Raw genomic sequence first — 288358 nt, forward strand, 5'->3', positions numbered from 1 at the left:
AGAATATCCTTAAAACATACACCAATGTATTCCAAGTGATGAAACATTGCTTTTTATCTACATTCTCCCTTTAAAATACTGCATTTTATTTAGAGTAGTAATTTAACAGACATATTGCTGCAAACTTTTGTAGCTCTCCAGAAAAAGTTAACTTCATCAATATCATTCATCAATGGAGAACATAAGCTCTCAAAAATACAACTTATTGAAATTGTCTACAATGCCACAAGAAAAGCTGTCAAATCTTCTAGAGACCATTTCCATAGGAAACAAGAAATTACCTCAAGTAAACATGGAAACTATCATAGACTTTCATTTCCATGAAAGCAAGCCATATAATTATTATAAAATAAATTACTATATCACGACTTTAAATTCCTTACTGTGACTTAAAATTTGAGTTTTGAAGTATTTTATATTCTACCTGTAATGGTCATTATTACAAAATAAATAATACATACTTATTTAAAACCTTTAGTCGCACAAGGATTGACTGTGGCCATGACAACCAGTCCTTAACTGAAGGAGCTCCTGCTTCCAACGCAGCATCCATCTTTTGCAAGTGGTTTACCCTTTGACAAATGAAGACCTGCGCCTCTGCTACGGCTGTCATGTGTATATTTTAATACATTATTTTAAGTTGTAAATAGGGGTCTTCTTTTAACCATAGCAAACAAAAGTACTTTCATAATATTAGTTTTGGGCCATTCAAATCCCAATGCTGAAACTACTCTGATGGGTGGGTTGAAATAAGAGGAATTAAACATAGTAAAGCAAACAATGAATGGTAATAAGAAAAAAAAAATGGAAAAGTTCCCAGGTGTTTGCCTGTCTCCAAACATTCTCCTTTTTCCACGCAGCTTTGGTCCAATGGGTGTTGTGTTAAGTCACTCTCATCAAGATCAAGTTCCGAGTATGATGGTTACCAGAGGGAAGGGGGCGGGGGGCAAAAAGGTAGAAGGGGTAAAAGGGATCAAATATACGATGACTAGAAGGAGACTTGACTCTGAGCGGTGAATATATGATACAATACACAGATGATATACTATAGAACTGTACACTTGAAACCTATATAATCTTATTCACCAATGTCACCCTAATAAATTTAATTTAAAAAAAAAGATCAAGTTCTGAGTTAGCAGGAAAGCCCAGAAAGATAAATACCCTAGTAAGATTGTCCCTTGGTTTGGGATGGCACCATACAGCTGTTCCCCGCAGCTCTGATGTGGCAGGCATCGGGATTCAGGACCCAGGACCATAGAGCGCCCCTTCTTCCTCCCTACCCCACCCATGCGCGTGCCCCACATCCCCTCGCGGCTTCCAGGCCACCCCGTTACCAGGCAACGGGCTGCCCCGGAGAGAAGCAACTGAGCGGAATGCATGGGGGAAGGCAGTTGGGAAGAAAGCTTGAGCAGCAGAAATGAGCCCGGGTATGAGCCAGGCTTGGGGAAGAGGGGAAGGGAAGGGGGCTGTCCCATGAGGGGGACCCGTGGGCAGTGGGCGGGTAGTGAAAAGTGCTGCCTCCCTTGGCCCCAACCCTTTCACCCTAGATGGGTCTGGTCTGGAGTACGACTTTCTTGACTAGCTGCACACCTTGCTCACCCTGAGGAGAAAAGCGCGGTCTCGGTCCCCGCGCCCCGCCACTGCTCCCAACCTCGGAGCCCCACTGTCCATCCGCAGCTGCGTGACCTCAGCGCGCCCCCCCGTGGCCGCTCAGGGAGTCGTCATCCCGAATCCCCACGCCGCGCAGTCCTCCAAACAAAACCAAAAGCCAATGACGGTTCTGTTACAGAAAAGCATCATGAGGAAGGGGATGAAGTTGCCTGCGTTCTCCTTTCAGCGTCCAAGATCCTAAATTCCTCTGAACGAGTAAAGGAAAGTGGCGGCAGTGAAACAGGTAAAATCTCCAAGGCCAAGGCTCCGATGGCAGTGATGTTTCTGCTTTCTACTACAGGTAACGGGTACGTTGCCTAAACCCATTGGCCCAACTGGTGTGCTTCCAGTACATGGGTACTTCCGGTCATTATTATGGTACCAATAATAGCTGACATGACGCATTACTTTGCGCCAGATATCGTTCTAAACACTTATATAAATCAGCTTGTATCTCGCAACAACCCTATAAAGTAGGTACTACCAGTCACCTAGATATTACAAGTGAAAACCGAGGCACAAAAAGGTTTAAAAAACTCCTCAAGGTCACATAGCTAGTGACAGAGCCAGTATTCAGCAGGGCGGCTCCAGAGTCCCGGCCTCGACCACCATGCTCTAGTGTGCTGCTTCTCGGAATACCAAATACGAATTGTTGATTTTTTCAGAGGCACCAAATAAATACTTTTATAGTAAATATTTGTGGACTACAGGATATCATATGAGGAGGATGTTTGAAACAACCAAAGAGCTCCAGTTTTCAAAAAAGCTCCACATAAACAATGAATAAGACATGTGTAAATACCCACCTAGAAGGATCTGAGAAGAGTGAATTTGGGGTCTTGCTTCCTTGAGAGAAGCCCCAGGAAGCTACACACCTCTGAGGGGCCTGGTGTTCAACGTGACAGCCAGAGAAGTAGCAGAGCGCTGTGGGTAGAAGGCAGTATCTAGACTAATGGGCCAAGTTAGGATCCCCAGCTGCCCATACCCACGTGTGGCATAAGGGACTCTGGACACAGAGGTGCTGAGAGAGGTGGCAAGCCAGAAACCTAAGGGCAGGATGGGATTTCTGCACCTTCAGAAATCTGGGAACTTCACAAAAGCCTTGTCAAGGGCCCTGGAAGAAGGGGCTAGGGCAGCCACACCTCAGTAGACAAAAGACAACTGGACGCCCGGTGACCAACCAGGATAAGCGACATCTCAATGGAGGCCAGCAAGACAGTGCACTGACCTGTCCATCTCTGCTCTTCTGTTCCCCGCCATCTATGAGGATATGTAGGCATCCCTGTGCAACCAGGAGGGGTAATGGGAACCCCTGAACAGGGGAGAGAGTCCTCAGAGAGAGTTTAGGCATTGAGTCAACTCAATATTTACCTCAAAGAGAGCATTTAAGGCCAGAAGGGATTGTGGTATATTAATTGGCAACCTCATGTATTCTCTAACACGGGTAAGAGTTAGGACTCTGGAGAAAGATGCCAGTGTTTATAGAAAAGCAGTTGCATGCAAATAGCATGTGTGCTTGTTGAAGAGTTACAGTCTTTCTCGCTAGAGCGCAGTGGTAACAAGTGCAAGGTCTAGCAAGGACAGGTACTCAATAACTGATAGATTTTCAAGTCAGGCGCTGCCAAGGATGGCAGTGATTTCCTGCCTACAACTAAAGGCAAAATTAGGAGATATGATTTTGTTCTCCCTCTCTTTCTGTTCTCCTATCTACGCTTCATTGTCACCTAGTGATCCTTCCCGGAGTATTAACCAACAGAATATTGACCTGATTTCCATAAATAATACCAAGTTACAAGAAGTTGTATAAGAACAACTAGTTAGCCTACGTAAGTCTCAATTTATTGGAATGAGGATGCGAGAGATACTTTCAAATTTCAGAATGTCCAGTATGGTGTTCCTAGCACTCCCGTTCTACCTAAGCTTTTATTCATTCATTCATTCATTCATTCATCTAACAAATATTTTCAAGCAAGTATTGTGCTGGGTGCTGGAGATCCAACAGTGAACAAAATATGCAAAACCTCTGCACACATGAAGCTTACCTTCTAGTGGAAGAAACAAAGGCTATTGTGTGTAAGATGGAAGTAAATCCTGTAGAGAAAAGTAAAGCACAGAGGGAGCGAGGGAGTATATGGATTCAGAGGTGGGTGCGGGGTATGCAATTCTATCTTAAATAGAGTGGTAGGATCCCTCACTTATCAGGTGCCATCTGAGCAAAGACTTGAAGAGGTAAAGGAGAAATCGATGCAGATTTATAGGGCAAGAGCATTCCAGGCAGGGAACAGCAACTGCAAAGGCCTTGAGGTGGGAGTGTTCTTGGCGTATTTGGGGAACAGCCAGTGTGACTGGAGCAGAATGGTAAGGGGGAAGGTAGGAGAAATGTTCAGAGAGGAAACTAGGGATGGAGGCTTGGTAGTTCCCTATAAGGATTTGGGGTTTTATTCTGAGCAAAATGGGAAGCATGGGAGAGTTCTGAGCAGACATCCTCCCCTTCATCGCGATTGAAAATTTTAAATTTACTGAATCATCATCATATTGATAATGCCCTTGCCTCCACAGTAATGATTAGAGTAAATACTTCTTGAGCATATACTATATGCTATGTACTGCGCTAAGGGATTTACCTATAAACTAGACACTGACTAGAATTATCCTTCACAGAAAGTGTGTGGTAAAGCCAGGATTCAAGCCCACCACATGCAGATCGCGCCATACCTCAGAAGACTTTGTAAAACAGTTATTTCTAGGAATAAATGAGTTGTCACAGCAAAACTCAGTATTTGAACCTGAAAATTACAAAGCTTTGACTACAGAATGTCTTCATATTCAGATTGTACAAGTCTTTTGCATTTTCTAAACTTCATCTGTTCTCCTTGGCCTGTTAGCTACAGTGTGCACTTAATACTTTCTGCATATGTTGAATATGATATAATCTGCAAGCTTCAGAATGAATTCCCCTTATCTTTACTTAATTACCTCAAAAGTCTTTCCACTGGTAATTATCTTGTTTTTCACTTTTGACACTTGAATATGAAGCAGCTAGAGGATTTAAGTTTTATATAATGTGAATAATATTTCTTCCATTCCCAAGAGTATAAGCTTCTTCAGGGCCAGGACGTAATCTTCCGCTTAGTCTGTGTGCCTCTCAGTATTGTACATTTAGCAGGGACTTAATAAATGGTGACATGTGATTACGTTCTCTCTCCTGTGGTTCTTCAATAATTCCCCTTCGTATTCTCAAATCACATAACTCTATTTGGGTTTTGAAGTATTGCTGAATTTAAAATTTTTTCTTTCCTTTGGGAGTGAGTAGCAGTCAGTGTCTCTGAAACTCATTAGAAAAACAAAAAAATATATATATATATATATTTTAATAGCTTTTAAAAATAGAAAAATCCAACTCTCTGCCTACCCTATATCTTCACTATCTTCACTGAATCATCTGCACATTGCTGGAGAAAAACACTCACTTCTGAGTCTTACCATGGATCTCAATACTATTGGAAAACTTACCTTATTCCCAGAAAATGCTTTTTCAAACCCTAAGATAACTCTTACACTCTTCATGTCTCCTCAAATCTCCAACGCTTTTTACCACTACCTCACAAATTGTAACGTGATATCTCTCTCTCTCTCTCTCTCTCTCTCTCTCTCTCTCTCTCCCCATATATATATATATATATATATATATATATATATATATATATATATGCAATCAGACCCAAACGCCTTCACCCTCAGCTTTCAAATTTGCTAACTTACCTACCTGGGTACCCACATTCTCTGCCTTCCCCCTGTTTTAATGCAAGGATTGTCCCTGCTCAATAAAGATCATTTCCTCCAGATCCTATCTCTCCTGAAATTTTCAAATACTCAGCTTCTGCAATTAGCCTCCCTCATTCTTCAGAATTCTTTTTCTTCTCCCTTTCTACTACAGGATGCCAGCAGCAAGCGGGCAAGTTAGAATCTCCCATGGTTAAAAAATAAACAAAAACAAAAACAAAAAAAACCCTCTTGACCTTCAACATCTCTTCCAACATGCACCCTATTCCACCAGGCACCGTTTTCCCTCACCTATTTTTGAAGCCGCAGAAAAATGCATAGTAAAATACACTGGCTCTGAAATGGTACCTCAGAGGGTTAAACCAATGGGACTCAGGGAAGGAAGTCAAGAGAAAATAGAAATTTTAAGCAGAGTTGTTCAGACTGCACATGAGCCATGTGAAAGGCAGCAGGGTAGTAACTGCAAACACACTGTGGTCAAGAGAGAAGAAAGAGAAATAGATGTAAAAGCAGCGTATAAATCCCATGTTATCTCTTTTAAATCTTTCATTTACTATATCCCTTGACTAAGTCTAGATTCCTTTTGGCCCCATGTTTCTTACCCGGCTTTAGCAAAAGGAATTATGCATTTAGCCTTGAACTCGCAAGTCCTCTTAGTGAGACAAAGGGAATCTGTGAAGAAAAGGGAGGCTGTTGCTGCAGGTGCAGGAAGGAGGTGGAATTTTGAACAGTAAATCCATTAAGAATAAAGTTAAAGGCTAAAAATATTTACAATAATAATATCCTGTCCTTGTGATAAATAGCTTTGTGGGAATTGTGGTTACAGAACAAAATTAAACATCATAAAACTTCACAATGTGAAAATAATATAACTAGCAAATATCATGAACGGTGAGGAATAGCCGTAGGAGGAAGTATAATGCTAATTTTCTCATAATTTACTCTCTTTCTTGGCAGGGAGTAAATCAACACTGAATATAATAGAAATGTATGTTATTGGAAAACATTAAAATTCCAGTCTCTTAGTCCTTTTCATGATATACTTTCATTAGAATGATCTCATAAGAAATAATTTCTCATGCAGTGAAAACAATCTGAATACTACCAATGTTGGCAGCTTTTATTCTATTAAATGTAAATTTAATACTATTTATTTAAGAGTAGCATGTATAATATGATCCCAGTGTTCTAAAATCATTTCTAGTTTTTCTACATATATGTATAGGGAAGGGCAGGTACATAAATTAACAACAGTTAGTCCTGGGTGGTGGGATTCTAGGTGATATATTCTTTTTGATTTGCATTTTGATCTATTTGAATTCATTAGAAGAGGGTGTTGTAGAATCTGAAAAACTCGGGGAAGTTTTGCTGCACTGGTCCAGATCTCACTTGAGTTCCTTTTTATCTCTCTCAGATGAACATTTTAGACTCTCATTTTATTTTCAGAAAGATGCAAAGCTAAGCAATACTCAGATCGACTTGCTGTCCCTCCCTGCCCCCTGATAAAAGTGGGATTTGTCAATTGGCTAAATGGCTCCAGGATCTGAAACGGAGTTGCCCTGCCAGTGATGAGAGCCAGATGGTGGTGGGGAGAAGGAGATGGTTATACTTGGCAACCAGCTTCTCAAACATCTGGCAATCTGTCAGATCGTCATTCCAAAAGAGAAGCTAAGCTGACCTTTTTCAAAACCTTCTCTCAGGGCAGAAATTACCAGCCTAGGGGCACATTCCATCCTAACTCTCACTTTATTTGGGACACTAAATGATTTTTAAATTCTTTAATAAAAATTTACAAAGCCAGCAAGTAGCCAAACATTTGGACAAAGAAGTCTGTATGTCAGGAAATTTGCAAACATGACATAGTCTCTCTTCTGCTACAGATCTATAGTCTACTTTCCAGGAAGGAACTCATAGGTTTTTACTGTTCTTTCTTAAGAGCATGACAAAAATTATGCTCTGTCAATCCAATTTGTTTTTCATGATAAGAAGGAAAAATATCACATGGCTGTTTCATAACACTAAGATCTACCGATACAGTAGTTTGTCGAGGGTTCCCCATAACCTAAGAATTATTTTGTACCCTCAAAAAATGTAGTTTATATACAAGAAACAAAGATATTTGAGTTTTGGAGAGTTGATGTTACAAGTTAGTGGTTTATTATAAAAGTAAAACCACTATTACAACCTCAAGTAGATATTTTAAGTCAAGTGAGAATTAGTTCTTAAACTTATTATGTGACTAGTATTAGGGCCTTCCTAATCAAGATTCTCATTCTCTTGGTCTTACTACCCAAGAAAATTAGAAGACTGCTTTCCATTACAGCTGTTTTAAAATAAAAGTTAAAAATTAAAACACATGCTTATTTAATTTTTCTTTTTAGAACATGGCTGCATATCAGAATCAGAAAATCAAATTCAACCACAGTCAGCATTAAAAGTAAGTTTCATTTTGTAGCCTCTGAAAACTCATGTAAAGTTTTCAGAATAAATCTTTTTCAGAATAAATGCTTCCTATATGTATTAGGTTTTCCACCAAAATCTTCATGAAAATGCACTGGAGAGTTAGCAAGAATGACTAAGAGTGTGAGTCACCCAACCCTCATGGGATTTTTTCTGGTAAATGGCAACTTTGGGGATTAAAAAATAAAAAATAAAAACAAGGCAAGTATATATTCACCTACCTAAAAATACTCAATCCCATGTTTTGTTTAATTTTGTTATAGGCTCTTCAGCATCAATTGGAATCATTTCAGGCTCTCCGAATACAGACTTTACAAAATGTCAGCATGGTATGTTTCATTTAATCAATACATAGGAAATATTCAAATTTGAGATATCTCTCCACATTTCTAAGCTGATGATCACTGTCCAATTGATTGGTTGGTATAGAATGTAATACGATAGAGGCCACAACATTTTCTAGGCTCAAAATTTAGAGAAAACTATATTCTGTTATATTTGGATATGAGACAAAATAGCATTCACTGATTTTTTTTAATACATTTATAGTGTTACCTATGTATAGTCTACAAATAGGAATCCTCATCACAAGTTACATAAAATCTAACCCAAACAAAGGGAAAAGTGTACTTTTATTAGCTCAAGTAACTGAAAATCCTAGGGATTTTCACCCGGATAAGTGATCAGGACTCATGTCATCAAGGAGCTAGTCGCACCCCTTTTTGTTCTGCTTTCCGTAGTAATGGATTCTCAGACTCCACATGGTGGCCAAAGGGCCTCTAGAAATTCCAAGCCTTGATCCTTCCAGATTCCAGTCAAAGATGAGACCGTGCTTTTATTTCTTAGCAGTTTACTTGGCCTGATTCTGATTGCTCCTATTGGGTCCTATGCAATGCTTGAACCAATCACTGTTCAAAGGCAGGCAATGCTCTGATCGGTTACCTCTGAGTCACCTGCCACCTTTGGAGCTAGAAGTGGGATCATTATTACCAAAGGCACGTGGACTTTATCAAGAAGAAATACAGGGTAATGTTAAAAGATGGTTAGGGAATAAATATTAGGGGTGCATAACACAATAAATACATATTCACTAAAGACCTGATATAAACTCATTTCAATATTCTTACACTAAAAGCAACTGCAGGGAAATAGGAAGAGAAGATAAACTCCTGAGGGTGACCAAATAGATTCCATTCTGATGTCAGAGATCAAAGGTCTCCGATATAGTCAATAATGTAAAAAATGAACATCTAAAATTACTTGACTATATTTCATATGATTTTACCATTTTCCTAAATTCTTTCTGATTTTATAATTACATAATAAAGGCATAATTTTTAAAGATTCCTTTAATTATAGAGATAACAATAAATTTAATTTAATTTATATTTTATGTGATGGGAAAGAATTTTATGTGCAGGAAATTTAAAGGTATCTTTTAATTATAATATCTATTACACCGTTTATATATCTGAAATAAGATTCTAATATTCTCAATTTATCTTTTAAAGGTACAGTCTGAAATCAGTGAAATATTGAACAAAAGTATTATTGAAGTAGAAAACCCACAATTTAGCTCAGAAAAAAAGTTAGTATTCAACACACATATTGAAAAGGTATGTTATTATGTACAAAATCATTCTATGTTTAGATACTGTAAAAATGTTACTACAACCAGTTTATCTTCGACTTTACATTTTCCCCTTCTTCACACGGTGATTGGACTGTCAGAGACAAAAAGAAGGAAATTCTTGTTTCGAAAACCCTACTTCCATACTTCTACATCGCATTTCCCTACAGAGAGCTTGGGAGGGGTATTTGACTCTGTCCAGGTATTCAGATTTCCAAATTAATGAAATACAAGGAAGTTTTTATAGCCTATCTGTCCACTTACAAGTTTTTCTACTTTTAGGATTGACCTAGACCTGGAGTGAATTGCCTAGAATAGGTCCAAAATATACTGATTAGAACTCACATTTCCAGGATAGGCACAGCCCTAGATTCAACTGAAACTAGGTACGCAAGCTAAGGTTGATAAACAGCTCAAAAGTGGAAATATTCATTTTCCTTAAACTTCCATTTAACCCACTGCTTCTATCTTTTCCACCTGTCTATGATGCTCTCTTGAGGGATGCTAAATCTCTATTTCTGAAATTGAGCAGTTGGCCCATGTATCTTACCCCCTAAGGAAATAAGTACAATCTCTAAGCAAATTGTGAAAACCAGAATTACAGATCTCAACTGTTTATTAGATTTTCTGGAGTAAATGAACCATACTGTATAAATGAATAAAATGTTCATTTGGTTGCAAAATAAATCTTCCACAAAATATTTTCTTAATTTCCTGGTCATGTGGTAAATGATAGTACATTTATAGTGTGCTTTTTATTGTTACTAGCCTATAGACAATCAAGAAGAAATTCTTTCTATGGAGAAAATTCATCATTTAGAGGATTCCAAGACTCTTCATTCAAAGGAAGAAAGACTCAGTAGTGATAGTGTTAACAGCCCCTCTCAAGGTATAAATATTCCATCTCAGATACATTTCAAGGACATATTAACTCTAAGAACATCAACAGATAATTCAGCTTCAAATATAATTATGAACCCTTCAGAAAATTCTGACATGTTGAAGAATTATAATAACCTTTATAATTTTCTGTCTAATTCACCTCAAAATGTGATGTCTCAAGCTGATACAGTAATTCTGGATAAATCCCAAATTACTATGCCTGTTCTTGAGCATGGGTTTTGTGAAAATTTAGATGATATTTGCCATTCTATCAAACAAATGAAGGAGGAGCTTCAAAAGTCACACAACAGAGAACTGGCACTTACAAATGAACTTCAAACTTTAAAAATTGATACAGATGTTCAAAGTAATAGTAACTATGAACTGTCTCCCATTCACAAGGAAAAAATTAACTTTATGAAGGAAGAAAATATAGAAAGTAACTTAAATGAGGATATAAAATCAAAGAGAATTTCAGAATTAGAGGCATTAGTAAACAAATTACTCCCACTCAGGGAAACGGTGTCAAAATTTCATGTGAATTTTTGTAGAAAATGTAAAAAATTATCTAAGAGTGAAACACACAGGGGAAAGAAGAATGAAAAAAACAATAAAGAAATTCCTATCACTGGCAAGAATATTACAGATTTAAAATTCCATTCCAGAGTTCCAAGACATACACTTTCGTTCTTTGACCCAGCAAAATATGAAATGAAAGACAAAGAAAGGCAACCATTTGTAGTAAAACAAGGATCAGTAATATTTGAAAATGACAAAACATCCAAAGTCAATTCTGTTACTGAGCAGTGTGTTGCAAAAATTCAGTACTTACAGACGTATCTAAAAGAATCTATGCAGATACAGAAAAAAGTAACAGAACTAGAGAATGAAAATCTAACCCTTAAGACCAAAATAAAACCTCTTGTCTTTACCACACAATCTCTGATACAGAAAATTGAAATATATGAAAAACAACTTAAGAATCTGGTTGAAGAAAAGAACATTATTCAGTCCAAATTAATCAAAACAGAAGAAGATGGCAAAGAATGTCTTAAAGAATTGAAAAAACTAATTAGTAAATATAATGTTCTCCAAGGACAAAATAAAACTCTAGAGGAAAAAAATTGTCAACTTTCTTTGGAGAAGCAACAAATGATAGAAACATTTGATCAACTAAAAGGTAAGGAACACAAAACTCAAAATGATTTGGCCATTGTCAATAATGAAAACAATCGAATGAGTATGGAAATGGAATCAATGAAAAGAAATATTCTATTGCTGCAAGAAGAAAAGGGAATGTTAGAGGAAAAAACATACCAGCTTCTAAAAGAAAAAAGCTCACTTGAAAATGAACTAAAAGAAAACCAGCTGGAGATAATGCAGCTAAAAGAGAAAGAAAGATTGGCAAAAACTGAACAAGACACATTTCTTCAAATAATAGAAACAGTGAAAAATGAAAAAATTAATCTTGAAACAACATTACAAGAATCTACTGCTGCTAGACAAATGATGGAAAGAGAAATTAAGAATATTCAAACATACCAATCTACTACAGAAGAGAATTTTCTAAAAGAAATAAAAAATGCAAAATCAGAAGCAAGTATTTATAAGAATAGTTTATCTGAAATGAGTAATGAATGTGAACTGTTATCAAAAATGTTAATGGAAATTAAAACAGATAATCAGATTCTAAAAGAAGAACTAAAAAAACATAGTCAAGAAAATGTAAAATTTGAAAACAGCATCAGCAGACTTGCAGAAGACAAAATACTTTTAGAAAACTATGTAAGAAGTATAGAGAATGAAAGGGATACCTTGGAATTTGAGATGCGGAATCTTCAAAGAGAATATTTAAATCTAAGTGAAAAAATCTGTAGTCAGCACAGTGACCTATCAAAAATTGGTTACATTTCAAGAAGAGAGAAATTCCATTATGACAACCGTGATACTTATGAAGATACCTCTAGCCCCAGGAATAGGCATTTAGCTTCTGACTTGAAAGGTATGTATATTGTGGTGGATTAGTAAAGATGTATTTAAGATTTCCTTTAGCCTACTGGGCACTAGTCAGAGGACAGCAAAAAGAAGAAAACTTTTAAGATGAACAAGATTTAGTTTTGTAAGATTTGTGTGTAATAGTATATAATGTATATAATTTATTAGGGATTTTGCTGTTTTGATAAAATTCATGACATTTTATTTATATTACTTCTATACATTGTATATGCATAAAGCAACTTTGAGGGGGAGTAGGGGCTTTTTAAATTATTTTTTTCTGAAGTATACTTAGCTCTCTCATTTTAAAATAATTCTTCTTTTTTTTCCAGGAATTCCAACTAAAATATATCAATTGCTTCCATCTAAGATATGTAAATAAATCTCCAAAATTAATGTTTTGAAATCCTTTGTCCAAGTGCCTTTTTACCCACAAAATAATTTTAAATTTGCTTTTATATATGACTACAATTACCCTATAATTGATTAGACTAGTTTTTTTTTATTAGAAATTGGAATTAGGTATATAATTTTTTATTGTCAAGAACTGTGAACAGTCTGAGCTTTTACCCAACTTATAAGCTAATGTTAGCCTGACAGTATCATGGGGGGTTAGGTTAGGGGTCTGGTGGAAGAAATGAGGCTCCTGGGTCAGAGATAAAGGACAGTTTGTTACTCACAGCAACAGCAGTAGCCAGAGTATTAGCATTTTTCCATCAGTTCTCTAAACCCCACTTCCTACGGGCAACATGAAAAGGGCTGCAAAGTCAGTTATATTATAGGAGAGAATTCTGAGATAGAGAACTCAAATCTTTTATACGTTCCGTAAGCATGCCTGCCCTTTGCTCTAGGCGGAAATATTACCTTTATTATAGAGGACCATTAGCATATCTACCCTGCTCCAGAGGAGATAGTATCTCTAGCTTCCAAGGCTGAAAACAAACCTGCCTTTTGCTCCAGAGGAAGACATTGTCTGTATCTTCCAAGATTGCTTGCTATATGAATAAACGTTGAATTTTATCAAAGGCTTTCTCTGTATCTATTGAGATGATCGTGTGTGTTTTTCCCCTCTAATCTACTAATATGATAATTCCTTTGATTAATTTTGAAACATTATACCAGCCCTGCTTTGCTGGAATAAACTCCAATAGGTCATGTAATTATCCATGTAATATATACTCCTGCGTTCAATACAATAATATTTTGTTAAGGATTTATTCTATGTTCAGAAGGATATTGGTCTTTACATTTTATTTCTTTTAATGTCTTTATCTGGTTTTGGTACGAGGAAAATCTGGCCTCATAAAATGTGTTGAGAAGGAGTCCCTCCTCCTCTATTTTTCTGAAAGGATTAGTGTAGGATTGGTATTACTGATACTGTCTCTTCCTTAAATACGTTATAAAATTCACCAGAGAGCCTCGAGTCTTCTAAATGGGAAAGTTTTACAAACTCAACTTCAGGAATAGATATAGAACTATTCAGATTTTCTATTTCTTCTTGAGTCACTTTTGATCATTTGTATGTGCTGAGGAATTTGTACATTTCATATTTCTTCTTATCTTGGTAACGTCCAGGGGACCTGTGGTGATGTCCCATCTTTAATTTCTGGCATTGGCAATTTGAGGTTTCTCCTCTTTTTCAGTCTTACTAGAGTTTAACCAATTTTAATGCTTTATTTAAAGGTCAGCCTTTTGTTTTATGATTTTTCTTTACTGATTTTCTATTTTTAAATCTTGATTTCTGTTCTTGTTTTAGTAATTTCCTTCCTTCTGTTTATTTTGGGTTTAATGTGTTCTTTCTCTAGTTTCTTAGGGTGGGAATCTGGGTTATTGGTTTGGAACTCTTATTTTTCTCTACTATGTAGATTTAAGATACAACTTTCCTCTACACACTGATTTAACTGCATCAGATAAAGTTTGATATGTTTTCAATTACATTTGGTTCAAAATATTTTCTCTTTTCCTTGCCATTTATTCTTTGATCTAATGGAATATTCAGAAGCATTGCTTAATTCCAAATATTTGGAGGTTTTCATATATTTTTGTTATTGATTTCCAATTTAATTATGTAGTGATCAGAGAATGTACTCTGTACAATTTATCTTTTTAAATTTATTGAGACTTCTTTTAATGCTCAGCATATAGTCTATCATGGTTAATGTTTCATATGAACTTGGAAGAAAATGCATATTCTGCTGCCGAAGTGTTCATAAATGTCAACTAAGCAAAGTGGTTAATATTCTATATCCTTATTGATCTTCTGTCAACTTGTTCTAACAATTACTGACAGAGGAATCGTTTCTTTTTTTTTCCTTGTCTTACTACATTAACTATATTTTCCAGGGTATTGTCTTTTTTATGGCTCTAGTTTAATGTTTATGATTCCGAAAGATATCTTTTAGAAAGTAAGGGAGAGTTTTCATAATCCTCACATCCTAAGAAGTTTTCAGTGGAAAAGATATTTAATTTTATCAAATGGCTCCTCAGCATTGATTGGGGGAACATGTATGTTTTTCTATTTTAATATATTAATGAAGTAAATTAGAATAGATTCACCAATGTCAAGCTATTTTTGCAGTCATAAAATAATCAATCTTATGTTCTTTTAAAATGTGGATTCTATTGGCTAGTATTTTATTTAAGATTTTTTTTAATGAGTTAGGAATATTATTTTCCTTCTGATGTTATCCTTGTCCAGTTATGCTAGCCTCATAAAATAAATTGAAACTGTTTTCATATTTTCCTGTGATCGAGACAATTTAAATAACATGTTTTCTGTTTTTAATATTAGATAGAATTTAGTTCCTTGATAACCCAGACACAGTATCTTTTTGGCTACTAGGTTTAACTATTATTTCCATTTTTTTCTACCCTTATTTGTCTATTCATGTTTTTACTTCTTGTTAAGTTACTTCTGGTAACATTGATTTTCATTTAATTTGCAAACATATTTGATATAGGATCATACATATTTTAATTGCTGCCATATCTGTGGTTAAATCTATCTCTTACTCATAACATAGTCTGTATGCTCTCACCTCTCTCTTTTTGCTAGGTGGGCTTTTCAAAACACTGATTCTAAGTTATTCAATCTACTTTTCAACTGGTTTGTTGTTTTTCTCTCTTTTCGAATTAACTACCTTATTTTATTTTCAATCTTCTTCAAATATTAATATAAACATATAGGCCAATAAGTTTTCCATCTTATTATTTAGCTTTGGTGTTTGTTTGTTTGTTTGTTTGTTTGTTATGTATTGAGCTCAGTTTTTAGTAGTAACTGGGGAGTGAGCAAGACATTGAAAGGAGTAGGGTATGCCATATGCCAGGAAAGGAAAACAGCACGTGAGCCATCATAATAAATAGCTCAAAATAACATGACACTTTCAAAGAATTACAGATAATTCAAGGCGATGGTGAAAGATAACTAAATACGGCCACCACAGTACAATTTATTCATTCAATCGGCAAATACTAAGTGCCTACATAATGTGTCAAGCACTATGGTAGGTGCTAATAGTCATAAACAAAATAGATATGGCCCTACAGTACTTAGAATCTCATTGATAATATGAGCATTAATAAATACTATTAATGCGAACTTAGAGGGTGCTATTTGAATGCATAATAGGGGGCCCAACCTTGTCTCAAAGATCATGAAGGCCTTCCTTAAGGAAGGATGCTTTAGAAGAGATCCGAAAGTCTTCAAGCTGGAGTTAGTAACCTAGACGAAGACAGATGCTTGGAAAGCTTCCAAGCTATAGAAAATCGATAAATTCCCCACCCCCCCAGGCAAAGGACAGAATCTGTCTCATTGTAAAAAGTAAAAAAAAAAAAAAAAAAAAAAAATCTGCCCTAGGTACAATGAAAAGAGTTAGGGGCTCAGAGGGTAATAAGAAATGGAGTTTAAAAAAGAAAAAGGAACCAAATCTTAAAGAGCCTTTTAACATTGGTATGAATTTCACTTTTATCTTAAGGACAATTGGAATTCATACTAAAGGTTTTTAAGTTAGTGAAATAGTGGATTTGATGGTAAAAGATGATTTCTGAATAATTTCAAAATGAGTTTTGTCACCTGATATTTGGAAGCATCATTAACTGAGATAGGGAATAATTAATGAAGAGCTAATTTAAGGGGGAAAATGATAGATTCCATTTTGATGCATGACATTTGAGCTATCTAGGTGATATTTTCAAAAATAAAAGGTGTTATAAATAGAAATCTGATTCAGGAAAATGTTTTAAGCTGGAGGTATGGTTTATATAGTTGAAAACACAGAAGTCTGAAGAGACCTTGTGAAGATCTTAAATTGCATTAATAAGAATACCATATATTAAAAAAGGGAACGACAATTCTTATATAGTCTGGGATGATTAGACCATATAAGAAATAGTACATTCAATCTAAGCCTCTTCCTTTTGAAAAGAGACACATTATCACTCTGTAAGAAAGGACTGAGTGGTGAAGAAACTGAAAAGCATAAGAAATAAACAACCAGAAAAAGAAAAGTTACCTTCAAATATGTGAACAGTTGTCCTTTGTAAAAGCATTAGTATTTTTCCTATATATCTCTAAGTATTAGAAAAAGAAATAATGAGTAAAAACTTTAAGGAGTCAGATTTCAGTTCTATATGAGAAACATTTTCCAAACTGTTCTCTAAGATTACCACAACCTGCCATCACCCTGGTCTGAGCTGTCACCAAGTTTTTCCTGTTACAGTGGCCTTCCCGCTTTCACTCTTCCCCTACTTCAATCAATACTCCAAATATCAACCAACGAATCTTGTTAAATGTTACTTATTAATATGACATGCCTAGCCTCTAAACTTTCAATGACTTCTCATAACACTCAGAACAAAACTCAAAGTCCTTATTACACCCTACAGACCCTCAGGATTTAGCTCCTGTGTATTTCTCCAGTCTGCTAATACCCTTTATGTTTCTCAATTTGCTGTAGCCACCTTGGGCTTTTGGGTGTTCCATAAACACTCTAAGATCACACTTGCCTCAAGGTCTTTGCATTTGCTATTTCTTTTGCTGGAACAACTACCCTCTCCCTCATTTCATTCAGGTCTCTCTTATGCTGCTTCCTCAGTCTTTTCCTAACCATCCTTCGAAAAAATAGTTCAAATACACCCCCATTGTTCTCTAGCTCCTTACCCTGCATTATTTTCTTGAGAGCACTTGTCTTTACTTGATGTTATCATCTCTGTCTTCCTAAAAAAATGTATGGCAGAGATTTGTCTATTTGGTTTATACCTGCATCCTAGTGCGTAGGACCATGTCTGGCACACAGTAGGCAATCAGTAGTTGTTAAATGAATGCTGAATGAAGAGGTGGCCATCACATTAGAGTGTCAGGCACAGACCGGACATTCACTCGGTAGAAATGTTATCAAGAGTTTTAAGCATCGAGGAGTTTATACAAGATGATATTGAGGTCCCTAACTGAAATGTAAAAATTACACATTACTTTATGAAGATTTTTTGAAATATATATAACTGTGAGAATGTTTCTCTACATATCTCCCACAGCTTCTAACCTATGCCCCTTGATAAGTATAGGGAGGAATAAATTGGAAATGGTCTTTCTTCGTGTCAACTCACTTGTGCTCTATACCTGATTTTCCACAGGTGAGCAGAGCTCTCTAATTCTAACAGAGACTACAGAGTAAAATGAATAATGTAACTTGAAGCCATTTAAGAAGGATCATTGTTTCTGTGGAAAACTGAGGAAGTGGCCTGGGAACAAAATGTAATAGGTGGTTAAAAGCAGCCAGACTCCCTGGCCTCTGTTGGTTGAGCTACCTTGGATCAGTCACTTAACTTTGCTCTGCCTCTGTTTCTTCATTTGTTAAATGAAGATTAACTTATTAGTAAATATAAACATATTAACACATAAGCCATATGGAATGAAACCTTATAAGTAAACACTATAGAAGTATTAGCTATGAATTATTTTTGACATTTTAAACAAAGTACCATGCTAAAATACTGTTATAATTGATGAAAATTCAATTTAACAAATTACCTTACACCTTATTTAGAACAAATTATTTGCTTTTATGGAAGATTTTTTATGTTTCATATATAATTTTTTCATCTTATGAAACATTTTTAATTTAATCCTCATTCTTCTGGAAAGGGTCTCAAGGGCTTAAGTGATCTGCTTCAATTTACACAGCTAGTGTAAAATAATATAAAGTTGGTGAGCCTAGATTAAAGCACATTCCAGAACATTAACGTACAAAGGAGCAGGCAGTCTCTGAAGAAGCAAGACAAAATTTCCAAAAATATGATAGGCTACCGTTTAACTTTCTTCCTGTTCCTGTTGGAGTTTCCTGTTGATCTAAATCTCTCTAAAAGTTAAGCCTCTCATGATCAGGTTAACCTCCTTAATCTTAGTTTCAATTTTGAACCTTTGATAGATGTTGTTGGATTGTTCTTAGCAGAGTTCAAGCAAGCTTATTTCTTCCATTATTCACCGATGGTGGATACAGAAAACTATTCAAGTCACACAGGCGTCATAATGGGACAGTAGATAACCAGATGCCCGAGTTGTCAAGAGAAGATTCCAGTGTCCATTAACTATTACCTCCTCATGTCTCTGTCAGTGGGAGGAGGGTGGAGGAAGGGAGTTGTTTCACTGAAAACTACCTAATGTCGTATTGTTGTATTTTCAAAATTAAAAGAAGAGACGATTGTTGTCAGAAAACGATCAGTGGACATCATAGTTTGCACTCCTAAAATCAAATGTGTGTGTGTTCCTCTATCACTGAACATTTCAAAAATCTTAATTTTTCTACATGCTGCATTACTCCTATTACTGGTTTCTGTATTTCCTTTTCTATAAATTGACACAGTGCATTTACGCAAACTCTAGATAAGCTCTGCCAGTTGTCGTACTGCTTCTTATACTCTTCCGTAAGACATCAGATGTGTATTCCCATCTATGAATATTAGGTGAAGTATGCATTGCTATGAGAGGCCCAGTAATAAAATTAATTATAGCTAACAAAAGGCAGAGGTAAAAATTAGCAATTATGTAGATTTTAATAAAATCCGAAAATATAAACCTCTTATCTCAAAAGAAGGCATATATAAGTCTTGTTGGGTAACATTTATCGATGTGTAACTATGTGAATTTTATTCAGTTATGCACACCTGGTAAAACCACTCCTATTGTGAAAATAACATTCCTCTTTGAGTTAAAGTACACCCTTGATAATGTCTTTAGGATGTTCCTTCCACACTATCCTTTGGATAAGAAATAAGAATTTTAAATACTCTCAGAAAAAAGCAAACAATCGAGGCATGAAAATAAAAAATATATACACACACACACACGTGTGTGTGTGTGTGTGTGTGTGTGTGTGTGTGTGTGACAATAGTAAAAATTCTCTGTGCCATCTGTAATCCCTTTAAAAGCCATAATGTATATCTGGATTGACAAGTTTCCCCCATTAGAAAAAAAAAAAAAAACCAGATCCAAAAGAAGAGTACTGCAGCCTCTGCATATTCTGATTCCCAGCTCTGAGAAGACTAGAATGACAGAGGGACAAGTCCTGAGAAAGCATTTGAATCAAAATAACCTCCCCAATACATTATGTTAATAAACATTATAAATTTCTCTTTTTAACACAAGCTCAACCACTTCCTGCCCAAACTGAATGAGGACTGATGATAGAGTCCTCACTATGAATTACAGTAATGTATTTAACTTGTATATTTTAATGAATAGTTTTAAAAGTGGTAGGGTAAGTGAAGAGTGAACTTGGGAACAAGAGGGTAAGAAGACCTAGGGGAGATGCTCCAGGAGAGGCAGCTTTGGACAGCTGCAGAGAAGCATGAGAGGATACCAAGGACGAACTTCATTTACCATGTAATATTTTATAAAGTACTTAACTAAGAGTGCGTTCCCCATTCTCCCTTCCCCCAACTCACGCTGGGGCTGCCTTAGCTAATCTAATGCTTTAAAGATGCTTTAAAGAAGCCATATATAGAAGGCATGACACCTCATAAATTGAGACATTTGCCTCACTGTAGAATGTGTATACATGAATCTATGTAATCTGAATGAATCGATATTTATCTTTAGTGCTAAGAATGCTTTAACAGGATATGACACTTGGATGGCTATCAATCCAATTTTCAAATACCTCCAAGAAGAACTAGCAGTTTAAGAAGTTACTGTGTACTTCCTACCCCTCCAGCCCCCATATCCACCAAATCTGCAATTTGTTTACATTAGGAGTAAAAGCTCTCAAATGATAGACTACACTTCAAGATTTTATAAAATTTCTGTACATCATGTTCTCCTCAGAAACACAGATCAGTAATTATATGTTAAACACTATTTTATTCCTCAAGTAATAGTACTGAAACAAGTAAGAGTATTAGGTTAGTAGTAGTAAATTTCTTTTAAATGCTTGACCTATCCACAACATCTTATATTTTTTCAAATAATTAGCAGTGGATAATGAATTAATGGTCGTCAGGATCTAAAAAGCCATTTGTCTTCCAGATGCTAATAGGACTGTACCGAAGCAGTCTTGTAGTTCTTCACATTTAGTGCCCTAAAATTAAAAAATAAATGATCATCTAATTTTATAGGTGTAAGTAATACATTTGTACATTCTCAGAAAAACATTTTACAATAAAAAGTTAACAATCCAAAACCAAATTTTCACATCAAATTAAAAAGCTTCATTTTATATAAGTCTTATATACTTTAAAAAAATAAAATAAAAGTGTAATTTAAGAAGGAAAAGTTGGCTTATGGAGCCAGTTTTAAATATTACCACCCAGAAGCTTATTAGTTTTAAAATTAGGGTAAGAGGAGTTAAAACTTAATTTAAAATAATATTTGTGCTAATGTAAAAAGGAAGAGATTTCAATAAAATCAAAATTACTAATCTGATTTTTCAAAAGAGGAATCAGTTACTTTTTCTTTTCTTTGTACAAACAGATATGCTAGGGCATCATAGAACTTTCTCAGGTCTGTTCTACGCTAGAAAAGAATGCATAGAAAGTCACCCTCAGATTATTATTCCTGTAGACAACAGTTAAATTACATAAATAATAAAGGGTAGTCTTACTCTTGTGATATAATAATAATGTTGGTATAATCACTGTCCACAAGTGATAAAAATGTACTACTGTTTTTATAAAAGAATGTGAATTTGGTGTCTTTGCCTAATCCACTGTATGATTGCACTGAAGTTAGAAATATGTAAATTAGTTCCATTGGCATTAAAACTCTTTCAATAGATAGAAAGGTAATCAAAAATTCTTCCACTTCTTTACGATCTTGCACACACACACAAAAATATGATGAACTGTCCTTTTCTAATTTATGTTCTAAGCCCTCGAGAACTTCTTTTCAGTTTTGAGACTGCTCAAAACCTGGGTAAAACCGAAGTTTTAAGATACTTTAACGATATAATTTTCCTCAAAGTACTATAAAGTGATGTTAATAGCATTTTTAATTAACAAGAATATTTCCTGTTTTCATAAAAGATTATTTCAAAATTAAGGACATAAATCTTAAGTGTCATTAGGATTCCTCTTAATTACTAAGAGCCTAGAGCCCTTTAACAAGAGTCAAAACTCTCTTTGAGAAACAGACAATGTTAACATGTACTGCTGACTGAACTATAAATATCTACATAGTCTCAAATGACTCATAATAAAATGCTACAAATTAACTTAAAAATTATGGTACAGATCAATTCAGCTTTTCCAATTGGGAATTTCAGAAGACGGGAAAGAACTTCTGCAAGGGAGGGCAGGTATATTAGAAGGAGGCGAGATTTCTAGTCACCCGAATTTGTCATTTTTAAAGGTATATGTACATAAAGGATATTATTTTGAAGAAATCTAAATGTTAAAAACAATTTTTCTTGATTTAGGAGCTAAATGCAACATATTATTACCTTTTGACATTCAAAGTCATTATACTTTGAACTGGTCTGCTTTTCGGTCCACCTGGTGGGTGGAATATCTTAGCACCTTTGCTGATAGCCTGGCTTGCCAATTTAACCATATAAGGGTCAGCAGAGTGTGAAGGATAAGGTTCAAATGTTCCTGCCTTCATTCCACCAGCCTACAAATAAACACAAAACAATTTTATGTGGTTTCGTAAAATGCTTTTTAAAAATTCAATTTTGAAGAAGTTCATATATATTTGTGTATTGTCCCTGGAGTTGGTCTGACATTTAAAGAAAGTTGTCTTCATGTTTAATTCAAATACCAGCAGTCTTCATACTGCCAATTTTATGGGGTTAAGACACTGTAAATCTAAAAGTTCTCTATTAAAATGCAAATGTTTATTAGATGGTAATATTCTTAAAATGATAGGGAAGATACTTTTAAAAAGATAGAAATAGAAATAGAAAGTAAGAAGAAAATGTGATCTACTTTATATTTGTTTATAGTATGTTAAGAGAAGTCGATCAAAATATTTTTGACCATACATAAAACAAATATTTTACTTTAACTTTTTAAACTGATTTACTATGATTTTAATCTTTATATTATATATAATTACCAAGAAAACTCTACAGAATCATAATAATGCATTTATTTAGACATCCTTTCTCTTACAGTATCTAAGTCAAATATACATGAATATTTAATTCATTTGAATATATGGTTGTAAATTTTCAAGTTTTCCATATTGAGAACATGTAGAATATTATTTTGAAGAGCAACAAATAATAAGAAAACTCAAAAAAGTAAATTAAATTCATTAATAAATGTAAAAGCGAAATAGTTGAATTAAAAATAGAAAATATATATGGTAAACATACCAATGCACCAGATGATGCCTTTAAAATAAATTTAATAGATAAGTCTATATTATAATTAAGAATATAAAAGGATGGGGGAAACCCGTACATATGTGAGATACCAAAAATATAAATACTATTTTTGTAAATCTCTATGTTAATAAATTTGAAAACCTGAATGATTTTCAAAAAGTATATAAATGTCAAAATTGTCTCAAAAAGAGATAGAATCCACAGAAAACAGATATCATACAAGAAATTAAGCCCAGAACATTTCTGATGATGATACTTTCAAGCTTTAAGAAACAGATATTTCTGGTGCTATTTAAACTGTTACAGAAAGTAAAAAAAGAAAAAATGTCCATGATTATTTTAAGATGATAGCATCTACTCATACAAAAATAGAACACGGCATACCAAAAAAAAGTACAGACTAGTCACACCTAAAATTATTGATGCAAATACTTAATAAAATATTAACAAATAAAGCACAGTATTTACACTTAAAGATTAATACAACATGACCAAATGAGATTCATATCAAGAAACCTATTACTGCTATTCACTTAATAATAAGTCAAAGTGAGAAAAAATAAGGTCTAAATAGATTACGCCTAAACAGTTAATATAATTTTACATACATTCCTGATTTATTGCTATTTTTGGCATCTAAAAAAATGAAACACTAGAGGTATCCCCATTAAATTCAAGATTAAGGCAAGGATAGCTACTATTGCTAGCTTAAGAAATTCGAAATGAGCATGATATGATATATAGATACTGGAAAGGAGGGAGCAAAATTATTTGCAGATAATATAATCATATATCTGAAAATCCAAAGAGAATCAGCAGAATACACACTAGAACATAAGAAAGTTTAATGAAGTAGCCAGTCATTTTAAAATATCGAATGTTTTATAAAGACAAATATTATGAGGGGAAATAAGACGGGAACAAAAACTATTGACCAGAACCTTAAAATAGGTGAGAATAAATACAAGACATATAAACCTGTATGAAGTAAAATATAAAATTCTATAAGAGAAAGGTAGGTTTTTATAAGTAATTTATTTCTAGATCAGAAAATCCAAATTATAAATATGCTAATACATCCAAAAGTCTAAAGATTTAATTTTATAGCAAAATAACAAAGATCTTTTTCTCCTAGAACTTTAAAAAATAATTCTAAATTTCTAAAGAACAAATTAGGAGAACAACCAATATTTTTAAAGGGTAACAGAGACTAGACTAATATTAAAATGTAATAGTAATAATTAAAAAGTTTGGTACTGATACAAATGAATAAAAATCAGTCTGATAAAATGGAAATTCAGGGGAAAAAAACCCTCAAAATATGGGGATTCTGATTTGATGAGTGGCATTTCAAAGAGGTGGTATTAAAAATTATTCTATCAGTGAAATTATGAACTGGCTTTTTAAAAAATGTCAGCTTTACTGAAGTACAATTCATGTACAATAAATTACACCCATTTAAAGTTTATAATTTTTTAAGTTTTGACAGATATATACATCCTTGAAATCACAAACAAAATCAAGATACAGATACATCCTCCCCCAAGTTCTTCCTGCACTAAAAACTAAATTTTAAAAAAGATAAAAGCTGATCTTTACCTCTCTCTTCACATCAAAACATATTTCAGATTAATATTTAAATGCAAAAGAATGAAATTAATAGAAGAAATCAATAATGTATACTTTTCTAATATTGGTGGTAAGGTTATGACATCATAAAATTCAACACAAAGGACTGATCAATTTGACTATATCAAATCACTAAATTTCTGAATAGCATAAAATACCATAACCAAAGTCAGAGCTTCAACAGGCTAAAAAAATTATCTTCAAACTCAAATGACCAAAGGATAATATCCTTAACATAGAAAAGATCTTATAAATCGATATAAAAAAGATAAATATCCTAATAGAAAATCCACTGGGAAAATAAACAGGCAATTCACAGGATTAAAACAGAGCATACAACTAAGGTTTATAAACTATTAGAAGCATTTTCACTTTTATTCACACTCGTAAACTTCAGAAAAGTGAGACATTTTAATTGTTTCAAAAACGCAAACATGTTCTGACTTATTTATGGTTTTGAGAAAAACTATACCTAAGATCTAGAGAAGCGTTTAGAAAATACATTGTAAATTAAAATACATATGACCTGATCAATAATTACTTCATTATAAGGGCTTCATTATTCCCTACACTAGCCGTACTTTATGACTTTTCATAATTTTACTTTAAAAGGGGTTTCATGGTTCTTGGCATGAATACAAACAAAAGTTTATTATTTACATGGATAATAAAATAATTTGACAGCAAGAGGCACCATTTCTTTAAAATGCTTAATATTTTTTCATTCTAAAATTTTTAACTTACCTTTTTACCAGGAGAAGAAGGCTTAAAAGGGCTTCCACGTAATTCTTTCTTCTCTACTTTTTTAACTGGTGGTAAAGTTTTCCCAGACAAATAAGGATTAGTATCAAAATATTCACTTGGGTAAAGATTTAACTTGAAAGGTGTCCCTTTAAGTAAACGACGATGTTCTTCAATCTCTTTCTGTAAATTAAAGAGTTTGAAATTATATAGCATAAATTACTCAAACTGATAGATGTAGAGTTGAATTTTCTCTTAAATTTTAATATAAGCATTCACATTTTTTGAGACATTCCTTTGTTATGTTCTGTTCTTATGATACAAAAAAAATATGCTTACTTATAACAAACACAACTATGGTTGTTCATTTTGGATATAAATTTATTTGAAGTATAGAGATCTATTTATTGCCTGAACAAATCTATATTAATGATCTGGGTGATACAATGTAGTTAAAAAACGCTGGTCTTTAGTTCCAACCCTAACTCCTTCCTGCTTTTTAGCATTTATCAAGGACTCCGGGACCCTTTTAGTGTCATGGTTTCTTCAACTGTCAATGAGAATAATATCCACATACCCTCCATGCTGTTGTAAAGATTACGTGATATTATGTGTATAAGGAACCTGGTATATGGTAGGCCCTCAAAAAAAGTTTTTACTTCTAAGAATGAGGAATACTTACTTTTCACATTATAACATTTTTATATTACAACATTATTGGCTACCTCATACTCCAGCAAAACAGAGGTCATTTTTTCCCTTCTATATCACAATCTTCTCAACGGGATAATATAAAGCATAAAAAATACTGTTAATATAGTAGAGAAAGTTTTCATGTTATGAAATATAGATTCAAAAAGACAACTATAATGTGAATGCTGACATATTTTTTCAAATATGAAATCTGGTACTTCATCATTCGACAGAAAACTGAAAATGCTTAGTAAATGAATTCTAAAATAGTTAGTTCAGGGATGATGACTTTTCATTATTAAGAACTCTACTGTAACACTGTCAGAATTTTTCACTCTTTTTGGCTTTTTCTCTTGCTTTTGCTTGTCTTCTTCAGCCTATGGAATTCCACCCCTTTTTGGTGATCTCTTCTCCCCTCGCCCCCACCACAATGGTACTAAAACATAAACATTCCATTTATTCTTTGGGGCAGTGTTTCTTAAATTTTCATTTTCACGATTCACAACATAATTAATTTAAATTACAAATTACTGAGCTCTTCCCTCAGAGATTTCTGATTCTACTGGTTTGCTGTATAGCCCATTAATCTGCAGTCAAATCAGTTACCCCAGGTGTTTCTAATACAGGTTATCATAAGGCAATGCTTTAAGAATTGCCTTTTACTAGAATGCTGTATTTGTTTTACCAATCCCTTCCCTAGAGTATTCAGTTGAGTTCTGATCAGGACATGTGTGTGAGGAAACTAATCAAAAGCAAAAAAAGAACCACGTAAGAAGATTAGAGGTAACAGTCTCTAGCTCTCACACAGAGCTGAGATGGGTGCTGGTTCCATCAGCTCTGCTAGAAAATATGATTCCCAGGGCCCCAGGTAGAGCACACAGAAAGGTCTTGCCTCAGTAATAAGGAATAATTAGCCCTCTATTGAGCTCTGCGCCCATCCCACCTAACAAATCTTAAAAGAAGACCCGAATAAAATCAAACTATTTTCAACTAATTTAACTGCATCCTAGAACAAAGTCTAAGAATAGTTATGAGAATACAAAAATATACAGCAAGGTAAAAGTCACAATGCCTAACATCCAGTCAAAATTACTAGTAATGCAAAGAGGTGGGAAAATATGACCCATAATAGGAAGAAAAATCAATCACTCAAAATCAACCAAGAACTGACACAGACATTAGAATTAGCAGAGGAAATTAAAAAAATAATTTTAACTGCATTCCATATGCTCATAAAATTGAGACATGTAAGGTATAAAAAAAATACTCAAATTGAAATTCTAGAAAGAAAAATCACAATGTGAGAGATTTAAAACACACAGGATGGGACGTGGTTCCATAGTGTAGTGGTTAGCACATCTACTTTACACGCAGAAGATCCTGGGTTCACACCCCAGTGCAGCCACAGTCCATGGTCTACAGCCATGCCACCCTGAACAAGCCCAATGTCTGATCTCGGAAACTAAGCAGGGTCGGGCCTGGTTAGTACTTGGATGGGAGACCACCTAAGAAGACCAGTGGTGTAGGTATAAACAATAATAAAATAATTAAAATAAAATAAAATAAAATACAAAGAATGGCACTAACAGCATATTGAACAAATACAGAAGAATATATTAGTGATCTTGAAGACATAGCAATAAAAACTATCCAAAATGAAATACAGAGATTTCCAGTCAAGATGGTGGAATAGGTAAATGCTGTATTTGCCTCCTCTCATGATCACATAAAAAGTACAACTAAACTACAGAGCAACCATCACTGAAAACTACATGAGGTCTAGCTGAACAGAAAAACAACTAAGGACATATAAAAGAGGCCACCTCAAACTGGTAAGAGAGGCAAGATGCGGAACTGGTCTGGTCCCACAATTGCATGTGGGGGGTTAGAATCAAGAGGGATATCTTAGCTGTGAAGGTCCCCTCAGAGGAGCGAGGGGTCCCAGCCCCACAGCAGGCTCCTCAGCCCAAGGTTACAATCCTGGAGAGAGAGGTCCCCACAACTTCTGGCTGTGAAAAGCAGTGGAGTTTGTGGCTGAGTGAGACTGAGAGCTGCAGGGATCCCAGGCATTCCTGTTGGAGGGCCTATGCCTGTACTCACTGACAAACTCACTTGCTCTGAGCTTCGGTGCTGGGGCAGCGACTTGAGGGGCAACAGGGAGGAGCTGAATGGTCTGGCTTCGGGGCGAGGGCTGGAGTGGCAGCTTTCTTCCAGACAGAAGTGATAGTGGAAGCCACTATTCCTTTGTTGGGCCCGCCCCCCACCCAACGTGCAAAGGCAGGTGGCCATCATATCTGAGTCTCTATCAACCTGGCTAACTCTGGTCACCCTATCCTGGTGATTCCCTGAGACCTTGCCCCAACCAACATATGGGCCCACCAAGACGCTTATAGTGGCTTTTTCATATAAAAGGCCTATCTTGGCTCATGCTGTGGACTTTCCTAAAATCTCTCAAAAGCTCACAAAACCCAAACAAGCAGCATCTGGCCTCTGAACACCCCGTACCTCTTGCTGAGCAGCAACATGCCCAGAACTAGCAGCAGCTAACCTCAATTTGTAACCTGGCCTCTCGAGGCATCGCGAAGCCCCGTATGGGTGGAAATCATATACAGATTGTTTGGTGGCTCATACCAGGTAACCCTGGGAGGGGAGGGGCTTTAGACCAAGCCAGAGCACTACCTGGGGCCACATCCGGGGATGACACACCCAGAGGACAGACTGGGCAGGCACCAGAGCCCTACTAGAGTAAATTTTGCTCCATAGGGTCAGCCTCTATACAACAGCTCCTGCACTGCAGTCACTGGCCAGTTGTCACAACTGATCAGCCTGGAGGTCAAAACCTTCTAGTGATGTACAAATAGCAACCAAGGTTCAACTACAGTAGGAAGGCACACACATCCCATACAGGGTAGACACTTGAAGCACCGGCTCAGGTGACCATGGAGACTGTGCCACTAGGCCCCAGAGGACACCTACTATATAAGGCCACTGTACTAAGACCAGGAGATGTAGCAGCCCTACCTAATACACAGAAGCAAACATGGGGAGACAACCAAAATGAGGAGACAAAGAAACATATCCCAAAAGAAAGAAAAGAATAAACTAAACAAAGTGGAGACAAGCCATCTATGGATGCAGAGTTCGAAACACTTGTTATAAGAATATTCAATGAACTTAGAGGAACAGTAGATGAACTCAGTGAGAACTTTAATAAAAGAGATAGAAAACATAAAAATGGAGATTGAAGACATAAAAAATAACCAGTCAGGAATGAAGACTACAATGACCAAAATGAAGAATACCTTAGGAGGAATCAATTAGTAGATTAGATAAAGCAGAGGATCTAATTGGCAATTTAGAAGGTAGCAGAAAACATCCAACCAGAAAAAAGAATCCAAGAACATGAGGATAGTTTAAGGGGCCTCTGGGACAATATCAAGCATACCAATATTTGCATCATAGGGGTACCAGAAGGAGAAGAAAGAGCTCAAGGAGTTGAAAACCAATTTGAAGAAATAATGACAAGAAACTTCTTTAACCTGACAAAGGAAAGAAACATACAAGCCTAGGAAGCACATAGAGTCTCAAACAAGATGAACCCAAAGAGGCTCACACCAAGACACAGGAAATAATTAAACTGCCAAAAGTTAAAGACAAAGAGAATCTTAAAGGCAGCAAGCAGCAAGAGAAAAGCAGTTAGTTACCTACAAGAGAGTTCCTATAAGACTGTCAGCTGATTCTCAACAGAAACTGAGCAGGCCAGAAGGGACTGGCAGGAAATATTCAAAGTGATGAAAAGCAAGGACCTACCACCAAGATTACTCTGCCCAGCAAAGCTATCATTTAGAATTGAAGGACTGATAAAGAGCTCCCCAGACCAAAAAAAAAAAAAAAAAAAAGGATAAAGGAGTTCATCAACATCAAACCAACATTACAAGAAATGTTAGAAGGACTTCTTTAAGAAGAAGAAGAAAGATATAAAATATAAATAATAAAATAGCAGTAGTATCTATCAACAATTACTTTAAATGTAAATGGATTAAATCCTCCAATCAAAACACAGAGGGTAGCTAAATGAGTAAGAAAACAAGACCCTTTATGCTTCCTACAAAAGACTAACTTCAGATCGAAAGACATACGCAGACCTAAAACAAAGGAATGGGAAAAGCTATTTCTTGAAAATGGAAACAAACAAACAAAAAAAACTGGACAAAATAGACTTTAAAACAAAGGCTGTAACAAGAGACAAAGAAGGACCGAGTAATACCACTTCTGAGCATTTATCCAAAGCAACCTAAAACACTAATGGGAAAAGACATGTGTATCTAAATGTTTATTGTAGTATTACAATATGGAAGCAACCTAAGTGTCCAACAATAGATAAATGGATAAAGAAAAAGTGGTACATATATACAATGGAATATTACTCAGCTATAAAAAAAAGAATGAAACCTTACCATTTACAACAACATAAATGGACCTAGAGGGTATGCTAAGTAAAATATGTCAGACAAAGACAAGTAAGTACTATATGATTTCACTTACATGTGGAATCTAAAAAACAAACCAAATAGAAACAAACTCATAGATACAAAGAATAGATTGTTAGTTGCCAGAGGGAAGGGTAGTTGGAGGGGTAGGTTAAAAAGGGGTAGGGATTAAGATGTACAAACTGTTGGTTATAAAAACAATCACAGAGTTGTAAAGTATAGCATAAGGAATACAGTCAATAACGTTGTAATAGCTGTGCAGATGGGCACTAGATTTATCGACATGATCACTTCCTAAGCTATATAAATGTCGAATCACTATGTTGTACACCTGAAACTAATATAATATTGTATTTCAACCGTAACTTTAAAAAAAAAAAAAAAAAGCTCAATTTGGAAAGAGCTAAGAGGATCTATGGCAAGACGTGGAAATCTAATATCAAAATGTAAAATTATCACAATTCATAAACATTGGTATGCCACTACCCTAGTTATACAAATAGATAAAACAAAACAAACCATAATTAGATCACAAGTAAGAGAGTAACATAAGAAACATGGCAGAGTGAGAGATGTCCCCAGATCTCTCCCCTTGAAATCCCGATAATCTGAATACCTAAAACGCCACAAAAAAAAAAAAAAAAAAACCGCCCAAACTGCACACCAGCATGTCTGAGCATGGGATCTGCACATAAGAGTTACCACAGGTTAGAACCCCCCCAGGTGTCGGGTGGTGGACTGGGAGAAACAAAGAAGCTGCCTGTCACAGCCAGAGCTCCCTGTAGGAGGAGGGTGAGGGGAGAAGGAGCAGAGAGTTCCCTGAACATCCTTGCCTGGGAGTGCTGTGAGCTCCACGCAGCTGGCGGCAGTGCCCAGTCATCAGGACAGAAAGCAGAGAAGCAGGGACAGTGGAGAAGCAGGGATGGGGGAGAAACAACAGTTGATTTTTACCAGCCGTGGTTGCAAAACCGAGGCTGAGCCACAGCCTGCATCCCCCAACCCAGAGGACCCTTCCTGCCACATCCTCCGAGACCGAGACCGAATACTGCAGAGCCTCAGGGGAATCTGAGCAAACACTACTGAAACTGTCGCTAATGCTGCCAGTGACTGAGACTGAGAGTAGCAAGCTTGATTAAACATCTATAAGGCCAAAAAAAGGCATTATTAAAGCTTTATATAAAGCAGGGATCCAAGAGGCTTAGATGCTACCCACTGGAAACCAAAATAAAAACACCTTCTTTATAACAGGCTAAAGAGAGACCTTTATATAATAAATCTTTCCGGATAAAAAGCAAAATACATTTTCATTAATGCTAAGATGGAGAAATAGTCCATTAAACACCATGATCAACCAAGGTGACAAGTCATCTCAAAAACAAAGAGAAATATCTCCAGAAAATAAGCTTATAGACATAGAAATATATGAGTTAAATGATAGAGATCGTAAGTGAACTCTCTAAGTTAATTAATTGAGAAAGGTTGAAAATGGTTAAATAGATTACCTTATAATTTAGTTTTGGTGCATCGTAGAAATCAGCAGAGTGTGAAAACTGTTTACCTATGGTAACATTTGCATAGCTAAAGGATGAAAAGAAGTAATAGTGATTTCGGGGTTAGGCAATTTTAAATTTTATTGTTTAAGTTCAAAGCAATCAATATGAACATATTAAATATATCTTACCCATATCCAGTTCCTTTCTTTCCTGGGTTTGTGTATAAATTCTTTCCAGGTGCCTCATATTTTTCTCTGGGTTTTGACTGTGCACTGAAGAATGGGATTGGACCGCCTATTGTTCCATAGTAGCTTCCTAATCCAGATCTTAGATACAGTTTAAAAAAATGGCAAAATTTGTGTTATATACATTTTGCAACAATTAATTTAAAAAATAAAAAAGATTGAAAAAGGAGCACAATGTATGCAATGGGATTGACTCAATTTAACTTTGGTGAGACAAAAACATATTTATTAGTTTTTAATCCAATTTTCCCCATTTTTCATAAACAAATTTTGAGATGTTTTTCATGTTTATGCTTATTTTAGATGTTTCATATAAATAAAACTTCATAATCTCTAGGAAATTAAAGTAGCTTCCATTAATTCAGTTAATTATAACAATAAATAGACCCTTTTGTGTTTTTAGATAAATTTCTAGGCACTTTATGGCAAGCCAGCTAATAAATGGCTAATTCCTTCCAACCAACCCCTCACTAAAAACTATACTTTCAAAATGTATTAGTATTGTTTCCATTGTTAAAGGCAAACTGGATCTCATGGAATTTTGTTGATTTTCTTATTACTTTATTACAAAAAAAAATTAACAAAATAATCTTTTCTTCACGTTTAATGTCAAATTTTCTGGGCCCGCAGTATATAGTTAATCATTAAACCATTTATCATTCAGCAGTCTATTTTAACAAATATTTTCCTTTAAATTTTCATAATAAAAAGGATAACTAATGTTAGCAGTAGTTGTAGTCTCTAATTTCCAACTTATCAATGAACAAGTTTTAATAATCAGAAAATGGTCTCCAAGACATATAAAACCTTATTATCAAAACTGTTTATACATTTGAATGATAAATTTCAAAAACTAGACAGACATGAACATTGATTACTTATTATCTCTGACCTACAAATAAAGGTTCCATTAGGAGAAGATATTCATTTTTGTTAATTACTATTTATGAATATGTCATAAAATTCTAAAATACAATAAAGAAATAAAGCAAAGACACCAGAGAAAAGGGCAGTTACACACAGGTATAGCCTAAATAGAATGTGATTTAATGCAAGCATTAAATATCAGCACATTTAAAATTTATTAAGTGCCAATGGTTCCATCATTTGGTGTTGAATAAGTACCAGTATGAAGGCTTCTTATTCATACCACCAATCTCACTTTTTGGAAACACTTTCTGTATCCTACTAAATTACAGATGTTTTTTACATATTTGTGAGCTTTAAAAAGAAAGAAAAACAAGTCTAACTATAAAACTGTTCATTACTTCTTGGCTGACAAACAAATATAAGCATATTATAATCTAATGTATCATGGCAGCAATTCCCAAATATTAACACAAAAGGTTAAATAAAGATCATGGTAGGAAAAAAATAAGGTTAAATACATACGTTACATATAAAGAAAATTAAGTAATGACCTCGAAAATGTATGTTTGAATTTATATCTAAGGAGAAAATCAAGACTCCTCCCCCCAAAAAATAATAAAAATAAATAACTCAAACCTATCCAAAGTGTGAAAATGTAGAAAAAGGTTAAACTATACTAAAAGAATAGAAGAAATTCCCACTCTTAATAAAAACTTAGTAATTTTAACTTAGGAAATTGAAGCTTTACTAATTTTGAGAAATTACCACAACTAAGGACACTATTAGCCCTCAATCAATCCTCAGCTGTCATAAATTCTAAATCGAGAAATTGACTGTGAGTGTAAAGTAAGACCATATTACATGGCTTAGCTATATCATATGGTATAACGTAGGCTGTATGGTTTTATTTACTGATTAAAAAAGTGAATCTTCACATTGACAACTGTTACAACTAAAACATTGTTAAACCCCATGCATGTACCTTCACAATGATTTTTAAATAATGTTGTCTTTGATAAATTATCATCTTTATCAAAAAAGACTTCTCCTAATTTCACTTTTTCTAGTTTTGAGTTCACTTTTTTAATTCTTCGTAAAGTTTTTTTAAAGCAGAAATAATCAAGAGCACAGATATGATATCCCAAGGTGATTTTTCTCCTAAACTGACTACTATTGCCAGGTAAATGCATTTTCATTATTTAGTTGGCCTTTATTACATATACTAATAGAAAACAGTGACATAGATAATCCAAGGTTTAAAGTGATAAAGAGAATCAATAAAAATTACTTATCAACCTAAATCATCCAATATAACTGTCCGCACCTTAGACAAAACCTAAAAATAACAGTTTTAAAATGAATCGTGTATAAGTAAGTCCTGTGGAAAATAATGTAGCTAGAGGAGAGAAAGGAGTAGGAGATGGATTTTAAGACTTTTCTCCTAAACACTTACGGCTTTTTATCTCCATTACTAGGGAGGAAGGCTTTGCCTAGATTTTTTTTGGCTTCTTCCATCATATGCCGTCTCCTCACTTGATTCAGACTTACGTAGCTTTCACCTTCAAATATCCTTACAAAATGGGGGTCAAAATAACCTGCCTGGAGATCTGACATTTCTTTGGATCCCCCAGGTAGCATCTGTTTATTTTTGCTTGCAGCTTCATTAAAGGGTCCTTTAAAAATAAATTAGGAATATCATAATTTTGAGCTACTAGTAATTAAATAACATGAAACATAACTTAGAAATGTTTCAAAATGTGATTTGAGACTTAAAACACTGTTTCAAAATGTCCACTGACAGTTCTGTTAAAGGCTATGTTGATAATAAGACCTAAGAAATTTTCATTAAACATTTTTATAATTAAATTAAGCTGCTGGTTACAGACTCTAAATTTCAGGGCTGGAAGAGACCTGAAAGGTTATTTAATCCAATGCTTCCACATCTACATGCTGAGAAATACTGCTTGTATGAGATGTCAATGAGAGAGTGAGTAAAATGAAAGAGAGGAGAGAGAGAGAGAGAGAGAGAGAGAGAGAGAGAGAGAGAGAGAGAGAGAGAGAGAGAGAGAGAGAGAGAGAGAGAGAGAGAGAGTGTGTGTGTGTGTGTGTGTGTGTGTGTGTGGTGTTAGGTTAAAGGGAAGGGTGTTCCATATTCAAGCTGAAGCAGTTCCCCTCCTGGGTATATATATACTCAAGACACATGAGCGCCTATATCCACTAAAAGACATGAACAAGCATGTTCACAGCAACTTCATTCAAATAATTAAAAATAAGAAACAACTCAAGGGTCCATCAACAGAACAGATAAATTCTGGTATACTGACACAGTGAAATACTAGTTGCCTTGCAATTTTTTAAAAGACTGGTTTTGTGAATATTTAGAACTTCTTTTATAATTTGAATCTAGTTAAGTTCAAGTTGGGAAGTCCTTTAGTAATGTGAAGAATTTTCTGAAGTGTAAACAGTGCTTAAATCAACTGGTTATTTAAATGTAAATCTGTGTCCCTGATTTTTTTTAACTTAAAATTTTGAAAAGCAATGTATTCACATGGCTTCAAATTTAACAGTATAAATATTTTTGCAATAAATCTTCCTGCACACTTGCACTCAGTTCCTCTCCCCCAGGCATCACGATAGTCGTTTTGTTTTCCAAAGAATGTTTACAAATGTTCCAATAAATATTTTCATACATATTCTTCTCTATTTTTAATGCTTAGAATACTATATACGCTATCCTTCCTGTACCTTGATTTTTTTATTTAATAATTTATTTTGGAGATGTTTTGTATCAGTGTATTCTTTCTTCTTGCTATATAGAAGTCACTGAAGAGCCAAAAAAAATTTTTAATTTAAATTTATTTTTCAATTGCCATTTAGGTAAATATTATATTAGTTTCAGGTGTATAATATACTGATTAGACATTTATGTACCTTATGAATAATCATCCCAATAAATCTAATGCCCATCTGACTTCTTAGTTATTACAATATTATTGACTATATTTACTATCCTGTACTATATGCCATGACTACTTCTTTTTTTCCCAGCTTTATTGAAGTATAATAGACAATTAGTTGCTCATATTTTCATTGTGCAATTTAATGAGTTTTTTCCAATTATAGTTGGCATATGATAATATATTAGTTTCAGTTGTACAGCATAGTGATTAGAGATCTATAGAACTAGTATCCTATATCTATAAATCTAGTACCCCTCTTCCCCTTACATATTTTTTACAACATTGTTGAATAGCCAAAAATTTAAATGAGATTTAAAATGTTTATTTACTTTATGACTCTTTTAAAAATCCCTCAGCTATTCAATTATCATTTCATTTTTCAAGAAGGAATCCTGGATGGACTTTTTGGATGCAAATGTGAATGCTACTGGCATAGTGGAATGTCCCATCTAAGTGGGGAAGAAAGCTAAAAACAAAATATTCTGGGAGAAAACTGCCATGAACCCTTGGAAAGAAGTAAAATTACCTATGAGAGGAATATATGAAGGTACAATATGAGCTTCCTGCTCTTATAAAATTAAATTCTCTTACATCTATTGGAATTTCACAAGTTTATTCAACTTTAGAGCTAATACTTTTAAAATATAGGCCATTAAAAAATATAATTTAACTTAAACACTAAATCGGAATTTTCATATAGGAAATGTTCATTATCAGGTTGTAAAGAAAACCACATATACTTACGATTAAATGGTGTCACATATTTATCACCAACAGTAACATATTCCATTTCACTGAAAAGGCCAATCCTCTCCATATCAGTCTTCCCACCTTCTGCAGGCATGGTTGCTTCTTGTGGTGGTGTTCTCTATAGAGGTAACTTCAAAAGATTCCTTAAGACTGCTTCTTTTATAGCTAAATCCTACTTTATGTTGAAAAATACAGGAAGGAAAGTTTAGGAAAATGGTGATTATTAAATTTCAGTCCTAATTACTTTCAGTCTATAAGTTAACATTCACTATAAAACAAGTCACAAATTATATAAGGAAAGAATCTACTTTGTGGAGCTGAGGGAAATAATGAGATTCAAAATTATCACCATGAACCCGCTTCAACTCTCCAGGTGAAATATCCACGAATTATGAATTATGTATGTAGCACTGTTGCACTGCCATTCATCTGTTGTAAATGATAAAATTATTACTGCATAGTGTGGTATACTGTGTAAACAACATCCTTTTGAGTTCAAGTTAGATTTAAAAATCATAAATACATAAGATAGATATTTTCAGGTTAGATCAAATGACTGAAACATACCACATTGTCTCTCATATTGAAAATTGTAACTTAGCTTTTCAGAAGGCACAACACCTATAGGTATTACCCGAGTTTTTTCAAGTTTAATGGAGGGAGAGAACAACTGTCCAGGCAAGATAAAAACAAAGAAAAACAAAACAAACAAATCCACAATGAATTCAAAGTATTTGTTAAAGGGTTGACTACAACTGTGTTTTCTTTTGAAATATATTAAACATGCAAGTATTTATTGAGATTTTTTTTTCAATTAGACGTGTTCTAAAAAGGAAGACCAAAAAGCTAAGACTACTTGTCTCCATTTCATCATTATATTTTTAAAGCACCAATTAGTGAATAGATCGAACAGTAGGTTTATGCCTTGAATTCCCAGCAAGCTGTTTTATTGACACTAAACTTGCATATTGGGAACTGCTGACTCATTTGAACATAAATCTTTGCTAATGTTTAATAATATCAAAGGAGCAAGTGAACACTCCATTTATACTAAAGCATAAAAAAAATACAACCCCTTCCTTCTATTCCACTTCTTCCTTTGATCAAGTATGCTTTAAAACTAAACATCACTTTGGCTGCACTACTTGGATTCGCCTTGTATTTCAAAGCTCTATCCCCACTGCCCAACCGCAAAGGCTTCCTGTGCTGCTACAGGGGCTCCTAAGGCCACTATTACCCTCATTTGTCATCATGCCCCACCCCCACACTCCCTGGCACCTGGGTTCCACTTGTCTTCTTTAAGTTCTCAGGTCAGGCTCTCTCCAGCCACAGGGACCATCGCACATGCTGTTTCACTTTAGGAATGTGCTGTGCCAACACTTTCATTCCCCAATTAACACTGAGCCTTCGAATTATTTAGCTCATTCATCAGTTCTTTAATTCCCTCTATCAGAGCCGCATGTACTTTTCTCTTCAAGCCACTACCATGGTTATCTAGTGGGTTGTCATTTTACATCCACCGTGTAGGGATCCTTTAATTAACAGCTGTTTTCCCTCACTGAACTGTTGGCTCTACAAAGGGAGGAACCGTGGTATGAGCTCGGTTTTTTTTTTATCACCGTATTCCCAGTGTCTGCGCAGCGCCTGGCACACAGCAATGCGAGCCTCAGAGCGAGGGCAGGAGTGAGGGAAGGCAAGTTCTTGCCTTAAATTTTTCCACTACTTCACTCTTCTTGAGCGATATTTACAAAATCATTCATTCATTTATTTAGCAGGTACTTTGCAATACCCTCCTCTGGGTAAAGCTCGCTGGTAGAAGCTAAGAAACATGAGCTTTTAAAAGGCATACAAGCTCCCCCTAGAGAGCTTACATTCTGTAGACAAGAACATAATTAAGTATAACACAAGTGGAACATGATAACTTCCCTTCGAAAGGTATGAATAAAGTGCCGTGGGGGTGCGCAGGAGGGGCAGAAAACTTCTGGCTTAGGTGAGGAGGAAAAGATTTCCCATTATGGAAACAGAGGAATCTAAAGGGAAAGGACCAAATCACCTCTCCGAAGGGCACCCAAGCCGACAACTGAGATCAGACCATCTCAGCTCCAGACCGGGTTTACACAGCTGCAAGAACGACGAGGTCTGCAAGACACCCTCGCGCAAGCGCTTCCCGCGTGGGACCTTGCTGGGAAGAGCCGCCAAACGTTCAGCACGCTGTTTGTGTTTATTATGGCGTATTGCCTCAGATACGGGAGTGTCCATTCCGAGTACCCTGGGGAAGAAGTGTGGAGAGCTCGAATCTGCTTCGAGGAACACATTGACTTACGATCTTAGGTTAAGAATATCTCATTATCCACCCACGAGGAGCTGCACCGTGGTACGCCCCATGACGTACTGCCGGGCATGTTGGGAGTTGTAGTCGGCCTTCCCGGGCCCCGCCCCCTCAGTGACGTCACTTCCAGGGTAGCCTCCTGGGCCCTGGGCGGACGTCAGCGCCGGTATCAGCGCCACGCAGCAGACATGGTGAGTACTGCTTGCTACCTAGCCCAGCATTTCCCCTCGAACTTAGGTAGCCACCACGAGTACGGCTTCACAGCCTTTGAAAGGTGATCACGATGGCAGCTGTGAACCCCGTGGTCTGAGTCGCCCTCTTGGCCTCCTCGCTGGGGCTGGAGGGACACTGCCCGGCACAACCTTAAATGCCCCTAGCTCACCTGCGTATTGACGCAGGCTTCCTGCACCTTGTGAATGTGTATTGAGAAGGAGAGATTGATTATTCAGCGTTTTTGAAGGTTTTGAAGGATTGGACCTGGGAAAGATATGAATAACTTTTTACAGATACTCTATACCGTTAGTTCCCGTGTGTCACACTTCTGGTTTCCTTTCTGATTGCTCAGCCAGGTCCTCCAATCCTTACCCTACGTGTGGTGGTGTTCATCAGGGATACTTTTCTTTACATCCTGTGGTTCCTCCTAAATTTGTATCCCCAGCTCAGACCTGTATTCTGAGCTCCAGATCCACATATCCACTGACTGTACCTCCACTTGGGTAGATCATATGTATTTCAACCCAGCAAGTTCAAAACACTTGTCATTTCCACCTCCCCTGGTCCCACACCTGCCCTCCAGTGATCTCCACCTCAGTTAATTGTGCCACCACCCACCCTGTTCCACATCCAAAGACCTGGAAATCATCTTCAACAACCCCGTTCCCAACTCCAGAACATCTGATCAGTAATCATGTTCTGTGGATTCTAACAAATGGCTCTAAATTGTCACTCTCTGAACTCTTACTATCCTTGTCCTTTCAACTCTCAGATCTAACCATCTTCCAGAATCTCTTACATGGTCTTTTAAGCAGGCTTCCCCAATCTGTGCCCCTGCCTGGAATGGGCTCTCCCACCTCCACCCCATCTTTCCTTTGGAATTGTTCATACTCATACCTACCAACACGTCTGATCTCAGCTTAAATATTATTTCTTCAGGAGTCTAGGGATAGGGATAGTCTAGTGATCTCATGTATGACCTTTTATTGAGTCATCACAATACCATATAAGCGGTATATTTTTCCAATTTTACAGAAGAGAAAACAGACTTGAGTGACTAAATTGTACAAAATCATAGAGTAAGTCACTGAGTTAAACTTGCTCTTGCCTATTTTCAACCTTTATCTTCAATATCCTTCATTATCATTAAATATTTTTATTCAAATGTGTGTATAGTATTTTGCATGGTAGTATTGTTCTGTATTTCATCAAGTTATTAAGAGCTATTTAGGTGGTTTTATTTATTTGATATGATAAACAAGAGTATGATAAGTGGACAACATTAAAGCTAAATTTGTCTTGAACTTTCTTGATTATTTCCTTAGAATAAATTCCTAGAAGCAGAATAGCACAAAGGTTGTGACCTTTCAACAGATACATGGAATAAATAAAATCAGTCACCCTTAAAAAATGTGACAAAGGATTTGTAAATTAGAAAAATAGTAATAGTAACTACTTCATAATGTTCTGAAGATCAGAGTTAACATATTTCCCGTCATTTAACACAGTGACTTTTACATTTTAACAGTTCAGTAAGTATTAGTAATTATTTATTTTAGAATATGATCTTACTTTATGGTGTGGTTCCTCGGCCTATTTGAGACACATTTTGAGAATCTAATGAAATCTTTGAAACCTCTTTCCAGAGGTTCACTTCCTACTCCCCACTACCCTCAACAAATGATACATTTTATTTGTCATATGTCATCAACTACCTGAAACTCAGCATATGGACCCAAATTAAGAATTGCTGATAGATTCGATTTTACAAGTGCTGTTTTCCACTGATAAGTTGCAAACATTTTTCTATGTTGTTAAATATTCTGGTAAAGCATGATTTTTTATGGCTGTATTATAGTCATAATTATTTAAGCCATCTCCTGTTGTCGACATTTATGTTAACATCTTTATATACACCTGAATCTTTGTGTTTTGCAGATTTCCTTAGACTAAATTCCTAAATGCAGAATCACTACTCCAGAATGTGAATATAAGTCTTTGATTCATATTGCCACATTGCCCTATGAAGAATTCTACAGTTCATACTCCCACCATTAGTGATGTATTCATTTCTTGTTATCATCTTAACCACCAGATAGATTCAGTATTTTTGTCCCATTCTTAAACTAGTTTTGTATCATTGATGTTTTCATGTCATTGTAAAACACATTGTTAAAACTATAATTTAGAAATATTGCCTTACAGCAATGGTCCTCAGCTTTTTCCCATTAGAATCACTGGAGTGGAGAAGCTTTTAAGTTTTCCTGTCCCTAGACCCAGCTCAGACCAATTAATCAGAAGCTCTAAAGGTGCAGCCCAGGTGTCAGTATTTTAAGTTCCTCCAGTGATTTCAGTGTTGAACAAAAGTTGAGAACCCCTGATTAAGAATTTAGGGTGTTTCATTTTGGTTTTCTCTGTAAAACAGAATCAACTCATGAAATAATTTGAAAAGTCAACGTTAATTAACACCTCGATCTAAATTCAGCTTGATTCGAATTTGTACGAGGATGAATTTGTTTTCTTTTACAATGGAATTTTTTGTTTTATTTGTCATAGGTAACTTCAGAAACTATGGATATACTCTTCCGAATAAGAGGAGGCCTTGATCTAGCTTTTCAACTAGCTACTAATAATGGTAGGTCTGCCAGAAAACTGTCCTTTTTGATTGCAAAGTTGATGATGAACTATATTGAGATTCTCACCAGTTTGCAAATGAAACTGAGTGAGAGGTAGGATAAATAAATTGCCTAAGATCATATAGTTAGTAAGTTATTTAAATTAGATTTAAACTTAGACACTGTGTTCTAACACCACCACTAGCCTAGGGGCTCTTCTGTGAAAATTAGAAAAAAGATGTTAGTAGTAGATGAATCTTGAAAATTTTATGCCAAGTGAAGGAAGCCAGACACAAAAGGCCACTTAATGTGTCATTCCATTTATATGAAGGTCCAGAATAGGAAAATCTATAGAAACAAAAAGCAGATAAGTTACTGCCCTCTGTAAGTGTAGAAGGAATGAGGAATGGCCCCTGATAAATACAGGACTTCTTTTGGGGTGATGAAAATGTTCATGAAAAGATGATCATTGTGAAATCCTGTGGATATACTAAAAACAACTTTACACATTAAAAAATGAATTTTGTGGTCTGGATTTTATCTCTCTTTTTTAAAAAAAAAAAGGCAAGAAAGGTTTTTATGATCATTGGATCTGGGGAATGGATACTTCTGCTTTTGTGTGTTTAGAAGCATTCAGGTCGAAAAGTTTTAAATTTTTCTCATCAACTTCTTTTTATATTCTTTTAATTTAGAAATTTTCATCAAGAAAGCACTAAAACATGTGTTGAGTGACCTGTCAACCAAACTTTCTTCAGATGCACTGGTGTTCAGAATTCGCCACAGTTCAGTGTATATATGGCCTAACAGTGACATAAACAGCATTCCAGGAGAACTAACTGATAGTTCTGCTTGTAAGAACATAATGCGCTTTATTCAGTGAGTATGTTTGAAGATTGCTAGAAATGTTTTCAAAACAGCTTTCATGTTATAAACATCTTTGTGTATTAAAATTTTAGATTTGAACAGGAAGAAGATGCAAAACAAAAATTTATGAGAAAGAAAGACAAAAAGTTATCAGACACGGTAAGTGAATAATCTGTCCTTTTAGTAGTAAAAATTTTAAATCCTTGAATTTGGAGTTGAATGAGATTTTAGGGGTTATTTAATCCATCTCTTAGTTTTTTACAGAGCAAGTTATTGAGGTCTGGAAAGATAAGCGATGTGCAGAAGCTATATCTCTGTTTTACATATCAAAACTTCTGTCCCATTATAATACTTATCTTAAAAATTTTTGAATACTTTCTTTGTTCCCACAAAAATAAAACAGCTCAAGTACATTTACACAAAGTATTTAAAAAATAAATAGAAAGGAATCATTTTGAAACATGACAGTGACACATTATGCTGTGTGAGATAGTAAATAATAAATGGTTTCCTTTTCTTCACACTGTTCTTAGTTCTCTTGATTTTTGAACCATTATGAGTACCTTCCTGCCATATGCCACAAACTTTGCCAGACATTGTAGATAAAAAAAAAAAATTGAGCTACTTCTTCAAGGCAGGAAGTTGTATGAAATTAATTTACTTTAGCGTTTTTCCAGGCTGGTAGGGGAAAATAGCGTGGATGCAAGGTCGGAGAGGTGGGCAGAGGGCACTTCAGAAAAAACTCAAACCAGTAAATATGGTAGCTATGGTAATAGAGAAAGGAAACAAGAGATATTAAAGAGATAAAATGGATTACACTTGGACACTAACTGGATATGGGATGACCAGTTTCTTGCTTGGGTAAAAATGGAAGTTGGCGAAGACATGAGGTCAGTTTAGCACATGAGCTGTTAGTTTTGCCAATTTGGAGTATACACAGAAATTGTGGGCTGTAAATACTTATTTGAGAGTTACTAGTAGGTGGAGCTTGACATTTCGAGGAGTACAAGTCAGTTATTTTGTAGAAAGTTCCTCAGTTTGGGTTTGTTATATTCTTCCTCGTGATTAGATTCGGGTTGTGCACTGTTGGTGGGAATACCAGAGAAGTAATGCTATGTCCTTCTCAGCACATAACATTACAGAGACATATGCTCTCAGTTTGTTCCTAGTATAGGTGACGTTAACTTTGATCACTTAATGTGGTATCCTCTACTTTTCTTTACTTTCAGGGTACTATTTTTTCCCCTTTTAATTAGGAAGTATCTCATGGGAAGATACTTCGAGATAATGTAATATCCTATTACTCATCAAATATTTACCCAACACTTCTAGCATCAGCCAGAATCCAATATCAGTCTGATGGTTGTGAAGTGATTTTTCTGAGTAGTGATTTTTCCTTCTGTGCTTATTAGATAACATTATACTGTGAGAAGAGCTTTTCCTTTACCCTATTTATCTATTTATCATCTGCACAGAAGCCTGGATTCTCATTTTATGCAGTGAATTACAATTATTATTTTGATGCTCCTATTTTTCAAGATTTGGCTGATAGAAACTTCTTCAAGCTAGTTGCAGTGTTTTTTTGACACTGTATCTTTGAGTACTTCCTACCTTCTTCCATTAGCTTTTCCAGGCACATCATGGAGTTTTCCCTGTTCCAACTCAGGAATCAGCCATTTCTCGAAGGACTATGCACATGCGTACATCCATACATCCATACTACTCATATATACCCACACATGCATAACATATTTATCTATGTAAATCACATTTATCTATGTAACATATTTATCTATGTAAATCATATTTATACCTCCAGTTCTATTTCAACCTCACATAGTTCCCAGTGTTTCCCCAGGGAGAAACCTGACTTACAGTATCCTCAATATTTTCCTAAATCTGTTCAATATACAAAAACTATTTTCAGAATTGTTCATACCACTGTCAAAATCAAACCTGTCAGAGTTCAATATTTGTTTATAGTTCTTTGTGTCTTTAGAGCAGGATTATATAGTTTAAAAGTTCCTTTAGTGTATGGTTATTGTATCTTGTTCGCTTGATTCTTGTTTTTAACGTTTAACTCTATACAAAAGTAGAGAGAATCGTGTAATGAACCCTGGTGAACCTATGCCAGCTTTAACATCGATCAATACGTGGTCAGTCTGATTTCATCTTCTCTCCCTACTCACTCTCCACCTCTCTTCTGATTATTTTGACACAGAGGAGTTTTGTTAAGATTTGAGCTTTTAAACAATTTTCTGTAATATAGTTTTGATCCTTAAAAAGTCCTTTTATTTAGTGTTCACTGTACTATAAGTTGACTGCTACTGTTTATCTCTGTAGCATCAAATAGTAAATATAGATCTTATGCTGGAAATGTCAACCTCTCTGGCAGCCATAACCCCCATTATTGAAAGAGAAAGCGGAGGACACCACTATGTTAATATGACTTTACCAGTTGATGCAGTTATATCTGTTGCTCCAGAAGAAACATGGGGAAAGTAAGTATATTATGGAACTACTGCCGCATTTCAATGAGGGCCCTGCCCCAAAGTAATCTGAGTCCATTTCTGAGTGTCATATAAGCATATCCATGGTGGTGGTTGTTATTTTTACTATGATTTATTCCTTGTTTATTATTAAACTAATCATCTAGTAATTAAATATTCATTTGGAGAAAGTAGGGTACAAAACTTGTCAGATTTTCCCTTTATCTACTCAGAAGAAATATAGAGTTTATTTAGCTTTTCATAATTTAAACTTCCTTAATAAATTTGGTCCAGTTAAGTTTTTTTTACTGTATCAGGGATATGTTAACTCCATACTTTATCATAGCCACTGTAACTTTGGTTAATGCATGTGTATATTTTCCTCCCACAGAGTTCGTAAACTTCTAGTTGATGCAATTCATAATCAACTAACTGATATGGAAAAATGCATTTTGAAATATATGAAAGGAACATCCATTGTGGTCCCTGAGCCACTACACTTTTTATTACCAGGGGAAAAAAATTTGGTAACAATTTCATATCCATCAGGAATTCCAGATGGTCAGCTGCAGGCCTATAGGAAGGTAAGACTAGCACCTTAATTCTTAGGTAAAATGACTGTCATTCATTTTATTTTAATTACATATTTCTAGTAAGTGGAAATTATTTTATGGTTAAACTTTACAGTATGGAAACAGACTATTAGTTTAATATAGCATTTAATTTCTTTTCTCCTAGAACTTTTTTAAATATTACAAATGAAAAAATATTATGTTAAACCCATCTGTAACATTTTAATTAATTAATGCTCAATGTGGTTCATATATTCTATGAAATTTTTTATTTTTCCATAATAAAATAAAGAAATGAAAAGATGCTTAAATACATACCTAGAGCAACTGGTGAATGTTAATAAATTCCTTTTCCCTTCCATTCAAATTTGTGATAAAGACAAGATTACAGTTAGGGAATGGAAATTAGGATCTATGCTAATCCTAATTAGGATTTATGATAATACACTATCCCCCACTTCCCAGGGTTATTTGGGTTCTATTAAAGGCATTTGAAGAAAACATAATTGGCATTCAAAGAAATTAGATTTACTGGCAAAATGACTAGTTTTAGAGTATCTGTTTTTGATGTGTGGCTTTGCCTGGCACCCCATCAAAGTGTACCATGGGTGCATCTTCCTAATCTCTGTCCCTGAAAAGAGATAGAATACCGTACCTCTCTGTAAGTGCTAGCTGAACTGACCTGCAGAGGCAACAGCTACGGGAGCTAATGACCCCATTCAAACTGCGAGAGTGTATAGGAGATATGAAAAAGAAAATGTCATACTTTTCAAGATAACTATTACATATTTTTTTACAATTGGGAATATTTTCTCATTTTAAACGTGTATTTTTATTTTGATGCCATATTGGTTGGTTTCATACCACCAGTTTCCACTCCGAAATTTAATCACTATCCTTTATATTTAAGTACTTTAAGTATGATTCTTCAAAAGATTTTGATACAATTATGTCATTGTCATTAGTTATAATTTACTCATTTACAAGGCTGTTTGAAAACCAGTCTTAATCCTGGATGTATTTTCATAGACTGTTAGAATAAATTAATTTTAAATTATTGGTTTCTCACTCTTAGCAAATTATTTTTATTTTTCTATGTTCCCTTCCATTTTCTACCCATATACATAAACAAAAATAAATCTTAATTGAGTTTAGTTTATTCTCACCCCCTTTGAACTTAGTTAAAGCATAAGAGTGTTTGATAACTTTTATAACCAATATGTAGTTCGTTTCCTATGTTTTATATCTTTAGTCTGAGTTTATTTACTGACAAGGAATCTAAATCATTTAACTTTTTTGGTCTTTCTTATGATTCTTATTTCCTTTAGGAATTACATGATCACTTCAATCTGCCTCATAACCGACCTTATTTCAAAAGGTCCAATGCTTATCACTTTCCAGATGAACCATACAAAGATGGTTACATTAGAAATCCACATGCTTATCTCAATCCACCTAACATAGAGACTAGTATGGTGAGTTTAATAATTATTTATGGGAGTCAATTGATCATTAATGCCATTAGTTTTTTATTTATACCCAGTGGAATTTATAAGGATTGATCCATAATGTATGTCATCCCTAAAACATAATTTACCATCCATTTCTTTTAATAATAATCATTGCTTAAGATAGCAGTAATTCAAGTGTTCTAAAACAGTTAGAAATAGATAATATGTACCATATTTTTCTTACTAAAATTCCATTCCCTAATTTCTTTAAAGACTTGTCCATTTTATTTTCATTTTGAACCTGAGAAATCGTGCTAATTAAGGGGATATTCTATTCAAATCACACTGCAGCAGAAGGCTGATAAAAGTACTATAACATGTTTTCTGTGCAGCATGGACCAGGTAGGTCTTTACTAAAGGTCACTCAAATACGGAGTATGGGGGAAGGGTTCCTGGAAGGATGCGTGTAGGCCAGTAAGAAAAGATCTCATGGGCATCCAAGAATAGGAATGCTTGTATAGGAATGTACAGCTGGGCCTCTTAGTACAAAGAAGCTGCTTCAGTCTTGGGCCTACATTGACTTCTTGATGGCATTTCTGCTGCTTTTGATCCTAACTGGCCTATTGACCTTCCCCCTATCTTTTCTCAGCCTCATAGCTTCTGTTCCTTCTGTTAGGTGAATTATTTCAGCTTGCGTATAACTTTTCCCTTCTCTTCTGCACAACTGCTCATTGTATGCATCTGTTCAGCCTCATCCCCTGCTACTTTCTGCCTGATTCACACTGCACTTCTCAATTCGAATTCCCAAAAGAGGAAACTTGATTGGCCATCTTGTGGCATTTATTCAGGACCTGCTGAGTCTCCAAGCACTTTGTAAGGGAATTTTAAGAATTAAAAATGAATACATGATACAATGTCTACTCTAGAGGAGTAAGGGGGCCGCCCTTCTAGTCTTGGCCATCAGAGTGCACTTGGGACAACAGTTCCATCTGCAGAGCTATAGGCAGACCAGCTTCCCCTAGAAAGACGCTGGCTGGACCCTCACTGTTACATGTATAGATGAGTGATAGTATATGTTTTCACTTATTTTACTTATGTAGGAGGAAATCTTGAGACCTCTTACTAGTTAAAAATCTTGCTGTCATAGATGGAATTGGAAATACAAAACTTTAAGAGTCTCAAACAATATAACTCTTGGTGGTCTTCTAATTATTACATAAATTTTCTCTCTCAGACTATATGTGAAATTCCTTTAGGATAGATGTGGTATCATATAGTCAGTTTTAATTCTTAATACTTCCTTACGAAGTACCCAGACATTCAAAAGGTACTGAATAAATACTGATTTTTGATAATGAAATGGTTCATTATCTCTATTAGAGATACAAGAAGCATTTATATTTTTAAATATTTATTATATAACATTCATATGTGTATGTATAACACATATGTAAATCGTTAAACATAGTAAGGAAATGAATACTGGCAAACTCCTTACCCAGTTTAAAAACTAGAACATTACCAATCTACCTTGTATGTTCCTCTGCCTCCCCCCACCCTTGAGGGGAACTATTATACTGAGTTTTATGTTCTTCATTCACTTCCCTTTTTTAAAATAGTTTCATCATAGATGTATATAGTTCCTCAACAATATAGCTTTTAATTTTTCTTATTTTGAGATTTATAAAAAGTGTCATTGTATGTATAGTTTTCTATAACTCACTTTTCACTCAATATTACATATCTAAACTAAGATTTATCCATGGTGTTGTGTCTAACTATAGTTCAGTTATTGCTGTATTGTATATCTTTGTATTATTTTTTCCAGCATTTTTACTATTTAGACAACCTTGACTAGTCCAGGAATAGTCCAGGAAAATCTCCCCATCTTAAAAGCCTTTATTTAATCACATCTACAAAGACGCTTTTCTTTCTTTCCATGTAAGGTAGCATCCACCAGTTCCAAGGATTAGGTGTTTCGGGGGACAATTCTCAACCTGCCTAAATAGAATTTATAACCTAGTTATAAATTTTCTATGTGTGCTTAGTTAAGAATATATATATTCTCTAATTATTGGGTGACGATTCTATATTTGTCCATGACTCTTCTTACCTAATTTTTAAAACATAATACTAGTTTGTCAAAAAAGACTCAGATCCCTAGCATTATACTACAAGAAAGAATTTATATGACACTGGCCCTTATTTAAGGAACTTTAAATAGCATACCTGGGCTTATAATCATGGCAGGTTTACAAAATTGCAGGAACATTCTTCCTATGTTCCATTATATGAATGCTTCATTTGTTCATTCCTTTATTCCTTTATTCAGTCATCATTTATTCAACAAACATTTATTGACTATGAACTGTTTGCTAAGTCCATTGCATTACCTTGGGCCCTGAAATAAGACCCTTACTGAACTCACATAGTAGTGTGGGTAGGGAGATATCTGAATAATAATAAGGTGTCAAGTAGTGATGTTTTGAAAAAAAAAAAAAAATTAGAGCAGGATAGAGAGTGACAGCTAGGGCAGGGGTGGGTGGTGAGGAAGTGAGCATGCCATTTTTGCATGGAAAGATCAGCGAAGGCCTATGACATTTGAACAGAGAGACCTGAGCGAAGTAATGGTGCAAGCTCTAAAATTATATGGGAAAAGAGTATTCCAGGCAGAGGATGCCATAAGGCTCTGATATCAGATTCTCTCTGGCACATCTGAGTCTGAAGCAGAGCCAACAACATGGCAAAGTGGTAGGAGATGAAGTTGGAGAGGAGGCCAGCATGCAGCACTTGATAGGCCTTATATCCTTTGGTAAGGGCTTTGGGCATTTAGTAAAAAGCCAAGAGAATATACTGTTGAACTGTCGTTCTTTGAAGGCATTTTTATAAGGAACTAAAGGAACAGTCTAGCTCTGAATACTGTAAACTTGACTCAGGTGTGTCTAAAGAATATGTGCATCTAAAGTTAATATTTTACTATATTCATTCTTTTTATGTAGATGTATGTGGTCCAGGGCATATATGGTTATCATCACTATATGCAGGATCGGATAGATGACAATGGCTGGGGCTGTGCTTATCGATCTCTGCAGACTATCTGCTCTTGGTTCAAACACCAGGGATACACGGAGAGATCCATTCCAACACACAGAGAAATTCAGCAGGTATAGAACATGCCGTTTTAAATTATAATCAATTGTACAGTTCATTAGTCCTTAATATATCATTAATAATTATTACCTCATGGTACAGACTTATTTCTGTTTTGAAGGAAAAAATATATTGGCAATCAAGGAAAATGCCTTAAGTGTAATTTCTAACAGTTATCTTGTATGTGGGTTTTTTGTATTTTTAAATACATAAAGGCTCTAGTTGATGCCGGGGACAAACCAGCAACATTTGTTGGATCAAGGCAGTGGATTGGATCTATAGAAGTACAGCTGGTACTGAACCAGCTGATTGGTATAACTTCAAAAATACTGTTTGTCAGGTAAGGACACATTAAGAAATTACACAAATCATTTCAAACAAGTTTGTCATTTTATTAAAATTATCAAAATATTATATTTTTTCCACACATTTGTTTTCACTCCTTTTCTTCTTCCACATTGCCTCATCGTTTTATAAAGCTAATTTTTCTTAACCCTAAACTTTTTTTGGTTTAATGTTTAGAAGACTTTGGAGTTAATGAGTAAACTCTATATTATATACTTATATTATCGCAGCCTAATGTTAGCCACGAGTAGAAAAATTTAGAAATAGTCTACAGCCGTGCTACCCTGAACAAGGCTGATCTTGTCTGATCTCAGAAGCTAAGCAGGGTCGGGCCTGGTTAGTGCTTGGATGGGAGACCACCTAGGACGACCACGTGCTGTAGGCGTAAAAATAAAATTAAAAAATAAGGGATTGTAAGCTGATAAGGTCCTTGCAATCTGTGAGGTTGACCAAGGGTTGCCTCACCTAAAAATTTTTTAAAAAAGAAAAGAAAAGAAAAACTTAGAAATATGTCAACTTCGAGTGGAGTTATAGAAAATCAAATTTTTTTATGCTCAAGTCTTTAAAAAGTCTTGAAAGCAGAAAATCAAATGTTGATTTATGACTGACCTTTCTGTTTACTTCCTCCTTTCTCTTAAGATGTTAATAAACTAATCATATGTCCGAATAACATATTCATTTCAGTCTTTCCAGTATAGCTTCACCATAATTCCAACATTAAAATATGAGCAAATCTAAATTAAATAAGATTGATTTCTGTGGCCATAACTGGCTTCCTCCTTTGATGAACTTTATAATATAGAAAAAATACATTTTCTATCATGACTTTGATAAATACAGTCACATCCTTATTTGTCCATGTACTTTAATACATCTTGTTTCACAGTTGCAGCCTTGATCGGCTATGGAAATCGGTGCTAATAAATAAATGATAGATTAAGTAGTGAAGCATATGGTGATTAAAAAGTGAAAGTTTTATCGCTTCTCGGCCTTTAGCTAAGATCAAGTGTAAAGAGTGAAAGTTTTGGCACATTAAAACATTATACATGCTTTACTGGGCAAGAGCTAAAGTTTAGTACCACCGGGCATCTCCATTCTAAAAAATATCTCCCTTCATCTGTCCATCTTTCTCTTCTCAAAAGTACAACTTGTATAGGATGTTGAAATATTTCCTAAAAATATGTTGTACTCCAAAACATTTTGTAAGTTTTCATATTTGCTTTACAGACATTGTCTATTTTAGTCCTAGAATCTCTCATATAGACAGGGCAGGTATTATTTGTTCCAATTTAAAATGAGGAAATACAAAGAGTCTGATAGCAAGAAGACAAGAACCAAAGGCTTAAAATTCATTCTTCTGAAATTAAATCCACCTATAAAAGCCCCGTGAGCATCAAGGTAACTGTTTTCAATCTCATGTTAAAAATCCAAGACCTTTATGCAGTTCCAGAAATGAAGAGTCAAGGTCTTCTTGCTTCTTTCTTAGCACATTTAGTGGCCTTAAATATTTAGAAAGGTTATGTTGCTCTAACTTGCTCTCAGTCGGTTCCCCACCACTTAAATTTTAGTTTTTTTAGTAAGCAAAAGAGAAAACACAAAGGTAGAAAACATTGGTTCTTCAGCTCATTATTAGACCATAGTGTTCTAAATTATTCTTCTGATAGAAAATGGTTTCTTTCTAGCCAAGGTTCTGAAATGGCCTCACAAGGACGAGAACTGGCCAGTCATTTCCAGAATGAAGGAACTCCAGTGATGATCGGTACGGTGTTTGGATATCTTGTGCTCCTTTGGTAGAGTGGAGAGTATGTAAAACTTACCATTAATATAAATATTTTATGTCATATAAAATCAGTCATTTTAGAACATTTTAAACTTAGCTTTTATACCATACAGATTGACCTCTGGATGTTTTAAAATTTGCAAGGCAGGAGGAAAGTTATAAAAAAGATTATAATAACCAAAAGAAAAGGCTAAGAAGAGAAATGATAACCGTGTTCATATAAAGAGTTGAAAGCAGTATAGAAAAGAGGTTATGGTCACTCAACTGAGCACCCTGTGTCCTCTCTGTCACTAACTTGGCTGGCTGTGTTGCATTATTGCTAATTGCTTAACCTCTCTGGGCTTTATTTGTAAAATAAGGGGACTGGATTAGCTGTTCGAAAGATTTGTGATTCTGTGAGGAATAAGACTTGTCCAGTGATGGCAGAAAGCAAGCTAAGAGGATTACGCAGGAAATAGAGGTAGGCTGATTTCAGCAGAATATCAGAAAGAACTGAATGAGTGGATAGCTGTATCATAGGAGGTACTCAGAGCAGAGGGCGCATGTCCATCTGCTGAGAGTGGTACCAGCAGTGATTGTCACTGTGTTTGGAGTTTAGGCCCTCTATGGCACTTCCTAAATCCACTTTTTAGTGGCTATGGCAGTGGAATATAAATCGTATATGATTATAGATATGATAATATCTTTTCCATCTTAAGGATATGATTTTATCTTTTCAGAGTGTATTTGACATTGTGGTCTTTCATGATATAGGCTAGTCAAAATTTTAATGCTATTAGGTCAGTTAATCTTTTTAAATTGAAATCGAGTAGGAAGTTATTAATGTACACCCTCTCATATTTCATATTTCCTCTTCTGTAGGGGGAGGAGTTTTGGCCCACACCATACTAGGAGTTGCATGGAATGAGATTACAGGGCAGATAAAATTTCTGATTTTAGACCCACATTATACAGGTGCTGAAGATCTGCAAGTAATTTTGGAAAAGGTAAGTATCTATTTAACACAAATTTAGATACAAGCCAAAGGATAGTAAACTGGCTGTTAACAAAAAGAGTACAGACTGAGGGCAAAGATCTTCCCTGTAAGAAGGTATCTCAGGCTATAAGTAACATTCTCTCTAGACAGGGGGTACCAGGGGGAACTAAAGTAAAATTGCAAGACAAAATTTAGTTTAGATTTATAAAAAGACTCTCTCAGTTATTAAACTTAATAATGGGACACAAAGCTCATAAATGTATTCCTATCGAAATTTTACTGCTTTGCATAAATTAATATGTGGTTTATCAATGCCTTAAATTGGAGAGTGGAGTATATAACCTTTATAATTTTAGAAATTAGCAAAAAATAGCTGAGTAATATGTTGGGTATTATGGAGGCTTGACTACTTTTAATTTATTTACATATAACCATCTCATTCTATAAGGGATTTGAATAGAATAACGGAATTACTCTGTTAGCAGCACATAAAAGAAATCGTGAAGCCAATGCTTATCTATAATCATAGTAGAACTATTAACTCTCATGTAACTCAAGAATCTAGGGCACTGTCTTAGTCCATTCGGGGTGGTATAACAGAATACCATATACTGGGTGGCTTATTAACAACAGAAATTTATTTCTCACAGTTCTGGGGACTGGGAAATCCAAGATCAAGGCACATGTAGAGTCACTGAAGGCCTTCTTCCTAGTTCATAGTCAGCAGTCATTTTCACTTATGTGTTCACTGGTTGGGAGGGACGAAGGACCTTTCTGGGGCCTCTTTAATGAAGGCACCAATCTCATTCATGAGAGCTTCACCTCCATAACCTAGTTACCTTCCAAAGGCCTCAACTCCAGATATCACATTTGGAATTAGTTTTAACATATGAATTTTGGAGAGACACAAATATTCAGTCAATAGCAGGGGCCTTTGGGAAAGTTCTGCCTCTGCCTCTGTCCTCTTGTGAAACTTTCCTGTTTAACATTCCCAGGCCAGTCACCTCAAAGGAAAGAAGCATGGCTTCCCTATCTACTCCCATTTATTTCTGGTTTGGGGACCCTCGCTACTCACTTCTCTTTAAAAAAAAATTGAGTCTGGTTACCTGGAGAAGGCCTACATATGTGAAAGGATCACAAAAAGAATAAACAGAAATAGTATAAACCTTTTTTCTATCTATCATTGAGAACAAATTTTAGGGCATTAAATAAATTAGTTTTGCTAAAGATAAGTTTATTTTTGTATAGAAACAGTTCTCAGACAGAATCAACCAAACTTAATGGCTGGGAGCAGTGGCAGTAGGAATGGCAGAGGATTTTTAAAATTTTTTTACTTTCATCTCGCTTGCCTTTTTATGATGTGTACCTTATTTCTGCAATGAGAAAAAGAAAAATGAAAAAATTAAGAGCATCTCCACTCAACCCTCCTGCTTCCACACTAGAAAAGAGAGCTAACACACTATCTTCTGTAAGAACTATGAACTTTGACTTTAGGTCCCCGCCAGAATAACCTGAACTTCTGAGTCAGTCAGGATAAGGAATAAGACTTCTACTGGTCACTCAATCAGTGATATTTTAAGAGTCCTAGCTAGCCTCTTCACAAGTATTTTGCAAATAAAGCATTTCATTTCAGAATGATATAACAGATTAGTTGTTAGCTGGGTCTTTAAGAAATCAATGGCTCTCGAAGAAATTTGATAAAACTTTTTTATATTCACAATGAGATTTTGTTTGAAAGTAATTTTCTCTGCTGTAGTAAAGAACATATAGAATGGAAAATGGAATGATTACCGCCTGAGGGAAGTGAAGGGTATGGAATGCAGTTTAAGGGGCAAGCTCAGATTTCTCGCTACCATATTTCCTCATAGCTCAGATGCCTCTGCATGATACATATTACAGTCTTTTATGGACTACTAAGAAAATCAAACTGCCAGTTAAGCTATCATGCCATCAACTGCCAGAATTGTAAACCTGTATATCTTAAAATTAATAAAATGTGGAATTTGGAGTATAGACACCACAAGGAAGCTTTTCTCTCTCTCTCTCTCTCTCTCTTTTTTTTTTTTTTATTTCTAAGGTTAAATACCATAGAATTGAAAAAATAATAATAATTCTATCTGAAATGGAAATAAGTTACTTTTCTATGCCTTATAGTAATTCAGGTCTTTGAATTATATAGGTATTTAGGGTCTTATTCCACAATCCTGCTGACAGAGCAGGAATGTAAAATGTTATAATTTCGATCCTCTAGTCCTGTAACTATAAAATGTTTTCCTTTCCCTTCTTTCAAATCTAGGGCTGGTGTGGATGGAAGGGCCCAGATTTTTGGAACAAGGATGCTTACTATAACTTATGTCTTCCTCAGCGACCAAATATTATTTAAGATATCCTGGACTCAAAGACAGTAGTAAGTTTACTATAAATTTAATAAAAAACACATTTAATTTCAGATTAAATCCTGGGTGTAGTTTGATGGTTTAACCTATAATTTTTTTCAAAGGTTGTAAATATTACACAAAGAAAAGAATTTATTCTTTAGACATTCCTTTAATAACTAAAAGACAAAGAATGCACAACCAAAATATAACAGGCATGTAAATACATGTATTCTTAAAGGTTATCTTCACTTAGAAGAAAGTTTTCCTCCTTCTTAGAAGGTATTTAGACACACCTCATGACCCACATGCCATAACTTGTAGCCGAACAGTAGATCTGCATGAAGTGAAGGCCTCTTCAAACCTCTTCATAACCAACATGACATCTATTGTTAAAAAACATAGGCAAGTTTTTAATACTAAAAACTTTTTCAAAGAGGTTATCTCCCCCAAGCTTCTACCATGCAGGACAATTTCTGGTCTCTAGAATTAAGTAGTAGTTACTGTAACCCATATTAAAATGTGTTAATGAGGATGAAAAGATATACTAGAAATAAGACTGCCAGTATTCAAATGAATCAATAAATTCTGTGCTAAATAGAGAGATCCTTGAGGGAAGAAGAAAGAAACTATGAGTTACTTACCAACACTTCCTTTTCCCATTTGTATTTTCTGCATTTCCAAAACTTCTTTTAGGTCTGAGTATTGGAACACAGTGACCTCTATTGGATTGTTCACTTGGTGTTTTTGTCTGCATACATTTAATTGTTGTAAGAAACTTAGCACATTCTGGAAATCCATATGACCAAGCAAGATCTTCAGCTGTTTGCCCATTCTTATTACATAAACTGAATTTAAAACAAAAATTGAGTTATAAAAATTGACAGTTGTTTAGGCTTTTTAAAAAAATACCTTCCTAACAAAGGCGCTTTGGTCTCATACAAATGTTGATTGCAAATAGAAGAGGTAAAGGAAGCATAGAGAAATTCCATTTTTGCTCACTATGGTATCTTCAGTGGCTAGCAGAGTCCAGCAAGAGTGGGCATTCCAGTTTTGAATGAATGAAAAAAATATTCTGTGTTCAATACAATGAATAAGTACCCAAAGCCAGTGAGAACTTCTATAGAATGTTTCCTAAACCAAAACTAAGGTGTAATACTGCCATAATAGATGAACAGAACTATACCTCTGATTGCTCTGGATCCATTCTTTATTTATTCAAATTGAATACTATTAGATGTTAAACAGTCAGTGTTAACATTTAAATGATAACACTACATTATCAATTAAGCAAGCATCATTTTAAAAAGCACATGTAATGAAGCTTCAACAGTCTGATTAATTTAATAGTTTTAAAGCCACTAAGTTTATACTTACTCAATTTGGGCATCACTGGCTACAAGCAGGCTAAGGCATTCCAGGCTTCCAACTTTTGCTGCCTTGTGTAGTGGAGCTTCTCCAAAAACATCCTTGAAGATAAGATAGCACATTTTAGTCTCTCCCCAAAAAATCTTCTTATAGAAGTTGGTGGGTGGAGTCTAATTTTGTTTGAGGAAACTATCTGAGGTAACTACATTGTACTGGACTGAATTTTTTACTTCAAATTTTTTTTATATAAAGTTCATTTGGTATGCTGTTAAGTACAAGTTTTCATTAATAAAAATGTGCAGCCACATATATTAAAATTTAAGTAAATAAAAGCAAAATAGAATTCTAAAGAAGTAAAAGTTTATAATTTAAAATTCACTATACTTTAATTAGTCAATGGAAGATGTAGACTACCATAATAAAGTTCTGTAGGAAATTATAATAGTCATGAGCATGCCTCACATATATTTCAGTTGCTATACTGAGATTTTTCATTCGATAATGTCGTAATTGTTCCTTTTGAAATAAACTGTAAACCTACGTATGCTTCCAGTGTACTAGCCGGTGGCCATATATATTTCTAATGAGTACTTGTAACGTGGCTAGTCTGAATTGAAATGTGCTGTAAATGTAAAGTACACATAGCATTGAGAAAACAAGAAAATGTAAAATTTCAGTAATGTTTTATATTAATTACATATTGAAATAATACTTTGGATAAATTGGGCTAAATTATAAAATTAATTTCACGTTTTGTTTTACTTAATGTGGCTATTAAAAATTTTAAATTACATATGTGTCTTGCATTTTACTTCCATTGGACATTGCTGCTGTTGACATGTTTATGACAACTGAATATTTTGGCGTCTAAGAAATGTTTGTGTGGATTTGGGGTGAGGGGAGGGGTGCACACACACAGTAACAATCAGTTACCTAGTTACCTGTTGGTTGAGGTCAGCGCCCATTTGCAGCTGCCAGAGGAGCAAGCAAGCACAGCCACTACCTGCGGCCAAGTGTACAGGCGACTGCTGGCAGGGATCCGGGGGTGCATTGACTGAGGCCCCGGCCTCTAGCAGATCCTTCAAACTATCCACCTGCGGAAAGACAACAGCTCCAGCATCCCTCTTGCCTTTGTCCTGTCCCACGCGCGCCTGGGGTTGAAAACCTTCCAACTCAACAAGTTTGACTCAGCAGCACCCAGTGGTCAGTCCACTGTCACCAGTGCTAGCGCTCCCAAGAAGGCAGACATCTGGAAGCTTAAGCCTGTAGGACAAAAGGGGCCCAGTCTTACCTCTGAGTTGAAATCAAGCAACAGCATTTCCCCACCTAAAGCAGAGGACCGGAGTCCTTGGGCGTGCAGAACGGTGTGGCCCTTGCTGCAGACTGGCAGGTAAGAGTGCACAAGCCGCCCAAGTGCAGAGAATTTAAAGATCCCCGGGGCTGGCTGGCGGGCCCCTCGCCGCTATGCTCCAGCCCTGGCAGCGCTCCAACAGCCTAACCCTTGGCTGCGGGGGCCCTGCCCAGCCCAGCGGCTGCCGCACGTACACAAACACTGGCATGTGCAACCCGGAACCAGGCGCAGCTGGCTAAGTGGAGGGAGGGGGAAGCGGCGCGGGCCCGCCAGCCGATTGGCCAACCGGGAGGCGCCAGCCCCGCCCGCCTGTGGGCGGGGCCCTGGCACCACCACCGCCACCGCCGCCATCCCCAACTACGGAGCCCTGTGCGCTTGCGCCAGGGAAGGCGGCGATGGAGCTGTTGGGACTCAGCGGCGTCCATAAGGCACGCAGAGTTTGACACGTCTCACACTAGCGTGCCGAGCCCTTTAGTCCCTGTGGAGAAGTGGGAGTCGCGGATGAATGTTTTGATTTCTGCTAACACGCACGTAACCAGGAAACGAGGGAGCCATAAGGAGCCCTGCAGCACCACCTTTGGAAGAGACTAAGCGTGGTGCTGGCGCCGTGTCTCCCGCCCCGCTCCGGAGGAAAGAATGAGGATTTCTTTTGCCTTCAAGTTCAAAATGGCCCCAGCTCGCCACCATTACCTACAACCAGGACAGTTAAGAAAGAAAACGAGAGCTGAGGGGGGCGAGGAGTACTGTGAGCTAAGGGCATAGGTTTTACCACAAGGACTATCCCACCCCCAAAATTAAATGATTTATCAAACCTGACCCATTTGGGTTTAAGATGATACCATGCCCATATTGAGAAATCGTGTAAAATAAACCAATCATTGCATCTTGTTCCCTCCAGGAGATAAGTTAAAATACGCTCCTGGACTTGCCCTTTGAGGAAATAGAGTCCAAACTAGTAAACTTGAGCTTGCTGAGACCAGGACGGCAGGAAGGAAGGGGAAATGTGTGTTTGCCCTCACACGTAAGGAGGGTTCACAGTTAAATGAAGAGACCCAGGCCAAGGACGTTTATGACATTGGGCTCCTCCCCATTGGCAAGGCTTACTGAACCCCTGAACTGCTCAAGGGGAAAAGCAGAGGTGGGGGAAATGGCTCTCTTAGAGCTCTTTATACTGTTTAAGTTATTCCTTTTTTGTAAAACTTTAGAAACAGACTTCCTGACGTCAAATTGTAGCCATAGACCGCATGTATAATCTCTTGATTATCTTTTCTTAAGCACTGTTTTAGCTTTATCTAGTTAAAAACTAAAGCTCCAGCCATATAAATTTCTTTTCCCTAAAAAAGTCTTCATTGAGTCCCTTGTATCTACTGATACTTTTGAGAGCAGAACTGAAAAATAGATATGTTCATTATTATGCTTCTAGAGAACAAGCTCCTTGTCCTCTAAAAGTAAATAGCCTTTCAGTTATAATTTCGATTATAGCAAATTATTTTTTAATAAGAGCCATACAATAATTTTGCAATGATAAATTTATATTACTGTGCTGATGGCACTGACTCAAGGGGTAGTTTTAAACATTTTTATTCATATGCATGCTTGAACTTAAATGTGGATATATGTTCAAACACATATAGAATGATGCTTTCGTTCTGTATTTTTTATATTTACGCTATTTACAGTTCCTTTTTATGATATGTAAAGAACAGCACTGCAAAGATATTGTCAGATAAGAACACATGTCCATATTGCCAGTTTGCCTTTTCTCATGTTTATCAATTAGGTAAGCACTATTTTTTAAAGCATATAATTTAGCTTCCGGTTTGCACAGATGTTTATTTTCAGGAATTCTTAACTAATGCAAGGTATTATTATCAGAGAAGTTCTTAGTTCTAAACATGTACTGCAATTAACATATAATGAGATATTTGTGTGACGAATGTGCCTACATCCTTTTCCTTTAAAAGAGGATTCTGTTCAGCATGCATTAAGTCTGGTAATTATTGTTAACTTCCTGTTACATATGTAAGTTTCACAAGGAAAGAGAATTTAGTGAATTTTTAAATCTTTCCTCCCTTTAATCACTATGCACTTGCCCACTGTCTTATCTAGGTGTCCATAGTTTACCCTTAGTAATGGGCCTAAAAGCTTTCTTAAAACTGAACAAAGCTGGTGGGCCACAAAAATACACAGAATCAATACATTTGTGGGACAATATCTTATTGACAAGTAACTGGAGTTGTTAGTAAACATGTAGCCCATGGGATCAATTTTCTAAAAGACAATAATCAAAGATACATATTCAACACACATTCTTCTAAGCAGTGCTCATTCTGCTTTTGTTTAAGTAGCTGGGAAACATGTTTCCAGAAGGCAGATGTCATTAGAGTGAGCGCTTAAAAAGATGTTCAATGATGATTAAGTGACCAAATGAATGAAAAATGTGTGCTGAGTCTTGAAGGGTGTCTAAGAGTTTGCTAGGTAGTTAAGGAAGGGCAGAGTATTTCTAAGAAGTGTAAAATATCTTCGAGTGTTGAGAGAACTGTGTGTAAAGTCTGATTGCAGTAAATGTTACACATGCAGCAGTGATGTGAAATAAGGAAAAAGATTTACAAATGAGAAGTTATATTAAATGACCCCTAATGTTGATTCCAATTTATTATTATAGTAAACTGACATTGAACACTTACTAAGCCCAAAGATCAATACAAATAGGTATTATTATCTTCTTTTTACAGGAAAGGAAATTCAGGCTTGGAAAGATTCAATAACTTGTCTAAGGTCATATCATTATTAAAGGGTATAGAGCTAGAACTCAAGCAATTTGACTACAGAGCCCACATTCTTGCCTTAAAATAATTTTGGTCTTTGTTAGTAAATTCAAAGCTACTAAGATTGGCTTCTTTAAGCAAAATAAAGTCCTTAGAGAGGATTATTACAATCCATAGAAAAACAACTCTTTCATATAATGATGGATGTTAATGTAGCTTTATTTCTAGAATTGAATCTCCCACAGTGTTTAGTCCAGTATTTGGTGGAGCCAATACATAGGCTAATTTCATCTGTTTTCTTTGTACCTTTGTTGACCAAAAAGGTGATTGAAAAACATTCCCTATGTGCACAGCACTGAAAGGAGGAGTGTTTGGCAATACCTGCTAACCCCCATTTATCATTATTATATAAAATGTAATTAAATTGTATATAATTAATAATGATTCCATGTAAAACTCTATCTCTAAAGCAAATAAAGTGATACAAAGTAAAACTAAAATTATCAATAGTTGGCTTGGTTTCACATGTTTTACTTAAATCTCTTGAGAACTTCCTAACTTCAAAACATTTTTAAGTAATATTCATCAAACACTTTTGAGTATAATGTCCCAATGGTTTATTGCCAGTCATTCCACTGAGCTTTAAAAGAACTAAATATTTTATTAATTATTAAGAATGATGTATAGCAAAAATACTTCTGTAGCTCATATACTGAAGATGATATATCACTCTAGATAAGAAATCTTCAAAAACAGAAGGTGATAGCCAGATCTGAAATTTCAATAAATGGTCCTTGGTTTTCAAAGTTTATTGAAAATGACTTTAAATTAATCAAATATACTTTAGACCTTCGTTGGCATTGGCAGTCAGGAAATCCATGATTCCAGTATGAGTGTAAAAACGAAAGGATTTCCCACAAAGAAAATTTTTATTCACTCTTTCAGCTTTGATTACTCAAACTTCTTGAGGAAGGTGATAAGTCGTATAATCATTCTAAAAAATTGCTGCACCAGGTCATTGTGGCACAAAAAATTTAAATGGATAAAGTATACTCATCCTCTTCCATGGTATTTAATTCCTAAGAGCCTATCATTTCAAGGGCTCTGATAGGCTCAATGGTAACATTTATTTAAACATCGACTTTTTCATTGTTTTAATAAGAACTAGGAAAACTTCATTGTTTTGTCATTTCGCCTCCTAGGTATGTGTCTTCCTCCTTTCAATGAAATGTTGTAGAAATTACCAATAATTAATTTAATTAATTTATAAAACCGGGTACAGTAGGGGAAAGGGTGAAAAATTGGTCTTTAAAATTAAAACCTTAGATAGGGAGAGCTAGGCTGCTATTGTTAGAAAGGGGAGGTCCCAGATAAGCAAGTAGAGAAGGCTATAATGAGCCATCTGGTACTGGATTCGTTGAAGACATAACTATGAACACAGCTCAATATAGATACAGATGGATAGATACCGAAATAATTATGTGTGTATACATGGGTTATTACAATACATTTCTTAGTTCTGCCTACTGTAAGAGGGCCTAGAAGCAGTGACACCCCAGTAGCAATGAACACAGCTAGTTACTCAATCTTGGTTTCTAATATATTCTTCCAATAAAAGAAACCAGAGCTCCTTGGAGAAACTGCTGATACTAAGGGAGGGGAAGGGAAAATACATGATGAGCCTGGAGCATTTTGTATTGCCAGAAGGTAAGGAAGTGCTCCAAAACAAAAGGATGGATACATGTCAAAGGGACACAGAAGTCAACCTGAAAGAGCTCCCAATGGCCAAAGTTGAAACAACCTGAACAACATACTGTACTGTTGGATTAGAATTCCATAAAATAGATGTTCGTGGGTCCATACTGATATAAATGATTGAATAAATAAAGAAATGTGAGAGAAAAGACAATTCTTCCTTACAAAAGAATTCTAAACACTTCACATAGAAACTCAGATGCTCAGGAAATAGAGACCAAACCTCTCCTCCCCCTGCTCTCTTGAGTGTGGGTTACACATAATGACTTGCTTCCAAAGAGTAGAATCTAGGAAAGGGGGGGAAAAAAGGTTATTTTACAGTGGAGAAACCTCTCAAACACTGCCTTGGCCAGATGATTGCTAATATCAGTGATAAGTCATGTTAATAGCATGCACACCTGGTATGATGTGGTGAAAAGGTCACTTCGCCTCTTGATATTCTTTCCTAAAGCCCACAGCCCAAGTCTAGCCATGAGTAAAACATCAAATAAACTCAGATTGGGAGACGTCTGCAGGAGAGCTGACCAGCACTCCTCAAAACTCAATGTTATAAAAAACAAGTAAAATCTGAGAAACTGTCACAAACCAGAGGGCACTAGGAGACATGATGACTAAATATAATATGGTCACTTGGATGAGATTCTGGAACAGACAGAGGATATTAGTGGAAAAACTAGTGAAATCAGTGAAATCTGAATAAAATGTCGGGCTTAGTTCATGGTAATGTACCAATTTTGCTTTCTTAGTTTTGACTAATATATCATAATACCGTAACATTAACAAAAGGAGAAACTGGGTGAGGGAATTCTCTGTACTATCTTTGCAACTTTTCTGCAAATCTCAAATTATTCTAAAATATAATGTTTATTCTAAAAAAGACTTGAGGTAACAATATTAAACCACTGAGTGAGAAGCGAGAGCTGTAATTTTTAAGAAAGCTAAATTGAATGTTTTCAAAGTCATCAAGTTGCTGGGGAAAATGCTTTCAAAGTAGATGAGGATGAATTAACTGTCAAAGATGATGAGAAATAGTTCTACACTACATTTACATTGAAGCCAAAAAGAGTGTATCATTTTGCACATCCAATTAGCACCTATCTCCAGGCAAGAGAGTGCCTTTACCAGAAGGCTCTGTATGCTTCCAGCATTAGACCTTTACTCTCAACTTCATGAAGGACATGGAAGCAACCTAAATGTCCATAAACGGATGAAAAAAGAAAATGTGGCATTTACACAAATGGAATATTTTTAGCCTTAGAGAGGGAAATCCTGCCATTTGTGATAACCTGAATAGATCTGGAGGACAAGTGAAATAAGCTAGACACAGAGGAACAAATATAACATGATCCCACTTATATGAGGGATCTAAAATAGTCAGACTTATAGAAGCAGAGAGCAGAATGGTGGTTACCAGGGGTTATGGGAAGGGGCAAATAGGAGGGGGCATAGAGTAGACTCTTGCTTTTCAAAATCTTCTCTAAGCTCTCATATTCTGAAATTAAATAATACTGAAGTTCGACTTACCCTCTTGCAGGAGTCCTGCCATTTTAAAAGCTCATATTAGGGATCTACTATACAGCATAGTGCCAATAATTAACGATATCCTATTGTATACATAAAAATTTGCCAAGAGGGTAGATCTTATGTTTAGTGTTATAAATAAATAAAAAAAAAAAGTGGGAGGAAACTTTTGGAGGTGATGAATGTATTTAGCATTGATTGTGATGATTTCATAGCTGTATATTTATCTTTGAAACTTAATCAGGTTATATACATTAAATATGTATTTACAGTTTTTTATGTCAGTCACTGTAATAAAGTGACTTTTAAAAAAGAAACAAATTACAATAAAACATTTGAGAATATTTTTTAAATGGACTTCCTCCAAATTTAAAAAAATGAAGAATCAAAAGAAGCTATAAAGAAAGTGAAAAGACTCCATAGAATGGGAGAAAATATTTGCAAATTATTTACCTAATAGGAGTCTACTATTAGAGTATAAAAAGACCTCTTATAACTCTACAATAAAAGGCAAACAACCCACTTACAAAATGAGCAAAGGATTTAATAGACATTTCTCCAAAGAAAATAAACAAATGGCTAATAAACACATGCAAAGATGCTCAACATCATCCTTAATTAAGGAAATGCAAATCAAAACCGCAAGATACCACTTCACTTTAGGCTGGCTATTCTCAAAAAGATGAACTATAATAACAGGTGTTTATGATGATGTGGAACCCTTTCTTGTACATTGCGTATAGGGATGTAAAATGCTGCAGCCACTTTGAAAATCAGTTTGGTAACTTCTCAAAATCTGAAACACAGAATTACCATAAGACCCAGAAATTCCACTCCCAGGTGCACACTGAAGAGAAATGAAAACATGTGTTTACACAAAAACTAGTACATGAAAACTACCAGCATTATTCATAATTTCCAAAAGCCGGAAACAGTCCAAATGTTCATCAAATGATGAACATATCTTTTTAAGTGATATGTTCATATAATATGACTTGGCCATAAAAAGAAATGAAGTACTGATACATACTACAACGTGCATGAACTTTGTAAGACCACGTGTTGTATGATTCCATTTACATGGCATATCCAAAATAGGCAAATCTATAGAGACAGAAAGTATAGTATATTAGTGATTGCCAGGGGTCTAAGAGAGGGAGAGGATTGGGAAATCGCTCTTTTAGAGTGATGAAAATGTTCCAGAATTAGATATTGGCGGCGACTGCACATGCTTTGCCTTTAACATTCCCAGCAGCTAGAGATGGGGTAATAGCTAACTAGTGAAGAGGATTTAAGAAAGGCATCATCAGCGTCCATTCCACCTGCTCTTCCCTTTAAAATCGTAGATTTCTTTCAGATTTTATATCAGCAATGTCTACAGTTTATATTTTAGGATTTTCTAAATTTAATGTACTTTATGCAAACAGTTGTCAATATTCAAATGGTGTTATATATAATCCCAAAGTTTGGCAATAATAAACATATACTCTTGCTTTTCAAAATCTTCTCTTAGCTCTCATATTCTGAAATTAAATAATACTGAAGTTCGACTTACCCTCTTGCAGGAGTCCTGCCATTTTAAAAGCTCATATTAGTTTTGCTTTTTGGAGAACAGTATAGAATAATGATGAAGTTCACAGGTGCTAGGGGCATCCCAGCTGTCCTACCTCCTAGCCCATCACCCGAGGCAAGTTACCTAACTTCTTTACTTTGCCTCAGTTTCCACATTTGTTAAATTTCATAACAGCCTCTCTTTTCATAAAGTTTTGTGTGAGTTAATGCCCCTAAAGAGCTTAGAAGAAAAAAAAAATACCTGGCATTTAGTAAGAGCTCAAGAAATCTTTGTTTCTATTTTCTAGACCCTCTGCAACTTTCTATAAGCTATAGCAACAAAAACCATGTGCAGTGTTGTAACCACAGAGGAAAGCATGGACTTAAAGGAGGTAATGTATTATTTTCTAATTCGTTTCATTTTTTATGATGTTCTTGAATATGCCAAATTTTTTCTTAGCCTTTTTGGATTCTGTAGCACATTAATTGACTTCAGTAAAACAAAAACTTCTATAACCAGTTTCTGGGTAAACTGATAGTGCTACCAACATCATCTTATTTGGATAGTTTTTATTCTAAATACTTTACCTAATATCACCTCACCCGATGGAAACTTATAGTCACTAATGAAACCACTATATTTTTGTAATCATATAATCAAAAAATTTTATATATCTAGGAACAAACATTTTGACATCCTCTAGTTCAAAGTAACTATAGATGAAGAAATTGACTCTTTAAAAGATTAAATGACTTCCCAAATCGCAGATACTTCAAGAACTTTTTCTCCTAATATACTAAATTATCTCTTTTTTCTGCCCTTCTTTCTCATTAATGAAGCAACTTATTATTCAAAATAGTATATAATGGTATAAATTCAGCTTTCCAGTCATACTAAAGGTTAGTTGAATTCTTCTTTTCACCACCAATCAGGAACCTGTACTGGAAGGTTGTTCCTGATTGGTGAAAGCCAGCTGTAACAGTAGAATGCCGAGGAGTAAACACAAAAGCATAGCAACAACTGAGTTTACTGTCTCACTACCCTCGTTCTAAGCCAACCTGGACTCCTTCATCCTAAATGAGGTGGCCTCTACATTTTATATGAAGGCTTTGATTTTCCATTCACCTGTGATCCATCTTATAACATGGCAATCCAATACAGACAGGAAGATAAAACCGAATAAAATAAAGTGTATTCCCAGGTAAAATAAACAAACGCTTTAATGTTAAATAGATTAGTATGATCAGCTTCAGATGCAAGGCAACAGGAAGGTACCAATGCGTAAGAACTATACTAAGGGCAGCGTCACCAAATCCTACTAGGAACTATACTAAGGGCAGCAGCTTTGGTGGGTGACATGACCAACGCATTGTAACATATAAACTCATAGTCAGAGAAGACAAATAGCTCTCATTAGTTTTGTGTGTGATGCAAATGTGAAAGATGGTTTTGCTTCTCATAGCCATAAAGGGCCCTGGTTTCCTACGAAGGAATATTCACAACCCAGAGCTGGTAGGTTGGTGCCCTGTACCTCAGCAATGCAAGGAGGTTACTTTTTATGAGTGCCTAGTGGAGTGGAGTCTCTTTTCGCATTTTTCTGGAGGAAGACATTTCTGTCTTGTTTTTTATGTTTGTTTACAGAATACACATTGTGAAAACTGGATGAAGTTGACCAGTGAAAAGTTGCCCAAGAACCCCTTTTACGCCTCTCTATCCCAGTATGCTGCTAAGAACCAAAAATTCTTCCAACAGATAAAGGAAAATACTGGTACGAATTCTGATATTTTCACTAAAAGTTAATTCTGTACACCAGAGAAAAAAGAGACAAGAAATATGAATCTTATTGCTGTCAAAAAAGTGGTTAACTTTACAGTCCTTTCTAGTTTCCGATGGGAATATGTGAAATTGGGACTTAACTCATCTGGTAGCAAATCATCAGTGGAGAGGTTTTGTAGAGCCTGATCCTGATTTCACACTCAGAATTTTAGGACACCCTTCTGGAAAAGGGAAGCTAGATGTCACTTCTATTAAGAACGATACCATAGTTTACTTAAAGTTGGCATTTAAAGCTATCATTTTTTTTTCTATAGTCTTTTAAAAAATTAGATTGGAGATGGTTAGCTCATTTGGTTAGAGTAGCTCTAATTAAACCTCAAATTAAGAATTTTTCTCACCTAGAGGACAGCTTTGCCTAAAGAATGGCGCATAGACTGCATTGCTAGAACCCCTGCCTAGTAGTAAACACAGTTACTGTGAAACCCAATCAACCAGTATTTCTTCATTTGATCTTAGCCAAAAGGCAAAGAAGTGATCAACAAATATATCTTGATTGTACAAGGCATAGTGTTATGTATTGTGATAAGCCTTTTTGTTTGTTTGTTTGGTTTGGTTTTTTGTTGTCGTTGTTGGTTTTTTGGTTGTTTTTTGTTTGTTTTGTTTTGTTTAGGTAATGCTTTTTCCTTTAACTAAGGAAGCCAGTTTTAGGAATGAGAACTAGGAAGGAAACTAGTATAAATGGTGCCAGATGAATTGTAGTAGATATGACTTCAAGAAAGAAGATTCATATTGTATAGATAAAGATGGAATTCTTTACCTTTTTAAACTCAGATCATTACAACCATGCTAATTTAGTGGATAAGGCACTGCAGATCTTGAAGGAAAGAATAAGAAGAGGGGATGCTGTGGCATATTTCCTACGAGGTCAACTATATTTTGAAGAGGTACCATTTTTTGTTTGTTTGTTTTCGTTTCACATAATGCTGTTTTTAGATCCTTATAGCAAAATTTCCTGTAGAGGTCCATACATTGTGATACCCAGTTGCAGCTTTAAGTGGGATACATACACAGGCACCAGCTTAGGGAAATATCTGAGCTTTCTTGATAAAAGTCATTCTAATGAAAGTCATTTATAGGAGACATTTTGTATAAAATTCATTCTCACACTAATATAAAAATCTAATTTTTATATTTTTGTCAAAAATATTTAATATCACGTCTAAAATATTTTCATGTTAATAACAGTTGAAGACCCTGATTCTTATCTAGTATTTAAAGATACCATATATGTTTCTCTATAGAGTAAGGAGGGAGCTGCCCTCTTTATCTACATTAAGCCGAGGTATCCTACAAAGTAGATCTAGGAGGAACTGTGCTAACTGTCACTTCAACGTCAATAATATAGCTTCAATCCTTCATTGAACCCAAGGGGAGAATGTGAAAAGGGACCAGCTGTCCATTATCACTCACTATCCATTGAATATTTGGGCACTATTGACCTATTTCCTACTCACTCTGTAATCTTTCGATGGCTCTTTCATTCAACATATCTGTTGAGGACTCATCATACACCTGTCACTATTAGGAAAGCATAATGTTTAAAAGAAAGATCTCTCAGCTTTGGGCATAGTTCGAATATGGTTCTATTGTTAACTGTTTATCCTTGGGCACAAATACTTAACCTCATGGTGCTTCAGTTTTCTTATCTGTTAAAGGGGGATAATAATATGTATCTCACAGAGCTAGTGTGAGGATGTCTTAATTATAAAACAGGGCCTAGCACCTAACAAGTGCTTTCTAAGTGTTTGCTATTATTGTGCTAGGCACTAACTATATATAGTGATGGGGAAATTAGAATGGTTCCCATTTCATAAAGTTTACTGTGTAGTAGGGGAAGACAATAAATAATTATATAATTACAAATAGGAAAAAAGTACTATGAAAGCCATTAACTGCATACTATAATAGAAAATAACTTAGGGATAGGTTGGGAAAACCTGCTATTGAAACTAAAATTTGAAGAAGAGGAGCTAGGCAATTCAAACAGCCACGTGGAAGCACATTCCAGGTAGAAGTGAGAATAGATGAAGCATTCCAGAGATAAGAAAGAGCTTAGTGAGCTCTAGGAATTAAAAAAGACCAATGTGGTAACAAACAAGGCCAGGAGTAGCTCTAGATGAGCTTTGTTTAAAATGTAATAAGAAGCCATTGAAGTATTTTGAGTCTGTGATAAATGGATTAGAAGGCAAACATGGAAAGAACCAAGACCAATTCAGGGCGAAATTATAACAGTTCAGGCAGGAGAGAATAGTGGTCTTCAATAGAGTGGTAGCAGTGAAGCTGGGTCCTGGATTTATTTTGGAGACACAATAATGGCATAATGGACTGTAAACAGAGAATTGGGGAAGAGTGAGTTTTGAGGTGATGATCAAGAGTTCATTGTTTGGACATGTTATGTTTGAAATGCCCATTTGTCATCCAAGTAGATAGGTTTCAAAGTAGAAACCTACTTTAAGAGTCTAGATCTCAAAGGAGAAGTTTGAGTTGAAGGTGTATATTTCAGATCTTCCAGCATGTATGTGGTATTTAAAATCATGAAAATTAAAAGAACTTAATTACTTCTGTATATTCTAACTTTTCTAGCCTTCTCACAGCTAAGCCAAACATTAGCCAGAAAAGAGAATAAGTCTTAATTCAGGCATTTATTCCTGTTATGTGTTCTTTAAAAATAAATATTTTTTTAGCATTTTGGTGTGGTTTTTGTTCATTTTTTCAATTTGTTGATTAATTATAGTTTATGAAAAGAAATTCAGTTATTTTTATATTTTCCAAAAATTGTTTTTCTCTGGTCTGCTCTTCTTGTAATGACCTTCCAATTTAATAAGAAACTCTCAACATTACAAATGATTCATTTTTTAGTGTGAGGCATTTTCATGGTGGATTAAGACATAAACCCCGTATTAATCCCTTCACTTTAGGATATTTGCTATCAGATTGTCTGACTGCCGAAGAGCCTTAAATCAATGACACATAATATGTAGGTTTTCATAGGAAATATGGAAGGAAAATAATATTAGAGAATCACACATTTGTTTTTCCATGTCTTTTCCCAAGCTGGAAAACTGCAAAACTGGAGGACAATGAGCCATAGTAATAGTGGATATTTAATAATGGTGAATATCTCTGAGACTTTGGCTCCAGCTCTGAAATGTCTCAGATTTCAGGAGTGGCAGGTGATGTACCATGCTAGATTGAGCAGAGAAATAGCGTATCATTTAGAGAGAAGACTGACAATAACCAAGAATAAGAGTGAAAGACAATGAGAATGTTACCCAGATTGCTCCTCATCACTTTCCTCAGTTGCCATATTTAGGTCTATTTAATTGATTTTATAGTGTTTTGATTGTTGTCAGTGACTTACTAGCAAATTCTATAAATCTGTTGCTGTCTTTTGTTGTTTTATTTGATACTGCTAGCTAGATTTAGGGGGGAATTAAATAATTGAAATTACTTCAAGATAATAAAAATAATTGACTATTTCCTGGGAGCTTGTAGGGATGGTATGAAGAAGCATTAGAACAGTTTGAAGAAATCAAGGAAAAGGATCATCAAGCAACTTACCAGCTAGGAGTAATGTATTATGATGGTCTGGGAACAACTGTAAATGCTGTAAGTTATTGTTTTACGCACAGTGTTTATGATTTCATTGTTAATAGATTATTTGATACAATTAAAATTGTATTTTAATAATATACTTTTATTCTTATATTTCAACAATCTCTAACCTTTTACGATTTAAAGGATAGCAGTAGTCACTTTTACATTTGTATGAAAACAAATTCTTTTTGCTCCTTCTTGCTACCATTAGCTGTCAATAATTTTCTGTTTTAATGTTTTCCTTTATTTTTCAAAGTTATTCCAAGGCTACATAAACATGGAGACAAGCTGGAATATATGCAAAAAATGGGATCAAATTCTGCTATCAAATATTAACATTGTTGTTATTTTAAAGTATATTCTTCCATGTGTTGCCTCATGTAAAAATATGTGTGTGCGTATATACATACACATATAAAACTTTCTTAAAAGTGACACATATGATATTTATAAAGAACAACTCTTGTAAAGCATACTGAAATATTTAGGGGTGAACTGTACTGATATTTACATATCTGCAAATAACTTGTAAGAAGTCAGCAAAAAGATGAAGTATATATAGCAAAATATTATTACTGAGAATCTATATGATAGTTATGCAGATTTTTATTGTATTCCTTCCACTTTCCTGTGTGCTTGAAAAATTTTATAGAAAAAGTAAAAAAAATCTCAAACTCATAATTACTGCAATCATTAGACAAATGTTAATTTGTCAAAATTCCCATTAAAAGAGAGCAAATATTAAGCAAATGACATAAAATTTTTTAATGCCTCAACAAAGATATGCAAAGAAAATGTCATAGAAATACAAATTGAAACTCAATGAGAAATTATAATTCTATAGTAATAAAGCTCTGTTCAATATGAAAAACATAACAGTGCAGAGTCTGTATGTGCCAAACATCACAGCATCAACCTATATAAATGAAATGTATTAAAAATAGGCAAAATATTAAATTTAACTTTAATTTCTGAATGTGATAGATAATATTCAGTACATGATATGTAAATTTTATAAACTATGCAACATCCACACAATAAAATTCTTAACACAAAATTTTCAGACTCCTTGTTTCAGATACCGAAATTGAACATATACTAGGCATTTATGTTTAAGTATAAAGAAAATCACAATAAAACCTCCCCAAAAAACATAAGTTATGTGTGACGATGCTATTCATTCCTTAAGATTTAAAGAAAACATGTTCAGTTTGCCCTTATCCCTCCAATTTCATGGATTCTCAAAGTCAAAGAGCTTCATAATTAATCTGAAATATTCAAGTTCCCTGTATTCTCACAGTCACCTTTGCTTTTCTTCTTTTTGCCAATTCTTTACTCCGTACTCTTTATCTATGTGGCTGTTCCCTTATCTCTGCCTTGACATGGGTCACAGCCTATTTCCCTCAATGATCTCATAAAACAAAGATTTCACTTGTAGCATCACTTCTGCTAAAATGTAGGGAGGGGGACTGAGAGAGGACCACACTAGACCCCACATAGTGAACAACTTTAACATGCTCATCAGTCATTTCAATTGCTCTCTGTTGAGGACTTCTCACTGGCTACAGCACCTCAAACGATTCTTCACAAACTTGCTGAGTTCTCACCCTTTCCCCTTTCTAGGTCTTTTCCCTCTACCATCTCCTTCACTGATGCAAAAATAAATGTATCTCATTTTCTCATACAACATAGTTTAGCCATCTCTATATTTGCCTCTTTCATTCAGGTCTCTGTGCAAATGGTATTTCCTCTGAAAGCTTTTCTGTGGCCATGTTATCAAAACAGCCTCCTTTATTTCTTCATGGACTTAATGATTATCTCAGTTATTTCCTACTGCTTAACTTGTTTTCTCCCTAATTGGAACGTGAGCTCCACAAAATTAGGGGTTTTTGTCTATTTTCTTCACTGCTAAATAACCCAGGAATTTAGAACACTGTCAGACCCACAGTAAACCCTCAAAGATGTTTACTGATTGACCTGTGGCTGACAATGCTGTTACTGAGGTACTCTCTCAAAGGGCTTTTTCAAGGAGTTTTCCTAGAGAAAGTTAATATCTCTCTAAGAAAAATTACGGTGGCTGCTGTGAGGATAATCAAATATTTGCCCTTATTACAAACAATAATACATTAAAAGAATAGAATAACCAAGTAACATTAGCTCAGAAATTTAGTAATTCAACATAAGGAAAACTATGAATATAGCACTTATATTAGCTTGAGTAAAAGAAACCATCTGATGGTTTTAGCATGTATTGAAAGTTTCATAAAGCTCAATATTTATCCATAATAAAAACCTTTAAAAAACAATACTAGGAAGTATTTCCTTAAAACTTAGGAGTAGCCATATAAAGTTAAGAGCCCAAACTAGAGATAATCCTTTTACAAGGAGAAATAAAATATTTTCCACTACTCACACTGACCTATTCTTACTGATTCCTGACTATCTTTCGAATCTGTCTCCAGCCCTTTATTCCCATTCTGTTTCACTCAGGCTCACCCTTACTCAGGTTATAACAAAAGCGAATTCAATTTCTGCTCTTGTCCCTAATTCATCATTCATTTATATAGTCACCAAAGCCATCTTTTCAAAATACAAATCTGATCATGTCCTGTTCATCTTTAAAAATTTAGACCTTCGCATTAATGATCAAAAGAAAAGGGCACAATTGAGACCGTTTCTATGGACAGCCATCTTGTTGGCCACTGAGCAGCCATATAAAGTAACGTTTACTTGATAAAGTCTTTAGTGTCCAAACCAACAACTGCCATTCCAAACCCTCACCCAAGCCCCAAGTTTGCTGTCTGCCTGCTTGCTGCCATCACTGGGGCTTCGCTAGGCATCACGAGGCCAACCCACTGAGACTGTATCTAAACTAGACTCCAGAATTCCATTTGGAACCTTGACTTCACTTGGTCCCATCAAGCCTCACAGCTATATCACTGCCCACCACATAAATTGAATGCCCCTCTCATCTTCTGTCTTCTCACATATTAACTCCATATTACTTTGTTTTCTCTCCCTCTCTGCTGCCGACCCTCCAAAACCTTCTAGCTGGTAAATAAACTCCCCCATAGCCTCAGGCTTTTCTCAGACTACTTCCTTCACTTCCTTGCCATAATAGGCACTTGCTTGTCTCACAAGCAGCCCTCTTTGGTGAAGGATTCTCCTTCCGCTATCCCAGCGTACTATAATGCTCAAAGTAGAGCTGGCATTATTTTCATTTCCCATTGCTCTCCTACTTCTATCAATTTCCTGGCCATTGGTCATGTGCTAACATGAATCTTAAAGCTGTCTCTGGGATTACAGTTTTCCTTCCTGTGTTATCCCATCAGTTTACCTGACATTTGAACTAAGAACTGAGCAGCAAGAAAGAGCAACCATATCTAGTGGAGTCACATTCCAGGCGGAGGAAATCACTAGTGCTAAGGCCTGAGGAATATAAAGGATAGTACAGTTGGAATGCAGTCAATCCAGTAAGACAGGTGCCAAACAACATGGGACTTATATTTATAAGTATGTGTATCCTTTTATATTTCTTGTATATTTACCATTTCTGAGGCTCTTAATTCCTTCCTATCAACCTGAGTTGCCATCTGCCACCATTTCCCCTTTCTTTTCAATCTGAAGAACTTCCTTTAAAGGGCATTTCTTGGAGTACAGCCTGCAGGGGAAGAATTATCTCTGATTTTGATTATCTAAAAATATCTTCAATTTGCCTTTATTTCTGATGAACTGTTTTTGCTGGTTGACCTTTTTTTGCTTTCTGCACTTTCTAAAATCTTCTGGCCTTCATTGATTCTCATGAGAAATCAGTAACTAATTATCTTGTTTGCCCCTCTATATAATGTGTCATTTTTCTCTGGCTGTTTTTAAGATTTCCTGTGGGCTTTCAGCACTTTGATTATCACGTGCGCCTAAGAGAGCTCTTTCTGTTTTCATCCTGCCTGGGCTTCCAGTTGCCGTTTTCAAAGATTCCTATCTCCAGCTAATGTTTGTTTTGAAAAAATTTCCAGTACCTTTAAAAAGTTGTCTTTATGTTGTGTCCAGATTACTCATTGTTATATGTGAGAGGATTTATACAACCACCCACTCAACTGCCATTATTACGTTAAGTGCCCTCTTACTATCCAGTTGGGGGGAAAATGGTAGATGCCTACTTCACACATTCACAAAAATAAACCAGTGTAACCTTGGACTTACTAAAATAACTTTATTTTCTCATCTGTTACTGTGGCATTTAGCCAGCAACAGCACATTCAGAGAACAGTGAGGGGGTAAAGGCTAGAATGTAGTGTATAAACATGATTGTCAAATGATTGTCACATATCGTTTTCTTTAGAGTGATGTTTGAAGGCTGGTTTCTGATGGATTTTTGGAGGGGGGACAAGCCTTTTGTTGCCAGTGGTTAGAATGCCTTCTGGCCTCCTTGTGACTATGAAGATGTCATATGATGATTTGCATATTGGATGTACATTATCATTGAGCACACTTAGTGAAAAGTGTGCTTGAAGAGAGAAGGTAGCATTTGTTTGGGGCTCATGAGTGTACTGTAAGAATTATAAATGTGAAAGAAGCCGCAGCTATGCTTGTACTTTGATCAGTTCCAAGAACTGCACTGATTAAGAATAAGGACTAGAAGTTGGGAGAGACAAGAAAAAAAAAGGAATCTGTATTGAGATGTAATACAACTCTGGAAGCTGTGAAATGAGAGAGATGCTGGGAATGCCTACTCGGATGTCCTTGTACTTCTTTCCTACCTTATTTCCAGTCCTGCAGACTCCAGGACAACATACCACTTGGACAAATACAGTCATTACATTGTATCACGTTAGGGTTGAATGCTTTATAACATTATTGGGAGAAAGAATTTAGTTTGGGTAAAACTAAAAACTAGGGTTTTTGTGTGTGTGTTCTTTTCCTCTGTGCAAGGAAAAAGGAGTGGAATATATGAAGAAAATTGTTGATTCTCCATGTCCCAAAGCAAGACACTTACAATTTGCAGCTGCTTACAACCTCGGAAGAGCTCATTACGAAGGGAAAGGCATTAAACGATCAGAAGATGAAGCTGAAAGGTAATCCTAATATGAAAACAAGACTTTGTCTTAATCAAATGCTAAAACAAAGAACAACTTGCCTTGTCTTTCTCTTTTAGACTGTGGCTTTTTGCTGCAGACAATGGAAATCCAAAAGCTAGTGTGAAGGCTCAAAGTATCCTAGGATTGTATTATTCAACAAAAGAGCCCAAAGAGTTAGAAAAGGTAACATTGATCTATTTTTTTTTTTTTTAATGCTAGCATTACATTTAGATTAGTATTTGGTTCACTATTTCTTTTTCGAAAGAATGGTGGTGAGGAATAAGTGTGTAGTTATGAATCTCTCAAATTTCTTTAACATGTACAAAAAGTTTACATTTTAAAATCTTCACCTTTTGCTCATCTATGACTGCTACTTTCTCTGCCTCTACAAAAGGAGACCAAATGCAAGAGCATTTTGTATGGTATAAAAAACTACACATACAAAATATTATTTTTCCATAAAAGCTATAAAAAGAGTCCTGAAGTAAAGCCCTAATCCTTTTTTGTGAATAAATTATTACATTTGATTTGAGGAAGTAAGAATAATACTAATAACTAAAATATACTAAGAACTAACTAAAAATTAAATCCATTTAAGATTTTTACAGAAATATAATCTCTTTAATCATCAATAATTGCAATATTTTCCAAGAAATCTTATAGGTGGAAAGAAATGTAGGGCTGAGTCCTACTTGTAAGAGGCTTGAAGGGCACACTTGTACGAGGCACCTAAGACCCTCCTCAGATAACCGAGCAGCCACTTGGAAATCATTTTTTAAACTAATTTATATTCACGGTAGCTGAGTATAAGCAGATGTGCTGGAGCCTCTGTGCAGCTTTTACCCTTGGTTGCCTTTGATCTTGAAAGCACCGTCTTTCAGATCCCCTCGGAGCTCTGACTTCCCTGAGCATCAGCAGCTATGCTCTCCTGCCTGTGTCTCATCGCTGCTGCGTCTCAAAGCCTTGCAGGCACTTCATTCCTATTTCCCACTTTCTTGATCCTTCCTGTGGAAAATGTGAAAATCTTGAAACCAGAGACAGCCGAACTCTCTGGACTGTGACCTCACCTGCACTGTGGGGTAGACAACAGGCAGCCTCACCGTAGCTCTCTCAGGCATTTGAAATCGGTGTTAGCCTAAAACACCTTCAAGGAGCTAGAATTATTTCCTAGAGATGAACTAATAGTACTATCTTATCATTAGAGACGTTTTTCTTTCCAGAATTTCCTTATGAATAACAAGATGAAACTGTTATCTTTTAAAAGGCATTTTATTGGCATTCAGAAGCATGTGGCAATGGAAATCTGGAGTCCCAGGGTGCACTGGGGCTCATGTACTTTTATGGACAAGGCATCCGCAAGGACCCTGAGGCGGCCCTGCATTGCCTAAGGGAAGCGGCGGAACGTGGAAATGTCTACGCTCAAGGGCATCTCGTGGAGTATTACTATAAGATGAAATTTTTTACAAAGTGTGTTGCATTTTCCAAAAGGTAAAAAGGCTGGATGAATGTATTTACAAAAACTCTTACTGGATGCTCTATGCCAGATGTGTTCATAGAACTTGCTGCAATATTGTAAATGATGGCTATCGAGAGCTTGAAACGTGGCTAGTGCAACTGAGAACGGAACTTTTAAATTTCCTTGGATTTTAATTAATTTAAGTAGCCACATTTAGCTACCACATTGGATAGTACAATTAGTCTTCAGAATTTCAATGCTATTAGCTCTGTATACCAGTGAGCTTAAGCAAGTTTCTTAATTTGGGGCCCTCGATTGCTTTATAAGAAAATACTTATGCAGGATTATAAAAATAGTGTATATAAAGTACTTAAGATAGCTTGATCAGAAATGTTTATTAAATAAGTTTTCATTTCTTCCTACACCCTTAGCCACAGGTTCTATATCTACACAATTGCAATATAGCTTGATAAGGACTATAAAATGAGAATAATGTTTAAAAGACTCCAACACTAACATCTTATAAAATATTTGGAAATTTCCATAAAGTATATGGAAATTTCTTTTCTCTGAGCCCACGTACTTTCCTACATTTATTTACCCATTATAAACAAAAGCAACATGTTTTTGGATGTGCTCTAGAGCAGCTGTAAGGCCAGGCTGATGTATTTCCCTTCCTGCAGAGCCCACAGGCTCTGCTCCTCCCTAGCGGGGTCTGAGGAAGGCAGGGACGAAGTAGAGGACGAAGGAGCCGCCGCTTCTACCCTCTCCTCTCCAAGATCTGGTTTTTAGGCAGCAGGTCACTTAAAGGTGTGATCTCTAATGTCCCAAATCCCTAAGTGCCCATCTGATTAAAATTAAGACTTTAAATAGTTCTTAAAATCTTTGAAACTTTCCATTATTGCCCACATTCCTATTCCTGATTACATTAAGGTTGATATGGAGTTGACTAGATCTCATTTTCACACAAGTCTCCATATTCATGTCTGGGTTAGAAACGATGACTTCTTTTTATCACCCATTTTCAAAAAAAAAAAAAATGTACACGTTTCTTAATTTTTTTTCTGGTCCTATGTGACTGAAGTCCAAACTTAAGGCCTATGTTTAAATAAATGATCCAAAGAAATAGGAAGTACTTTTTTCCCCCATTGTTGAAATCTGCAAAGTGATATTAAGTTTAAAATATTAATATTACAAAGAAAAGAAACTTTCTTTTCTAGTGGTTGTTAAACCTGACGAGTATAATCATGGGGAAGCTCTACAGCAACCACTCCAGTAGCTCCTCTTCCCCTGGTGTTAACCGACTGTTATACTTACCCTTCGCTGTCCAACAGCTTTCGCTCTCAAACAGGTAGAAATGGGGAAGTCACTTTGGGCAGAAGGATAATTTCTAGCCTGTCGCTTGTAAAACTGTAAACCACAACTGATATCCTTTTTATTTCACAACTTACATCAAAACAGGATCGCAGACTATGACGAGGTTCACGACATCCCCATGATAGCCCAGGCCACGGACTGCCTCCCAGAGTTCATCAGCAGGGGCATGGCCATGGCCTCTTTCTACCACGCACGATGCCTTCAGCTGGGCTTGGGGATCACAAAGGATGAGGCAAAAGCTAAACACTATTATTCTAAAGTAAGTAAGTCTGAGGACAAATATTAGTGGAATTGAATGGAAATTTCTAGGCTTTTATAGTTGAGACTTAAACATCTTTATGGATTAGTGATTTTTCCTCAATTACTGTGCAGATAACCTCTGTCTACTGAGAGGTGGTCAGCCATACAGATTGTCTGCAGACAATTAATGTCCGATTCTTATTAGCATAATTATGCTCAGAGATAAAAGTCCTATTTTCAAGCAAATTATTCCTTCTCATTCTGATATTTTATGCAGCCGAAGGCCCAGCATCATAAAATTAAAACCAGAAAGTTCATGGGTGTTTTCACTCAGAAAAAAGTATGAATCTATATCCTCATTCTAGTAACTTAATGAAATGTAGTTTTTAAAAAATATTTTTGTGTGACATCTACCACATTTGAGAAGAATATTCATGAGTTTGTAATCAATTTATTTAGATCTTAAATGATTTCACATCTAAAATCGAGCAACTGTTAAAAAGTGGGGAACGGATGATGAGAAAGGGGAAAATCATAGTAACTGCAAGTGAACTTTTAAAAAAAGAAATAAACAAGACTCTGCATGCCTTATGTGGATGACATTCATTAAGTCCAAATTAGAATTACATCATTATAAAATTTATAAAGCAATTCATGAAATGCACAAATTGTTCGGTTTGAGCAGAAGAACAAGGCAAGTCCCTTACGTCCCTTGCCTGAATCTGATCTTGTGACAGACTATTAAAACTGCCTGGGGATCTTTGAAAAATTCTAAAACTTGGGCCTCATTTCAGAACAAGTCGATCTCTGTCTCAGGGAGTGGGACACAAAGTGGATTTGTTGAAGTGCCTCAGGGGATTCCAGTGAGCAGACAAGTTTGAGAACCCTAAATTAAAGAATTTTGTTTGAAATTAAAATTTCCAGAGCATTAAGCTCATATTAACACATATAGAAACAAAGTACACAAATACAACTAATCTTTGAAGTATTTACCGGTACACCATTCTATTAATACAAGTAACTTGTTTTTAACCATCTAAATGTTCTATGTATAATATCCACTTCCAAATCAAGTCAATTTCAGACTGTATGCTATCCTTAGCATCCTCTATAAATAAATATAAGCAGAGAAAACTTTGGGTCAAAAATATCCTGAAATTTGGTATATGTTCATCCTAAATAAAAGAGCAAAACTAACTATTTGTAATCTTAGAACAATTTTCCATATGGTAGGAGATAACAGCCACGTTACTCAGTTTTGACTACTGTATTTTATGGCAGCTACTCTTAATATGGAGAAAATTCAGATGTAGTAAGTCAGGAAAGGGTCTGGAATCGTGTCAGAGAAAAAGGACACAAGGGGGCCCTGAGTGGTCTTCACCAGACTGAAAGGCTGTCCTGTAGGAAAGGAACTGTGGGGAGGGAGCAGTGTGTCATGGGAAAAGGTGAGGCCCGAGAAGGCAGAGACTGTGGTCTCGGCTCTGCCCGTCAGGCTGGGTGACTACCAAGTGTTTTGCCTCTCAAGGTCTCTATGAATCCAGCATTATATGTTCTCCCAGGACCCTTCGACGAACGATTCTAGAGTACAGGGAGGGAAATTTTAGCTTAATATAAAGAAGAATCTTCTAATACAACTGTTCAGGAAATAACAAGCTTTCCCTATAAGATGGTGACTTCTTGCCTCTAGAAGCAACAAAGCAAGTATCTTGTGATTAATTGTCATAGGTACTAAAGTGACAATGTCTGCAAGGAGTGAGGTTTGGATGAGATAACCTCCGATGTCGTATCCCAATTCTTCACATTTTATGAAATTATGTACTATTACTTATCACTATTTATTTTAGCCATAATAAAACTATTTTAAAATAAGATTACAGCTGTGCTGCTATTCACAATGAGATAATAAGTTTGAGGCCAAATGCTTTCCATATTACTTACTTTAGCAATTCATAATATAAAATTTCTTCTTTCAAATGATAACAGCATGGTTATTTTTAGTATGATTTTTTTTTTTTTTGGCAGAGGCTAATTTGAACCTCCCTTAAGAAATCAGAATAGATATGTATCTTAATTAAGAAACTCCTTTGAAATTTATTGTACTTTACCATTCTTAAAAACAAACCAATTTTTTTTCAAAGGAAGAAAGAAGAAAGGCACAACAATTTAGGGTATATTGAAATAACTGACTCTATCTTTGATTTTTAAGGCTTGTCGTCTGAATCCTGCACTGACAGATGAACTTCATGCTTTACTTATTCGTCAAAGGATTTAGACCATAGTGCATTTCAACAAAGATCATCAGTCCTAATACCTTAAAATGTGTGTATTTGTATAGTAGTTATGTTTGGTTATTTTCTGCATCTAAAGTTAGTTACATTATCCTGGTTATTTTACTGATGACATGTTACCTTCGTTCTCAAATTTGTATTGTGTAACGTACAACTTGAAACCTAGCTAAAGGGTCAAGTCCAGCTCTTAGCCTACAGACTGGCCTAAACCACCTCGAATATTGAAAACCATTCCAGAAAGCAAATATCTTTTTTCCTTTCTTTAAATACAAAGTATCACAGAAGACTTAGTGCAGTCTTAGTTTTAATAACTTCAGAAGTATAAATGCTACAAACTAAATTGGTACAGCCATTCTGGAATACAGTATGAAGGTTCCTCAAAAAACTAAGAATTGATCTACTATATGATCCAGCAATCCCTCTACTGGGTATTTACCCCAAAGACTTGAAAACTCATATCTGAAAAGATATTTGCACACTAATGTTTATAGCAGCATTATTCACAGTGGCCAGGACATGGAAGCAACCAAAGTGTCCTATAATAGATGACTGGATTAAGAAGCTGTGGTACATAAGCTGTGGTACATGTATACAATGGAACATTACTCAGCCATAAGAAGAGATGAAATACTGCCATTTGCAACAACATGAATGGATCTCGAGGTAGTTATGCTAAGTAAAATAAGCCAGACAGAAAAAGTTGAAAACCACATGATATCACTTATATGTAGGATATAAACCTAAAAGCAACAAAGAAACAGAACAAACAAGCAGAGACTCGTGGACAATAGACTAGTGGTTACCAGAGAGTGTTGGGGAGGGGGAAGGTAGAAGGGGGTATAAGGGGTCAAATATGTGGTGACAGAAAGAAATCTAACTATGGGTGATGAACACACAATGCAATGTATGTATATGCCTTACTGTTGAATTGTACACCCGAAACTTACTGGATTTAGCTAATCAATGTCGCTATACTAAAAATTAAAAAAAGAAAAAATATATGGGTTTTGAATTTTTCATTTTAACTAAACTTTTAAATTTAAAATTCATAAAAATAAGAAATAAGAAACTAAAAGAAAGTTGCAAATAATTTAGATACATTTGTGTAGCACTTATACTTCTGAATTTATTAAAGCTAAGACTGTACTAAGGCTTTTAGGACATCTTGTAGTTTCAAAAGAGACCTTTATAAGTAATTAGCTGATTTATGATAAACTTCAAAAACAATGAGTTTAAGAAACTGTTTAGAATCATGCCTCTTCATATTCCTTAAATATCTTAATTTAATGAGTAAAACAATTGCTATATTTCTGATATCGATTAAAGCAAGATGTTCCTTGTGCTTCAACTCATTTTTAAATTTTAAAAAACCTAAACGTATTTCAAAGCAAAATATGAAAAAAAATCCTCAATGAAATCATCTATCAATATAAAACTATAACTAAATATCATTAAAAAATTAACTAAGAGGCTTTCCTTACATCAATGACATCTATAAAGACAAAAGTTGACAGTAAAAATAGTAGAATCCATATGCAGAAGATAGTACAGTGATATAGAGCTACAAATCAAATATACTAAAAATGGTATGTCTTAAAAATATCTTAAGAATATCTTTTTTGTAAACATACTAAACTAATGTGGCTTTATTTTACAAATCAAAACCATCCTTTCTGAAAGTGGATTTAAACAAAATCTCATTTTAGTAGTGGGAAAATGCAATTACTATGTAGATAGCAGTCACTGAAGAAGTATTGCATGGCAGAAGTTACTTTGCTTTTGTTTTATGTTCTGGTTTGCCTTTATTACTTGAACTTCATTTTACTTTTACATAAAAGGAAGAAATTTCAACAGACTTAGGTCTGTGACATTCCCTCAACTGGTCATATACTTCTCTATAAAATCTCTTAAAAAAACATGAACTTAAACCACCCCTGAAAGCCACTCCTTTTCTTTTAATATCTCTATTGAAGATTCTCCATTCTCCCCCAGTAACATGTTTCAATATCTCAAGCTGTTAGATTTCATATCTAACTTAAATCTTTCTATAATACAAGTCCACTTGCTTTGCTCTTGTTCTCCTAATATCATCCATATACCACTTTTTCAATCATCTGAAGATCCAAATTCACAACCAATATTCTCTTCCCCACACTTAATCTCCCCGATCTCAAATGCTCCCCTTAAGCCTTTCTTAGAATCTTAAAATAGGAATGTAAGAAAGCAGTGCATGTTGACTTTAATAAAATATTTAATAGATCTGCTATATTTCTTCATCCTAAAGTAAAGAACACTTTTTTTTTTTTAACTGCTATTAAAACACAGGTCTGAGAAATCCTAAATGTAGAAATTTGACGTGCCATGCGGTAACATGCTATGCTTAAATATCTTCGGTGAATCCAACACAATTTAAAATTTCAGTTTATGTAGTTACTGTACAGCTGGTGCTGCGGGCAGAGGTGAGCCCCTGCAAGCTACCACTGCTGCAGACTGTGAGTGGAGTCAGTCAGGCTTAATTCAAGTGAGTTAAGGCTTCCAGATCATTAACCTTTTAAAATATTCAAAACTTCGGTAAGAGTCCCGATAGCAGATATATCATGAAAAATAAGAATTTATCTTAAAGGTTAAGGAGTCAATATAGTTATTTTTTTCTCATTTGCAGTATAAATGGCTATAGTGTAATTATGCATGAGATGGGCATTTCCGGGAACTGTGTTATGATGAATTTCTGGGGTTTGGTGACTTCATACTGCTCCTCTGCTCTGAATGTCTTTTCTACATCACTCTGAAGGATCATTCTTATCCATATAAATAGCAATTTTTTTTCCTTCAAAGAGCTTAAACTATAAGAATCACAAAGATAAAATTTGGTTTACTAATATTTAATCATTTATCTTTCAGAACTTTTGTTTCACTTCAAGAACTTGACAGGTATGATCTATCAATGATATAGTCAATAACCCTTGTACATAGATGTTTTCTTTCATAGATTCAAACTGAATTTTTGCCTATTAATTGTTTTGCTTTCGATATTCTTAGAGGTTAGAGAGGGGAAAATGTTTTATTATTCCTGCATAATAGATGCTGAAACCCAAGAAAATTGATTGACTTGTCTATTAATAGTATTAATAGCAAAACAACCGTACCCTGGATCTCACCTAGTATTAATAGCAAAACATCCGTACCCTGGATCTCACCTAGTGCCCCTACTAGTCTACAAGACTTGATGATATAATCATGTCCCCAAACTCCCCAAAGAAACTTCCTTCCACTTTCTGTTCCCCTCTCTCATTCCCGCTCATCCTTCAAAGTTCAGCTTACATCCGGCCTCCCTAATGCATCATTTCAAGCATTGATTTAGCAATTCTCATTCACATTAAAATCTTATTTTTCACATACTCATTCTGTGTCTGGAGAAAGACAGCAAACTTTACATTTCCTTGCATAAATACTTACACGCACAATGTTTTCTGCAGAAAAAGCACTTAAATATTTGAACTGCCTGAAGTGTTTCAACCGTTTTTTTTTTTTTTTTGAGATATAAGCATCTTAAATATCATAGAACTCTAGGATTCATTTTTATATTTTATTGCTTCAAATGCTTCAAACTATGGGAAATCTTTGGTAAAAATAAAAACAATAAAATTTGCACAATAACTTTACACAAAGCATTGCACAACAATGTTCAATCACATGAAATAATATAGGAATGTTCAGAATCCTCAATGAGGAAATTAACTGTACAATATTCATAGTTCTTCATTTTAAAACAAAACTGTTCTCATAAATATTTAAAATATTTCCTAGGTTTTTAACACATATTAACATTTGTATTTCAATCAGTATATTGAACTCTAAAGTATTTATATTCTTATTAAAATAAAAACCAATAATTAACAGAAGTGTTTTTTTCTGTTGCCTACTACAGCATCAAGTCTGCCCTACCGCCCCATTTCTGCTTACTTCACATAAAACTAGAGGGAGGTAACTAAAATAAAAATCAATTTTGTTCTCAGTCAAACCCTCTGTGGAAAAGAGGAAAATGTTTCATGTCTATTATTACACAGACATTTCTCTGGTGGTTTATTTGTGCAGCTTCAAACTTGACCAGCTTTAAGTTGATCTAAATGAGCTCTCAGCTCAGGACACAATTCAATTAGCAGCAGTTCCATCAGCACCTGAATCGAGAAAGAAGACAAAAAGAGTAGAAAAATGTGGTTTTTTTTTTCTAAGGATTTACTCAAATAAATATCTCTATGTTTAAGAGAAAAGTCCAATTTTAGGTCTGAGATGTTCTCAGTGAGCAAGTTACTCTCAAACAAATGGAATTAGTAGTTATTTCATGGTCTCTTTACCAATATCAAACCATTGACAATATTGAGTATTGCTATAATCACACAGATGACTGGGAAAGAGTATGTTTTGCTGAAAAAAAAAAGAAAAGAAAAGAAAAGAAAAGAAAACCGAGCAGTCATACAGAAATGTTGGACATCAAAAGTCAAGAGAGACAAAGAATATGAGAGAGTGAGAATGATGCATCCGCCAGGGACACTTTTTTCTTTTCTCTTTTTTTCTCCCAACCAAATCGGACAGACAAAAATGAAGCAGAGAAAATGGGTTGAGAGTTACAAGTAATAAGAATGATTAAGAATATAAAGAATTAAAATCTACCCTCATATGTGAATAGAAATGTAAAACTGAAGAAATAGTTAACCCTTTGGTAGGCTTTAAATTACTCACATATAACAGATGCTTATTGGCTCTTGTTTCTTGCAGTGCATTGAATATTTTTATTATTCCATGACGGGCATTTTGCTGCCCAACAAGGCTCTGAAGCATATCTGAAAAATTAAGTTTATATTCTGTTGCTGTTATTGATAAAGTCCACATGCTCTGACATTCAGTGAAGGCGATATTACATGATATGTACAGAATAAATAAGGACACCAAGGCATGAGCAACATGAATGAACAGTTTTTTCAAACGTTTAAAGAGAAAACAAGTGTACTTAGAATTTCTCAACATGAGGTACTTATACAAACTATGATTTCAATACACTGCTACCCAATTAAAAATTCAGCTCTCAAAACAGTGTACTTTAGTAAGATTTTTAAAGCACAAAATTTATTAGCTGTTCTGAAACATTTTTCTAGTTAAAAAAAAAGTACTGTTCCAGTAGTGTTCTTGTGCAGGATCCTCGGTGTAATTTCTTAGCAAAGGGCAAGACACGATTCAAAAGAAAAAAAAAAAAAACGTGTGATTATTTTTTTTTCATTGTAAATACTGTTTCTTGAGAGACATAAATGAAGAACATTAAGGTTAAGTGGGCTAACATTCCCTTTTTATCTCTGTACTTGCTCCTCAGGATCAGAACCCAGGCCTCACCTGGAATGTTTTCAAGTAGCTTCTGCTGTGCTCTCTGTTTTGTTTCCTGGCTTTGTTCTTCGCTTCTGATATCGGTTGGTGGTGCCAGTTTCCCATGTGGCCAAAAAGCATCCCGGAAAAGGTTGATGTAGTAAACGAACATTTGCTCACTGAAAATCCAGTTCACTGTATCCCGAATTTGTCTTTTAAGAGAAAATTATTTCTTGGATGAGGTTTAAAAAATTTTTTATGCTCTATTCTCAAAAGGCATTTATCGATGGGTAGGTTAAGATACAGCTGGGTGTAAATGTTTGATGAATAAACTAGGAATTGGATTTTTAAACCCTGGTTTGTTTTTGTAATACTGAATGACCGTTTATTCCTAAAGCTTACATTTTCATTGGTACTGACTTCTCCGAATGATTGCCATGTAGTATCTTTCAATGTATAAAGACAAGAACTGAGAGGAGACTGGTTTGTTTGAAGCTTGCAACTACTCTAAATGTGCACAGTACTTAATACACTAATTTCTCCATGAAGCGGTATCAACTGAAAACATAAGTCCATTTAAAGACTGTTAAAAGTGGTCTGGAAAACGTCCCTGAGCTCCTGAAGTCCTGGGGGAGAACCAAGTTTTTCCCCCAAGCTTTTTCCCTCGCTGTCTCTTGGTGTTGCTATGTCAGATAAAGCTGGGCAGAGAGTCCTCTGATTCAGGATATGCATCTCACATGCTTATGAGGCAAAGGAAAAAAAGATTACCTCTACTCATCACAAAGTAAAGGACTCTGGAGAGATAAACTGCTCTCTAGCCATTTCACATTTCCATGGGAATGAAAACTGGGCAGATATTTGACTTGCACAGTTAGAAAGAAAGGGTTTTTAGCTGGTTACCCGAGTCTTCCACACAACCCTATTTCATCAGTTATTAGTCAAATTCTAACCAATTATAGGATTTCTGCTGTTAAGAGATAAGAAAACACAGTTCAAAGAGCCCAAAAGTAATGTGAGGTTGGGAGCAGGAAAAGAATCATTTTAAACTGTTAGTAACAGAAAGACCTGAAATTTCAAACTCAATTCATAAGTAATAATGAATTAAAAAGCACTTAAAGAATCTGACTTCTCGACCGAATTTTTAAAGAAACACTGTAAAGTTTTTAGAAATTAGTATCTGAAACAAATGTTTCAAGCCCAGTACTTTACAGTGACCAGTCACTACTAAAGTCTAAACTCTGAGTCAAAATTATGTTAATTGTTTGTAACTGCATTTCTAAGACACTTCTGTGTATTGCCCAGAACTGTGCAACTCATATCTAAACCAAATAAAATAACTTTATTAATTTAATGAGGCTTCTGCTTTACGAGAGAACCTGCCTGCCTATCTGGGAAGAAAACTACGTGAAAAGGCAGACATCTAATGTTGCCTGTAGTCTTGCTTTGGGTTACACTACATAAAGCAGAAAGGAAAGAAAATTTCAATTTGCAACTTAAAATTAGGTAAGCGACTCTCACCGAAGGCCATCACCTAAGTATTCTCTATCAGTTTAGGTCTGCTTTCCTATTAGCCAAAATCACAAAAAGCTTTTCCAGCAATTCTGGTATGTGGAGTTATAGCTGGTACATAGCAAGAGGGACAAATTGTGTTGCTGCTGATTGTTATGATGTGTCATCATGTGCTAAAGACAAAAAAGCAAAGGGCTGGGGTGGGGGGGAGGTCCGTAATTCCTCTACCTGATAGAAAGCCCATTGAAAATTCTCTACAAGTCTCCTCCTCCAGCCCTGTGAAAATAACCGACAAGTGTATTCACCACTCACAAACCGCAGCTGCTCATTTTGTAACTAAGAATCAATATGGTAAATAGGAGCAAGGAAAGTATGAATGATTTGCTGAAACTGAAAAGGAAAATAAATTAGCAAGTCTGGAGTACAAAGAAAAATAGGGCCATTCTGGAAATTTTTTATCCAAAGTCTGTCAATGCTAAGGTTAAGAGGTTTGCCTTAGACTAAAATTATAAATTATAAACAGGTCATCTTTGTGATTAAAACAAAATCCTAGGATATTAACTCAAAGAAACCACTAACACTAATTATTTTTTATATCTTAGAAATAGAAGTAAACTTTTGTTTATGACCACAAAGAAAATATATTCTATTTGCAAATGAATAAAAAGATAACATGTTCTTTTATGTTTCCCATAAAAGTGTGTAAGATTTATATGATAAAACTATCTTATTAACCTTACGAATATGTTTGACAACTAAATTAGTCTCTCAATTGGAAAAAATATGATTAATTTCACCTTAAAACGTAGTTGCTGTACAAAAAAGTGTTTTCCCCCCTTTATTTTTAGCAGTTGACTCACATTTTTTTGTGTGTGTAAGAAAGCCATAATAATGTCTATCTCCTCAAGAATATTGGTTATGGAGTTAAACTTTTATGTATATGGATAATGTAATATTAGAATATATATGGCTTATAATAGTGTTCTATGATACATACATGCACCCCTGATGGAAACTCAGAAATTAACTATCTAGAGGAATTACCATGTTAATGTCACCCAATTCTAGAAAAAATATATGGTTTTTATTTCCAAGTAAATAACTGCCATGTGAAGCTCATCTTACTTTCATTCGGGCTTAGAGTCTAAGCCTTCATCTGATTCGCATCATGTTATATAAAAACACTGTGCCCAAGATACTCAAACCAGTCATTACAATCAAAAGAGAACTTTATAAACAGAATCTTCTGACCCTCATCAGCCAGAATGCCGGAACCAACTCAAGCCTTTCTCATTTCGTTCACCACGCATTCTGTGGGAGAAATTCTTTCAGAAATCTGTATCCTATTCCAATCTTGGAATCGTTATCAGAAACAAAAAGAAAATAAAATATCTTCAGTTAGGGATATCACTGGCTACTATACCACAGGTCGTTTGAATATTAAGACAGAGTAGGCATGAATTCAAATATTAATTTTGTGCAACTCACTTGTTGATGGTTCTTCCAAAAGTGACCTGAACGAGAGCAATTAATGTTCTTCTCACCCATTTAAACACTAAAATGTAAGTCAGAGGAAAAGTATTATCACCGGATACCACAATTATGACATTTTTTTAAAAGCATAAATCTTACCACTTAACTCAATCTGAGTTCTGACACCACATCAGGGCTCTGATATTTACAGAATTTGGGGTCTAGGTTACCAAACTTCTGCCTAGGAAAATTCTTCTAAGTTTTCATTTTCTACTGAGCAACTGATAAGATGAAACCTACGAGTTTTTACAGCTTTCCAACGCCTAAACAACAGCTGAGCCAGCAAATGGAAATAATACTTTACTTCATATGCCCCTGGGCTACTGACAACATGTCTGTTTTCCATCAGCAGACAGTGTAATTCCCATTTTAGATTTCTGTCTGGCTCGCTGAACCCAATTTTCTAACACACTCCTCTGAATGAGAAATGTGTAGTCAGATGCTGGCAAATATTTTGAAATATTAATGAATCGATGGGTCTAACTACTCCCGTTTGAGTAGCAGTTTGTAGATCATCACGCACTTTTATATACTTTGTGCCTTTGGGGGGGAAGAAAGGTGAACCTCGAAGAGCCAGAATCCTGAGTGAGATGTGAATTAGGGCTCTCCGGTGCTGCTGCCCAGAGCAGCTGGGTATACTTGCCTTTTCTGAGCCTCGGTTTCCTCATCTGGAAAAGAACAGTATTAACATGTGCTGTTTTTGCTCTGAGGATCTTGTCAATATTTTGTGTGAAAGAGCATTGTGAAGGGTTCTACAGATATAAGGTTTTATTAAACTCAGAGACACATTTTTATAGGTGCAGAATATGAATATAAACCAAAAAGGCGAAAACAAATAAACAAAAAAACACCATCGTGAGGATATTTTAGGTCTGCAAATGGGAATCTAAACCTAATTTCCCACTTATTCACCACCATTCATTGAAATGTTTAGCTAATGACACATAAGCAAATGAGAAATTCAGACTCGGTTATGATGGAGCCAAGAGTTCTCAGGGCTCCATGCACCAGTTAGAAAACCTAAAAGGAGTAAATTCACGAACACTGCTGTAAATTCACAAACCACGCAAATAAAACTCAACAATTCACACAGATTTGGTACTAAACTTTAAAACATTCTAAGGTCATTTTCTAAGTTTTTTAATGGATCTAAATGTCCAGTTAAAGTTGTGTCATCAATTCTTCAAGAGTCAGGTTTCGGAGTCGGGACCATACCTTAAATATGCCTTAAATTTTTGGTGGAATTCAGAGCATGCTGCCAGCTTGTACACTTGTTCATTTAAGGCTGGCATTTAGGCTGGGGGAGCATTCTGTCAGTGATGATAACTTCGTTCTGCCTTCCGAGGGCAGGAGACAGGTAGCTCAGATTCAGAGGGTTTGAGGACTTGCGCAACTGACAGGAAAGAATGCCTGTCAGCCAAGTGACTGATTACAATTTTTTTTAAAAGCTGTATTACTGATCCCTTTCTATACACTGAACTAGAGCAGGAACCAAAAATGGCTGTGCTCCAAATTCTCTTCCAAAACTGATACCTCCTTACTCTACTACTTTTTCTTGTCCTTCTCCGCCCCTACCCCCGACCCATATACAAAATAGCTCCATTATTCGTTCCAAGGACTCATTTGTTCAAAGCCACAGAGGCAGCTGCAGCAACACTAGGATTTTGCTGATGGCAAAGATATCACATCTCATTACAATGATGTTCTATTTTTTCCCTCTGAAATGTCACCAGCAAACACAAATATGCTTCTGAGCAAGGACGTGATGGAGGAAATTCATGTTGCAAAGACAAATTTTGAGCGCTCCTCCTGCCCTGACTGGTTCTGTCTCATCTACCATGCCTCTTACTGTCTGTATTGCAAAGAACGTATTGACAAAAGGCTAAGATGGTGCTTCCTCATTCTTATCAACTCTATGGGAAATAAAGAGAATTCATGATTTAATGGGCCAGATTTCACTGAAGAAGAGTCAGACTTGAGGTGGAGTTATCATTTTTCTTGCCTATACTGAATCAAATCAAATATCGATATGTATCTTAAAGTGTCTAAAATATGCAACAACTATAGCTTTTTCATCTGAAATGATCTTTAATATCTACACGTTATTCCATCACATAAGAGCACTTGAAGATTTTTTCAAGTTTCATCTGCTAATCATTCGTTAAGTGACATGTTAAGGGATATATAAATAAGAAGGGATGCACAGCCCCCTCCTATATAAGACCGATTCCCATCCCATCTCCTTTGCCCCAAGGAAAAAGATACTAATCTGAGTGGACAGAGCCCAGGACAGTCACAGGTCAACATTTTGCTAGTTGGTGGCATTATGAAGCCACCTCTTATCTGCTCCTCTTATCTGCTTCCTCTTCTGCGTGGTTTGGTTAAACCTTTAGGTATCATCATATCTCTAGCTAGTACTGAGGCCCCAAGTATGATCGAGTATACTGGTCTCATGAATTATAGTCCCGGGGGGCTGTAGACAGTGTGGATGGGCAGAGAGTCCCATTCAGGATTCAACACTAAGCCAAGCAGTACAGTTTAATCTTTTACCCAAGTACTACTTTAGGAGAGAGGCATCTGTGTGAGTCTTAACAAAATAGTATTTTGTTCCTATGTTTGCTCTAGTTTATTCTAAGTAGATCTCCCTCCAGAATTTACTAGGTAGGATTTCTCAACCCGGGCACTATTGTCATTGGGGGCAGGATAAGTCCTCATTGTGAGGGGCTCTCCTGCGCATCGTGGGAAGTTTAGCAGCATCCCTGGTCTACACCCACTGGGTGCCAGTAGCACCATCCCCCAAATTGTGACAACCAAAAATATTTCCAGATATCGCTAGGTGTCCCCTGGAGGACGAAATTCCTCCACCACTCCATTAAAAACCACTCTTCTCGGGGAAAGAAAGGCGGTTGAAAACCAGGGCTGAAGTATTTCTGAGTCCCTGGCAATGAAACTGTCTTAACACCCAAACCTCGCCTTTAACAACAGGGCTGTTCCTCTGCTATGTAAAAAATAATAATAATAATAATAAATAAATAAATAAATATATATATACATATATATATTTATGTTTTGGTGATAAAGCAAGAAGACTATGCTAAATCACAAAAAAAATAAATTCAAAGCATTCTACTTTTCTGTATTCAGAGGGACATGATGCGAGATAAATCAGGACCCTAAGATCCATGAGAACAGAGATGATACCTGTCTTAGGATTGTAACCTCAGATCCTACCATAGTATCTGCTTGGCCCTTCGAAGTATTTGCTGAATGAATGAATATAAATACATGTCTGACTCAGGAATAAAGGGATAATGTATCTGTGTATATGTGTGTGTGTGTAACCACTTAACCAGAAAAAAAAAAAAAAAAACCAAAACACTAAATAATAACCAAGAGGCTTACTTCCTCGAAGTTCAAAAATCTCCCCAATCAACATGAAACATGGTTCAGCCAAGGCATCTTTCCTCCCATCCACATCCTCTCCATAATCCGACAGGTCACTGTCCTCTTCTATCTCTTCCTGGGGGTACAGAAAAGTAATGGGAAGCAGGTCACTTATCCAAGGAAGTTGACAGAACTGTTCTTTTTCAAGTGTAAATTCCAAACTATGTGCTTATATTTCAACTCTTGTACATGCCGATATCTATGCATTTTCAGTAAAGGGGGCGAAATGTATCTGCTCTCAGGGAGAAGCTTGATCTTAAAGCCTTTTTAAAGGTTTAAAACCTTTAAAACCTCTGTCACTATTAATAAGGGCTGAATCAGTAGACTATCAAAACTATCAAAATAGTTTTCTAACCATTTTGAGTTTTAAAAGTAAGTCTTTTTAACTCAAATGATTTTAAATTCACTGTTTTTAAAAACATGCATTTTAAAGCAATTTATTTTTAAAGCTCTGAGTCGAGACTTTATTCTGTACTTCAGCTAGTCTCATTTCCTGATCTGCAGATCAGCATTTTAGTTCAAAACTCATTATATGCCAGGCGCCAGGCTAGTGCCAATGAGCACGATGTGGACCCAGACTTTCAGTGGCCCACAGTTCTCTGGGAGACTGACAAACGTTCACAAACCTGTTTCTACAAGTTGGTTGGTTCCTGTGATAAAGGCATAAACATTAGGTAGTGGGAGGACAACTGAGAAAGTTCACCCTAATGTCTGCAGGGAAGTAACAGCTGAAGTTGTGGGACCAAGGCCAGGGCCAATGACAGGTCTCTGGGGGGACTGGATGAGCAAGGAAAGGAATGACAAGCCACAGAGGCAATAGGAGTTCCCTAAAACTTCTCAGCTTTGCTAGAAGTCCAGCAACATCGAACGCTGCGAAGAGGTTGAAGAAGGTGAAGACTGAAGGGAAGCCACTGACTGGCGCTCACCCTTCAGAGAATAATGTCATAGTGCAACTGAGCCAGAATGTAAATTCCACGGGGTCTGGTACTAAAAGGGAGGTAATGGAGGTAAGCTAGCCAAGTATAGCCAGACATTACACATACGGCCATGACAAAAACAGACAGAGGGCGGGTTTACACATTGACCGGAATGCTGCTGTGGATCTGCTCTCTGTTATGCAACGATTCCTCCTCCCAGCTCAGAATGCAGTCACACAGCACATTCCTTTTCATCGTCAGTTCCTTCTATCCGAGCTCATCAAACCAATCTTGATGAAGAGGCAGGGGCATTTGACAATGAACTAAGGAGACACCGATTTTCAGAGGGGGTCTTGTGCAATTTGATGGAGAGCCAAACAAGGGCCTTTGGTGGCCTAAACGTGCATTAGGAGCTTACTCTAGAGAGAAGCCTGAGGTCAAGAATTTAAGATCACAAATGTCTGCAGTCTCTATTTCATTCCTCTTCCCATACATATTACTGCTAGATTCATCTTGCTTTAAAATATTCCACGGCCTTCCATGCCCTGAGAATAAAATCAAAGTTCTTCAGCATGGCTGATCTTTGCCCCCTCCCACTCTCTGCCTAGTCATCCATTGGCCCACTGAAAAACTCTCCCCTGTAGTCCAACAACGCACCGACTGTTCCCCAAACACAGCCTCTTCTCCTTCAATATAAAGTCCAACACCTCCATAATGACAACCCCTTCCCCGGGGACTGTCTAGTCCACGTTATGGAAAGGGGCTCCGAAGGACTCCCCATCCACATTTCACTCACCTACCTTGTTATCGATCCTTTCATTTCTGTATCTTAACATGTCCAAGGGGCTTGTGGAGAGCACAAGCAGGTGTCCAAACTATGACAGTGATAGGAACTGAAAAAGGGCGTCTTTGCCTTTTCCTCGTCAGCAGCATGCTTTCGACACACAGCTGTTGCTTCAAATGACCTTTGAAAAGGCATTCACTTATATATGCTATAAAATGATGCGGCTCACCTCTTGATGGGAGAAGAAGTCACGAGGAAGTCTTTCCAAAAATGAGGATAATGAAAAAGTGGATTTTTTCCCCTGCACATCAATAACTTTGAGGTAGTCAGGAGAAGGGCTCAAAAAGGCATAAAGTGCTTCACTCTGATACAGTCTTTCATCTGAAAGCAGATTCTGTGGAAGACAGGATTCATTATTCCTATATGGGAACAAGTCTGTGCTGCGGGAGCCACGAGTCCAGGCGACCAAGATATTTTACTCTCATCATAATTCTGAACCTAAAGCCACTTCCCTTTCCCTCTGAAATATGTCAGATCAATTCTCAATAATTACTAGGGCAAGTCATCCTCTGTAGGTGGACTGGAATGCCCTACTCATTCTGCTTGTGGGAAATATTATGCAGACAATAGAAGTTACTCTGGTTTGCACTGTTTAGGGCAACAAAAAATTCTAACTTTGCACACAGCTTACAGATCCAGGGAGCAGCACCTTTGAAATGTGCACCTACCTGTGTTTGAACAACTTACATATTTGTACATTACACAAGGATACACTCAACCACTCTTTTATGGCTACATTTAGACTTTGTACGTCAGCTGAAAAAAGAACCTTGAGTGGTCACATGGTGGCACTGCCTGCCTGACAATAGCTTTGTTTCACTCTGCTGCCACCTTCCAAGAAGTGCTTGTTTACATCATTACATAACGGGTTTTTATTGGCCCTTGATCTGGAAATTTCCTAAAGTTCTTTATGTACTTATCTGGCCTTAGTAGAGAGGACAGGAGAACATCAATCAAGTAAGTTCATGGACAAGCAAGTGCTACTGATAGATAAGACAGTAAAATTAACAGTGTGACCATAAAGTTTAAATGTCTAGTATTAAAAGATACAGAGCTTAGAAATAAATAAAGCAATGAGAAATGTTGCTCCACATATATGATGTAACCCCCTCAGGGGAGATAGAACACTGGGGAGCACACTGTGCTTCTGATAACAGAAACGGGGTGGTAGAAGAGGTTAAGTTCTAGTCCCAGGGGAGTTGGTCCATAATGTTCACACTAGATGTGTTCAGATGAAGGCTGAACTCTGATAAACCCTATGATCCTCCCTAGAAAAGCACCTCTGACGGCACCCAGTACTGCCACACTGGGACTAGAAGGGGGGGTGGGTGTCAAGGGGCACCATAGCATTCCAGCAGCTGTCAGCACCATGTACCCTATAGAAGACTGGTCTGAAGACAGGAATGTTCTGCCTCAGATATAGGGAAGGAGATTCAGGCGGATAGATAGCTGCTGTCACTATGGCCTTCCCTGGCCCCCGAGCCCAATATACATGTCCTTTTTTCTTTTTCAGAATATTAAATGTTCAGTTGTATGTGAGGGTGGATTAGAAGCAGCGAGATATTCTCCCCCTAAATTGATTTCCTTTAGCTAACCTATACTCCAACATTATTTTATAAAATAGTAGGAAATGATCAATGGAAAGTCTCAAACTTTATACAATCAAGATAAATAAAGAAATCATTAAGGGTTAATAAGTCTTTGGCTTAAATTATATTCTATTTTGAAGGAAAATAACCAAATTAAATATGCTAGAAAAGTCAGAAATGTTCTCAAAGGTTTATCTGTGGAGAAAAATATATTTAGGATTTTATCATTTTTAAGCTCTCCAAGAATGGAATCCCATTCCCAGCTCCCTCCCCCCAAACACTTAGAGCATGTTACTCTTCTCATGAAGATCAAAGATACCTATTCCGTGGGTAATGGAGCATCGTATGGAACAGAATATGTATACCCAGAAGTGGGATAGAAAACTAAGGGGGAAATGACTAAAATAAGTGAGATGTATATGTGAGGAATGAAAAGATGACTACATACCATCTTAGGAATGAAGTATGATATAAGCGATGGCATGGCCAAGAATAATTCGCTATATTATTAAATATCTGTTCTATTAGTATATCTCAATAGAGAACCACATTTTAAATATGAACATTCATGTTAACATACAATCAGTGGAATTTATTCTTCTGGAAGGTCCTATGGACCTAATAATATCTGCCTTTCAGACTAAACATTCGCATCTTGCTTTTCCTGTCTGCAGCTGGTGGGATAATATTTTGAAACTACGATCTGCTGTGTAACTACGTAAACATGTTGAATACTTAGTACTTGTTCTAGCCTTTTATTATTATTATTATTATTATTATTATTAGTTTCAGGCGATTCCCCTAATTGCTCTTTCTCTCCTCTGGCTCTCCACCTCGCCATTTCATTAATGCTGACTGCATTCCCTATGCCATGCTCCCCATCCCCATGATAATCTATCAACAACTAATTTGTATTTCTTTAACGCTTCACCTGTTTCTCCCCTCCCCTATGGCCATCACCAGATTGTCCTCTTTATTTGTGAGTCTCTTTTTGATTAGTTTGTTCTTTTTGTTCCTTATACTCTGCATATAAGTGAAATCATATGGTATTTATCTTTCTCTGACTTATTTCACTCAGCTTAGTAACCTCTTGGTCCATCCATGTCATTACAAATGGTAGAATTTCATTTTTTTTAATGGCTGAGTAACATTCCATTGTATATATGAACCATAACTTCTTTATCCAATCATCTGTTGATGGGCATTTAGGTTACTTCCATATCTTGGCTATTATAAATTGTGCTGCCATGAATATTGGTGTGCATAGATCTTTCTGAATTATTGTTTTGGTTTTCTTTGGATAAATACCCAGAAGTGCAATTGCTGAGTCAAAAGGTACATCCATTTTTAATTTTTTGAGAAACCTCCAGACTGTTTTCCATAATGGCCATACCAATTTGCAGTCCCACCAACGATGTATGAGGGTTCCATTTTCTCTGCATCCTCGCCGACACTTGTTGTCCTTTGATTTGCTGATGACAGCCATTCTGACAAGTGTCAAGCGATATCTCACTGTGGTTTTAATTTGCAATTCTCTGATGATTAGTGACCTTGAGCATCTTTTCATATGTCTATTGGCTATCTGTATTTCCTCTTTGGAGAAGTATCTGTTCAGGTCTTCTGTCCATTGTTTAATTGGATTGCTTTATTTTTTTTGTTGTTGTTGTTGTTGTTGAGGTGTATGAGCTATTTATATATTTTGGATATTAACCTCTTATCAGATGCATCACAAGCAAATATCTTCTCCCGTTCAATCAGTTGTCTTTTTGTTTTGTTGATTTCGAATAAAGTCAATTTAAACCATTTAAACTATTATTTCCTGACTTAAAATCCTCTTGATGAAAAGTCCAATGGCCACTTGAGATCACTGCCTCATCTGCTTTAGCTGCAGATATTCCTGCCCTTAACTGTGCCCGCAGCACCTACGAGCAGGGTGTGTGTGTTTCTGATGATACAACAGCAGAACTCACTAATCCATCTCCATCACCAACAATCCAATATGGGCTCATATGAGCCCTCCCTGCATCCCTAAAAGTGAAAGCACAAGTGCAGTTTCTGCAGCACGACAGAACAGGTGGCTGAAGGGCCAGGAAGCCCAGACAGACAGACTGGGACCCTCGCCAGCAGCGGAGGCTGCAAGGAAGCCAGAGTCGGCTGGGGGATGCCAAAGTGACACATCGGGGGCTTAAAAATCTTGGATTTTGAATAAGACATTTGTTTCACAAATGAGATCTTTCATTCATCTGAATGATGGTACTATGCTAGGTTGGTTTAATATTTCCGAGACATTCTGAATTGGCAACGAAATGGTAATATTTCAGTTTTAATCCCTTCCTTAAAAGCATTTAAGCATTAATACTTTTCTACCCCAGCTCTGCCATAATTAAACTTGAAGTTTCTCAAAAGTGCAATTATTTTCTTTCATGAGGTAACTATATACATATACATAGACATATAAATTAGAATGAGAGAAAGATGAATATAAGACAGAAAAAGGGAGGCTAACACTTTCAAGGCAACTCTAGCTTAACTGTATCTACTTTAACTATGATTCATATTTTTGACTCCATGATTATATTTTAATGTAGCCTTTACTAAGAATTTTACAATATCCATTATCAAAAGTCTCAGGACTTCTAGCTACTACTGCACAGGGAAAAAGTGTTTTATGAGGCAAAGTTCTACTCTCCTGACCCCCCAAGTCCATGGTTTGAGCACCCAACCTATACTTTGAATACTGAGGGCCCAGTTAAGGAAAGAACAAATAGTGGCTGCAGTTAGGGATGGCATACCTTTGTCCAGCCTCATTCTCTAAAAGCAGACATGGGGGAAACAAAGCCTTTAGAGGAAGTTAGGAGAATATTTTTAGGCAAGGATTTCTTAACAAGCACAAAGAAATCTTAACAAACACAAAAACGCATTAACCACAAAAGAAAAAAAAACACTGATAAATTAGACTACACTTGAGAACTAAACTAAATCTCTTAATGAAACTTAGTCAATAAAATGAAATCATTAAGAGGGTGAAAAGGCAATCCACAGAGAGGGACAAAAGACGTGCGGCACACATGGTCCGACAAGAGACTCGCACCTAAAACCCACACACCACTCCTCCCGCAAAGCAATGCGGAAAAGACGGGCAATGCGACGGGGGAAAAAAAAAAAAAGTAGACGCTTCTTTAACAGACACTTCACCAAAGAAACTATCTAAATGGCCAACAAATACAAGAGCTGGCGCTCGACTTCATCAGTCATCAGCGAAATGCAAATTTAGAGCACAATGAGATACCAGTCCACACACGCGCCAGAACGGCTAAGTGTGGGCGAGGCTGAGGAGCTGTCAGAATGCTTACACACTGCCCCTGAAAACGTAAGAACTGCTACAACCACTTTTAAAAACCAAAGAACCCAAATTCCTAGGTATTCCCCAACATACACTCACCAGTAAACAAGTCCTAGAAGTTTACGCGGGAATGCTTCATGTAGCCTCTGGATGGAAACAACACAAATGCTCATCGACAGCAGAAGCAACAGACTACAGTGTGTTCACACAATGAAACTTCTACACAACACTGACAAAGAACAATCTGGACTAGAACGGCGCTATCCTGAATCTCATGAATGTAATGGTGAGTGAAAGAAGTCAGACACAAACGGGTCCATACTGCGGGATTCGTTTATATAAAATTCAAAAACAACTGTAACTAGCAGAGTTGTTGGCAGTCTGGACTGTGGTTCCCTTCGGTGGGGAGCAGTGACGGGGGGAAGTGGAAGGAGCAGCACTATTCTGTTTTTTGGACTTCGTACCAGTACGAGGAGTGTTTGGTTTGTGAAAATGCAAAAAATTGTACATACGATGTTTGCAATTTCTGTATGTATAGTATACTTTAATTACAAAAAAAAGAAAGAAAGAAAGAAAAAGAAAAAGGTATTTTGAGGATCTGGAGTGGCCTGTGAGAACAAGAATTAAACAAGCAAGCTCTTAGCATGATGGCAGTTTAACCCCAAATAACTAATTTCTCCTCTCGTATCCAACACTTCTGAGTTGCTTACCTGTAAAAACTTATTTAATTGATTCTTTGACTTTTCCATAAACTTTTGATCTACAGATTTGAAAGGCAGCTTGCTGAGAGAAGGCAACTGGACTTTTTTTAAAGAAGGGAAACACTGTGGGGAAAAAATGAAATGTTAGTATCTTGAAATTACATTTTAATCTTAAAAAGAGATTTAGAATTATAACTAGAACAAACCAAGTATCTTTCCCCTATGCTCATTCCTCTGAGATTTAAGACCTTGAAACCTACCTGTTCTAACTAGGCTCAAGGAATCTGGAAGAGTGGGACACTCGGTGAAAAAAGCTAAAGCTCATCCTTAGACCCACAAATGCTCGGAAGCGGGGAAATCCTGAAGCCACGCTGATAGGATGGATTTGCACAACATGCACAGCAGCATAATATGCTAGGTGTGGACACCGGGCTCACGGGAAACTGAGTTTTGTTTACAACACCTCTGTGAAAAGTTATCAAAGTTGACAAAAGAAGATAATGGAAAGAAAGAAAAACTGGAGTTGTAGCTCTATTACTGCCTTTAATGACAAACCACAGAATGTAAATACAACAGTAATAATAAAATGTTAATAAATCATAACAACAGACTTCCCCTTTGCAGATGAAATCCTGCATTCTGCCAGACACTGCGCTAGAAGCTTGGCATGCGAGAGAGTTCCATGAGTTGGGAATTATTATCATTCCTATTTTTTATATGAGACAACGAGGATCAGGATGAAAATCCAGATTCATCTGACCATAAATGAAGTCTGTTCCCTTCCTGCCAATTCCTGTAATACCCTGCCGGTGTGCCCCTTAGGCACTAGGAGGCCAGTGGATACCAAAGGCTCCGGATGACCCCCATTTCCAGACGCTGGCCTTCATTCAGGCTCCAGGACCATGCGAATATGCTTCATGACATCAAGAGGTGCTGAAAAGTAAATAAGCATGGAGTTTCCCTGCCACAGCTTTCACTACTATTGTCATCATCAGGGTCACAGCAGCAACCCTGCCAGACTGGCTATAGCAGGCGAGGGCATGTAACAAGTTACCTGTAACAAGAGCATTTAAGTGCTTCGGGCAGCGGAAAGGGAAAAGCTGGCCTTTCCTACACAACCCACTAAAGTGCCTCCAGTACAAGAGCAGGTACCCAACAAGGATATGTCAATCAGGGCCCAAATGCAGGGCAAAGTTTTAGAGAAATGAAATTGGCGATTGGCGTTGGAAGGGAAGATTAAAATCACCAGTGACCTGAAAAGGTACTTCCTGTCGCAGTTGTCAACAAGAAGGGTTCTTTCAAAAGTGAAAACTCACACAATAGGAAATACCAAGGGTAAGAAGGAGCCCAGAAATCAGGCCACAGATGAGGGACGGTGACAATGAGACCAAAGGACAGACATGGAATTCTATAAACTTTCTTTTCCCTAGTGCTCCCATGTAATTGTTCTTGATTTTCATAGAACATTTTATTTTCCATGTACATTTTATTTCCAAATCTGTCCTAAATTCCTTTTTCTCCTTCTGTTTTTATCGGCAACTAGACTGATACTAAAATTTGGCTTCATAATGGTTTGTCACAGGGCAAAAGAGGTTTTTCTGTAGTGTCGATGTTACTCAACAGTTTTGGGAAATTTTTATTCTTATATTAGGATCAATATTTTGCTTTCCACACTGCTAGGGTGACCATAGTCCATTTGAGAAATGCTTTAGCATGACATCCAGTTTGGGCCACTATCCTTTTAAAAGCAGTTGAAGAAGTTACAGCATTCGGAAGTTAATGATTGAAAGGATTTACAAAATCACCCTATGAGAAAAGGTTAAAGGAAACAGACATATTTCATTTGCAAAAGAAGGGTCTGAGAGGTGACCATAGGGTTTTATCAGTAGGAGTTCATTCCTGAACCTAAATAAAAGTAGAAGTTGTAAAAAAAAAAACTTTTTAATTGCTGGGGTAAAGGGCAATTTCCTCCAATAGGAGGAGAGTAAGAGAAGATGCAGTTCTGAAAAAAGTGGCAGAATATGAAATTGAAAGTAACAACTTGGATTCTAATCCTTGTTTGGCAACTGTATGTATGTATGTATACACGCACATACACACACACTATAAGTCAATTAACCTTTCTGGGATCAGTTTTCATCAATAAAATAATTCACCTAAATTAGTAGCTTTCAAACATTTTAACTGAAACGCGCAGGAGGAAATACATGCTCCTTTGCAATCCGTAACGCACATGCATATATACATCTCTATATATATACTATACACACACATATCAAACTGAAGCAAAACTATGAAACGATGCTCATTACTGCTACTACTACTACTACTAATAACATAATAACATTTATTATGTGCCACACATTCTTCTAAATACTTCGTATTCGTTTATTCCCTTAAGTCTTACAAGGAAGGAGTTGCTATCCATATTTGTATTTTTCACTGATGAGGAGAAAGAGGCACAAAGAGGCACATAGAGCAGTAAGTAGTCAATCTAGGATCCGAACTCGAGTGGTCTGGCTCCAGAGTCTGTACTTTCAATATGACACTTTACTGACTCCTCAACTTTTTGTGATGAAATTCAATGCATTCTATTCTCATTCTATTGCTGCCACTCATAATTGATTTTATTACCCACTAATGGGTCACAACTGGCAGCTTCAAAACCACTCTGATTCTAGTCCAGATCCTGCAGCTAAAGTACAAGGCTCTGGGGAGTGGATTACCTTTCATCTATGGGGTTCTCTGGGGCTCCACTCACAATGGAGATCAGACAATTATCCGTGCCGAAGAGGAGGACTGAGACTACACTAGATGGTTTGATCTATGAGTAAATTTCTAATGTCAGGGCTGAAAATGTCACTTTGCCATTTGCATCAATAGCAAATGAGAAAGAGTAATCAGTCTCCTCGTGGGTAAAAATTGAAATGAGCTCATATATCTTTTCTTGCTCAGTAATTCTAAATCTTGTGTTCATGAGTATTCATACCTCACTAAGTTTCCGGTGTAAATTCTGAAACTCACTGAGCCTTCTGGGGACCGTCCAGTTCTTAGTTTCAACACCTCCAACTTCTTGTAAGCTTACCATGACAAAGTAACAGGGCATTTGCTCACCATTCTCTTCTGTAACCTTGGAATATAAAACAAAACACACAAACACAACAAAAAGCATGGTGAGCAGATGTGGCGGGCAAGATTTTTAAATGTCCCCCAAGCTCCTCTCTTCCTGGGGTATATGCCCTGCATAATCCTCGTGGCTGTGAATATGATGGACCCAATATTGACAATGAGGTTATGCTATATGGCACAGTTGATCTTAAAACAGGGCGATGATCTGTGTGGGCCTAATCTAATCACACGAGCCTTTTAAAAGCAGAGAGATCTCACTGGCCATTAGTGGAAGAGGAAGTCACAAATATTGGAAACACACGGAGAATTCAAAGTATTATTGCTAGCTTAAAGATGGAGAGGGGCACGTGGGAAGGATCTGGGAGTACTAGGAACAAAGAACAGTGCCCAGCTGACAGCAAGAAACACAGACTTCAGTTCTGCAGCCTCTGGGAACTGAATTCTGCAACAACCTGAATGAAGTTGGCAGTGGCTTTTCCCCAGTCTCCAAACAAGAACTCAGTCTGGCCAACAGCTTGATTTCAGCCTTATGAAGCAATGAACAGAGAACCCAGTCACATTGTCCTGGACTTTTGATCTACAGAATTACGAGCTAATTAATGGGTATTGTTTTAAGCCATGAAATTTGTGGTAATTTGTTAAGCAGCAAAAGAAAACTAATGCAGCCAACTTAAAATCTTGTGTTTCCTTGAAGGAAAAAAATTAACAACAAGCGAACAGGTATGAGATATATCAAAATCTCTCTTAGAGAAGGATCAGGGTTTCCTAAGTTTAATTTCAGGATTCAACAAACCATGATTTCTATTTTTATGAAATTTTACATTGGGAGACATAATGCCATCTATCTCCCAATTTAGATAATTCAGACACACACACACACACACACACACACACACACACACACCTCATAATTCAGAATAGGCCACTATTATACTTAACACAAATAGATAAAAGGAAGGAACAAAAGAAAATACATTGAATTTAAGCTTGAATTAGTAAAACTAATCAAATTTGAAAGAAAGAGGCAATAAGAAAGTCAAAAGAAAGAGATGAGGTAAGACTGGGTGAGCAACCACTGGGCCCTGTGACGTAGGACTATTACCCCTCTGTAAGGATGGGGGATGTGGGGACACAGACAGGGCCGCTGACTTTCCTGGGACCACACATTTAGTAAGTGGGTCATCCGGTATCAGAACTTGGAGAGTCTAGTGCGACGTAAACACATCTACACATTCTCACGTGAAACGGCTTGGTGAACTGGCAGAGAGGGGACCCCTCTGCGTCTATTTCCATTATCTTTTCAGCTCCTGAGTAATAGCTGATTATCAGGACAAAGTGCCTTGTGAGAGTTTTCCTCCTTTCCTCCCTCCTTCCTTCAATATTTGCCTTTGAAAAATGATTTTAATAAACGGAGATGTCAGAGGTAGCTCTAGGCAAAACTGAGGAGGTGACAGAATGTGTGTTCTTTCCCTCCCACAGGCCTCCTCTACTAACTTTTGACATTACATACCCCTGAGCCTACCCCTTCCTAGACTTCCATCTTCAAGATAACTCCATCTGCAATTATCGAGGGTTTCTTTACGGTATTTCAAGGTTGAGTACCACCTTCCTTGATCCACTGTCCTTACCTCCCTTTAAAAAAGGTACTTTGTCCTGCAGCTTGCTTTAATGGGAGTGCCAACAAGTGTCAAAGACACTCTAAGGGCACCTGGTTAAGCTCTCGTGTAGCGTGTGTGCTTTCAGAGTGGCTCTTAGAGAACATGCTTTGTTTTACTCTCTAATATAGAGAATAATTTAAGATTGTAAATGTTAAACCCTCCTCCTCAGTAAATGTCCAGCCACTGGGTTGATGGGAAAGGCAGGGATGAGCAAAGATAAGCTGGGCAGATAGGTTTGTAAATCTAAGGAGCTGAGTGTTTGACAAGCCATCTGAAACGATGATGAGGCAAAACATTAACACTGTCTTACTCAGGATCTTGTTATTTGTGTACTGTACAGTGGACCTGACCTGTATCTACAGGTTTCACTACAGATAGTAGTTAACATTAAGAGTGTAAATGCTTATAAGCATCTTTCCTTTAAATGAAATTATTTTTACAGACAAAAGAAAGGGGGTGCGGTATATTCTGAAAACAGCAGTATATTCTGAATTCAAAGGAAAAAACATTTATTATTAAAGATCTTAGAGCTACTGACATTTGAACAATTGAATTCAGCAGGATGGTACAATCAGAAACACTTAAATTTTTAATTTTTCATCTCCAAATTTCAAGTAATGATTTCCATTTTATTTCAATGCTCGATGGTAAAATAAAATGGTAATTCAGGGACATTAATTGTTCCTATCTGAAGTGTCTTAGGATTCTGGTGAACAAGGACAACTTTCTGTCTGAAGTGGAGTGAGATTAGCTCTCTACCAGGCAACCGCGTGCAGCTCCCAGTCATGGGAGAACCAGAGTGAAATATGGGAGAGGGAAGATAGGACAAATGCAGTCTAAAAGAATACATGTAAGTTTTCTATCCTAAACCTTAATTCTCCAGGACAAAATCTTATCTGATGAAGCCAACTTTTAAAATAAACTGGGAGGAAAAGCCATCAAACCTACCTCTCCACTGGTGATGGAGGCTTTCCACATTCCGAGGTTCTCACACCACCAATCTGTTCTTGCCATGTGCAGCTGCAGTTCTGTGCGTTCTTTCTCTATTAGAATGATTTCCTCCTTCAACTTGGAAACAATCTACCACAGGGAAACAATCCTGGGAGTTACGAAACCGTTTAAAATGCTATATAATTCAGCAAAGTAGTGGGATATAAAATCAACATACAAAAATCAGTTGTGTTTCTATACACTAACAATAGACAATCCAAAAAGGAAATTAAGAAAACAATTCCATTTACAACAGCATAAAGATAATAAAATACATAGGAGTGAACTTAAGCAAGGAGGTGAAAGATTTCTACAATGAAAACTATAAAACACTGATGAAAGATATTTTAAAAAGACATAAATATAAATGAAAAGATGGTCCACGTTCATAGATTAGAAGACTAAATTTGCTAAGATGTCAATACTATCCAAAGCAATCTACGGATTTGACATTGCTTCGATATCTCTATCTAAATCTCAACGATGTTATTTGCATAAACAGAAAAATCCATCTTAAAATTCATATGGACTCGCAAGAGAGACTGAAGAGCCAAAACAATCTTGAAAAGGGAGAACAAAGTTAGAGGATTCACACTTTCTGATTTCAACGCCAACTACAAAACTACACTAATCAAAGCAGTATGGTACTAACATAAAGACAGACGTATAGACCAATGGAACAGAACAGAAAGCCAAGAAATCAACCTTCAGCTATATGGTCAAATGATGGTGAGAAAACAGAATGCCCACATGCAAGACAATGAAGTTAGACCCTTACCTAACACCATATATAACAATTCAAAATGGTACGAAGACCTAAACATAAGAGCTTAACATTATAAAATTCTTAAAAAAAAAAAAAAAAAAGACACCAAAGGCACAGGCAACAACAACAGAAAGAAAGAAAGAAAGAAAGAAAGAAAGAAAGAAAGAAAGAAAGAAAGAAAGAAAGAAAGAAAGAAAGAAAAATTGGACTTCATACAAATTTTAAACTTTTGGGCTAAGAAAAAAAAGGCAACCCAAAGAATGGAAGAAGATATTTGCAAATCACATAACTGATAGGGGATTAATATCCAGAATAAACAGAGAGCTCCTAAAATTCAACAACAAAAAAGCCAACAACTGATTCGAAAATTGGATAAAGGACTTGATTATGTATTTCTCAAAGAAAATACATCAATGGCCAAGAAGCACACGAAAAGATACTCAGTGTCACTTGTCATTAGGGAAATGCAAATCAAAACCACAATGAGATACCACACCTCACACTCATTAGGATGGCTACTATCAAAAATAAATAAAATGAATGAATGAATGAATGAATGAACAAATAAATAAATACAAACCCAGAAAATGACAAGTGTTGGTCAGAATACAGAGAAACTGGAATCCCTATGTACTGCAGCTAATAAAGCAAAATGATATGGAAAACAGTATGGAGATTTCTCAAAAAGTTAAAAACAGAATTCACATATGACCCACAATTCCAGTCTGCATACACACCTAAAAGAATTGAAAGCAATGCTCACTTCGGCAGCACACATACTAAAATTGGAATGATACAGAGAAGATTAGCATGGCCCCTGCACAAAGCTGATATGCAAATTTGTGAAATATTCCATATTTTTAAAAGAAAAAAAAAGAATTGAAAGCAGAATCTCAAAGAGATACTTGTATACCCACATTTGTGGCAGCATTATTCACGATATCCAAAAGGTGCAAACCAAGTGTACAGAGAGGGACGAATGGATAAACAAAATGTTATATACATATGCGATGGAATATTATTCAGCCTTAAAGAGGAAACAAATTCAGACACATAGTACAATATGGATGAACCTTGAAGACATTATGCTAGGTGAACTAAGCCAGTCACAAAATAAAGAATACTATATGATTCCATTTATATGAGGTATGTAGAATAGTTAAATTCTCAAGAGACAGAAAGTAGAATGATGGTGGCTGGGACATGGTGAGGGGAAAATGGGAAGTTGGTGTTCAATGGGAATGGAGTTTCAGTTTTGCGAGATACAGCCAATTCTGAAGATAGATGGTGATGATGGTTGTTTAACAATGTGCATGTACTTGACACTAAAAAGTATACTTAAAATAGTCAAAATGGTAAAATTTTGTTGTTTATTTTACAACTTTGAGAAACAAATACTTTATTTAAAAAAATGCCACCTCCTTGGATCTCTTTTATGAGAAAACCTATAGAGTTATGTAACCCTGTACTTCGAGGGTGGCATCTTTGCCCCTACACTCTTTTGAACACGCAGTTTACATTCGGAACCCTTTCCTTGCTCAGAAAACCTGCAGGAAGTGTCTCATTCCACATTTTATCCTCATTAAAGGCTGTGACTCTCTGCTTCATTTTCGTGGAAGTATGTTTTGGGTCCGTAATCAGTATGCCTGCTCTCTAAGAGCAGGTGGCAGACTCAATGTTTCACTGATTCTTCACAGTAACCAGCACAGCATCATTCATTTACTCATCGCTTATGTTTCTGAACACGCATTCAGAAACCGCCAGAGAAGATCCATCTGGCAGACCAAAGAGAGCTGGCCATACCTCCGTTATAGAAACCTCTTTGCTGGACTCCAAAGGGGCATGAATACAAAGCGAAAGGCCACACACTGCTTGGGCTGGAGAAATGCCAAAGAGCAAGATGCTGTTTGCATTTTTTAAACTTACAGATTTTGTTGGCTTTTAGCAAAATAGTTTATTTCCTGCATAATTCTGTGGGGTTCTCTAAATTGCACTTGCAGCATTAGTAAGAAAAAACAAAAGTTTTTAAAGATTGTCCTTGAGTAGTTAACTCACTCTCAGAAATGACCTTGGTACAAGGGAAAGCTCTGCCCCTCCCCAAAGGTACTGCAGGCAAGCCAGATAGGAGAACAGAGTTACATGCAGTTGATAACTGGGTAAGAGCCCCAAATCACGAATGATTAAAAACGAGCACTTTCCTAAGTCTTACTAGAAGCAAAAATAATAATAATAACAATAGAACTTACAGTAAAATTCTTTTTAAAGATATTGTGATGCTTCTCAACATAAACCTAAAACTACTATTTATCAAATTTTAAAAATTGACACTTTCAAAGACAACCTCGAAATAGAAAGAGTTACCTTCTTGTCAGGTTTTGGTGCATTTTGAATAGAATTTAGAGCTTGCCTTTTATATTCAAGTTTCTCATTTAGTTCACGTAGTTTGTTTACAGCAAAACTGGCTTGTTCATTAATCTGTCTGGTGCCTTCATCCACAGATTCTTCACCAGCCTCACCTCCTGGGTCCTGGGAGAAAAGTCACATAATCACCATTATCTTATAAAGGTGGACTATTCAGTAATTATTATTCATTGTATAGATGGTGCATAATATTAAATACACTGTCCAAAACACTAGGTCCCACTAAGGAAAGAATCTATCTTTGTCTAGAAGCAGACTGCTTTCTCTTAGTAAAATTAAAAATTGAAGTATTTGGAACCAAAGTAATTGGTATTCTGAATTGCAATGAAGGAAAAAAAAAAAAGAAATATTTAAAAGCTTAAAGAAAGGAGAAAATATTCCATACTATTATTTCCCAAAAGGTTCATCCAAGGGAATCTGCATGGAACAAGGGAAAGCACCTAAGCTATCTACCCAACTTAACCTGAACATTCTGTGCCCGATCTTTGAGAAAGACTGAGACTGAACTTCCTTTTGGTTTCCTATGAATATTATGGAAAAACTCATGAAAGTTTCTTTAAAATAAAATTTCCAAATTCCCACCAGTAAAAGTACTTTCACCATTCACTTTGTTTGGTCCATCTCTTGAAGGCGTATTTCATAAATCATTAAATAGATTATGTTCCTAGTAACATGGTTAGCATTTGAAAGTGACTTAAAATTCGCAAAGAACTATATAACTTGGAAAAACCTGGACAGATTACCAAAGGACATGTTAATTAGATTCACGAGCAGCAACGGCAGCAGGACATTCCAAAGAACTACTGAGAACTATTTTCCGGTTTGTTTGCTCCTTAACTTCTTTCGAGTTTTTTCTTCTAACTTTTATTAATTGTAACAAACAATAAATTATTTTTTTTCAAAAAATGTTATATATCATTTTATAATTATATTGTAATCACAGAAAATAAAATACTATAATTACAGAAAACCAAGCTGGTTTCCTTTTTGTATAATCTTTTTAAACCTTGTCCATAAGTACATACATTATGACATAATTCTACACCTGTATACACTCATGTGGGTGTTCTGTCCCTTTCATGTGACATATAATACTGCATATTTTGAGGGTATTACAGTCTTCAAAATCATAATTTTATGGCTGCTGAGTGCTTTATGAGTTGATCATTGACTGAGGTCATATTCCTATTGCTGCTCCTGCTACGGGTTTTGTTTATCGGCTCTCCTAATAGGAACTCCATTGTGCATAAACTTTTTTCTATACTTTAGCTATTTTCTTAGGATAAATTTCTATAACTGGTATTACGCAACAAAGAGTAGGACTTTTCAAAAGGGCAGGAATACATATTACCCTTCTCTGAATCCTGGTTAAAACTGAACATTTCTTCATGTTTGATTACTAGTATCTATCATGTCAAGTCCTTACTCAATTTATCTGTTGGGTATTGATGTTTTCATTAATTTGAATAACCTCTTTTTTTTATAGCATTTGCAATATTAACCATTTTAATTTTTGGTTAGAGAGATAACACAGTTAAAACAAACTGGCCTGTACACTGAAAATATAAAGAACCAAGTAACAAACTTAAAAAAAAAGTATGAGTAAATGAATTGAACAACAGTTCAGAGATGCCAGCTTCTAATACCATCAAGAGTAAACACTTGATCCCCAGGGCTTACGACACAGTGAATTGGGCAGAAAAAATTCAAATTATGATCGTTTTAAATAAGATGACTCTAAAACAACAGACCTAATCTTAAAACTCTTGTAAGTCATTAATACATGAGAGATGGCAACTGGGACTTCCTAAAATGACCTCATACACTATAAGAAAATTAGACTTAAGGTATTGGCTAAGCATGGTTTCTTTTAGAACAACTTAATTTTGTTTGATTTTCTTAAACTTCAAAATATTTCCTGTAACTCCTCCCACATTCTCTTCCTCGCCGCCTTTTCCCCCCATCTTATGTCTATTTTTAGGCTGGACTAGAGTTCTACTGATTTCTTTCCTGGCCTGAGCCACACATGTCCCACCGCACAGACCTTCTACCCTCATTTGCAGGAGTCAAACTCAGGGTGTGTCTCAGGCAGACGGGGCAAGAGAGGTCCCTGCCTGAACACTGCATGGTGGTAACCAGTTGGTCAGGACAAAAAAAAAGAAGTGCATATGGCCAGAAGCAACAAGGTAATTCAACTTAAAGTACTGTATAATAAAAGATGAAGGTGCACACCAAATTTGGCTTATATGACATGTGCCCACCTAATTATATTCAAAGCTTATCCACTGAAAAGGGAGCAGAAAGTTGAATGGGACTCACCGCTTCATCCTTGTTAGACATTAACCGTGAGACATGTTTTTCTTCCTCTTTTATCATCAATTTTTCATACAGGTCACTAACAATAAATGAAGGGTAATATCTGTCCTTCAGGATCTCATAAACATCTCCCTGGATTTTATAGAACACTTCAATACCTTTATTTCCTACAAGACATTGCTGGATTTCTTTGTAAAGTGATTTTTCCACAGATATTTCTTTGCTCTCCACAAAAAAATTCTGGTAAATTTCACCCACTAATTGTGGGATTTCATTCTGAAAAGACAGGAAGATAAAGAGAAAGGTAAGAAATATCACCTCTGAGAATTATATTCTCTTGAATTCTCTGCATTTTTAAAGCTGGAAGAAAGACACTAAGAATGTACACTGGTACATCGTTGTGGGGCTTTGGCTTTCGTGCACGCATTCAGGGCCAAGTACTAAGTGTCAGACCATGAAAAAGTAACTGGTTCCTTCAAATGAACACTTTCCGTTGAACGGTCAACGAAAGTTGGTACTCCGTTCTAGCAACACTCACGTAAAATGCGAATGAGTAATTCAATGTACACAGTACTCTTTGTGCTTATTTTAATAAGCCTCGCAAAATAAATGTATTATATATGCTATACATATTGTTATGTATATTTATAGACATATACATACATATATATTTCACATTCTTTAATTTAATTCTTAAATATATACTGAGAACTTGCCAATTGCAAAACATGTTTATTGTAGGGTTTTTCATAGTAAGAGGCATCTGCACTCCAAAATTTTTTTCTGTTTCTTAACTCAATCATATTTTAAATAAAATGTGAACAGTATTGTAAAAAAAAATAATGCCTTTTTATAATGTGTTAAGAAGGAACTACCTGAAACTAAATTCAGTATTTTGGTACATTTATAAATCTTTTTTTTCTTTGACTACACAATTCAGAAGCATCTTTTGCAAAAATAAAATCTAATTTTATTTATTATTATGGGCTAGAACTTAATGCCAATATGATATGTGGTTTAAAATATTCTTTTAATGTATTCTTATCTTATAGCTAGCTCATTGAGAAACACAGACACACTACCTAACATTCAAGTTTTTTTTCAGTCGTAGTTACTACTCCTTTGAGCCTAAATATATTACCTTGTTAGCATTCTTTAAATATTCCACAGACTCCCAAAAACTAATCAGAGCTCTCTTGTCCATTCTTTCCATGTACGTTCGAAAGTGTTCTCGGTAGAAAGTACTGGCCAAGATATCTTCAAATTGAAGAATCTATAAAGGAATTTAAGAGAATGTTTTAAAAATCAAATTTTAAATACCACTTTGCTTTAACTACCAATGGATTGATTTCTACATTCAGGGAGGGCAGGGGGGAATACCTCATTTTTCAAGTTCATGGTCTATGTAATATAGTATTTCTCTCACCCTCCTAAATTTTAAGTAGAAAAAATTTACTGAATATTCAAAATGCACATATTCAATAAATACTAATTTTCTATTAACCATTTATTCATTCATTTGGCATCAACTCTGAATCAGGGACATTTCTAGGAAATGAAACAGACAAAAATCCTGTCCTGTAGGACATACTGCTAAAAGCAATAGATGCCAATAATAGAAAAATTAAAGCAAAATGTATCAAAGACTACAAAGCTGCAGTCGAATAATGTGGCATTTCTGCTTTTTATCTTATTTTTATATAGCTAAGGAAATCTAAAAATGATTTTATGTCTTGACCTTTTGTTTAGAGTACCATATTCACTAAAAAATCTTTTTTAACTAAAATTTTAATTGATCCATAATATTCCATTGTATGAATATACTAGAATTACTCCCTTATTATTCTGTACGCTTACAGAAAATGTAAAACTACTATCTGAAGACACAGTGGGAACAATCTTGAAAACAGACTGCCATAATATGAGAAAGCAGATGACCTTGATAATAATTCATAACTCGATTAATTAGGAGAAATGCCTCAAATTAATTTAGAAGGAATTTAAGTCCCATATCCTTGGATCTTAATTAGATAAAAAATGATAACTAAGTATAACTCAAATGCAATGAAAATAAAACTTATATTTTAAGATTCTTACTACTCTGGGAGTTAGAAAATTTTCAGAAATGTTATCAGTAAAATCTTTATAAAACCAAGTGCATATGGTCAATGCATATTTAACTTTTCTGCCACCGACGGTGACCCCTCAACCTGTTCTGTGGGCAGAAAGAAGCAGACATTTTTTCTAACAACTTCTAGTAACTAATTAGAGGTGGCCATTCCTTGCTATGGACCATTAATGTTTAGTTTTCACAAATATTTCAGACCATTAGTATTTAATTAGTTTACTAACTTTGGGAGATTGTAGCATGTTTCCTTACTTTATGTGAACCATACTAGTGAAGCATTTTGAAGTACAAATCTTAATTGTACATGCTCCCAAGAGGTTGAAGCCGCTCATACCAACTGTGGCTAGAGAGCTACTGGTTCTTAATATAGGAAGGAGTTGAGCAGGAAGAACAGTCAACAAATTCTAAGGAAGTCTTCCCACTATTCACTCATATCAAATGAATTCCAAGTTAGATACACGTTCACATATTTGCAAAATTAAGTTCAAAACATCTAAAATATTAGCCATTGTTATTCTTTTATTGTGTCTTATGAATACCTTCTATTCAGTCTCCAAACTGCAAATATATACAAATAAATGATACCAAATACATCTCAAGTATAATTAAACATCCGATATGTCTCATATCTTGGCTGGTGGATTAACCAAGTGCTCTACTCCATCTGTTTTTTATTTTCTTGAAGCTGGCATTAGCATTTCACTGTGTAGCACCTATTATTTGGAAAGAGGCACACCTAGGTTTGAATCCTGGCTCTACTACTTCCTACTCCAGTGAGCTCTACATTACTCCATCACTCTGAGCCTCGGTTTCTTCATCTATAGAATGGGGATAGTACCACCTACTTTACAGGTTGCCGTGAGACTTATAACAGCTGTTGTGAATCACAACAAATAATAAAACTAACTGGGAAAAGCACGAACCAGGATTTTGGCTCTGAAAGACAAGAAAATGACAGTAGCCAAAAATCGGGGTAGTTAAGAGGTCACTTCCTAGATGAGTAAACATGGATGGAAGTATTAGATCAGTAGGTCTCAAGTGATGTCGAGAGATTACAAAGGGCACAAGGAAACTTTTAATGGGTGATAAATATGTTTTCTAACTTGATTGTGATGATGGTTTCATGAGTATACACATACATCAAAACTTACTTGTATTCACTCTAAATATATGCAGTATATTTTATGTCATACCTTAACAAAACTGTTGAAAAAAATAACTATTCCATCAAGCTTTGACAATGCAATTGCAGATAAATGGTGTACACAATGTTTATTCTAAGGACCTACCGCCAGAAGAACACACATTACAGTATTTTTTCTATTTATAGATTGCTGAATTTGATTTGCTAATATTTTCTTAAGGCGTTTTCTGTTTAGGGTCATGATGATATTGGTTAGTAGTATTTTTTTCCTGTGATGTTTTTCTCTGTTTTGGTATCAGTTACTCTGGTATCCTATGAAGAGTTGAAGAGTTCCCTTTTCCTCAATTTATTGAAAGAGTGTAGTTAAGATTGATATTATCTTAAGTGGTTAATAGAATTTACTAGTGAAATGACCTGAGCCTGAAGTTTTCTTTTGGAGAAGGTTTTAAATTATGAATTTATTTTCTTTAATACATCTAGAGCTAATCATATTTTCTATTTCTTTTTGAGTCAGTTTTAGCAATTTGTGTTTTCAAAGGAATTCATCTATTTCATTTAAATTGTAAAATTTATTGGCTTAAAGTTGGTCATAATATTCTTTTGTTATCCTTTTAATGCATTTATGACCTATAGTGATGTTCTCTCTCATTCCTAATATTAGTAATTTGTGTCTTCTCTCTTTTTCTTCTTGGTCAGCCTAACTATTAGAGAATATAAATATTATTGATATTTTCAAAGAACTACCTTTTGGTATCATTGTTTTTTGGTTGTCGTTGTTGTTCTCTATTTCACTGATTTCTACTGTTATATTATTTCCTTCCTTCTAGTTATTTTAGTTTTAGTTTATAGGTTCTTAAGTTGGATTTTAGACCTTTCTTTTTTCTTCTGGTTCTGACGCTAATATGGGTTACTTTAGATTTCCCATGCTTGGCGTTTACATGGCATGCACTTCCCCCCTGCTTTTACTTTCAACCTATTTGTGCCTTTGTATTTCATTTCTTATAGACAACATATAATTATATCTTGCTTTTTATTTATTCACTCAGATAATCTCTTTCTTTTAACTGGAGGATTCATCTAATTTTGAAGGCTACGTTCTAAAAGTTAGTGGTGATTCCTCTAGATCGGATATCATTAGGGCATAGCAAAACTGCTCTAGCTATTTGTGAAGTTATCAGATTGGCCCCAAACTAACCAAAGTCTTATCTTTAGAAAAGTAAACAACCATACACATTAGAATTCTATAGTATTATCTGAGGATTCCAGCCTAAAGACTAGAGCAAATGGTTTTACTCTGAGGATAAACTGTTGCAAGAGGAATGGGTTTCTCCTTTCCTAAACAACTGGAATTGAAGGGAGCTAGAATCAGATTAAGTCTATTTCCAGTAGGTACTTCCAGATAACCTGTGCTGAAATCACATTCAAATCTCCTAAAATGAGCTCCCTTTATCATTCTTGGGGTTTTCCTCCACTACAACATCTAAAACCACATCCTCTTTTGATTAGGTAGCAAGCCATCCGGTGCTTCTCTTAGGTATGTCTCTCTCATCTTTATGGGATCATTGACCCTCTTACTTTATAATTACATAGGACCCTTTGAGAGCAGGGACTCCATCTCATTCATTTTGTATCCTGGTACCTATAACTGAGAGACTTCAGACCCTCAATAAAGGTCTGTCGAGTGAACGAATGAGTGAGTGAATAAGTGAATAGAACACAAGTGAAAGACTTCATCTATGATAAATGTGGCTAGAAATTTATTTAAGAGGCCAGAGGCTGAGGAGAAGGAGGAAGAGAACAACATTCAATTTGCCAAATCCACTCTCTCTCCAATGTTAACCAAAAGGTGAAGGTTTTACTTTGGACCACAAAGCCAAAATCGCTGAAAGGTTTACTTGCTAATAGCAAAATAAACAGAGCTCCAGTGGTTAGTGGACCCCTCTAAAAAACAAGTGCTACTCAGGGCTGCATTTGTGCCACCTGTGTAAAATGCTGCAGAAGAGGTGATCAAAGATGGAGCATAAACTTTCCTGAAAAGGCTGTAATGGAGACTGGGCCATGAACAAGGTAAAAGTTCATCAGTGGAACAGGAAGGAAGGGGTAAGTCACAGATAAACATCTGAATGCAAACTAAGAGCTGAACAAGAAAAGTTAAAAACCAAAAAGATCAAGAGACTAAAAACAAGAATAAGTTGAGTAGAAGCTACAGCCAGAGTTAAATTATACTGATGTTGTTTCTTTGTGGCTAAGTGCCATCTTACAAAAGAGGTTGGAGTTTGCCTTGAGGTCCAGATCTCGTGTGGTACAGTCAAGCTCCTCAGAGAGTACTGTGGCTGTTTCCTTCACTCCTAGCATGCTCTCAGTCTTATAAGACAAACGTGGTCCTTGAAAATGAGAGCAGGCATCAGGTAGGGCTAGAGTATTTTCCTAAGCTCTATGATTTAAGGAGTCCATATCACACAGTTCAAACTTTTGTTGTACAAAAACAGTCACTAACATATTATGGCTTAGTGAGAAAGAACTCAGATTTGTGAATCAATTAGATCTGGGTTTTTATTTAGTTCTTCCTTTTTCTATCTACATGGCCTTAGGCAATTAACTTAAACTAACTCAGTTTCTTCACCTATAAAATGGGGATACCAAGTACGTATTTAATAACGATGTGGTAAGAGCTAAGTAAAATAATTTATAAGACACCTTTACTTCATAGATGGTTATTTCTATCCAAGTGGTAAGAAGTAATATGACTGGCCCTTGCAAATATAAATATGCTCCTCTAGGATTGTGGGAGGACAAAGGGGGGGGGGCTGGGAAAATATACACGGGCATGTGCACACACACACATACATATTCCCCATGCCGATCTATCACACCTATTACCTTTCACAGAAGTCAAGGACACCAAGCACTACAGCCCTTTCACTTATCAAAGCAAACGTGTGGGTCTATGTTCTGGACCATATGTCCTTAAAACCTAAAGCTTAAAAGACTGTAAATGTGATTTCATCGGTGTTCATAACAAACATGAAATGGTCAAAACAAGAAACCACAAAGTTCTACCTTTTGGTTTTGCGGCCCTTCCCCCTCTTCCAAGGCCCCGTCCTCTTGCTGGTCATAGGCAGGGCCTCCCAGGGTTCTGATTCTCTTCTCACACTGCTTCTTTGCCACAGTCAGTTGGTTAATGTACCTTTTCATATTCCTGGCCCTCAGGAGATCAGCTTTCATTGCAGCAGTTTCTTTACCTTGAATGGGATGAATGGACAGTACCTGGTCAGCGGACAAGGTACAAAAGACAGAACACGACAATCCTGAACCAGATTAGTACCTGATGTTGTACACTTGAACAATGGTGGGTACTAAACAATTTAGAAGAGAAGAGAAGAGAAGAGAAGAGAAGAGAAGAGAAGAGAAGAGAAGAGAAGAGAAGAGAAGAGAAGAGAATTCATGCTAAATACAAATAGAAATACCATGAATTTCTAAACATAATTTCTAAATATACCACTGACAAATCTTACCTAAGTGTAAAACACTTAAATAAAACCTTTATACACATATACTCACAAATTGATGTGCATGTATATGTGTGTATATATCTATGTATCCATATCTTTATATGCATGTGTATATATGCATAATCATTTGTAAGCATGCACTGAGTGCTCACTATGTATTAGGCACTGGATAGGCATTAGGGATTCAAGACCAATTGTTTGATCTCTGGAACTTAAAGTCTAGCAAGGAAGAAATCCAAAGACAGTATGAGCAATTACAAATATAATATGGGCTATAAAGAAAATGTGCAGGTACCACTAAACGATTCTAACCCAGGTTTTCCTAAGGAAATTCCATTCAAAAAAAATGAGTAGAGTGGAGTGTGGCAGATAGAAAGAATGGCAAATGTGAAAGGGAAAACCTTGAAGCAGGAAAGAGAACAGAGCTTTGGAGAAACTGACACAAAGCCGGACAGCAGATGTAAAAGGAGCTACAGTGATCCAAAATGAATCTGAAGTAGTCTGGGGCTTGAAGATGCAAAGTCTTTCAGTTTATAGAAAGAACTTTGGCCTCTAGCTCAAGAGTACTCAGAAGCTTTCAATGGGTTCATAAGCAGAAGTCTGCCATAAATGGATGTGTATATTTAAAGATTACACAGGAAGGAGGGCAAAAGAGAGTTGGAAGGTGAAAGACTGCAAATAGAGAAACCAGTTGGAGGGTCACTGCAGTAAATGAGGAGGGCGACCGTGGCCCACACAGTGGTCATGGCAATGGCAGACGTGAGAACTGACAGGAGTTAAGGATGATTTAGAAAGAGAACTAACAGGACCCAGTGACTGACTAGACAGGACAGAGGACTGGCTGCTAAGGAATGTAAAAAGAAAAGAAGTTTCAGCAAAGGCAGCTCCCGAACTTCTGCTGTGAAGGTGGAGCCAATTACTGAATCGGAACATTCAAGGAAAAGCACGTTTATGAAAGATCAGAACTTCAATTTTGAACAACGCAGCAGATGATATTTGCTAAAGATGGCCATAATAATAGCTCCCATCTCACATGCTCTTTTTACAGTGTCACTTTGACAATCTTCCTCACTTTCCTTGAAGTTGGATGGGTCTGTGATTATGCAGGAAGTGATGCTACCACTTCCAAGGCTAGATGGTAAAAGACCACTGACTTGGAGCCCTGAGCTGCCTCTTAAGTTATCCCCCAGGTATGAAGCCTCCACGCTGTGAGGAAGCCTACACAATCAGTCAGTGGAGAGATGGGCATGGAGAGGGCCTCCAGACGACAGCCCTGGCTCAGATCTCAGCCCACATCCAGCACCAACTTGGTACCACGTACATACGCCATCTGGAAAGTGAACCATCCAGCCCCAAATGAGCAGAGAAAAGCCATCCTCGATAAACCCTGCCCAAACTGCAGATTCTTGAGCAAAAGAAATGACTGTTGTTTAAGACATGATGATTCAGGGTGGTTTGTTGTACAGCAAACAATAACCAGAACAGGCAAGCTGAGTTTGAGGCCATTTGAACTTTCTAAGCAGAGACATAAGGTGCGAAGTTAAAAGTGTTTGGCTTTAAGATGGTAACTGAAGTCATAGGAGTAGGTGAAATAACCCAGGAAGAAAAAAAAAAAAGATCCCAGGACATAACCTAAATAAGTCCCATATTTAATGGTAAGAGGATAAGAAGAGATGCTGACCCGAGAGACTGAAGGAGAGACAGAAGATGAATGAAAGTGTGTGGTTTACTGAGAAGTTAGAGAAAGAGAATTTCAACAAAAAGGGAGAAATAGTCTCTTTTTTGTTTTCCTGCAACAGCCTCCTAACTGGTCATCATGCTTTTTATCTTTGGCCTCCCCTTCAGGCTTTATCTCAACACAGTAGCCAAGGCAAAACTATTAACATACATCAGATCATGCCATTCATCTGCTCAAGAACCTCCCACACACCCCACTCCACCCACAGCAAAGCCTCTTATAAGGGGCTATGAGGCCCTGCACACTCTGGCCTCAGCCCCTACTGTCCACACTATCCACATTGGTCTCCTTACTGGTTTTTTTTTTTCTTTTTTAAATTATAGCTTTGCGGATATATAATTCACAAACCATACAATTCACCTATTTAAAGTATACGATTGAACTGCTTTTAGTATATTTACAGAGTTGTGCAAACATCGCAATTACTTTTAGAACATTTTCAATGCCCCCAAAAGAAACCATGTACCATTAGCTGTCACCCCCCAATCCACTCCACTCAGCCCTAGGTGTTTTTCCAGGGCTGCCTCTGTGGGTTTGCCTGTTCTGGACATTTCATATGAGCAGAATCATACACTATGTGGTGTTTGGTGACCAGCTTCTTGAACACACTGGGCAGCTCCCTGCACAGGGTATAAAAGTCTGATGCTTTTATCTAGTGGTCTGTTCTCTCAGCCTGGCCCAGACATCACCCATATCATCTGTGTGGCTCAATTCCTCGCCTCCTTCAGGTCCCTGGTTTGGGTCTCAGGGAAACCTTCCCTGGCCACACTATTTTCAACTGCAACTCCCACTTTACAAAACTACTTTTCTCCCTCTCTGCTTTACTTTGCTATACAGCATATTGCTATACTGTAGACTTGACCTATTTGTCCTATGAAAGTTAGCATTTCGTTTGTTTCCACACTTCCGTATCCCCAGCACCTACAACAGAGTCTGGCAACCCAGAAGGACTCATTAAATAGTTGCTGAACAGGTGAATGAACTGTGTCAAATGTCATGCAGAGGTCAATAACAACACAGGTAATGTCGAGTGCTTACCACCTATCGGGTATTGTGTCCTTTCTAAACTTTGGTTGTGAATGAGGGAGAGGGGATTGAGTATCCTCGCCTCTTGCTCTTCAACTTACTCAAATATGGTTCCTATCCCTCCCTTCCACCAAAGCTGCTGCTGCCACAACCACTTGGGACTTTCATGTCAAACCAAGTAGAGTGTTTGCCCTAGCGTCTGGAATCACAGTTAGATTAGAATTCTGGTTCTGCCATGTGGTCTTACCAAGAATTTGTAAAATTTAATCAAAAAACATTTACAAACATTTACAATGGTTTGTTTCCTTAAGCTGACATTATATAATTTAAAGTAAAAGCAAAAACCTTGCACAAAATTAATTTTAAAAAACGGCTTAAGCATTGAGCATTACCTTATAGAGAATGGACTGCTTTGCATACACAATTGGAAGCAGAGGTTGGGGATGAGGGAAAGTTTTATTTTGTTTTTTTAATGGGAAAGAAATGAGCTGATTTTGATGCTGATGAGAAAGAACCAGTTAAGAGAGAAAGAGAGTGTTAGATGGGAAATGTAATCCATAAGACAGGTGAAGAGAGTGGCTTTGGGAAAAGGCCGTTTCCTCCACTGTAGTAACATGGATGAGTGTAGACAGACACAAATTTCGAGACAGGTGGCTACAGGCTGAAGCAGCCCTCACGTGGATTCCGTTTTCTTGACAAAGTGAGTGAGGTTACCTGCTTAGAGTAAGGTGGATAAAAAGGGTGAGTGGTCAGAGGCTTGCAGAAGTGGGGACAGTGTGAAATTCACTGTGGAATGCAGAAAAGCAAGCTCACTTTAAAAACACTGTGAGATTGTTAGCCAATGTTCAGGGCCTAGGAGATCACTAGATAAATATAAATATTCCTGGTCAGATCACACCTTCCAGAGGTGAGTCACAGGGTACTTGGCTTAGCTTGGAGCTACACTGAAAAAAGAAAAGCATCTTTGCTTTGTCTGCTTCTTGATGCCCCTCAAAGTGAAGTCTAAGCAATGTTTTACACATCTCCCAGGAGGCCTCCAATTTCCCAGGATGATCCTTACCTCTCTTCATGTCCCACTTAGTCAATTTGTACAAATGCTTAAAGCGGCACCACATTAACTGAAAACACTTAAGACGAGAACCACAAAACGTTTTGTCTTTCAGAAGCAGCATTTCCCAGCATTTATCACAGAGGGTCACAGGCAGACTTCAGGTCAATAGATGGCTTTGTTCAAGAGGGTGTGTCAGATACTATAAGCCATTTTTCCATAAGTCTGCTGAGGAGCTATTTTCTTTTGACTTCCATAGTGGTTTCTCAGCTTGTCCTATGCATGGCTGATAGAGAGGCCCTGCACAAAGAACTTGGTAACTCAACATTCACCTCAAGAGTCAGATTTAGTGTTTCAGAGCCTCCTCGGTGGGAAGATACAGGTAAATTTAGTCTGTCCCTAAATTAGTCTATTGCAACCATGTAGGCTTTGTGTATGTACCTAAAGAAATCCATGCTTGGAATAGCTAATTTTTCAGAAACTTTTCATTTTTAAACATATATCCTTGAAGTCTAAATTTTGTGCAGGACATTTAAATTACTCTAAAATTTGGGGACAAAAAAGTTGCTTTTTACAAAATAAACCTAGACCACAATGTTTATTTGGGGTTAAGACAGGCTAATAAAGAGACGTATATTGGAAGAAATTGACACATGTTTATCAACAACCAAATTCTTCTTCTCCTAAGAAAGCTTACGAGCTTTTCTAAAAGTACAAAAACTAGAAGCAAATTACAAAGAGAAGGAAGGAAAAAAGAATAAAACTTCTTTTAAAACCCAGCTGCAGGGCTGAGAATATTCTGGGGCTCTGCTTGAATGTCGCCTGCTCACGAGAACGCCTTCTGTTTGTTCAAGGGCGATACAACGCCATTGTCTGATCACAAAGCTTGTTGCTAACAAATGCAACAGCAGCTTGTTGCTTAGACAATGCTGTTTATTTTTGCCTCAGAAAACTAATGCCACATTCGGGGCTAAACGACTAACATGGAACTTATGCAGCCCATGTGTCTGTCGTGCAAAAATCCTTGTAAATCCAGCCCTGCAGATGAATACGCTTCTTTGTGACCTGAAACCCCATTCAGCCAAGAAACATTCGAGTCAAGAAAAGTATAGACAAGCGGGTGTGTGCCAACCGCTGTGGCCAAGCTCAAGCCAGCTTCATGTGGCTGCTTCTGTGTAGGGCCTTAGGTAGCACTGTGCATTGCTAACAAACGTTTATTCACACAACACTTAATCTAGCTTTAAAAAGAAAGCCAAGACAATAACCAGTGGCAGGTGAAACTGGATGGCAGTGGCTCTTTAAATTGGTGCCAAGATGAACACACAAGGGATATAACATTCTAAAGTATTTAATTATATTGTTTACTGTTTTTCCTCCTAGGTAGTCTAGATTCTACTGAGGTCAGAGCAAAAGGAAATGGATTCATCTGGTTTCGTTTGCTGAAAATGATGTTGGGATTAGACGTTAGGCGGACCTTTGGGCTACAAAGACATCATGTTAGACCTGTGAACAACATCACAGAACTGCCTGTTGCTGTAAACCTTCTTCCCATGACGTAGTTCTTCCTTAAGCAAGTGAAGCAGCTTGCAGTAAAAATACCAGGGGACAACTGTGTCGTAATATTTCTAACGAGGCAAAGGAGGGCGAATTAACGTACACTAATGACTCCAGAAATAGCACAAGTATAAATGGATTAAAATGCACCCCTATATTTTTCAGGTATTAAAAAAAATCAATATTTTTCTTTTCTGATAGTGCACTATCAAACTCCAAGGCACAGCCTAACAACAGCACCTCAGCAGGTTGATTGAGGAATTCAGTGGACAACGCAGCAGGGTTTCTCACCCTCAGCACTACGGACCTCTAGGACTGGAGAAACCTTTGCTGTGGAGAGCGGTCCTGCGCACTGTAGGATGTTTAACAGCATCCCTGGCCTCTACCACTAGATGCCAGTAGCATCCTTTCCCCCAGATGTGACAACCAAAAATGTCTCCAGATACTGTCAAATGTCCTCTGTCCACTGGGGGCAAAATTGTGCCCCTTTCCTGACCCATTGAGGAGTTACTAATTCAGAAGCATAACCTCTGCCGCTGGCGTGAAGGAGACAGGCTCCACACTTGTCCCCACCACCCGCGCCCCACCCCCCCCCGGCTTCCCAACATGTGGCTGTCCTCCCCAGGATGCACAAGTCTCACATCCCCGGCGATCGAGGTAAGAAATTAAGAAAGGTCCCCAAGAAAATGTCAGGCCTCCACTCCTCAACCTGCATCCACACCGACAGATTAACAAGCCTCTGAGTCTTTCTTAAACATGTAAATAGAAGTTTCACTAAACACTCCCTGAGAGGAGGGTTTGAGAAACAGGTATGTATTTACTTAGGGCCTAGTCAAGTCTCAGAATGAGAAACGGTACTTGACTTCCTGACGTGAAGCTGGCAGCGATTCTCGGTAGTTACTAATCATCACGAACTTCTTCAAAATTTTCTGAACATCATCTGAAAGGCTGCCCAGGAAATAAATAGATTTACCTTACTTTTCGACTTGAGGCCTGTATGTTCTTTTTTTTTTTTTTTTTTTTAAAGAACAAATAGGATTCTCTTAACAAATCAAACACCTGAAATTCCCTAGTCTAAAGTGGCAGTCCACTTTAGTACAAAGTATATTTGAGCAATGAGCAGAAACGACAGTTGATGGGGGAACCACTCAGGTCACACTGGAGGAGCCCGCAGAGGCTTCACGGGCTGGGCGCCGCCTGGTCAGGGGTGCCGGCAGCACGCCTCGTATTTCCTTCCTTTAAATACATCTAGCACTTGCTTTAATCTAAGGCCCTCCAACATATTTGCAACACATTTTTTAAAATAATGATAATGTCATATCAACTAAATCCACACATTAAATTACCAGGAGAGCCCTGCTCCCAAATTAGCACTATGAGTTGAATAGATATGCCACATACACTTAGAACACGGATCCGGCCCATGTAATTTGTAAGTTCTGAGCACGGCTCTCATAATATCTATCTGTGTGAATGAGTAGTGAGTGGGAAGAATCCAGGAGGAGTCAGAAGACCTGGGTTCAAGTCCCAGATCTGTGTGTGACTAACCAGTAGTTCTAGTCACACAGGATACAGTGCTTAACATCTCTGGACCTAAACTTTATTTGCGTAAAAATTCAGGTGTTAGACTATATGATGACTAAAGTTTTCTTTGGGGACAGAGGTTGGAGTAGAGTTGCCTATAAAATTACGAGTCCCTCAAGTCAGAGAATAGATTGGGGTGAAGCAGGACACTGGAGAAGGACTAGCAGGTGCCCGAGGTAGCGGTACTCACAGTAGAGGGCTGGGCAGGAAAAAATACTGGCAGGGGCCCCTTGGGCAATGGCAGGGAACCAGCCTCGGGTGTTTTGTAAGTTTAGGTCATCCATAAATTAGACATATGTGTATCAAATTACTGCAAAGCTAGAAAGTCAGGCCACATCAAAGCATCAGAAAAGACCCTGAGGCAATTCGCCCCCTTCTTTCAATCAGTGACACCTTTAAATCCCAAACCAGACAAAGAAGCTACATACTACCTTTATAAAAATAATTTCTAATGGAAATTATTATGGTTCTTATCAGTGAGTAAATGTATGTGTGTACATGTGTGTCTATACACATATTCAATATATTCCAAAGTTATTCAGTTCTTAGATATATTTAATTCCAAAACTGTTTACTTATAGTCTAAAGAAAAGAAGATGCATAATTTTACCAAAGCCTTCCAATCTATACTACGAGTATATCACTCCCAAGTGTGTACTACTTATAGACAGCAGTTTATAGCAGACTGAAATCCACAGAATGTCGTTTGCTGCTGTCAGCTGAATGAATATTACTGTGAATCGCCATAACAATTCTTGATGACACTTTAGGATTCAGAACAGCCAAAAAGAAAGCTCTAAAGGGAGATAAAATACTGTGGCTTATTTACATCAAATTTCAGAGAAAATTTAGCATACGTTCCATTACTACCAGAATTCCTACACTTGGCCAGTGTTTTAATTCATTCAAGTGACTATAAGCACAGACTGAGTAGCTATAAAAAACAGAAATTTATTTCTCATATTTCTGGAGGCTGAAATCCAAGATTAGGGTGCCAGCACAATCAGATTCTAGTGAAGGCCTGCTTCCGGGTGACAGCCGGTCACCTTCCTGCTATGTCCTCAACATGGTAAAAGAGGCTAGTGATCTCTCTGGAGACTCTTTTATTATCAGAGAACAAATCCTATCCACGAAGGCTCCACCCTCAGGACTCAAGTACTTCCCAAAGGCCTCACTTCCTAATGCCATTATGTTTGGATGTTAGGATTTCAACATATGAATTTTGGGAAGTCACAAACATTCAGACCAAATCGGTCAGTTATCTTAATAGACCATTTCTCAAGTACTCTGGCTGTTCAAATTGTAAATTAAAAAACTAGGGAGCTGGGCACTAAAATGCAAATATGAATACATCGATGACTCTTATCATCTACAGTAGTGGTTCCCAGAATGTGGTTCCTGGGTCAGAAGCACCAGCACTACTGGAGAACCTCTCAGGAACCCCACTCCAGATCCACAGAATTAGAAACTCTGGAGGGGGGTGGGGGCAATGATCCACATTTCAACAAACCCTCCAGGAGATTCTGATGCAAACTGTAGTTTGAGAACCACTGTTCTCCAGGATTATGTCTACACTTCTCTTTTTTATTTTTATTTTTATTTATTTATTTATTTTTTTAGGCAAGGCAACTGGCAACCCTTGGTGGACCTCAAGAATGGCATGGACCCTGTCAGTTTACAATCTCTTATTTTTTATTTTTTATGTCTACAGCACCTGGTCTTGCTAGGTGGTCTCCTATCCAAGTACTAACCAGGCCTGACTCTGCTTAGCTTCCAAGATTAGACGGGATCGGGCTTGTTCAGGGTGGCATGGCTTAGTATGTCTACACTTTTTGGGATAGCTTACAAGGCCCTTTACAATCAGCCCCTGTCTTCCCATCAAGCCTCATCTCTCCATTACATGCCAAACGCCAGCACAGTGTCTCACCTCACATAACCCATACATAGGGGCTGTTCCACAACTGTCTTTTTCATCTACATACACGTGGTACCCTCCGCCCACATATACCTGACAAGTCCATAGGGAATGAGAGCCATTCAGTCTTTCTGACTCAACCCTGTTGCTTTTTTGACCTTTGTTGCAGATAGACCTAACTGCTCCACACGTCTATACCACTACTAAATCTTAAATGTGCAACTCTCACTGCGTTTATCAAATTGTATTATGATTTTCATGTGTGCCTACCTGTCTCCTCATTAGACCGAGATCTTCTTAAGGTCAAAGGCGGTTTTCCATTGCAAAGCTGTATCTACCACATAATGGCACTCGAAAACATGTTTGTTAGATGACTGAAGACCTAATTCTGGTAATTAAGATGTCCTCCAGAGTACATTCCCTACTAATATGAAGAGTCCTAAGAGAACTCAAGCACTCTCTCATCTACCCAGAATCAGGGGAGGAGGGGTTGTGATCAGAGAAGAAACATGCAGGATGAAATATAAAGGATAAGTAGGAGTTACCTGGGCAGAGTGCTACTGAGAGCAAGGTAGCATTCCACGGAGAAGAAACAGAATGGGCAAAGAAGATGAGGCAGGAGGAATCAGAGTGGGTGAAGAAAACAAAGTCGGTGTGGCTGGAGCACAAAGAGAGGACGTGGAACAGCAGAAGATGAGGATGAGGATCAAGTCAGGGCCCAGAGAAGCAGGACCTTGTCGGTCTCACATGAAGGAGCTTTTACTCTAAGAACAAGGCGAAGATAATGTAGGGTTTTAAGCATGAAGGTGACATGATAACAATCTACTTTTTAAAAATCACTATGGATTCAGTATGAAAAATATATTAAATAGGGACAGAAGTGGATACAGGAGACCAATTAAGAAACTATTGCTATAGTTCAAGAGAAAGACTGGTGGTAGAAAATGGTGGTGTAGAAAGACAGCGTTCAGATAGATTTAGGAGGTCAACCTGTATGACCTTGATGGGCTAGATACAGTACCTGACGGAAAATGAATGAACGAGGATGACTCCTAGGTTTCTGACTTATGTGGATGAATGGTGATGCCATTCACAGAGACAAGAAACTACAGATGTCCAGTTATGTGGGACTTGGATTTACACACTTTCACATGGCAGTACAGAGTGAACTGGTTAATTCCTTAAGCCAGGGGTCCCCAACTCCTGGGCCACAGACTGATACTGGCCCATGGACTGGTACTGGTCCGTGACACAGCAGGAGGTGAGGAGCAGGTCAGCGAGTGAAGCTTCATCTGTATCTGCAGCTGCTTCCCAGCGCTAGCATCATCACCTCAGCTCCGCCTCAGATCATCGGGCATTAGATTCTCATAGGAGCACTGGTCCCTGGTGCCAAAAAGGTTGGGGGCCGCTGCCTTAAGGTTTTAGAAGGTTACACAATCAGGTAATTTCTCCCAACCTGTAATACGGCATTTTTTCTTTAAATCCTCAAAGTATTTTCACAGTTGCATATCATTTCTTAATCATCAATAATTACGACTGAAAAGCTTTGCCAGAAACAACTTTGTATGCAGCAACAAAACTATATTTAGAGCCTATATACACTATACTCATAAGTAAGGTTCCCATCTGTAGGTTGAATACTAAATATTCTTATGCTTTTCCATCTGTTTATTCTTTTTTTAAACTTCTTCAGTTTCCCCCACTTACAAAGATAATGTGAAAATAGGAGAAATAACATTGGAAATGGCATTGCTTACAATTGCACGCACAACCTGGTAGCGTCACTACATGGCCACTCTGAAATACAAATGAGCACAGCTCCATTTTCCAGGTTTTAGGGAACCAGTGCAGACAGGTGGGGCTTGTGGCAAGGGGTTAACATACAGGCTGAGACTTTTCCCAGATTCTTTGCCTGGTGATATTTTCACTGCCTCTAAAATGCAAAGAGTTCCAAAAACAACTCAGCAATTACATTTTAGGGAGTCTTTTAATGCTAAAAATCAAACTTTCCTTAATGACTTTTAAAGAGGGAAAAAGACATATCTGTCTAGAAAGAAATTAAAGATCAGTTTGAGGAAGAATGAGAAATAGTGGCTATCTAAACTAGTTTATAAAGTAACCTTTTATTGGATAGCCACATGTCAAAACTCCAAAGGTCACAGAGAAGAAACAAGAACTGCTTCTGATAATACTCAATGTTACCGAACATTCAATTTTTTAAAAAGTAAGGACAATGGAGAATGCTAAATTTGATCTTCCTTTTTTTATAAAGTATGTACACAAATGTTAACAACTTAATTATTTAAAATTGAAATTGTCTACATATGAACTTCGACAGTGAGACAGCAGATGGTATTACGAATTAGGGGAAATCACATGAAATTGTTAATACATTGTTCTCTAAGAATGGGGAACAGCTTCAGCTTTGCAAAGATAGTTGACTTGGAGACAGAAGATATAAAAGACCATTAACTATTATCTCTATACTAATAACTCCCAAATATTTCTCTTCAGGGTTGCTCTCTCTCTTTCCACAAAGTGAATCCCAGCTTAGAAATGCCAAATGGGAGGGGGGAGGCGGGGAAAGCCAAATGGGCTCTTTTTTATCCTCCTGTCTCACAAATACAGAATGTCCAAGCCCTCTTACCTCTAAACCAGGTCCCCTATACCTTCTCTGACTCTTTTAACGTCATCACCGAAAAATGCTTTACAATCATCTAGAGCATTCAATCTAAAGATTAACAAATGGAGTCCTAGAGAAATAAAAGGACTTGTCTAGGTTTCCTCGGGAAGCTATCACTTGAACCAAGGTCTCACTAGAACCAAGGTCTCCTAATTCCTGCTCTAGTACTTTCTTTCTATACCTCGAACTTCATCTCGACAACCTGAAGCAATGTCATAACAAAGACAGTAGCAAGACTAGAAGTAATGATATCAAACTAATTTACTTACTTGTCTAGACAGTCATTTCCTCATCTGTGAAGTCAGCAGTGTGCCAACACTGTAATGGCTCATCGATTCTTCCCTGTATCCAATCAGTCACCAAGTAGGCTATTTTTCCTTCCTCATCTTCCTTATCAATCCCTTCCTTTTCACTACCATCATCCACATCCTGCCCTGTAATACCTCCTTCCTGGTCACTGCATAGCCCTCCTGGTTTAGGGACTCAACAAATGTGGAGCTTGTTTTGTTCATCACAGTATCATAATCACCTAGTCAGTGTTTGGTAAACATTTCTAAATGAACATATTTGCACCATCTTCCTTACTGGGCTGAAATTAAAAATTAATGCTCCCTCATAATCCACATCTTCATTTCCTTTTTTTACACAGCTCCTATCTTCTGTCAGGACACATGGCGAGAGGGAAAGTCCCCAACCCAGGCTTCCTTTGTCTCCAGGTGCTAACGACAAACCCTGGCTGCATGTGTAAAGTCTCCAGGCCAGCTCTTCTTTGTTCTTTTAGCACCATGCTCCCTGACGGGGACTCGAGTGGGCCAGGAGACTCTCGTGGAAAGTCTAGCCTATAAGGGAGCAGTGTTTGCTGCATCGTAGCTACAAATCTAGACCTGCTCTGCACTTGAGACAGTAACATGTCCTTCAGCCTCATGTATGAGAGAGGGGATATGCTAGCACCATGCAAACTCTAAGGGGGCTGACAGACATCTTCACACCGTAATTATTCCTCAGTATTATACCTGGGTAAACACCTCTTCATTTGAAGGTGAACAGGAACAAAACACAGAATGTATTTATTTAAAAAGTCTAGAAGACTGGAAAGAGGACAGAAGTTATTCACAATATAAATGCTTAACTAAAGGAAAAGATTAAATTATGAAACATCAACTCACTGGAATCATTTAAACGACCATCAAGGTTATGTTTTAAGGTAGAAATATTAATTTGTATTAAAATTAAATGTTAATGAGAAAAAATTATGAAATTATGTTTAGTTTATCTGTCCAATGATTTTACTCTTCTAAGAATTATGACTCAGATGAATAAAGCTCATAAGGGAACACAGAATACAAACAAAGGGTTCATATTAGAATGATATTATATTTACTTTCTCTATTGCTATTATGCTATTATTTAACAAATTGAAATATTTAAATGCGAGCCAGAAGAAGGCTCATACTTGCCAAAGTTCTGACAGGAGAAAGATGACCAGGGATAGACCTTTAGAATGTATAACTGAAAACAAATTAATTCTTACCCTTGTGCCTCTTCAGCTGGGGAAAGCTGCTAATTGTAGTTGCCTGGATTATTTCCACTACAATTTGATACCTGATTTTTAAAAGAGAGAAAAAGAAAAGCATGAATGAGGAGAAAATAGTATTCTCAGAGATACTTTTAGACTGTATTTATACTAATCAAATATAACACAGGAACTGTGAATCCTGACCACACATAATGGAAACCATCCAACACCTACACAGTAAGCCAGGCACTGTGCTGCATGCTAGTCGTCTCTGAGACCCTGACGTAAGAATCATGAACTTGCCCCCACCCCACTCCATTCCCTATACAAGAAGCATTACTACCTGCCCCCCCACTGAAGACAAAATCTTTGAGGTTGTGTTCAACACCTCTCTTTCACTCCCACCCCTACCTTTCTCTGCCCCCATCAGTACCCAGAGCCTATCGATTCTATCTCCTAAATCTGCACTGTTCAAGGAGGTGGCCGTGAGCCACGTGTGGCTACTTAAATTAAAAAGCGAGCTCCTCAGCTGCACGAGCTACATTTCACGTGCTCCAGAGCCACACGCGTGTCGCTCATGAACCATCCTGGACAGTACATACAAATGTTTCCATCACTGCAGAAAGTTCTATTGGATGGGGTTGCCCTACATACATCTCAAAGCTGTCCTCTCCCCTCCAGCCCCACTGTCGCTGTCTTAGTGATTTCCATCATTATTTCTCTCTTGGAAGGCCATTCCAGGATTGAGAATCTGCAGCGGGACCACGGCATCAATGTTACTTAAGCGCTCCAGGTAATTTTAACACACAGAGGGAGTTGACATCATCAGGTATGTGTATGTGTGACAAAAAACACCTCTGAATCACGAAAACTAAAAGTCGACGAAAGTGCTGAGTACGATCCTAGAGTTGTGACTATTTTGAGCATATTCAGGTGGCTTTGTGAACCCTAGTTCTTGAGAGCTATGCAGTGGTAATGTAGTATTGCCCTATCCGAGCTCATCTATCCTCAATGTTTCTTAGCACATAATTGTATTGACTGCTTAAGAATCGGCCTATAATAAAGCTATTTAACATTCATTATTATTCTGAACACAAACTTTGTGGATTTCTGAGATTTAATGCTACATCTGGCTGGCTTGATGTGTTCTTTTGCTTTTCAACTAAAACCCAGATAAGAGTCATGGATTCATCATAGTTATAGCTATTCATGGACTCCTCACAAATTAACATCTTTTTATTTCTTCACTCGTGTTACATAAATACCTACGCCTGCCTCTCACCACCTCAAAGAACAGGCCGTTAAGAGCATCGTTGGCAGGTCACCTGGGGAGTGTGGAAGACACTGCTGGTTGCCAGCATCCTTTCTCTCTTTTTTCCTCACTAAATGAACCACAGTTTCATCAGGGGAAAAAATGCACCTTTGTAAAACTGCTATCCTTCTCCCTAGCAGTTAGGGATGGCCACTTAATACAGTTCTAGCCTATGAGATATACGCAGAAGTTGCGGGGTAGCAATTCCAGGAAAGCTTTCTAAAGGGGCAGACTCCACAGAAAAGCTTTTTCAGTCTTTGTCTATGCCCTTCCCCATTTTCCTCTGTGAAACAAGAATGTAATTGGTTGAAGATACAGCAGCCATGAGGATGAAAGCCGCGGGCTAAGACAGTAATATAAGAAGATAGGAGTTTAGGTCTCCATGACAACACTGAGCTATCTTAACAGCCCTACACTTGCCCATCCCAGGACATCTTGTTCCATGAGGAAAATAAATCCCTAACTTGTTTAAGTCACTATATGTCAACCTGTCCTATGGCCAGATGCCACCCCAACTGATAGAGCGCGCTTTGAAAACTCCAGACAGAGAAGATATCTCTAGGCTGAATATACATTCAGGCAATGTTCCCCAAATGGAAGCACCACCAGGACATTAATGATCAGTAAAGTTTTCTGATCTGCCTTCATTCCTCCATTATAAAGTGCAAAAGACGGTTAGTTGTTCCTGCAAGTTACTGAACAGATGAGGAAATAGCTTATAAGAAACATACACAAACCTGCAACCATCAAAGTCTAACACCCCCTAACCAAGTCTTTAATTTAACCGTGGACTGCCACTCCTTCTGCAACTTGGCACTGACCTTCTCATCCACCCCACCTTCCAGTTCTCCTCAATATAAACCTGGACTTAAGCCAGGGCAGTTTCTAAATGGCCCTCCTAAAATTATAGCCACTTTTCAAGGCTTTTGCTCATGCTGTACCCTTCTAAAAACAATCTCCTTACTTGCCCACCTAACTAGATCTTATACATACTATTTTTTCCCTTGAATCTTCCCCAACCTGTCTAATTCACATTAATATTTCTCTTTTCTGAAACCCTAAATTACCTCTGCTCTATAATAGAACCTATTTACCTACTATTTTAGACTGTTGATGTAAAGAGTTGTATTTCCACAATGCTGTAAAGAAAGTGGTATGTCCAGTCCTGACATGTCCTTAAAAAATGGTAACACATCTGAACCAAAGACAAAATTGTGGCTTTGTCAATAACAAAGATATGCTACAGTTTTTCTAACTTTATCATAAGCCTCTTTGAAGAGAGGGATCGTGTCACGTCATTTCCTATAGGACCTTGTCTGGCACTAAACATGCGGTAGGCACTCAGTAAATATTAATGAGTGCTATGGACTAAATGTTAGTATTCCTCCCAAAATTCATATGTTTAAACATCATCCCAATGTGATGGTATCTATAAGTATAACATCTGGGAGATAATTAGATCATGAGATGAGTGCCTGTATAAATAGACCCCAGAGAGCTCTCCTGCCACCAAGAACAATTATAAAAAGAAGACAGCCATCTATGAACCAAAAAGGGGACCTTCACCAGTCACGCAACCTGTCAGCCCCTCGATTTTGGACTTCCCAGACTCCATATTGGGAATGCATGTTCGTCGGGTAAGCCACTCAGTCTATAGCATTTTTGTTATAGCAGTACAAACGAACTAAGACAATGAGCTAATAAATTCATAAGTGTTAACATCTGGAACACTTAACAGGTACAAAAAATATTCTGAACAATCTGTTCTTTTGCTATTCTTAGTGATTCATGTGCTGGAACAAATGAGTCATCGGTGGTATTGGAAAAAAATACACACCATCTCAGTAAAGAGTTAAAGTTTTATAAATGAATCCATGAAATTATAATAAAATACCAGCTAACATTTATTGATTCCTTTCATCAGGTACCAGGTACCTGTTTAGATACTTTAATTTATATTAACTCATTTAATCCTCTCAACAAGGTCCTGTGATCATCCCAGCATTACAGACGAGAAAGTTGGAGTTTGAGTGGATGAAGAAATACATACAGGGCCTCACTGCTTTTAATACCGGTGCCAAAATTACAACCTAGAGCTGCCTGATTCTAAACCTCATGATCTCAACCATTTTCCTGCTACTCTACAATTCAGTATAGGTTAATGTTTATCTTGTCTAAAGCCTTTCAAAGCATATAAGCATGGCCAGTGCCAGACAATCTTTCTAGGCTTACTGCCTTCTGTATCCCTCTTGGATACCATTTTCCTGCCAGACCGGACAGCATGGAATGCCCCAAACACACGCCAGCTCCTTCCTGACTCCTGGCGATTCTTTATTTCTTTTCTCTCTTGCACACTATCCCTTCCCTTTATCTGTTGAAATCCTATTTGTTCTTAAAAACTCAGTTCACTGATATTCCTCTCTGAAGCTTCTTAGATTCCTCTCTTCTACGGGATGAAATATTTGCTCCTACCCACTTCTATAGCTTTTTACACTCTACTTCTGGCTTTAAAATCTTGCTTCATATTTAACTATGTATGCCCACATGCGTGTCCAATGCTGGACTAATAAATAATGCTTTAACATCAGGGGAAAGAATTCGAGAATCCACAACCAATTCATCTTTACATACACCAGACCCTCTCCCATAGTGCTTTGTACATAGTAGGCATTTGAACATGGTTATTGACTCTGTAGAATTCATTTTCACTTGATACCAAAAGGCAAAGTAGGAAATGAGTGACTTTCTCATTCTCAACAAAACCATACAAACATATGCATCCAAATGTGGGTTAGCCCTTATAGCACAGGGTGCCTTGTCCTCTGGAGAGCTCCTCAGGGACACCCAGCACTCCTTCAGCTTTCTTCCAGAGGCAGAGTGGCCTTGCTAGTGCCAAGTTTGGTTCAAGAATCAGGAGGACTGATATTTGCAAACATTGTCTTGATCAGAAGTGCAGAGATTGTTAGTATATTTTTTTCCAAAATGATAATGTAAAATCAGGTATTAAGAGAAAGCAAAACAGGACTTCAGCTCTATTCTAACTTGAGCAAGATCCTACCTACAGCATCCCTTGTCCCAAGGATGAGGAAAAAGTCACACAAAGATAGCTGCCACCTGCCCCTCTGAGCCACCACCTCACCGCTCTTTAGATTTATAGACTTAGCTAAGTTAAAAAAAGACTTAGAGCAGGCTTGTATTTATGAACTCTTCCCATTTATCATACACTTACCTGAAATGCTTCCCCGTCCTTCAAAATAATCACCTTGGACATCTATAGACTTATTGTTCTTCTACTGTCAACTGTTTAGAACAGCTTTGGAATTCTATTAGAATTGATTTCCAAAGTTATTTACAAGCCAAACCAAAAAAAAGTTCGTCTCTTCATTTAATTAGGCACACCTTACACAAATTTTGTTAACCATTGCTTTACGGCTGTCTTGAACACACACATGCTGGAATGTCTTAGCAGAGTCAAAGGCTAGAAAAATCCTAGTCTCCGGTATACAATACGGTAAATGGTCTACAATACTATTTTAAATTAAAATAAGCAAAGATATACTATAGATTATAATGCCATATATACACACATGAATCTTTAAGAAAAAATTAAAAACTTAAAAATAATGTTTTCAGAGTTGCCACAGCTATTTTGTACTAGCCTAGACATGTTTTCAGTAGAGGGACTTCAGCGATAGCTCTGGAGGAGAAATGAAGCCGTGGTAATTTCAGCTAGCTAAGTCGAAGCTGTGTCCCAGCCTAGGAAGTAGTTAAGAATGTGAGCTCTTGCACCAGTTGGGCTGTGTTCAAATCCTGCTTATAACACTTACTAGTCACCCTGGGGAAATTATGTATTTAAGCATTCTAAAACTCAGGAGTCCTCATCTGTAAGAAGAGGAATACCAATATTTTTCCCCACAGGGTTGCTATGAAGATTAAATGAGATCTTTAAATAACATCTTTAAAATATCTGGAACAGTGCCTGCCCCACAGTAAGAGCTCAACAAATGCTGACCATTACTATTGCTTTTAACACCACTGTTGCCCCTTTAGATATGTACTACTGAAGAACATGGTATGTATGTATGTTTGTAAAATATATGTAAAAATTGTTTAAGTAGCCTTAATTTTTTCCTGACTACAGGAGTAGCTGAGCCTAATCAATCTAAAGGACACTGTAGTCAAACAAAATCAGGTTTATTGACCCACTGCAAGGAGCAAGAAGGAATCCTGGGACATCTCCCAAACAAACAAACAAACAAAGACAGTTACTGTGGGATTCTGAGGGAGCGTGGAGTATAGATGAAATTTAAATGAAGCAGCAGTGAGACAGGCTCAGCGCTGGACTGTGTTAAGCGGTTGCTTTCAGGGGCATTTGAGGTCCCATTTCCATGGAAACTACAAAGTTAAGATAAATGTGGAATGTTGAGCCTCGAAACCCCTTAATTTCAGCCCTACATGTGAGTGATAAATGAGGCTGCTTCTCTCTGTTAAAGTGACTGCAATCTTCCAAGCACGAGCAGGACGTGTCATTCTTACTGACAGAATTTCAAACAGCAAAGTTTCTGGTAGTCTAGGTAAAATTTTAGAAAGCAGTTTCTCTGAATAAGAAAGCAGTAGTCACTCAACAAAGAAGATCATTCTGACATTTTACAGCTGCTGAGTATACTTGGAAGAAAGATTGTTTCCTGTTAACTTTGTAGCCACCATTAGTGTCTGTTATCCCAGCCTGATAAATGGACAGGCAGATGTGTTTTCCTAGTCTGAGCCAAATTTTACTCTCTCTAAAAAAGCACATGTTCATTGAAGAAAACAGGGCAACGTGAAAGCACGACTTTCAAAGTTAACCACAATTAACGTCTGATACATCTTTATAACCTTTTTTCTACGCCAGCATAATATTTTGTTGTTTTATAAGACTGGATTTATGGTATAAATACTGTCTTAGAGCCTTTTTAATTCATTTATTTGTAGTTACTATCTTCTAACATTAAATATTCTGGGCAAAACTGTTGTTACATGGCAATCCATAGTTGCGCCAAATTTTTTTTTAACCAAACCCTTATTGCTAGGCACATTGGTTTTCCGGCTTTTCTTCTTTTAAATTAAATTTCAAGAAACATTTTTGGAGAAATCTTTCAGCACATTCATGATTATTGCCTTAAGATAAATTCTTATAACTAATAACGCTATCGGAAAGAATGCATATTTTATGACCTGTTTTTCATATTCAAATATTGTGTTACAAAAGGTGATAATCTATACTCCTACCAGCAGGACATGAGCTTATCTGTTTTCCTACACCCTTGTAAACACTAGGTATCACCAAATTTTTAATTTTCACCAATATTATGAACAAAACGAAGCATCTCACTTTGGCTTTTGGGTCTGATTTCTACTGAGGACAGGAACAAGGGTCTGAGCTATATCTTCATGAGGTACGGCTATAGTATTAAGCAGGAAGAGCCAGTGCAGCACAAATGGGAAATATTTTCAGTTAGGACTCAGAGGAGTAAGAGGCTCTTTCCACGAAAGGGGCTTTTAAACCTGTTTTCCACTTTTCTATTTCCACAGAAATACTAAGACATGCTTCCTAACCCTTGTTCATCCCTGGCATACGTAGCAAATTATAATATTTGAACAGAACACTGGGATAACCGGTCATCCCAGGCTCTATCCTGTCACCTCCAGGGCTGAGAAATCGTTCTTCTCCACACAACTATACACTATATTTGAGTCGCACCAGTAAGAAAGTTCTGGTTCTGGACCAGAGCAGTCTGAGTTGTCCTGAAGGTATTCAAACACACACACACACACACACACACACACACACACACACACACACACACACATTTCATGTCCTATATACAGAAAATAATCTGAAAATATATACACCAAATATTAACACTTTTTGTCTTCTGGCAATAAGTGATTTCTATTTTCTTACTCCTGTTTATATACTTTAATCTTCCTAAAATAACTACGTTACCAAATATTCATTTTCTAGTTCCCAGAGCCTGCAAAAATTACATGTTACAGTAGTGACCAAAGCTTTGTCACCCCTGGCTAGCTAGTGCCCTTAAGTTAACCTCAAGAAAGCCAAAATTGTTCTCTCTGCTTCCTATATCTAGTTTTATTAGTGTTCTTCATATTTTTTATGTCGGCTATTAATATCACTTGATTTATAGGCTTATGTACACAGAACCACCGCTATATGTTCTCATAAAGTATTTTCATTCAGAATGTTTACTGAATATCATCTTTAGCTGCCTAGTGTTATGTTCTATATTTAAGACGACCTAATGACTTTCTTACACATTTTAAGTGAAGTTTTTCTGAAACAAGATATTATTGTGTTACTTCATCTCACCCATTATTCCTATTCAAGTCAGGATCTGAGAATTTTGTTGCCTTCTCTTGATCGCTGGTATTTTTTCAGCTCTAATTAGGAACCTAGCATGTTCTGAGAACTGTGCTAATGCATTACATGCATCATCTCATTTAATTATCATCACAACCCTATAAAATAGGAACTATTTTCTTCATTTCATAGTTAAAACTGAGGCTCGGCATTTAAATGACTTGCCCAAGGCCATGCAGCTTGCAAGCAGCAAAGCAAAAGCAAAGCAGGCCTGTGAAATCCAGGTCTGTCTGACACCTGAGCCCATTTTCATGGCTAGGGTCTACTTCAGATGCTTGCCTAACTGCTACAGGTTAACTTCTGATGTTGTTAATCCTCAGCCACCTCTAGGAGAACTGCATTTCTGTCTAGTGCAGGGTCATCAAAAGGTAGAGTTGTGTGGCTACTACTCAGTGCTGTGCTGGGGCCAGCTCACAAGGCTCGTGCCAGCTCTTGAGAACTAGCTGTTAATTTTCAGAAATGAAACCTACCATTATTAAAATTAATTTATGCAAACTTGTAATTAAGTTATATTCTTTCAATGTAAGAGTACTCAAAACTCATCATTTCCTAATAATTTCATTCATTTTAGTATTATCTAGGTTCAGGGTTATTTACACTAATTGCATCAGTATGTTGGAAACACTACACATATAAAATGGTGTGCTATTGCAGATCTCTTCCCAACACCACACTCCGTGATGTCATACCAGTAGCTTTAACTAGGTCATGGCTTTAAATCAGCAAACGCTACAAGTCAGGGTTTCTCATCTATCCCGGCAAAGCCAGTTTTTAAAATTATGAGCACACCACTCTTCATGACCGTTCTTTTAGGAGACCTCTGAGTCATAAAATTCTTTGCTGTTGAGTAGGGACTCAGCATCGCAGTTTTTATTTTTGTTTTTTCTTTTTAAAGAAAAATGCATTACCCATCTACCCCACTCCACCCCCAACCCTGATGTTTCATTTGAAATATAAGAATCTCCATCTCTGGTCTCTCTCCACCTCTCATTCACGCTTCTCAATCCCTAGAGAAGGAAGAGCTTTTTAATCTGATCACAGAGAAGGAGGAACTGGGCATATGGAGTACAGTCCTTCTGTTCGCCTTCTCGAGAGCACATGTTCTCTGCCTCCAATGCCAGCCAGCAAGTGGTCTCTGCACCTGCCAGCGAGATGGGGAGGGAGGGAGAAGAAGGGAGGAGGTGGCTGATTCTGGTCCAGCATTGCAACATGGGAAAAAATGTTTAATTCCAAGATTCAGTTTTAGAGAGTATACTGCTTACATATATAAACCACATTCTCCATGATCTATCAGTAATGAGTGACATTTGCCTTGTTCCTTGGCCCTAGATGGCTTGGACCTCAGGATGGAGAGAGAAACATTTCTGTGTATTATTGGGTCTCCTCAAACCCCAGAGCAAAACTCTAAATTCCAGTGGGCCACTACTAATTGATCAGTGTTCACGATGAAATGTTTGCAATCCTTGGTTTAATGATATAACAACAACAGTAGCAGCTACCAATTAGGAATATGCAGAATCTGGGCTAAGTGTTTTATATAAACTGACTTACGTGCTCCTGTCATTCATAAAGCACCTACATCTGACCTACAGCGCCAGTGGTGCTCCAATTATAAGCACATAATAAATTCTTTAATTTCAGAGAGACCGTAAACTTCTTTATACTGAAATTTCCCCTTCTTATACTGAATTTTACACTGCTGCCAATACTTATCTTTGCTCCTAAGTGAAAATAATCTGTGTTCTCTGCTATGTTTAACTGCCACCTCTGTGCCCTCTGCTATTTCTCTGACACTAATAGAAGGAATTATATTCTGAAGTCAATGTACTTTGATCTTCCATAAAACTGTAAGATGTATTTAGGACGTTTTTCTTAGGTAGCCTCGCATTTTAATGTTTAACTAAATTTATATTCATTCATTATTTTCATAAAAATACGCTAGGCTTCTCTGTTCTGCACTTTGCTTTGTCATCCACTTGTCCACCCACACTAGCCTTTCCCTTAGCTGTTTACATGTCCTTATTGGTTTCGGACACGGTGTATTAGTTTGTCTTAAGGTGCGTGCAATCTCTTCTTCGATGTTCTTCTATAACATAATCCTATTTTACTGCTTGTGAGACACAAAATATTTTCAGAATCACTGTTCAAAACACTGAACATTCATATAATTTAAATTCTTTTACATAGAAGCATGAAATTTTAAAAATTTTAATATTGTTAATATATTGTCTTTATGTGCCAATGCACCTAAACTAATTCTGAGATGAAAAACCATCCCCTTAATATCTAAAGAGAAAATATGTAGCAAATTCCCTCAGTAATCCACTCCATTGTTAACCATCTCTGAAGTTCATTCATTCATTATGCCCACTGCCTCTTGCTTTATCCTAGTAAAACAAAAAACACCACATCAATTTCAGTGTATACTAAATAAAAGGTTTACTTCCCTTCTCCAAGCTAAAAAGCCTCGATCTTTAAAATTTTAAACCTTCCACTCATTATTAGAATTTCCTCTCTACTATTTTTAGATTCTCCATGTTGTTCTTTAAAGGGGGGTCAGATATAAGCAAATCCAGAACTGAAAAATCTAATAAAGACTGGACTGGCAGTAAATTGAATTATGGCAGTGACAGGTTGCTCTGGCTTTATTACTACTTGTTTCTCTGGCAGTCTATCACCATCTTCAGATGATGGCACTTTGGGGTGGTATTATTCTCTATGCCAGGATTAGTGCCTGCGACGACTCAAAGACAATAGGGTTATTGCCACACCCATAGGAAATTCCACAAGGTCGAGGTTGTGCGTCACTGCTATTTTCTGCCCTCCTGGCTAGCAAGTTACTCAGCTTTACACATGGGATTTGAAGTCAGACAGATCTGAATTCAAATCCCGGCTCTGTTACTTGTTAATTATGCAACCCAGGACAAGTCATTTTACTTTCTTCAACCACTAATTGAGAATAACAGTACCTAATTCACATAGTTGCTATAATAATGAGATGATGATTATAAAGATCTTGACATTGTGCTTAATACATATTAGATACTCAACCAATGGTAATTTAAATACAAGAAAGCTTTCCCCTTCTTGAGCATCTGCCTGGCATCTCTTTAACCTTGGCAAATGTAAAATCCAGGAAAGAAGTATTTTTCCAGTGCTTGTGTGGGAAGTAGTGCTATCCTGCTTCGCTATAACTATACAACTTGTAGTACTGTAGAAAAATTACTATTTGCCTATTCTGTAACCATTATTCTGTCTTCCTTAGTAGTAGAATCCTCCATTTTTAACCTAGCCTAAGGCTGCCCAGAATAAGACTACCTATTATATCGCAATTGTTCTGACCAACAAAATAATACGCAAAAAGGTCATGTAGCAGCTTCCAGAAATTGCCTTAGAAGACATCCGGTCCAGTGTGTGACCTTGCCGCCGTCTTTCCTTGCCTTTGCTCTGCTTTCTGGAATTTGGATATGATGGCTGGCACTTCAGAATACACCCTGCACCATGAGGACACAGGAAACACCCTCAGCACAGCAGAGCAGTGAGCTCCAGGGTCCTTGAGGAGGGTGGAACCCCAGTACCAGCCCGGAAAGTCGATTTTGGCAAGGTCGAGAAACCTTGAGCTAAAACACATCGCTCAGGAAGGTCAGTGACAAAATATTCTTTGTTTATTACAATAATGTGGTAGAATAATGAGGTATCCCGATTAATCTATATTCTCAATAGAGATACCATATATCTCAAACAGTGATAAACAGTTTTCAAAGAATTAGAGTAGAACAAATTATATGACATGACAGCTAAGAGTTCAGGTTGGCAGCACATGGAAGAATATTCCGTTTAAAAAGAGATTCTCAATACTAGTTGCATATTATAACCACCTGGGGAGCCTCTAAAAAATACTGATGTTTAGGTTTGTCTCCAGACCAGTTATATAAAAATTCCTCCATGTCATGGAGGAGAAAATAATTTTTATTAGAGTACTTTTTACAAATACACTGAAGAATTACACAGCGCAGGCAGCCCTGGCTGCATTCCTGGGCCACGATCTGCCCACCCCCTTGTAAGAGGTTCTGTGAGCACAGAACCTTTCATTTTCCTTTGTTTAATGTTTACTTTGACTCCTGCCTCATTTTCAAAATAAACGAACACACTCTCCTTTCTCTGGTAATTCCACAATTGTCCAGTTTCACTGATGGACGCACCTCCGTTCTGAACTCTGATTTGCCTTCCCTGACCACCGTCCTCCTTCCACCACCCACACCAGCAGTGGGAAGTCTATTCGGCTGCCCTTTAATATCCTGAATCAAGATGATGATCAGATTTTGGGCTCCTGCTTTATTAACAGAGTTCATCACTGCTCCTACTAGGAGACCTTGGAAAATTCAAAATACTACACTAGTCCAGTCACCATGCTTTGACTTCTTAGATGCCAGCAAAGACGAAAAAGGAAGTAGCTAAGGACAGTGGGATATTCAATTGTACTTTTTTAAAAGCCTAGGTGATTTTCATACACAGCCAGAGTAAAAATCCACTAACTTAGTATCTTTGAAGGAAGCATTTCTAGCTTTATAATCCTACTGTGAAAGCATCTCACGCCGACTCGGATAAAAAATAAACTGCAGAGCTTCAAATACTACCGTCAAGGTTTGTTTCTTTGTTTTTAATGCATTCCAGTCTAGCAGAATTAAATAATTTTGTTTCCCTTAGAAAATATGCATCTATCTCCCAAATATGTGTAAAATAAAAGTAGACAGTTTCAACAACTGCCTACTCTAAATAAGATACATGCCTTGCCTCAGGCAGCCAATCCTAAAATGTTACAAAGAGCAATTTTGAAGATAATGGCCTAAAACACTAATAAAATCAGACAACAGAGTACTCTGAATTTTACCAGAAATACAACAAAACAGTTCAGACTATGATTGAAGAAAGCAGCTCCATTAGTGCCAGGTGGTTGATAAGCCTCATCAACTTAGGCTTTGGACAGGAGTCTGATAAAAAGCGATTTTGCCTGTCAATAACAGTTAGCGGACCTGACCCTGGTTTGAGAAAAATTTTCTATCAGATAAACAATAAATAGCCAAGTAACAAGATAGTTTAGGCAACACCACTACTTCTCTGAGCAAAATTATCAATCTCTGCCACTGCAGAGTTGTTCCTTGTAGCCTCTCTAGTTACAGTTGTGCAAGAAGCAGAGAATAAAGGCTTACCCTCAGGTCTGTTCCTAAGACACAATGAGTAGGCACAACGACTCCATGGATAAGATACCAATGCCATATCAAACAGAACTGTCTGACATTCTATCACACAGCGGAGTCCGAGGAATTGTCTCAAAATCACAGGTCCAGGGGAAGCTACCTCAAGATAATGCAGTACATACAAAAGTGTTCGAACCTAACCCTGGATATGTATATCACTGAGAAAATGCCTTTCACAGCATTTTTCTCCCACGGTTCTTTGCCGAACTTGTTGAGGAGACTATATATCTTCTGGATTACCATGGCCCCACAGCTGATGTTGCCAGCTGCATATGACTCTTTCAAGAAGTTTACACTCCTCGTCATAAAGGAATTGTATAGCCCTTCTAGAGGAAGTTATCAATATTATTTCCCTCCATAAAGGCATGGAGGTCAGAAGAATAAATCGTTTCAGTTGGACTCAGTCATTACATCAACTTAATTAAACCTGAAAGTTTATTCTTTTTGTTTCTAATAGAGTAGGCACTGTAAGAGTTTGATGATCTAATCACCTAAGTACCTCCAAATGTCCTTCCCTTCGACTCTATAAAATGTGCTGGAAACACAGAGTCCAACAGTAAAGTGGAGGGCGAGAGAATTCGATATGTGGAACAGAAATGATGCGTGAAAGGAGCCCCCATCCTGGTGTCTGCACCCCATGACTCCTTGTTGGTGGCAGGTGTGCAGTGGGGGAGGTGGTGGCAGGGAGACGTTAGGAATCTGCGACGGTATATTTTACGTTCATTTATTTATCAACAGAAACTGAAAATGCTGCTCAAAGGGCATTCTTTAAAGTGCAAACAATCCAAAGTTTTCCATCGACTGGTAAACGGATAAGCAAAATAGGGTATATTCATACAATGGTATATTATTCAGCCAATGGACAAACCTTGAAAAACATTATGCTGAGTAAAAGAAGCCAGACACAATAGGCCACATGTTGGATAACTCGATTTATATAAAATGTCCAGAATAGGCAAATCCATATAGAAAGCAGATCCATGATTGCCACAGTCTGGGGGGTGTAGGGGCGGGGGGGGGGGGCAGGATTACTAACAGGTACAAGGTTTCTATTTAGGGTGATGAAAACATTCTGAACTTAGTCTGGACTTAGTGGTGACGGCCACACAGTCTTGAATATACTAAAAACCACTGGACTATATACTTTAAAAAGGTGAATTTTATAGTATTTGAATTATCTCAATATTTGAAAAAGCTATTCTTTAGTTCAACATTTCTACTTTCCCTTTAAGTCTCTCAGTGCTTGGAGGGTCTTCCTTCCTCAGACTCCCAGAGTTCTACCCTTCAATGCTGCCCAACTTATGAGAGCAAGAGGAAGTGATGTTAAACAAAGATTTAAGTGCTCATTCTGTTTTTGTTTCATCACATATTAAAAAGAAAAGAGAAAATTTTAAATCTGAAAATGCACTCCTAGTGTAATCTTTGGCCACACAGACTGAGGCAATCCACAATGCTCCGACTGTGACTAAAGCAAGCCGTCCAATCACCCTAGGGCAGCAGATGCCGTGATTTTATTTTACAAAGGTCAAGTCTTGCTGAGCTTCTTTCTTTACCTACTACATGATAAACTGCTTACATTAAGATATTTATAACATTTCTAGTACTAAGACTTTGGCCAGTGTATTTTGAAGAAGATAAACCTTCATTCTTATCAAGATTCATTCACCTTATACTACAAGGAACTGTGTTCAGGCACAAAATGACAGCCGATGCTAGACTATCAATAGTTGATCACAATAATTAGTTCTGGTTTTAAAAAAGTCTTTTGACATCTTAATGTTGACCCTAGTTCAGAGGCAAATAAGACAAGTTGAAAATCCTCGAATAGTTCAAAGACCAAATTTCAGCCAATATTTTACTTTTCCATCAGTGATTTACCAAAATTACATTTCAGAAGCAAAATGACATACCAGAGTTTCCTTCCTTCCCCAGGCATTATCATTTGCGGACACAAACACTAGGATGACCAGAGAAACAGAAGCCTAGAAAGTCCACAAACTACACAACACTATATAATCACACTGTATATGATATATTGTAAAAAATAAAAATAAAAAAGCACAAAAACACACACTCACCCCTAAAATATCTCAAGTACGATAAGTGAGATTGAACTTTCCCATAAAAGAAAGTCTGGAGGTATATTTCAAACGTGTTTTCACAAAACAATTAGTTAAGAATCCCTTATTCCCAAACCTTGGCCTTGGCATTCTCTTAGAAAAATGAAAACCAATACAATGTTCTGCAATGTAATTTTAAAAACACATCGTCTCCTTCCAATGCTTTTCTAAGGTAGCATCTGAGTGACTAAGGAGATATGCCTAACGACTGAACAGCTTCCAAATCTATTATCACATAATTATTTGAAAAACATTATACTTTGAAAAAAACTAATTCCACTGGAGAAGTTGGATAAATTTAGCTGTCACTGAATGGTTAAGATTTATAGACTTTATTTTTGCTTCCCTGGCAAACACATTTTTTTTTAACCTAAGTAGATGGAAATTAATAATTAGTAGCTATAGTCACACTATAATTAAAGACCCGATACCTTAGTTGCTTCAAGAACTCAACGTCAGAGTTGCTGTTAATAAGCTTAATGAACTCTTCATAAGAAGGAGCGTAGGTGTAGGCTCTCTTGTGATGTTCGTTCATCTGTTCTCTGTGTTCCAGCTGGGCCAGCAGCATTTGGTTAATGTAATCGGGATTACTAAGTAACGTCACTAGTGGCTTCAAGACTGTGGGAGAAGAAAGCGCCATTGAAAGAGGCATTTTCCTCTAAAGGAACTGTGTTCATATTATAAAACTGAAACTACATTTGGGAGACATTTTTAAACTACCCAAATGGGGAACACACGCACATACACACACACAGGCACACACATGCACACGTACACATACAGAAGGCTGCCTATCCCAAGTTTGCTAACAAAGCTATCAAGATTAGGTACACTGATATTTTTCTTTTATAAGGCTCAACATGTTTTGTCTGCCAAAAGATGAAAATGAACATTTCTCTCAACTGGTGAAAGTGGACCTCAGGGAAGAAGTTGTTAAAAAGTCAATGACACTATTACAAATTCATTCTACTAACTGTAAGTTAAAAAGTTCCCCTTTTCTCTGTGGTTGGTTGTATCAGCTAACTGGCTCCACTGGCTAATCCTGAGATAATAAATGAGATATTCACATCAATGCATATCAAACACAATGCTATTTTCTTGAAATTATGAGATAGAAAAAATTTCTCTTAGGTAATATACTCTTATGTTTTTCTTATTCTGGTTAAGCATTTCCCAAGATATACTTTTTTTCCCCACCCAGTAATCACATTATATTGTGGTACAGTTCCTTTTTTATTTATTCCAAGTTCACAAAATTAATATATAGGCATTATCAGTGAAGGCATTTTAAGTAAATGCACATTGGAGTTTGAGTATAGATATTCTTCCATTTATGCATATATTATCGGCCTGGATAACTCAAAAGCTACCCCAAATGGATGCCTCCCTATGGAGAGCATGGAGCTGATTAGCCTACGTCAAAATTAACAACATAATGTACTATGCATTTGGCAATATGTTATATAAAAAACTGTTTATCATGCATGGCCAAATGATGCCTTCTTTGAGTGACATTTAAACTTAAAATTTTGAAAATATTTTAATTCCCATATGTCCCATTGTATGCAAGGTCCGCATAGGTGTTATCTAAAGTGTTATCAGTCACATTAGCAGGTAGCACGTTTGTTTATACATTTATCGTCATATAAATACTATCAATTACTTATAAAAGTCTACCTTTTGTTGTGAGAATTTCTGCAAGCATTATATGCAAGCTGAGAGACTGGATGTCCTTTGAGGGGAGGAGACAAAACACCAGAACCCGTGCGCATGTTTGTAGGAATCTTACTTCTTCATCTGAGTTCCGCAAGCAAGCATGCAACACAAAAGGCCTCAGCTGTTCTTCTTGTCTGAAAAGATAAATAAATGAGAGAAGAAAAAGGAAGGAAAGAAAATTCTAGAAACAATTCAGTTATCTACCATTAGGTAGAAAATATTTCAAATAAGCAGTATGTTCATTTTTAATTTTTAATAACTGTGTCCGCTCCTCAACAATACCAGGAGTCAATAATTTTCTCAACCACAGACTAGTCTGGAAAAATGCAAATGAATGGCCTTTTGGGATTTCGGACTTTAAGTAGCGCCAACAGTTACACATAACTCCCAAATCATAGCAATAATCCAGAAAGCTATGAGTATTTCTTTAACTAGATTATTTTTAAGTCTCCCAGGTCTCTTCTTAAATATGATCTAGGGCTTCATTTTTCCAAGAAAAAAAAATCTAACAAAGTGTAAACCAAGGGCACCAGTCAGCTTTCCTGACTGAGTGATCATGGTATTAAAAATATCTGTGGGTATTTCTAATGAAAAGAAAGTTCATGACTTGATGCTGCATAACTTGAAGGCAAATAGCCTTTGTGAAGCTCCCAAGTATTTCCCAGTCTTGCCAACCCTGGTCACTGACTCCCTACAGCACTGCCCCATCCCAATCTAAGAACCATTAACTTGGAGGATCTGAGTGCAAAGCTGTGGAAAGTAAAACTTTCTATATCTCCTTTTCCCATGATTCCTTGATAGCAATTCGAGAAAGACTTGGAAGGTAATTTTTCTAGTATCTTCCAAGAAGAGACAAAGATTATGAATTTCTTAGAGTGACTAGTGGCCAACACTGGAAGGAAAAAGAAAAACATTAAACAGATGGAGAGGAAGCATACTAGGTACTACATAGAAAATGAAACAGATAAATGCATATTAGTGTCTTCATGACTAGTGTGTCCCAGGAGTACACCATGATTTCTTTTTGACTGAGAGATTGAAGACTGGTTTCTAGGGAATATACACTAAAAAGAAAGGTTTCCTCTTTGTCTCCTACAACAAACTAAGAGGAATTCAACCCTATTGTGCAAAGCCAATAACATGAACAGAGATCTTAACGGCAAGCCTTTGCACATATACTGATATCAGACTTTTTAAAAAATGACATCTTCAATTATTTTAAACCCTGGCTACATTGCCAGCTAGAGTTGATGGTTTAATATAGTAAGATTTAGATGCTACTTTGTCATGTCAAGCACTTTCGAGGGTAACACTTCACTTGAAAATATATATTTGGTTAATATCTTTTGGGGGAAGTTGGCCAAAAATACTCCACTTTTAGGGGAAGCTTCTTTAAATAATATCAAAATCCCTCTCAATGTGTACACTGTCCTTTCTCTGTTCCAGTGGAAGGCAGACCATAAAAGGAACCTGGTCCTCTGACTTCCACAAGTCCCTCTCCCTCTTAGAGCGAAGTTAGGAAAAAATCTTCTCAGTGAGCCAAAGGCTAGAAGGTTGGCCAAAGAAGCGTGACCTTTGGAAACAGGAAAGGTGAACGCTTCCCGGAACCCTCTGCTTACTCTCAGCAAAATATTCCTATGACACCCCCTAGAAAGTAAACATCAGGCATTGCTTCAAAAGCCAAGAGTCCACTGGCTGCTCCAGAGTCAGGAGATTTCCATCCAGCCTTCTGGTGGATTGTAGCCTTAATCCAGGCAGCAGCTGCCTTCTGTCAATCCTCCTTCAATCAGTCATCTGTTTACTGCAATCGCTAATACTTACTTCTGGATTCTCATTCCTTGAATGGACAAAAGTACATTAACCCTTTGTAAATTTCACATATACGCTATTACTTAATCTTCATACCTACACCGAGTGGATATTATCATTACCATTTTATAGGTGAAAATATTAAGGATCTGAGTGGTTAGTGAATAATCACAGAGATAATAAATGTTAGTAATAACAGACGAAAGGAGGAGAAATATCAGAGATAAAAAATAAAAATATAAAAAAAATTATTTTTATATCCCTTAGACTTGACTGATAAACAAAAGATAGGTGTTGTAAGGGGAATACAAAATTAAAGATGTTATCGATTTAATAACATAAAAACAATCATTTTTAAATTTCCCTGAAACGTGCTGTCACAACACAGCTGGGACGAAGGAAGAGGAAGCAGAGGCAAAAATTAAATGTGATCTGGATGGGCTTAAAGAAGCAACAGAATGTCGGCCTGGAAATAAATACAGGCTGACGGGAAAGCGACCTCCACACAACTGCCTAACAGTCAACAAGAGGATGTGTTGCTTTTATTACTTCAATTTATTATTCTCTTGTCTGATAGTGGCCAATTCAATTGAGAGCTCCCTAGGTTTCCAAATCATTTTGCAGCCAATGATATCTGTACATTCATAAAGATTTCTAAGAGGAGGGCACTGTTTATCAGGGGCAAGTACAGATCTAGCCATCGAACCTAGACATATTGTCTGCCAGCCTCATTGTATGATTTGTAGAAGATGATACACAGTCAAATATAAGTTTTCTAGGGTTCACCTCCAGGGCACAATTATCTATATGCAAAATGCCAATGACCTACTGGTACTTTTTCAAATAACCATAATCCCAGAGAACAGTGGTTAAAGAACATACTTTTCTTAAACGAGAATCATCAACTAGAGCTTCTAGGCAAAGCCTAGATATCAGTAAAATAAATCTACCTTTGACAATTAGAATCCCAAAGAAAAAGAGATTCTAAAACGGAATCAGTTCTCTTTTTCTATTATCCTGATGCTTAACCTATACTATCTCTATATTATTCACAAAATAAGTAATTTTAGAAGCTGGTAAATGTCTCCATGAAAAATATATTCTCATGTTAAAATTAGATAATCATAAAAATACTAAATTTCTTACTCTCTCACAAACCTAAATCTATCAACCTTCTAACCGGTACAAAACATTAATTTAAAATACTGTCCTTTGTTGGACCATAATTTAAATACTGTACCTTAAAATGAGCTTCCACTGAATTCAAACACGTCTTCGATAGTATCTGCCGGGTGGGACAGTGGAGCACTTCATGTAAGAGATACCACAGCAAATTAGCAGGTGCTCCAAAAGGTTGCTGCACCCTTGAAAGAAGAGGCTGAAGCTTTTGAGACTCTAGGGAAGTGACCCATGAGTCCCATTTCTCTCACTTTCCTTATTAGTTCACATACCCGCTTCCTGGATGTTACTTTCTCTATAAACAGAAATTTTCAAAGGGTGGTCTGGAGACTCCTATGTGTCCTCAAGATCCTTTCAGGCGGATCTCTTAAGTCCAAACTATATTCGTAGTAATATAAAAATATCATTTGGTTTTTTTCACTCATTCTCGCAAGCACAGTGGAGTTTTCCAGAGGCTACGAGATGTGTGATGACATCATCACTCCGCTGGCTAATGGAAAGTATACAGTGTATTCTTGTACATTAAAAGTTTCTTAGTTTTAATATCTAATAGAGTAAATATTGATAGATATAATAAGTGGTGAGCTGGTAAATGTTTAACAACTGGCCCTCCAAAGGGGAAAAAATAGACATGATTTGTAACATTTACCCATTTCACAGTGTAAATACTTCCAACCATGGCCAATTACAAGCAAACAATGTGATACCACTGAACTCAGAGCTGGGAAGAGATGTGCAGTCAGCTCTTGCAAACCAGGACAAGCTGGCTCCCTAAGCAAAAGCTTTTAGGTCCTTTTGATAGTATAACTTTTGATAATATAGGGGAATCTTGAGATCAAAAAAAAAAAAAAACCCTGAGAACTACTGCTGTATGGTAACTTTTTCACACCATGGGTTGTGACCCATGAGGAACAAAATGAAATTTAGTTAGTCTCAAAAACCATTTTTTAAAAAATGTTAAATGATAAAAATATCAGTTATCACATGTAATAAGAGTATTATCTTATGAAACTGGGTCACGAAATAAAATGTATTTCTTACATTGGGTAACAGTTTTTAAACAGTTTGCAAAACACTGGGGCCAGCAAGCTAAACAATAAGAGGCATGCGATGGCTCGTTCGCCTGTGCCCGGTGGACTTTAGGAGAGAAGACAATTCATAAGAAAGCAGCATTGCTGAGGATGGACAGTGGCTACTGCGCAAGCACATTTAGCAACCAGATCCCACTGAGCGACATCACAGGGAAAAACAGGGACTGCTTTCTGCCAAGTTCACATGATAGGCTTCCTTAGAAGAGAATATGAGTTACCACCTGCCCAATAAGGATGCTAGTGCTTGCACATCCCCTTACGTATTTTTCAAATACTTTATCTCTTCCCTAAAAGTAGAGGTAGAATAATACAGGTGAGGATAATCCAATTAACTGTATGGAGCCCTGCTCCTACCCTGAGTCTATATCTAAACAGGCAGAAGGCTACTCATTTCAATAAAACCACTTATGTATAGGTTAGAAGTATGTAATTCATCATTCCAGCATTCACTCAATAGTAAAGCATACATTTAAGATCCTATTGGCAAACCTAAGAAAGTAAGAATTTATTACCAGCACAGAAATGGCCTCGTGGAAGTCTTCTCCCAAGGCAAAGTCACCTAATAGGCACAGACCTTTTCAATGTGACTCGACAGAAAGCTAATCAGCCTAATATAAGCAATTTTCAAATTAAAACATCTTCTCTAATTATACCTCCACAAACTCCAACATTAACTGTCCTTAGAAAATCAATTTTCAGGCCATTGTGAGGCAACAGATCTCTTAACAAAGGACTCACAAAAAGAAAGAAACTTTAAACTTTTCTAAAAACTGTAAATTCATGACATCCTTCACGGTATAAAACACAATACTTAAATCTTCTATTTCTAGGTACCCATAATACTATAAATAAGTTCATGATAGTGCTGGCTCAATAAAACTCATTTCACTGTTTAGGTTATTTACAAAATTAAACAAGTCTATCAAGTGGTTTTCTATTAGAAAGTTATTTTAAAAATTCCACTCTATCATAACACTATAATTATTCCCCCTTGATATGTCTGCATTTCAAGCCAAGTATCGGCAAGATGCAGAATATTACAGAGTTCTGTCTTGACTTGGACCCCTACTCAATAAGAAAAATATTTTCATATGAAGAGGAGGGGGCGTTATTCATATTATTATAGTTACCTGGCATTCGCGGCTTTCAGGTCACAGAAGTGAGTGAGCAAAGTCCTTACAACGTCATTGCAGACGACTTTAACCACATCCACATGGCTCATTCTGTGGTGCAGCTGTCTGGCAATTTCCCAGAAGTCTTCCAAGAGCAAGTGGTAAAGCTGCCCCTCGTCCTTGCTGAGGTTTCCATACCAGGACTGAATGTAATCTCTGTAACTGTAGTCAAATACTACCGGAACAAACAAAGCAATGAGCAAAATTTAGATGAAAGAAGCAAACAGCAAGACAGCATTTCTGCTGGAGACTGGCCACCGACAACTTAATATTCACTGTTTAAAACATAAAGAGAGCAGAAAATGAAAGGAGAAGACATAATTTTCCCTAAAATCTTTCAAAATGAAAGATTCTCATCAAACTAGAAGTTTTAGGGTAAAATGACCATATGTCCTAGATTTTCTTGGACAGCCAATTTTTAAATATTCTATCTTGGTGCCAAACTATCTAAAATAGAGCACCTTACACAGTGATGACACACTTATGCAGTATACCAGTTATCAATTTATTGCCTCTCAGCTCTGAATTCACCCTTTTTGCCCTGCTTTATGATACTGGAAGCTGGACCCTGAATACATTTCTCCTTCTCCAACTGGCATAATGCTAAGTTTTGTCAGCACAGGGTGCTGGGGGGAAAAAGGAGGAGGAAGGGGCTTCTCTTCCTGGTTCCTGTGGGCTCCTCCTGGACTGTTTCTGCAGTATGCAGCTGACAGCAGCATGCGGAATACTGGATGATGCTCACCCTCAGCAAGTTCCAAAAGCACCCAGAAGGCAGCTTCTCAGAGAATTCTGCTGGCACCCTGTGGGTAGCATCCCCCAGCCTACGGTATCCCCCACAATTTCTCCACCATCAAGTGCGCCAAGGCTGTACCCTCTCCAAAGAGGCCTGGATCTCACATCTGGGATGAAGAAGAAATCCTCTCACAAATGTATGCCTCCCTAAAGTGCTTTGCCTCAGCCCCAGAGACAGCCCTAGAGAGAGTGCTCCCATCGTCTGCCCTTCCTATATCTTTAGAGGTCTCTTCACTCTGCAGCACTTAGCCAACTCCATGTTACAAATTAATAAATCTTTATATTAAACTTGCCCTGTTTAATGCTATGTGGTTTTGGACTCCTAATAAGACCGTACCATATATTAGATATCACCTAGGCTCAAGATCTATGACAGACCAACTTCTTTGGGAGATTTCTAGTCTCTACTTCCTTAATTCCAGATCAATTCTATGCTTTATAATTAGAAAACCTCAGCTCTATCTAGACCAGTGCTGTCCAACAGAAATATGAGAGCAATGTATGTAATTTTAAGTTTCCTGTAGCCACATTAAAAAAAAAAGAAAAAGACGAGCTTAGTCTTAATAATATATTTTATCTAATATACCCAAAATATTATGATTTTAATACATAACCAATATTATAAATTATTCTTTTGCTTTTTTTCACGCTAAGTCTTCACAGTCTAGTGGATAGTGTACACTGTCAGCACATCTCGATTTGATGACCCACGTTTCTAAGCCACGTTTCTGGTGCTCAGTAACCGCATGGGTACAGTGGTTACGTCACTCAGGGTAACTCAAGTCCATACAGAAAAAAAGTGAAACCGATGTGATCTCTGCAAAAAATTAGACCTTTTGAAAAATAAAAATGTTACCTGGCTTAAGTAGTAATTTCCTCAAGGGCCCCAAGGGAGAAAAACATTAGCCACGTAACCCTGTTCCCACTCAAGGAGGCCTGGGCTATCTGCTTATCTCTGAAGGGTTTTTTTCCCTTTTACAAACACCACTTGATTTGGCTTAATTTTGAAGTAACCATACATCATTTCAGGTAATTTATCTTCCTGCTTTGCTTTGCTTGTCTGCACACTAATTTATTTCCAGGAATCCTATGGAATAAAATGTAACTTGGGTTCCTGACCTACTTCGCACCTGGCATACAAACAACTAACCTATTATTTCTCAAATAATTCTTTAACCTAGCATCTGGTGCTCATTTAATTCACCTTGGACACTATACACCAACTTTAAGTGGTTTTTTTTGGAGGGGGAAGGGGGTTCTTATCTCTTAGAAAACTGGGTAGCAAATGGACTCTCCTGCTCAGGATTAGTATTCAATCTATGTGAAGATTTAACATATCTGCCAAAGCCCAAGGGTCAAAGGAAGCACTGCTCTTGTTTTAATATTCCATGATGGCTTTTCTTCTCAGAATATCAACCATGAAATTGTATCCAATGCTTTTCTATATTTCCAGAATTTCTCAGCTTTATAACAATTTACAAAATATCATCTTAAATCCCATAACTCAAAAACATACATAAACCTTCAAGAGTTTTGTTCACAGACACATGTACAAAGATACTTAATATAACTGAGCTTTATAAGTAAGGATGATTACTTGCTGAGAAGGAAGGCTAAAGGGCAAGCATTGAAAAGAAAAAAATGATTCTACCTCAATCTTTTGCTATTCATTAAATAAATATTTATAGAGGGCTTCCAGTATGTAAGAATCGATATCCACTGAACATGAAAGAAATGGCAAAAAAAAAAAAAAGCAAAACCAACAAATGTATCATCTCCTAAGCCCTTTGGCAATTTTCTGCTCACTTCCAGATATTAATTTGAACAAATGGTTGTTATGTTTTCTAGATTCTGCAAAAAGTAGCCACATCTCATCCCTAATTGGACTATTCCATTAGGAAGAAGGCAGAAATGGTTTCTGACTCAGATGTAAGAAATTATGGCAAAAACAGGAATGTACCAATCCTATAATCTCTTTTATGGGCAACAAACAAATAGATCATGGTTCCTACACAGTAATCGAGTTTCATTCCCTCCACAAATTGAGGTTCCAAGAAGTGAAATAACTTGCTCAAAGTCAACTAGTGGAAAAGCCAAGTCTCCTGCCAGTCAAACATTCTTTCTACTCAGCACACTGCAGGCCTGCACAAAGGTAGAACAAAACAAGTCACATGAGTAAAAGATATGAGAAATCTAAAATAGCTCCCTCGTCCGTTGGATATCTAGCTTGTTTGAACATATTTGTATGAAAAAAAATGCAAAATGCTATCCTTTTTTAAATTGCTCTAGAAAGCACAAATAGGACCAATGAGCAGAAGTCACAGGAAGGTTGTTTCTTATGTTTATAGAAGGGATTGAATAAAAATATTAAAGCCATTCAAGAAGTTGCCATATTAGATGAAGAATATTCCATCAAAAGGAACTTTTCAATAAGCTGGATATCTCGTGGACAAGGATAACATAAAAAATAAAAATTACTTTCTAATGTGGTAAACTGGATTATATGGCCTCTGAAGGCCTGTGTGGGCAAGGCCTTTATACCATCCTCCTGAACATCCAATGCCAAGCAAGCAGATCACGATGAGAGCCACCTGGTCAATGAAACACTGCTAGTTCATTCATTTACAACTCTTTCTTTCTAGCTCTTTTATTAAACTCAAAGTTTTCATGCCATGAAAATTTTAACTCATAGCATATAAATCTGTAATCCAAAAGGTTTGGAAAACAGAAGCATTTTTCCTTTCATTAAAATTTAATTTCAAATTATAGTGGGAAATTGAGAGCAATTATAAGAGATTTAATGTCTTGGAATAAGATCTTTTCAGCATGCTAAAGGATTAATGTGAAGGGCATATTCACCTATATAATACCCCATTACATTTGTTAACCACAGTGCATATGCTAATTAATATAGCTCTAAAATAGTCTTCAGGTGATACATTTTGGTTAGGAACCAATAAAAATGAATACTGGCAAAAATCCGTACTCAGTAATAGAGATGTATATTAGCCACAGGTATATCATCTATCAACAGCTAGTTAGCACCCCAATTCAAAGTATGAAAAAAATCTAACAAATATAAATAGTACAAAATAAAGCTGTAATTCTAAATATGTATTCTATAACTACCTACACTCATTTACAGAAGTACACACATGAACAAAATACCTTAAAACATATCGTATAGGTCAATTTGAGGAGACAGAAAATCATGATCATAAAATTATTTTATGGTCTTTATTAAGAAATAAATATAAATGATGTAACAAATTACAATGAGAAATAAAAGAACACTTATCCTCATAGCCTAGCAGTAAGTCTCCTAAAGGTATAAGAATAGCCAACAAAAATTCAGGCATTATTATCACCCAAATATAATCTATTTTCTAGGACTGCTCTCAAAGAAATAAGTAGGTAAAAAGGAATCACTGAAGATTGTAGAGAATGAAATAACATGATTGAAACTTTAGTTTTAGTTATATTAATATGAAAAGAGGATATAGGGTAATAAAGTAGAGAAACTGGAAGTGAGGAGACCAGTTAAGAGGTTACCATATTATAAATAAAGTGATGTTAGACAATCTCTCTACATATATTTTCAGGACAAGAAATGGCTCAAGCTAAGTAAGCAGTATAAGACAGAGACCTCCACCTTTGCCTTTTCCCCAGAGCAATTCAGAAGTATAGTCTTCCATGCCCAAGAGGTAGAGACCCATGGTTCAGAGGCTTCCCTAGATTCTTGGGTCCCAGAAGACTTGTTCTTCGGCATAACCTAGACAATTTATTTACAGGTACATTTACCAATGAAATTCAGGAAAGTATTAAGAGCCAGTCAAAACTAAGAGAAACATATTCACTTTGAAACGTACGTGTAACATTAATTGCATTTGTGAAGACCACCACAAAAAATAATGAAAGTAATGGTGTTTCTAAAACATTCACATAGTATCTTACAAATTAAAGTGCGGAGGTCAGTAGCCCCAGTACTTTGAAAAGCAGAAAATCTTATAAAGAATTGTATTTTCAGCTGGGGAACTTTCAATATAGTGAACTATAATTAAAAATACATTTTAAAAAATAATAAAAATGGTTACAAAAAGCACTTTCAATTTAACTTTCAGGACACTACTGAGCAAATGCCAGATGCTCGATAATTGCTGAATTAAATTCTCTGGTTCACATTGGTGAGATAACTCGGGGTAGCCTAGTGAAAATTAGGCTACAGAGCTAATGAGATTTAATAGTAAATCAAAATGATATTTCAAAGTCTTTTTTCTTATCTCTACCAGTTTCCAGGAAATGTAACTTCAGGAGAAAATTCTAAAAGTATCTGGTATAGAAGGGAAACTGTTCTGGCTTCTCAAACAGACATATAGGTCATTCATACTATATCTGAACTGCTAAAATGTATTTTTTTACATTTGAAATTGGCTAACAAAACACAAAGTAATAACATGCTTCCATCTTCTTCCTCAAGTATGCCATTAAGCTTCCAGCATTCATAGCTTTAGTAATTCTTTTGCTCCACAGAAAGTCTAACTATATTATTTTGCTCTGCATTTTTGACTATTACTTCTTTCTTCTTTGTAATTCCATCTATGAAGACCTAAGACAGATCCTAATTTATCCTGAGCTACAATACGAGCATATTTTAGTAACAAAAAAAATCCACATATGAACATGCAGACATACATGACTTGAATTTAACTCAACTCAACTCTTTGCAGCAATCTGTTTTTAAATTATACATTCTAAAAGAAATAAAACAGATACATAAAGATAAAATGATACAATAAAGTTATGTAGTTTAATCTAACTTCAGGGGGAAATTTTTTAATCAACGTCTATAAGCATTTCAGATAAACTGAACTCAAATTACTATAGCCTTAACGAGCATCCCTGTTATTTACAATTTGCAAGCATATCAAAAGACCCTCAATTTTATCAATGCAAGTTTACTTGAGCTAGCTAATAATTCAGAATTCAATTCAATATACTGATGCCAGGGTTTAGAAATGTAAATTAAACATTCTAGAGATGCAAATTATAGTCACTACAGAATTTCTAAATGCTTATAAAGCCTCATAGCCTTCTTAACGCACATTTCTAGATTCTAATTCCTCAGTAAATTAATGTCCAAAATTTTTGGAAGGCAATACTGGTTTTGTCTCGTATTGTTTTTTAATTACTGCTAAATGCATAAATTGTACTCTCAATAACCACCTTTATAGCAGCCTACAGCTCTCCTTTTGGTAGATCATATATGTTCAGCTTCCTTGTAAATCATTTGGCTTAAAACAAAGGACAGGAAATTGTAAATATTAAGACTATGCCAAAACAAAAAATAAAAGGAAAGAAAAAAGATAAATAACTACTGTAGCATAGTATAATTAACTAAAGCTCTTACCTAAAGGCTTTGGATATTTTCTTTCAAAAGAAATTATTGCGCAGAAATTAACTCAAGGATAATTGGGGGGGGGGGGGAGGGTTCCCTTCATTCTATTTTGTTTTTTGTCCACTAGGTCTCAGCTTTTACCCTGCCTTTTTTTTTTTTTTACCAAATATTTTTCTGAAACAAACTGCCCTGTCCTAGATAAACATGTCATGCCTAAGTGCAGAGAGACTTTTAAGTCTTAAAAAATTAAAAAGACACTATGCTCATAGCAGCATTATTTATTATAGCCAAAAGTGGAAGGATCCCAAGTTGTCCATTGATGGATGATGAATGAATAAACAAAATGTGGTATATACATAAAATGTTATTCAGGAAATTCTGACGGATGTTATAACATTGATGAATCTTGAGGACATTGTGCTAAGTAAATAAGCTAAACTTAAAAAGACAAATACTATATGTTTCCACATAGACAAGAAACTTAGAGTCAAATTCATAGAAACAGAAAGTAGAATGGTGGTTACCAGGGGCTGGGGGAAGAGGAGTGGGAACTGTTTAACAGGTATAGAGTTTGATTCAGTTTTGCAAAATGGAAAGAGTTCTAGAGACTGCACAACAATTAAAATGTACTTAACACTACTGAACTTTATACTTAAATAGCAAATTTTAAAATAAGATAGTAAATTCTATGATACATATTTTTTACCATAATTTAAAATAATTAAAATAAATTAAAGAGAGAGTTCCAGTTCCAGGGATGGTGGAATAGCTTATATCAAATTAACCTTCCTACAGAAAACAATTAGGAACTCCAGGAAAAAATATTAAAGAACTATTGATAAGCACCAGAGAGCAAACAAAGTAGGTGGAAACTGAAAAAGAATCTACCCTTGAAAGAAGGGACTAGCCAAGGTACAATTCGCGTTTATATAACTTTCCCCTGAAAGCACTCAGTGGTCAGAGACATACAAGGCAATTCAAACTCAGATCGAACATTAGACTTTTTGTTTTTTGTTTTTTTAATATCTCAAAAAACAAGTCAGAAATTGTCAAAGCAGTTAGAAATAAAGGCAGGAAATACCAAAAAGTAAGCCACAAATCCTGAGTATGAACTCTCAAACCCGTTGCTGGCTCTAAACTACACATCTATGTAGGTAAGACTACAAGAGCAGCGGAAGGCTGAAACAGCTGGGAGATTAAAAGAGCAGAGACTGCAACTTCTGTCCACCACAGGGAGTCTCGCCAAGTCAGAGGTATGACCGTGGGCTTTCTGTTGAAACTGTGGAAGGACCATGAAATAGATGAGTTAAGCCTACGTCCCAGGACTAAGGGATTCACCTTAAGATAAGGACAAAAATACAAACAGACCCACCCTAAAAAAATGTATAAAACCAAATATCTTCAAGTTAATCACTTGGAAATTAAACTGCATAACAGAACAAAAACTAACATTTATCAGAGGAAAAAACCAGAATCTAGAATGCCTAGAAAGTACCATTTACATTGTTCTATACACAGTCAAAATGACTAGACCTGAGAAGAAACCCAAAAAAGTGACACATAGTTAAGAGAAAAAGCAATCAATAAAAACCGACCCAACCTCAATATGGCCCAGATGTTAGAATACAGGAAACTTTAAAGTAGCTATTATACCTAGAGGACATACAAATGACCAACAAATATATGAAAAGATGCTCAACATCACTATTAGGGAAATGCAAATCAAAACCACAATGGCATTCTATCTCACACCTGTTAGAATAGCTATAATCAACAAGACAAGAAATACAAATGCTGGAGAGGATGCGGAGAAATAGAAACCCTCATACACTGCTCGTAGGACTGCAAATTGGTACAGTCACTAGGAAAACAATAAGAAGGTGCCTCAAAAAAACTAAGAATTGATCTACCATATGATCCAGCAATCCCTCTACTGGGTATTTACTCCCAAAGACTTGAAAACCCATATCCCAAAAGATATTTGCACACTGATGTTCATAGCAGCATTATTCATGGTGGCTAGGACGTGGAAGCAACCAAAGTGTCCTACGATAGATGACTGGCTAAAGAAGCTGTGGTACATATATGCAATGGAATATTAGTCATAAGAAGAGATGAAATACTGTTATTTGCAACAACATGGGTGGCCCTTGAGATAATCATACTAAGCGAAATAAGCCAGACAGAAAAAGTTATAAATCATGTGATATCACTTATATGTGGGATATAAACCTAAAAGCAACAAATGAACAGGACAAACAAACAGAGACTCATGGACATGGACAATGGACTAGTGGTTACTAGAGGGTAGAGAGAAGGGGAGAGGGGGGAGGTAGATGGGGGGAAAATTTAATCATTTCTTCAGTTAAAAAATAAAAAATAAGGTGTAGCTCCATAGTGTAGTGATTAGCATGTCTGCTTTACATGAAGAAGGTCCTAGGTTCACACCTCAGGTGGAGCCACGGACCATACCCCAGGTGTCCCAGGCCCCGGGGGCACCAAGCCCCAGGTGCACATCATGAGCATGTGGGAGAAGACGTTCTGCCTTCAGAAATCCAGTTCTTAAGGGGAAACAGCAACATCCATAGGTCAAGGATTGAAGGGTGGCGGAGGTGGCAGGGAAGGTGAGGGGAGACGGTGGGAGGGGAAGATTAAGGAGGTGAAAAAAATAAAATAAAATAAAGTAGTTATTATAAATAAATATGTTCAAGGAATTAAAGATAAAGATAGTCATAAGTGACAGATGAGGAAATCTCAGCAGAGAAGCAAAAACTGCAAAAAAAAAATATATCAAATAGAAATTCTAGACATGAAAAGCACAATATCTGGAATAAAAAATTTGCTGAATGCACTTAATTTTCCGTAATAATACCAATGTTCTTTATTTTGATGAAGGTGGTGGTTACATGGTTATACGTAGTTCTGAAAATTACTAAATTGTACACTTAAAATTTGTACATTTCAAAGTATATAATTTTACCTCAATAAAAGCAATTAAGAATTGCTTTTTTAAAAATTCAGATTATGGATAATAAAAGTCAAATTTTAAATCCAATAAATTTTATCAAAGTTATCGTGCTTTAACTTCTAATATAACAAATATTTTAAAAGTTTAATACGGTCCCCAAAGTTCTAAAATTGTCTCTGTACTTACACAGTATTGATCTTCAAATTTTAATATGGTGATTTCTGTGACAAGCAAAACATCCTTGCTTATGTATCACTTAGTTCCTTAACTTCATATCTAACATCACTTATTCACCTGAAAAACTCAGACCTTTTTTTCTGCACATGTCACTGAAATTGTCAGTGGTTTTAGAAATTTGATTTTTAAAACTGCTTTTTAAACTTTAATTTGATCAAAATATGTTATCTTCTAAACTTTAATATTTATAATTACGATTATTTACTTATTCCCATTTCTAGACATGCAACAACCCTGTACCCTCCACAATTCCCCATCCAACCTTCCTCAACATAAATTTCACTTACATGCCCTTCATTTTTTTGTATGGTTAACCACTATCTCTTAATCTGATTAACTGATTTGTAAATCAGTAAGCCTGAGTGTATTTATTCCCAGTACACTTTCCCTAGGTTACATCTAAAAGAAAAAAAACTTCCTGATAAGTATTTTATGAAACAGAGTACAAATCCTTGCTTTATATGTTGGAACTAGCTCCACATGGCTGGCTGGCTTCATGGGACCTAGGAAATTCCACTTAATAAAAGGTTTAAAACCCATTCATCCTACTAAAATATAAATCTATTTATTCAGTCATCAAATAAAAATTCATGAATAAAAAATCCCAATGTTATACACAGACAAGGATAGATAAGTTTGCTGAAGATTATTTTCCTTTTAGAACATAATGAATTGCTTTACATGATAATTATATACTTTCATTTAATCCTTACCTTCTTTCAGAGCTTTGTCCATATTATGAGAAATTACTACCCTTCTAGACTGAACTGACTCATGTGAGTTTCCATACCCAGGACTCTGAAATGTAAGAAAAAGGAAGAAAAGATACAGATTACTAAATGAATAAATAACATATAAAAATAAAACCAAATGTATGAAAGATCATCTATCTAAATAAGCAATACAATAGTGCTTATCAGATTATAAAATTCTTTTGGAGTAGTTAATAAATGTTTAAGGTTAGTTAAGAAAATTTGGGGGAAAAAAAGAATTAAGGAAGAATTTGTTTTCCTTTTTTATATATCAGAACAGTATGATGCAAAGTACAAGAATAAACAAATAAACAAAATGGTAGAAAGTACAAAAACAGACGCAAAATGTTTGGAAGCACATACGCCAAACGATTAAAAGTGGTTTTCTCTAAGCAAGGGCATAAGATTTTAACTTTTTACTCCAGTGTCTATATAACAGCAAGTTTTTAAAAATTTAATTGTATAAAGATACTGCTTGGCAAGAATAAAATAAGGAGAAACAATGTACAGAATTAAAATCCTAATATCTGGCTAGTAAGACTACATTAAAGAGGAAAGTTTTTTAATTGATTACATACCAAAATGATCAAAAGAATATATATAATGTAATTTGGCCTACTTACTGATTTTGAAGGATAAAAAGGAACTAAGTATTGTCAGCAAAATGTGGGGTTTTTTTTTTGTTTTTTTTTTTTGCATGGCATATGTTCCACATCACTAAAGAGATCTAAATGGCTAATATTGCTATCACCCTCCTCCATGAAACAAGCCTCAGGAAATCACTTGGTTCTCAGGCCACGTTAGTACAGCTGCAGTCAACCCCATGACCCTGGGCCACCCGACCAGAAGTAGAGAATTCCTAGTCCCGAGCTTAATTTCACACTATCCATTGGGTCAAGTGCCAAAAGCAGCATTCATTTTCATGACCACTGCTATTAAAAAACAAAACAAAAGCCATAGTATAAAGATCCCTTAGTTGAAATACTTTCAAAAGCCTTAAGATGTGCATGTTGTATTCATGAAAGAATTCTTTTATTTTACAAATTAACATATAACATTCAACACTTTCTCAACAAATAACACAAAAAACACTTAAATAATCATAATCCTATAGACGAAAGTCATTTAATGCATAAAAGTACATGCTCAACCATTTAAAACTATTTTCTAGTCTCCGTATAGCTTGCTATGGAATTAAATGCTCAATACATTTTATTGTAATTTTTTTTTAATTTGTAAAAAAAAATTGAGGAAACGAAAGGAATTTTTAAATTCTAGTTTTTAAAAAAACATCAGGCAGGTATTTAAAACAGATTTTTTTTGGACAAATTTTTAATTGAGTTAATACTTTTTAGAGTGCTATGCTGATAAATAAATTTAATCTCAACTCCTCGAACCTTTGACAGATAGTCTGGTACAGTTTCCCAAACATAGATATGGTAGTTTTTGTATGCAACACTAATATAACAATAAAACTAAAGCCAGATAACAGTTATTTGAAAAGTTCCAGAATTTGAGTTCTTCAAATGGAAAATTTTTAAGGGCTGGGAGAGAAGCAAGTTTGAAAGTGATGGACAAGCAGTACATGTATATTTAAATATATTATATGCTTATGTGTCTATCTTTACAGCTTCCTTCAAATTTTTATTATTTTATTCTTACTTTTTACTTTTTTTTTTTGGTCTCCCTAGTAATGGCTCTTCTACTTCTTGCCATCTGTGTATTTCTTCTCTCTTTCTAAACTTAGATGTAATACATCTATAAACATGTTTGTCACTACCAACTGTATCCGAAGAAGGCCTTTAAAAACTTATGAGAACAACATTTTCCATTTTGGCTCTTTAAGTAAAGACTCTACTATTTTTTCAATCTTATTTTTCAATCTGGTTCTGGATTTCCCCGTACCCCCTTCCCCAGGGGTCACTGGCTCTTAGTAGGAAGGAAAAGGTTCTTCATCCCTATCCCATCCCACAGCCAGATGAAGCCTGTAAGTAAGGAGAACAGGAAGATAACAGAAAACATCATGGGCCAAAAATAACTTTGTAACTGTACATGGAAATTGCTTTTTAAAGGATTTAATATTTATGGAGCCAGAATCTCCTCATGTCTAAATTACTGCATGAGTATAAGTTAGTCACTATATACTTCTTTTATTTTAGAGCACAAAGATGGCATTTACCAATCATAATCCCATGGTGGAGAAAGAGAAAGAAAGAGGGGAGGGGGGAGGAAGGAAAAGAGGGAGGGAGGGAGGGAAAGGAAAGAGAAAAGGAAAAGAAAAGAAAAAAGAAAAGAAAGGAGAGAAAAGGAAGGAAGGAAAGGAAAGGAAGAAAAGAGACAGGGAGGAAAGAAAGGTCAAGGGAGAAAGTTAGCTAAAATGAATGCAAAATGCGAATAGATTCCTGAGGCCCGAGGACAGTGGGCAAAAATTATCTTCATTCTCCTATTCATAGGTTTGAAAAAAGAAACCCCACATGGCAGAGGCTTCCCTAGATTCTTGGGTCCCAGAAGACTTGTTCTTAAGGCAAATGCTAACTTTCCCCCTTCTGCACTAAAAAGGCCTCATTCCTCAGATAAAACCTACCTTTCTTCCTGATGATCACTTTCAAAAGTGCCGGTGTTAGGAAAGAAGAAAGAAGTGTGCTTTTCTCACTGTCACAAAGGGTTAAGTGACAGAAATCTTCAATATCCTAATCCAGAATTTAGAACTTCAAATGTAGTTTAACAAGTCGGCTCTTGTTTTAAGCTTTTTGTATCCATATCACACTATTCACTCATAAAAGCTTTTGGTGAACTAGTTACCTCTTGTCATGTAAAATATACGCTAATTTTTTATTTAATTCAAATAAATAAAACCTGTCTTCATTTTGAGATTTAAACCTAGCTTAAAGTTAAAAATATTGAGATCATTTTTAAACATTTAGTGAGTTCTCTGGAGAGAGAAAATCAGAGGTTTCAACATATCATTGTCCATTTTAAAAATGTTTTCCAAAACAGGGCAAAACCTGAAAGCTTTTCTCTAATATATGTATGTAACTAGATCCTCAGCATCAAAGAATAGATGCCATATCGATAAACCCTTCCCAGAGCACATATCAGCTTTCTGTTTACTCTTGAATATCAGCCTTTAGTCTTCAGCCTTCATACACTCAAACTGTCTTTGCGTCAGAGCTAAAGACACCCTCTTCTGAGGAAACAACATCCAGAGAGAATCCCTACAGAGAGACCTCGCTACTCTGACGCCATGAGCAACTAAACCACCAGGAACTGTGTGGAATCTGGCCAACACATGCACCGCATTGTCCACTGTTTAAAAATATGACAGTGCTTACTGTGCTGCTTCCTGTGGGAACATGGATGGGGCGAGGACGGCCACTCCATGACCTGTAATTCCTCTCATGCCCATTACTTGGACTACTCGAAGAAACAAGTACCTCTCTCCTTCGTTATATACTTACACACTTAAAATTTTTTTAATGTATTTTGATTTAAAAAAAAAAACGGTTGTATAGAATTGAAGGAAGATGGGTGTAATTTCCTGTAAAGCTATTGAAATAGTGATTTATCTTAGGAAGATAAACACAAACCTTCAATCATCATCATCATTAACCACACGGCGCTGTCACGTGGCTGCGTCTTTTCAAATAGCATCTGACCATCCACTAGGATCCTATAACTAATATTCTCATTCTTCAGCTATGTTATTCTCAAAACTCCGGCTTCTTTCAAACCAATCATATTCTGCTTCCGCCTCAAAAAATAATTAATTCAAAACTAAAGAAATAAAGGAACCACACATATTGTTCCTCAAGAAGACAGAAAGAGACTAAGAAATGTGAAAGGCCATTTTATTTGACTAAGACCCTGTCAAAAGACTGTGACATAAGGAAGAAAAGCCATGCCCAACATGGAAGCTGAGTCGCCACACCACGGCACCATCAGGGCAGCAAGGTGGGGTGGACAGAACACCTGCTCCCGAGTTCAACAGGACCTTTTACTAATAGTAGATCCTTGACCCAGCCACTTCCCTCTCAAGCTTCGGTGGCTTTATGAAACTTCAGATGACTAAATAAAATAACTAATATTAGGGGTCCAAAAAAGAAAAAAGACAACAGGAGCCTGGTAAGGAATATAAATGAGTTTCAAGGGGTTGCTACTGCTATACTGTTATTCTTTTTCAATTCTTTTCAATTCCAATTCTTTTCAATAAAAAATAGAAATCAAGAATATTAGATATATCTCCAAGTAATTAACAGTGAGCCACATTCAAATCACAGGCATCTAGCCCATAACTGCTGGCTCGCAGAAAGCACTTAGCAGAATGCTAAGTTATCACTAATAAAACACAAAATGTTACCAACTTTCAACAAACTGAGGCTAATTTGGTTGGCTGGCTGACTGTTTGGTTTTCTAAAGGGGAAAACATGGTGGAAATGAACGCAAGAAAGAAGGGTTAAGCAACCAGAGTAAGACGACATGATAAAAATATTGTTCTTGAAATATTTTTGCCTCTGAGGCTATACTTTACGGAAAGAAAAGTGCACCTATCCTTCAGACATTCTACTGTGTATATGCCTTTATACTTTCTATTACTGGTAAAGTATTCAAACAAAACCTGGCTAGATCAGAAGCTAATTTCCTAGAATGTTTAATCATAAACTAAAAAAGACTTTTTCTTATTAACAAAAGAATATTGTCAAACACATATCCTGAGAGGTTAATATTTGGAGAGATTGTACTGATAGATAGTAGTGGTATTTCTATTTTCCTCCACCTTTAATCAAACATACTTTCTACTTTAGATGTAAGAGAAGCTAGTCTTTAAAATTCAGGCTTACAAATGTTCTAATGTTTTTGCTAGATTCCAAACATGCTTTATTTTTTAAATGATATTTCCTATTATATAAAAAGCAGAGATACATCCTATATTATAAAGAATTAAATTGACATCTACAATGGCCAATGTTTTAATCAATCTTGCCTTTTAAAAAATTTTTTCCACATACTGATTTATTTTTCTTCTTTTTTTTAACTTATTTATTTTTTATGGTGACATTCATTAACAAAATCTGATAAGTTTCAGCTATACACTTTAAATATTTAAATATATATTTTATATATTTTAAAATTTATATATTTTAAGATATATATTTAAAATTTATTTAAATATACATTTTATATATTTAAATATATGTATATATATATATTTACATTGTGTGTTCACTCCCATTCAATCATGTTTTTTAATGAAGCCTCCATAAAAACCCAAAAGGATGGAATTCAGAGTACTTCCAGATTGGTGAACATGTAGAGATTTGGAGGAAACTCGCATCCTCAGAGGGCATAAAAGTTCAGTACCCTTTCCCCATACCTTGTGCTATATACCTCTTCCACCTGGCTGTTCCTGAGTTATATTCTTTTATGATAAACGGGTAATCTAGTGAGAAAAAAATTAAATTGACCTAGAATACCATCATCGAGAGATAATCACTACTGATATTTTCATGTATTTTCTCCTACTTGATGACTCCAACACTTTCCATGTAACTTTGGGAAACTTACATTACTGTACCTCAATTTTCTCATCTGTAAAGTAAAAATAACAATAGTACTTACCTGTTAGGATTGATCTGTGCATTGAGTTAATATACATGAAACACAATGATGCCTGATAACACATTAATACCTATAAATTATTATTGGTACACTTTTTTCATTTTCAAACTTTTTTAAAGACATTAGGATCACAGTATTCCCACAGTTCTTTATGTATTTTTACACTCAATATTATATCTGAGCATCTTATATGTAATAAAAGATCTGGAAAATATTGTTTTATGACTTATACCATAATTTATTCTCTTATCACTACATATTTATTTTCTCCCCACCATTTTTCCTTACTTTAAATGAAAATATTGTCATTTCTATTAAAGTAGTATCACCAAAAATATTTTTAAAATACTAAAAGTGTCCACGAAATATATAGCTGAATTTGGACTCTGACTTCACTCAAAGGACTGTGTGCCTCAAGAATTTTGTTGTGCTTCAAGGAGAGTCTTCTATCAGCTAAGAAGAAACAGAAGGAAGAACATTAGGGTGGAGGGGACAGGGGATGCTCTGAAGCACAAACTATGCAAAGGTGAACTGGAAAAAAACCCCTTTCAGCCTCTTTAATCAACCCCAAACTATGAACCTTGAAAGCCCAACATGCAGAGAATTTCCAGATAGGGAAATGAGTAATGAATACGAGAGGCAGAGGCAGGTCAGGGCCTTCTCTACCCTGAGGAACATTCATGGAGTAAAATCAAGCCAACTTGGCCTCCAGAGGTATAAATCCCTATCATGATTTTACCTAAAATGAACTTGGCAAGAGATAAATGGTAGACTGGATCCTCAGTAGCTCCTGCAGCTTATTATACCATTTATCAATGTAATTGTGTTCAGGCTAAAGGCCGACCCTGCCTGCATGCATCAACTGTAGGAATCAAGGTTCTGTTTATACTTCTATAATAAAGTATGATCATCAGTCAGGACAAGTCCTGAAACTAGACCCTAAGAAGGGGTATGAAATCAGTTAGGTCTTTTCTCTGAACAAATATGAAATTCAAATGTGCTTTATGCTGAGGCACAATCCCCCTCTTATTACTGTGATGAAAGCCTGTGGTATCACATTCGAGTGGCAAGAGCACTCAATTAAGACTCAGGAAAAAATAAGCCGTAGTTGATTTCTTTGCCATTTTCTTACTGGGTTATAATTAATATGTCTACTTCTCTGAGATTCAGTCCAATTTAAATGTCTGCCCTATTTCTATTAAAAGATTCTTATGCATTTCAAGAAGGAAAATGCATATAAATGTACTCTAAAAATTATAAAGCAGTTTACAAATATAAGTTGTTATTATAGTTTCAAAAGCCATAGTCTAAATTTTTGACAATGTTAATTTCTTTCCAAAAGAATGATTACAGTTATATTACATGTGGTTTATACTATGACCTTTCATGTTCTCAGACTTCACTGTCATAAGCAAACTCCTTTAAGTAATGTTTCTTGGTTACTAATCTGCTTTCTAAGAGAAAAATTAATATTAATACAAAGGTGAATCTTTATTAACTGATCAATAGAGGTAGATTTTGAGGTAGGTTAATATACTTAGGATTGTTTTTCCATTCAGTTGGAAGAATTAAGAATCATGGGAGGAAAAATGTGTTTTATTTCTAATGTCAAGGACTCAAATCTGAAGATCTTTAGAAAATAAACTCGATTATGAGAAATTTATGTATATATCAAATCAGACAGGGATTAGGAAACTGAAATTATAACACGCAAATGAAAGTACACAGAACAGATAGTAGGGCTGGAGAGGAAGAATGAAGAAAAGCTAATTGGCTTAGGAAAAGTAATTGAAAACTGACATTAGCTTTCTGCATTCCTGAAAGGGTTCGTGTAATAAAAATTCTGTAACTATTTTATCACTGGCTTCCATTGTAAGTTTGAGCTCATAAGGGAAATCACAGGTTCCCATGATATGAATCACATTTCCATCAATTTGTTCAGTCATCTAACGCTGACTGAGGACTCTCTGCACATGCCACTTAGTTGGGTACTAGAGAGATAAAGGTGAATAAATTACTTTCTCTGTGTTCAAGGGGCTTAATCTGTCCTTGATGGAAGCTCATAATTGAGTAACTAATGAGCTATACCAATGTGGGAGGCCGTGCTTAGGAATTCTATTATTCTTCCTATTCCAGTATCTTCTCTACACTTTGTTTTCCCAGCCTGCGTTACAGAAGGAACGTTACTCAAATATACAATCAATTAACAAGATCATTTCATAAGAATTTTGAAGTTCACACATATTGAAGTATATTACAAAAATTATTCTCATTTCTTGAGAGTTCTTGATGAAAACACTGAATATAAATGAAGGAAGAGCCAAAATTGTTGCCTCCGCCTCAAAGTTTTCATGTAACTCAACAACTATATGTCATAGAATGGCTTTTTTTCATAAAGATATTTAGTAATGAAAGCAATCATGTTTTTTTTTCACTCCATTACTGTCCTGGAATAACATAATTCAATCTCTAACTAATTGGTTGACTGACTTTTAAATAAAAACTGGTGATAAAACATTTAGTATCTGGTTAGAAAAAAGACTACATCGATAATTTGATTCAATGAGATCTCTAGTTCCATAGTTACCTTGAAATGAAAAGGTGAGCTCCAGGCAGAGTGAGTGACCCGCATAGCATTCATGTATAAAATATTGAGATGTATGACATGAATTATTGCCATAAAAATACTAGTTGCATAAAATTTAAAGTACAATTCAATTAAATCAACTCAAAGAGGCTGACTTTTACATTGCTTCTTACTGCTGAGTAAAAGTTATCTTCCCCAGAATAGATCTAGCTCATAAAATTTATTTCTTCCATTTCTAAAATACATGTGTTAAAATTCAAGAAATAAAACCTCTTCTTAAAAGAAACATGGCATTAAAGATAGGCTGCTGTGCAGCATCTATCTACCTCTGAGTAGAGCAGACAGAAAAATGCATACTTGACCATATAGGTATAGAAACACAGTAAATACTAAAAGTGGTCCTTGCTGACATCAGGAAGCCCCCTTCATTACTCGAAAACACATTACTCAGTTTTCAAGACTCGCTTGGGGAATTTGCTCAAATGCATAGACCCTATCCCCCAATATTCTTAATTCAGAAAGATTAAGGTATGTCTTTGGAATAAGTACAGTATTTTTAACAAAACTCCCTAAACTATTTATGAATCCTTAGACTGCACTTCGAGAAACACTGCTAAATGGGCATCATGACAAAATATGACCCCTGAAAAAAACTGAGAAGTGTTTTATTATTTGAAAGATTTATTACGGTGTAAGAGTATAGCGATCATTTTACATAAATTGGGAGCAGAATCCCACAAGATTCACTATTAATTTTGACTTTGCTTAGTTAACTGAAATAATTATAATGCTTCATTTGTATTATCATAAAGAAAGGAAGTAATATGAACTCTTTCTGTATAGAATTTCTGTTCCATAATGATATTACCAAATCATTAATCACTTTAAAAGGCACAAAAAAATCAGTTAAATTAATGAGAGGTCATTTTAAACATAGCATTTAAATAAATTATTTGTATTCCTAGAATGGTCTATACTGTGTACAGGCACTGAATAAAAACCATTTTTGAAATTTAACTTTATTAAAACATACTCCTCTCCAGAAGAAAAATAACCATTCTACTTTCTGGTACCTAACTTCTATTGCATTTAATTGGTAAAATTGTCCAAGTACAGTCAAAAGAAAATGCCCTGAATGACCTGGCCTTGGACAAAATAGTCAAGAGAAAAGCAATCCCACTCAATCCACCCCAACCCCTCCCATTCCCTCTGATTTCAGAATGCATAATGCAATCTTCCTTCTCTGGCAATATTTTACCAAAGAATTTCTGGAGACAATTCCTTCAGTCAAAAGAGAAATAAGATGAACAGTGTGGACCATCAGGATCACATGCACACATGCCTTGACCTCAACTCCAGTGACCCTCGCCTCGACTGCACTTCAGTCCCCCATTCTTGTGGCCACACCACAGGCTTTGGCATGACGGGAGACTTCCAGTCCCTTGGACCCTCCGTTTTCTCTAAGCCCTCAGCTCCCTCCTGGCCTCAGGTCCTTCTTGGCTTGACACCTGAGCAACTCTCATCAAGCATTCCTAGGCCCTGACCTTGCCATACCACGCCCATAGCCCGTCTTCCTCAAGGCTTCGCCTCAGGAGCTGAGTTGAGTGCTCCTTCTACAAAAATACCATATTCATGCCAAAAGGTGTCACCGCATTCTGCTAGACTCTAACCCACATTCTATCCTTATCTCTAAAACAACCTGCCCACTTATCTTCACTACACTTCCTCTCCTTTGTGTGGCAGGAGAGCACATAGACTAAGAAGGCTGGCTCCAGCATCATAAAAGCCTTGATCCCTCATTCATCACCTCTGTCACATTTGGCATGTCACCTAAGCTCTTTAAAACTACTTCCTCATCCATTAAAATGGAGATAACAATAACTACCTCACTGTGAGGACTAAGTGAGAACGTAAAGTACTTAGCATAGGGCCTGGTACACAATAAGGGCTCAATAAATGTTTTTGCTGTTATTCTCTCCAATAAGTTTTTCCAAACTTTTTACCACCTTTCGTAAAATTAACCTTAACACATGTCATTCTCCTCACCATCAGCAATTACTCTTGCCTCCCACGTACCAAGAAAGTTTAGGCTTTCCAACCTGAAATATCTTAATTCCCGGCTAGCCTCCTATGAAATTCTCTCAATATGCTCTCATTTTTACCTTTCCCACTAATCTTAAGCCAAAACCCTCTACCTATACTTGAATCCTGCCTTGCCTGAACACTGCTCTATCAGTTATCTTCTCTAAGATTTTTTAGGCTCTTCTTCCTCTTTACCCTTCAAGATTTCCCTTTAACCTAGAAATGTGCTTAAATCTCTACGGAACACCAACAAAAAAAAACTCCCAAAACACATGTAACACACTATTCTGTAAATGCAGCCTCCCCTTCTTTCCTTCTCAGCCAAGCTTCTGGAGCACAGCCCTCACGCTGCCTCGGTCCCTCACTTCCCACTCACTCTTCACCCAAGAGAATTTTACCCCTACGTCCACCCTTACCTCCCCAAACACTGGCACAGGTCTCCAAAGAGATCTCCAAATGACACGTCTCAGCCTTCCTTCTGGACTTCTCTGCTACACCTCATACTACTGGCCATCTATCTATTCCCGGTTTCTCTCTGAGTTTTTCCCTCCTATTCGCCGTCTCTGAATATTTTCTCTCATGCCTCAGCAGGCTCCTCTCTGCCTGCCTTTTGGCTCACTGCTTTCCAACCATTGCAAGCTATCCTCAGCAGTCTCGTGGACCCTACTGTTTTAACCCTGCTTGTATACTACCACCTGCAAACCTACTTGTTTCACCTTGGCCTCTTCCTCAAGTTGCAGATCTAAACACCTAATTGCAGGCTGAACATATCCACAGGTATCTCAAAAATTTACATGGCCAAAATTTACTTCATTACTTCCACCATCCCAAACCTGTACAAATGAGACCTGTGTCCATTCAACCATCCAAGCCAGAATCCTGGAATTAACCTAGACTTTCCCTTCTCCTCCCCTGGCGGTTGTGATACGCAGTATAGTGATGACAGAGTGATACAGGTACAGAAAAAAGTAGTACAGGAGTCCAAAGGGATCACTGCCAGCCTGTGGGGTTCCCACATGTCAGATGCGTTTGATGTTATGTGCCAACACTAGTGAACCTCTAGTGGCTGCCTAGAATGCTATATTGAAAGGGATTCCGAGGCTTCATCCAGATTCAACAGAAAAACAACAACAACAACAACAACAACAAAAAAGCCTTACTTCATTAGGAATGACTGTCATGAACACAGGAGCAGCAGCTATGACATAATTCTAATTCATTCTGAGACATCTAAAGTGATTCTAATTCCTAAACAGATCCTAAAACTATCCTAAAGATTCTCAAATATTTTTTTAAACCTGAATCAACCCAGACTAATCTTTAGTAATTAAAAAGGTAATAAAGCGCCTAAGGGTATAGACTCCAGGGTTAGAGAGGTCTAGGTTTAATTCTTAGTTCTTCCCTTTACTTTGTAGCCTGGATATATTATTTAACCTCTCTAAACCTCAGTTTTCCCATCAGTAAAATGATATTAACTTTCCTAAACTTACACGTAGATACAAAAATTAAATTGGGTAACAGATATATGCACCTGCATCTGGATAAGTACAGTAAATGTTAAGTTTAGCTATAATAATTACTAGGGCATTCACTTTATGACATTCATAGTATGACTTCTATAGTACATGAATTTATCCAGTCTGTTAACAGTCAAAATTAAAGTAAATCAAACCGAGGCCATAGAGCCATTTCCCTGAACCCATTAACAATACCTAGTCTCTGATAAGCAAATGGGAAAGATTACAAAGCACTCTTCAAAATGAGCATTACTTTCCTTTAAAAAGACATAGAGAATATATAAATCTAACTAATAGATGATTATTATCTACAAAATCCGTATCTCATACATATTTTTTCCAGATCACTCCACAGAGAAGGTCAAGAAACAATGCCCAAACCAATAGCAACAAGCTTCCATAACACCTAGAATGAGTTCTTTCCACCCCCCACCCCAGGGCATGAGAATTTTGGTGCTAAAATCCAGTCATTTCTGAGCAAATCAGGATGGCCACTCACCCTAAGAACAAATGGAGTCTCAACAGCTGGGTCTGGGAGTGGCTGTGCTGCTCAGAGGTAAGGCAGAATGAGTTCTTAAAATACTATTTCCCACGAAAAAAATCAGGGATCGTTTTAGAGAAATGGCTAATACCAGGTGTGAGCAGAAAATCCTCAAAATCAAACCTATAATATCTTGTCATACCAGAGAGACACAAGAAACCTCTCAAAGACTAGTAGGGTCATATCAAAAAGACTCACGAGCTGACTTGAGAAGGTTCCCACTGACCGAAGATGGAATTAAATAGGCTTCAAAAGATAATAATTACAACTGATAAATGCCCATCAAATATGTTCAAATCCCTGAGTGTATATTTTTAACCGCTTAATATTTTTTATTTTTCAATTATAGTTGTCATACAATATTATTTTAGTTTCAGGTATATATATAACTTATGATCACCCAGATAAATCTAGTAGCCATATGATATCATACATAGTTATTACAATTTTATTGACTATATTCCTTACGCTATTCTTTACATCCCCGTAACTATTTTGTAACTACCAATTCGTACGTCTTAACCCCTTTCCCTCTTTCACTCATTCCCCCAAGTCCCCTCCCATTTGGCAACCCTCAAAATGTTCTCTGTATCTATAAGTTTGATTCTGTTTATTTTGTTCCTTAGATTCGACATGAAATCATATGGCATTTTTCTTTCTCTGACTTACTCCACTCAGCAGCAATACCCTCTAGGTCCAGCCATGTTGTTGCAGATGGCGAGAGTTCATTCTATTTATTTTTTTTTTTATGGCTGAGTAACAATAGTCCATTGTATATATGTGCCACTTCGTTTCATCCTTCCATCCATTGATAGACACCCACGTTGCCTCCATATCTCGGCTACTGTAAATAATGCTTCAAAGTAGTATTTTGGGTTTCTTCAAATAAATACCCAGAAGTGGGATTACTGGGTCCTTCTTTGTCTCTTGGTACAGCCTTCGTTTTAAAGTCTATTTTGTCTGGTATAAGTATTGCTATCCTGGATTTCTTCTTCCATTTCCATTTTCATGAAGTATCTTTTGCCATTCCTTTACTTTTGGTCTCTGTGTGTCTTTTGATCTGCAGTGAGTGTCTGGAAGGCAACATATGTAAGGGTATTGTTCTCTTATCCTTTTAGCCACACTATCTTTTGATTGGAGCATTTAATCCTTTTTCATTTGAAGTAATTGCTAATATGTAGTTTTTGTCATTTTATTATTCACATTTTTGATTTTTTTTTTTCTTTTAAAAAAAATCCCTCCAATATTTCCTGTAATACTGGCTTGGTGGTGATGAACTCCTTTAGCTTTTTCCTGTCTGGGAAGCTCTTTATCTGCCCTTCAATTCTAAATGATAGTTTTGCTGGGTAGAGTAATCTTGGTTGTAGGTCCTTGCTTTTCATCACTTTGAATATTTTGTGCCAATCCCTTCCGGCCTGCAAAGTTTCTGTTGAGAAATTAGCTGACAATCTTATGGAAGCTCCTTTGTAAGTAACTAACTGCTTTTCTCTTACTGCTTTTAAGATTCTCTTTTTGTCTTTAACCTTTGGCATTTTAATTATGAGTAATCTTGGTGTGGGCCTCTTTAGGTTCATCTTGTTTGGGACTCTGAGCTTCCTTAGCTTGTATGTCTTTCCTTTGCCAGGTTAGGAAAGTTTTCCACCATTACTTCTTCAAATAGGTCTTCAATTTCTTGCTCTCTCGCCTCTCCTTCTCATACCCCTATGATGTGAATGTTGGTATGCCTGATGTTGTCCCACAGATCCCTTAAACTACCCTCATTTTTGTAATTTTTTTTTTCTTGTTGCTGTTTTGATTAGGTGATTTCTTCTACCTTCCATATCACTGATTTGATCCCCTGCTTCATCTAATCTGTTGATTCCCTCTAGTGTATTCTTCATCTGGGATTCTTTTTGTTTTCTATCTCCTTTTCCATGTTTCCTATCTCTTTGCTAAAGTTCTCACTGAGTTAATCTACTCTTCCTCTAAGTTCATTGGGCATCCTTACAACCGGTGTTTTAAATTCTGCATCTGGTAGATTGCTTGTCTCTGTTTTGTTTAGTTCTCTTTCTGGAGCTTTGTTCTGTTCTTTCATTTGAGACATGTTTCTTTGTCTCCCATTCTGGCTGCCTTTCTGTGTTTGTTTCTATGTTTTAGTTAGGGCTGCTATGTCTACCGGTCATAACAGAATGCCCTTATGTAGTAGATGTGCTGTGGGGCTCAGTGGCATAATCTTCCTTGGTCACCAAACTGGGTGCCAAAGGTGTGCCCCTTTTCTGGGCTCTGTATTCCCTCCTGTTATAGTAAGCCATGGTTACTGTTTGCATGTCAGTGAGCTGACTGGTTGTGAGGACTGGCCAGCGAGGCACTGACCCTATGGAACAGGATTCACTATAGCAAGACTCCGGTGCCTGCACAGTCTGCCCTTTGGGTGTGTCCTCCTCAAGTGCAGCCCTGGGTGGTGTTCCAGCTCTGGCTGAAGCTGGTTACTGGGCGTGCCAGCCTAAGGACCTCCGCGGGAGGGGCCAAGCCACAGGCCAAGTTTAGCCATAGCATGTGCACTTCCCAGGACTGCCTGGCAAGAGTCATCAAGCAATCTGCAGATGACCACCACCCATGCTGAGCTTAAAGGTGCCTCGAGAGGCCAAACCCAGACTCAAGGCTGTCTGCCATTAGTGGCAGGCTTGGGGCTGCTCAGAAATAGGTACCAGGCACGCCAAGGCCAGATGCTGCTTGTTTGGGTTTTGTGAACCTTTGAGAGATTTTAGGAAAGTCCGCAGCATGAGCTATGACAGGCCATTTGTATGGGGAAAAAAAGAAAAACACTGGATAGAAAGAAATCTAACTACGGGCAGTGAACACGCAATGCAATATATTTCTGACTTACTATTGAATTGTACACTTAAAACTTAATGGATTGTGTTAATCAGTGTCATCATTAAAATAAATAAAAACACTGGAGGTGGCTTGGGTAGGCCTGCAAGTTGGGAGGGGTGGCATCTCAGGGAATCACCTGGGGTAGGGCAACCTGTGATAGCCAGGTTGATGGAGACTCAGATATAGTGGCTGCCTGTGTTCCCACCAAGCCAGGATTGGCGGGGGCTCAACAAAGGAACAATGGACTCTGCCAGCACTTCTGTCTAGGAGAATGCTGCTCCTCTCCAGCCACTGCCCTGAAGCCAGACAATTCAGATCCTTCCTGTATATCCCTTACACTCCTCTCCTAGAACTGCTGCCCCAACGCTGGAGCTCAAAGCGAGTGAGTCCGTCATCGAATAAGTCTGTTTATGGGCCCTTTAAGAGGAATGTCTGCAACTCCTTCAGCCCTCTGCCTCACTCAGCTACAATCTCTGCTGGTTTTCACAGCCAAAGGTTGGAGGGACTTCTCTTACTGGCACTGGAATCCTGGGTTGGGGGCCCCAGTGTGGTGCTGGGACCCCTCACTCTCCCAGGGGAACATCTGCAGCTGAGATATCCCTCCTGATTCTCAAACACCACTCACAGTTGTGGGACTAGCCTTGTTTCGCATCTCCGCCCCTCCTACCAGCCTAGAGGTGGCCTCTTCGATATATCCCCAGTTGTAGGACTTCTGTTCAGCCAGACATCTGGCAACTCCCAATGATGGCTGTTCTGCAGTTTAGTTGTAATTTTGATGTGGTCATGAAAGGAGGTGAACATAGCATCTACCTACTACACCGCCTTGACTGGAAGTCCCACAATATATTTTTTTAAAACACACAACTAATTGGTCATTTTCAGAGAATGATGGGGAACCAAATCATTACATGGAAACTGAAAATGGGAAAGAATCTAGCCTTTATTCTGCTTTTCTATATGAACTGTGTGCCACTGTGTAACCAAACAGTAGATGAGGTGAAAATGTGTCTTTTTAAAAAGTATTCAAATCAATAAATGCAAAATAAATGATCATTAAAACACCACCATTTTGTCACCAATAATGGATCTAGGTATTGAGCATCAAGAGCTACTAATACAACAAAAAGAAAGACAGATAGTAAGAGCCTCCCAGTGAAAAGACACACTACCGCCTATAGTGCTGACCAAACACAAGTTTGTTCGAGCCTCTGGATCCAGCTGCCAATTTGCAGGACATATAAAGGAAAGAGAAATATGTTGAACTGCATCATTCAAAAGCAATCAGCAAAATCCAGACTATAGGACATGCTACAGGACAAATGTTCCAGCTTCTTCAATAAATAAATTATAAGGAAAAGGAAAAGACAGATTTTTTTTTAATGGGTAAGAATAAACTATTAAGTCCACAGATGAACATTTGAGAGATACAACTATAATGGCAAAGTGATTACTATAAAGTCAAGACAGGGTTACTTAGGTAGAACAGGAGGGGCTCTCACTGGGGTGGTGATACAGAAGGGCTCCTGGGTTTGGGGAAGTTACAAGGGTATTCGCCTTTATAATCATTCATCCAACTACACATTTTTGTGTGTGTGTGTGATTTTCTGAATCTGTATTTTTTTAATTTTATAATAAAGTTTTTTAAAGTAAAAATGTAAATCTACCATTTAACACTTTCTACTGTCAAAGCACTTTTATAAATATTAAGTATTTGTATTTTCAAATCCTGTGACATTGTTCCAAATAACCCTTGAAGGTATTTGCTATCTCCACTTTTCAGATAAGGAGACTGTGGCTTAGAAATCTTCAGCAAATTGCCCATCATTGCAGAGTTAACAGGGCAGAGCCAGGATTCAAATTCAGACAACTGGCTGACTCCAACACCATTCTCTTAATGCCTGTGATCTATGGATTTCCAGTTACTCAAGAAATATTTATTGCTCATAAATACTAAATCATGTTAAGTGTTAAGGATACAAAAGGGAGTTTCTGCTTTCATGGAGTTCAAGGGTTAAAGAAAAACAAGGAATCGTCCAAGTGAGTGTAACACTATAATTGTAGTCAGTACAATGAAGGAAGTGTATATGATGCTATAAGATATACACAGCTGGGAAGACAGGAAAGCTTCTCAGCAAAAGGGATGACTAAAGTCTGAGGAGAAGAAGCTAGGTAAGTGGGGCAGTGGGCTGCTCCAGGCAGAGGAAGCAACAGGCAAAGACACCTCTAACAGAGGGAGCTTGGCACTTTGAGGACTGAGGATGGAATGCAAAGAGTGAAGACAGTTTTAACAGGAGATTATGCTGAAGAGCTAGGAAGAACAAGAAGCTACTAATGTGTTTTAATTAAACATGTTGCTGGAGAGGGATCTGATAGGGTTTGCAATTTTAAAACAATAAATTGAAGGATGAGCCACTGAGGAGGCAGAGAGACTAGTTGAGAGGCTATTGCAGTCACGTAGATGGGAAAGAAGTGGATGGATGCAAGGTACTCAAAAGGTAAGAGATAGGACTTGATGGATTGCATACAGGGAGTGAAGAGAAGATGTCAAGGACTTACAGGCTTCTGGCTGTGGGACTTGACTTTCAGAGGTGCTCGTCACTGACAAAAGGAACAATGGAAGAGGGATGGGGACACTTAGATTTGTTGAGTTTCCAGCACCACTGTGAGCGCCAAGTGGAAATGTCAAGTTAAACAATTGAATAAATGAGTCTGAGGCTCAAAAAGAGATCTGAGCCTAAGGAATAAATCTCTAATCCTCAGCGTGGAGATAGTTGTTACAGGCAACTCACAGGTGAGACTGCATAAGAGTGACACAATGAAAAAAAAAAAAAAAATGAGACCCCATGAATGACCTAAATTCAAATCTGGAAAATAATGCAACTTCTTAAGCCTATCTACGGGTCAAAACCTCAGAAAGGTTTAGTGAAACAGAAAAAAAAAAAAAAATTGGAGAGCAAAATATGAAATTAACTGCCTCAGGAAAAACATACAAATTTCCATAACATTTAAGATGTTAATCTCATGCCTAACAAGTTGGAAGAGCCTGCATGCAGCCCTCAGGTGTGTATCTGTACCAGCTGATTTACATAGGAGGAAAAGACATTTTGGGAGGTGCCTTGTTTGTACGAGATCAAGGCTAGATACTAGAGAAAGGTTTGGAGCCAGGAGAGAGAGCCTTAGCTTGCCCCTGGGGGCTGCTCCAAGGCAGGTGGAGAGAGGAACCACAAAGGGAAGGGGCCATTTTCCTAGGGATGGGAACAAGCGCCTAAGCTCCTCAACTTCTATAACAAGGCTAAAAAAATTTTTTTAAAGCATGCCTGAATAAGAGGAACAAGGCTACACTCCCAGCTTCTATAAACCACATATTACAGCTCTGGCTCAGAAAAAAAAAAAAAAAAAAGACTAAGCATTCCCTGATATCCAGCTTCAAGGGATTGAGACAACAATAGCAGCACAACAAGAAATAAGTTATTTCAAAGACTAGAAGTGGTTACAACAGAAAAGCATCTTTCGAGTATTTTGCGGTATCAGGAATGAAGAATGTAATGAGCTTATTCACAAATACAGGAAGCACTGCTTATGGACTCGCAGAAATGAGCGGAGGGATATGGAGTTAGGGGCACTGCCAAATGAAGTCTTGCATGAGTAGACAAGAGCAAATGCCTATAAAATTTTAGTTACTAGTATTAATGTAAAACTACTCATACATACAGGTAGGAGAGAACTACAGAAATTCAGGTTTGAATTTACAGAGGATTTGTAAACACTTAATTTTCCAAGAAATATATTCTACACTAAAGTTGAAAACTTATTAAATAGATCCTAGTGACCTAAACAAAGTCATGTCTCTTATCGTAAAAATGCACAATTCATTCCTTCTTCCCTTGGCCTTAGACTCATTTTGCTTGGAGTTACCATGTTCACTGCTCTTTTCAACCAGCTGGTGGCTATTCATACATGGAAACCCCAGACAGGCTGACAAATGTACCAGGACTGGCCAGTGCCTAGAGTTAACTGATACCCACACGCCAGCCCCAGGGGCAGAGCTGGCACCCCTCACACTCCTAATTACATTCTCCCAAAGCAGCAACTGAACTGAGAAACCCACTAAAACACAACCAATCCATTCCACTTTCTGGAAAGTTCCACTGTGTTTGGAGAAACCACAGAAACACACACCCCAGAATTAAAGCATGATGTGGAAATGACTAACTAGAATGAAGGCCTGGCCCTCAGGGTATTCAAGAGACCCCCTGAGAAGAGCTGCCTAGCTGCCCCTGTCATCATGACCTGACCAACCAACCCTAGTTTAAAAAGCAACCTAACAGTGAAGGATGAAAACATAAGTTCCAAGTTTGCATGCCATCATTTTAATACTGACAACCTTCCAGAGACACTTCATTCTCTAAAGGCTGAGCCCTTTATACCAAACTTGCTGAGTCATCTTTTTAGTACAATTGTACGCACTATTCTGCCTACAAGGACTCACAAGGAATCTAGAGCATATCCTACAGGCAAAATAATAAGATTGGGAAATGAAATCTAAGATATTGTTAAGAAGGCAACATTTAATTCCGAGGGTGACATCATAACGTGCACCCAAAACAAAAGCAGCTTAAGATTAAAGAGTTAGAAATAAACCTCCTGAGAATGACCAGAATTTAGACTCCAAGTAGAATGTTCAAGTTTGGAGATCTCAGTCTTCACATTTGTGAATAAACAACAGGGCTCTTTGGTTTGGTGCTGAATTTGTTTAAAGAGAATGTTAGGGAAGTCTTGAAAAGATTCATGAACCTATCTGTAATGATAACCAATGATAATTAATATCAAAGAAAAATCGCACTCACTCTTGAATTTATTGCCTCTTGTTCCTTCACATGGCTTCATTAACTCAGTTTTCATCATTGCAACTGCACGGTATTTTTTTTTAAGTGCATCCCAATCACATTACCATTTAACATTTCTAAAGCCCAGCTCTGATGCTATCACTCCAGCACTCAGAAAATGTCAATAGCTGCCATACCTGCAGACTAAGCTCCAATTCTACTCTTAAATGAGGACTTCCAAAACCTGACCAAAACTACCTTTCCAATCCCAGACCAATCAATGATTCACCTCATATAGTCACTGGCAACTCAAAAATAATTTGCTTGGTTTATTTTTTTTTTGTACAGATTATGAAAGTATATATTGCTTCCTTCATACGGTTTTGCTAAATTCAAATACACACTTTCTTCCTTTCTTAGGATGCATTTGCAGGTTTTGATTAGCTGTTTTTATGTCCTATGTTTAAACGTGTATTGTATCTTTCTACTTCGAAGTTATCACTGTTCATATATAACTCAATTTTACATTTTCTAACTTTAAGAAATAGTTCCTTCATAACAAAGATACAGAAAATAAATAATTTTCCTTTATGTGTAATTACTGTTTTTATATCCAAGTATTATAGGTATCAAAACCTTTTTTTTAATACATATTCGCATTTGCTTATAAATGCACAATATATATCTGGAAGAATAAACAACTATTAATAATGGCTGTAGGGAAGAGAGACTTTCAGTGTATACCTTTTCATATGCTTTGTTTTTTTTTAACCATGTGATTGTATAGCCAATGTAAAAAGTTACATTTAAAAATTATGAATAGTATGAATTTAACGTAAAACAACCCTACACCACAGCAAGTGTTAGATAAGATCCTAGAATTAAAGGGGTTCTCAAAAAGCCATCTTCCTCAAAAATATTTTTCTCACTAGCCGCCATGATTTAAATCCCCTAGTTAAAATTCAAACAAATATTCTGACGACAGTAAGTGTATTATGCCATTATCCATTATCAAATTATTGAGGATTAGTTTATCAGATTAGCATAATAAAGGAAGTCACAAAGAGGCTGTGTTTAGTATCCCTAATTCCTATTTCTTTTCCTTTTTCCCTCAAGTAACTAAATTAAATCTGTTTTACTCAAAGAACTTTTGTATTAGTAAAAGAACTGATTTAGGAATTCTAGAAGTTCTACCCAAGCCAACTGGCACCATGGATTGCTGTGTGAACATTTTTACTGTCTCTATAAACATCTGCCCTACCATACAGTCTTCTCTATCAGTCCAATCTACACAGCCTGAGACAGCAGGCACAAGGAGCATCTTGTTCATCATCTTTGAATCCTCCCAACACTAAAAACACTGCCATGCACTTAGAGAAAGCAATTATCCAAGTTCTTAGAGACACCGATTGCAAGGTTCTGGTCCTTCTCTAGGAACTGATTGAAATTTCAAATTGAAAAATGTCAATGACATACTTAAATTTGTTCTCATCTCAAACGATAATCCATTCATTCAGACAAAATCCGTCTTCTGAGAGCCTACTATGTGCCTGGCATTGGCACTCAGAAACTAACTTGGCAAAAAAATGATCTAACAAGATCAGAATACCAGATATGTAGCAGACATTCAGTAAATGCTTATTCATTAGATTTGAACTTTTCTGCCTAAACTTTGAACAGTCCTTCATTACTGTTTTGTTTAAATGAAAGTAGACTTTAGCTTCCTGTATACTACTAGTACCTGACTTTTGTGGACTTTCTTGTATCAGCCCTCCAATCCTCATTAATTGCTTACTTATTTTTGAACTTATGGGACATAAATCAAGAAGTATATAATAAACTATAATGTAAAAAAAAAAAAGAAAATTCATAGATTATGTAAATAACTGATAGTTAAAGAAGCTATTTCTTTTTACCTTCGATCACCACAAATATAAGAAAGAAGTTTCCTTTTCCCAATTTATGACAATGCACTTGTGAATGCTGGTCCAGTAATGAAAATAAGTTTTCTAAACTATTGATTCGCTTTTGCCATATTTCTACTGCTGTTGCCTAAAGTCAATGAGTAACTGTGGCTAGTGAATCTGAGGCTCTTGGTCAAGGTGAGTTAACTGATCTGGCACAAGATGGAACTACAACCCTAGACTATGACAGCTTACTCAGCAAAGCTGTACTACCACTTATCACATGAGAAGGCCAGCCTCAGAGTGTCACAGTTCCAATCTGCTAACTTGCAACCAAGTCTAAATTTTTCTAAAATGAGGTCCAGATTTCGACTGTCAAGACTTTAGCATCGACCCTCCTCACTTGATACAAAAGTTTCCTTAGTACCTGAAAAGACCATTGGGTATTATTTCTACCTGAGATTAAAATTATTTTTACTACTTTAATAAACAGTAATTTCCACCCAAATAAAATCAAAATCTTTGCACACCAGAGATGCCTAATAAGTACTACAAAACTGGAGGGGGAAAGCACTAAGTGACTACGAAACACATAATTTTCATTATCATCAGCAAACACTTCGTGAGCTCCTAATAGGAGCGAGGGATAACAAAAAGGGTCAACCATGGGTCCTGACGACATGGTGTTTACAGCCAATGACTACACTCTGAAGCATACAGAGCACTCGAACACTCCTAGACATGAAAACACCTTTTCCCTTTTAGTTAAGGCTTCTCTAGTTGCCTACTTTTAATAATGTATGCATGTTTTCCTTTATAGACAGAAACCAAGAAGAAAAAAAAGAGGAAGAAAGGAAGGAGGTAAGGAAGGATGGATGGGCAGATGGAAAGAAAGGTAGATCCCAGTGTGACATGTCTAGCTGACACTTAAAATCCAAAATGTATAAGAATAAATGAGGATTCTTCTGAATCAAAATTTCTGTAGTAAAATAGTCATTGTATCTTAAGAGGCACCATTTGGTTCTCTACTAAACAGCCTCCCCCTCCACATATGTTAGGTGACCTGTGTAGTCCAGCTCCTACCCCCACAGAACTGACAGATATTTTATACTACACCACATGCTTATGCTTCCATTCATAAGGAAGAGAATATTTGGGGTGGGGGGGAAACACCTTAAACACACATTATTGGAAATACAGCGTAACTAAAAGCACAAGTACTAAAAAAATGTTATGTGAATAATATGCATTTCAATTCTAAGTAACACATAACTTAGTAAATTTTCTAATGTACTTACTTTCTTATTTAAGGCATTATAAGAACACAAATTCTAAAAAATTGACCAATAATCAACTTTCCTTAGATTATACTTCACTTCTTCTATTACCTGAAATCTTCTGATAGTATACATGAGATTTATATATGCTGCTTCATTTTCTTTCACTTTTAAAGTATTATTTTCTCTAATTCCTGTATGAAATCATCTTTCTGGATGATAATCCAAGTTTTATCTACCCAGAGATGCAAGTGAGCTGAGACATTTGGGAGAATGTGTTTTCCAGGTAATAGAATGGTAACCCACAAGAGGCTTCCAGGCCCTCAGAGGTGGACTGCATGCAGTACTGTGGCTTTGACCCTGGCCTCATCTTCTAAACTTTCTGTCTCCACATGCCAGGCACTCTTAATCACTTAACTCTTTTTTCCCCCTCTATCAGTGATTGACAGATTAATCACTTAACTCTTAATTAATTTTTGTTTAATAAGCACTTATCACTATTCTAAAGTATTTCATTTGTTTATTGTACTATCTCTCCCAAGAATATAATCTCCAGAGAGGAGGGCTTTCTTGTGTCTTGATTCAATTCCTACTTCCAGAATATTATCTGGCTTGTACAAAATACTCAATAAATGCGTACTGACTCAACTTGTTACAATACTCTAAAGAATTACAACATAATTTATAATGAACAATGATGTCACTTAAACTTGATCAGTGATCAATAACCCAACTAGTAAAATCTTGAGGTCCTTATTTTTTATCATTGTAGAGGAAAGCAAGAGGAAAAATACATCTACTCACCAACTTTTGCTAATTAGAGATGAAAAAAAAATTGGAAAGCTAAATGAAGGTTTTTAAGAAAAACATTACTAATTTTTGAGACTTCTTAAATATAGTATTCTTCTTTAATATAGTGAGTTGCTGATCAACTTACTGAGTGAGGATGCCTGATTGCCTTACCTACAACCCTGAAGCAATTATCTCAGAGCTGCATTCAGACTCAGGAAAGGGAAATTTAGGTGAAGAGTGCAATGATTTTTACAGGAGTAAGGAGGTCATACCATAAATCAATACAAAACTCAAGGGATAATGGTCCCTCTAACAAATATTCTTATAAAGATGAGCACTGCCATTTCCCTTACCCCAAAATGCTTGGGCAACTTCAATTCGATGATCGTATCATTAAGTCAAGCAGTGAGGGTCAGGCTACGATAGAATCGATTTCATTTAAAGGATTATGAGACAAAAGATGGGAGGCAGAGAAAGTTAATGGTTTGGCACTAAGAAAGAGAAGAGCTCATTTAAAATACTGTTCTTTCCTATATTCCCTAAGCACTGCCCTACTGTCCTATATACCTCGCCGATGAGAGCTTTCTTTTTGTTGCACACTATAGTGATTTCTTGCATCCCCTTTCTAAATCACAGAAACTGGCCAGGACTGCACTACTTCTCAACATGGTGGAGACAGGATGTTGTGGTATAAGGCGCACACAGGCTTGAGTGTGAGGGACTGGGTGAGCGATCTGGGCCAAGTTTGTCCCTTTGAGCCAAGTTTCCTCCTCTGTAAATGCTCGTGAAGTTACCTCCCACAGAGAACGGTTGGAAGAACCAACTATAACGACTGACACAGGGTTCAGCGCTCGCGTACAGAAAACAGCGTGTTCCCCTTTCGTCCACTCATCAGCTGCAGAGCAGCATTGAAGAACCGGGACGACTATTCAACTAGCAAGGTGGTAGCGGAGGACGGTTGCGGAGCGACTACACCGCCTAATACCGCCCATCTCCGCCAGCCCCACCGAGGGAGCCCGAACCGCCAGCGGGGGCCGAGGGAGCGCTAGCATCCGCCCGCCCTCCCGGCAACCCCAGCCGCGTCTCTCTCCCCGGCTTCCAGTTTCGAGTCGGGGCTCTGGGGCCCCGCCGCGACCACCGTGTCTCTGAGAGAGGGCGGCTGGCACAGGAAGCCGGGAGGGCTGGGCCGAGGCAGGGGCACAGAAGACGAGGGAGACCAGTACTTACCCCCGGCCCGCGGCAGACGGCCGCCGCCAGGTGTCTCCAGGCGGCGGTGAAGTCGGGCGGCGGGGCTCGTGGGCTCCGGCAGACAAGGGAGAACAGGGTGCCCAGCAGAAACGCGGCCGCAGTGCAACCCAGGTACAAGCTGAGCCTAAGCAGGACGGTGCATGGCCCCGCGCCTCCTGCATCCTGCCAGCAGCCAGGCCCCAGGTAAGAGAGGGACACCGCGGAGAGTGCGGCCACCGCCACTGGCACCCGCCAACTCCTGCCGCCAGGGCCCCTCGGGGCCGCCGCGTCCTCCCGGGACTCCGGCCGCCGCTCGCCCGGGGTCCCCACGGCCGGCGCGGTGCTGAGGCCGGCACGGCTGCTGTCGGTGGCATCGGGGTGCATGCTGCTTCCTTTACCGCTAAGGACAGGCACATCTCCTGCCCTGCTGTCCCCTGGCGCTGCCCTGGACGGTGGCCTCTGCGCGGCGCCTCCTCCCCTCGCCGCTCTCGCGGCGGCTTCGGAGGCAGAGAGAGTCCGCGCTCATGCCCTCGCCGGCGCCCCACGGAGGGAACCGCTCCAACAGACGCCCGTGAGCACCTCTGGGCGACCCCTCAGCGCCGCCACCCGGCGCCGGGCCCGCAGCTGCCCGGCCGGGCGCGCCCTGGCAGCCGGGCCGTGTTGTGACTTAAGCTGGCGAAGCCCGAGGCGGGGCGCGAGCGGGGGCGGCTCCGAAATGCGTGTCAGGCGCGGGGCGGAGAGCAACCGCGACCCGCTGAGTGACGGCTAAGAGGCTCCCGGCCCCGCCCGCCCGGCCGCCCTCCGCGGCGAGGGGGAGGGGTCCCAACAACAGCTCCCCCACCGGGGAGGAGATGCGACCAATGGCTGCGAAAACGGCTCTGTTCTGCGCCTCCCTGTCCCCCCAGGACACCGTCTGTTGATGGAAAATTTTGCTGCAGGTGTCAGAACCATTTGTAATTCTCCAACTCAGGTGATCCCTTAATCCTCGCTCACCGCACACTGCTGACAACCTCCTCGCATTCCTACAGCCCCCTAAATTACTGCCTTATTTTCATCTATTTAAATAGGCAAACATTCCTGATAATCACTTTTAACACAGTTTCCTAACAGCCTTCCCTTTCCCATTCGGCCGCCTCAAGGAAGGAATCAGACAAAAGTGAAGGAGTAAATGGAGCCTACAATTCCTCGTTGTGCAAAGGACCAAAGAAGTCGGCCTGGTGCCAGACGGTGTACCAACTGCCATCATTATTCTGGCTCCAAGTCCCTACATTTCTGTTGCCAAGAATTCAGTACACATGCTATTGCCCACGCAAATGAACGTGGTCCAAATAATTTTTAGAGTACATATTTTCCTCTTCTATCATGGTCTCAGCGTTAATATACAGATAACACTGAGAAGATGCCAATATGCTAGATAAATACCAATAATTACTGCTAAGACCAATAAAGAAGCAGATTTATCTTTAATGTATAAGGGAATTCTAAAAGGATTAATAATTATTTAAAAGGGGTGTGATAGAGATGGCATATCCAGAGTAGAAAGGGGAAGGGAAAGAAAGGTAAACAGATGAGAGCATTGAGAAATAAAGGAAATGGGAAACACTGACCAGCAAAAGCCCAGGTCTCTTTCCATACAGCAATCATGAATAATATCAACAGTTTAAAGGCGCTATCTCCAATAAACTGAGTTATATGCTGCTTCCCAGGAAGCATAGTTAAGAAAAGCAAGCATTAAAATCTGGTACCATAGTGTGTTGTTATATAAATCATCTGTGTCATTTCAACAAAGAAAAAAATACAACATTCATATGAAGTAAACAACTATTTAGCGGATATTTATTCTTTTAAAGTATTATCCAAGAAGTGATTACTCAAAAAGAGAAATACCGGTGTCCATGGACGTACACAGCCCACCCATGTATTTATGCATAATTAATTTCCCTGGAATGGCATAGGTTCAAGTGGGAGATAAAGTAAGAGGTCTAAAAAAATTATCCCTAACATTTAGCTCCAAAGAAACAGCATATAAATGAATTATTTTATATATCTATGTAAAAACAATGTATTTACATTTATCATTTTTAAAAAGCTTTTGTTTTTAATATTAGTTTTCATGGGACACTTTATTCTTATACCTTTGTTAAGTCAAAGACAAGGAGATAATTAGTGCTTTATGCCAGATGTGCCTTTGCCATGCCTAGGCGGTGCTGTAACCCATTCCCCCACCCCCCCCTCCCTACTTAGGGGTATGTAATCTCATTTCCACATGGCCATCCGGTTTTAGGCTTAACTCGCCTTCTACCACATACTGTGTTTTTAATAAACAAATATCTCTCATATTCATTGAGTTGAAATTCATTTCTTTGGCAGTGAAAAAGACCTAGAGGTGTTACTGGAACTCCAATCAGCCCCAACCGTGACAATGCCATCAAAAGATGTTAAAACCTTCCTGTTCTCTTTGCCTTCTCCCCTCTCCTTTAAAAAAAAAAAAAAAGTAATAATAACAAAGCAGTGTTACTGATTTTAAAGGAGCCCCTTTGCCTCTAAAAGTTAATATTCATCCCACAGAGGCCCCTCAAAGTTTACCCTACTAATCCAAATTATTTCAAATAAAGCATGGTACCTTGTTATTACCAACGATCACATCTACATTTTTTGATCATTTACATCCCAAGGACTGCATGCTTAGGGCTTTATATACTTTCCAATTTAAACCAATAGCTGACAATAATAGTAACTAATCAAACATTTACTGTGTGCTAGATACTGTTCTAAGTACTAGACACACTTCATCTAATCTTCACAACACCCCTGAAAATTTATCTATCTGCACATGAGGAAACTAAGGCACAGAAGGTATAATACTTGCTCAACACTATAAAGCTAATAAACATCAGTTCTAGGATTTGATTATCAGCCTACATGGGTCTGGCTTTAGTTTATGCACTTAATCACTATGCCATGGTGCTTCTAAAAACTGTCATTTAGTCATTCCATATTACAGAGGAGGAAAAAAAAACAGGGGTTAGATCAAAAATCTTAAGACTTGTATTCCATGCTTCAGTGTTTAGTTTTGTTGCTTTGTGAATATAGCTGGCACCAAAGACAGCACTCTGACAAGTGTTAAGTGATTATAATTTAAACCAGTAAAGGAGAAAATGATCTGACTTTTGAGAGCCCTCTTCTGCAGCTCTAAAGGCCATCTTTCCAAAACACCAATATACTATTCCCCAAAATAATGTACACTCATGGTCATAACATTTCTTAGAGCTTATGCCAATTTGGTGCTAAGTCAGCACTGACATTTCAGATCTTTTCTTAGCTTCTAGTAGTTGGGCCTCTACCCAGTGCAGGGTTTGAGGAACTCTTAAGAGGTGAGGTAAAATAAAAAGGGTACGAGGGAGTGACTAGATCAGGAAGTACTGAGGGAGATAAGTCTGGAAGCCAGGTATTAGAATTCAGGTGTTCCTTGCCAGAAGTCAATGTTGAGTCCTTCTAGGTCTAAGGGTTAAAGAGCGAATTTAAGTAGGGATACCTTATTTATATTCCTTAAAACCAACACATTTTTGACAGGGTTTGATTGAATGCTCTATAGGTTATCTTCATCATTCTCTTAAGATGGGAATGACATCTGCCTTATTATAAGGACGAATTGGGGAGGGGGGGGAAGATGACATTTATATGCAGTGTAAATCGGTAGACACCACCCAATTCCTGCCAAAACGACACATCCTTCCCTTCACTATTTCTCCTTCAACCCCCTGGCCCATCTTGGCGATAGCCACAGGATTTTCCCTTGACCACTTTGGGGAAAATTATGAATAAAGATGTTACCATGAGTCAAAGGACCTAGATATTCTTCTAGTTTCTTCTGATTCACTGTTAAGACCCCAAAGTAGTAAACCCTTACTCACTTTCTTCTAACTTTCAAGCAGTAATTGGTTATGAAAAATATAAGTGTATCCAAACTTCGAAATGGCCTAAGTGTTCAAGTGAAGAGTCGAGTCTCATTTTAAATCAAAAGCTAGAAATGGTTAAGCTTACTTAGTGAGGAAGGCACGTTGAAGGCTGAGACAAGTCAAAAGCTAACCCTCTTGTAGCAGGTTAGCCAGGTTGCAAATGCAAAGTTCTTGAAGGAAATTAAAAGTGCTACACTCCAGTGAACACATGAATGACCAAAAAAAATAAATAAAACAAACAAAAAAACAGAACAAAACAGCCTTATTGATAAAGGAAATTTTAATGGTCTGGATAAACCAACAGCAACATTCCCTTAAGTCAAAGCCTAATCCAGAGCAAGGCCCTCTCTTCAATTCTATAAAGACTGAGAGGGATAAAGAAGCTGCAGAAGTTTGAAACTTGCAGATTGGTCCATGAGGTTTAAGGAAAGAAGCTGTCTTCATTAACATAAAAGCTAAGGTTAAGCAAGTGCTAACGTAGAAGCTGCAGCGAACTATCCATATCTATTTAAGATAATTAATGAAGGTGGCTACACTAAACAGGTTTTCAAAGTAGATGAAATAGCCATCTATTGGAAGATGCCATGTGTAGGACCTTCATAGCTAGAGAGGTCAATGCCTGGTTTCAAGGCTTCAAAGAATAGGCTCTCTTATTAAGAGTTAATGCAACTCGTGACTTTCAGCAGAAGTCAATTCTCATTTACCATTCCAAAAATTCTAAGGCCCTTAAGAATTATGCTAAATCTGTCTGTGCTCCATAAATGGAACAAAACCTGGATGAAAGCACATGTTTACAAGATGGCTTACTGAATATTTTAAGCCTACTGTTAAGACCTACTACTCAGAAGAAAAAAAATATTTTTGAAACATGACTGCTCCTTGACAATGCACCTGGTCACCCATGAGCTCTGATGGAAATGTACAAGATTAAAACTGTTTTCATGCCTGCTAACATGGCATCCATTCTGTAGCCCATGGATCAAGGAGTAATTATGACTTCCAAGTTTTACTCTTTAAGAAATACAACTGTAAGGATATAGCTGTCATAGATGGTGACTCTCCTGACATATCTGGGCTAAGTAAATCAAAACCTTCTGGAAGGATTCACCATTCTAAATGCCATTAAGAACATTTGTGATTCTTGGGAAGTCAAAATATCAACATTAACAGGATTTTGGAAGGAGTAGATTCCAACAGTCATGGATGACTTTGAGGGGTTCGAGACTTCAGAGGAGGAAGTAGCTGCAGATATGGTAGAAATAACAAGAGAACTAGAATTAGAAGTGAAGCCTGAAGATGTGACTGAATAGCCACAATCTCGTAATAAAACTAATAGATGAGAAGTTGCTTATGAATGAGCAAAGAAAGTAGGGAGCTTTTGTTTCTTTTTTTTGTTTGTTTTTTTGGGGGGTTTTATTTGTTTTTTTTGTTTTTTTTTTTTGACAGAAATAAGGATTTATTAGTGGAAGAGAGGCAGCATGAAGACTCATGAGTGCAGGGCACGCCATTTGTCCAGGGGGCCACGATTAGGGATGTATTTGACTCCACAGCCATCTGGGATGAGCCGCTTTTCAGCCACCATATCTTCAAACTCATCCGCATTAAACTTAGTAAAGCCCCACTTCTTCGAAATGTGGATCTTTTGACGACCAGGGAACTTGAACTTGGCCCTGCGTAGAGCCTCAATCACATGCTCCTTGTTCTGCAGCTTGGTGCGGATGGACATGATCACCTGGCCAATGTGGACCCTGGCCACTGTGCCCTGGGGCTTTCCAAAGGCACCCCGCATACCTGTCTGGAGTCTATCAGCCCCAGCACAGGACAACATCTTGTTGATGCGGATGACATGGAAGGGGTGGAGCCGCACTCGGATATGAAAGCCATCTTTGCCACAGCTCTTCACCATGTACTTGTTGGCACAAATACGGGCAGCCTCCAGGGCTTCGGAAGAGAGCTGCTCATATTCATCCGACACCATGTGGCCACAGAGTGGGAACTCATCCACTTTTGCCTTCTTCCGCCCCAGGTCAAAGATTCGGATCTTGGCATCAGGGACACCTCGGCAGAAGCGAGACTTTGGGTATGGCTTATTCTTACAATAGCGATAACATCGGGCAGGTCGGCGGCCCATGATGAAGCAGAGATCTTCAGTGGCACACTGAAAAGAGCAAGAAAGTTGTTTCTTGAGATGGCCTCTATTCCTGGTGAGGATGCTGTGAAGATTGTTGAAATGACAGCAAAGCAATTAGATTACATAAACTTAGTTGATAAAACAGCAAACTTCATTGTCTTATTTTAAAAAATTGTCAGTTACCCCAACCTTCAGCAACTACCAACCCTATCAGTCAACAGCCATCAACATCAAGCACGATAATATCCCCACTGGCAAAAAGATTACGACTAGCTGAAGGTTTGCAAACAGTATTTTTTAGCAATAAAGTATTTTACATTAAGGTATATACATTCTTAAGACATAATGCTATTGGCACACTTAGACTACAGTATAGCATAAACACAACATTTATACGTACTGGCAAACAAAAAAGTGTGACTCACTTTATTGCAATATTTGCTTTATACTGATGGTCTGGAACCAATATCTCTGAGGTATACCTGTAAGTAAAAATATTCATGAAACTTTCAGGCACAAATGACTTTGTATTAATCATCAAAAAGAGAATTACAAAGGATTGTAAATTAAAGTAGCTGGTATCAAGTTAAAGAATAAACAAGTACAGATCACAAAAATAGAATAATTTCAATTTAAGTTGTGACCTGCAATTTAGGGAAGCGTGGTATGTCAATTAACTATTGTATAACAAACTATCACCAAAATAACCATTTTATTTGCTTATGATTTTGTGGGTCAGCAATTTGGGCTGGGGGCAGTTCTTTCACTCTTCTTGCCTGAGGTCACCAGTGAAGTTGTGCATTGCCTGGAGCTGCTTGCCTATCATATTTGCTAATGTCTTATTGGCCAAAGCAAATCATATGGCCCAACCAGAAGTTAAATAAGTGGTCAACACATGGGTTTAAATATAGGGAGGCGCAAATCATTGGTTCCATTACTTTAACAACCTACCACAATTTACTTTGACAGAATACACTAATTACAGTTTTTGGTGGATCATCTGGCTGCTCACCCAACTCAGTAGCATCTACTGACTTATCACTCAAATGTTAAAGTTCACATTCTTTATTCCTTAAATTTATTGTTCTTCATTATCGGACCCCATCTACCTATGAGATAAAGAGTCTGGGAAAGGGAGGTAGTACACAACTATTTTTGCCAGTTGGGAATTTGGTAATATCATTTAGCTTTATTTTACTCAAATACAGTCAATATAAAGCAAAAAAAAAAAAAAAAAAAAAAAAAAAAAACTAAGCTCATCCAGATTTAGATATTCAGTATTATTGGGCAGCAGACTGTAAAGAAAGAAAATAAATGGTGTTTACTTACTACCTAATTTCTCTGAAATGTGAGCTGAGAAACTTTTTCAACTGATCTATATGCTGTTTCATGAATAGTCATCATGAGCAGAGTAAAATAAAAGGTAGACAGTGTACAATTATTGAGTTTACTTGAATAAATTAGAAAAGATTTTGAATATTTTATTAACACTATGTACATAATATTAAATAAACCTTTTACACACCACCTAAGTTGGTGTCTTTGATTTGTCATTTATTTGCTATAGGAGAACATATTTTTAATATTAGAGAATTAATAAGAGTCCAGAACACAGGTTGGCAGAGTAGGCCCTTAATATTTCTGAATGAATAAATCTGATATTTTTATAATATATCTAAAATAATTATGTAGACAAAAGTCAGTAATAAAAATAATATCTCACATCTGAACACAAACTTTAACTTTTGGAAATTATTTTTAAAACATGTTCCTAACCACAACTCTACCAAAAAAGATAAGTTTCATAATCCCATTTTGCAGATGAGAAACTGCAGCTCAGAAGTTAAATGACTTGCCCCAAATCACACAGCTAGATGGTAAGACCTAAACTACAGGATTCTTTTTCATTATGCTGTCTTTCAAATACAATAGTTAAAAGCTATGTAATGACAAAGAACAAATACATTGGTTTTTACATTATACAAATAATGCCCTTACAAAACCAATACAATAATGGCATTCACCTGGCTTTTAAATAGATGACAAATTTCTGGAAGGTATTATGTGACTTCTGTTCACTCTCTCCTTCGGTCTAAAAATATTAGCCAGGTGTTTTAGAAAATATTATAAAATATGGTCTCTGTCCTTGAGCTCACAATCTAATTGTGGGGGGGTGGGGGAGAAAGAAGGCAGGAGAAAAAACATAAAGCAATATAATACATTTTATAATACAGGCATTACAAAGTTCTATGGTGATAAGACCACTGCCACTAATTCTGCTTTGTGGGAGTTAAGGAAAATTCGATCGTTACCTTGTCTGTGACTCTATGTCATTCAGATTTCTCAACTTCCTGTGTTTATTATAATATTGGATATTTCGAGCTACTCCTTTAGATACTCAAAAAAATGAAACTTAACTAATTTAATTTAAAATTGGTTTATAAACTTTAACCCAGTAAAGCTTTCATCTTTCAAAATTTGATTAAATTTTAAAAACAGCATAAAACAAACAAACAAAAAAACCTGTCCATTGATGTGTAGTTACTGCTCATAAAAAAAAGTTTAGCACAGATGAAAAAACTGCCAGATAATATGGATAGGTCTCTTAGCAGCTCTCTATAGAAATAGCTAAACCTATATTGTTTCAAGAGGTTTATAATTGGGAAACAATTTTTAAAAAGGAGATGGGGATCTTATTTACATTTTTTCTAACAACAGTCCAGATTCAGTGATTGGGAAGTACCTTTTTTCATCCAAGAATTGATGATCTTCTATGACCAGAACTATGAAGAGGCACAAAGCAAATAAATTCTTTGTCATGAAAGAGCTTATCCACATTTATTGGTTCATTTCTCAATATAGACAACTGAGGAAGTGTTCTTTGCAAGAAAAGAAAACCAGAGAAAAGGCAAAGCTTTACAAATCCACAGCCCAGAAAGAGCCAAAATTAAAGCTGAGATATAATAATTTCTTGTTTTTTTTGTTTTGCTTTATCACGGTATAATACACACGAAACTTACTATTTAAACCATTTTTAAGTGTATAGTTCCGTAGCATTAAGTATATTCACATTGTTGCACAACCATCACCAGTACCCATCTCCAGAAAATTTTCATTACCCTATGCTGAAACTCTATACCCATTAAACAATAACTCCCTATTCCCCTCTCCCCTCAGTCCCTAGTAATATCTTTTCTAATTTCTGAAGTGAAATCATACAATATTTGTCCTTTTGTCTACCTTCTTTCACATAGCATAATGTCTTCAAGGTCCATCTATGTTGTAGCATGTATCATTAATTTTATATCTTTTTTGGCTGAATAGAATTTCATTGTATGTACATACCACATTTTGTTTTCCATTCACTTACTGATGGACATTTGTTTTTTTCCCCCCATCTTTTGGCTACTGAGAATAATGCTGCGATGAACCTGGTTGTACAAATACCTATTTGAGACTGATTTAAATTCTTTTGAGTACATACTCAAAGTGAAATTGCTGAGTCATATGGTAATTTTACGTTCAATTTTTTGAGGAACTGCCAGTTTTCTCCAGCAGCCAATTTTACATTCCCATCAGCAATACACAAGGGTTCCAAACTCTTCACATCTTTGTCAATCTTCATTTTTTATTTTTATATTAACCATCCTAATGTGTGTGAAGTGGTAACTCATGGTTTTAATTTGCTTTTCTCTAATGATTAGTGATGTCCAACATCTCTTCATGTGCTTATTGGCCATTTGTACATCTTCAGAAAAATATCTATAAGACTCTTTTGTATAAAAAACATTGACCACAGAGTAGACAAGCATCTCTGGGAAATGGTGACAGCAGTCTTATCAAGCAGAATTAAGTGAAATTCTACCTTTCACCCTACAAAACAGAAAATGATTTCTGTACTTCTAGGTAATTACGACTAAATACGAAATGCACTGTGAAGAACAAAACTAGAGCCAATTCCTTAATGAGACTGCCTAGGATATGGCTAACCCTACCTTAGTTCCTAACTTTCTTTGCACTTCATGTAAAAATATTTGAGTACCTGTTTTATTAGTTTCCTACTGCTGCTATTACAAATTACTACAAACTTAGTGTTTTAAAACAACACAAATTTATTCTCTTTACTGTTCCAGAGACCAAAAGTCTAAAATCAAGGTCTTGGCATGGTCTTTTGGAGGCTTCAGGGAGAGAATCCCTTTTTCCCTTTGTCTGTTTCCATAGGTGCCTGCTTTCTTTGGTTTGCAGCCCCCTAACATCACTCTGATCTCTTGATGTTTTTAATTAATTTTTTTTAATTCGTTCGTTTTTAGGTAAAACTGATATAACATTGTCTAAGTTTAGGGTACACAACATGATATGTATATATTACAAAATGATTACAATAGTCTAACATCTATCACCTTGAATAGTTAGAGAATATTTTCTGCTTGTGATCTGAATTGTTAAGGTCTACTCTTTAGCAACTTTAAAATATACACTACAGTGTTGTTAACTATAATCACCCTACTTGTACTTACCTCTTGCTTCAAAGGCCACATCTCCAACTACTGACTTACTTGCCTCCCCTTTTATAAGGACCCTTTTGAGTACATTAACCTGGATAATCCAGGTTAGTTTTCCCACCTCAAAATCCTTAATCACATAACTAAGTCACTTTTGCCATGTAAAGTAGCATATTCACAGGTTCTGAGACTTAAGAGGTAGACATCTCTGGGGCGACATTACTCTACCACCCCTATTAGGTGCCTGTGAATTCAAAAAGGAAAAATTATGGCATTCGATATATTCTAGAGATCATTTTTCTCTTAGTTTGACCTACCCACCTCGTTTACCGGTGGGTGTTACCAGCCCCTGGAATTAGTTGTTTGAACTGAAACTTGCTGATATAGACAATCACAAAGATACAGCCGCACCCATTGTTTCTGCTGTTGCTGTTTGGGTAAGGAATTACAAAAAAATGAAAGCAGCTTTTCCTGTTAAACAGCCACCAACAAGCAGGCTCACCAGCATGGCTGTTCACAGTGGGAGCGGCAGCAGTAAGGCCTTGACAAAACACTGAGCAATTGAAGGCCTGGATAATTACTCTCTGAAAGCCGATTACTTTCTTCACATGTTCCTTCCCCTTGGAAAATGGCGGGCCTTACCTCTTGTTCCGCGCCACTCAAAGCGGAAGGGGCAGATGGAGCCTCTTCTCTCGGTCGCCACGGCCCACCGTGCTCTATGACGCCCGCCGCCAGGAGCGACGAAAATCCAGCGCTCGGCACCGGCCTGGCTTCCGCGACGCTCGCAGTTCTGCCCTTGCAACCTACTTCCCCTTTCCTTTCTCTCCGCTTCCGGAAGCCGAGGGGTGCTGCTGGGAGCCTGGGGGCGGGGCGTCGGGATCGCGCCGGCGCGTGCGCGCGAGCGCGAAACGCCGCGGGCAGCGCGCGTGGAGGCCGTAGCGGCTTCGGTTCGTAGGTGAGCGGCGCGCGAGCGTCCCCTCGTCTGCGCCCGCCTCCCTTCTCACGGTTTGGGACCGTTTCCCCTCTCCGGAGCCGGGCCAGCGGTGAACACGCAGGGTCGGTATAAGGAATACCGCGCGGGGGTGTAGGAGGAGAGCCAGCCGGGACCCCTAGCCCTTTGCCCTGCCGCCTCTCCAGCCCAGCCAGCCCTGGGCGCCGGGTGTAACCACAACAGAGGCATCCGAGCTGGCAAGTCCGTGGGGCCGCCCGCACCCCTAGCGGTCCCGGAGAAAGACAGCCTGGCCTGTCCTCAGGACGTGTTCGGGCTTAGCGTGGCGGTCGGGGTCGGCGCGGAATTAAGTGGTAGCGATCAGGAGCCGGACTCAGGTCACCGCGTCTCACCTCTGCGGACCTGAACCTGAATCCTGCGGCGTCAGGGGTTGTCAGTTATCTTCTGCTCCCTGGCGGGGTCAGGAAGGATGGTGAACTGAGCTCCAAAGTTCCGAAAAACAGATGTTTCCTTTGGGCCTAGATTTTTGAGTACCCAATCGGTTACCTTCTTTGAACGTATTGTATTTACAGAAACGTAACGTCACAGTAACAAAATGACAGTTTGGAAATTTTCAGATTCTTATTTGTGTGTTTTCCTGATGTATCATGAAAGCATTAGTATTTCTGTTGTCGGCTCTGCAGGCAGCTTTGGCAAATACCTGGCTTCATTAAGTACCAGAAGGGTTATTAAGTTCTGATGAACCATCATTTATTTTTTACTCTTTCCCAATGTGTTGTAGTGACAGCACCTAAACCCGAGAGTGGGGCCGTGTAATATTGGGATTTATAAGGCATTTGGTCCTCATGCACATTTTCTAGTTAACATTTCCCCAAACCCTTGGAATTTTATAAGTCAAGAGGGATCCTGGTGTATTGTTAATGAGGTGACTTCTGAACCCCTCCCTAGGGTGAGGGCTGGTGGTCAGAAGAACTAAGCAGATTTGAGGTTTGGAACTTTCAGTCCCACCCCCGCCCTATGGGGTGGGGAGAGGGCCTAGAGATTAAATTGCCAATGGCCAGTGACTTAGTCAATCATGACTATATAATGAAGCCTCCATAAAAGCTGAAGAGGACAGCCCATTGGTTCTTTTTCTGAGAGCTTCCATGTGCTTTGGTGCCACCCTCAAGCTCCATAAGGACAGAAGTTTTCTTTATTCGGGACCTTGCCCTATGTATCTCTTCTCTGGCTGTTGATTCGTATCCTTCAATATCCTTTGTCATAAATTGGTAATCTAGTGAGTAAATGGGTTTTCTTCAGTCCTGTGAACTGTTCTAGGAAATTAATTGAACCCAAGGAAGGGGTGTTGGAATTCTCTGATTTAGGGCATTTATGTTATAGAAAGTAATGTTTCTTGTATTTGAATATCTACTTGATATGCTTTATAATCTAATTTTTTCTTAAATCTTTAAAATTTACCTAACATCTTATTTTGGTTTAAATCTAGTAATGTATTAGAATTTTAAAACTCATACTTTAATTTTCACTTAGTTTACATTTCCCCGAACATTGTACATCATTTACAAACTTGCTTAATCAACAGCACAATTGCAATTTTAGTAAATTCGCTTTTCTTAAATACTTCAAATTCCTGACAAGGCACGCTTATAGACCTAATAAAGGACATCTTCCTTAGCACTTAGATGTTGTTTATAAACCTAGGAAGTCTAAACTTCCTGATTTAATCAGGTTCCCTTAAGTGTTTAAAAGTGGATTACAGTTAAAATTTTATAAGTTTAATACATCGTAATCTCTTATATTCTTTAAAACCTTAAAACCAGATAGATTATCCAGTGATGATAAAATGTTACCGCATATACTTTAACCTATCATATTTAATTTATCGTATTAATGGTATAAATTTGGTTGATTTTAAAATCATGTTTATACTTGCTTTTATAAGTTGCAGCATCACTTAAACAATTAAAGGCTGTAGGTAGAGTGTCATGACTGATTTAGGTTACAGATTATATAATCATTGCTTGACTGGATATATAGATTTAATCATAATTTGAATATAGTAAGCACATAATTAGATTGTTAAATATATGTTATTGGAAATTTATGTATTTCCTTTAACATAACTCATACTGTTTGCCCGTTTTGATTATCATTATGGACTCATGACTTTCCCCAGAATTACTTTTTCCTTTTTACGTAAATTTTGTGGGTTTTTTTGTTTTTCAGTGCTAAATTGTCCAGCTTGGACAGTGCAAGCCCCTTTGAACTGGATCCTTTGTTTTATTACCACTACCCCAGGCATATCTAAATATTGTGCTTTCTGGCAACAATAAGATATTCTGGGCCCTTCTTGTTTTTTGGGGTTTTTATTGCTCATTTTTATGTCTTTTGTTTTTTGCCTCCTGAAATGGAATCAGCTGCCTTACAAGGTCCTGATTTTTAAAAAAATTATTTTATGTTTATGTCACCGTTCACATTAAATATTTAAGCACATTAAATATTCAGAGGTTTGACTCCGAGCTACCTGTACAGCCTGTGTATGTGCCTTAGTGATTTTGTCCTCTTTCAGAAGGGATTGAGGCAGTTTTTACTTTTAATAGGAGTCATCTCCTTTCTGCTGCTGTTTCAATAACTGCAGTGTAGGAGCAGAATAGGGCAAAAACGAGTGATGAAACAGGGAAGTGTGTCAATCTTCATTGGACTACTTCCACGAAAATAATGTGGGCTGGCTTAGCTGCTCTCATGAGGTTTTAACATCATCTTATTCTAAACTCTAATTGTCCTTAATTTATAGAAGGCAGATTTTCCTTGGCATTCACCTAGATGTCCATGTTTGAAATATGCCTGCCTTGATGATCTATTATTATTTTCCTATGAACTGAACTATTAGACCTATTTTTAAATCATTGCTACAACTTGATATTGCTCCTATCACTTTACCGAGTTATTGTTTTTGTTTTTTTAGGCTCACATTTCTTTTTATATATTAACCAAACTTCTCAGTTTGGGAAAATTAGGAATTATTATATAAAGATGAAAAATATTTGGAAATTACTCTGGTCTGATGGTTATATTTTTCTTCTTTTCAGATATATTTTTGTCATCATGGATCGGTTCGGAGATTTATCAGAAGGTGAAGTGGACCATTCTTTCTTTGACAGTGACATTGAAGAAGCAAAGAAAAGTGAAAGTAACTCAGTTTTTGACAAGCAAAATGGTGACCCTAAAGAGAGACTAGACAAAGATACAGAAGATGTAAACTTGAAATTTGAAATGCAAAGAAAAGAAAATGATCTTACTGAGAAAGGAAATGAAAGAAAAGAGAAAATTCCTCTAGAAGAACACCCTGTAGAAAATGACAATACACAAATCAAAAATTCCTCATCGTTGACTACTTCTTCAAGATCAAAAAAGGTGTGTGATGCTACAAAAGGACATAAAGTACACTTGACCATTCCAAATAGAATTCCCAAAATTGTAAAAGAAGGCGAAGATGATTACTATACAGATGGAGAGGAAAGCAGTGATGATGGGAAAAAACGTCATGTCAGGTCCAAGTCAGCCAAACCATCTAATAATTTTAAAAAAGGCATAAGTAAAAAATATTCCAAAAGTAGTTCCTCTTCCTCTTTGTCCTCCTCATCTTCAGGTTCAGGTACAGATTGTTCAGATGTAGGGTCCGATATCAGTACATCTGATTCACCTCCATCATTAAAGAAACATCTCTCTGGTGTGACCCACTTATCACCAAAACAGAAATATAAACCACGAATAAAATCAACAGGAACACAGCCTTCGAGTACTAAACCAAAAGTCGGTGATTACACTGAGGAATCTGAAGATACTGTGACAGATGTCACTCCTTTATCGACTCCAGATATCAGCCCTGTTCAGTCTTTCGAGCTGGGTGCATCAAATCATCCAAAAGTAAGAGTTAAAAGGCAAGAAAATGTGAGTCAAGAAGTATATGGAAATGTTGAGGATTTAAAAAATAATTCAAAATCTTTGAAATCGACCAAAAAAGGGAAAGAAAAACCCGGGTCCAGTCTCGCCTCAAAGTCTTCAGGGTTAGAGTCCAGTGCAGACCACAGATATAAACAAAAAGCCTTACATGACACAATGGACCTGAATCATCTTTTGAAAGGTAATTCTATTTTCCTATTTGAAAACTGTACATTGAATTTAAATATTTAATGGCATATTAAGCTTAAGCATTAAATGCTATGAATTTGCACTGGTTTTTCTAGTAGATATGTTTTATTGTTTGAGATAATTTTATCCTAACTTTACCAAACATTCCATTTTACCATAAAAATATTAGGAATAGTGTTATTTCTAGTATTACAAAGCTAAACAGCTAAGAAACTGCTTCAACTAGCGGGACCAAGTGGATAAGATAAAAATGAGAGAAGTGGAGCCAGATTTTCCCATGTTTGATAGAGACATTGGCATTGGATATATTTTACTCCCTTCATTAAGGAAGCCAACAGCAAGCACTGAGGATAAAATAGCCGACCTGTTGTCTTCATACCAGAGAAAGTGGCAAGAATGCTGGCAAATGAAAGAACTCAGAGTAAACTATAGGGTACAATTCAGATTTTAAGTTAAAAGCTATTGAGCATTACTTGAAAATAATTACCTAGTTGACAAAATAATATAATTCAAGTTTCAGTTGCTTTAAAATATATTTTTGAATTAGAATCATCTTTATTGCTGTATTTCTGTATCAATTTATTATTATTCATATTTAGTTTGAAAGGAACAATACATTCCAGGTGGACTCATTAATGTAAACTGTAAAAATATTGGGCTTGCAGGTTAGATTTAGGTCAGTTAACATTTTTAAGTTGTAAATTGGATTCTCTGTCTTTGAAATATTAATTAAAAGAATAAATCTTTAGCTTTATAATTTACATATTGTGGCAATATAAGGGCATAAATAAATCTCTTACTTAAAATAACTCATAGTTGGGTTGCTAGTGTATTTTGAAGCAGCTTACACTTGTGAATGTTCCCTCCTTTGTAGGTTTTCTTTTTCTTTTGCTCTGATTATATCTGTTGATGGTTTGTTTAGTGTGTCTGAAAAATTGAACTCTCCACATTGGCCATCATCACCTCGTGGCTAAGCCTCCACTCAATATATCATTCCTGATAAATATTCATTCAGTCTCTTAAAATTTGAGGATCGAGGCTTTTTCTTTTCTTGCCCCTCTGCTGTTTCTGCTAACAATGAGAGTGATCTTTTAAAAAGTCAGTCTTACTAGTTTCTTTCTTAATTCTTCAGTGGGCTTACTCTTATATTAAAAATAAAATCCAAATTCCTTATCATAGTCTAATAGACTCGTTATCAGTGATTCTTATCCCAGGCAGTATATTAGTGTCATCTGGAGAACTAGTAAAAAAATTATGAAAACAAACTATTAGAACAGATACCAATGCCCAGGCCCTGCCACAGGGATTCTGATGTGATTGGCCCAATATGCTATTAAGGTTGATGAGAACCATTGCTCTGCATCATATCTCCTGTTTTTTAAAGTCTCCTATTACTTTACTCCAGTCGCACTGCTTTCTTTCTTTTCACAGAACACACTGCACATCTGTGGGGCATTTGCACTTGTTGCTCTTTTTCTTTGCATAGTCTGCTGCTTTTTCTCAGGTCTCAGCTTATATATCACCTCTTCAGAGAGACTTTTTCTTAACATTCTATATGTTGTAGCTTCACACCCTCGACCCCTGCCTCTCTGTCACAAAAACCTGTTTCCTTCCACAGAATACTTATTAGATCTTGGAGCTAGTATAGTTTATCTCTCCCACTGGACTGTAAGCAATATGAGGGCAGGAACTTATTCCTTACTAGAATCCCCAAATCTAGCAAGTGTTGGCACATAATAGACAATGTTTGTCAACTGAAGGAACTGTGAGGAAGTTTCTATTATTGCATAACTCTAATAAGGAAATATGTTTCACATTTCACCAAAACTTCATTGTGTAACAGTTACCCATGAAATACATAGAATAAATCTGTGCCTCCTTCTGTATTATAATAACCTTTAATATATTTGATATTCTTCTCTAGAGAAACTCTCTAATTCTTTATCAAGCCATCCAGTGTAACAATTTCCATTTAAACAAAATTCTTATGGCCACTTTCTAGTCTGTAAGATTATTTGTATGATTCATCAGATTGATGATTTCATCAAGTTGAGAACCGCATCTACATTTCTTAGAGTTCTATTTACTGTATTAGAAATTAAATCAGAAATTTAAAAAATATTCTTTTATTAAAGAATAATAAACCCATTGTGTATTAACATAAGTTTTATGTAAACATAAGTTGAATATGTTTTATTGAACATAACTATATTTCCAAAAATTAGTGATCTTTGCTAATTGCTAACACCTGGCAATAGAAGGTCATTGTATTCTCATGTCAGCTTCTGCATGAACTATTGTGTATATTGTTTTTGTCAAAGTATGTGAAGAAAATCTGACCTCACATAGATATGATTGGAAAATAGAGGAATCTTTTAATATCCTCTTTAATTTTAAATATTCTTTGCTACCACACCAATATTCTATAAGCAGTAGTTTCTTAAATGTTAGTTGCAATGTGAAATTTGAAATGAATATTAATTTGTCATCTATTACATTAGAATTATTGATTTGTCTTACATTTTCAATGATTTTTGTAGCACTGATAGGTTATTTAAAAAATATTGGTTCACTGAGCTTACAAATGTTGACACAGTTCATACTACATTATACAGAAATCATAGTTGTTAATATCACTACCAGTATGGTTAAAAAGCTCTTGGAAAGCTTTCAAACTCAAGTTTACCAAAAATTCTAATTTTTACTGAAGTGCTCAGATTTTATTATTGCCAACAAATACTGTCAGTTGTTTTCCTTAAAGTGAGAGGATTGTTTTTTAAAATCATATCTTTAATGCAAAAATTGAAAGGTGGTCAAAATTAAGCCATAAAAATCTATCCAATGAGATAATACAGACTGCTCACTAATATTTTATTTAATAATATGCATTTTAATATATTTTCCTTTTTTGTGTGTCAAATTTCTATTGCTGTATTGTTTTTAATAATTTTTACCGTGATTTATATGTGTTTAAAAGTAGCAGCCTAACACAGGACATTATAAAGTATCTTATAAAATTTTTTTATGAAATTAGGTAAAGTAAGAATACGGATATTGAAAAGATAATGTTATAGAAAATGACAGTGTATAATATGACTTACAAGTTTTATTTCTTTTTAAAAACGTGGTCTTATTTGACTAAATCATACTTTTAAGGACTCACTGTTTTATTTTTTATTTTTATAAGTACTCTTTGATTCCACAAATTATAAGCACCACTCTGTTTTCCAAATGAGAATGAGCAGACATAGCCAATAAAAAGCTTATTTTAGGAAGAAAACACTTGATTTTCATTTGAAATTATCAGGTTTTTAAAAACCATCTAATGGAAAAACAGTCTGTGATATTTGAGCTTTTTGTGCGAGACCATCAATGATTGTTTGTATTGCTTAGGATGATTTTGGATGCAAAAAACAAATTCCTAATAAAACCATGTTTCTCACATAACAGAAGGTCCAGAGATAAACAAAGATTCAGTGGCTGAAAAATGTCTTCAGGGACCCAGGTTGTACCATGCTGCTCCCCCACCCTGGTGTTAGCTTCATTCTTAAGTTGCTAGGAGATATCTGCAGCAATTTTTAGTATTCACATCCAGACATGACAGTGTCCAGAGGAAGAGAAATTGTCTCCTCTTCATCTGGCTCTCTTAGAATAGAGGAAACTTTGTAAAAAAGCACTCTCAACTGACTTATGTCTCGTCACCCAGCATGGGGTTATACTCTCATTCCTGACATAGTCGCTGGCAAGGGGAATGGGATTATTCCGGGCCAATCAGATTCACCCTGAAGTTAGGGGTAAGAATCAGGAGGGGAGGTCAGCTCCCCCTGAAAGATATGGCTTCTTAGGAAAGGGATAGATGTCTTTAAAAAAAAAAAAAGACATCTGTTAAGGAGGGATCTGTTAAGGAGGAGGAAAGTAGGAATGTATGCTAATTGGGCAACCAACTTTATCCATTAGGCCAGAGCTTGTCAACTGTAATGTGCATACAGGTCACTTGGGGATCGTGTTAAAACATAGATTCTGGTTCAGTAAATCTAGAGCAGAACCCAAGAAGCAACATTTCCAGCCAGCCCGGTGGTGATACCAGTGCTGCTGATCCAAGTACCACAATTTGAGAACCAAGACACTTAAAAATTATTTGGTTCCATGGAAAATAAATACAGGTGTTTTTCACTATTCTTACCTAATCCATTTCTGAAACTTAGTTGCATATGGAGAGCCTATATATTTTTAAGTTTGAAATGGGAAAAATAACAATCGCACCTAAAATTCCTGAACAGTTTCCCCAAATAGAATTGAAGCACTGAAATACCGTTTCAACAGGGAAACAGCTAAAATGTAGAAGGAAAGCTTTATTCACACTGTTGCACAGTAGGGAACCTTGATTTCGCTGACCTGCTAATAAGTGGTGCTCAAGGCTTTTAAACATACAGAAACAAAGGTGGCATTTGCCAGTTGGTACATCTGTGTTTGAAGTCCATATCATAACAACAATCACCAAAGATTCTGTATTATAATGAAGTATTTCAAACACTAGTTATAGATATCAGCCTATTGCGTAAGGTATTTCTATAGTTCTTTTTTCAATTTGCCCAGTGAAGCTTTTCAGGCCAAAGAATATTTTAAGTTTTCTTTATTTTTTTCGCATATAACTAAACTGTTGACATGGTGAGGTGGAGATGTGTGCATGACTATGCCTTTTCTGCACTCATTTCTCAGTATACTTTATCACTTTCAACTACTACTATATGGGCTTTTCTTTGCCTCTTTGTCTCACCTCATTTCTTCACAGCCTTTTCTGTTTCCTTGGAATATAAATTTACTTAATGTGAGGAAGATGGTAGTGATGATGCATACCACATTTTAAAAATTATGAGCACAACATGTGATCCTATCAGAACAGCTGAGGTAGGAACACAACATACTCTGCATCCTCTCAATTTAAACATTTTCACTAGTTTTTGATTCAGATAGTGAATTTTGAGGACCAAATTTTCAAGCCTTTACAGCAAACATTGAACTCAAGTTCAGATAGTGAGGGATGCCTGTTTAGCTAACAGTATGTTATATATTAGTTTAAAATAACTTTTGTTAAGTTTATTAATAAATTTGTGAATTTGAAAGAATTTCAAACTATGAAAGCTTATGAAACAAAGCATAATAAAAATATAAAATCAGATATCCCAGTTGTAGGCCCTGGAATAATGAAACAGTGTTTAATTTGGAAACGTACATAACGAGGTGAAGAAACTTCTGCAAGTAGATTAAAAATTCTAGGCTTCTGGGTGTTATTCACATGACCATAGATAAGCAGTAACTATTCTGTGCCTCCGTTTCTCCGTTTCTTGTGAGCCATTGATAGAGGTTGCTAAGGCCTATTCTAAATTCAGGGTTCTGGAGTTCTATGAGAAATATAAAAATAAGGGAAGATCAGTGTAGACTAACATTATTAGACATCTGACTTAAAATAGACCTTGAAAATTTATTAGAATTTCTGAATATTTAGCCTCCTTTAGCTCAGTTGGATGGCTGATTTGAGAGACCTCCCACCCCTTCCCCAAGCCTTCTTTTGCTATGGAAATGTTCAAAGCGAGTAGTAACCTAAACAGAAGTTTAGGCATTGTGTTTTGACATGAATCTCCCCTCCTGGGAAAGTAGTAAAGTAATCAACATGACTAAATTTGAAAATATGTTTCATACTTTGTGTAAGTAAAATTAGATCAGTTTAGGAAGACTATGGAGGGCAAAATAGAGACACTAGAAATGCTCCACTTCAAATTTTACTGCATAGATTCTGTATGAAATAATTAGATATATCATTACAGATATATCCTAAGAAGAAAAACTAATATAAGAAAAAGAAATATGATTAAAGAAGCATTGATGAGCAAATAAACTGGTTAAGCTTATTGCTAAACTGACAACAACGAAGGAGGGAATGAACCAAGGTACCTTATTCAAGGAAGAGACGGGGACCCTGTTACACTCCATAAGAAAGAGGTTACTTGACAGTAGTCTTCCCCCTCATTCTTGGGGGTTATGGGCTAAGATCCCCCTGGTAAAACCATGGATTTTACGAAACGCTATATATACTATATTTTTCCTTATCATACATGCCTATGATAAAGTTTAATTTATAAATTAGGCACCATAAGAGATCAACAACAATAATAATAGAACACTTATAATAATATACTGTAATAAAAGTTATGCGAATGGCCTTAGGGCCATTATTAAGTAAAATAGAGATTACTTGAACACAAGCACTGTGATACTGCCAAAGTCGACCTGATAACTAAATGGCTATGAAGTGACTAAAAGGCCAGGAGGGCAGTGTATATATATATATACAGTGTGGATATGCTGGACAAAGGGGTGATTCGCATCAGAGGTGGGACAGTGTGAGCTGTCACACTACTCAAAATAGTGTGCAATTTAAAACAAGTGAATTATTTATTTCTGGAATTTTCCATTTAATATTTTCAGACCACAGTTGACCACAGGTAACTGAAACTGCAAATAGTGAAACTGGATAATGAAAGTTTCCTATACTGAGATTAGCTACCTACACATCCTCCCTGGCAGCCTGCAGTAAACAGGATTCAGCTAGGTGAGCAGGAAATCTGAGATATCTTCAATACACTGCCAAATATTACCAAACATTTGAGAAAAGCTAAAATCAAGGGAGGCTACAGACTCACAGATAAAGAACATAATACTTGAAACAGTTAAAAATGAAGCTCAAGAATTTTAGAGAGGCTCTACAAAGACAAAACTATTTTCACCAATAACACTAAGCTGTGATTTGTTTTTATACTCTTCTGCCATGTGTGTACGATGGAGTTTTCCAGCGGCTACATGACAGTGACTGCACAACAGAGCGAATGCAGAAGCAGATGTGAGGATTCAGTTGTCTTCTATTATGGCAAGCATTAAAAGATTTGCAAAAATGTTAGATTCTGCCACTCTTCACTTATTTTTTTGTTTTTTATAAAAATACGATGTTAACATCATTGGTTATTTTCAGATGAATTAATATCTAAATTTTTTCACTTTTATTTCTAACGTAAATATTGATAGATGTACCCCACATAAACATTCTTTGGGGTCCTTAATAATCTAGGTAAGTAAAAGGGTGCTGAGACCAAAAAGTTTAAGAACTTCAATTTTAGAAGAATGGAATTAGAGTATATGATTTGTAGTCTGTTAGAGAAAAAAAAAAAAATTAACCTTCCAAAAGGGAGAAAAATGAGAGTAAAGAAGAAATTGAAGTGTTGTTTTTTTAAAAGTAAAATCGTAGAAGAGATCAAACTATATAAAGAGATGTTTTTAATTTATCAGAGGATACTATCAGAGGGGATCAAAAATTTTAAATTGAATCCAACCTAAAAATATATTTTAAATAATCTAGGAGTAATAAAAATAAAGGCTTGAAAAATATATGTCAGGTAGGTATTAACAAGGAGAAGATAGAAGTTTCAATACTATTAGCATACAAAATAGAATTAAAGATGTAAAAAGCACAAAAAGGGACAAAGAAGGTTTGATAATAATTAACTAAATACACCAAAAAGATTTAACATCCATTGATTTGAAATGTATAAGAGCAAAACAACTAGATAATGAAATCAACAAAGCCATAATCACTATGGAAAATTAATCAATTAGACTTGCCCTCCCTCCCCCCCCCCAAAAAAAAAAAACAGTAATTACCTGCCTGTTTGTGGACTGCACATCGTCCACAGGTATTTTGTTTGTCTATTATCACTACATTTTTTTTTACAGTGATAAAATATCAGTGCTATTCCTACGTATGAAATTTTCCCACTACTTAGGATTTGGAGAGACTCAAAGAGCAGAGAACTAGAGTAACCTGAAAACTGGTTTACTCACATGCCTGGTGTCTGGGTTTGGGACGATTTGAAGATCAGGACTGCTGAGCAGAAGGCCCACATGTGGCCTCTGCATGTGGCCTGGCTCCTTCCTTCACAGATGGCAGCCTCAAGATAGTTGGACTTCTTACATGGTACATGGTGGCTCACAGCTCCAAGTACAGTGTTCCAAGAAAGTAGAAACCTCATCACTTTTTATGACCTAACCTCAGAAGTCACATAGCTTCATTCTATATTCTATTGGGTTTAAACAGTTATAAAGCTTCCAAGTTTAAAGAGGGGGAGTATAGACCCTCCCTTTTAATAGGAGTGTCAAGAGGTTTTATAACCTTTTCCATCCATCCTCTGTTCACATAATAATTTATATTCCTCCCAAACGCAAAACTACATTTCCCCTTTCCAACAGTTTTCTAACCTCAAGATCCAGGGTCGAAAGCAGGTCCAAGTGTAGCTGAGGCTTCTCAGACATGCTTCCTCAGTTACATATGGCTCTGTGTACTGTGAGAGTCTTCTGCCAGGAGAGACAAGGAAGGAGGAGTAGTTAAAGTTTAAACCCTGTAAGTCCTGACTCTTATATTCTCTCAAAATTTTGCTTGAAGACTGATTAATTATCTTTTTAGTCCATCTCTATATATACTGTCTTATTATTGTGGATAAAACAAACCACTGATACTTGGAACATTCTGCATGGAGATCTGCTTAGCCAAATCCACCAGCGTCAGTAAGCACCTAGTCACAGCCAACAGTATTCCTAAAATTCTACTTCATCCTCTTCACCAACAATCTCTAGGCCCTTCCATCTCTACTTGTCACCTGATCTTAAAGCTAGTGCCATGTATTTGGGGGTTTTACTGTAGTAGTACCCCAATTCCTGTTACCAAATTTATTTTAGTAACTTGCTCTGATAACAGATCACAAAACTTAGATGTGTAAAGCAGTAGCCTAGGATGACTCAAAAGACCAGGATCATAGTACCTGCACAGGGCTTTATGTAATTTGATTTTTTAACAGCCTGGCAGCCCCAAGGCAGTCAGACATAAAGGGGGACTCAGGGCCCCAGGGGCAAGTATTTCAGGAAGCAAAATGCTTAGCCTGAAGAGACACACCTTAGCTGTATCATATTGGCCCATGCAGTCACAAGCCTGCCCAGATTCAGAGGAAGGGGACTGGAAGAATGTCATAGGATTTCTCATCTGACAAGTTCATAAAGAAGACAAAGAAATTTAGTAAATTTAATAATTATTCTTTGAATTATGATCTCTCGGTTTATAAGTGTTAGATTTTTATTTTAAAAAATTCTTTTAAAATTACTTTAAAAAGCAAATACCATTTATATATATATATATATATATATATATATATATATATATATGGATCATGAATATGTCTACAGGGTGGATGTTTTTTAACCAACAAATATATGAATAAGGCTTAATATGGCTTGGGATACAATTTTCAGTGGTAGCATTATACATAAAATTTTAAAATTCTGGCCATGTCTTAGCTTAGAGAAAGTAAAGCTCTGATACTTCTAGTAAATGATGTTAGGTGACTCAAGAAGCTCTAGTGATGATAAACACTGATATTGAAATACAGTAAAGGGATTGAACAAAATTGTTTCATTGAATAAAATTAGGAAAAAACAATATTTCCTAAATATAAGTTTAAATACGTACATATTTAAATAAATTTTTGTATCCCTGCAAATTTATTCAAGTTAAAAATTTTTTAGATCTTAATTAGAAAAAACAATGGATCATATATTTAAAGTTGCCTCACACCAAAGCATATAGCCACTTTAGAAAAATGTAATAGTAATACTTGGTATCGGTATATAAACACTCCATTCTCCATCAGAGAATGCTTTTTTAAAAAACAAATTATGCTGAACTTCTGTATTTATTTATTGCTATTGCCTTATTTTACTTTTAAACACTTTTTTTTAATGCCATTAGGAAAATAGCTTACTTTTAATTTCCTTTTATAATTTCATTTTAAAGGCTTTCATATATGGCTAGATCAATTAAAAACCTTATTGAATTTTACAAAGTGGTCATTTCTGGGAAGCAAGATAATTATGTACAGCACATCTATATCTTTCTAAATGTGTTCTCATTCAGGTTTTATCATTAAGTTGGTATGGTTTCCAACAAATTATCAAGCATTAATTTCCTCATTTTTCCTGTCAAGAAGCCACTGTTAATTTTTTTTTTTTTAAGTTTCTGTAATCTTTGATTGTCTTCAGTTAAATGTAGGGAGGTAGACTTAAGTTTTGGTGACTGCTCAAATGTTTTAAATTTTCTCTAACAGTCACATTTTTAATGGGAGTAAAAAATGCCACTTCTCCTTGTAGCACTGTGCTTTTAACAATATAAAATGCTCAGCAAGTAAAAGGTACTTGCTTAATATAAAGGTACTCAAGTGAAAACAAATAATGGTTATTTTAAAAATTATTTTTAAAAAACAAATATGCCAGTATGTCACATGATATAATATATTCATTTTTAGTACAGACTTAACCTGAAACATTCGGGAAGCTTAATTTAGAAACTTATAACAAATGTTTAGTAATAATTGTAACAGAAAATTGTCATAATATGAAAATTTAAGAGTTGTTAAAAATTGTTATATGGAAATTTAAGAATTAAGCATGTTGATAAAAATTTTATTTAATAATCATAGTATATATAATAGGTTTCTTGGTTAAAAACTGTAATGTCTTCATTTTGGCTTCTGTTCAGTCAGGAATAACATGTTTGCCTTTTACAGTGGAAGTATTTGTTTTAATGCCAACATTACAACCATAAGTTGAAAGTTTCAGAATATTCTGGGTTTATTTTTGCATTGTTTCCGTCAGTCATTGCTGAGGACCTTTTTTTTTTTTTTTTTTTTTTGAAGTGTACCTTCCAACTAACAAAAACTGTGGAAATTAAGTATTGCATGGTTCACTCAACCAGAGATTTCTAGCCTCCTCAACAATTAAGCTACCTTAGGGACCTTAGGGAAACAAAATGAATGTGACAAAAGCATTTTCCATAAATTAGACCTATCTTAGAACCAGTACTGCGTACATTTCTAATTAAAATAATTTCATTGTGTCATATAGCTTTTATTCTTAAAGAACCCAATGAGCATGAAATTAAGCTGCCTCTGGATTTTTTTCTACACAATTGTAGTTCAGATGTCATTAACATTTCATACGTACCTTTTCATGAGTTAATGTAGTTTCTATTTTTAAGAGTTAAAGCATGTACCATCATATTGTTGTGCTACTGTCTTTAACTATTTTTCTGTTTTTTGTTCATTTCTGTAGCTTTTCTGGAATTAGATAAAAAGGGACCACAGAAACATCACTTAGATCAGCCTTCAGTAGCACCTAGGAGAAACTACTCTTTCACAAGAGAGGAAGTGAGACAGATTGATCGGGAAAATCAGAGACTTTTGAAAGAACTGTCAAGACAGGCTGAAAAACCGGGAAGCAGAAGTACAATTCCTAGATCGATTGGTCATCCACCTAAGTTATATCACAGTGCTCTCAACAGACAGAGGGAACAACAAAGGATTGAGAGAGAAAATTTGGTAAGTAACTGAAATTTTTTAGTCATTCAAGAAAATGAATTTGTCTGATTTTAAGTTCAATTTGCCAGAAACCCAGATAGAGCCCAATTTTCAAACTTAATTACATAAAAGTAGGCATAGATATGTTTGTCATGAAATATATTATGAACTATAAGCCATAAGCCTGCTTTTTTTTTAATCCAGCAAACTATAAGGGAACATTAAATGAAAATACTGAAAGCTCCATTATTTATTTGACTAGATGTATTAAATCACTACAATAGTACATGAAATGGTGTCCAGGGGTCAGATACATATATCTTCCGTGAAGTATTCAGTCACTAGCTAAATATATGTCATTTTATCCTCAAAAAGAAAAAATATATATATATCATTTATTTTAAAGGAAAAGTAAGTTCTCAAAGAAGTCAGATTTGATGATCTGCTACTTGAATGTATGAAAGAGATTGATTATTAAAAATCTTAGTTACATTTCGATGTTCTAAGGAATGTATATATATGGGGACTGTTGAAAATCTTTAAAAACTATTAGTCATAGCCTTTTCCTTCATAAAATTCAGTTAATCATAATTGCTGATATTCACTGAGCTCTTACTAATGACAGACATTGTTCTTAATGTCTTCCAAATGTTAACTTACTGAGTCCTGACAATACTTTTCAGATAGGCACTATTTTTATCCATATCTTACAGATGAAATAACTGAGACCTAGAGGGGTTAAATAATTACCCTAAGGACACGGAGCTAGTGAGTTGCTGAGCCAAGATTCTAAACCCAGGTGGTATCTTAAACTAAAATTAGATCCTTAATGAGCACATAAATTCAAAACTAAAATAATTGATAAATCTGTAGAATTACTAAAAAAGTTTACAAAATTCACCCTCATGTTTTATCAGTAAAGTCCTATTTATGTACACCTGAAATTATTACAACTCTTATAAATTTCTTTATTACCATCACACCAAGAGTTGGGGAGCTGGGGTGTATATTTACAAAAAAAATAGTAAAGCCTTAAATCCTTCAGGCAGGTTACCTTGCACATGGCAAGGAGTAGATAGCAACAAAACAAGTTGAAATGAGGTTGATGGGTAATGAGCTGTGTGATAGCTTTCTGCACATCACTGTAGAAATTTCAAGATTCATTCATGTGCCCTGAACATGGTTTATCTTTTCAGTTTGTTTGTTTTCACTGTCCCACATGGCTCTGGAGCCTATTTTATTGTTTTAACAAGCAGTTACAGTACATACTGTTTTACAAATTGTAAGTCATTTAATCCTCTTGGTAACCTTATAATATAATCACTATTGTCATTGTGGAGAAAATGGGACACTGAATGGGACACAGGGACTCCCTCAAGGTCAAACAGCTAGCAGGGTCAAACAGGTTACCTAGCTTTGGGTGACTTTTTTTTAACAGCTCTTTTGAAATATAATTCATATACCCATTTAAAGTATGTAGTTGGTTCAATTCAATGGGTTCTGGTATATACATTGTTGATTATTTAAAAGTTGTAGTAAAACATAACGAAATTTGCTATTTTAACCATTTTTAAGTGTTCAATTCAGTGGCATTAATTACATTCACAGTATTGTGCAACCTTAATACTATCTGTACTCTGGACCTGTTAAATAATACTTTCCATTCCCCCTTCCCCACAATCCTTGGTAACCTCCGTTAATCTATTTTCTGAATTTGTGAATTTGCCTATTGCAGATATTTCATGTAAGTGGAATAATACAGTATTTATTGTTTTGCGTCTGACTTTTTTCACTTAGTATAATGTTTTCAAGGTTCATCCATGTTATAGCCTATATCAGAATTTTATTACTTTTTATGGCTTAATAATATTCTGTTATATATGTGTGCCACATTTTGATTATTCATTCATCTGTTGATGGATACTTGGGTTGTTTCTACCTTTTGGCTATTAAGAATAATACTAGAGAACACTGACATAAAAGTATCTGTTCAAGTCCATGCTTTCAGTTCCTGTGGGTATATATACCTAAGAGTAGAATTGCTGGGTCATATGGTAATTTTAAGTTTATCTGTTCAAGGAACAAACTTTTACTTTTGAAAAGTTGAAAGCATTAATATCTAGTGGCTATTCTATATATGAATAAGATTAAAACTGTTAGCAGCTTCTGTTTATAGCTGTTATTATCCCCCAAATCAGTTGTATATTTGAGCTATAAACACTATTTTATCTTTACCTCATATACTTAGTAATTTGTATATGTAAGAAATATTTTTCTCCATTTTATAGAAAGATTTTATTTGTCATACTCAAGAACATTAGAAACGTAATGTGAGCCACATAATATAATTTAAAATTTTCCAGTAGTCAAAAAGGTCAAAAGAAACAGGTGAAATTATTTTGATGTAATATTTTATTTAACTGAATAAATTCAAAATACTACATTTTAACATGTAAGCAATATTAAAAATTAATGATGAGCTATTTTGCTTTTTTGTTTGTTTTTGTTTTTGTTTTTGTTTTGGTACTGCCTTTGAAATCTTGCGTATTTTACACTTAGAGCACATCTCAATTTAGACGAGCTACATTTCAAATACTCTGTAGCCAATGGCCTTGGACAGTGCAGCTCTGAATCAAAAACTAATTCATACAGAAGTGAAAAAAGTAGCTCAAAATTAAACAAGAAAGTAAATAGAATTTATTATAAAATATCATTTATTACGTTCTGTAAAGAAAGCTAATCTTCCAGATTTATGTTTAACCCTTTATAAACCAAAATAAAGCTAACTCTATACCTTTTAAAACTTTTCTTGGCTTTTCTTTTGCATAAAGACTGATTCTTTTTTAAAAAACCTATTATAAATTTTCATTGGCATTGTGTTAAATTTATATTTTAATTGTAGAGCGGCACTCTTAAAATATTACCTTCCTAGCCAAAAACATGGTATGTTGTCTCATTTATTCAAGTTGTCTTATATTCTATCTTAGTAAGGTTTTGTAGTTTTCTTCAAAACTATATATTTTATGCTATTGTACATGATTTTTTTATTACATTTCTAACTGCTTACTTTTGAACTATTGAATTTTGTGTGTATATTTTATAACCAGCCACCTAACAAACCCTTATGTAGAGCCTTACTGTCTCTAATCATTCTTCATTGTGAGCTTATATACTTTTTAATCTGTATGCTAGGCTGTTCATAGTCAAAACACATGTGTACATGCACATGTACACATACACATGCTTTTATAGCTATTTCTGTGTCAGATGTACTGCACAAGCAGAGGCCATTACTTTATAATTTTTATGATTTGTATTTCTTCATTTTCTACATCTCTTGTGATAGAGACCAATTCATTATACTGGCTAAACAGCATAATGACTAAAGCATTTCTGTTCCATTTCTGTTGCATGTTACCAATCCAGAGGCTGTTCAAACGCATATTATTCAAGACAAAGAAGTAGTGCTGTGCAGAAGAAGTAGAAAAGGAGAGGGAAGATATTGTATAAAATTGAGTCATGAGCTTTAGTGTTAAAATCATGGTGTTAATCTGTCTTTCTGGTTAAGTTTGAGATCTTCATTATTTGTTTCAATAGGCAAATATACCTTTCCCTCTCATTCACAAGGGAAATAAAGGAATAATGAAGAAAAAGTAATTTTGTCCAGTAGAGGGAGTGCTTGCTACGTATAGACTCAATTATATTGGAACTGTATTATTTCCAAAAATGGGACTAATTTTTTATTTCATGAATCTTGAAATATTCTTGTTAAACCATATCTTCATCTGAACATAATATGAATCATATTTTTATGAAAGAGCATAGGAATAATCTTAGAAGAAGAGAGGATTCAGCAAGGATATGTAATTTATAGTTTCACTTTACCCTCTAAAAGAAATGAGACTATTTCATTATTTTAAATGTATGTCAAGTTTCCTGAGCTGTGAAAGAAGAGGCGGGGGTAGTAATTGATGAGGGAAGAAGTAAGATTCCTGTAGGAACGTATCAGGATTAGAGCCTAGAGTTCAAATGGGGTTAACTTATTTTAATTTTAAATCTAGAGAAAAATAAGTGGACAATAAAGTAGACCATAATTTTTCCACTCAGGAGTTCCTGTGTTAAAATATTATTTTTAAAATAAAAATAATGCACATATAAACTTAGAAAATTCCAACTGATCTCAAAAACATTAAATAAAAATAAAATCCTCTCTGTTCTTTGCTGGTCTAGGAGAGTAATTTTAGAGCTCTTAGAATGTGAAGGCTATTAAAAGGCGAGTGCTATGTTGTCATAAAGATGAAGATTTATAGCAAATCTTATACCTGCTATAAGTGTTAATCTGTTGAATAATCGGTACCTTTATTCTAAGATCTTGAAATAATTTACAGTTTATTTAGCCTGGTTTTCCTTCTTCTCTACTTAGTGTCTGTTTTCTCCTTCCATAGAAGAAATAAAGCTAATGACAACTAAGTATGACTCCAGCTGTAGAAAATTGGGGAACAGTCCTGATTTTTCCCAGCTGTAGGACAATTGTTAGTCTTTAATGTCCTTCGGGGTCTTTGCTTTATCACTTTACGAACAGTAAAGCAATTCCTCTGCTGAAAGCTGCAGAAATCTTTAACACATTAATTATTCATTCATTTGATTTAACTTTTCTACCTCAGAAGACAGGATTCAGGCTGAGTTAATTTTCTTTCAAAAACAATGATACTTCCAAGATAAAAAAAGAAATATTTGGATTCATTACTAGAATCAAGATTTGAGTAGCAATTCTAAAATTTTGTAAAACATAAATTGGAATATAAGTAACCATTCTTACTATTTTTTAATTCTGCAAAGATGTCTAGGACACTGCAAAGAATATTGAAAATATATTAAATACTGCTTTGTCAAGTAATTTATAACTTATCTGGGAAGATAATACTATTGTTAAACAGCTAGAAAATAATATGAAGCAACATTAATAATAGCATTCATATTTAATAAGTTTTTCCTGTATATGCCAGGCACTGTTCTGAGCAATTCATGTATATTAGCTCACTTATTACTCAAAACTGATTCTGTGAGGTTATTTCATTGTGAGGATAGTTCCATATTAAGTCATTTGACCAAGGTAACACAATCAATAATAAAGCTAGGATTTAAATCCAGGTCTTTACAATTAGAGAGCTTACATTGTTATTCAGCCTATTACACATGTTACAACATATTGAACTATCATTTTTAAGTTTTATGGAGGCGTATCAAATAGATAACTAAATTGAAATGTATGTGCTTTTTAAAAATTTATTTTAATTAGTTTCAAGTATACAGTACATTGGTTAGACATCTATAGAGTTCGTAAAACAATCCCTCCAATTGCTCCCTTCCTCCCCTGACTCTCCTCCTAGCCAATGTATTCATTTCTAACTGCATTGGCTATGCCGGGCTCCCCATCCCCGTGACCATCTATCAGGTACTAATTCGTACTTCTTTAATCCTTCACCCCATTCTCCCAGCCCCCAGCCCCCTCCTCCCTTCTGTCCATCCCCAAATTGTCCACTATATTTGTGTCTATTCCTGATTAATTTTTTCTTTTTATTCCTTAGATTCCACATATAAGTGAAATCATATAGTGTTTATCTTTCTCTGTCTGACTTAAATACCTTCTAGGTATTTAAAGCAATATCTTTTTCCATCCTCTTCCTTTTAGTCTGTATGTGTCTTTTAATCTGATGTGAGTCTCTTGCAGGCAGCATAGGTATGGGTCTTATTTTCTTATCTTTTCAGCCACTCTGTCTTTTGCTTGGAGCACTTAATTCTTTTCCATTTAAGGTACTTATTGGTAGGAATGTAGTTGTTACCATTCTTTATTCCTGTTTTTGATACATGTTTTTTCTTCTTAAAGAAGTCCCTCCAACATTTCCTGTAATACTGGCTTGGTGGTAATAAATTCCTTTAGCTTATTTTTATCCGGGAAGCTCTTTATCTGTCCTTCAATTCTAAGTGATAACTTTTCTGGATAAAGTATTCTTGGTTGTAGATCCTGGGTCTTCATCCTGTGGAATATGTTTTGCCAAGCCCTTCTGTCCTGCATAGTTTCTTTTGAGAAATCAGCTGCCAGTCTAATGGGTGTTCCCTTATAGGTAACTGTCTGTTGTTCTTTTGCTGCTTTTAAGATTCTCTCGTTGTGTTTAACCTTTGACATTTTAATTATGATGTACCTTGGTATGGGCCCCTTTGGATCCCTGGTTTTGGGGATTCTCTGAGTTTTCTGGGGTTTTATGTTCATTTCCTACACCAAGTTAGAGAAATTTTCCATTATTATTTCTTCAAATAGCTGTTCAACATCCCGATTATCTTCAAGTATGCCAACCAGACGGATTTTCGGACCTGCAATAGTGTCCCATATGCTCTTTAAATTATCCTTTTAGTTTTGGCATCATATCTCTTGCCATTCTGATTGAGTATCCTTGGTTTTCCCATCCTCTAGATAGGACATTTGATCCTTTTCTTTATTCACTTTGTTTATTCCTTTGTTTATTCCATTTAACATATTTCTCATCTCAGATCATGTGTTCTTCATCTCAGACTGGTTCCCTTTTATAATTTCCATTTCCATTTTTATGTTTTTTTTATCTTTGTTGAAGTTCTCACTGAATTTATCTACACTTCCCAAAAAGTTCATTGAGCATCTTTATAACTAGTGTTTTGAACTCTGCATCTGTTAGATTACTTGACTCCATTATATCTGGATCTCTATTCTGTTCCCTCATATGGTTTCTGCTTCTTTGTCTTCTCATTTTGGCTGCCTTTCCATGTCTGTTTATTTGTACTAAGCAAAGCTCCTAAGTCTCCTATTCTTTTTAGTGTGGGTTTGTGAAGTAGATGTCCAGTGGCACAGTCCTAAGAGTGGTTGAGCTGCAGGCCAAACTTAGCCCAAGCCTCTACCCCTCCAAGGCCACCTGTTAAGGTTCAGCAAGCTATCCACAGATGCTGTGTTTATAGTTGCCTCAAGAGGCCATGCCAGAAACTGAGGCCACCTGCTCCAGAGTGAGTCTAGGCACTGCTCAGCAAGGAGCACCTGACTTGCCGAGGATACACCTGGATGTGGCTTGGGTGGGGCCATGAGTTGGGAGAGGCAGGGTTTCAGAGGATCCTCTGGGCAGAGTGACCTCTGTTATCCAGTGTGATGATGTCACGGCTATGGTGGTACTGTGTCCGGTGCACTGGAAACAGAGAGGGCTCAACAGAGAACAGTGGAGACCACTGGCACTTCTGTTCAGAGCAAGTCTCACCTTGACTCTCACTGTGACAATGTCTCCCTATAAGTCTCTGGTGCTCCCTGAGCACAGCCAAATGGGCACTGGTGCTCAGAGCTAGCAGGTCCGTCACTGCGAAAACCAACTCGCAGAAGCAGTCTCTTTAAGAGGCATCTGCTGCTGCCCTTGCCGCAGCCTCCATGTCACTCAGCTGCTCTAATCTGGGCAGCCTCGTGTCCTTGCCATGTCCTACCTTCTGCCGTTGCAGGGTGATTTCTTGGATTTCTCCCTAGTTGTGTGGCTTGTTCATATGACACAGGCTAATGCATGGTATGGTTCCATGTGATCTGGATGGCTGAGCCAAAACATTTCTCTTATTTCTCCCAACTTTCTGCATGTAAACTTGATAAATGTCATATCAGTACTTCAGAATGGGTTTACTTTTGACCTTCTTGTGAAATTATTTCAAAATTGATTTTGATGATATTACTTTATGTGTTTTATGTCTGATGAATATTCATTGTAAGTTTCTTAAAAATTTATGAAGGAAAAATACACATCCAACCAAATAAACTTTAGATTAGGAGTTTATCTAAAAAATATTGAGACTTCCACTGGTAAAAAAAGCAAAATTAGTAAGTAACTGAAAATAGCAAGTTTTCTGTCCCATCCATTTCACCCTGTACAGCTCAGTGGGTAGTTAATAATTAGATAATTAGATAAAACATAAAATGTTGCTCTCCTCAGTAAAATACATTGATATGTGTGATACATAGGAATTTTCTTAATCAGTCTTAGACCTGATAAATGTCTTAGACCTGCAATAGTATTATCATCCCAGCTAAGTTACAAATTATAGATGGCAGTATTTTATATTTTTTCTTATATTCCTTCCTCTATCTTACATAGCTCGCAGCATTTACAAACTGTAGATAGAGAAGATACAATCTTAGGAGGTTTTGCCTCCTAAATTATACAACTTCTCTGTCTACAAAAAGAGAAAGACAATGCATTATGATGGAAAGAACAGACTTTATAGATGGAACCATGTTTAAATTGTAACTCTCAGCTCAGCAAAGAAAACCACTAACTAGTTGGGTAAAGCTTCCCTGAGCAGTTGACACTTCTAGCCTTGGAAAACTATAAACCGAGGAAGGGTGTTTCATACAGAAAGAATAGCTGGCAGGCTAAGTTCTCTCAGTTGGTATGTCTATTTCTTCCTGTGTTCTGCACATCCACCATTTGTCTCCCAAGTTCTGTTTATTTTTGTAACATCTTCTCTCCCTTTTCTAAATACCTCTTCTCCTGTATATTTTGATTTATTCTTCCATCATCCATTCCTTCTCTGGAATTGCTCAGGAACACTGATAATGGAACCTCAGAATAGAAGGGTAGGGGGTGAAAATGCTAAAAGCAAAACACTAAGTTGGGAAAAAGTTCTGCAAACGTTTCATGGTGATGGTTCACAATGATGTGAATGAACTAAATATCACTGAATTATATGCTAAAAATGATTAAAATGGCAAATTTTATGTTGTGTATATTTTACCACAATGAAAGGAAAATATATTGAAGAAGAGAAAAAGATTGTGTAGAGGAAACTTGTCCTATGACGGAAACTATGAGGCTGATTTTTTAATGTGAATCTTGGTGCAGAATAGCATTCTCTTTTCAGGTAAAATTCAACGTCCTACAGAGATATTTTAAATCAATAAAGAGAATAGTGAAACACAACCATGGATCAATTCTTCATCCATTGGTCTACTTTAATATTCCTTTCTCAACGATACCTGAGAAAATCAAACAAAAGAAACACCTTCACCTTCTGATTTGTGAAGAAAGAAAATAAAATCCAGAACATATATATTAGACTCTTACTAATCATATTAAAGAAAATGCCATGTTATTGGATATTATGTTGCCTTGGCTAGTTGGTTTAGATATCCTTTAAAAAGTTTTATATTCTGTGGTAGTTTATTTTCAAACTTCTTTGCAGCATAACCTTCCCCGCTACACACACTAGATTTTAGGAAGAAATGATAATATGATACCACCATAATATAAAGACAATACAATAATACCATATAACATAAAGAATCTAAAAGACAATCAGAAAGCATAGTTGGGTTTGTAGAAATTAGTAGTGGGAGACCTGAGAGACCTATCCACTTGGCTTTTCCTCAAGTCCTACTTGCCCTAGAGGCGCTATTAGAAAGTCAAAACAGGTCAAAAGCCACTGCTCTATAATCATATACAGAACTTATAGATGTTTTGATGTTTATGCCTATTTCGGGGCTCTTAACATTATAATTCCCATTATGTCATTTCTATGAGAAAATCTTGTTTAATGTATTAAAACTTGCAGTGCCTTTTCTAAGGTTGTTACCTGTAATCCATTGTTAAAATCATAGTGGTTTTGGTTAGTTATACAATAGGTGAAAATTTCCTAAAGGTATGTTATTTGAAATGCTTTTTTACATAATATAAGTATTTGCCTTTTTAAAAAATATTGTTATTTATCTAACACTGAATTTCAAATTTATTGTCTTTAAATGAAGGCTTTATTGAAAAGACTTGAAGCTGTGAAACCAACAGTTGGTATGAAACGCTCAGAGCAACTGTTGGACTATCATCGCAATATGGGTTATCTTACCTCATCACCGTCCTCAAGACGAGTGAGGTCGACTCTTGGCCAATATAGCCCATTAAGTAAGCACATTGAAAATTATTTTGTACTTGTTTGTATCGCTAATCCTTTTTTAATGTTATGTTTTTATGATGGTTTTAAAATGCTGACTTCTGGCATGAATTTTGTTTTTTTTCACTAGCATACTTTGTTTTCTTTGTGTTAATTCACTTAATTTCAGGTTTAATTTACAGCAGGTAGTGGCAACATAGGAAGAAAACCAGGAGAAAAAAAAATTGAAAATATCAGTAGTTTTCTTAGATAACGGAAGGGAGGCTTAATTTCAATATGTTTATTAAAGGAAACGAATAGATGTGCTGTTTAAATGTTGCCAAAACATTCTGCCTGGCCAGTTGAGAATGTTGGTAATATTTTCAGCTCTCAGATGTACTTTGTCTTCTTCACTGAGTAACTAAAACAAAAATTAGCAATCTGTGGAGTCGTCAGATATAGTCCCTCTTAATGTTTTATATGTGATCACTTACACATCTAGTCAGTGATGCATCTCAAAGAATGTAGACACAGAGTGACCACTTAGTGCTAAGTTATGCAACACACAAAAAGGCCAGACCTCTTCCATTACACAAATCTGTGCTGTTACTTTGTGTATACATTCTAAACTATGAAAAATAGAAGCTAATACTAAAAGCAAGTTGGAACCATTTAAAGTGCTACAACTTCCTAGTACTCATATGAGTCATAAATAATCAAATGACTAGCAATTCCATTCATTTTTTCTCCAAGCATCACTTCTTTGGTATAGTGACTAAGATAGGGTATTGATCCAACTACTCATACTTAGTATTATGTCTTGAATGTGGTAAATTATTTGTTGAATAAATGTATAAATGGTTGTACAGAGTTTTTTTTTTCTACTTGAATCATTTCAGAAACTTTTTAAAACATTTTTTTCCACCCAAAATCTATTGAATCAAAATCCCATAGTGTAGAGTCTGAGCACGTTGAACTCTGAAGTACATTTCCCGTTGACAATTATATTAGACTGTTAAACACGTAAGAGAAGAAAAGTTTAGTCAGGACTTAAAATTAGTAGAGGAAGTTTATCAGATGATAATTTTTATATTTAGTTTAAATAATTCAAATTATTTCTTATTTTTCGTGTATTTTCAGGAGGTGCTTCTAGGACATCCAGTGCTACCAGTGGTCTCAGTTGTAAGAGTGAGCGATCAGTTTTTGACACATCAGGCGGCCTGTTGCTGAGACCTAAGCCCCCTAATGTCCGTACAGCTTGGTTATAAAAACTTTTTATTTTAAACACTGTTCATCCAATTCTTATTGAAATGCTCTTGTATATTACTATAATTCTCTGTGTAATAACCAAATACTATAATAACTTTTAAGAATTTTAAGGTATACAACAGTGAGTTGTAATTTATTGTAATTCAATGCAAAATTGCTTTCAAAAAGACCAAGTAAAATCAGTGTTTCCTATGAAGATGTATTTATATGAGATGTATATGTATTTAACAGAGAAATGGTAGTATGCATGTATATTTTCTCAACATAGAAATTGATTCAACTGTCATGCTGACAAAAACAGTTATGATAGTATCACTGCACGTTGGACCTAAGATGTTAACTATGGAGGTCTCATTTTATGTTTTTTTGGTTGTTTTTTTCCATTTGTTGTAAGCTTTAAACCATGAGCATAGCTCCTAAATTTGACTGGCTTTGTTTTCTATTTGTTTCAGAACTTAGGTGTTGTGACTCATAACTTGATTGTCAGTTATACTTTCTTATCATATCATAAAACAAATCTTGAAATTTGTTTTTATTGGTATAGCTGATTTAGATTTGATAAGTATATTGAGAGAAGCTTCTACTGGAGCAATCCTTGTGATTTGCCAGAGGTATCTACTACCTTTGGGTAGGTGTGCTCAGTTAGATCTTAAAATTTAATCAACTATTCCAAACCATTTCAAACTGTGAGTATTAGGAAGTTCAACTTAGAAGCCCTTCTTTCATGTTTTTATACATTCAGGTAAAATGCTGTTAATGATTCTGAGAAATGAGGTAAGCTTTAGAGCTACGATCTACTGCATTATGAATAGTTTGTCCAAGGATCAGTACATCATAAAGACAAGTATTTGTCGAATCAGCAAAATAGCACTACCAGTTTGAAGACTAAGCAGATCCTGAGTTGTGGCAGAAAAGTGTTTTAAGTGATACTGTTGACAAGTTGTGTTATATTTAGTATTTATTGTAGTAAAAGAAGATAAATAAGAAATACATTGTCTCACAACTTTAGCAATCCCAGCTAGAGTTTTTAAGAGCCGAAAAAGAAAACTAAAATGTAAACAGTAGAGAGGAGGAAAATCACATATTCCTTGAGACTACTTTAAATGTCTGCTGATTTTCTTGTTTTGTTTTGGTTTGGGCTTACCAATTGAATCCTGGAAATATTTAATGGAGTTAGTAATGGCAAGTAGGGTGTAATACAGTTGACTTTTGAAATTAGAATATTTTTCTGGCAATCTATAGGTGCTTATTTTATCCAACAAAGTGCATCTCAGTCACGGTTACTTTGCTGTCTTAGTTATCACTGTTTCTCATTACTGGCCTTTTCAGTATATCTTTAGAATGTATTGGAAAGTTTCCATATTAAATGCCAAACCTTTCTTTTTTTAATACGTTTTTTTGATCTGTAGCAACAATAAGATTTGTATTTTTCTGGGTTAACTCAAGCACTGTAGCATGTATGCTGAACTTAACTCTTCATAACCCCTTTGGCAAAAAGCCAAACTGCATTCACTAAACATCAATTCAGAATTTCTTGGTCTTAGTTTGTATTGATAGGTTTTGTTTTAGGATAGGACATGTGAAGCATGGGAACAGTGGAGCTAAAACACTTCACATGAATACAACCTGACTATGAGATTTTTGTGCTGCTTTTTTTGGGCTACGATGTTCATTCATTGTTATTTGAAGCTCCGTTCTAGTGAACAGGTTTTTACATCATTTAGTGTCTGCTTTATACATAAACTTTAGTTATACTAATCCAAGGTTTGGTTTGTTAACTTATTGCACTTTTAGTGTTTGTATAACAACCTATCTTTAAGGAAGGATAAGATAATGCTGAATTTAAATAAATGAACATCTGTCCAGTAGTGATTAGCCAATATGTTAAAATTGATTTTTAAGTTGTTAGGGAAAAATATACATGAAAGCTTTTAATGTTCATAATGGTATTAGTCTCTGAGAACATTTTACATGGTTTTGCTGCCATATGTCAAGTATAATACATAATTTCATAGATGAGTATCTAAAACTTTGATTTTAGATACTAATTTAATGCCTTTAGTTTTTACTGCATTGACAGGAGGTTCATCTAAGTATGATAACAGTGATTCATCTTGAAGTAAAAGTTGGGGAAAGGAACAACATTCATTTTTTTTAAAAGCAGAATTTACAACTTGTCATGATTACTTATATATGATAAATATAAGGATAGAAGTTGAAAAATGTGATATTCTTTCATATAAGTCAAGGTACTTTGAAGTTGTTATGGTTTAAGAGGCATTTTTTGAAGGAATCTTAAGTATACTATTTTCATTTTCAAAGCACTACTTTATATTTGGTTCACTGTACCTTAATATATATACTGTGTGAAGATTTGTATCTGCAACTAGAAATTATATCAACCCAAGATCTAAATTATTAGGCAAGAGTCCTATTGAGAATTATTTTCATACCTGTCAAATGTTAAACTAATGTTGCCTCCTTTTTAATAAGGTTCTATTAACGACTTTGAACTAAAATTATTTCCTAAGGAGAGCTGTTCTTTCATGCTTTCCCTACTTTTTTTACTCTCCATAAAAAGCTGCTTTCTTAACTACTACTCCAAATAAATTTTTCTAGTTTGCTGATAAATATAGTATAATGCAGTTGTTTTCAACCCGTTAACCCAAATATCCATATGGATATTTAGGCAACTTTAAAAGGAGGTCATCGTGTGCTTCTCATCTTCAGACTCAAAAACTGCACACTGTGAAAAGTATTATGACCAATACAATGTTGGAGACACAAGTTTATTATATTTTGATAATTAAATTCATAAAATGTTTAATATCTTAAATGCCAAAGTCTTTACCTATAAGTAATTGTATACCATCCTAGAAAATGTGCTTACTGCTAATGGCTACTTTAGTTCCATGAATAAAGTTTCATAAGAAACTTAAAATCAATATCCTTTTTAAATTTTTCAGTCCATTGTAGTGTGTTTTAAACATGAAGAACTAGCTTGGCATAGTGAAGAAAGAAATAAAAGACTTAAAATAACTGAGTTTTGATTCTATGTCTGTCTCTCAAGTGCGTGCATGGTTTTGTTCCCATTTTAAAAACTAGAATAACAACTTTTACATGCCTTATAAGACTAAGAATTAGAATGAAATTGAAAGGAGGGCATTAGTTATTTATAGAGTTTTTAAAGCATTTGCTTACCATTCCATTCTTGATCATCACTCTTTAAACTACCTTATCTAATTTGTTCTATAAAATTGTTATGATACTACAATGCACACTTAAAGATTGAAGGAGTGTTTTTTACATGTATCTGTCTATAACAACATTTCATATGTATTATATGTCTTATGAGCGATAAGAAATATTCTTTTCAAAACTTGCTAAAACATCAGTTTAGGATTTTTTTTGATAAGGGTTTAATAACAACAATGCTATTGGAATAAATTACTGAGTTGTTCCTGCAGTAATATATTTGAGCTCCAACTATGAAGGTAAAGGATGTTTATAGCAAATAACATTATTATAGCAGAAAATTTTATTTGGTTTAAAAATTCTGGTTACCATTTTTTTAATCCACTGTGAAGTAACATGTCACTATTTTACTATAATGAGAGATAGGGTTTTTTCTTATGAACCTAAATCCACATTTCCTATTATGGTTCTGAATTCTTAGAGTATATTATAATGATAGTCTTCACAAAAAATCATGTATCGCATTTATTTCATATATTGGGATTATAGCTGACCTTCAGGTTTGGAGTATACTTTATTTCATTCTGAGAAAGGAGAAAATATCCAGAATTATGTAAGCAAATATACCTGCTTCCCATGTAGTTATGTATCACTAACTAGAAAAACTGAATTCTACCATTAATTTGAATTTTTATTTGAAATTATATTTTGGGGAATGTGAGAGGGATGTGGTCTTTTAGGTGAATATCCACAAGAAAATGACATTCCATAGATTTCGTTGTTTAAGTATTAACAGAAATACAGAAAAGGGCACAAAACGTATAAATAAATGTACAACTCATGTGTTCTCACAAAGTAAACACCGGAGTCACCACTAGAATATTGCAGGAACTCACAGGGTCTCTTGTCATTACTATCTTTGCCTGCCGAGAGGTAACTACTATCTTAATTTTTAAGTTTTGCCTGTTTTCTATTATTTTTTTATGTCATCTGAATGGAATTATATCCTTTTGTGTCTGGCTGCTTTTGCTGATCATATTTATATTTGTGAGATTCTTCCATGTCACGGGTAACTGCAATTAGCTTGTTCTCATTTCTGTATACTAGTATGAATATACTATAATTTATTTATCTATTCTGTGGTTAATGGACATTCGAGGTGGTTTCCAAGTTTTAATTATTACAAATAATACTATTATGAAGATTTTTGAAGGTATTTCTTATATACCTGTGCATCCATTTTGGTTGGGCATATTTTTAGGAGGGGAGCTGCTGGGTCATAGAATCTACACATTTAGTAGGTAATGTCAGAGCTTTCCAGAGTGAGTATACCAATTTACGCTCCCACACAAGTGTATTAGTTACTGTTGCTCCTTGTTCTAATATTTAGTATCAGTCTTTAAGTTTAACCATTTGAGTGGGTATGTAATGGTATCTCATGATTTTAACTGCACTACTCTAATGATCAGATTGAACACTTTTTCATGTTTATTGGCCATTGAGATATCTTTTGTGAAGTGCCTTTTCAAGCTTTTTGACTATTTTTCTTTTGGTCAAATGTCTTTTTCTTGATTTGTTATGTGTTCTGGATACAATACAATGCTGGTGTGAGTTATGTTTCAAAGACTTTATCCTAGTCCGCTTTACCTTTTCACTATGAGTGATGTCTCTGAACAGAATTTCATAATTTTACTTAGTCTGCTTTATCAGTCTTTTCTTTTATGGCACTTTTGAAAATGTTATATTTTGAAATTTTCATTTGCCTGAGGGCACATATTCTATCTTTCTAAAAATTTTGCCATTTACACTTATACAGTTCAGCTGGCAGTCGATTGTCTCTTTTTCACCAATTCTACTACTATCTTATTAGAGTTTTATTCTTTTGAGTTTAATTTGCTCTTATTTTTCTAACTTGAAATGGATGTACAGTTCAGTGATTTTCAGCTTTTCTTTTCTAATAGATGCACTGAAGGCTATATATTTCTTAGCATAGCTTTAGCTGTTTCTTGGATTCGATGATGTGGTATTTTTATTTTCATTAAGTTCAAAATATTTTCAAGTTTTCATTGTGCTTTCCACTTAAATCATAAGTTTTATATTTTTGATTGGATGTGTTTTAAAGTCATATAGTTTATATGAAAAATTGTAGAAAAAACTTGAAGCTCTAGATCAAGGGCAGGCAGCAAGTTATAGCCCTTGGGCCAAATTCAGCAGCCTAAAGCCTGTTAATGTGGCTTTTACCTTTTTAAATGGGTTTTTAAAATCAAAAACATTTTGTGACATGTAAACATTATATGAAACTCACATTTCAGTGTCTGTACATAAAGTTTTATGGAACATAGCCACACTTATCTGTCTTAAGAACTGTGTTGTGTCAAAGACCATCTGGCCAATGAAGTCGAAAATATTTACTATCGAATCCTTCAGAGAAAAAAAAATGTTGCCCCTGCTCTGGATATTTTCTTCCAGACAAGATTTACTTTGTTCCTAGCAGGCCGTAGAGGTTCTCCTGTTCTCAAATCACCTTAATCCAGTGAGGGGATTGAGATGATCTGAAGGTTGGAATCAGTGACTGCAAGAGCCAAGTCATTCATTTCTGGTTCACTCTTAACTGCTAGCATATCACCCTTATGGGATCCCAATCCAGAACAGGTTTACCAGGCTTCCCCTTCCTTGGTAGGCCAAAGATTCCAGTTTTTGTCCCTCTCTCTCTCTGTGACGCTTTCCGACTCCTGTTTCTCAGCCTCTCAGCTGCATTTTCTACAGTTTGCAGATACCTGATGGGGAAAACTGACCCAAATATCAGACCCACTTCTCTGAATTGTCTTCTCCCCAATCTTGGTCCCATAATTTTCCATGCCTTTGTTTGCCCCTCAGTGCCTTCATGCAGATTTTTATTTTAAATAGTTTGAACCCCTTTTCTAGTTGTTTTCAGGGGGCACATTTGTTTGCATTACCTGGTCTGCCAATAGGGAAATCTTTATAAACCATAAATACTCTTGGTTTTAAAAGATAATTCTTAGATGTTACAGTAAAAATGGCAAAAATGTCAAGTAAATGTTCATCTTGCACCTGAAGATGTTTGGGTAGCCATCACATTAAGCAGTAACATCTAGCATTTATTTCTCTTAAGAGATATCTCCTAGATTAGGATAGATGTAACCTTGGATATGGGAACACAGACCTTAGCTATTATGGTAAAACAAGGCAGGAGTGAGTAGGTGAAAGAGCCTGGGAAGGAAGGCAAAGACAAAGTACAGAGGCCCTGTACCCCTCAAACCACCTATCAGGAGAAATACACATGTGCCTGCCTTTCAGGCTTTGCCTAGGATGTAAGAACTTGTTTCCTTCAGGTCCCTCTCAGCAAACTAGGACTGTATGAACTTCTAGGTCCTCTGGACCGAAGTGCCTCATTTCCCACGTGAAATTGTAATTATTTTCCTCTTGCTCACAAATTTTGAGTCAGATCCAAAATGGACTTTTTCTCTAGATCTTGATAAATTGCTACAGAAAAGTGCTAACAGATATGTTCTATACCCATGTATCTAATACTGACAAATACTTTCTATACTCATAGATCGTTATTTTCTTGCAAAGTCTACCTTCCACCTTTTTCCCCATTTCAACTACCCCCTTCTAAAGTCCTAACTCAACCAAGATTCATTATATTAAACATTACATTATTTAATGCCATTTCGCTCCTCTCACCTAACCCCATTTAAACTTCTTTCAAGATAGGTTCCTGTCTCTGTGTCTTCCACAGAACCTAATCATTAAATACTGGCTTACTAATTGATTTTCAATGAATCGTGTCCACTTGTCATAAAATTCTAAGTATCACAATTCTCTAACAGCACCAATACAGAGTCTCCTAATCATGCAAAACTCTAGAAACTATGATTTTAAGCAGCAGTCCCTAAACTTTTAGGCACCAGGGACTGGTGCTCATATGAAAATCTAATGCCTCATGATCCGAGGTTGAGCTGAGGTAGTGATGCTAGTGCTGGGGAGCAGCTGCAAATACAGATGAAGCTTCGTTCATTCGCCCACTACTCACCTCCTGAACTGCCTGGTTCCTAACATGCCAGGACTGGTACTGGTCCATGGCCCAGGGGTTGAGGATCCCTGATTTAAAACTCAGCAGAACCTCGTAATTCCTGAAGACTGCCATGATCCATGTTACCACTTTTGAGCCTACAGCCAAATGGCATGAGGTAAGACAGTATAACCTGTTTAAGTTCAAAAGACAGACCTTTAAGAGTTCAAGGTACTTAAATGATACACAGTATAATATTTGACATTTAGAAGCTGGCCCACAGATTTACAAATAAGTCCTGTTAGAAAATATGCATTTGTGGTCTTATTTTATAATCCATTTGGCAGTTAATAATTCAACTGAGAATGTGCATTAAGTGGTCTTTATTGGTTTCACATTCAGTTATTTTCATGATCAGTTCTTCAGTTAATTGTACAAGTATGATATATTATTTCATATGTTCTGTGGGAATTTAAATGTAAAATAAATACAAAATACATTTGTGGTTTAATGAACACTCAGTGAAGCTTTTTTTTTTTTCCTGAGGTATTCCTTTCAGTCTGGTTTTAGCCCAGATTTTTCATTTTACTTCCTCTAGGAAAAGTCTATTAAACCACACAATGGGTCTGGAACCAATGAACTTTAATTACATTAGACATATTTTTTGATCTCATCATACAACACCAATACAAAAGCACCGCCCATGCCTCTCAACACATTGGACCAGGCACCTTTGAAGAAAGCGTTGGCTCCTTCATCTTTAGCAATCTTCCTCCAGCAGTCCAGTGTCCCAGTGTACATAATATCCGCTGTGGAAACAAATGCTGGTAAGGGCTCCATAATTCTAGAAGAAAGAGACTTTTCCTCTGAAAGACATCTGCACGTAGTGTTAACAGTATTATAAATAAGTCACTTGAGCTGTAAGCCTCAACTCTATGCAACATTCAACTAGATATCCCCTTCCCCTGCATAACTGTTAGCCAGGCTCTCTTGTCATTACTATTCCTTTAAGTCAATCAAGGGAAGAACTGGGACAATTAACCAGCTAATTCACCAACCAACAAACTATAAAATAGGGAAGGAGCAGGGTGCAGTCGAAGTGTCAAACGGTAATGCCCTTTTTATGGATGAGAAACAGTCCTTGTCTCAGGTTATACTGCCCAAGATTATACAGGTAAAATAAAAAGAGGTACAACTATTGGGTTGAACCACATGAAACTAATAATACTTGACTTTCTGAGTTTAAAAAATAGCAATTTCATGTTTCAACCTATGGAAGCCAAAACTTTTTCTATCATGACAGACTGTTTCAGGCTAACTCTCATCCAGTTAAATCACCCTTCCCCGTTGACACTACTAATAATAGATAAGAGAAGACTTATTTTTAAATAAACCAGCAAATTACTTCAATTCTTTCCTCTTGTTTCTGTACCTAGGCTATAAAGGAAAACAGCCTAAGGCCTCTATAATATTAGATATCTAAAGTAAATATCCCATTTTTGATGTTCTTATCTCTGTGATACAATTCTCTAAAGAAATAGTTGAGAATGTTAGAGGCTTAATTATCTTTCCTAAATTCTTAGCACATAATTTTAACAATCAGAATACTGAAGACTGAAAATAGCACCGAATAGGGTTCTCCTCAGGCAGAAAAATGATCTAGATCAGTAGGTGCCAGGCTTACCCCCTTTCCGGCCAGACTGCATCATCATCCTACGGCGGACAGTGTCAAAGGGGTAGGACACCAGCCCTGCAACCGCTGTCACAGACTGGGCAATCATCCAGCTGACGATAATGTGCACATTCTTGGGGTCGGGCAGCATCCCTGTAGGCAGAGCCAAGAAGCCAAACAGTGATGAAATGATTCCTCTCAGCAGCTCAGCAAAGAGCAGGTGGGATGGGGAAGAGGCTACCAAACCTCAAACTCCAGGCCCCAGCTTCACACATAACCAGGCAACCAACAAAAGTTGGTGGCTGCCCTCTACAGAAACAGGGAAGCTAGAGTTCTGCCCAGTGTACAGGGCACGTTGAAGTGGCTCCAAGTTACACTCGGTAACTGATAGAGCTGTGGGAAGAAGGAGCGAGGCTGCCCTTTCTTCCTCTGAATAACTCAAGGCCAGAGTTTATTTCAGTAGAGAACAAGGAGAATCCTCTATCTCTACATCCACACCATGCCACCTCCTCATTGAGAAGTCTCAGGTTAGCCCAGGGACTAGGAAAAAAACAAGATTAATAAATATAGAGCTCTTTGTGTGTTACAGATCCCTCAGGAATCCAATGTGTGCATCCTCCCCACTCCGCATTCCGAGGCCCTTCTCTCACCCTTGGCAGTATCATAGACTCCGAAGTAGGCAGCTCTGTAGATAATGATGCCCTGGACAGAGACGCTGAAACCCTGGTAGAGACCCTTCAGGCCATCAGACTTGAAGATCTTGGTGAGACAGTCACCCAGACCACTGAACTCACGCTGGGTGGCACCCTTGCCCACATCGGCAGCCAACCTGGTCCTGGCAAAGTCCAGCGGATAGACAAAGCAGAGGGAGGTGGCCCCAGCTGCCCCACCAGAAGCCAGGTTACCAGCAAAGTAACGCCAGAACTGCTTATGCCGGTCCACGCCCCCCAGGAAGATTTGCTTGTACTTGTCCTTGAAGGCGAAGTTGAGAGCTTGGGTGGGGAAGTAACGGATCACGTTGGCCAGGTTACCCCTCCAGAAGGAGAGAAAGCCCTGCTCCTTGGGGATTCTCACCACGCAATCAATGATCCCTTTGTACTGCTTCTCAGCACTGATCTGTTTGCTGGCATGCTGGACCTGTAGGGGGACGGGGTAGAGGGTATGCGGGAAGAGTTGGGTGTTAGAGGATGGGCAGGGCAGAGGGAGAAGGAAAGAGGACAGGAGAAAAAGAACAGTCGCATTTCCTTGAAAAAAATGTACGGGGAAATCAAACGAATATTGTAAATAAATGTTAGCTACTTGGATAACAAGCCAAAAATTCCAATTTTGCCTCACTTATCGGGGCATTTGAGAGAAGAGGTTCTGCCCCATATAAAAAGATGACTTAATTGTGTGAGGAGAGTCATTTATCGATTGCATTTTCCCTAGGTGCCAGAAATATGCTAGGGGCTTAGAACTGATTAAAGACCCCTGCCCCAAAGGGCTCCTGCCCCAATTTAATAGACATGATGGCTAGTAGGTGAGGATACCTCAGTCTCACTCCAGTCTTCCTGCAAGCCAAAATCTCTGAGAAGATGTTCTAACAGAAGAATAAATCCACGAGGCATTAAAGCCTGGAAATTTTCAGGCAGATTATCCAAGTAATCAGTTACCGAGGGGTTTGTTGCTGTTGTTAACAATGTGTGGGATTTTGTTATTGATAATTTTGACTCTCAAACTGAAGAGGCCAAATTCCTCATTGAAGGGCCCTTGTCTTTGAGGCAAGTGGAGAAAACCAGGATAGGTGGGATGATGATGACATGAGGATGACGAAGACAAGCCATGCTGAGGACAGGCTGAGACGGAAAAGATCTGAGGACAAGTTGAGTAAGGAAGGCCATCCGAGTTTATTCCGAAATTGTTTCTTAATCTCTAAAAACCTGTTTCTTCATCTGTAAAATGGGGGAGATAATACCTAGATCATAGAGGTTATGTAAAAATGAATGAAATACCTAAATGTCGGCCGACTGGATAGCACATGGAACACAGTAAGGGAGTTCTCGTGCACCAATTATACTTTTATTGTAAAAGGTGGGTGCAGGTAAAAAGGTGCAAGGGACACTGAAAATCGAAAGGTGAGGATGACCTACGAGGCCTGAGTGGACTGCCAAGTGCTGTCCCAGGCACGGGATCTGGCTGGCTATAACCCACTCCGGGTGGGTTTCCATATATAGACACCAGGACACGGGGCGCCACCCGACACCAAGAATCTGCTACTGCCTCTGGACCCGTCTGCGCAGAGGGCACCTTCCCCTGGCGCAGGCCGGCGCTGGGCCTGTGGCCTAGCGCAGATTTGCTGCAGCTCGCCCGGCCGCCCGCCCCGCTGCGCTGCGCTTCGCCACTGCGCCTGGCCGCGTCCCGCGCGCCCCGCCCGGCCCGGCCCGCTAGCGGCGTCCGCGCCATCCCCACCTGCAGCAGCAGTTTGACCCTCTCGATGGGGGCGACCGCAGTCTTGGAGACGGCGGCGGCGATGCCGCCTGCCAGGAAGTCCTTCACGAAGCTCAAAGCCTGATCACCCATGGTGACAGCCGGGCGCACACAGCCTCCGGGAGCCGCGCTCTCACTCTGTCCGCCGCCCGGCCAGGCTCGGCCGCCCTGTCTCCAGCCCTGCGCGACGCGGAGGGGGCCGCTCGCCTCGCCCCGCAGCCCTCCTTATATCCCCCGCCCGGCCTCTCGCGAGAGGAGGAGGGACCCCGGGCCGGGCGCGCAGTGCGCATTGGCTGGGCAGGTGCTTGGACACCCCCGCGCCGTCCCCCTCTTCTGCAGAGGACAACCGGGGCGAAGGCGCTTCCGGGAGGCAGGGGTGGGCTGGGGGCTGTGCTTGCAGCCTTGGGACGTTTAAAGGGCAAACTCATGTTATCTGTCCCGGCAAGCAGAGGGAACACCGTGTCTCTGCAGCATGTGGGCCGCTGTATTTATAGCACAAGAAGGCTTAGGCCGGAGCGGACTTGGGGGCAAACACGGGACCCGACGCCTCAGGCAGGGTTTTCTTTAACCTCAGGCCTGCACGAGACCGCTCCTGGCCAGGGGATTTCAGGCTTATTTTTCCTTCTTGCCTGGAACAGTGTCTCTCATCACAGCTCGCCGCCTGGATTTGGGCTCTCATAAATAATTAATATCCTCCTAAATAAATACTAACGTCACTGATGCTGTGATTACCTAATACAATCTGGCAACTTGCTGAATCCCCTATTCTCTCCATACAGTCGTTCAATCAATCATTCATTCTGCTAGCAAATATATGCCTGGCTCTCGCTGGCGCCAGGAATGGCCAGCGAAGGGGGCCACTAGGTGAATAGTTGTTTTAGAAGGAGCGTGTGTGTGTGTGTGTGTGTGTGTGTGTGTGTGTGTGTGTGTGTTGCTTTTAGGTCAACCTGTCACCCCATGACACACTTGATGACGCTAAGAAAAGGGATTTTATAGGACTCTTCTTTTGTAAATATTTTAAGGGCTTAATGTGCCACTCTGCTCTCAATGGAATCTCGGCACATATTCTGGGCAGAACGTTCTCAGACAGCTGGCAGCTTCTTGAGGGTCAGTGCTGTTGGCCTTCCCATCCGAGTAGCTGGGTGACCAGCATGTTAAGAGAAGGTCGAGTGCTTGGCTGTATTTGCCTCTTTTTAACAGCCACCTGTTAAAAAGACGTATACCATCTACTCAAGAAATTGATTGCAATTAATTTTTTTTAAAGTATATTACTATGAACTTTGATCTTTAATTTTAGGCAGTTCGTATAATCATACGGGTTTTCAGATACAGCTGTTCCTTCCCCTAGAGTGATTTTTCCATTAGTTTTTAATTCTAAACTCTTTACCCTACTCAATTCTCTTTCTATGTTTGTTAATGTTCTTTTGTTCATTTGACAAAGTTCATTCGTTTTTTTCACAAGCTCATTGATGAATGCAGACATCAGGCAGGCGTTTATTGAGCTGCAGCTGTGTGTTACCCTGGATCTGGAGCTTCAGTAGAGCAGAGGTCACTATTTGGGTGCCAGGACTGCAAAGGGTATATGCATTTATCTTAGGGTGGCACAAGCTAGAGTTCGGAAAGGCAGGTGAGAGGTGTGAAAGCTAGTGAAGTGCAAATTTACCAAGGTTGCAGCAGGCAAGAGGTCAAGACTTTAGGACAAACAGAAAAGACATTTATGCATTTATTCAACAACCACTTGAACACTTACTGTGTACCAGGAACAAAGTCTGGCCCTGTGGATTCAATATAAGTAAGGTATAGCTCAGTCCCCAAGAAACTTACAGTTCAGTAATTGACATATTTGTCCCTTGTTCAGCTTTATCCATCACACCTTCACATGTAGATTTCCATGAATCAACATGATTCACATATTAGTCATTTTTAATTATAATAGTATACTGTATTCCACCCTGTTAATATAGAGCAGTTGCCAAAGCCATTTGCCTTTTAATTATACATTAGAAATGTTATTATGATAATGTTGCTACATAAATACTTCTGCACGAATTTCATTTTCCCCTTTAAGTTTTTTCCTTCTCACATATTCCCAAAATGGAATGGATAGATTGAACATTTTTAAAATGTTTCGTTTGTTTATTTAGCTCCCGCCACATATTAAGAAATTGCTCTTCAGAAATGTGGAGCCCACTAGCAGTGTAGGTGGCCCTTGTTTCCCAAAGATTCTCCTCCAACCCTGGCTATTTTAAAAAGCATTTTTTAGTTATTTGTGCCACTTGTGAGTTCTAATTTGCACCTCTTTAACTGCTATGAAACTGTGTATGTTCCGTATGATTCGATTTTACTTGTCAGGGTTTTCCTTTTATGTAAATTTTTTGTCTTCCTTGACTACTTTTGATATTTATTTTGTTACATTGTTCTAACACTGTTATTTGTTTAAATGTGAACAGATTCATAATATGATGATAGACTTCCACGTTCTGATATAAATGTATGTCTTTTGTGGATATATTTGTCTATTTGTCCTAATAGATCATTCATCTATTTTCTTCTGCTTCTTTTGGTAGTTATTTAAAAAAATCTAACACAATACAAATTGTAAGGGGGTGTGATCCAATTTCATTTTTCTTCACACCATTTTTGGGTATCCCAACCTTAATTCTTAAGATATTTTCTTCTCTCCATTATTTGTCATATATATATATTACTAATACTAGTTTGTCATATAACAAGTTCTTATAATAGCTTTAATTTATGAAATCACCCTATCGTGACTTATTTGATCACTGGTCTTTGATCTTAAAAAAAGAACAACTTATATGTGATTCTACAATCACTTCAAAGATAAAGTTTTGTCTGCTTATATGACTGGATTTATTTTTAGTGTCAAATTGTTCAGTTATTTAAATGTCACCAGAAGATTTTTAACAGACATTTAAATTAAATATTAATTTAGGAATTAAATATGTCTTTGCTATACTTAATTTCACTAATCAGAACTTTTGATATTTTCTAAAATATCCTAGTTCTGCTTGGCTTCTGTCCAATTATCCCGTTATGTTGGGGGAGGTGGAGCTGGAATCCTTGACAACGGGTTTTTCCATGGAAATCTATATGCTGTCTTCTCCCTCCATTGACTTTCTCAGAAAAGGGAGGCCTCAGATGCCCTTGGGAGAGTGAGCTGCCTGTGATCACAAGATCCGGGTATCACTTACACAGGCGGGGAGAGAATGGTGCTCAGAGGAACATGTGTCTACACTCCATTTCAGTACCCAGTGGCTTTCTGCCAAGGTGAGAATGGACAAGGCATCTAGGAGCTAAGAGAAAAAACTCTGCTTTCAAATGTGGCATGGTATCCTGAAGACTAGGGGTGAGGGGAAGGCTATGTAGAAGTAAGGTATTGAGTTAGTCTTTGAACTTTTAGTGGAAGCTTTTAACGAGTTAATCTCTTTTACCTAATTGGGAATAGAGAATGGGAGCTGCTGACCAGTAAAAGGCCTAGAAAAACACTTAAGGATTTGCTGATAGTGGTGATATGCCCATAATGACCTAAAACCGTTAGGAATTAGAACACACTATTAGTATTTGTTAACATGGTAAATTTTCACAGTAAGCAAAGAGGAATGAATTCTGAAAATTTAATTTTCAATCATATAAGATCACATATGTATTGCTAAATTTAGAATTAATAGACTCATTCACATGTGATGCATTGCTTTAAAAAAATGCAATTATTTCTCCACAGCTATTCCTCAGGATAGCTTAGTTAATCAGAACAATACTTCAGTTAACATTCTTTATAATCAAGTGCCTTTATAGAGAGAGTAAAGTCCTTATTAAAGTGGACACATACACATCATACATGTCTTCAGAAATCATGAGTATTCCTGCAAAACACCCCAACCACCAGCTCCTATTAGCTAATGCCAAATAAAATTATGGACCTGAAAAATGTGCCATTTTTTTTAAAAGACCCATTTGTATAACCTTCTTAATCTATAGTGATCAACTCCTTTGGGTATCCACTTTCCTCCTACTCTTTCCCATCAAAATAGAAATTATCTGATTCACATATCATTCGTTCATTCATTCATTTTTTCTCTTTTCATTTTTCAACAAGCATTTTGAATGTCTAGACGCCAACACTGGTGATAAAAAATAAAATAAAATAAATCAGAAAGGTAAGATTGCAACCCTGGAGGAGCTCACACAGCAGAAATAGACATGTTTGTGTTGCCTACAAGGTAGTGCCAAAGCATTGTGACGAGGATTCAAGGCGGGCTCTGGTTTTACTTCCAGGTGAATGACTGTCAATGCGTTATCTCAATCAGAACTTGTGTTTTTCACATTTTATGAGTGCTCGTGAAACAAAAAAATTTTAAAGAAGAATTTTAGGCATCATAATTTAAAGTAGGTGATTTCTGGGGGCAGAGGACCCAGACCCTTGCATCATGAAACGAAAAAAAAAAAAATACATGGTCAGAGGGACTTCTCCCAGAAGACCCTTTTGCCTGGAGAATCAGCTTAGTGGTTGTTGGGGGCAGGCAACCTGGGCACCTTGCACCTCTCCCCCAACCCCTGCCCCAACTGACACAGGCAAACCTCTCCATTCCTAAAGAAAAATCCATAATTTCTCTCCCACTCCCAGTCTTAGTGGCCCCTCCTTACTTTATCCAAGACTCCAACAGAATATTCAGTACCGCATGGCACAATTAAGCTTATTTTTACACGTGCGTAATGATGCCTTCTGGCCATAACCATCCACCTTTCATGTGGACCCTTCAGTTTCACTGACTTGCATTCTCTGTGAATAAAGCCATAACTCACCCAGAGTGGACTTGATTGATTTCTAAGTACATTTTGAACTAGGTTTTCTAGTATTTAGTGTTTTGTAAATCTTACCAATCATTCTAAAACACTTGCTTTGTCCCTGTTATTATTAAAAATCAATGTTTAATAAATGTTATCAAAGAGACCATTTTTGGTCATCTGTGCTGTTGAAGACAATGTTTTACAATTTTAACATTTGAGATTTTTATTCCTAGATGCTTGCTTTGACTCCATAAACCTTTTCTCATTCAATCAGCTAGACATTCTGTGTCATTGTCTAAGGAAAAGAAAACATTCAGAAAGCAGAGAAAATAGTCTATTCTTGGCAATAAAATTTCCAAAGGAAAAAAAGAATAAACAGTAGATTTGGTAGCATGCCTGAGGGAAAGTAATGTTTCCTGCCCACCTCACCCTTCCAATAATTATATCATTTTTCCAAACCTGGGGGAAAAGGATTGTCAGAGAGAGGAGAAAGAGAAAGCAGGGAGAGATGGAGAGGAAGAGGGAGAGGAAGAGGGAGAGAGAGAGAGAGAGAGAGAGGGAGGGAGAGGGAGAGTGGAGAGAGAGAGAGAGAGAGAGAGAGAGAGAGAGAGAGAGAGAGAGCGAGAGCGAGCGCGCGCGAGAGCGCACTAAGAGTGAGATGTTAGTGTGGGTCCTTGAGAAAACGGGCCTGCTTTCTCCCCAAGCCCAGCAAGGGAGCAAGAAGCCGGAGATAAATGGCCAGGCGGTGCTTTAGCACACAAGGTCAGAGACAGCCTCACAGAATTCATCCATTCATGAAAAGGAACAGAACAAATTCCAGATGCCTGCAGGTTAGCCTGCTAGTGTGAAGAACCCTGGATAGCCCCCATTAGTTTCCTCTCCCCAGTGTGGTATGGAAGCAGCAGAATAACATCTTGTATTCAAGGGAAGCAAAGTTAGCAAAGAGCAAGCCAGAACCCCAGAGCCTCATGATTGGAAATAAGGCAAGTGTCAGGAGTGACCTCGACAAGGCAATGACGGAAGACCAGAAAGGAATAAGGACCTAGCAGCTGATGCCAGCATGCATAGAAAAAGACCCAGACCACATGTCCCTCCCTCCTGATCCTTAGCACTGTAGAAATCCCTGAGATTTAGATGTAATCCATTGGAAACCAACAGAAAGGCAAGGAGACTACAACTGCTTCCATCACTTGGCAGAAATTAACTTGAGTTTGTGGACCAATATTCATTTTTGCTATATAGTATTTTATTAGTCTTAAAAGATAATATACTAAAGACATTATAATTTTGGAAACTCTTTACTGTTGTTTGTTCCATCAAACAATTTCTTTAAGAAAGAAACCCATGCTTAACTGAGTGTGTGGCGGGGAGAGGACTTCAGCGTAGTTTTTCCTATAAATTTCTATAAAACTCCAGCTTATGAATTTCTATTAAATAGCTAAACTAATATGTACAACCGACTCTTTTAACATGATATTTTAAACATAATAATTGTTGAATACATGTTAGTTGAATGAATAGGGAAATAACCTGCTTCAATTTCTAGTACAATATTTCTCAAATTTTTCCAGTAATGGAGCACTTAGAACCCCCCATGATTTTTGTGGTGAATTATAAGATGTAGGTATGTGGAATTCATCATATAGAGTAGGAGTAATTACACAGCAGAAATGATTGTCTGTAGCGCGTGACTGCTGTATAAAATTATACACACTTTGATGGTGATTTATCAATTTCTCCTCGTAGTTTTGTCAATTTTCCTTTACATATTTTTGGGCTTTATTTTTAAAGGCATACAAGATTTTAATTGTTACACCTTCTTGGGGAGTAACTTTTTATCGTTAAGTTGTGGTCTTTATTTGTAGTAATTTAAGGTTTTTGCCTTGAAGTCTTTTCCCCCTAAATGAATAGTGTAGTATCTGCTTTCCTTTGATTTGTACTTGCCTAATTTATCTTTTTCTATTCCTTTACTTTCATCCACTACATATGTTTGAGGTACATTCTTTGAAAACTTCTATATTTTCTTTTTCCATTTTTTTTAAAATTCCAAATTGACATTCTTATTCTTTTAGCTTGAGAGTTTGGATCCATTTCAATTTAATATGACCAATGATATTGTTTAAATTTTATTTTGAAATAACTATAGACTCAAAGGAAGTTGCAAAGTAATCACTACACATATTTAAATTTTTATTTCTGCCATTTTATTTTATGCTTTCTATTGTCTTCTTCTACATGTTCATGAAAGGCATCACTTCGTGGAATTTACCATGACTATATTATATCGATTATTAAATATTTTTCTGAATTATTTATTCAGAATTATTTATAACACCATAATTGTTATTAATTATTTTAGGTGGCTACTATTTTGCCAGGTTCCGAGAGTGTCAAGTTTCCTATTTAGCTGCTGAGTATTTCTCAGGACCATAACACCAGTTTCTCTACTTCTTCAGAAAACACGAAAGTCAAATTAATAAAGAATGACACAGCTGTCAAATATGCTGTACCTAGCTAGCACGGCTAAATTGAGCTGTGGAACAATTATTTGAATTTCATGACATTATTCAATATGACCACTAGAGGGCGATCACATATAGCTGATCCTTAAAATAGTATTCCAGGTCTCTAATTTTTATTAAAAACCTGTTTTGTTTTAGCTTTTATTAAAAACTAAAACAAAACAAAACAAAAAAACTTTTTACTTTTAAGGAGACATACAAGTGCAGCCTTGTGATAGTAGACAAAAGGAATTAAGTCAAAGCAGAGATTGTCACATGGGAAAAGAAAGCAAGACCAAAATATACATGGCCACAGAAATGCACTTTAAATATAAAGACATAGATTAAAAAAGTAGAAAAAATATATAACAGAAGGAATATTATCAGGAATAAAGAGGGTCATTTCATAAAGTTAAGGGATTGATTCAAAAGGACGTAACAATCCTAAATGCATCTAAAAATGCAGCTTTAAGATACATGAAACGAAAATTGGTATAACTTCAAGGAGAATTAGGCAAATACACAATTAGAGTTAGAAATTTCAATGTATTTGTATTAGTTTCTTAGGGCTGCTGTAACAAATTACCACACACTGAGAGGCTTAACATAACAAATTTATTCTGTCAGAGTTATGGAAGCTAGAAGTCCAAAATCAAAGGTTAGCAAGATAAAAGATCAACGTACAAAAATAAATTGTGCTTCCATATGCTAGCAACGAACACTTGAAAATTGAGTAAAAAAAAAAGACAATAACATTTATAATAGTATCAAAATACTAAATACTTAGGAATAAATCTGGCATAATAGATCCAATATAATCTTAATCAAAACCTCTGCAGGTCTTTTTTGAGGTAGAAATTGACAAACTGATTCTAACATCCATACAGAAAGACAAAGGACACAGAATAGCCAAAACAATTTGAAAAAGCAGAATAGGAGGACTAACACTACCTATTTTCAAGACATTTTAAAACTTCAGAAATCAAAACAGTATGGTGTTGGTGTGACTCTGAGTTTTCTTTTTTAGATTTGTCTGGGTACTCCTGTATTCTCATACTGTTTATGTCTAACTTGCCTAATGTAAAAATATTTTTAATTGAGATTGTATTAACTTACAAAACTACTTAAAGGAGAATTTACATTTTTAAAATATTCACTATTTTTTTCCATGAAAACTGGATGTTCTTGTGACCTTTATTCATAGTAGATATTTTGTCTTTTGGGGTGCTATTTCAAATAGGTTTCATTGTTATATTTCTCCAAAGATTGCTGTTTGTATAGAGAAAGACCATTGGCTTTTTAGTATTTGGCCTGAATGATCTTAAAGAAATCTAACATTGTAGTAACAGTTTTTCAATTGATTCCCTTGAGTTTTCTAAGCCAGAAACCAAATCATCTGTGAATTATAATCATTTAAGTAAAATGATCTTTCCAGTTACTGTGCCTCTTGTTTTTTTCTGTTTAATTTCATTGGCCAGCATCACCAGAATAACATTAAATAATAATGGAGATGGACAATCTATGTTCTTCCTGACTTTAATTGTAATACTTCTAATGTTTCCCCATTAAGCATGATGTTGACTTTTAGCCATATATTATTTTATTTTATGGCTGTAGGTTTAAAAGCTATTTTAAAAAGCCATTTTATTCTACTTATCAGATTTTTTAAAATTCAAGAATAGATTTTACACAAAAATAAAAGAGAATTAACCATGAAAAAAATCAATAAATTGGACTTCATTGAACTTCCATTAATCAATTACACCATGCATCAGCTTGCTAGGGTTGCCATAACAAAATGACCACAGATTGGTGACTTAAAAATACAATTCATTTTCTCATAATTCTGGGGACTAGAAGTCCAAAATCAACATGTGGACAGATTTGACTTCTGCTGCGGCCTCTCCCATCGGCTTGTAAATGGCAGCTTTCCTAGAGTGTCCTCATTTAGTCATCCCTCTGTGTTCTCATTTCCTCTTCTTATTGGGACAGTAATTATATTGGATTAGGGCCCACCCTTAACGACCCCATTTACATTTATTTACTTCTTTAAAGGCTCTATCTTCAAATACACTCACATGCTGAGGTACTGAAGTCATGACTTCGACATGTGAATTTCAGGGGAGGAGGGACATGATTCAGTGTGTAACAAACTGTTAAGAGTGAAAAGGCAAACTAACCCAATTTAAAAATGGATAAAAGCATGGACAAAAATATAGACTTCACAAAAGAGATTATATGCATAGTTAATAAGCACAGGACAATGTGTTTAACATGGTTCCTCACCACAGAAATGCATATGAAATCACTATCTCTGTAAGCCAATTGTCAGCATTTTCATGATTCAAAACAAAAACAATCCACAGTGAGACACCACTACACACCGTAGAATGCTAAAATTATAAAAGGCAGTTGGCAAGTGTCAGCACGAATGTGGAGTAACTGGAATCCTCATACATCGCTGGTGGGGATGTGAAATGGTAAGCCACTTTTGAAAACTATTTGATAGCACTTAGTAACTCTAACCACGTGCCTACCCCACCATCTACCAATTCTGCCAAGATACAAAACTAAACATTGACCTTGGGTATCCTACAAAAATGTCTTAGGGAAATGCTAATAGAACTATCGGGTCAAAAGAAAATGTGTTCTAACGTTCACGGAGAAGCTGGTGGAGAGATACATAGTCCTCGTATTTGCTTTGAAAAAGCAGAGACAGGTGCCAGACTCGGCCAACCTGGGCTATTTCTCTGATTTACCCCGAGGAGAGCAGGATGATCATCTTAATATAGAAGGAACAGAGCACTTACCTTCTCCTGCCAGGCCCATTTCTGGGGTTCTGAGAACTCTGACATCCCTGCGGGCTGGAAGGCGCCTCAGACACAGTTCTCCACCCTGGCCACCCACCCCGCTGCAAGGGGCCGACGCCAGCAGGCAGTCTCCCCGGGGAAAACTCGGGCCCTGGGGTGGCAGACACACAGCCTGGGGTGCGGCGGAGCAGTCTCCTTCACTCATCCCTCCTCTCCGCCTCTGCAGAGCTCATCTTCCCGGCTTCCGGGGACGCGCTGCTGGGAGGGGACGCAGGGCGCCCTTGCGTGGCCCGGGGCAACCCCCACCAGCAGCTCGCAGAGCCCGCGTCGCGGAGCCCGGCGCCTCGCGGCCCCTCGGGGACCCGTAAAGGGGACTCCAGGGAACAGCAAACGAAACTGCGCGGCTGCTGGGACACGACGAGGGGTGTGAACTAGGGGCGGGAGTGGAGGGTTTCGAGTAGAGGCTGGGAGAAAGCTGGCTCCGATCAGAGCACCCCACACCTCGGTGTCCGCTCAGCCAGCGGCGGCCCAGCCGGCCCGCGCCAGGAATGCCCAGCGCAGGACGCAGCGCGCGGACCTTCCGCGGGCCCTCAGCAGCGGGAAAGACCTGGTCGGCCTAGAACCAGGGGCGGGAGGGAGTGCGCCCCTTTTCTCCCACCTGACGCTGAGTCCTCGCGGTCCTCCCCAAGGGACGCCCGCCTCGCTCTGCGCCCTGCGGCATCCTGCACCGCAGTCCAGCTGCCGCGCGCGGAGCGGCTCTGGGCGCGTGGCGCGTCCGGGGGCGGTGGACGCTCCAGCCCAGACCCCGCACCGCCACAGTCCTCCCCAGGGAGGCCCCCGCAGTGGCCCTGGCACGACCCAGGCGGACCGGGAGGAGCCGGCCGGCAGGCGAGAGCGCGCGGCCACGGGGCGCAGCGTGGCGCGCGGAGTCAGCCCGCCCAGCATCGGCGGCGCGGAGCGGAGTGCTGGTCCTGCTTCCGGGCAACCCCCCAAAACTGACATCTCAAGCTCGCTAACTCTAGCTCTCTACCAGAGAGCTACCTTCACAGGTCCCAAGGGTTCCTTCTTTCGGTTTGTGAGGCCACCACCTTGTAGGAAGGACACCGATCTCCCCTAAACTTAACTCAGATTACTTTGTGCCGCGCAATGTATTAAGCTCTTTACATCCGTTGTCACGTTTAATTTTTTCAGCAAAATAGGGGTAGGCGGTATTACCTTTATTTTCAAAGTCATTTGCTCAAGCCTAGTAAGAGAGGCCCTCGCCTCATAGCGCCGCTCCCGGCCGGGGCGGGACCGTGGGGCGCCGCCGGTTGTGGTCTGCTGCCAGCCTCCGCTAGACTGAAGCTTTTAAAAGCCCCGCCGTGCATATCTCGCTGTTAATTTGGTTCAATTCAGCACAGTTTGTTTTTCTCCCTCCCGCGTCCCCTCTCTTTTTTCTTTCTTTACCACCAGGTATTGTGCTTGACACCAAGGAAACAAAAAACGACTCAGATGCAGACTCCGCCTTCAGGGAACTTACAGTTCAGGTCAGTTTGTGTCTTTAGAGGGGAATCTGCATTTCAAGCCTTGTGTCTAACTGGGAACTGAAAGGCTCCTCAATCGCCCCACCTACCCTTAAATTAGGGAGTTGACCTTCATCTTGGTTTGTGTTACTGTGAGGTGTTACATCCCTGCTGGAAGGCGATGAGATGTCTCCCTGCTTTTTACAGAATTAAGTCCTAACACCTTCAAAGCTGACTCCCCCTCCCTTCTCTCCAGTCATATCCCCCTTTAGTTTACGATGAACTGCCATGTCTAGTCCTGATCTCTTTCGATTTTTAATTAATTTATTTTAATTAGTTTCAAGTCTATAGTACATTAGTTAGACATCTATATAGTTCATAAAACGATCTCTCCCACATGCTCCCTCCCTCCCCTGAACCTCCACCTGGCCAACATATTAATATCCCTGATCTCATTTCTCAAACTGTTCATCTACCTGAATTCTTAGCCACCCAATGTGGCTTAATTCCTCCTCAAAGCTTACTAATTTACCCTTTTAGAAATCTTTCCCTGCTCCACTTCCCTATAGTCTTTGTACTCTATTCCACGGTTTTGTTGATTTTGTCATGGTTTTCCCATTAGTCACCTATCTGACTTCCAGGCTCAAGTGTGGAGGCCTTGGAAGGCAGAAAGTGCATCCTAGTCAGAGTGCTGTGCATGGGCAGATATCTAAGAATGTTTGCTGTTTGTGGAAGTGATATCACCTGACTGTGCTAAATATACAAGTAGATAGAAGTCACAGAAACCAACTGATCTTCAGCTGTTTCTCCATAAACAAGATCATGAAATGAGCATTCAGTAATTACCCAACCAATATGAACCATGTATGAAGCTTATTTGATGAATGAAAACCCACAAAAGAATCTTTCAGGGCCCACTTATAAGATGGGTCTGGTTACAATGACCACATTAACTTGTCGAGAAAGCATGGGTACATGGCCCTTGGTGTTATATTGGGATCAAGCAGAAGCCTATCTTTGTAGGTGGCTTTCTCCTACAAGAGGTAAAAAATCTATTTAAGTTCCCTTCAAACCAGAGATATAATGCTTCAGTGATTCACAATATTACTCTTTATTAACATACAATAACCAACTTTTAATAACACTTTATAGTTGTAAAGTATCTCACTGTTTTACATTTATGTCATACTTACAAGTTACCCAATGAGGCAAGTCATCATCTTTGTTATACACAGATGTAAACTGAAATCCAGAGATGGACTGTGGCTTTGCCCAGGCCATGCAACTAATAGACAGTAGGGCTTCTGGTTACGTATTTAATACTCCTTCACATGTCTGGATAATATAGATATTCCTAAAAAGTATCATGCATTTTAGCTATTAAAATATAAACAAATGCTATTCTATGTGGTTTTTCAGGTGCAGAAATTAAAGACGTGAAGACTTGGAAAACAAAGGATTCTGTTGTAATTGTTATTTTTCTTTTATGTAGTTTGAAATGTCTGTCAAAATAGTTCACAGTCCCATTTTAAAAGTGATGAATATAATTTAAAGGCAATAACCTTTCAAAACCCTAACTACCAAATGTTGCTTTTGAAATCAGTTCCTAGACATAACTTGCTAGAGTTATGTAACAATGTCATATGCGTAGGTTGAACCACATGAACATGATATTTGACTGATTTTATCCTACAAAACCACAATTTCATGTGGTTTGACCTAATAGAAATATTAGTTATTTTAGTTTACAGTCTCAGTATTTTGCCTGCAACTTTGTTCTTTTTTTGGCGGTGGCGGGGCAGGGGTGGGGGGGGAGGGTGGAATTTCACTTTGACTGGTCCTAAGAATACTTTTGTGAAAGGAGTTTTGTGACGGAGTTTGTTTATATATTTTGTAACCTGACCTCCAATGAAATTTAAGGGTTATAAAATCTACTCACTCTCCCTGCCCACTCGCCACGCATACATCATATGATAGTTATCAATGCAACTTCCTTTCCAGTGATCCTTTAAGCAGGACTAATAAAATAAATTTCCCAGGTGGATTAACCTTCTTTTGTTTTTCTGTCTAAGCCACAAAGTGCAATTTAATAAAACAATTTAATTGCTCAGTGTCACGATCATGTTACTAATGATTAAGACGATGATAAGGCATAAAAACGCCCTTCTGCTTCTCTGGATGCAGGTTGGTATTTGAACTGTGTCTCTACCTTCTGGTAGCTTAGGACTTTGAGGACGTTTTCTAACTTTGCTGAATTTTAGTTTTCTTATGTGTAAAATCAGAATACCTGTGAAACCCTTCTCACGATCAATGTGTGCGCACCTGTGTGTAATTAATGGATGTGAAATGTGGGCTCTGGAGAAAGGTTCATTCCTTCTTTTCTCTTCCCTTCGATGTCTCTCTGTATGGCTAATCCTACTTTACCTTTTGCGTGTGCGTGTGTGTGTGTGTGTGTGTGTGCGCGCGCGCACACACGCGCGCGCCCATGTACATGTATTTAGGCTGTAGTAAGCACCTCAATAGTTAGCAAGAAGTGCCTTCATTACATGAATAAGATAGAATAGACATTGTCCTTATTTTTATGATGGGGAAACTGAGAATAGACATTGTAAATAATTTTCATAAGGATAAAATAGAAAAAATTTAAGACACTAAATCTATTTAGAAATGTAGTAACAGTAACAAATGCATCAAATATTTATTACCAGTTCAATTACATAGCATCTAATGGGTTCTGTAAACCAAATACAAATTATGTGCCTGTAGTTGTACAGTTAACTACTTCAGATGCCTTGCAGTTAAAATGTTTCGACGATCATCTAAGTGACTATTAAGAAACAGAACAAACCTAAAATTTATTTTATTTTTACTCAACAGTGCAAAAGGAATAAGGGACACGAAGAAGGGAACTAATTTTTAGATTTAATACTTACTATGTACCAGATTTGTGCCAAGTTATATATGTTACATATTTTATATTTTATAATTCTGTGAGGTAGGCATCTCCATTTTACAGATAACAAAGCTGAGGCTCAGAGAAGTTAAATAATTTGCCCCAAATCATTCCATCAATAAGAAGTAAAATTAGATTCAGAGTCATTTCTTGACACTCATACATTGTTGGAGAAAGTACCAATCTGTAGACTTTTGGAAGGCAACTTTACCAAAAGGCTTAAATATTTATTCTCTATGAGTCAGTTATTCTACTAATTCGAAGGTATCTTAAGAAAATAGTTCAAAATACTAAGAAAAATTTTGTTGTATAAAATTCTTGGAATGAACCTAATAACCAACACTAGGGAACCTAATAACCAACCAGGAAACTATGGAACTTCTACATGATGGAATATTACATAGTCAGAAAAACAATCCTTCCCAAAAGTTGTAATAACATGAGAAAATGTTCATGTAATAAAGTTAGGTGAAAATAACAAGCTATTAGGATATATAATAAGTAATTATAATATGGTTTTATTATAAATAAATTATATTATAATTTTTATTTATATTATAAATAATTTTATAAAATGCAATATAATTTTATGTAAAATTATATTAATTTACATATAAATTTCATACATAATATATAGTCTTATATACACTATAATTGATTACATCATTATAACATTAATAATAATAAATTAATAACAAAAGTAATTATGAGTTATAATAATCTCAACTATTTTAATAATATTCATAGAAGAAAACAAGGAATGTTAGCAGTGATTATATTTGGGCAGTTTATTACTTTTTTATGGTTATTGTCTTCTTTAAATTTTTTATTAAAATTACTCTTGTTAAAATTAATTTTTATTAAAAATTAACATGCTTGTAAGCAGATAAATTCTTAAAAATGATCATATTTGTCGGATTCTAAAGCCTTCGTTTCCCCATCCATGCTGTGCTCACTAATGAAATCTTGGCTTTTAATCTTATCTTCATCGTCAGGCTCTTGGCTGTCCAGGTACCTGTAACTTTTGCAGAGTCTGAGCATGTCAGTGGAGCGTGAATATAGCCAGCCACATTGAACTTTGTTACTTTCTTTTGCTGTAATGCTGTTAAAATGTTCACCATGAAGAACACAAGAGTATATATTTTCTACTGTTTTGTCTTTGTGGACGACCTCAGCCCAGCAAACCAATGGCAGAATCCGTGCAGAGCACAGAGGAACCATGCTGGGTAGCAGCATTGGTTCATCATCTCATCCTGCAACCTAGCATGGGACAGAGTAGATAATGTATAAAAGTTATGTTTTTTTCTCTCTCTCTTGCTCATCTCTCCATTTGTCCTAATTTCCCTTTAGTCAGCACCACTGAGTAGCCAAGAGTCTTTCTTGCCTCCTAACCCAAGTACCTGTCCTTCCCCAGGTGTTTGCAGACATGGTCTCACTTTTAAATGAGGTTTCCTCCTTCCCTAGTCCTTTCTCATAGGTCCAGACACATAACCATACTATGACACCATACAGATTTCTACCTCCTTGTTAGAAGAGAAGCACTTAGCCTGCAAGGGAGGTGGTTATATGATGCTGGCCAGAGTGTTGTGAATGTGTACTGGTGGAATGGAGACACCAACCCAGGAGGACAGGAATTGTCTTAGAGACTCTTGCCCTTGGAGCACTTGAGGTGACAACAGTAAGAGCTGTGACTCTTACAGATATTAGAATTTTGGTGGTACAGCATAACCATGATTAAATGATTTGCACATGAAGCCAATCAGAAACATTGTTTTAGAGTTGAATAGAGCAAAATTAGGACTTGCTATCTAACTGCTAAGCATTTAAAAAAATTTTTTGCTCCATTGAAAGAAAAATTCACTTCTGATTTTTATTTTGTTGCTATGAAAAATAGATTATTCTACATTTTTTAAAAAAGATACACACTTTAAAACTATCTCTAACTTGGGATTCCGACATTTTCCTTCAGCTAGAGAACATTATCCATAAAAAGATGAGCTATGTGGGTTATTTTGCCACAAGGCATCTATCTGTTTAAAAACAATGATCCCAAAGTTGAAGAAAACATTAACAGGTAGGTGATTAAACAAAGGTTTCAATTTTCATATTATTAAATAAAATTCTAACCACCATTTAAATCACACTCATGTATTAGGATAAAATGTTTTTATGTTGCTTGAAAATGTTTTAATATTTAGTATTATTTAAAATTCACATTAGAAATATCCTAAGCCTTGGTGTAGTGGAAAAGGGAAGTAGCTCAGAGCATTAGTTATTAACTACAAAGGTAATGAAGAGGATTACATATTGTGTCTGGGCCTAAGAGGAACATCCTCCCAAATCACACACAGCACAATGGGACAGGACCTTAGCTCTGTCATTTCCTGCTGACATTCTCAGAAGGTACGCCGAGCACTAAAACTTCAGACTAGGTCCTCCTGGCTATTATGCCAGGAAAGATGACCAACCTTCTCGGGTGGGCAGTAGAGGGGACAGTTGGAAATGGGGTAAAGGGACCATTACAAAGGAAGGAAGGAAGGAAGGAAGGAAGGAAGGAAGGAAGGAAGGAAGGAAGGAAGGAAGGAAGGAGAGAGAGAGAGAGGAAGGAAGGAAGGAAGGATTGCACTGCTGTACTTCCATTCCATTCCTTCTTCCGAAACCTCCCTCCCCTCACTCCCGCACTCCTCTCCATCCCTAACTCCTCCCTCAAAGAAAGAAAGAAAGAAAGAAAGAAAGGAGAAAGCAAGCAAGCCAACAAAAATAATCAAGAGCCAAAGTTCCATTGAAGGAGTTAGGTTACGTTACCCTACTTTGTTTGCAGACTGTATTTCTTAGAACCTGAAAGGGCCAAAGCTCCTTGGCTGTGGCTGGAGGTGGGTGGGCTCCGTGAAGGATGGTGAAGAGAAATTCATACATATTTTTCTTTTTTCTCTTATGTCTGTCCCCTCCTCCCAGTTATACTGCTACTTGTCAGCACTCTCCTAGATTACATCAGTAACTCTCAGCCATTTCCCTTGCCTCTGGCCTGGCCCTTTGCTAAGCCAGTAACTCCACTGCAACCCATGCAATCTTTCTGTAACATCAATCCGATTCTGCTCCTTTTTCGGCTTACACTCCTTTCATGGTACTTCATAGCTTTCAGAGTACCTGCTTCTGTTTCTACAGCTGCCACTCAAGGCCCATTTCAACCTGACCCGACCCACCCCTCTGGCCTCATCTCCCTCTACAGCCATGCATCTTCCACCTCAGCCCTGTAGAGTCACCTGCAATCCCTTTCACACATTCTGCTATCTCTCCCCTTCATCTTAACCATTTACTCAGATGGCTTCCATCCAACTCCACCCTCCTCCACTTGAAATTCACTCTAAGCACTGCCTTCTCTGGGGAACTTTCCCTGACACCCATTCCCCACTCTTAAATTCATCCTCCTGAGTTAAGTGGCTGCATTCAGTTTCCTTCTAGCACTCTATACTCTGTTCTCCCAGCAATGACCATGATATACGTAGCTGTCCCCACCTAGATCAAACTTCTTGACAGCAGAGACTGTCTTAATTCCCTTTGGGTCCCAGTGTCTGGTAAGTATTCAGTTATCAATAAATGTTTATTGAATTTATGAATTAATGAAATAGGATCCAGAAGAAGAAGAGGGAGGAAAGATGAGAAAGGATGACAGTGATAATGTTTATATGATGGAAACAAATCCTGACCTCCTCAACAGTTGAAATTGCCAACCTTTCTTCTTTATCATCATACCTCATTTTAGTTCCTATGAGTTCTTTAATTCTTATAGAGACATGCTTCTCATCATGTTGTCTAAATTTCTGAGAAGATATATCAATCCCAAGCAGCACTGACAACTCCTGCACAGGCATGTCACCTGGCTCAGGGCCTTATGACTAGTACAAGTTACTCGGTCCACACAGAGTTGGAGCACAAGAGGGGTGGACTGAGGGCTGTGTAGTTGGGGAAATTCTGCAGAAAGGTTCTGTGGGAGGACAAGCATCAGAGGAGTCAGGAATATGTTCCTGCTGTGATTCTTTCTTCAACTCTTATAATCTGATTTCTACCACGGTATAATACAAAACCCAACCCAGTTATAGAGATAAGCAAGATTACACTCTCTCTCTCTCTCTCTCTCTCTCTCTCTCTCTCTCTCTCTCCCCCCTCCCTCACTCACACACACACATGCATGACTATATATATGCACACAGAGTATATTTATAAAGAAATTGCTTTTTGACTGATGATTCTAGTTTCAAAGTCTGTTGTCTTCATTTTTACTTTTTAATTTAAATTACTAATTTTCTTACAACCAAGATTACTCTACCTAGCAAAACTATCATTTAGAATCAAAGGACAGATAAAGAGCTTCCAAGACAAGAAAAAGATGAAGGAATTTGTCAACGCCAAACCAATACTATAAGAAATGTTAGAGGGAATTCTAGAAGAAGGAGAAGGAGGAGAAGAAAAAAAGGTAAAAAATATGAAAAAAGTGGCAATAACTATAAATCTATCAACATACTTCAAATGAACTAAATCCTCCAACCAAAAGATAATATGGCTGAATGGATAAGAAAACAAGACCCTTCCATCTGTTGCCTATGAGATACTCGCTTCGGATCGGAAGACACACAGACTGAAAGTAAAGGGATAGAAAAAGATTTTTCATGAAATTGGAAACACAAACACAAACAAAAAATGCTGAGGCAGCAATGCTTACACCAGACAAAATAGACTTTAAAACAAAGGCTGTAATAAGAGACAAGAAGGACCCAGTAATCCTACTTCTGGGTATTTAGCCAAAAAAACCCAAAACAGTACTTCAAAGGGATATGTGAATCCGTATGTTAATTGCAGCATTATTTACAATACCTACAATACCCAAGATATGGAGACAACCTGGGTGTCCATCAATGATTGGATAAAGAAGAGGTGGTACATACATATAATAGAATATTACTCAGCCATAAACATAATAAATAAAAATAAAGGAAATCTTGCTATCTGTAACAACAAGGATGAGCCTAGAGAGTATTGTGCTGAGCAGAGTAAGTCAGACGAGGAAAGACACATACCATACGATTCCACTTACATGTGAAATCTAAAAAACAAAATAGACAGACAAAACAGAAACAAACTCATAGTTACTGAGAACATATGGATGGTTGCCAGATGGGACGAAAGTTGAGGGGGCAAAAAAGGGGAAGGGACTAAGAAGTACAAAATGGTAGTTACAAAATAGTCATGGAGATTTAAAGTAAAGAATGAGGAATATAGTCAATAATATTGTAATAACTGTGGTGTCAGATGGGTACTGGATTTATGCAGGTGATCACTTCGTAAGTTAAATAAACGTTAAATATTATGCTATTCACCTGAAACTAATATAATATTGTATGCCAACTGTAATTGAAAATTTTAAAAAGTATTTAAAAATAAATGAATTACTAATTTTATTTCACATCTACTTGAATAAAATTGTAAAATTCAAAACTACATTTAAAAAACTAAAACTTGATATCTGAGCTAGAAAAGGTAAAAGTTTATGGAAGAGATTTGGTCATTATCTTTGCTGGAATATAACTATGTCCTTGTATTTGAGTATCAAACATGTCCCTATTTTCTTCACCTTTTGTACGCTGAAACTCCAAGACCAGATCACGATAAGCTTTGAAGAGTTCTATGCAACAATTCAGTTCAGAAACTTGTTCTCTCAGGAATTCCTGCCCGTTTTAACCCTTTTAATGGAAAGCAGGGTGTACTGAGACATCCTCAAAGGCCCATTCAAACCTCTGAGGAAAAGCCCAAAACACATGCTTCTCATCTCTCTGCTTTTGATCTAATTACTGAATCTGTGCATGTCTTTAAAAAAAGGTATTGCAAGCTGACTCAGAATATCCAAAAGCTTATATTGAAACTTATGGGGTTGAATGTCTTACAGGAGGTTTTTATCTAGGACATACATGATTTTTTGGTTATTTCCTCTCTGCTTTCACATTGATAATCCAAATAAAATTCAAAGGACCAAGTCAATGGGAGACTATATATAGATATCTGTAATGTAATATATTTTAGCCAAATGATTATTCCTTTTTATTGAAAACAGGTTCCTGGATCTCACACCATGGAAAAACTCAGAAGATGAAAGAACAATATTCAGGCCAGAATTTAAGGAAATTCTTAATAAACTAGGTTTCCACATGAAAAAATGGAGTTTGAAAAACTTTGGCAACTGTAACTTTCATCTGAATTTTTTTTTTAATTTTACTTACCACAGAACAAACATTAATCTTACACAAACCTCTTGAAACTGCCAAGAAAAAATTGGATATTATTATCCATGAAAGCAAATCTGAATGCCTTGAATTTGCTGAGCTATGCATGTGCCGGACTGGGGAACACCCAGCTGGGCAACAACACAGAGGCTCCAGGGGCAGAGAGCTTTCTGCCCTCTGCTCTCACTGCTCCCTTCTCCTTTCTGAACCCAGTAACCAGCCTGGTACCTGGCACGTGGGGGACAGGTGAGTCCTAGCCCTACCTTGCAATTTCCCCTCAACTATTGCCTCTGTCGGCTGTGCCTTGGGCCCAGCATTCGACTCAGCTTCGAGTTCTGGTCTAGTTCCAATACAGTCATCATAAAGGCCATTTGTGGAGGGCCTATTAATTGCCACACACTATACTAGGCTCTTTATACCATGTGTCATTTGCTTCTTAACAACCCTGTGAAGTAGGTGTTTTTTCCTCTATTTTATGAGTGAAGAAAATGATTTTTTAAACCCCAAATCAGGACACATGCCTGCCAAAGAATTTTTAAAGAATCGTTCATTTTTAAAATTAAAAAAACAGACAAATCTATTATGTATGTATATATGCATATCTATATCTATACAGCTATATTTATTAAATATATTTCATGCTGTATGCCATTGCCATATGTCTGGTAGAAGCTGAGAAAATTTCTGTGACAAAGTCTGAGCTCAACAGAAAGAAAGTTGTGATAAATAGTGGTGTCAGGTATAAGCCCAGGAAGGGAAAATGGTGGCCCATCTCAAGATAATGTACTTGTCAGTACCATAAAACTTATATATTAGGTTATACGTATCATTTTTGCTAATGCAGGTATGATGAGAACAGAATAGTTATTCTCAGAGGAGATGTAACTTAAAATACCAGAGGTTGAAGATGACAGCAGATCATCAACAAAATGCAAAAGTTTCAGGTAGAAACTAAAACAGATGAAACATGATACCTATGTTTAGTCTTTGACATTGTAAAGTATGTGCATATAATAAAAGTCACCTTTCTTAAGAGAACAAACGCAGAACTTCCAAAGTGAACACTAAAAAGAGAATCTCCTGGTTGAGTCAGAGACAGCTAGACTCGAGGTTCCTCCTCCATTCCCCCCGAGGTGCATTTGTGCATTGGAGCCTTGTTAATTCTTGCTGCCACCACCACCACGAACACCATGAGGACTGCTCTCCTCTGCAGTGGCCTGAAGGTCCTTCTGTGATTCTGTGAGGCACAGTTGAGGCAAAGTGAACTGTTTAAAAAGACTCTCTTAAAGGCCAATGGATTACAAATGAGAAGTAAAAAGATAAACCATAATTTGGGTATCTTAGATAGAGCTTGTCTCAGGAGTACGCAGGCCCCATCCTTCTCCGCATGGAATGTTGGGGAAATGGAGAGGCCTCTCCTGGGTCCTTTCTTCTCATTCCTGGCTTGCCTGCAATGCGACGGAAGTTAGTTTAACGTTCGGCCGTTGAGAGTGCCCTCTCTGACACATAGGCCATTTGAGAGCACACAAGTCCCCATCCTGCCACAATTTTAGATTCTTATGTGATGACATGCATTCTTCCTTCTGGACTGATATGGAGAATTATCTTGCAAGGGTAATCATATTTCAACCTAGTAATGCGACAGCAACCAAATACACACGACAAAAGGTATGAGTTCGTGGTAACAAGGGGGCTGTTTACAAGTTGCAGTTAGTCTAGAAACTAAGTAGGAAAAATACTAGTAGCTTTGTTTATATACAAACTAATGCTCAGAATATAGGTTTAATAAGAAGAAATGGCAGTATTCTGTGACTTAAGAAATAATCTAATTTATACTTTTACGTTTAATTGAATTTGAATGTTTTTGAATTATTTTTCATCTTTTGTTTTTCATTGAGTTTTCTTGGATTGTAGATGGGGTGACCACCATCCCACTTTGCCCAAGACTGAGGGGTTCTCAGGATTCAGGACATTTTATGCCAAAAGCAACAATACTGGGTGAACTGGAATGGTGGTCATCCTAATTACAGACCCAACTGAGAACCTAATTAAACGATGAACTCTCTTCCTAGGAAGATGCTTGATATTTTTCATGCAATTTCATGAACTGCTTGAAACACATTTGTAAACCTCCGGGTGTTCATGGATGCTCGGTTAAGAAATTCTCACATATATATAGTTTTTATGCCAGGTTATTTAAATCTTTATTTCTTAAAGTAAAAATGATACTTTATACAAAGTGTCAGACCTAATTACTTCTTCTGAGTTTTTATATAATTTTAAATCCTGATTTACTTTGGTGGTTTTCCTTTTTAGCCATACCTGAAAGCAATATCAGAAAAAACATCAGAAACAGAGAAAGAACAAGAAGATTTACTTGATGTAGAGAAGCGGCCGAAAGACAAGTTCAGAGAAGAATCAGGAACATGAAAGAAGAATTTGAAAAGTATGGTCCAGGAAGAATAGGCAAGGTAAATGTATTTTAAGATTAATACTAGGCCCACATTTAATTATTTTACACTTAAAAAATTTTCAAGATTAAAAAATAATGCATATTTACTATAGAAAAATTAGGACCTATAGAAAAATATAGCCAAAAAAGTATAAATCACCTTATAATTCTATCACTTGGAGATCATCACTATGCTCATGTTGGTATATTCTATCTAATCTTTCAAAAATTAAAAAATAAAATAACATAAATTAGGGTCATTCCCAATTATTTTTATTTTGCGAATATAGGTATTATATTGTGAACATTTCAACAAATCATTAACTAGAACTTTAACATGAATTTTAACATCTGTTTAAGATTTTACCCATTGGTATATTATTTATTTAACCATTCCTAAAAGGAAAAAAAAATCTCTATTTTTTTCTACTTTGCTGTCAACACTCTATGCTCAATCCTTCATTTCTTGTCACCAAATGTGTGTGGGTTTTTCCCACACCAATCAATTATACAGTTCTCTGTGGACATCAGCTGAGTGTCCTACAATGTGATTCAATTCTATTACCTGGAGTTAGTGTCAGATCTCACACATTAAGGGTTCGGTCCTACAAGAATGCCTTTTCCCACTCCAGACACCAATCTCGTGACCCCTCTCAGGTTCAATAATTTGCTGCAATGGCTCACAGACCTCAAGAAAACAGTTTTCTAGATTCAGTAACTAGATTATGGCTTATTATAAAAGGACATAACTCAGAAACAGGTAGATGGAAGAAGTGCATAAGACAAGGCATAGTACAGGGGAAGGGGCACAAAGCTTCCATGCCCTCTCGGGGCGTGCCACCCTCCCAGCACCTCCACGTGTTCACCAACCCCAAAGTTCTCTAAACCCCACACTTTGGGGATTTTTAGGAAGTCTTAACCATGTGGGCATGATGGACTATTAATTCAAACCTCCAGCCCCTAGCCCCCATCACTTCCCCAACAGCTGGGTGTTTCTGGCTGGGGAAGCTCTAACGATAGTGTAATTCAGCTGTTGGCCAAGGCTGCTGAATTGAGACTCAGTGGGGGTGGGGGGAAGCGGAGGAGCCACTTCCAAGTTCATTTACTGGAGGTTGGCCGGACACATTCGCTCCTTGTCATGTGGGTCGCTCCATAGGGCAGCTCACACCATAGTAGCTAGCTTCTCTCAGAGCGAGTAAGCAAGAGAAAGAGAGAAGGCCCAAGAAGAGAGCCTCGGTTTTTATAATCTCATTTTGGAAGTGATGTCCCATCATGTTGCCATGTTCTGTTTGTTAAAGCAAGTCACTAGGTCCTGCCCACACACAAAGGGAGGACATCATACAAGGGCATACATACCAAGTTCTAAAGAATTCCTGTCACTGTACACAGCCTGTCACAATATTTTCATTCAGATAAAGCTTTGCCAAAAGTTAACAACTCAATTTTATTTTACTTTGTTAACATTAGGTTAACTGTATAGTTGAACATGTTAATTTACTAAGTTAATATTTTATCAAGTAGGCTAATATTTACTGAGCATTTACTTTGAGGCACTGATGTACATTTTATATACATTTTCTTATGTAGTCTTCCCCACAATTCAATAAGGTAGGTACTATTATTAACCATATTTTACAGAGGAGAAAACGGAGGCACAGTGAGATTTCTTTAAGTTATCAAAATTTATATAACTAGTAAGCAAGCGAGCTCCACAGTCCATGCTCTGAATCACAATCTTATCTTATATGCTTCTCATGCCCATGTATGTATTTGCACCTTGCAGATATATATATATGTCCCTAAACACTATATACGACTTTGTTTTTAAATTACATATAAATGATATCAGACTGTACAAATATTTTTGCAATTTTCTCTTTTTACTAAACATTGGTTTTGAGATTTATCCATGTTAATATATGCAGATACATTCGTTGGTCATTTTAGCTACTGTATAATATTCCATGGTATGAATGAACCAGTTTATTTCTCTATTTTCCTATCAAGAGAAGGTAAGTTGGTTTCAATTTCTTTATAATTAAAGGTAATGCTACATTGAACTTGTATGAATTCTATATGTTTTCTCTGCTACATTTGCAAGACTTCCTCTAGGGTAAACACCTCAAATGGAATCATTGGCTACTAGGGCTTGTGCCTCTCCAAAATACCAGCAATGTAAAAATAATTCTGTTTTGCCTATACCCTTGCTGTATTAGTTTTCTAAGGTTGTCATAACAGAATACTACAGACTGTGTGTCTTAAACAACAGAAATGTGATTACTTATAATTATGGAGGCTAGAAATCCAAGATCAAAGTGTTGGTTAACCAATTTCTTCTCAGGCCTCTCTCCTTGACTTGCAGATGGCCATCTTCTCCCTGTGTCTTCACATGGTCTTGCTTCTCTCCTAATATCCTCTTATAAGGACATCAGTCGTATTGGATCAGGGTTCACCCAATAACCTATTTTTACCTTAATTATCTCTTTAAAAATCCTATGTCCAAATACAGTCACATTCGGAGGTACTGGGCTTTAGAACATCAACATAGGAATTTTGGGAGGACACAGTTCCACCCATAACACTTGCTAGCACTTGGATTTATCAATCTTAATAGTTTTAAAATTAATTTAATCGTTGTGAATAAGATTGTTTCATTGAACCTCTATTGATATTTCTCGTTTCTATCCTAGGCAGTGGTTCTTAAAACGAGAGCTTTTGTCTTACTGATCTTTGCCGCCCCACTGGACAACACGTAGCTGGCATTTAGGAAATTTTGTTTTAATTACGTTCTTTAAATCAACTTGAAGATAAATGGCTAGTAGGTTTTGCAGACAGCCTGGTTAGAATTTTTATTACCAAAATATTTTCTTTTAATTTGTTTTTATTAATTTTAAGATTTATAAGGTACATAGTTGTCATTCATGTAATCCCTGTCTTGATTATCCAGTTTACGTTTTATCAAGGCTCTCGGCTTTCTTCTTTTACTGTAGGTCTCTGAAAAACATTTCCCTGATTTTTAGAAATCCCAGTATATCTAGGTGAGGTAGGGACACAATAATACTAAATCGACCTAATTTGCTTTGTTTTTTAGTTCTTCCAAAGGTATAAGCCAGTTGAGTTAAATGAAGATTGAGAATGCACCTTTAGATTAAATTATCTAATTAGAAAAGATACTTGATTCAAGTGTGAAGCACTTCTTTTTATATATCCTTTCATGATTTTAGGAATGATGTAACTTTATAAAATTTTAAGTTAAGGTAGTCTTAAATATTGAGGTTCTAATTATAAAGAAACTTTCATTAAAAAATTCACCTGCTGTCTTCCTCTTCCTGGGTGGTCAGCAGGGAAGGAGCCCTACCTCTTCTGCACTGTGTAGCACCTTGTGTGTAATTGTTCCCTTGCACAAGTAGTTATGATAACAATGAACACATGTTTTAACCCTCCAATTATAATGGAAGCCCCCAAGAAGACAGTCACTATGACTTTATAGCTCTATTGTCTTATACATACATAGTAGAAGCTCTAAAATAATGCTGACTTCCCCAAATTGTTCTTTATCATCCTCCAATGACTCTTTAACAAGAAGAAAAATATTTAAAAACCCGAACCAATGATTTATGTGGAAACTTTGTAAAGAAGTATGATCTATCTTTCCCTCGGTGGTTGGAAAAGATTTCTTTCCAGTCCTGAAAAAAGAAGTATGATCTATCTTTCCCTCGGTGGTTGGAAAAGATTTCTTTCCAGTCCTGAAAAAAGTTTGACTTACATCTGAAGGAGAAATATTTTGACAATTTCCTGAAGAGATGCTACCTCATGAACTGTCCAACTGGCATTAGTTAAGTTGGATCTCCTGAGAAACATCCAAGCTCACAGTGATGAAGGGTCATGCGTAAACTCCTTCCCAAGCCCATGCATGGGTTGTGCAGACCCTCCACTGGCAATGCCGTCATTGCCACTATATCCTACCAGAGCATTGATACATTTTCAGGGATGCTCAGCTCCTTAGATGCCTCCTTTGATGGAGCAATGTCTTCCTGGAGACCTTGCATTAATGAACAAGAGACAGCCTGGTCCATGGATGGTCTATGACAGCGGTCCCCAACCTTTTCGGCACCAAGGACCAGTGCTCCTAGGAGAATCTAATACCTGATGTTCTGAGGTGGAGCTGAGGTGGTGATACTAGTGCTGGGGAGCAGCTGCAGATACAGACGAAGCTTCGCTAGCTTTCCTCCTGCTGTGCAGCCCAGTTCTGAACAGGCCATGGACCGGTACTGGTCTGAGACCTGGGGTTGTGTACCCCTGTTCTGTGAAAACTATCTCTTTGTCATGGTTTCTAATTGTCTCCAATTCGTTCCCTATACTGAAGCCAGAGAAGTCTTCCTAAACTTGAATCCAATCGCATTTGGTCTTTGGGAACAAAAGTGCTACAGGAATAAAACTACTCTGTGTTGTTACTAAAATTATTAGTATTATTATTAAAATTACTCTCTCTTAAGAACCAGTCTGCCTTCCCTGGCTGAGGAGGTTACCACAGGACATAGAGGTGCTAATTTGGCATGACTCACTTCTCTCTGACTAACTCCATAATTTTATTAGTGCCATACTTTATTTTTAGCTTTGGCCTTCTGCAAGCAACACTTGACCTTTTGCCTGGATAGAACAATGTACTGTGGGACTCAAACTCACAACCTTTCCTGTCTCATGCAACATAAGGGATGTCTTGTGTCAGGTGATGTCTTCTTTAGAAGTCTGCAATCCAGAATGGTATTTTAGAATAAAACTGTTCCCACACACACACACGCACACACTCCTTTGGTAACATTGTTTTTTATGTTTGGATAATAATCTTTTCTTTTAATAGATTTCCCCTCTGCCATCTGCTGCAAGAAATTAGTATAATTGTAACATTTATGAAAATATTTTTTAAATGTGGATAAGGATCTTACTCCAAAATATTTATCCCACTTGCTTTAGCACAACAAAAATTTGGAAACTTTTAAAAATAGAAGAGTAGTTAAATAAATCCTGAAATATCCATACAGGAATACCATGAAGCCCTTAAAATTATTACTGAGAGTTTTTAATAAGATAGGATAATATTAATTATGGAATATTAAGTGAAAAAAACTTAAGTCTCGAACTATCAATGCAACATTATCTTGACTATGCCTTTGCTTGTCTAACCTAGTTCGCTGCAACGGCCACCTAGATGCGCTCCCTCAGTCAGGCATGACCTCTCCAATCCATTCTCTACATTGAAGTCAGAGAGTTTGTCCTAAATGCAAATCCAGTCTTGTCCATTCTTCAATTAACACTCTCCAGTGACTCCCTATTGCCTTCCGGAATGTGTTCAGGCTCAATAACACGGGGTCCAGAGCCCTTCATAATCCCACCCTGCTGCTCCTCCGTACCTCATCTCTGGCGTCCTCTTCCCATCTAAGCACCATGCTTTGCATGGCCTCGAGTGTGGAATATGTTCTTTCTGAGTAGAGTGCTGTTGTCTTCTTTCTGCCTTGGTCTCTTGTTATTCCGCACAACTCAGATTGGCCACCGTTTCCTCCAGAAAGCTTTCCCTCATTTTTTCCCCAGTTTGGTTGCTCCTTCTCTTGCTTCCATTACTCTCTGTATGTGCCCTGAGTTTAGAACTTCTTGCCGTTTTGTGTAATCATTGGTTTCTTTACCCACGAGAGCTGGATCTGTGTCTGTCACTTCCATTATTTTGTCCTCAGCAGACAGCATCACCAATAGGCACTTATTAAACTCTATTACCTCTACAACCAGAAAATAAGTTTTATATTGAAACATAGGAGCTGGAAGTGATGCTAGAAATTATCTGGACCAATTTCCACACCCTGAACTTTACTTTTTATAGATGACAAACTCAGAAATAGAAAAGTAATTTGTCCCATGTTAAAGGTTAAATAACGGCAAAGTTGACTCCAAGAAATAAACAAATAATAGGGGTAAATGTTTAATGCTTTTACACACTTTACAGCATTTTCTGTGCTTTTATTTTCTGCTCAACATTAGCTGTTCTAAACTAATTGCGTTTTCTAATATTCCATTTCATATTTGAAGTAAAAATTATATGCTCAGCTTATATCTTGGTTCAAAAGGTACACAGCACTTCTCTTTGTTAGGAATTTCACTTCTTCAGTTTTATTTATAAAACGCGTTTCATAGATGGTCAAGATTTTCCATTCTGTGCATGAGGATCTGGGCAGAATAAAAGGATTCTGTAGGTTTATAGGGGAATTCGATTCCTGTGCCACACAGATCTAACAGGACTGGAGTCAAGTACCGGAGATATTTTAGTCAGCTACTTGCTATTATGTAGCATTCTCTCCTGCTAGTGTGAAAAAGAAAAATCTCATAAGTTATAATTTATCAAATAATTGCCAAAGAAGATCTTCTTATCCTTAGTGCCCAAACTAGTGAATGTGTTCAGTGAACATGTATGATTGAGTCCACCATGTGACCTGTTGTCATTTAGAGACACATTTAAGACACATATTTCCTAAGTGGGTAAAAATAAGAAAAAGGATCAGTGGATTTTAGAGCTAAGGGTAAGCAATCATGCAATCAGATGTCCTGATATTATATATGAGAAAATGAAGCCCAGAAAGGGAAGAAGAATCAGACAGCTAGTCAGCAACATGCTAGAAATTGCCTGCTTCTGACTTCCAGGCCAAGGGTATCACAATGTCCCAGATTGTGTGTGGGTTTCGTTGGAAGAGAGACAGAGAATCTGACTCATCTTGCTTTTTATTAATATTTTATTCTTTTTCTCTAATTTACTTGTCAACATATTTTTCAGTTTTGTCTTAATATCTGTTCTGGTTTTAAATCATGAGGGGAAACTCTGGAAATTTCTCGCCCAAAGGGATCTAGAATAGCTGATTGTGTTTTCCAACACTAAAGGATTATTTGTCTTCCCTCCAACAGACAGAACCAGGAAAGTACATTGCAAACCCCAGTTGAGTCTGCAACTTGTAACATATAATGTATGTATCTCGATTTACATGAAAGAATGACTGACTCCAGCTTTGGGAGAGATCTTCTGCTTGGTGCTTTTGGTTTTGATTATGGCTGGAAGGCAGGAGTTTTTTTTTCTGTTTAAGCGTGAGGTTATAGTACATTTTGGCAGTCTTTCTTGCATGAATACATCATTTTATATGTTAGGATTTGAGAGGGAATAGACTCCCAAGTGTTTACTGTGATCTGTCCATACAGTACTTAAAACACTGAAAATAAATTCAGAAATTTTTGTTAACTGGTAGACTGCTTCACACTTCATACTATATGACTTCGTAAGTTTATATTACTAATATAAAACAGTGGGTATATGAATAAATAAATGATTGCAATGATCTGAAATGTAGGAAAAAAAATTGTATCATTATGATACTTTGTTCTATAGGGTTCCAAGAGATCAAATAATATTCTTTGGACAAAAAAGTACCCCAAACTAATTGTGCTAATTCAGGTTATCCATACTAATGAGGAATATGTTTACATTTATGTAAATTAATTTAAGAACATATACACTGTAACCTTTGTTAGATATTGTCCTGTAACTAGTACTATAGATTTAGATACTCGACAAAGTAATATGAGCTACTGGCGGAGCTTAGTGCTGCTGAGTCCCTGTCCCCTGAAGCAGTCCCTCAACAGATGCTTTAGCTTCAGAATCACCCAAAATGATCTTCTTTGTTGGGCAGAAATTATTTTCTATGTATTACTCCCTGTAACATAGATAGTCAGAGGTTCTGTGTTTCTCAAGTGTCACGGTCACCAGATTGATTTTATGTGATGCCCAATACACACCAGGTCTCTATTTTCTGAACTGCCCTCTCTCATGAGAGAAGAGCTAACATGAATCTTCTCACTTAGGACATGTAGAATGGGAAACCCACGTAGGCCCTCTCAGTGAAAAACCAACCAATGGGGTAAAGTGGATGAGCAAGAGGTCTTAAAGTGAATGACTGAGGTTCTTTTAATAAATTTTCATTCAGCCAGAATATTTTCTGATTCTGGATCTAGTCAAGTGAAGAGAACAGAATTGTTTATTCTGAGAGATGTAAGTACTAGTGCTTTATTTAAAACTCTTTGAAACTAAAAAACTTTCAATTCAACTAAACCATTATTTTGTCTACATAGAACTCTGGCACATAAGTAAACACCAGCATGACGAAATTGCAAAAGTAAATTAGGTTGAAGTAAATTGACTTCCAGCTTAAAATTGAGAAATAGGAAGTAAATGCTGGTAAAGACTCCTCATTCTTTTGGGGTCATCAATTAGAAATATTCGATAATTCATTTTTCTTCCAGGGACATTTAAATTAGCGGAACAGAGGAAAAAGTTGATGCTGGATTCCTGACCTCATATCTTCTTTTCGTCTTGAGACATGAACTGATATTTTTTACAGATTTTGTAATGAGAAAAGAAATGGCCCACCTTTACTTGAACTTGAACTGGAGTCAAGTTGGCAGATTTGTTTCTATCTGATTTTCTCTCATTCTTGACCACTTTCAAGTAAGTATTTAATCAAGGTGGATGTTCCTCTTTTGCTTTTATCTTCTTTTCTATATTGGTTACTTTCTCATAAGAGAATTACAAAACTAGCCAGGAATGATTTATTTACAATATCTATTTTTTTTACAGTATCTATAGTATCTGTTAAACTGGATCTACAGTATCCATTATTTATAGTATCTATTAAACTGGAAATATTTTTGAACAGACATAATAGAAATATACTTAAGGTGACCCTTCTATTAAAATGATAGAGTCCTGAAATCATCTATAGTTTGGTTTCTATGTTATTGATAAGTCTGAATATTGTTAAACTGCATCTTGATAATATATTTTATTTTCTGCCTATTCTAAGTTATCTAGAGAATACAGTAGAAGAACACACATGTAAGTTCAACCCACATATCCTAGAAATGAGACCATTTTATAAGTTCTATTACCTTATAATTTTTAGGAGCTATCAAATGACTTTCTGGAAGTTAAAATATAGCTGCTGGATTTACTATAACAAAATCCATATATCTTTGTTTTTTGCTTATTTTTTTTTATCAGAAAGATCGACAAGTTAAAAGAAAACATTAGTCAACAAGAATTTTGAACCACCATAGAAAGCAGGTAATAAGAATTTCTATATCTTTTCAATAAAGTTCTATAAATAACAGAATCTTTGGTGATTTTACTTTTCCACAGTGCACATAAGTGGATCAAAAAAATTTTTTTCCTGTTTCTCCATAATAAAATGACAGATTAAAGTTGACTTTACCTAAGTTTACAAAGACAACTGTATGAACTATCATTTTAAGATTTTCTGGAATTAATTGATTTTAGGTGAGAGATTCTAGATATTTTCCTACCCAGTAAAAAACTACCAATGATAATTTATTTCATGGATTTGCAATGATAATATTCAGGATTAATCATTTTGTATGCTTCTCTATCCATATGTCTTGTATTAAAATAATTCACCTCCGTGTTCTATATATTCTGAATCAATTCATCATCAGTCCTGGCTAAAGGAGAGATTTGTATCCTGGCCTAGTGATCACAAAAATTTCTAAGCCACCAGATGGCAGAGTCTCCCTGGCTTAGATTGAATATTGCATTTTTCTACTGATTGCCAAAGGTAGTTAAAGCTAATGTAAGTGGCCATCAAAACTTTTACTCATATATCCCTCAACTAATTTTGAAAACATAGGCACCCTCCACAAACTTTTAAGTTCTTGTATAAAATCATTCAACAAAAGTTTAGAAAACTGAAGAGATATAACTTCTGGCATACTGTAAATACTGAAATTTAAAATAAAATTGTTAATATCATTTTTTAAATGAATCTAATTGAATACAAAATACCATAGAGATTTGATAGTCACCATCATCTATTTTTTAAAATTCCAAAACAAATTTATCTTCTACAATTGGATACTTTACATCACTCTCTTTCTTCCTTGACATGTTGTTTTCCATTTTATTTCATCTGTAGAATTTTATACTAATATAAAATGTTTTATGCTTAAAAGCTTTGATCAACCTACTATTCTTCTCTGCAACAAGAGGATGTATATAAATTAAATTAAATATTTTGAATTTCCTATAACTATAAGGTTCTGAGTGTCAAATTTTTATATTTCTAAATTTCTAATATATGTTACTATATAGTTCTAAATTTCTCAGTATACATTTTGTCATTAATTTGGAAAGTCTTGAAAAACATAAGAAGACAGAAATAACCCTTAATCACACCACTTAAATAATATTTATAGGGACTAATATGGCAACTCCTCTTTTGCTTATCTTTTACCACTTTGCTTAATTTCTATTAAATAGTTGATGACCATTCTTTCATATTTTTTCTAAGTTTATCAAGATCTATTTATACCTTGAAAATTTAGAACACGAAATATTAAGGTGCTTCCAATATTGCTTTTTTAAGAGATTCTTTCCTAGCATTAAAAACACAGCATTCCATTGGGAGTATGTGCATATACACAAACATGCACACAAACACAGATACATAGTCAATGAGGAAAAAGGACTATATTTTTAAAAATAATCTTGATCAGTGTATGATACTGCTAAAGTTTGGGAATTTAGGGAACTGCACAGTTAGCAGGAACGCAGTTCTCTACAAGACCACCTTACATTCTGAAACCAATGCACATTCAGAGGGGTTCCCAAAACCACCATCAGGTTTGATAATTTGCTAGCAGGGCTCACAGAACATGCTGAAAGCTGTTATACCCACAGTATAGTTTGTTACTAGAATCAGTCCAAGAATGAAGTGCATAGGGCAGAATACAGGAAGAGTACTAAATGCAGAGAGCTTCCATTGTCTGCTTGCCACAGTGTTCTTAGATGTGTATCTGTGTGTAATAAATAGAATATTACCAACTAGGGAAGTTCACCTGAACTTTGTGGTGCAGAGTTTTTATTAAAGTTCCTTTACATAGTTATGACTGATCACTTATGTAACTAATCTAGGTCTCCAGTCTCTAGCCTCTCTGGTCAGCTGATACTGTGTGACCCAAACCCCTACCCTACATCACATTGTTGGTATTTCTGGTGTGGCCAGCTCTCACCCTAAATGCTATCTGCTGAGGCCAGCTCCACATCCCTATCACATTGTTAGACTACCAGCAAAATCCAAGGTCCCTAGGTAAACAAAGGCACTCCTATCATGCATGACATTCCAAGGGCTTAGAGGTTACCTTCCAGAAGCTCTTTTTTTGGGTAAGGTTAAATTCTTTTCTATACACATATACATACATACAATAAAATGTACCCATTCAATGTGACTGTTTCAACAAGTTTTGACAAATGTATACTTCTGTGTAACCACCGCTACAATCAAGACAAAAGACATTTCCATCAGTTCAGAGAGTTCCCTCCTGCTCCCTTGCAGTCATTCGCCCTCTCTCCTTGGCTGGTTTCTCTCTTATAGAATTTCATATATGGAATCATACGGTATGTGTTATTTGGTGTCTGTTTTTTGTTTTTGTTTTTTTTTCACTCAGTAGGTTTTTGAGATTATAGTTAGTGCTGGGTAGTATTCCACACTCTGAATAGACCACAGTTTGTCCATCCACTCACCTGTTAATGAATATTTGGGTTGTTTCCAGTTTGGGGTTGTTATGAACAAAGCTGCTGGTCTTTGTGTCTTTAGGTCTCTCTGTAGACATAGGTTTTCTCTTTCGGTGGGTAAATACCAAAGAGTTGAATTATTAGTTTGGTGATTAGCATTTACTTTTTAAGAAACTGCCAGACTGTTTTCCAGAATCATTGTAATATTTTCCACCAGCAAAGTATGAGATTCCAATTGTTTCCTAGCCTCATCAACAGTTGATGTTGTCAGCTAATATTTCTAATATTAGCCATTTTAATGAGTGGTTACCCATTGTGGTTTTAATTTGCATTTTCCTGATGATTTAGGAAGTTAAACATTTTTTTATGAGTTTTTTGGCCATTCATACATCTTCTTTTGTGAATCATATCAAATCTTTTGCTCAATTTTAATTGGCTTATCTACTTATTGAGTTGTAAGAGTTCTCCATATATTTTGTATATAAGCTCTTTTCTAGACATGTATGCTTATAAATTGCTTTGTTTATTTCTTAATGATACCTTTTAAAAAGTAGAAGTTTTAATTTTGATTAAATTGAAAAGACCACATTTTTAAGTAATGTTGTGAATTCCAACTATTTTTATGGCTATTTTTCTATCATCCAAAAATTATGCAAATGTTATCCAACTGACAACTGATGAATTTCAAGGAAGTATCCACTTAGAAAGCCTTTTTCTAAAATGAAGCGAGGCAGTATTAATAGTAATATTACACAATATTCTATATGTCATCATCAACAAAGTCCATTGGTGGAAAGAATGGATACTTTCTGAGAATTAGGTATTAATTCTCCCTCCTATTCTATTTTTTTCTTGCCATAGCAGACATATAAAGACCATTCAGGAAACTTAACAGTAATAATAGTGGTACATTCTTTTGGCCACTATATTCCAGACACTGGGCTAAAATAATTAATCCTCAAAGTGACTCTGTGATGTAGATATTTTTGTCCTTATTATTCAGAAATTCAGATGAGGAAAGTGAGGCTCAGAGAAATTAAATATCTTGACCAAGATCACACAATTAATAAGTCGTTAAGCTGGAATTCCAAGCTAGGTTTGTCTAACTCTAAAATTCATGCTCTTTATTAATGCTCTGTACATGTTTTAGACTCATTTGATTTTAGATATATTGAGTATAGATTTTGGCAGGTCGTGGAAAGAGTAGGACCGGGGAGATAGAAAAAAGAGATTAGATATGAGATTTATTTTGGCTGTTCATGTCTCCAGTTTCTAATCCCTTCCATAAAATGGGTTACTTTATAGTAGGGTTCAGGGTAGTTAAGACAAATTGGACCAACATAAATACAAATCTGGAAGCATAATTATCTCAGAAAATCTATCCATTTAGCACGCTGTTCCGCTTACCACAGCCTCTGCCAGCAGTTCACAATATCCTCCTTTTGTTAAACAATATTAGAGAGTGACTTCCTTAAACCTTGATTATGTGAAGGCTTGATCTATAATTTTACATGTAATTAATTCTCTGGTTGTCACCACTTATGTCAGAGCTCTTCAATGAAGCCATGTAGTTATTTGGAACCTTATCATAGTGATTAACACTACTTACACTCAACTCCCTTCTGAAATCTTTAATTCACTATTATTTTCCTATTTGACAGATGTGAAATTCCCTTATTTTTGTTAGGCGGTAAGTTTGGGACATTTGTCTTCTCACATTATGAGTTATACATTCTACTAAGGTCTTTCCTTCTACTTAGTGGCCTGAGTCTCTGTCATTAGTACAGGAAAGATGAAATGCTCAGTGGTATTATTAAATCAAAATCACTCTAATAGCAATACAGTATCTGCTATTGTATAATTTTACTGAATTCTAAGTCTGCGGGTTTTCTTTTATTATAGTTAAGTATTGCATTTGAAAAACAAAATGATTTTGATTATTCAGACTGAGATGAGTTATGAGACTGTATGCACTTATTAATAGAAAAGACGAATTTGCAGTTTCTCCTTTCTTTAAGAATCAAAGGTCGATAACAATAATTTAGTTTTAGAACGTATTAAAATGTATTGGGGAAAATAGAGCCAAAGTAGAGAGTAAGTGTTAGTGAAGCCCACTGAGAAATGGGCTGTTTTCAACTAAGGAAAAGAAGAACATATGCCACAGCTCATTTCTTTTTAATTAAAATATATATATATATTTCATGACAGTTAAAATAGAATTTCTCAGCCTGTTCGTTTACCATAAACAAAGACAGGATGTGAGATGTACAATTTTCTGAAATATTGTCCCATTTACGCTCCTGAAATGTTTCTTATTTTTAAATCTGAAAAACACTAAAACACCTGTCTTTTGGAGAGTTCAGTGTCATGGTCAGATTTCTCCTAATCATCCTATAAGCTGTTACCTGATTATTAGCAGGTAATTGGCATTTGGCATCAAACTTCTACCAATATTAAAGTCGGAAGGTTCAAATACAGAGCAATTAAGACATTGGCCCAGAGTCAAACACTGAGTTGGTTTAGGGATTTGGTTTTCCTGATCAACTTATCTATGGTTTGGAAGAATTAACTTTTCTAAGCACCTATCTTCCTATCAGATAGGAATTTAGTCTCACTATGAAGTTTTTATGTCATTTCAATATTGCCACTTAGAATTAAGGCCTTGATAATCATAAAAATATTCCAGAGAATGTTTCATATATAAAATATTTTTGAGCAACACTTTTAAAATTTAGAATAAAAAAAACAATGGCCATGTCTTTCTCCCTCTCTGAACCCAACCCTTCTCCCCTCAAAAAAACTCTGCTGAAAGGTCTTGTTGGAAATAACTGTAAATATATTGTCTGTGTTCCATGAATAAGAACTAATTCATGAGAAGGAATAGGTAGGTATGGCAGGAAAAAACAGAAATGAGTTACAGATATATATATATATATATATATATATATATATATATGGAAGTCAGTTAAACTATACATACTAAAAAAAGAAGAGCCATATAAAATAATTAACTGGTTTTTTTTTAGAATCTTATTTTCAAAGTGTTTTTATAAATTTCCATCTTTATAGTATTCTAAGTTTAAGTGAACAGTTAATATTCTTCTTGGATTTTGATAAATCAGATCACAAAAAAGTAAAATATAGTAGCTTTCTCCGCAGCCTCTGAGCCTGCAGCTGAAGCAGTAAGAGAACCTATGCCTTGCACTTTGTCAATGCTCTACTTCCCTGCCTGTGGCACTCTGTCTAGGGGATGGAGAGAGCCATCCCACCCTCTAGGGGTTAGCTGGGCTGACTGAGAAGGAGCCATGACAAAGAATAGCTTAGGCATCACTCCACGTCAGGCACAGAAAGAGAACAACTAATGGGTAAGAAGAGTCAAGTGATATTGATCGGTGGCTCCCCAGGGTTGAATTCAAAACATGTTCTGCTGTCTCCTGGGTGCCAAGATTTGACAGAAAGGGCAAAGGACAACTTGAACAATGTGGGGTGGGCGGGTGAAATCTCCATTCATTGTTGTTCACGTGGGAATGGAGTGCTCAGAATGAGGGAGATCTTGACAAGGCTCCCTGCCAGTAGCAGTCTGTTTCTTATCAGAAACCTAATGCTCAGTGACTCTTTCTCTTCGCTGTTGGTGTTGGAAAGAGTGAGGAGAGCACATTGGTACCAGAGGGGAAAGATTTTGTGTAACAAAACCTTTGTCCTTAATGGGAGGCAAATAGAATGACAAGAGAAGATTTGAAAGGACAGGACTTAAAAGTCAGAAAAACATTTCTAGAAAATAGGCTAAATGAAAAAGAAATAAAGTTGCCCTGTGTCACTAGAAAACACCAAATTGGGGGAAGGGGGGACAGGGAGGTTTGCAATGGAAGGAAAAAGATTTAGTTCAAGAAGCCAAATTGTAAGGAGAAATTAGACACAACCAATATATACATTAGTAAGGGTTTGGTTTTCTAAGTTGTGGTACATCCTAACAATGGAATACCATATAAGCTTTTAAAACGAATTACGTATACAAATATTAGCACAGATACTTAAGAGCAATTTAATGGAAAAAATAAAATGACAATACTTTTTCAAATATAATTGTATTTCAAAATAATAATGTATGTTAGTATATGTGGGGGGAAAATTTGAAGGATGAAGCATCAAGTAGCCAAAGGTAGGTATTTCTGGGGGAGGGAGGAAGCTATTGTGGAAAGGAAGCTATTAGGGAAAGTTATGTTTTATATTACACATTTTTGTGTATCAAAAACATCTTATATAAAACTCACGTAATTTCCATTGTGTATTAGAAAAGAAGTATTAACAAGTATGGAAATGAGTTGTGATGCAAAGAAGACACAATACATAATGTTGAAAATGAAAATTTTATTATTTGCAGTAAAACACTGAAGTAATTTGTACAGAGGTGTGTCTATATCTATACCTACAGCTGTATCATTATGAAATGGTAAAACCAAAGTAAAAGTTTTATCTTTATTTAAAAATGTTAGTTTAAAATGACACAAGTGATAGACTTTGAACAGGTCATGATTATGATTTTAAACATGTTCTGTATTAACTGTGTTTCTCTAAAAGAGAATATTAAACATAATCCATAATAACATAACTTACCTATTGATGTAACTAACATTTTTTCAATGATTGAACATTTTCTCGTGATTAACTTGAATTATTTCCTTCTGAAATATTTTGGAAATCTCATAAAGCAACTCTAAGTGCTTTTAATTTAAAGACAGTCCTTTCCACAAGAGAATCACAAAGCACTACGCAGAAAGGGAGAGCAAGAAAATTTTAAGATATATCGAAACACACTTAACAGAGTATTTTAAGTCAGAATTTTTAGAAAACAGCAGGATTTGGAAGCTGTCTGACTGGACTGCAATTATCAGTCTCCACAAGTGGATCTAATTGCCCTAATTGTTAACTAACTAGATTCCATTACATATATGAACATAGAGTAATAATGATTTCCCCTGGGAGTTTGTATTTAGGAAAATCTCCAATGTAAAAGCAGACTGAGAATCTATCTAGTGTATTGTCAAATCTCAGTCACAGCCGTACTAAAAAGACTCAGAGAAAAAAGTGTAAATCCTTTGTTATGTTCAAAATGACGTAGAAGCTGTACTCCAATTCGTTTGCCTGTTGCAGTCAGGTCAGATAGAGTTCTATTTAATAGGATTTCATTAATAATCCACTCACACAGGGCTGGGGCTCTGTCCCAAGTTAAGGCAAGCATAAAATGAATTTGTCTAAGATGAAAAAACTTACACTGGGATTCAAAATACGACCGAAAACTTTTGAGGGCTTGTATTATCCATTTCAGGTAAAAGAAAAGTAAAACTTCAGAGATATTTCTCCCTTAAGTATTGTAAAATATTAGAGCCCAGGCAGAGAAGTGTTAAAGAGCCAGAGTGAGGAAGTCAGCGCAGGTGGGATCATTAACATTTAGGACAGAAGAGGAGGCCACAAAAAACTCCTCTTTGGGCCATCTGCATCAAGCTGAGGTACTAGGGAAACCCAAAGGAGGAGAGAGCGCTTCGGAGAAAGATGCTTGGTTATAAACAATCCAAACTAGCTTGTGTTGTAAGACGGCTCTAAGACAGACACCGTTAGAGTAACTTTACTTCTGAGATCATTGAACACACGCACTGCTCCTGGCCCACCACCTTCCTCGAAAGGTCCCAAGGTTCCATAAGCCCTCACTCTTCCGTGTCAGCGTGGCGACTTCCCAGCATACCCTGCACCCTCCCACCTTGCCCCACCCCTTACCAGAATGCCCTGCACCCTCCCACCTTGCCCCTTACCATCCCAGCATGCCCCGCACCTTCTCTGCTTGCCCCACCCAGTAGGCTTTCACAGCGGACTCACCCCGAAGCCTGGAGGTCTTCGCTCTGCGGTTCAGGGCCGCTCGCACACCAACTGGAGGTGTCCTGGCCCCTGGTTCAGGAAGGGGGATAGTGTGTGGTAACAAAACTTCTCCCAGGTAAGATTAACACCCAACTTCTTAATGCTTGGAAAGTCTGCCTAACCTCCCGCAGGAGCTCATGTGACCTTGAAAATCCCGACAAACCAATGGCTCCAGGACTTATACCCCTGAGTACAAGAGTATAGCCCCCCCCCCAAAGTCAGTCAACCTTAGGTTAGACAATCTAGAGAGAATAGCTGCTCAAGATCAAACCTTTCTTCCTTATTCTTTTACACAAATCTTCAGCTGAAGATTTGTCTAATTGCTTTGTTGCCCAGTACCTCGAGTCATATACTGCAGAACTGAGTTGTGCTGTGTCTGGAGGAACAGGGAATGCAAAGGAAGTAAGGAAACTAGCTACCCCCTATTTTCAGGTATAGTGTTGAAGTGAATGAAAACTTCACCCAATTGTTTATATGAATTTCTGACATTGAGAGATTACTTTAGAATTTATGGAGTAGTTTTATATGTCTATTAACCAGCTCTCCCCTAGAAATAATTTCATAGGTTGGTAGGTTAAGTACGATTTTGTCTTATTCATTTTACCAATGAGGAAACAATCTGTGAGAGATTAAACGATTTGCTAAAGTGAGAGATTAAGAGACTTGCTAAAGTCTTACATCTAGCAAGTGGCAGAACTGAGGACTCAAACCCAAGACTTTCTCTTTTATTATCTATGTTAACGGATTCCTTTAAAAAAAAAAAAAGCCACTATTCAGAACCCTTCACTTGTGTTTGTTTTGGTTAACATAAGTAAGAACCACCCTATAATACCAAATATCCTTCTCTTTTCGAGGGTGGTCTGATTTTTAAAAAATCAAATCAACAACAAAACAAGGTGGCTCAAAAGGCAGCTGGGAGGTCTTCTGGAGATTTGGAATGACCCTGGACCACTTCCGGTTCATAATACCAGAATCACACTAGAAGTTCTCGCTTCTGTCTTAGCTTCACCTGGCTGCCCTGGGACTCTTCAAGTCCAAGCCCATGGATTTTGTAGGGTAATTACAGCCTGACCTGGGAGCACAGTTAAGACAAGACATTACTCAGGATAGGTAGCAGGTTTGTCATATGCCAAGAGATCTGACATATGTGATCTGAATTAATGGGTTTTTCATCATCCTGGGTTTGCTCAGTATTTTTTGATGTTGTCCTTTTGTTTTAATGTCTCATAATGTTAGAAAAGTATATTCCTAGAACATTAGCTTAAATTATTTCTCTATTTTGAAATCAAACCTGAAGATACTTTTTTCCAGAGCCTACAATTTTATTTTATAATAGTAAACATGTTTTCCGAGAGAATATGATATTAAAGATTACAACCATGAGGGGAACAGAGATGATGAAGACATTTTTTTCCTGCACAGTTTATTATTGTCTATATTTTAAAGATAAAGTGGTCTATTGGAAAAAGCTTGATGAAAAAAGTAAAAAAAAAAAAAGTCTTAAAAACAAGCCCCAAGTACTTTTTTAAAGAATAAGTACCATCCTTAAATGCTCTTAAAATATTAAGTATGACTTAATCACAAACTGAAATAAGTATCCAATTAAACAGATTTGTCAGGAATATATATATATATATATATATATATATATATATATATATATATATTCCTGTTATAGTCCTGTCCCCAAGGATTTGGTTGAAAAATTAGTGTGAAATGCAATGAAACAACCCAAAATTGGGATAACAGATGTAGTATTGTCTCTATTCTGAAATATATTTAGCTATAGATTGCATTTTTTGTTTCTAAAGAATGTTAGTGAAGATCACACGGTCCTTAGTGAAGAGCTCAAAATCGATACATAAACACCTCAGTTTTTCGCCTTCTCATTGTAGTTACCTGTTGGATGGAGTAAGTAAATGACCTTTATTAAATGTGAGGCCTCATACCACATCTTTTCCATTTAAGTCTTTTAGGTTTCTTGGAAATGCCACTTACCAAAAGTGAAGTCTGATTGCTAAGTCAATATTAAGATAGAATCCAGCTGTGATTTTTTTTTCTGGATTATTTATTTTTTATTACTTGCATTCTATACACAAATACTATGTTTTATATTTTTAAACTGTTAAGTAACAGAAAAGGGGGATTTCTATAACAAGATTACAGAATGTGATTTAATTTCTGCTTATATATACACATATACATGAAAGCTGCTTGCTTATTTGTTATATTCAGAAAAATGTATGGAACTAAAAAGAAAACCAAGATACTGTCTGTTATAGCATTTATTAAAATAATTACCCTGAGAGTAACTTATTGTTTTGTCCTCAGATAGAAATATCAAGCTAGTTTTCACTCTGAGGACAGATTAAAGTTATTGTGTTTATACAATACTTTTTTTTTTCTCTCGAACACACTGAATCTGTGCTAAAATACCATCTTTGGGCTATACGCCTTAAGAGTACCTTCTAAGTAAAGGAGGTCTATGGGGTTGTTTAAGGATGTAAGCTCTCTTAGATAAAGTTCAAGATGAACTGCCTTTCAAAATCCACTTCTAAGAGTATAGTGTTAAAGTTTAGCTTTGGATGTATTGACATTGTCATAATCTTATCATACATCAACATTTAACTTTTTCTGGAAGAATTGTGGAGACACCTTTTCTGCTGGAGAAAGTGTACAACACAAGAAAAGTGATTGTTGGGAAAGAAGTGACGGCCCTGCTCAAGCAGTAAGAATAACAAAATACTAAGCTTTAGAGCTCCAGAGTCAGTGAGCAGGGCTGAAGTTCAAGCTCTACTAGATATGTAAGGTTTCAATGTACAATAGAGATGACAAAATACAAATCTCATTGTGTTGTTGTGAAGATTAAATAAATTAATAAATGTAATGTGTCTGTCATGTGGTTAGCAGTCAATAAATATTGGCTAATATTACAGCCTGAAAATTTAAGCTACTTACCCATTCATTGCCTGTAGAGACAGAATGATGAGCTAAAAATACTGGCTGGGTATTCATGTTTGAAAGAATCTTCTAGAGTCTAAACCCAGGTGGCCTCACATCCATTTTCCTTGTCACAGTACCAGTGGTGTAAGCCTTCCAATTTTCTAACCTGTATTATCCTAATGTTTATCTTGTTTTCTTTTCCAAACTCTCTCTCCTATTCACTGTGTCTGTCAAAATTCTTAGTCCAGGAGGAAGAAACTCTGACATTCTCATCCTCTTCTAAATGTTACAATCTAGTTTAACCAAAATCTTCCTCTTCACCAAGGACACTGCTTTGCTGAAAGCACTTTCAAGAGAAAGCTACTCATTGTCTTTACTAAGCTCAGTGCCATTTCCAGACCTGTTCTCTTCCACCCTCTTTAGGCACCTCAGAGATCTCACTGACACTGTCAGGACAGTGCCGGATGATGATAATACTTAATGGATAGTTGTAGGAATTATATGGAGACAATGCATGTAAAAATGTTTAGCATAGTAGTAAGAACATATTCTCAATAAATGTTAGTTTTACTCTTATATCGACCCTCCTCCCTCAACAATGTGTCATCAGGCAAAATACACCTACAAAATCATACTTTCAGCCTATTCTTAACTAGTATCTTGTGTTCTAGTCCATTGACCCCTCTGCATTTCCCCTAGTTTATCAGTATATACCTGTTCCCACTTCCCTCCCTAAGCTGGAACACAGCTTAGATTCTGTTCTCCTATGTTAGTCATTTTCTTGTCAATATTATAAACTCTCTTGCTTTGCTGTCTTTCACTCACATCTATCTGGTACATTTCCAAACCTAGATGAGCCCAACTGGCCACCTTGTCTTCCATTCGCTGGGGAAAATCATACTACTGAGTCAAGTTTTTTATAACACCATAAATTCGTTGTGAACCAACCTCATCTGGGATCTCAACATTTTTTGTTACTCCCTATGTTCTCTTGGTCAACTCTGTATCCACTGTGCGCATTTTAGGACTTTAAAATTTTTTTCAAAACTCAGGTCCCCTCACTTACTTTCCTCCCTGCCACTTTCAGTAAATAATCTTGCATCCTACTTCACAGTAAAAGTAGAAAAAGGGCAGCTGCTGATACTTAAGTCTATGAACATCGTTTCCTCATTTCTCCTTGTTTCAGAGAAAGAAGTATTCTTTCTCCTACCTGTGTTCTTGATCTTTCTTTCAGGATCCATCAATAATTCTCTCCTTTTTTCTCTATTTTTAACTTCTGCTTTGCTACTGCCCCTCTCTACCTTTAACAGTGCCTCTGTTACTTGTCTTAAAAACAAACAGAAAACCCTCCATTGACTCTACTTCTTGTTTCTCTTCTTTCTTTTCCCCTTCTTATCTAAACTCTTTAAAGAGATGTGCATTCTTTGTCTCTATTTTCCTCAAGTTCTACTCACTCCTCAACCCACTACAATATGGTTTTGGATCCCATCCGCCCACTAGAACTGTTCTTACCAGGGTCATCGGCTTCCATATGTTTAAATTAAATAATAATTGATAGTTTGCTTGACCTCTTGACTGCTTTTGAAGTGACTGACCACTGCTTCCTTCTCAAAGCCCTCTGTGTTCTTGGCTTCCCTTACCATTTCTGCCTTTCTTTTCACTATTTAGATTCTCTTGCCAGCACTACTTCCACTGTTCATTTCTTAAATAGCTTTCTATTCAACGTCCTCTTGTCAACTCACTGGACATATTCTCTTTTGCAGTCTCATCTAATCTTATAGCCTCAGATCACCTTTATATAACAGTGAACTCCCAAATTTACATCTGCAGCCAAGAGCTCTCTTGAGTTTGAGACCCATGTCTCTGTTTATGGGACACCCCTGCTGGATGTATCTGAGTCCAAATTCAACATGTCTAAAACCAAACTCGTGATCTTTATTTGCACCATTACAACCTGTTTCTCTTCTAGTGTCCTTTTATCTCAGTTAATTTTTTATAGATACAGAAACTGAGGCTTAGAGAATTAATTGCCTGAGGCCACATACAGCTACTGACAGAGCTGGGCTTCAGATGTTGGTTTAGTCAATCTGAAGCCCATGCTTTCTCTCCTGTATTATAATGCCACTCAGAAAGAAGGCCTCTTGAGAAACCTTTTGTGTCGCTGTTAGGTTTAAGCAATTTATTCTAGTATTTTGTGAGGATTTTAAAAACCTGTACTCTATAATAATAATAATAATAATAATAATAATAATAATCCAATACAAACTATATGATATTTCCTGTTTGTCAAGGCATTTTTATTTTCATTATGTCATATCTTGTAACCACTAAGATATAGAACTTATAGACCATTTGAGAGTTGAGAAAACTGAAATATTAAAGTTAAGTGATTTAAGGACTGAGTTTAAGAGTTGAAGTCCAAATAAAACCGGTTAATCACTTTTAATTTATCAGGCAAGAAGCAAAAGATTCATTAGTATTAGTAACTTCGTTGCTAAAAAGTAAAAAGAGAATAATGAAATGTGTGTCGTTAAATAATTAATTCTATTCTTTTATTTTTCTAATTTTATGCAAGTGAAAAAAGGATACCCACCTGCAAAGTCCCTGACACATTATTCAAATTCAAGTACTTCTGAAATACAAGTACATGATAACTTACTTCTTTGCAGCCTATGAAAAAGCAATTTTTGTTTGTTGCATTATTCTTGATTGTGTATATATTTTGTTTTATAGTTATCAAGGAAATAATAATTAAAATGGGAAAAAAAACTTTCTTCTTATTCTTTCATTGCATTGCAGAAAGAAAATATATTCCTCTTTTCCAGAAGTCAGCTGGATTTTATCAGCTTTGCAAAATGATGAATGAATGCCTTGTTCATTATTATTGCTTAAGTCATTCTTATTTATGCCAGTAATTCAAGGATTATGTTTTAATTGTTCTTGCGAGATGAAAACTTTCTTGCTGATGAATAAACACTGCCACTTTTTAAATATTTGTATGCAAAATGTCTTTAAAGCCATTATGAAATGCTTTGCAAGAGTATTAGGAAGCTTTTTTTTCCCCTCCCCCGAAAGGCAGTTTTTCTCTACCTTTTCTTTCATGCTAAGCAGTCCAATTGAAAGGCCTTTCAGAGTTAACTTGTTTAAGCAATACCAATGTTTTAGTGTAATGAATAACTTTTTATAGAAGACAATCACACACAATTCAACATTCCGGTATTTCTATTTCCGTGCACCACGAATGCAGGGACTCTGCAGTAGAATCTCTTTCTTTGAGAAAGCTGAAGCGATCAAAACCCTGATTAACCTCTGATATTCACGTGGTGCTCTTGATCTTGAGGACTGCTGCAGTAACAAAGCGTTAATGGCAGCCATATGCTTAGGGTATTGTGGGTACTGGTGACCCAAATGTGAACTTGGGGGCTGACTAATGCTAACTGCTATTTGTTTCAGGTTTGGTGTGGAGATTACTGATGAAGAGTTTCAGTTGCTACTTGACAGAATCCCCCTTGATGAAGATGGAAATGTCACATACCTCCAATTCATGGCCATATTTGATTCTCGGTACTCCTTTTTCACATTTTCTCATTCTGTAGTAGTTTCTGTTCTTGTTTTTAATACAGAGAATGGACCCCTAAAAGAATTAGGATTATTTAAAATTTCTCTTCATTTATTTGTATCTCATTTATTAATATTTTATAAGTGACAAAGATTTTCAAAATAGCAATGTTAACAAAAAAATAGAATCTTTTAATGTTTGACCCATGGTAATTTATTTCAAAATACTTAATATCTCAGCATCTGAAAAATGGACATGAGAAGGGTTAGTGTGAATGATGTGACAGGGAGAGGAGTATAAACTGTATTTGCAGAGTTGGGAGGAGAATAGCTGTGAGTGGCAAAAATCAGGTCCCAGAGATGAATGTTCCCAAATTGCACTAAAACATTTCCACATACATTGACTCTTTACCCCCTCACTTACCTACCAAGTACCATCATTCATTTCTAATACTTCTTACTACCTCTCAAAGGGGTCCAGCTTGGACAGTAGAGTACGTGGCTATTGCTAATGGTTGTGTTAAAGGAAGAGCTAGAATCCTTTCTAAAATATTCGTAAACTATACTTCTGTATCATGGAACCCAAGGTTTTACTCTTTTCTAAAATCTTTTGATGGATTTTGCAGAGTAGTTCAAGGTGTAACTATTTAAAATTCTGATCAGTATTGACCATTTTATTCCTCAGATACCTGCAGGGGGATATTACAATCACAGGTATCTGAAGTACCTAAAGGTACTTTTTTTCTCCAGAGCAGTTTTAGGAAATAGCTATCTTCACCCTCTACATCTCCTGCACAGTCCTCCAAATCTCATGACTATACTCTTTAACCATGAAACCCACTCATCATTTCCTGTTAGCTCTTGATAGCAGAATAGACAGTTACCATCCTGATCTGATTTGAAAGGCATGACAAAACACAGCCCTCCAAAATTATTTTCTATTATATCTGTCATAGGACTTGAAATTCTCACTTTCAGGGACTCGCTTCTTTGAGTCAGAAGGTACTGATCTGCAGAAGAAGCTATTAAGATATTATATCTCTGCCTAGGGTAATACTTTAATTTTTCAGTCATGAATGCTTAGT

General features: G+C 36.8%; 9 protein-coding genes, 1 non-coding gene and 1 pseudogene across 29 annotated transcripts; 6 read left to right on the forward strand and 5 right to left on the reverse strand.

Moving 5' to 3' along the window:
- Positions 1-1420: 1420 nt before the first annotated feature.
- On the forward strand, positions 1421-12433 carry CCDC110 (coiled-coil domain containing 110). The gene is made up of 6 exons (XM_016143900.2): positions 1421-1430; positions 1793-1897; positions 7818-7873; positions 8160-8225; positions 9408-9512; positions 10295-12433. Exons 1-6 carry the CDS (start codon positions 1421-1423, stop codon positions 12431-12433), a joined length of 2481 nt encoding a protein of 826 aa, XP_015999386.2.
- An 8306-nt stretch (positions 12434-20739) lies between these two features.
- CUNH4orf47 (chromosome unknown C4orf47 homolog) lies at positions 20740-39373 on the reverse strand. Of its 4 annotated transcripts, none has more exons than XM_016143955.2 (8): positions 39148-39373; positions 37089-37266; positions 34838-35057; positions 32458-32595; positions 32279-32354; positions 25597-25776; positions 22336-22505; positions 20740-20976 (listed from the first exon to the last, which is right to left on the reverse strand). In XM_016143955.2, exons 2-8 carry the CDS (start codon positions 37186-37188, stop codon positions 20928-20930), a joined length of 933 nt encoding a protein of 310 aa, XP_015999441.2. In that variant the 5' UTR covers positions 37189-37266; positions 39148-39373; the 3' UTR covers positions 20740-20927. The 4 variants fall into 4 exon arrangements, with proteins under 4 accessions (XP_015999441.2, XP_015999444.2, XP_015999442.2 ...); XM_016143958.2 differs by having other exon boundaries at positions 37089-37269; XM_016143956.2 differs by having other exon boundaries at positions 38373-39373.
- A 106-nt stretch (positions 39374-39479) lies between these two features.
- UFSP2 (UFM1 specific peptidase 2) lies at positions 39480-60073 on the forward strand. Of its 2 annotated transcripts, XM_016143960.2 has the most exons (13): positions 39480-39614; positions 42193-42271; positions 42944-43127; positions 43208-43274; positions 45459-45616; positions 45996-46188; positions 47505-47651; positions 50627-50791; positions 50993-51117; positions 52805-52881; positions 53764-53888; positions 56175-56285; positions 56950-60073. In XM_016143960.2, exons 1-12 carry the CDS (start codon positions 39495-39497, stop codon positions 56259-56261), a joined length of 1527 nt encoding a protein of 508 aa, XP_015999446.2. In that variant the 5' UTR covers positions 39480-39494; the 3' UTR covers positions 56262-56285; positions 56950-60073. The 2 variants fall into 2 exon arrangements, with proteins under 2 accessions (XP_015999446.2, XP_015999445.2); XM_016143959.2 differs by lacking the exon at positions 56950-60073 and having other exon boundaries at positions 56175-56334.
- LOC118609889 lies at positions 51389-51507 on the forward strand (annotated as a pseudogene).
- On the reverse strand, positions 51608-59037 carry ANKRD37 (ankyrin repeat domain 37). Of its 4 annotated transcripts, XR_001596820.2 has the most exons (6): positions 58913-59037; positions 58563-58715; positions 57631-57722; positions 56898-57101; positions 56550-56639; positions 51608-55251 (listed from the first exon to the last, which is right to left on the reverse strand). XR_001596820.2 is itself a non-coding variant. In XM_016143962.2 (5 exons), coding segments are annotated over exons 1-5 (477 nt in total). In that variant the 5' UTR covers positions 58940-59037; the 3' UTR covers positions 56406-56638. The 4 variants fall into 4 exon arrangements, 2 of the variants coding, with proteins under 2 accessions (XP_015999448.2, XP_015999447.2); XR_004953343.1 differs by having other exon boundaries at positions 56550-57101; XM_016143962.2 differs by lacking the exon at positions 51608-55251 and having other exon boundaries at positions 56406-56639.
- A 6249-nt stretch (positions 60074-66322) lies between the features above and the next one.
- LOC107510448 (LRP2 binding protein) lies at positions 66323-85435 on the forward strand. 3 transcript variants are annotated; one of them, XM_036228663.1, is made up of 9 exons: positions 66323-66959; positions 68210-68336; positions 69176-69288; positions 71900-72013; positions 76931-77073; positions 77154-77259; positions 78341-78564; positions 79994-80168; positions 82356-82842. In XM_036228663.1, exons 1-9 carry the CDS (start codon positions 66915-66917, stop codon positions 82419-82421), a joined length of 1113 nt encoding a protein of 370 aa, XP_036084556.1. In that variant the 5' UTR covers positions 66323-66914; the 3' UTR covers positions 82422-82842. The 3 variants fall into 3 exon arrangements, with proteins under 3 accessions (XP_036084556.1, XP_015999455.1, XP_036084555.1); XM_016143969.2 differs by lacking the exon at positions 66323-66959 and adding an exon at positions 85339-85435 and having other exon boundaries at positions 67822-68336; positions 82356-82468; XM_036228662.1 differs by lacking the exon at positions 66323-66959 and having other exon boundaries at positions 67822-68336.
- A 574-nt stretch (positions 85436-86009) lies between these two features.
- Positions 86010-190904, reverse strand: SNX25 (sorting nexin 25). 6 transcript variants are annotated; one of them, XM_036228659.1, is made up of 21 exons: positions 190245-190897; positions 164981-165065; positions 154834-155050; positions 149586-149758; positions 148340-148526; positions 136964-137051; positions 134923-134933; positions 132816-132886; positions 119285-119466; positions 114094-114225; positions 112956-113228; positions 110577-110741; positions 107408-107539; positions 104662-104802; positions 101682-101795; positions 96209-96373; positions 94237-94354; positions 90790-90856; positions 87823-88004; positions 87178-87278; positions 86010-86615 (listed from the first exon to the last, which is right to left on the reverse strand). In XM_036228659.1, the coding sequence occupies exons 1-21, from the start codon at positions 190626-190628 to the stop codon at positions 86535-86537; spliced, it is 3069 nt and encodes a 1022-aa protein (XP_036084552.1). In that variant the 5' UTR covers positions 190629-190897; the 3' UTR covers positions 86010-86534. The 6 variants fall into 6 exon arrangements, 5 of the variants coding, with proteins under 5 accessions (XP_036084552.1, XP_015999449.2, XP_015999451.2 ...); XM_016143963.2 differs by lacking the exons at positions 134923-134933; positions 136964-137051 and having other exon boundaries at positions 190245-190895; XR_004953344.1 differs by lacking the exons at positions 134923-134933; positions 136964-137051 and having other exon boundaries at positions 86573-86615; positions 87178-87646; positions 190245-190896.
- On the forward strand, positions 108971-109077 carry LOC118609456. The gene has a single exon (XR_004953438.1). It is a non-coding gene; the product is annotated as a U6 spliceosomal RNA (small nuclear RNA).
- Positions 190905-194465: 3561 nt separating the features above from the next.
- On the reverse strand, positions 194466-201616 carry LOC107510450 (60S ribosomal protein L10). Of its 4 annotated transcripts, XM_016143974.2 has the most exons (4): positions 201479-201616; positions 199078-199213; positions 196760-196816; positions 194466-196416 (listed from the first exon to the last, which is right to left on the reverse strand). In XM_016143974.2, the coding sequence occupies exons 2-4, from the start codon at positions 199170-199172 to the stop codon at positions 195690-195692; spliced, it is 879 nt and encodes a 292-aa protein (XP_015999460.1). In that variant the 5' UTR covers positions 199173-199213; positions 201479-201616; the 3' UTR covers positions 194466-195689. The 4 variants fall into 4 exon arrangements, with proteins under 4 accessions (XP_015999460.1, XP_036084559.1, XP_015999461.1 ...); XM_036228666.1 differs by lacking the exon at positions 199078-199213 and having other exon boundaries at positions 194466-196361; XM_016143975.2 differs by lacking the exon at positions 199078-199213.
- Positions 201617-201714: 98 nt separating this feature from the next.
- On the forward strand, positions 201715-231617 carry CFAP97 (cilia and flagella associated protein 97). 3 transcript variants are annotated; one of them, XM_016143968.2, is made up of 5 exons: positions 201715-201791; positions 204875-205929; positions 217143-217408; positions 227187-227337; positions 228446-231617. In XM_016143968.2, exons 2-5 carry the CDS (start codon positions 204891-204893, stop codon positions 228571-228573), a joined length of 1584 nt encoding a protein of 527 aa, XP_015999454.2. In that variant the 5' UTR covers positions 201715-201791; positions 204875-204890; the 3' UTR covers positions 228574-231617. The 3 variants fall into 3 exon arrangements, with proteins under 3 accessions (XP_015999454.2, XP_015999453.2, XP_036084554.1); XM_016143967.2 differs by having other exon boundaries at positions 201739-201892; XM_036228661.1 differs by lacking the exon at positions 201715-201791 and adding an exon at positions 201980-203061.
- Positions 231618-236171: 4554 nt separating this feature from the next.
- SLC25A4 (solute carrier family 25 member 4) lies at positions 236172-240150 on the reverse strand. Its single transcript, XM_016143972.2, has 4 exons — positions 239926-240150; positions 238128-238614; positions 237490-237630; positions 236172-236614 (listed from the first exon to the last, which is right to left on the reverse strand). The coding sequence occupies exons 1-4, from the start codon at positions 240034-240036 to the stop codon at positions 236457-236459; spliced, it is 897 nt and encodes a 298-aa protein (XP_015999458.1). The 5' UTR covers positions 240037-240150; the 3' UTR covers positions 236172-236456.
- Between the last annotated feature and the right edge of the window lie 48208 nt (positions 240151-288358).

This window comes from Rousettus aegyptiacus, unplaced genomic scaffold (assembly GCF_014176215.1).
Source record: "Rousettus aegyptiacus isolate mRouAeg1 unplaced genomic scaffold, mRouAeg1.p scaffold_m13_p_11, whole genome shotgun sequence".
NCBI lineage: Eukaryota > Metazoa > Chordata > Mammalia > Chiroptera > Pteropodidae > Rousettus > Rousettus aegyptiacus.

What these genes read in the sequence shown, in the direction of transcription:
- ANKRD37 (XM_016143961.2), bottom strand. Translation starts at nt 58,939, where the DNA reads ATGCTGTTGCTTGATTTCAACTCAGAG. An exon ending in TGCTTGATTTCAACTCAGAG is followed by an intron (nt 58,716 to 58,912) that starts GTAAGACTGGGC and finishes GTCTTTCCGCAG; the next exon opens with GTGGATAGTTTGAAGGATCT. An exon ending in GCGCTGACCTCAACCAACAG is followed by an intron (nt 57,723 to 58,562) that starts GTAACTAGGTAA and finishes CTTATCTTCAAG; the next exon opens with GATGTTTTTGGAGAAGCTCC.
- CUNH4orf47 (XM_016143955.2), bottom strand. Translation starts at nt 37,188, where the DNA reads ATGCCTGCAGAAGGTGGGAAGACTGATATGGAGAGGATTGGCCTTTTC. An exon ending in ATATGTGACACCATTTAATC is followed by an intron (nt 35,058 to 37,088) that starts GTAAGTATATGT and finishes TTATTTTTAAAG; the next exon opens with GACCCTTTAATGAAGCTGCA. An exon ending in CTTCTTCTCCTGGTAAAAAG is followed by an intron (nt 22,506 to 25,596) that starts GTAAGTTAAAAA and finishes GTTTATTTGTAG; the next exon opens with GCTGGTGGAATGAAGGCAGG.
- LOC107510448 (XM_016143969.2), top strand. Translation starts at nt 68,012, where the DNA reads ATGGTTTTGCTTCTCATAGCCATAAAGGGCCCTGGTTTCCTACGAAGG. An exon ending in TGGGAACAACTGTAAATGCT is followed by an intron (nt 72,014 to 76,930) that starts GTAAGTTATTGT and finishes CCTCTGTGCAAG; the next exon opens with GAAAAAGGAGTGGAATATAT. An exon ending in TGTGTTGCATTTTCCAAAAG is followed by an intron (nt 78,565 to 79,993) that starts GTAAAAAGGCTG and finishes ACATCAAAACAG; the next exon opens with GATCGCAGACTATGACGAGG.
- SLC25A4 (XM_016143972.2), bottom strand. Translation starts at nt 240,036, where the DNA reads ATGGGTGATCAGGCTTTGAGCTTCGTGAAGGACTTCCTGGCAGGCGGC. An exon ending in GGGTCAAACTGCTGCTGCAG is followed by an intron (nt 238,615 to 239,925) that starts GTGGGGATGGCG and finishes GTCCCCCTACAG; the next exon opens with GTCCAGCATGCCAGCAAACA. An exon ending in GCAGTCTGGCCGGAAAGGGG is followed by an intron (nt 236,615 to 237,489) that starts GTAAGCCTGGCA and finishes TTGTTTCCACAG; the next exon opens with CGGATATTATGTACACTGGG.
- LOC107510450 (XM_016143974.2), bottom strand. Translation starts at nt 199,172, where the DNA reads ATGTGGATAAGCTCTTTCATGACAAAGAATTTATTTGCTTTGTGCCTC. An exon ending in CAATTCTTGGATGAAAAAAG is followed by an intron (nt 196,817 to 199,077) that starts GTACTTCCCAAT and finishes TTTTACTTACAG; the next exon opens with GTATACCTCAGAGATATTGG. An exon ending in AAAGCAAATATTGCAATAAA is followed by an intron (nt 196,417 to 196,759) that starts GTGAGTCACACT and finishes CAATCTTCACAG; the next exon opens with CATCCTCACCAGGAATAGAG.
- UFSP2 (XM_016143960.2), top strand. Translation starts at nt 39,495, where the DNA reads ATGTTGGGAGTTGTAGTCGGCCTTCCCGGGCCCCGCCCCCTCAGTGAC. An exon ending in CTAACATAGAGACTAGTATG is followed by an intron (nt 47,652 to 50,626) that starts GTGAGTTTAATA and finishes CTTTTTATGTAG; the next exon opens with ATGTATGTGGTCCAGGGCAT. An exon ending in CACACAGAGAAATTCAGCAG is followed by an intron (nt 50,792 to 50,992) that starts GTATAGAACATG and finishes AAATACATAAAG; the next exon opens with GCTCTAGTTGATGCCGGGGA.
- SNX25 (XM_036228659.1), bottom strand. Translation starts at nt 190,628, where the DNA reads ATGCACCCCGATGCCACCGACAGCAGCCGTGCCGGCCTCAGCACCGCG. An exon ending in AGAAATTCTCACAACAAAAG is followed by an intron (nt 148,527 to 149,585) that starts GTAGACTTTTAT and finishes CTTCTCCCACAG; the next exon opens with TCTTGAAGCCACTAGTGACG. An exon ending in CACCAAAACCTGACAAGAAG is followed by an intron (nt 107,540 to 110,576) that starts GTAACTCTTTCT and finishes TCCCTGTGGTAG; the next exon opens with ATTGTTTCCAAGTTGAAGGA.
- CFAP97 (XM_016143968.2), top strand. Translation starts at nt 204,891, where the DNA reads ATGGATCGGTTCGGAGATTTATCAGAAGGTGAAGTGGACCATTCTTTC. An exon ending in CCTGAATCATCTTTTGAAAG is followed by an intron (nt 205,930 to 217,142) that starts GTAATTCTATTT and finishes TCATTTCTGTAG; the next exon opens with CTTTTCTGGAATTAGATAAA. An exon ending in TGGCCAATATAGCCCATTAA is followed by an intron (nt 227,338 to 228,445) that starts GTAAGCACATTG and finishes GTGTATTTTCAG; the next exon opens with GAGGTGCTTCTAGGACATCC.
- CCDC110 (XM_016143900.2), top strand. An exon ending in CTTTACAAAATGTCAGCATG is followed by an intron (nt 8,226 to 9,407) that starts GTATGTTTCATT and finishes TATCTTTTAAAG; the next exon opens with GTACAGTCTGAAATCAGTGA. An exon ending in TCAACACACATATTGAAAAG is followed by an intron (nt 9,513 to 10,294) that starts GTATGTTATTAT and finishes TATTGTTACTAG; the next exon opens with CCTATAGACAATCAAGAAGA.